Source organism: Aspergillus vadensis (genome assembly GCF_003184925.1).
Source record: "Aspergillus vadensis CBS 113365 unplaced genomic scaffold BO88scaffold_37, whole genome shotgun sequence".
Lineage (NCBI taxonomy): Eukaryota > Fungi > Ascomycota > Eurotiomycetes > Eurotiales > Aspergillaceae > Aspergillus > Aspergillus vadensis.
This window is the reverse complement of record NW_020292075.1, coordinates 1-239,137: the sequence shown is the minus strand read 5'-3', so window position 1 is coordinate 239,137 and position 239,137 is coordinate 1. Positions and strand designations below refer to the sequence as shown.

Here is a 239,137-nt window from a genome sequence, read left to right as displayed (position 1 = left end):
TCGGGCTATAGATGTGGATCTCGGCAGTTCGGAAAATGGTCTGGCCGAGGCTGTAGAGGATACTCATATTTCCATCGTCTGCCAACCTGCTAAAGATTCTTCTCAGCAGCTCAGAATTACAGATGCGCAATTCAAAGACGGGGGTCAAACGGTTCGTGCCCAATGCCTGGGTCATACTCCCCTCGCCCCCCGGTTTTCATGATAACTGACTGGGTAAGACTTCCAGCGCCCTGGTAACACTTTGTTGCTGAAACGGCCTACGGCCTACGAACCTACGTCTACCAGCATATGAAGATCTCAGCATATGCAGACGTATGAAATCCTTACACAATGATCGACACTGGTTGTTTGGCACGAGGTTGCTGTTCCTCGCGTCCCTTCCCGACACCTCGACCACGTTGTTTTGACGGACCGAATTTCCTTTGATTTCCCTTACTGGACAAGGGGAGGCATGCTGCGCAATAACAGCAATACAGATATTGGTCGGTTTGTTGCTCGTAGCATTGTCGATCCCCGGACTCTCGAACAGGTACGTGTTCGCCTACCGAGTGTGACAACCTAAAGACTACAATAACTAATCATGTCCTAATAGAGCCCGTGTGTTCACGAGGACTACTAAGCCTAGGGGAGAAAAGAAAACTTATCCACTTCCCGGGGATCATTCTGCTTTATGTATTTTTGAGAGTTAATCCTTGCTCGGTAATTTCTGTCTCCTTTTCTACTGCGTTCCTTTTAATTCACTACCAGCTTATCCGGTTCTTTCCTCTTGCCTCAGCGGGTTCTGTCTCACCTCTTAATAAGTCCCGTGTCCTAATCATCTCTCTGGAGATTGCCACAAGCGATCCTCAGAGATTGAAAGGTCACGTGAATTTTCGCACAAGAGTCACGTGATAAGGCATGGGATGACCGAGGTCTCACACCGAGAGCATTTGACACGTAATTAATGCGCGGGTATTGTGCCAGAGATCACAAGTGAAGACGTTTCCTATGTTCGAGTCAAGCGTAAATGTCCTTGGCCTTACACGCCGGTCAGAAACAGGGAGATATACTGCGTGGCTGAAGATCATTATGCCAGATTTGCACAACAACTGACCTAAAAGGGACACGCAGACCTGCTACTTGAAGTGCTTGGGTTACCTGGATGCGCATGATCACTATCCCGGCTTGGAAGTGAAGTCTCTGCAGGTAGGTATGCAAAAGACAGACAGTGATGGGAAAGACTTGCTGCCCCATATTGGCAATCATTTATCTTGGGTTGGAGTGGAACGTCTTTCGGGTGATAAGGTTGAATAGCCCTCAGTGCTGTAGAAGTGTAATCTGTACATATAGGACAATGTTAAGCTGCGCAACGTCGCATCTTAGGAAGAAGGAGAGGTATAAGGAGATAAAGTACATTCGACACTTAGACGCGATTGCTCCAGTAGATTGTAGATCTAAGTGTGAGGGCTTTATTTCCTCGATATGGAGGTAGTATTATAGACGTATACCATGACATATCAAGGTCGTTCAAGGATCCAATCGACGATTCGTTGAAATATATATCTCGCATGCTGCACCTTGAGAATAGATCCGACGAACTTGAGATAGATGGCCTTCATTATTGGAGAGGACAATATGTACAGGCAACTTGGACTGCTGTTTTCGCAAGCAGAGGAATGGAGACTAACTATGTGCATTTATTACTGCAAAATATGAGTAGGTATATGGCATTATCCCGGTTATACCCTCGCCAAGCACCATCAGGGACTAGTGGGAGCCCAAATCAGGGTCTGGACCCCGAATTGGCTTTGACCTTGCCCGATGGAGCCTAGCCGCCTTGTGGTTTGCCCGGACGTGCCCTGAAGCAGTTTAGATCAGGTCGCAATGTTGCCTCTTCTGGTAATCTTCAAAGAGTCAGCATCACGAGCAGGATTGGATGGCGGAGAAGGTGGCTCCCATCATCACTCCCATTTGCAGTCTCTCCTTTCTTTCTTTCTTTCTTTCTTTCTCTCTAAATTATTTCGTTGTTGCATCGCTCGTTATCCCGCATCTTCCTATTCAGACACTCGTTCATCCACCATCACAGCGATTAGTCACTCGTTCCAATCATGATGAACCGCACGCTCCTTCTCGGTCTGGCTGCTGCCGGCCTGGTCTCAGCCAAGGCCACCGTCACCTCCATGTTTATCTACGACACCGATCCACAGCCGTTGGCCGCGTCGATCATAGGTAATGCAAGTCGTCCTTATATTCATCAGCTTCGTATGCTCCCCTCCACTAACCGTGATCTAGGATGCGACCGCGACAACCTACAGTATCAACTGCCCACCCGGCACCGATTCCAGTGATTGTGGCATGGGTCCCGGTCTTACCCTGATCGCCGGTCCCAAAACCACCATGATCCTGGACGCCCCGGACGAAGATTTGTATGTTGATGGTTGTCTACACCCTGTACATTGGTCATGACTGACATGGTTTGCTGCACAGCTACTACACCTGCGTTTGCTCTGTCGATGGAACGACGCACGCCGTCTGTACCGAAACAGCCTCGGGATCCGGCGCCAACTTCCCAGGAACCAGCAGCACCACCCTGGATGGTGATCTGGATTTGATGCCTGTGACTATCACGGCGGGCTCTGTCACGAGCGTGGCTGCCTCCGCCGCCCACGCTACAACTGAGGCTCAGACAGCAAGTAGCACGGGTTCCGCTGCTACTGCTACGGGGAAACAGTCGCAGACATCTGCCGCCTCTACTAGTGCTGCCATGGCTGGCTCTGTCACCTCTTCCAAGACTGCGACTGCCTCGAATGCCGATGCTTCTGCTACAGGCACTGGCAAGGCCGCCCTGCTCAAGGGTGACGCAGCGTTCCTCTTCGGAGGATTTGCTGCTGCTTTTGTTGCAGCTGTCCTCTAAACCCAGCCTAGAATCATGCCATACTCGCATTTCATAGCGCTCAAGTCTCATAGAGGGCACTTATGTATAATAACATGGAATCATATCACGCTTTATCGCAAAGTGATCCAAATTGTCTTCTCAGAGGAAAGCCGAGATGGATGCAGATATGGATACAGATATGACGTGAACGTGTACGAAAGGACGACTAGATACTCGTAGGCGTAAGCGTGCCGAACAGTGATCGTCAACTTCAGAATCCCACGACCAGTGGCTCATGCGAAGCTCCCTCATCATCATATCACATCGGACAATAATGTGCCAACAATGTTTCAGGTATTGACCCAGCGCCTTGCGGTTAGTAGGATGGAGAGGATCATGCGGGACTTCCAGGGTTTGCCGTGGCGTGTAGTCTGCGAACTCCATCATGATAAGCACAAATTCCAGCGGAAGCTTCGTCGCATACACGAGGATCCTTCTAGATTTCTGGGGAATGATGGAGGGGTGATATTGTGGGATCACATGATATCTGTGGTCACCAAAACATGACACCATCCACAGGAATGCACCTAATCATTAAAACCCCTCCAAAAGAACATTCTGATAGGCAGTATAACCGACCACAAGCCCATTTACTAGTACCAACTTCTATTCGTAAGGAGCCTGCTGGGAAAGCCTTGCAGAAGCCCCTTTATGCCGTTCTGTATATAGTAAATCTCGCGACGCTGTGAGTGCTCGGCAAGAGCAAACTGGATTTGCTATATCTGAGTAAGCTTTCGATAAATCAACCAACACCAATTGATCGATTATACTACCAAAGGGACCAGCTGTAAAAGCCTTTTCCAGCTGACACCATCAGGTCACTAAGTATCTATATCACCCCCATCGTACTGTTGTATTCATGTATGGAATATCTTAGGCTATGACATACAGGAGGTCAGATAGCCTAAGGAAGCATCTCGTGAAGTTTGTTGGCTACAAGGTCCGGGTTATTTCGCTACACAAAGTGGCCGGCCGGTCCCTTGCTGCGGTCTGAGTCGGTGAGCTTGGCCAATCCCCCATTAAGCGAAATGCAATTTGGATTAACCTCTTGTCATACATATGAGTTTCTTTAAAACACAGCACGATTCAAGGGAAGAAAAAATGCAGATAGCTTAGTAAGTCAAGGTAAATCATGTCAATTTAGGGCCACACAAAAGGAAGTCAGTGTCAGGAACAGGCCGGTTCAGTATCCATACCTAGGAATCATCATGAGCATAGTTGTCGGTCTCTGTATCGGCTGCGGTGGCCGGGACTTGCGAGCCGTCTTTCACCGTGGACACTGATCCATCGCTCAACGACGATGGAGGGGAAGATTCAGATCGGTGTGCCATGCTTGAGGATTGCAGAGCTGACATGAGCTGGAAACCAAAGTCATCCATACCCTCATCGTCGTCATTGTCGTTGTCATCCAACTCCTCAGGCTCTGCGGCTCCGCTGAGTGCCGCAAGCCGCTGGAGAAGCCATTGCATCTCCAGGATCCTGGTATCAGGTAGAGGAAGTAGCACCGGATCTGGTGTCCTCACAACAATGCAGTCCCCAGACTTGATGGTTTGGTGGCTCAATGGATTGTAGAGGCATATTCCTCCCGACTCAGGATTGTAGTCGGCCGGGAGTTCCGGAATCTCGCATAGAATGGTAGGTCCCTCCGACCTCGACGGCTTCAGCCACCAGAACTTAACTCTCAGCTCGGTCTTCTCCTCGTTGACCCCGCATGGTTCCAAGGCAAATAGTGCCTTGGAGTGGAGGCGATGCGCTAGTGGGTTTAGAAGGACCAAGTTCTCCAGCTTCTCTGTACCTCTCACATCAGAGAATACCGCCTTGTGCCACTCATTCACTCTTTCTTCGGACCAGAAGCTCCGAAGAGTAGACCAGAACAATCCAGTTGATGTGGTCTCTTCATCGCGCAACGAAAAGGGATACAAGTGAGCCACGTCGCAGATATCTGCAGGTGCCGCGGTTAGGATACAAGACTCGTCTCGTTCAAGGCACTTTCATATTGTCAGTCTCATACTTGGGGAAATGATGGGTTACCTTACAGTCTTTCTGCATGCACCATCCCTCCTCGCCCTCTTACTGGATACAGGTGAGTCCAGCGGCTCAACCGGTCGCTTTTTCGATGTCCGCACTGGTGTGGATGGGCTCGAGGGAATAGGCTCCGCAGGGGAGCTTCTCAACTCATTGCGTTCGCTTGTGTCCAGATTGGTTGTCATGAGTGTCAGCCCTCGTCGAGTATCTGGAGAGGTAGTAGATCCGATGCCTCTGGTTGGGGCAGACACGGTTGGTGATGTGTGAATGGAGGCTATTGCTTGTGCATTAGACGGCGACGGGATGACGGAGTTTCGCTTAGATGCGGAGTTTGGATCGCGTTGTAACCCTTGACAGACAATGGGATCTCTTAGTATTCCTATACTCAGGACAGTCATGTAGCCTTACACTTCTCAACAATCCTTAATGATTCGATACCCAGCAAGCGTTGTCCGAGACTATCCTCCGAGTTTTGAGCAAATTCTCTGAGCTTCTCGATGTCCGCAAGCCACAAAGCTGCTCTTGCTGTTGAAATTGAAAAAATGAACTTCATCTTTCCTGAGATTTCTTCAATCAGTCGACGTCTTTCGGGCTCCTGGAAGGGAGCATCTGGGCCCTGCATTATGGATTATGAGTTGTGTGTTTGAGAAAGAAGACAATAGAGGTGTAGCAGATGTATGAGAGTTCTTTGATGGGCACTTGTTGTGTGCTATCTTCGTCGGGCAGATGTTGAGTTGAGGAATTTCTAGATTTCTGGGGAGATAATAGAGATGACATTGTGGGATCACATGATGTTTCATGGTCACCGAAGAATGACAGCATCCACTTAGTATGTATATAATCATCATTGCGACTACTTCAAAACACCATTCTGATAGGCAGTATTATAAACCACAAGCCTATGTGCTAGTACTAGCTTATATATGTAAGGAGCCAGCTGTAAAAGCCTTCCAGCTGACGCCATCAGGTAACTCTCTATATCACCGCCGTTGTATTCATGTATGAAGGATCTTGGGCTAAGACATCCAGGGGATCAGATAGCCTTATCAAGCATTTCGCGAAGTTCGTTGGCCACAAGGTCCGGGTTATCCCGCTGCACAAAGTGGCCGGCTCCCGGAGCCTGGAACGGGCCTTTACTGCGTTCCGAGTCGGTGAGCTTAGCCAACCCTTCATTGAAGCGGTGCCAGTAGGGGTTCATATACACTTCCGTCAGCCTTGGTGGTGCGCCGCCCATCTTCTCAAACTCGACCTTGAACGTCTCGAACTCGTGACCGATGACCGTCACCCAGGGACCTCGACCATCGGGACCCTGCAACTTGGGACCATCGCTCTTTGGGAGGAGTTCCGCTAGATTCCTCCGACTGAGGCCCTCGCCACTACCATTGCTGGGGTGGAAGACCCGTTGCATGTATGCCCGGGCATCACGGATGGCTTCCACTGACACACCGTCTGGCAAGCTGGTCTCGTCGAAGCCAGGTGCATCAGGGTCAGGATAAATAGAGATAAAGTCGGAATTGGCGAGCACACTGTCCAAGAAGAGAAGTCCTGCCACTGTTCCAGGATATTCTTGCGCGTAAAGACGCACCAATGCACCGCCAATCGAGTTCGAAACCAGCACAAGGGGAAGACGACTGAGATCGGATACACCCAACTTCTCCGAAGCGATTTGTGTAATAAGTTGACGCAAGTCCCGAACAACGGCCAACGTATCATGACCATGCATGGGATCCTCAGCATTCACGTCGTCAGGGTCCCGGTCCGTGGTTTGGCCCTGACCGTACCGATCATAGGTCAATAGGGCGGGGAGACCATGAGCGGGAGGCTGAGCTTGCAGGCGAGCGATTGCGCCCTCCCAGGATGTCTGTGGTAGCCCCAAACCATTTACAAAAACGACTAGAGCTGGCTTATCCGTGCCTACAGCGGGCTGAAAGCTATATGATAGCTTAGCGGATGGCTTGGTAGCGAGTGATAGGAATTCGTAGGAAGGCATATTGGAGGTAAACACGATGACGAGAGTCAGGTGGGTGGGAGGAGGGTGCAGTTATCAGAAGAAGGAATCGCTCGCAAGTGAGCGCGTGGCAGCCAGTCAATGATATTAGAGTTCAAGAGGCTCTACGAGCAGATGAAAGACGAACACAAAGATTTTATAGTCGGTTGGGGTCAGGAAGACCACCTCGCGAGGGGATGAGAGAGGCTGCGCCCAGCTGTGGAGACTCGCTTGAGTCAGTAGTCTGACAGGCTGGCGAGCCAACCAGTGGGAATACAGTCTATGTTGAACTAGGTCTGTACAGCGGCGATCCAGGCTCGATTCATTTTATGTTCGTTGCTTCAAGCACCCTAAGTGTCGAACTGGTGCAGTCAAAACCCTACATTGGTTGACATGATGTGCTAGAAAACAAGCTTTCACCCTGGTGCTTGTATTCCAACGTGGCTTTCCACCCCAACGAAACCGTCAGTGACACCTTAAGACGGCCTAATAGAAGCATGGCATAAGGCAGGTTGGCAATGAAAGAGATTCTGGCCAGCCACTGGCGAAGAATGGAATTATTCTCCCGTGCAAGCAAACAATGTCAAGGCCTATGCAACCATGGCAATCAGCCTTGTGCATGGCTACTACCTCGGTGGCCCAACAAAGGGACAAACTAGGTACGCCACTCTATGAAATATTGTTACACTGGTCGTATCAGTGTCCGCACTCCGTTGTTCCCAAATCCTCCTAGTGCTTACATTTGCCCCTCCCCCCACACCTCGCCGTGGCTTGTGCTAATCGGGCTAGTCTACTTGACCTACTTGGACAACCCCTCAATTGTCGGATCAACTCGGCTAATTTTTCTGGTGGCACTCGAAACGTGAGTTGATTGGGATGCATGTGCAAAGACTAATGGTATCTCCCCCTTGGATAATGAGCACAACTTCTGCTCTAGGAGTTGAGCTCGGACTTAGTGTAAATTCAGCATCATGGTTATCTGGGCCAGTCCACCACACTGATGCAATATTAGCATGTAAATACACTACACACGCCGAAAGGATACACTCTAATGAATGGCAGCATCCTCGCCAGATGCAGTCAACTCATCCTAATCAATAAGCAGGCCTTGATAAGACATTCTTGTGGATATGGCCATTGATCACTATGGCATGCAGCCGCGAGGTATCCTGCAGAACAGTAATATCTGCTAGAGGATCCCCATCGACTAATATCACGTCGGCATAATACCCCGGCTGCACTTTGCCTAATTCCTCCGGATGGCCCATGATCTCCCCTCCCAGGGCCGTGGCCGCTAGAATACTCTCCATTGGCGTGTAACCAAAATGCTTGACGAAATGATGCAAGTCCCGCGCGTACGTGCCATGCGGCGCCCACGCGAAACCATAATCCCCGCCTGGCAGCACCCGGATACCTCTTCTGTGCATCTCTCTCATGGACTTGCAAGCCGCTTCCACCTCTTCCTTGACGCCCTTCTGCTCGGCCATCTCGACTGTAAAACCGAAGGGGATAGCATCGCCCGCACATGTGGCAAGAGGCAAATTGATGGCCGGTGCCACAAAGACCGAGTCCTTTCGCTGCTCCAGCATATTCAAGCTCTCTTCATCGTTGAAGCTAGCGTGGTAGATTACGTCCACACCTGCCTGGAGGCACAACTTGACAGATTCCTTGCTACGGGCATGAGCGCAGACGCGTTTTCCTCGGTTGTGAGCTTCTTCCACGGCAGCAACTGTCTCCTCCAGGGTGAAGTACGTCTCGTCGCTCGGCATGCTGTCCGTGATGTTATCACCGGTTATGCTGAGCTTGATGTTATCCGCTCCCAGCTCGATGAATGAACGCACTGTCTTCCGCATCTCGTGAGGGCCGTCTGCATACTTTGATATGTCAGGGATGATGGCGCCCCCGGTAGTGGTAATTTCTGGCGTATTAGCCAGGGTTCGCGGTCCCGGAATGAGGCCGGCCTTGATAGAGGCCTTGATGGCGATGTCGAGTCGGGCGCGCGCAGAGGCCGCGCCAAAGCACATGGTGTAGCCGCAGTCAAGATAGGTTCTAGCCGAGTGGGCGGTAGCAAGTACATGCTCTTCCAGGGGCATGGTGGTCAGCCCGTCTAGTGTCTTTGCATTGTTGAAGCTGAGATGAGTATGAGCATCGACCAGGCCTGACATCAGGGTCTTGCTGCCGCCTCCATCGATGACCAAGGCCCCTGTTGCGGCTGTCTCATCAACCTGTCCTACAGCCACGATGCGTTCTCCTTGAAGTAGGACATCTCCTGGATAAGGGAAGCTGCCTGTCGAATCTAAGATGCGAACATTTTTAAACAGGACTTTCTCAGGGTCACCTGGCTGGTGGTTGTTGATGGTAATGTCGGCAGGCGTGGGCCGGTAAATCGCCCCAGTCGATTGTGAGATCGAACCCATGTTAACCGGCGAACATATATGATGATTTACCTGGCCGGAGAGGGCAGATACTCTCAAGCCCCGACACTTCTTATACTTAGACCAACCTGGCCTGCTGACCAAGCCGGCGCTTGCAAGAGGGGTTTCTGCGGGGCTGTATGCAGCTGATACTGGCTGAGGGATCTGCGCGATGACATTTCTGCAGTCGTAAATTGGCCCTACATGTCAATCCATGTCCCCCTGCAATCAGTGTACAAGGTTGCAGGCAAGATATTTTGCAGAGGCCTCCTCAGCTGCCTCGTCATCGATTCAGTAACAACCCCATTGGTGATGGATCCTCACATCCAGGTCAGCCATTCGTTGGGTTCTCCGGGAACAGCCGCCTATGCCGGCAAGGCATCGGATCCATTTCTTCATTCAGAGGAGGTGAAATATCCACTCAGACTCGTTGTGGCCTTTCGGTTGGCACCACGCTGGCCGCGCCGTCGCGGCCGATCTACTTTAGCCTCGTGGGGTAACCTGCTCCGAGCGTTGCACAACCTTTGTCTAATGGCAGCCTCTTTGAGGCCCCACTGCGGTTAGTGTCAGCTCCAGGAGACCATGATCATCCCCTCTTCTCCAGCGTACACGGGAGAGCTATCCCAGCCCGTTTCCCGCGCCACCAAAGGGAGCCAGCAGATAAGGCGCCCTTAACTGGACAGGTGGGGGACTTCTTCGACAGCAGCTCCAGTGACAGGGTAGGACTCGCGCCTCTCAGCCGTTTCAAGAAACCTTCCCCTCCATCGATGCTTCGGATCATTGAGATGGTGGAGAGGAAGGTCGAACTCTATCGCCATCGTCGTCCCGCTCCATTGCCCCGCGCACGCACGGAGATCATACCATCTCACAAGTCCAGTACTGCAAAGCAAATTCTCATAGTCTGCCATTGTTCCTTCCCATATTTCTGTCTCGAAGTATTCCCTCTTCTCTGAATTTCATAGAGCAAAGCAAAGCCTTCCCTGCTGGCGGACCGTCCCGCTAATTGACGGGAAAAGCCAGATCGAAGCCCTCGTAGCCCAATGTCTGTCTCCAGTCTACAATACGCTATCATTTCAAGAGCCAGCTGCCTCTTTTGACATTTGATGTAGAAGAGCACACCGGAGCTCTTGCCCCCGATCGCGCAAGGCTGGGTGACAACATCCTCGACATTTGCAACGCTATGGGTCCGTCTGAGAGAGGCTGTAGTCGTGGCGAGGAAAAGCCCTTTCGATTGTCCCGCTCATCATCCAGTCCTAAAACTTAAACGTCTGGTACTAACCTGAATACTGCAGTTAGACAGGGCACCACTGCCAAATCCTTTGATGTTGTCTCCAGATTTCGCACATTCAGTTGACAAATCGCGGTCGGCGGGCGCGTCAATGTGCTGGTGGTGATGGACAGACCATGTAGCATCCTCACCTTTCGGAGGGATTCTACATTATAGTTTCCAAAAGGAAGGCTTATCAAGATATGTAGAGTGAAGATTGGGTCACTCAATGAAGGAAAAATGGCACCCGTCGCATTCAAGCCTTGCTATATTTCCGGGTAGGGAGTAAACATGTGTCATTTGTTATCGAGGAGAGATTCTCTGTCTGACAGCCACATTCCAAGAGGAGGAATTTGAAGATATGCGCTCGGAAATGACATGATAAATGCTGATAGGGGAGATATCCTTGGCCAACGCAACGATGGGGATACGGGCGGCTTTTCCGAAGGCTTTAGGGAAGGAAAGAAGATGTCTCGGGAAGGCGAACCGTGTGAGCCGGCTGCATCGCCCGGAGGTCCTTGCGATCGCTCAATCCAAATGTCCTCATCGCTCCCCAGTCAGTGGAAATCTCGGTCGCAGTCGGACCGACTCGACATATCTCCACCGGTAGGACTCGCTCGTGTCCGCTGTCCCAGTCGAGTAATCTTTTCCCGTGGGAAAACAAGGGATGACTGATGCCAATACGGTCAGGGCCGGGAACCTCGCCGATGCGCTCCCTCACTCCCCCCCGCATGAGGGGATGGAGGGAAAGTGATTGCGACAGAATGAGGGGAACATCCCTGCTCGTCCTGGCCTATATAGAACAGTAGAAATGGCAGAGAAGGTAGTCATTGGCATCCCGATCCTCTACCTGTTAATTCATCCTTCTTCCATACGGTCGCATATCCTTCAGAACCCATCCGTCCAACATGTCTCCCTCACTCCACCCTCTCCTCGACAACGGCATCACCAAGGGAGACCCCAACTTCCCCGGGGGTAACCTCTATTGCAAATGCTCCTCCGACAAGGTCGTTGTTAAGCTGGCCAGCAACGTCGCTCACAACCACGCCTGCGGCTGCTCCAAGTGCTGGAAGCCCGCCGGATCGCTGTTCTCCATCGTCGGAGTTGTTCCCCGCGACGCCGTCTCCGTTACCGAACACGCAGAGAAGCTGTCCATCGTTGACGCGTCCGCCGCCATTCAGAGATATGCCTGCAAGGGCTGCGGGGTGCACATGTTCGGTCGCATCGAGAAGGACCACCCCTTCAAGGGTCTGGACTTTGTGCACGCCGAACTGTCCGACCAGAAGGGCTGGCAAGAGCCTCAGTTCGCTGGATTCGTCTCCTCCATCATTGAGCAGGGCTTCCATCCCCAGGGCATGGAGGAGGTGCGCTCCAAGTTCCACTCCCTCGGTCTTGAGACATATGATGCCCTGTCACCGGCACTGATGGATCTGATTGCCACGTTCACGGCTCAACGAGCGGGAGTGTTGTCTGCAAATCTCTAATTCATCGATAACATGTCTATCGACGCAGAGAAGGGGGGATGTTGTGGAGGGGTGAAAAGGGGAAAAGGGAAAAAATGTAGCAGTGCTACGCTAAATGTACATACTCAATGAGATCTATGAACTTCAGCTTTTTTCGAAAAAGAGACTCCAATCGTCCTGCTTGCTTCCACAGCAATCGCTCTCTATTGGGGTTAAGGAGTAGCTAAAGAGGCGTGTAGGGAGGAAGGAAGACGTGGAAGAAGGGTTGGGTCCTTTTATTATTACTGTTGGATTCACCCAAGGTCCCCAGCACTGTCCGAGTACCTTCCCCTTCCCCCGCCGCCGCAGATCGTTGATAGCTAGTATTTTTCAGGTTTCTCTGGACCATATGTAGGTAGTACGGGATATCCTGGGCGTCTCCTAGCCGAGTGTGTCGATAGCCTGAATCATGTGGTAATATTATCCGGCATAGTGCAACTCACCAATGTACCCGCAGAAAAATGTACCATTGTGATCATGGTGATGAATGAATGCTACGGTCGCAAAATGGCATGCGCCTAATACGTCGTCACGCATTACTCTTCAAACAACGTAAGATCAGAGTATAACAGGAAATCGTGGTAATAATGAGGTCTAGGGCACCCATTTTATTTGCTCATAGAAAAATGAATACACACGCCAGCGAACACTGAGTTGGTCAACAACTCAATGTCAAGAAAGTCCGCTCACCCAAGAGGGAATAATGAGTACACGATAGATGTTTACACCAAAGGAAACAAACTCAATTCACATGCGAGCATCAGATTCCTTGCTACCAGATGACGAGTCCACCCGACGGAGAAATTCCCCAGCCTTAGTGGCGCAATGACGGGCTTCATCCTTGAACCCCATAATCCACCCAATCATCAACACATCATGCGGCACCTTCTCCTCCACTACCAAATCAATGGATGTCTCATTTCCGGGCAGCTTTTGAAACTCTTGTGCCAGCTTCTTGTGATCTTGACAAAGAACCTCGCGACCGCCGGTAATGACCAACACCGGCGAGGGAACAACAAACGGATGCCAAATGGGAGCTACGTACGGCTCAATTTCTGGAGTAATTTCCAAATCGCCAAGGAACTGTCTCGCTCCCCAGGCTGGGAAAGAGCCTGGTATATATTCGGTTTTGTAGTTGGTGCTGTGCGTCCAGGCACTAGGGTCAACTGCAGCGGGTACGTCGCACCAAGGAGACCAGGCCCAGCTGCACTTTGGTGGTGGTAACAGATCTGGCCGGTTAAATTCGACTATATACCGGAGAAGCGCCAGGACGAGGTGACCCCCGGAGCTGTCGCCGCTGAGTACGATTTGAGAGGGCGAGATTTGGAGGGTGTGAATGAGATACACGTATGCTGCGAGTGCGTCCTGCAGTTGAGCCGGAAACCGTCCGTTGTCGTTGCAGGCGAGTCGATACTGGGGGCAGAGCATGTAGCTGGCGGGAGTCTGTTCGAGGAGGTTCTGGGCCATAAAGTTACAGGAGGAGGAGCGACCGTCACCCAGAATGTAAGAACCACCGTGGAGGTGCAAGATAACATATTCGCCATCTGGAAGAGAGGTGCCGCGAGTAAAGGGCTCAGGATACCAGGTGGCACCGATGGTCTCGGGTTTGACGGCTTCATCCACCATCACTCCGGTGTAACACTCCGGGGCGGCAGGGTTGATCAACACGAATCGATCCGACTCGTGGTGTGGCTTGAGAGATAGCGGCCATTTCATGTGTAGGGCAGTAAAGGTACGGAGGAAAGCTTTGAGCATCGAACCCGATAATCCTTGGTGATATGACCAGCTGGGGTCATGGCGAAATCTGGGGTGGTCATCAGCGGGCATTTCGAAAGGCGGAGAGGGAAAGGAGGAAGAGAAAACAGACCGCACGGGAGCCATTGTTGAGGGTAATGAAAAGGTAAATTTAAGTAGATAACATTCTAGAACACGGTAGGATCACGACGCTGGGTAAATCTCCCCGGCTAAGCATCGTGGCCCTGGGTGCCAAGCTTTATGGCCAAGCCGGGGGGATCCACTGCACTTTGAGGTCACCATGACGTGTATGCCCATTGAAGCCTCAGGCAGCATACATTGTTGTGCAGATGAGGTGAAAAAGAAACGTACGAAACTAGTTGGGCTTGCAATTATAGCTTCTATTATGACATCATTACTAAGAGTATAGGATGAGTAATAACACCGGCCTTTTGCAGCCTGGTCTGCAGAGCCGAAACAGGCACCCCGGGTGGACCATGGAAATGGTGCCAACAATCCGGGCAGAGATCAACCGACGGACAGGGGAACATTGTGGGTGGGGCGAGTCAATTACCTCCTGTTTCAGACCATCTCAGGAAGTTGTGCAGAATCTACTCCAATAGCATTGTCTAAGAGCTTCACGCAGTGGGCTTCACTGCCACACACACGAGGGAACCAAATACAGGCTAATTTGGTGAATGAATGGTTTATTTTGAAGGTATGCGGGGTCGCTGTGGCAGGCTCTTCCTATATGGATGACGCAGGACTCAGGCATTCAGTGTTCTGCTGGCCATTCGATAATTATACAAGTTCGAACAGAACGGCATTGTGGAGATGACAAATACAAATGGAATTTGTGCAACGGAGACAGACTGCTTGACATATAGTATCTGATCCAAAGTTCACCCTACACCGCCACGTGTCTCTCAACGTGCGTCACTTGTGCAACTCCGTCTTCCAAAGACTTCCCATCCCCGCCCACCGCCGCCGCGGCTGCCGCTCCGACATCGAGATGAGAATGATTCAAATAGATCTGTTCGCTGCGTGCGACCACTTCGCGGACATTGCTGGATGACGAAAATAGGAAATCGACAGACTCAAGCGTGAGGGACGACGTTTCCGGAAAGAACAAATACACAATCACACAGCAAACAAAGTTGAGAATAGCCCAAATAATATACGTCCGCCAGCCGATGTTGTCGATCGTGACGGGCGCAATCTCCACTGTCCAAAACTGATTGGCCCACTGGAAGAAGACGGACAGCGCCAGCGCTTTGCTCCGCACATGCAGTGGTAGGATCTCGGCAGGGTATGTCCACATGTTGGACATCCACCCCCAAGTGAAGAAGGAGAGGTAAAGGAAGAAGAAGACGACGGTGATGATGACCGACACTTGGCTGTCTTTCCACAGAGTAATGCAAACCGCAATCATGCAGCACCCCATCCCGAGGTTTCCTAGGCAGAACAGTCGACGGCGGCCCAGCTTGTTGATGTAGTACCACGTCACGAAGGATGATAGGAGGAACCAGATCTGCGAGCAGCCCGACACAAGGTTCGCGAGATTGGTACCAAGTCCGACCGAATTCGTTAAGATAAAAGGGAAGTAATACTCCACAAAATTGATCCCGGTGTAGGATTGCATCGAGTTGGCCGCGCAGGCGATAATAACACGCGTACGCACCTTGCTAGGACCTTGGCGGAACAAGCTCCCCCATGATCCGCCGTCTGATTCCAAGGCAATTGCCGAAGCAATATCCTGCAGTTCAGCTTGGACTAACTCGTGGTCCACGGGGAGATCACGGAATGCAGATAGAGCAGCGGCGGCAGCCTCAGTATGGCCGTGGGAAGCAAGCCATCGAGGGGACTCGGGGAGCACCAAGGTGAAGCCAAAGGCGACGATGGGGTAGATGGCCTGCAAGGCGAAGGGCACGCGCCAACTGATCTCATTGTCAAGGAAGCCAAGTCCATAGTCGACCCAGTAGGCAATGTTCGTGCCGATAATAAGAAAGGTCAGCTGCACGGCCACCATGACAGCACGCATCTGGGCCGTAGCGGTCTCAGCTAGCCAGACTGGGGAAGCGCTAGTGAAGAGCCCGAGACCAACCCCAAGGATGATACGCGACACTAAGAGTTGGGCGAGGGAGAAGGAAGAGGCGTTCACGACGTCTCCCACAATATGCACAACGCAAGCTAGCAAGATCGTCCGTCTCCTCCCAATTTGCTCACTGATGAGCACGGCAGCCAATGCCCCTAGCATGCAGCCAATGTCATAGGACGATACCGCAAGCCCCTGCACAGCTGCGTCTGGATTTCCAATCATGTTGAGAAAGTTGGGCTCTGAGATGACCTGGCCCATCAAGCCATTGTCGTAGCCGAACAGGCAGAAGCCGGTCGAGCTCACGACGGTGACCAGATAGACCAGGGGCTTTCCTCGTAGGGACAACATTCTTGCTACCATGAAATAAATTCTACTGCCATGCACTGGTCCCGTATTTATACTGCATCGATGGCAGGGAACGGAACATGCGTTTCCCCGCAAAGTGTTTCGTCATGGGCAAGGAGTAGACCTACAGCCATCGGATGGTCTACCCAGTCTTACCGCGTCGATCAAAGCTTAATAGCCAATAGCTGAGGTGTACCCATCCGGCACTCTAATGGGGACTTGGTGCAGTAGCAACTGGAGAACTCGGCCCAAGTCCGACTCTCCGCATTAACCCCAGATTCCACCCCAGCCTGGTGCCCCCACGCCCCCGGACGTAGCACATCCCACGTCCAGCTGTCCAGGCGGATTTAGGCGCCATCCTTGCATACGTATGGTAAGCAACCATTTCTGTGAAAACCCATATTGTTTCACAGGTTTATCGAAACAAGGGGACAGGATACTTGGCGGGGCAGTAATGGGTTGGTCACAGTTACGGCTGCTCAACAAGACACCGGCACTTATTTGGCAGTAAAATCGAGGTACTGACAGAAGCGAAACCTATATGATACCAATTAATGAGACATTTTTAGGATCATATCAAGGGTGGGACTCGTACTTTCCCCGATCGACAGTCCCGAGGTTCTACCGTTTGCCTTGAACGAGCAGCTGTGCCCCCGTAGCCTTGGCAATTTACTGTCAGATTGATACAGTCCCGATGATCCTCTTTATCTGGCCAGCTTTGGGGGTTGAGGTGTGCCATTTACCCCCGGATCTTTCGGGCTGTTATATCCGCACTAGGAACACAAGCATACAGGAATCGCACCATGGAAGTCGCGTATTCTAGCTATTGTGAATGCAGTTGCATGGAGGACGTGGACCTTGTAGAACATATGGAGAAATTTTATGCCAGCCTCCTGCGGTATTGTTCTCCCCATTATCGCATCCGTCCCTACGTCCCAGAAGCGTGATGTATCCATCCGGATTCCGAGGTCAATAAAGATATACACATAAAAGGTGCAGAGCACTAGACTTTTTGCTAGTAGGTAAGCAAAAGATGTTGATAAGCTTGGTCATGACCATCCAGCCCATGACAGTCCCAACAAATAGCCCCGGCGTCCAGAACACTCAGAACACACCGACTTATTGAGCCAGCCCCAAAGATAAGCCTAGTACTCCAGATCGTATGCCAAAGTATCCTCACATAATTGCTCGCGCATTTCATGCAATCTGATTGACCGTTAGCTACTAGCAACTTCCCGACCGAGGTCTCCACAGCTCTAGGTAGACTTACTCAAGGTGAGCTGGGTGGGTTGCATAGACCTGCAAATCGGACGGCTTCTCCAGGATAGCCACCAAGCCCATATCGTAGCCCTTTGCGCGAGATGCGGTCATCGGCAACGGGGGATTGGCATGGAACTCCAGCAGTCCTGGAAAGATGTCATAAATGAGTTTGTTATTCGTCATCACATTCGCCCTGGTAAGTACTGACCTGGAATCTTGCCAACCATGCCTTTACCCAAGCGGGCCCAAGCCTCGAGCTCAGCAGGTGCAACACCGGGCTTCAAGCGGAAGAGGACTAGGCGACATGTTATTGTTGTGTACAATGATACCTGATGAATGACAAGGTTGAGACGCACCGACGTGGAAGACAGGCATGACCACGCTCGATTGACGATTTTATTGGCGATGGTGATGTGGCGATGTATGCAATTGAATGCAAGAAGAAAAATAGCTGGAGGCACAAATGAGGGGAAATCGAGGAGGATGGGGCGGGGTAATGTTTAGCCTAAGGAACCCGCCGGCATCTTACAAATCACATGACAGCTTAGTTGAAGGCTGACTACAGATGGTTGTGCCAGTGCTGAGAAAGGCGAATTGATATGGAGATCCAGAGCGATCGTCCAGGAAGGTAAGCGTCATATGCTCAAGCATGGTATGACATGAGGACGTACGGATAATGCAGACGTTATAGCAGTGACCTTTAGGATCACAGTCGTCATTACTATCGGCTGACTCGCCAGCGTAAGTAGGGTTAGAGGCATGCTTTGGCAGACTTGAAGGGAGAGGTACGGCCAGCTGCGGTTGAAGGTTGTATTGCGACGCTACCATAGATACACAAATTGGTTAGGGTGCCGGAATTAGTCGCCAACGAGGGTGAGTTATTACCTACTAGTCCAGAGACATGATGAAATAAAATGAAATAGAAATAAAATAGAAAGCTGAACCTAACACATGAGCTTTCTTCGCACCAACTCAGTGCTGTTGATGAATCTGGTCCTGTCCCTGGGTTTGGCTCCTAGATAAGCTACGTCTCAACTAGTTCACCTTCCACCAAGCCATATGCCCATACTATCTCGGATAGGCAAAGGCGATACAACACCGGACCCACTAAGAATGGAGAGAATTAGTGTTGGGCAAGATACATTTCAGGTTGCTGGTAAATCCCCGAGATTACTGCGACAGCATCTGGCTCAAGTTCAAGAGAGAGAAAGAAAAGTAGACGTGTGGGATGTTAAGGGTATTTCCGCACATTGACGGGAATGTCATCAAAACCATTAGCCATTAGCGAAGGTTGGGGATGTATCATACCAGGCGTGTGGAGTGAACGTTACCAGTTGTGTCCTTCCATCATGGTGGTCCCGTTTCAGGTCGCGCATTCCCTCACAAGTATGTAGATTGCTGTAGGGATAATATTAAAATAAGAGAGTTGGCTGAGTGGTTTAAAGCGGCTAGAAAGCAAATGCATGGTTGAAGGGACTGTCATTTCATTTCTCTTCCAACAATACTCCTTCGAGTCGGCGCTGGAAGGTGTCGTATGGCTGAAAGGGAATCCTACTGCGTCGGACTGGTGGCCATTTGACGCAGTTTGCAGTATTTGGGCTGTCAAGGGCTCTGAGGATTTCCTTGGGAATCTGCACTTCGTAAAGATATATGAATTGGGTGTCATAAGCATTTGTTATCAAAAGACGTGACTTGGTGACATGAGAATTAGCCTTCGAGTCGGCAAGGCAGGCCTAAGTAGATTTCACGACTTACAGCGTAGGTATTCTGGTGCTTAGGGTGGCGCAGTCGGCGCTGCAGCTGCCCGAGAGACAAGAGCACACAGACCAGATAAGGATCACTCTTCCAATCTCTCGTAAGGAGCCGATTTTCGCCAGCTGACCTATGGACCACTGGCGTGTGTCCCAGGCGCCGAGCTCGCCGTTCCTGAGCACATTCTCGGCGGTATCCTGCCAGATCGTTGTAATCCAAGTATCCAACTAAGAGGTCGGCAGCACTATGCTCTGACTGGCTATCTTGAAGACGGCGCCAGAAAGTGGCACATTCGAGCCGATGGACAACTCGACCGGCGAAATAGAAGTTGATTCTTCCACTGCTCAGGGAACGGGTAAGTCGAATCCACTGCGTATGAGGGTTCAGTAGTAAATAAACTGCTTACGTTTTCCGTGTTTTTAACGGGCTACCTTCATAGTCAAGGATGTCGATCAATGTGAACAGCTTGATAAGAACAGCACCACATCTTGCCAGACATGCAGCATCACTACTTGAGTCATCCTTCGATTTCGGTTCGACAGAGGATAATGTAGATGTGTGGGTATCGGCAGCAGAACCGGGCAAGGAGCGGATCTCTTCAAACTGGCATCCCAGTATATCAAGGTGGCGCGATGTCCATAGCGGGGGTGGAACAAGAAGACCCTTCTGCTGCAGAAGAGAATAAAGGGCAATCGAATGGTGGCTAGTCTGCATGGTCGAAAGATAAAGGCGTTGGAAGGTTGTTGCGCACTGATGCTTCTGGGTGAACCAGCTGTGCAGTTATACCACACAACACGGAGCAATTAGTTCATCCGGACTGACCGCCTTGGGCCAATGCGGGCACGATCTTCTCGAAGGTTATCACACCTGCTCACAGATGTACACTGGCTTTCTCCGCCAATTCTCTTTACTCATATATAGATATCATGCTTTCTTGGCCCTGCAGTGGCCGGCTTAGCTGGGAGACTCTCGTCTCCCAAGTCTGGAAGCATTGAGCCGAGCCCAGTAGCAGGTGTTGTAATTAATAGCTAGAATCATTGTACCTCGGTAATAGTAATAACGACCGTTATGGTGAAGTGTGTGGATCCCCCCAATCGCTTCTTTATATAATATATATGATAGTAAGCACCTTTACAGATGGCGCTCATATATGGGTGATGGCTTAGGGTCTGGTATGAGTGACTCAAATCAAAGCTGGATCTAGATTCATGTTCAGAATAATGCTGATAGTATATCGGGAGCTCAATTCCTATGAGGATTCCGCCCAAGTAGATGCAACATCTCTTTGATTCATCGCCTGCAAGGCACCTTGCTTAGCAAGGTTAGGTCATTATCTTTGTTGTTGATGTGCAGGAGATATGGTCGACAAAAAGTAATAACTACTGTGCGACAGTGCCTGGCAAATCAGATGCCGTGGGCAGTCACTGGGGACAGTCACTGGGGGCAGTCACTGGGGGCAGGCAATCCACCTTCCCTGAGTCCCGACAGCATGGACCCTCCCAAGTTCATGTTCGTCTCTCCCCTTTCATATGGATGGTGTTGGCACGAATGAGTTTTATTTTTATAGTACCAGTCCATGAGAATAAACTATCCATCCTACGCATCCTGCTGTGAGCAAGAATTTGACCACCCTGTTCCAGTCCTTCATTGCAGATTCCAGCCCAATCATCGTCATCAAGCCTACTTGTTTCCCCACGGTCCTCGACATGGCGAACGTCCCTTACATCGACAGCGTTACCTCCCAATCCCTTTTTCGAACACGGTTCGAAATTGAAGAGGCTAAGACATTCTTAGAGCTACCTAGGGTCCCTGCCAAATATTGGGGCCGAGATGAGCTATTCGCATGTCGAGTCATTTGCCAAAAGCGACATCCAAGCATCCTCCCACTTCTTAAGGGTCATACTGACCCGTCTGACGCTCTAACCCCAGGGGAAATAGTCAAATTCATCGAAGGGCCCCGATCTACTTATATCTCCCAAAGCGAGCGCGGCCTTGTACGAGACCCAGTGTATGGCATATCTCTAGGTCAAACTTGGGCAGCCCTAGCCGCTTTCCTGGGCCCCAACAAAAACCAGACATCGGGCAAGCGAGGCTATCTAGAAGAGGAAGAGGATGATGAGGTTGATAGAATGACACTGAGACCACGGCATAAGAAATTACGAAAGGAGGACAGTGACGAGCCGGGAACTATTAGTTTCGATTCTAACAGCAACCAAAGTGAGAGTTCTCACGGTGATTCGTGGCTTGGTTACATTGAACTCAACGATCAGGGTCCGCCTGAGGACGGCACTTTACAGCTCTTGTCGTCCGTCTTACGCCATATTTTGTACTACGGGATCCCACAAGACGGGGAGACATCTAAATGTGTTGTCGAATATCGTTATATGAGGGCAAGTCTCTCCGCATTTACAGAAAAGGGACGGCGGAAGATTTCAGCAGTCGATGACGGTGGTCTTTGCCTACGGCGGAGGGTGAAGGATGCGTTTGTGGTTACCAAAGACCGAGTGGCAATAATAGAAGCTAAGAGGGATTTTCAAAGCATTCAAGATGGTAGACCAGTCATATCTGAGAAACGTTTAGCCCAGATGACCCGCGAGGCACTGGTGGCCAGAATGTCAGATCCGTTTAACGAGTTGACGCATGACAGGTACGGTCGCCCCAAACATATGATCCTTCGGTAGGCGAGCATTGCCCTATAAGGAATGCTAACAATTATTACAGTGTGATACCCATACATGCAGTACAGCGGTATATGTGTTTTCTCCAGTTTATCTTTACTCCGGGATATGTAGAGGACTTTGATTCTGAAGCTCCTTCATGCTTTATACACGTGACGCCGACGCAATGGTTCGATATGAACTCGAAATCTCACAGAAAACTGATAGTTCATAACGTGTGCGGGATTATGCGCTGGGCCCGTAAAGGCTTAGATTGAGGAACGAATGTATCTCTACATGAGTAGCAGTTGGACTCAAAACAAAGTCCTCAATTAAGCTTTTTCCGCGGCTTTGGATCGAATATTGTTCGGACAATCAAGGTGGACCTCCCCGATGATAGTTACCTGAGATTGAAAAAGGGTCTCATTGTTCTTTGCAGGCTTCATAGTAGGATTCATCGTGGTAAATCATTTTAAGAATGTTTGGTACTACCAAAGGCGCAGAGCGCGACTCTGTTTGTCAGTCGTTGATATCATTGAATGTAGAAGCCTGTCTCCAGTACTTGATACGATAAGCGTGTTAACAATGTTTAACTAAAATACTTCCAGTTGTACTCTGATCAGTCGAAACATTACAATCAGGAGGAGATCTACGCGCCATGTTCGTGAATGGAATTCATCTACCAGGCAAATCGTCTTCTGAACAATTATGAGTACCTCAATCACATCATCGCATATTACCCCGTTCTTAATGTCTGGTATCCGGAAGGCAGACAGCCTCGACCTCGCCTGGTACTATTGCGGTGGTTGTCCCGCCACGGGCACGGACATGGCCTGTTCTCACGCGCGCCGTAAACAAGCTGCGTCCAACGCGCTAACCGTGTAGTACGCTCTGCCACGCATTATCAATTCTCACAATAATGGACGTTTATCATTGCTGTTAAATTGGATGGTCAGATAAGTGCTCAGTCGAGAGAGATCCAGAGCACTAGAATCACCAGTGTCTCCAGTTGGATCTGTCCAGCGAGAAGGGCAAGATGAGTTATATAGTATTATGGGAAAATAAAAGATGCCACAATCATGGTTCAAGTTGAAATTTGGTGATCTGGTAAATTCGAGACGATATACTAAGAAAGAAGAGTGGAAGAGTTAGAAAGAATTATTCTTTAAAACCCTAATGTGCCCACTCCAGGGCTAAGTGGCCGGCTCTAATAGGAGATCACCCGTGGCAAGGCAGCCCCCATGCACCACAGGTCAGCGTGGTCCTGGCGGAGGTTGTGGCTTGAGTCCAGATTTTGAGGAGCAGACATTCCTCACTGTACATGTTGAAACCAGGAGCCTTCTCGGCACCGCCAGAGAGAGCGGCCTGCGGGCAAACGGGACCAAAGATGGTGGCATCCAACTACGTTCCATCTGGATCACTGTATGAGTAGTCTAACGATAAATGGCGTGGATTCTGCCAGCGATACGCGCCGATGGGAGGAAGACCGTAGGGGACGCGGGCATAACGATCAGCTTTGTTGTCAATTTGTTGTAGGCCACGGATTGGACCTAGACTGGCCAAGCCGTGCTCGCATGGTGTTTGCTCCTACGAAACGTGACTTCCCATTGCCGAATTAATGCGTTGATTAATAAAGAAAGAGATAGTGGGCAAGGGCATACGGGCCACCGGAGAGGACGCAATGGGTGGGTGAGGAAGGGGGGACTAAAATATATTCAAGTGTACGCCATGAAGGCGGGCCAGTTTCGGCCGGATACAATATTAGCATATCATTAATATAATAGCAGACATCACTCTTCTTAATCTAGGATACCAGATGAAGATACCAACAAAGTCAAATTAGATTGTAGCTATTTCCAGTAAGGGGTGATCATGATACATAGGATGCCAACTCAAAGCATCGCGTATTCATTAGACTCGAATGGTAAACACACAAATTCGCCCACTACAGACTGTAAACAAAGTGAATGTTCTCGTAGTCTGTCATGTCTGACTCTGCATTTAGGCGGCCCTGATGCGCTGACTCCTGGACAGTCATGGCCATGGCGGCAATCAGTGAAGCGCGACGTTTATTCTGCCAAACATCTAGATGCAATTTTAGCTTTGTGCACCGGACGCAGCTTTTGACTCGATGGATACTTACAGTAGGTGCGCCACGCGATCATCAAAATTATCTCCAGGCCGTACATAGTAGAGCATACTACGATCGCGGGAATGTATCGTGGCGCATCCTTAGCTCGGAAGACCTGGGCGCCGACGCAATTTCCTACACAGTAGGCAATGAATAGCACAGTGCCTGTAACCGACTTCTTCGTCCGCCCTGCCACGTTGGATGGCAAGAGAGTCCATATCAAAGGACCGGCCAGATTGCCCACACTGGTCATGAAGTACACGCCCCAGCGCGCCCACAGCAGGCCCGAGGAGTGAGGAAGCAGAGCCAGTGCGAGCATACCGCAGAAGGCAGGAATCACGGAAGCAATCATGATATAGACTGCCACCTTAGGATTAGTGTCTCAGCAAGTTTAGGATGACAGGGACAACGCACAGCGGATATCCGGTTTTTTCAATGTTAAATAACCAGCGATCAAAAACCACGCGATCGATAGCAGCTGTTGTGGAATCTTACCCTTGACGATGGTCTCCAGGGCCGTAAAACCAAAGGAGACATACACGAGGTTTCCGAAAGCGGTTGTGCCTCCATTGGGAATGGAATTGACAATGACGAGGAAGAAGAAGAAGTAGGTCTGAGGGTCGCGGAACGTGATGGCCACCTGCTTCCAATCCAGAGTGCGCTTCTGGGCATCTGAGCCAGTCTGACTGGCCACCACCCGCGCCGCAGCCATGCGCTTTTCCTCAGGGGACAGCCAGCGTACCTCGCGTGGTGTACCTAGGAGAAGATAGGCGATGCCGCTAAGTACAATGGTCAACGCCCCTAGAAAGAAGGAGATGCCCTTCCAGGGAGCCATTCCATTTGGATGTGTCTCAGCGCGGCGGCCAATACCGTAGTTAACCAAGCTAGTCAATACGTCCATCCCAGCGTTAGCGCTACCCCAGATGACGGAGCGCATTGCATGTTCTTCCTTGGTATACCATGTGGCTGTGATCAGCAGAAGGGCTGGGTAGGTGGTGCATTCAGTGACACCTTCAAGGAATCGCAACACTGCTAGACCCGCAAAGTTGGTGGCGAAGGCGATGCACAACACGATGACGCCTTCGAGCTATCATCAGTGGATAGCTCTCTCAGCATATTATGTGGACAGACTCACCCCACAGGAACATAGACACGGCCACGGTCGGGCCAACACTGACACGCTGCAATATATAATTACCGGGGGCCTCGCTGACCAGGAAAGCCAAGTAGAAGATCGAGGTCAGCCAGGAGTATTGTTGACCCACCAGATGGGTGTCTTGCTCGAGGCCAAATGTGGCCTGGGTCGAGATTGATGCCTTGTCAGCGTACTGCGTGCCAGAGATAATCCACATCAACGGGAGGATGATCCAGTCCACCTTGCGCACGAGCCGGCGGTACTGGTCCGGTGTATATTCGGCTTCACTAGCGTGGACCAGGTCGACAACCAGGCCGGGATGCTTGTCATCCCCAAGCGGCGGAGGTTCCGGCGACCTCTCTGCCAATGCAATGTCTGCTTTCCCAGATGCCATGGAGATTCAAGTTGCTGGAACTTCCCCTCGTAGTTTCGATGTCCGGCCAGTTGCAAGCAGCCCGTATTTATCGGGTGCGTCTATATGTGGCTCTGACATTCCCTGCTTGTCTGTCCGCTACTTCGGATCTCGGACCGCGCCCGATAAGAAAAGGGACGAGCGTCGTCAATCTCGACGATCTTCTTCGGTATGTGCGACTTTATTTTCATACAAATCCTACCGCTTATTGCTCCCTCCTTTCATCTGTCCATTATCGTCTTATCTCTCCTCCACCACACATACAATGACCCAATCCCAATCCACCAACGAACTCCCCACGGCTGTTGACTTCAGCCACCATATCAATTTACGATCCCGAGCGCGTCATCCCAGCCCCCTCAAGGACATTATCCGGTTTATGGCCGTTGAGGACATGGTCAGCCTGGCAGGAGGTATGTTACAGGTCAAGCTATGTGTTTTTATTATTCTGTCTCGATTAGATGCCCCCATGTTCTCGATTTTGTTTCCCCTTGTGACATATTTGCTGCTGCTGTGACCCTTATGCCCTCCCTATTCGATCCTTTGTCTTATAACCATTTGGCATCCGTTCTCTCGTCCATAGTACATTGGTCAATATTCCAATATCTGAACCACCAGGACGCCAGCCTTATGAGCTCGTTGAACTGAATTGTTTTGGTTTTATGTTGCTGGAGTAAATGGCATAAGCTATACACATGTACGCCTTCTGACATACTTTTTCAGGACTTCCGCACCCTTCCTTCTTCCCATTCCACACAGTCACTGTAACCGCATCAGCTCCAACTCCCGAGAATATCCCCTGCTCGCTCAAATTTCCTCTTGAGGGTTTCTTGCAGTATGGGTCGGGATCAGGCAATTCCCAACTACGTGCCTGGTGCCGCGAGTTTACGCTTCGGGTGCATCGCCCGGCCTACGCAGACTGGGAAGTGCTGCTGCATCCCGGAAACACCAACGCATGGACTAAAGTGGTCGGCCTGTTATGCGAGCCCGATGACTACATTCTGTGTGAGAGTTACACCTATCCATCCGCGCAGGCCTTCTGGATCCCCCTGGGTAACAAGGCGGCCCCGGTTCCCTCAGACGGAGAAGGCATGCGTGCTGATGCTCTCGCCCAAACATTGCGCGATTGGGATGATACGCACCCTGGAGCCCGGCGGCCGCGTGTGCTGTACCTTGTCAGTGTCGGCTCCAACCCATCGGGTGTTACGATGAGTACAAATCGTCGACGAGATATTTACGATGTGTGTGTTGAGTACGGTACGGCGAAACACGTGCACTACTGACTCTGCGCCTTGGGCTGATAAATGAGCAGATGTCATTATTGTAGAGGACGATCCATACTTTTTCCTTCAGTACCCGGAATACGATGCTAGTCAGGTCGCGATGGATGGCCTTGAACTCGTCGGAAACGATGAGTTCTTGAGGTCCTTGGCACCGTCAATGCTCCAATTCGACCACCAGGGCCGTGTCATACGGTTGGAGTCCTTTAGTAAGACACTGGCACCGGGTCTGCGGCTCGGCTACTTTGTCGCAAATCCGGTGTTCACGGAGCGACTGCTGCGTGCGACCGAAGTCGAGACGCAGGATCCGTCGGGCCTCTCACAGGCACTTACCCTCCGCTTGATGCAAAGCTGGGGTATCGACGGCTATCTTGGATGGCTGCAGGGGCTAAGTGTGGAGTACCGTTGCCGACGTGACTGGATGATTGACGCATTTTCGCAGCACTTCCGCCTTGAGAACGCGGCGGAGGAAAGCAGAGCCCTGGTGGCCCACCTCGGTGACATTCCTATTTTCTCCTTCGAACCACCGATCGGAGGTATGTTCATCTGGGCCTGCTTTTATCTGTCGCAGAATTCTGCCTTTAAGCAGCTGCGGCACGATGAGAACGTAATTGATCCGGAGCAGGCCGTGGCCGACCAACTTTGGCGGCAGTTCGCCGAGGCCAAAGTAAGTAGAGTACAAGTCGTTCCGTAGAGAATCCAGAAGATGTATTGACGTTCGCTTACAGGTCCTCCTGACCCCGGGATCTTATTATCACCCCTGGGAGGGACCGGACAAGGTTACAACCAACGCGCGCGGAGCCACACCCTCGACAACCAACTTTCGGTTTTCCTTCTCCATGACGACGGTATGAGACCCTGGATAGACTATCTGGTTGGATGAGCTAACAGCCATACAGAAAGAGGAGATGGAATGTGGTATTGCGCGAATGGTTCAAGTGATACGGGCGTCATGGAAGCTTGACAAGTCAGTAGATTAAATCCGCCTTAGTAGAAAAGACAATATATAGTGCTGCATCAATACCTAGTCCAGTTTGTATAACAATTATATACCATGAAAATGAAGTGCTACATTGCTTCACCCCCTTGTCACACAATTCACAGGTTTCACCCATGTGAGATCAAGGGCAGGAAGCAAGTTTCATGGTCGGCCACTGCCTGCACCGCAAACCTAGCATATCCACGCAGCATATCCACCCTTGCTTATCGGCCGCACTATCTGTTTATCAACATATGCCCAATCGCACAAGGCACCGGATGAGATCCGAACCAAGCGTGGAGTCTTCCTCTCTAGCACCTGATCTAACCCATAGCCGGCTACGCAAAGAAAACCACAGTGGCTGCTATCTACCTTGTGGCGTACTACGCGGAAGATATCATCGGGCCGCAGACCTTACGCGCAAAGGATAACTCACGGCATCTTCCTGCCAAGCTCACCATCATCGTCTGCTTCGGGCGCCTGTCCTGTCAACCTCGGGTTCATATAACGGTACTACCGTCGTTAGAATACTCTCATGACCGCTCGCCGGGCCCAGCCAGGCTACCAAGCTTGGGAAACCCTTACTTCATCTATTTGAACTAGGTAGTGGGGCCTAATGGCTACAACAGCCTTGTTTTGCGTAGCCCATTACTAAGTCTACCCAGAAATCCGCAGCCGGATTGCATTCGCGCAAACTTATTGCGAAGGTACATGCAGGTATTGCACACCACCGCTAAAGCCCATTGAAATCCATGTTCGCAGTCGATAGTGAAAAGGGGTCCCACAGCCCATCCAGAACGGGCAAAGATGGAAGATGAGCGCCCGCGTCTTCCCGGGGATGTTGCAAAAGACGCTCCAGGATGGCCCGGCTACGACTTGCGCAGGGCCAGACGCACTCTAGCTCGATCAGGGAATGTAACGCCTGATAGACGTCGGTCAGGCCCGCAGTCGGGTTATCGCTCTGTGGATTCTCCATGGTCCACAGCAGAATGCCGGAGATAGTAAGATACTGCACGCAGAAGGCGAGATGATGGGAGGGAGGCACCCGCTCGCGGATTAGCTCTGCAGCCTGGATGCAGCTTCGCGCCGCGCTGATGCACTCGCTACTCGGATCGGTGGGGGTGGACAGAGTCTGACCGACAAGAGGCCTAGCCGGTAACATGTTTAGTCATCTCTGAATACAGTATCGGGGTTCGGACCTTGACTGAGTGAAGAAACATACCGATACAAATTCATGATGATAGCTGAGTGAAGGATAAAGACGATAAAGCACATGGTGAGACTGGGTCCCGTCTGGATCCGGTTGGCAGAAAATCGGATCTCGTCCGGCAGGTGTTGTAACCAATGCTCCAGTTCATGAACCAGCCGGTCGACTGCCGGCCGCAGATGTTGCCAGCGCGCTGTCCAGGTCTCTCTTCGCACTGGCGGCGACCCGTGTAGGCGATGCACCTCGGCAGCTATCCGACACAGGCGAGTGAAGGCGACGAACCCGGCCATGGGCGAGCTGTCCCCATCGGCCGAGGGTAGTTCGCAGCAGCAATCGTCCAGGTTGGCGGCCATGGGACGACCAAGGCAGATGGAAGTCAGGCTATATGCGAGGTCAGAATCATTTCTATGTTTCTTCTTCAGGTAATTTATGTATTTCACTATGCTCTGACGCCTTTTGCTGAAGGAGGGAAATTGAAATTTGGGGCACTACCAGTCGAGTGTAAACAGGCTCCACCATACCCTTTGGGCGACTTGGGCGTCGGCACCGTGGTCGCTAGTGGAAACATGGGCATCCTTCTGCAGTACTAATGTTAACCTGACAAGCGCGATTCCACTAGTGACAGTGCACATGGAGTATGACATACCAGGCTGGCGATATGGAGGCCCAAATCCTGGGCGATGCGGACTGCCTGACCCACCAGACGCCAGCTCTGAGCCACGGTGTTCCAGCCGGCAGAGCACACGGCCAGCAGGCCCAGACACTGGGCTTGCTCCAGAAATACTTCACCGCTGGAGGCCCAGAAAAGCAGAAGAGCCTTTTGGTAGTAGTCAATGCCTACCAGGCTCGCAGCTCCGGGATCGCGTGGCAGTAGCCCGGAGGCGCAGGCGCAAACAGCAAAGAAGACGGACAGGAAACCGCGCTCTACAGAACTTCCCGCAGCCATGGCGCGATACTGGGAAACGAAGCGGGTCTGGTCTAGGATAGGAAATGTATAGTGTAACTGTTCGAAGTAAATTCCGACAAGGAGATCTGCTACATACTGGGGTGGACGGGCCAGTTCGTTCGCCGATGGCAGATAGGGGAGCTCGGGCCAGACCTGTCCATGTTGGAAGAAGGGCATTTCGATTGAGGCCTGGGGGATCGAAGCTTGAGCTGAATGGGGCGAGCGACCTGGAGACGGTGACAACCCCTGCACTGCCTCAACAACCAGATTATTGGCTGCACCGCCAAGGTATCTGAAGGGAATTCATCAGCAATGCAACTCATGCAGTGATATCTGCTATTCATAAACAGACCGCAAACGTCCATACGAGTCAGGTACCATATGCCCCACACGATCCCGCGATTTGTATGATGTGGGAGTTGGCGGGGCATCTAGATGATCGGTGCCAGGAATATCATCCTCCGTCTCCATGTCCTCTTCTGTTGGAAGGGACCTGGTCCTTGATCCTGACCGCGAGTCGGAGTTCGAGCCCGGGTTAAGAGGTAATTCCGTTCGGTTGTTGGTATTGCGAATGGCGAGGATACATTCCGATAGCGTCTGGGTGAGGTCCTCGAGCCGCAATCCCAACGCCTCAATATTCCGGTAATGCTTGTCCAAAGAGCTGGCATCGCGTCGGCTGGCTGCCGCATTATCGTTACTGTCGGGATACTCGCATTTCTGGTTGCGCGACTGGCAACCATGGCATGGCTCCTCCCCGTCACATTTTACCTGCGAACCGGCCGAGATAAGCAAAATCCGCGGAGCAGAGTAGAAAAGCAAATCAAAGAAATCAGTACTGGGACACTACCTTCTTCCGCCGGCAAGCAAGACACGCCTTCCAGACACGTCGGTCGGATTTTCTGTGGATTGGCGAAGCCATGAATAGAAGAACCAGCTGTGAGACACAAGGGGGTGCCCAGTGGTTTCATCGCGGGGAAAGTAACTTTGCGGGGAGAAGAGGGGAAGCAAATCCCTAGCTAAAATCGTTATCAGACTTTGGTTATCGGGGGAGTTGCTTATCACGGAGTTTATCATACATGATCAGTGCATTGACTCGTAACGAGTTCCTTAGTTCAATTGTCTGCTATCTATCAGTTCTCACGTTGATAAATGTCATTCTGTCGCACTCGGCCAAGCACAACATATTCATCCGGCCTCCTCGTGAACTTGCCCGTGATTTCACATCAGCGGCGATTCTATAAGCATGACGAGACACAATGTAATAATCGCTTATAATTAGCTCTAGTAACAGATATTGAAGATAGCTTTATGGGACTAGACTACAATACAACAGAGCTTGAAGGGTTCAGCAACTGAAACCGGACCTCGGGCCGTGATCCGACCCTATTTCCCATTTATATACAATGATTTAAACAACCCGCAGTATTTATCACCACTACTATCACCACTCGCACCCAATCGTTGCAGGTACCACTTCAGAACCGGTAGGCCCCCTGTTTACTAGCATGGCCACTTCTATTGCTTCGCCAGTGGTGTCCACAACTGGCAAGACGCGGCTGCAGGCCTCACTAGAGCGTGCGACCGCGCGGCAAGGGCCGTCCATTGGACAGTGGCTTGAATTTCCGGGCTACTCATTAGCACGCACCGTAGCACCTTTAGGGGCAGATGTATGTGCAGTCTGCCTCACAATTACTTTGTCTTCAACACTGATACTGAGATAGTGGGTATTGATTGACTGTGAGCATGGGGACATCGATGACAAGGCCATGTACCTGCAGGTCGGAGCGGTCTCCTCAGCTGGGGTGTCGCCCATCGTGCGCATTCCCGCCTCGGAGCCCTGGATGATGAAGCGCGCCCTGGACTGCGGCGCCCACGCAATAATGGTGCCTATGTGTGAGACCAAGGTCCGTCAAATGCCCGTCCTGCCATTCCTTCCTCGTCTAAACATCCTGTCAGGAACAAGCCGAGGCTATTGTACGAGGGTGCAAATACCCCTCTTCGCAGTGGCCCCAGGGGTTGCGGGGTGCAGGTGCCATGTTTGCTCCGGCTGCCTTCAATCAGAGCAGCCGAGAGTACCTGACTCACGCCCACGACAACGTGCTGATTATCGTGCAGATTGAATCGCGGATGGCAGTCGAGAATTGTGCTGCCATTGCAGCAGTTCCAGGCATCGACATGCTCTTCGTCGGGCCCAATGACCTGGCCTCATCCCTGGGGTATTTTGCCTTGGACCACGCCCAGATTCCTGAGGTCCAGGAGGCCACAGATCGCGTTCTGCAAGCCGCCAAAGGTGCGGGAAAATATGCTGGTCACTTTGCCCTTTCGGCAGATGTGGCCGCGGCCAAATATCAGCAGGGCTTTGATTTTGTCAACTCTGGAGCGGACATTGTCGCCTTGACTTCCTGGATGTCAGCAGAACTGACCAGGTTGCGCCGACTTACAGAAATTAGCGCTGCAAAACCGAGTACTCAGTAACTACGGAGTACTTTGGTGCTCTGTAAACGGATTTGGCAACCTTAATTACAGCGACTGATACAGCACAGAACAGAACGTCTCTTTCTTATTTCTTTCAATGGCATGTCTAATGTTGGAAGGAAGAGGAACAACTACAAGTTTATTTCCTTATTTCGGTGGACTGACCTCACATGATACGCATATTATTATTGCTTGGTTCATGGCATCCTGTCCCACCGAACCTTGTGCCACCCAGGTTCACGAGGAGCGGAGAATATATCGACGATCCCACTCAAATCTATGCAGTGCGGATTCCGGTGAATAAACCAGCCATTCCTTCGGCAGCTGATGTAAAGCTAATGGCGGAACGAAGTTGAATTTGCATTTGCAGGTAGAATAGTGAGCACAGGAATTGGCATCATGTATGCCGAACATCCTGCCCATACCTCTACTCAGCTGTATTGCGCACCTCCCACACTGCCATATCCTTAAAACCGAAATCCTCAACTGCGACGTAATTGGCTGCCTGAGGCCCCAGATGAAAAATCCTTCCGAATAGTTTGATGATGTAGAAGAAGGTCCTCGTATAGGAGAGTGCCAAAATGAGACTTCTCATGGTCCAGATGCCCCAAGCGGTTTCGGGATTAATAAGATGTGGCATACCAGGTGCCAATTGCTGTGCATCCTCGACAATAGGTCGCATTTGCTCATCATACTGTGCCAAGGCAGATGAAAGGTCTGGGCTCTCTCCCTTGATGTAGGGTTGGAGGTAACCCGCTAGTTTGTAGGCTGCGCTAAAAGCCAAAGTTGTGCCCAGGCCCGATATGGGCGATGCACAATACCTTTCCATGTATCAGTCGAGAGTAGTCCAGAAAGACCAGCCAAACGCAGCTGTGATAATCCAAGGGGCGTCAACTTACCCAGCATCCCCCAGAAGCACTACCCTTCCTTTACTCCATCTGTCCATCTTCACCTGCGATACCGCATCATAGTAGAAATCATCAGTTGCCTTCATTTCCCGAATGATTCTGTCGCACTCCCACCCGGCGCCGTGAAAGTATTCCTCCAAGAGTGCTTTTTGCTCCTGAATGCCGCCACTCCCCTTCGTCGCCACATCGACGAATCTTGGGTCCTTATCATTGACCACATACATGAGGATCGTAGACCTCATGCCGAGACCGTCTGGTCGCAACATAATGCCTCGTCGCCCAGGGGCATGAAACCACCGCCTCCAGTTGTCGTCGTGTTCCTCTCGCGGAATGCTGAAGAAGCCCGCGAACATACCCAACCGCTTCAGTCGGTTGTTTTCCCCTTCTTCTCCCCAAACCATCTTCCGCGTCCTGCTCTGCATGCCATCAGCTCCCACCAAGAGGTCGAAGCTTCTTGTCTTCCCGCTCTTAGCAAAGCGCACATGCACCTGGCTTCCGTGCTGCTGGATATCCTCCAGAGAATCACCAAAAATGTATTCGATCCCAGCGGCGCCCTCGCGTTGGGCTGCCGCGCTAATCCGCTGGCTATTCTTCCAGCATAGCTCAGCCAGTTTACCCCTGAGAATCTCTATGTCGCTTGTTCCTGTCTGTATTGTACCGGTTCTATCTGCAGGATTCTCCGTCCAAATACGATAACTCTCATCAACCATGCGGACGCCCTCTTCCCCCGTGGTCGAAGCTCTGATTTGGGCCTCCAGTCCGAGCTTGCGGATGATGGTCACACCTGCGCCACGAATATCAATGTTCTGGCCGCGCAAATGAGCTTTCTGGTTAGACTCGCGCTCCAGAATGGTTATCCGAGGCTTTTGGGCTGCGGGGATGTCGGCGAGCAGCAGAAAGGACGCTAATGTGGGTCCTGCGATGCCACAGCCGACTATCAGGATGCTCAGAGATGCCATGTCGGTGATAGGAGGATAGATAGCTATTGTACTCAGAAAAGGATCAGATAGCCAAGAGCAACAGAGTCTTGGGTGTCGTGAGAGTGCGTGCCTTCAGCCACGTGATATCAGCATGGCTGCATATTTAGCGCCGTGCGAATTGTCGGTCAGGCCATGAATCCCTGTCCCTTGCGGTTGATTGGTGGAGTAGCTGAGAATTCTCTTCCTTTTGGTGACACTCCTTTCTCAAAATGCTCTGACCCGTTAGTCTGGCTCTAGTGTAAGGATAATACAACATCGCTTAGTGTGGCCCGTTCACAACAGTCACCCTGATCTGTTCGGTTATCATCGGTTCACCATTCTATCTATCGCCGATATAAGAAACGTGGAGCATTTATGTCCCGGTCTTCCTATAGTGTGCACTAGCTCCTATGTGGGACAACGGGCGACGCTCTCAGTCAGCGCGGGGTATGACAGGCTTGATAGCCCCCTATAGCCCGTCCCTTCGTTTAGTAGCACATGTTCTAGACTCTAGACACTAATCTATTCCAGTAAACAGGACGCGACCGTATCAGACTCTGCTCGCACAAGCGCCATCTTGATCTATGCTAACCAATGGTCCTTCAGGACATTGTAAAGACGTCAATGCGCGTATAAATCACACATTTGCCTTCCTTTAAGTACCGTCTATACAAGTCGAAGTACTAAGTGCTATCATGCTTAGGATGATAACTGGTGAAGGTACTGACTAGAGATATGTAACCATGTGAAAGTCTCTAAAGAGAGAGAGGATACTGACCAGAACGAGTAACAGCTGAAAACGCACTGTATGAGGCATTAGTAACGATCGTGACAACTTATGCCATGAACTATCTGCGGATTAGAATCAACATATTGTAATTTGAGCAATTACTATGAAGAGGTCGGCTGCAAGACGCCAATGCTTTGGTTTCTAGAATTGGTCACTTGTCCAACTTCAACGGGTCCAGGTGCCGCATGCTATCATCATAATGTTCTGCCTGCAGTTATCAGCTACACGATAATATGACCATCCTACTCCACCTAATCCAATCTGAGCTTAGCATTGTTCTTTCGATCTACGAAAAGCATGTTGCCGGCGTTGCCTGCCAATTTCCAAGGCAAATAGTGAATCTCCTTTCGTATCATATCCCTTGTTGCATGTAAGGCACGTCCGCAGAACATGACCACCTTGACTTTAAACGTTCGAAGAGCTATCAGGCTGGTGGCGATAGATATTCTGCATACAGCAACCCCGCCAAGTCCTCAAAGCTAAACGGAGTTTAACCCTACGCGACGTAGCGGGTGAATTATAATGGTCTTGTCAGCAGTTAATTCACACTTTGGCATAAACTTAGCACGTCACTCATATGCTTCAACATCCTCAACAGCAATCGATGACAAAGCCAAGGGAGGCAGTGCTGCGCCGAGAGCATCGAGATATGGTAGACCCGTTATTTATCCAACTTTAACCGCCATACTGACAAGCTGGCTGGCAGCACTGAGACTTATTCACAATAAACCTCTCATCTTCAAGGATCTCACTCTATTAATGCTTTGAGCCGGTTGACCCAGGCATCCAGCGCATCGGCTCTTGTCCATCACTTTTGTAAAGTGGCGCAGCGAGACCCCGGGAGATTGAGGTCTGATAGCCTTTCCGTGTATCGTTCATGCCGCATCATTGTACCATGGTTCACTCTCTGCACAGAGGTATATAGCACAGCCTCAATACATCAGTGGCTATCGAGACCTATGTATACACCATAAGAACAACGATACAATCTTGTGTTCAAATAGCTCCATCCATTATTTCTTTCCTGAAATGCTGCAAAGATGAGTAGTCCCGATCTTGACAACTCGGAGAAAACTGAGAGCCACGCGGTTCCATCCTCCGCCCCTGGCCTCGGAGCGGAAAACGGACCCGACGGCGGCAATTGTTTTGCTTTTTCGCCAACCCAGCTAAACGACTTATTCAATCCAAAATCGCTGGAAGCTTTCTGCTCTCTGGGCGGACTTTATGGACTGGAATTTGGGCTACGAACTGATTTAGCTACCGGGCTGCAGTCCGATGAGTCCGTTCTGTCAGGGCGTATCTTGCTCGAGGACGTGAAGCAAGTCGCATTGGCAAAGACGACAACATCGCAACGTCCGCTCCTAAGCAATCAATCTCGTCCAGCCGGAGGTAAAACATATGGTCTGCCATTCCACGATCGCATAAGGGTATTTGGGCGCAATGTATTGCCGGTGACCAAACGAAAAGGATTCGGACGATTGCTATGGGATGCCTACAATGACCGAATAATTCTACTTCTCACAGCAGCTGCAGTTGTGTCACTGTCATTGGGTATCTATGAAGCCGCCAGCGGGCAGTCACAGGTAGACTGGATTGAGGGAGTGGCTGTTTGCGTGGCAATCTTCATTGTTGTCTCGGCCACGGCAGTGAATGATTGGCAGAAGGAAAGACAGTTTGTTCGTCTGAACAAGTTGGTACGCTCCATCCACTAGCCTCACTTGCTGCATGTGTCTGGGCTAATAAGTGTAGAAAGTTGAACGTGAAGTTCGTGTAATCCGCTCCAAACAGTCCATCATGGTTCATATTAACGATCTGACGGTCGGAGACATCGTGCATCTCGAGCCTGGAGACTGTGCACCGGCTGATGGAGTGGTGGTGACATCTTATGGGTTAAGGTGCGACGAGTCAATGGCGACTGGCGAGTCGGATCATGTTGAAAAGCACACGGGCTTCGAGGCTTTCGATTGCATTGCCGCCAAAACCTCAGCTGATGATATAGATCCATTCATTATCTCGGGAAGTAAAATACTTGAGGGGCTGGGGACTTATCTGGTGCTGAGTGTCGGACCTAACTCCACTCATGGGCGAATTATGGCTGGTCTTGCTGTCGAAAGCGATCCAACGCCTCTTCAGGTTAAACTGAGTCGCTTGGCAAAATGGATAGGCTGGTTCGGACTTGGGTAAGGCCCACCCCCCACGACTCTTGCTCTGGCTATGAAGAAGTACTAATCAGACCGCTCGACAGGGCAGCTCTACTGCTATTCTTTGTACTTCTGTTTCGCTTCCTGGCTCAGCTACCCGAAAACGATGCACCATCCACAGAAAAAGGTCAGATCTTCATGGACATTCTCATTGTTGCGGTCACGGTAATTGTTGTCGCAATTCCAGGTATGTCGATTAGGAACCGGTCGAACTAATTCATGCAACGATCTCGTATTGACTTCTGTTAGAGGGGTTGCCACTCGCCGTTACGTTGGCACTAGCGTTTGCGACGACACGTATGCTCAAAGAGCAGAATCTGGTTCGGCAACTGCGCGCGTGCGAGACCATGGGCAATGCAACCGTCATCTGCTCGGACAAGACCGGCACCCTCACACAAAATAAAATGACAACTGCTCTTGGCATACTGGGCTTAGCGGACGCCTTTACACAGTCAGCTACAACTGCCTCCAGTGTGGAGCAAGCTTCCTTTAGCTTTCCAGAAGCCATCGGCCGATACCCCATAGCCTTCCGCGATCTACTCATCAAGAGCGTAACCGCGAATTCCACGGCATTTAGAGAAGAGCGAGAAGGCCGGATGGGGCTGGTAGGAAACAAAACAGACATCGCACTTTTGCACCTAGTGCAGGAGCACCTCGGGGTACATGACATCAGTCGAGAGCGGGCAGAGATCGATACTATACAGGTCTATCCATTTGATTCTGCTCGCAAAGCAATGGCGTTGGTGTACCGTGTGGACGAATCGAGGTGCCGTGTACTTGTAAAGGGGGCAGCAGAGGTGGTTCTGAGAGAATGTACTACCGTTATCACTCCAGAATCCTCCACACATGAGGATGTATTGACTCAACAGATAAGGGGGACCGACTTTGAAACGTTGGGTGGGGCGATCAGGACATACGCCTCTGCATCGCTACGCACAATAGGACTCGCATATCGTGATATCCCAATCGAACTAGTCGCCGGGGATGATGGCCAAGAAAAGGCCAGCCTTGGGTTTGAGGAGCTATTTCGAGATATGACATGGATTGGGCTCTTTGGGATCCATGATCCCTTGCGACCAGAGGTAACAGATGCAATACAACAGTGTCACTCGGCTGGGGTCAAGGTTAAGATGGTGACAGGTGGGTAAAATCTCACAATTTCGAACTCGTGTTGACACTTACGCGTCTTAGGTGACAACCTTAACACTGCATTAGCGATAGCAGAATCCTGCGGTATCAAAACGGCTGAGGGTGTTGCTATCGAGGCGCCAGAGCTTCGTAAACTTAATGAGACTGAATTGGATTTTATCATCCCGCGTCTTCAAGTGCTGGCTCGCTCATCTCCAAGTGACAAACAACTTCTTGTAAACCGTTTGAAGCACCTGGGTGAAATTGTTGCCGTGACTGGTGATGGGACGAATGATGGTCCGGCACTGAAATCAGCCGATGTTGGTTTCTCAATGGGACTGAGTGGAACCGAGGTGGCGAGAGAAGCGAGTTCAATTATTCTTCTGGACGATAACTTTAGATCTATTGTGACCGCGATTGCCTGGGGCCGATGCGTCAATGACGCTGTGGCCAAGTTTCTGCAGGTATTGTCTGTTCCAGCTGGCGGCTTCCTTGGGTACAAACAATTCTAACAGCTCATTGATGCAGTTTCAATTGACGGTAAACATCACAGCTGTATGTTTGACTGTTGTGACCGCCATATACAACAGCTCCAACGAAAGCGTTTTTAAAGCAGTGCAATTGCTGTGGCTGAATCTGATCATGGACACTTTTGCAGCCCTAGCTCTGTAAGTACTTGTTCTGCCCACTGTGAGCTTCCCTGAACACTGTTGACTGACCTCTGAGCAGAGCGACCGATCCCCCGACCCCGGAGATACTACAGCGTCCTCCCACTCCCCGGAATGCATCATTGTTCACAGTTACCATGTGGAAGTTAATGCTTGGTCAATCCATCTACAAGCTAGCGCTATGCTTCACACTCTACTTTGCTGGTGATAGGATATTGAGTTTGGACATGGATGATCACAATGAAAGACTGCAGCTCAACACCATCATCTTCAACACCTTCGTATGGATGCAGATTTTCAACGAATTTAACTGCCGCCGGCTAGACAACAAACTCAATGTCCTTGAGGGTGTTTGGAAAAATCGATGGTTCATCGTGATAAATATTCTAATGGTGGGCGGTCAGATACTCATCATCTTCGTGGGCGGCGCGGCGTTTGGCGTCGTCAGACTTAGCGGCACCCAGTGGGCAATCTGTCTTGGATGTGCGGTAATCTGTATTCCTTGGGCCGCCGTGCTCAAATTTATCCCGGACAAGTATGTGGCTTATGTTTTGAGATGGTCTGGTTGGTGTCTGTTTGCAATCCTTCGCCCATTGAAGAGGGTAGTACAAATCCTTGGACAGGCGGTCAGGCAGACTGGTTTCTGGTCCCTGATGCACCGATGGCACTTAGGCAAGCATCCTACAAAAAGTCACGCCGATGAGGAAACTGGGAACGGTCTGCATTCGACCATTTAGCAGCTTTTGAGATCGTGGGCATGCAGAGACCAGATTGGGCTACATATTTCTCGACTAACTGCAAGATATTCCAAGGCTATTGGGTTCGCATTATCAGTGCGAGGGAAAGGTCTACTCACATCTGCGTGGATTTTCCAGTTTGGAGTTCCAGTACAAACGATTAACCTTAGCGGCGTCACTTGTTTATGTCGTGATGCCTGCGAATAAAGTTCTCAGAGGTACCAGTATCTAATATATATATTTGACCGCCGGAGACCGTAGGAAAGGGATACATTCTCCACCACCATAAGCCCCATCCAGATCCCCTCGGAGAATAGATACGTACTAATCATATGATAGTCCTCCTAATGTAACCGAGCAAATACCATTATCTCTGCTTATCACCTCACATGAAAATAAATGTGTTGCAACTGGGTATTTACCAAGTCGTGGTTCATGTAGTTAATTAAACTAACCTCCACTAGTCCAGTTAGGGTGGGTTCGCTACCCATCCGAGTCATTGAGACTAAACCCTGTTGGGACCCCGCATCCGCTAGGTTCTCCTGCGCAGATTGTCTCCTGGTTCAGCCTTCTCTCTCCCCTCCTCAACATGACTCATTGGCAATCGTACAACACTAGTATCGCGGCCTATAATAAAGAGAGGGTATGGCCGGTATTGCCCCGCTGACGATCAGGGTCTTCCTGAATTTCTCCATTATTCGACACCCTCAGGATGGCTGTCGACCCCTCGGTGTTTACTCCCTGGTTCGGCCCGCAGCAGGCGGCAAACTACTTCCGCTCTCTAATTTCCGACGAGGTTTCAGAGACACAGGTCTTGGACATCAACCTTTGTCTACTACGTTGTGTTCATGACGGAGGAATAACCCCCAAGATCTTTGCCGTATGGCTATTTCTTGCCCATCCAAAATTCCCTTGCATCCTTGAAGACGCCCTGCGCGACGAGGCGTCGCGTGGTGTGCGAAAGACCGGCATAAATGTGCTGAAATGTGCCTTGAGAACAGACCAGTGGTGGAAGAACGGTTGGGAGGCAGTTGGTGGCACAGCGGGTCTAAAGGATATCTTCGAGAAGCTAAGCATCCAGGAGGCGAGGAGCCTGGCAAGAGCCATCGGGTCGTGCTCGAACACCAGCGATCCTCTCCTACAACAGGTAATCGATGAGCTGCTTCATCGGTTGCTCCCCGATTTCTTCGAGTCCTCATCGACCCCGGTCCCTGGCGACTCTCAACAGCTACTCAAATTGGAGGATGTTATGTCGTTATTCAACCTGTCCAGCGACGCCACTCTGACGAAAGTCTTCTCAACACCCCTGTCCGACGACGTCATGTGCCCCCTGATGCGACAACTGCTCAACTCTCATATGTTGCTACTAAGGCATATTGCCGTCGGGGCTGTCCCGGTCCATCCTCCGCTCCGGAAGCGTTTGTTGGACCAGCATCTCGCTGCGTTGCTTACATCGATTGAATCCTACGAGTCGCGGTTTGGTCAAGGCAGACAAACTGGCTTCCCGGCCATCGATTTCACCTTGGACCTTTTTGCTAGCGAGTTTGATGTTTCCGAAAAGGCGCGAGTGGTTAATTGGCATACGCGCATTCGGTGCATCAATATCACTCTCACAGCCTCCCGCCGCCGAAAAGTGCCTTTCGACGCTATTTTCGCCTTTCTTCAGCAGGTAATGCCAGACCTAAGGCATTCGGAACGGAGGCTCACCGATTGGGTGCCCCTCCTGTACTCATTAATAGAAATGTGGGTCATTGCCGCTTTCCCAGATGCACATCTAGATTCGATTTCTGATGCACCTGCTGCTCGTTATCGGGAGCAACTGCATCCGTCTCGACCAAGAATCAGCCAAAAGAATTCTTTGGAGTCAATGCTTCGAACAGTCATTTGCACCCTATCAACCGATCAGTTTCAACATTGCCTCAGAACCCTTCTTCCTAAGACCATTCCGAAAGCAAGGCTTTCCTTACTCAAAATTCTCTGCAAGAACCTGCATTACCTGAACATTGATCTGGACCAGCCTATGCCGTCAGAGAAGGAGCACAAACTTGTGCCATGGAGTTGGTCGTTGCTCATGTCTCTTCCCGGTCGCGATGCTAGATGGTTACTTGAGCGCGCCGCATTGCTGACGCCGAATCGGAGTTTGACCAAGCTTTTCGTCTTCGAGTGGCCAGCAAGCGCAGGGGACGCGTCGTATTTCCGAGACGCCTTGATCCGAGTTCACTTGGACGCTATGGACAAGGAAGCAGCTGGTCCGGTGAACCTGGGAGCCCGCGATTGTGAGTTCAGCCTTTCTATGTGGATAAATAATAATGCTGATGTTTGTCTGCCCTGTACAGTAATCGAAGAAGTGAAGCTCAAGGCTGCAAAAGCCCGTGACCCGGAAGATCGGCTGCAGTGGGCTAAGCTCACGATCACCATCGCAAAGATGAGCCGAGATATTCGCCACGTACAAGATGTCATCCTTTGGACATCGCGCTTCCTGCGGGATCCGGTACGTCCACTCCCTGTTTTGTCATGTATATGCGGGTTGCTAACCATATAAATTTCTCCAGTTTGTGAGACCAGAGCTCGCCAGAAGGATTTATCGGGAGGATGTTGCATCCGTTCTCTCATGTGTGGCGTCGCCAACACTGGAAGAGCTCGCAGCTAATGTAGCCATTGCTGATGAGGTGATATATAATCTTCTGGAACAAGCGCTTCTAACTGTGCAAGAACCGTGGTATCAGGTTGACCAGGATCGTGATTTTCGCCAGCTACTTAAGCTCGTCGTTTCTAGCCGGATAAATGCGGTGAAGCGCCTATGTTTCAGTGGCCTAGGGAGCGAGCAGGACGTGGTGAACACGCTCTTCGAAGGGATAGTGCCATTACTGCTGAGATGTGAAACGTTGGGTAGTACGGAAGGATACGAATCCCTTGGCTGGGGACAATTGTCCGGCCCACTGACAGAACTCTATTGCCCTCAGAACCCACCAGTCTCGATCCTAAAGCTCCTGGATTCGCTCGCACAGCACCGAGATCTTCTTTGGATCAAACAGCGTAGTCTTCGCATCCCAGAAACCGAATCTCTGCCTGAGGGCCTACCGCGAGGCCTCCCGCTTCAGTTTCTCCTTCCGTCACTGAAATGGACGATAGCGGTGATAAAACATATAGGGCCTAGCGCCTTTGTCACGGAAAGAGTGACCGAAGTTGTGTTCTCGAATCCTGGTTTGCTCCTCACAATGGTCAAGGAGGATAAACGCCTAGAGTACTTGGTGGATAGTTTAAGGTTTGCAATCGAGGCTTACCTCGGCCATCTGCCGGTCGCTGAACGGGGGAAAACAATCCTGGAGATTTGGAGGCATTACTCAGAGAGAATTCCATCTTCTGTAGGCCACCTGGAGGTCTTCAAGCAATACATGTGCTCCTTGCTGGAATCCAGGAAGTTACGGAAAATGGCGAGGATCATCGACCCTCCCCAGTTGCCTTCTGTGGATATATTCATGAATATGTCACGCGAGTCACCAAGCCTCGAATGGGAGCCCCGATCAGCAAATGTACCACAAAATGCACAAGGCTCCTGGGATGGTTCATTATTACAAGTTCGATTGTTGACCCGAAAGGTAGAAGGATCTTTACAGACATTATTGACAGGTCCTCGTCCCCGCATCTGGTGGTCATCACCTAAGAAACCCAAGGCCTTCGATATATGGCGGCCCAAATATAGTCCTCGAAGACTTTCCTGCCAGTATCGAGAATCACTCATTGTCTCCGCCCTCTTGTTTCTCGGCAGTCTAGCCTCTAAGGCGGACCGGATCCTGTCCAAGCCATTCCCCGAGAATACAGATATTCTTCGGTATCCACCAGTGCACCTGGATTACGAGTTTATGGCCACCATCGATGACCAGAGAAAAGCAGCAACTGCAGCTATCTCTCTTCTCAATGGCTTGGTCAAGATGGTATCACCCACCCTCCTGTATCATCTTTCGCTGTCCCTCTTGGAAACTCTCCACGGACTTGAAGGCACATCGCCAAGATATGCACTAGTTCAGCGACTTGCATTCGAGTCAATGGCGCTGGTGCGGCGGTCGGACCGGCCCGAACTAGCTGCGAAGCTAGGTCTGAAAGCCCTTCAGCTATTTCCGGAAGCTTCGTCCTGGCACCGGATGGCATTCCCTTCGTCGATCGCCAGAGTTCTCAGTCGTGCCAATGCAGACCGAGTGATACAAGATTTCACTGGCTATGTCTTCAAGGCATTAGAGGAGCAGAAGCAGTCAACGATTTCGGAACAGGGTAATGTAAAACCAGGAAGAATTATCATCAAGATCACGACTGTGAAGATGCTGGCTACTCTGCTGGCCCAAAGCAGATCTGGCGCGTCACCCTTCTCCGCCGTTGAAGCGTTGAAGGACCTCTTTTACGCCAGTAACCATATCGATGTCCGGGTAGCGGTGTGCACCGCTCTACTGGAAATCGTTGGAGAGTCCAAACACAGTGAACAAGCTTACCAAACATTTACGTCGCTCATACCCTATGCCGCAGTGCCGAGCGAAACCAGCCCCTGTGGATCTTGGTTGCAATCAGATGACGCCGATCTTCCAAGAGTGGATTGGCAACGGCCCCTACTCGACTTATTTACCAAAGAGGCGTGCAACAAACTGCCTGCAAAATACCTTGAAAACTATACATCCATGGCACTTTTACCCCTCCTTGACGAACTAACAAGACACCATAACCGATGGATGCGCCAGTTCCTTTCTCCCCTTGATCTCACACCCGAAGAGCAGTCTGTGACAGACTTTGGCCCTTTCGAACCAGACCTGATTCAAACATTGATGGATCGGTGGTATGAATACCTGCCCCGAGAATTCCTACTCAGGTACCGGGCTTGGATTCTAAGCTACATTGATTGCATTCGTCTCCGGAGCGTTGACGATAAAATGACTTGGAAAGACGGATCATGGCGGAGATCTGACTCATATTCTCACTGGAGTAGGTGGTTTGGCGTTCATGCTGGAATAAAATCTTTCCATACGCTATTGGGGAAGATTGATGCCAAGAAAACCACCAAAGTTGGGAATGGCATAACCCGCGAAGATCTCGCGGATGTGCTTATGGCGTGTGCGGAAACGTTTCTTCGGAACCCATACAAGCTATTGTCCTATCGGGTCGACGTGTCCCTGGACCGAATTATGAATCTACTTTCTACGCTAGGCATTACCAACTCGGAACGTCGTACTGACGTTTTGCCGATTGCTGAACGAATAGTAGCATTCGCGCAGGAGTTGCGAACGGTGGAATGGAGTTACGACCCACATCGCAGCCCTCCTGTCCTCCCCTCGAGATTCCAGCTCCAAACTTTGCTTCTTCCGTTTCCTCAGTTCTACAAAGAAGATCCTTACCGTTACGTCCGGTTTGTATCCAGCACGCTGAGTTTGGTCCAGGAATGTGTCTGCTTTGACACGTACATCGCCGATAGAGCTGTTCTCCAAGAGGCGATGAACCACGTAACGAAAGAGGATGCGCGACAATGTGCATTGGAATTCGGCCAGCGGTATGAGTCCAGCCCAACTACACTTGTACAGCACGTAAGAGTATGGCTAGCGCAGGTTTTGGCACTGAAATGCAACATGCACAATGACGAGAAGGACTTGACGGGACGAGCAATGATGTTGCAGTGGAGGAACAGCCCAAATGAGTCCATCCGGTCTATCGGGTGGTCCATATACCCCAAAGCCATGTGACCTTTTGCCATAAGATGCATGTACTCTAACTTTCGCAATATGATACATCACAGATCAACCTCCAGAAGTAGTGGTTTAACGATATGAAGCATAGAAACAGGTGGGATAAAGCGCTTATAATCAGGATTCCATCAATTTTGTATGCTGCAGAAAGTTCGGTCCAAGCTGGCAAGCAGTGAAGACGCGGTTTTATCGTAACCTGGCCTCCAGAATGACGCAGAGAAGGCTGAAGTAGCAAAAAAAGCCCAAGCGCAAGACTCGAACTTGCGACCTCACGATAATTGGTTAATTAGACGTGCGCTCTGCCAATTGAGCTAGCCCGGGTTGATGTTGCATCATAATTCGGGAGTTGGCCTATATAGCGGGCGGCAGTTTGCAAGCCTTCAGATTATGGCAATGGAATGCCATGTTGGATTAAGGTTATAGCTTACGAATAAAATAGATGTTATTCAATACTTCATTGCAAATGTTATCTTGGTGGATCTCTATTGGTAGACACAATGTGTCAGTCCGTTTGCACCACCGTAATGAGTTCCTCCACAATGCGGGCGTTGTTCATTTGGACTACAATCCTCGACCAACAAAGTCTAGCAAGGTCCTGCTTGAATTTCACCTCTGCTTTAGGATCCCAGGCCATAAACTCTTCAACAAGGTCGACTATCCACACTTCCTGGTGGACCTGTCTACAAGATATGATGTCAATCGGTGTCAATTGTCTCAAACTGCGAGGAATATTGGAGGGAGGATACAGCGTATGGAATGCATTAATGAATCGATGATATTGGGCTGACGGCAAGGAAGAGAAGCAAAGTGCGTTCTTTGCTAATCGTATCCTTCTATTTTAGGCAGTTTACCTGCGACGAAAATGTCTAATGATGTAGCAACGGATTTGTACATTAATTCATTGCCTTCATCAGATTGCTTTGCAGCAATATCAATTACCTCATCAAACCATCATGTGTTGATGTGAAAATCCCTATTCGCAAACGCTATCTACAGTCTGATTGAGTAACGTTGCACGTGACACATGTAATTCTATCCCATCCTATTTTCTCCCCTCAAGTTTTGGCGATAGATAGATTCGGATATAGTAATAGATGTGACACCCATACATGCTATGCTCATATCGTCAATGAATTTATGCTCGATATGTCTAGGTAACTGTTTAGGCACCTACTGAATAGGCCGATGCCAGATACGGTAAATGAGCACAACACAGGCGTCACAAAGAAGGGTCAACTATTTGACTCTGATAACATGCACCTTTCACCTTTTTCGACCGATAAGATCGGCTAATATAAGTGTCACTAATAATTTTCCCTGCATTGTGCCGTCGTAACTGTTATTGTGTCACCTTGCACCCTAGCTTGGTGTATCGCCTGTATTCCGGGTGTGGTGATACCAACATTCTTAGCTTCCATATTTGTGCAGACCTGCCGTGTTGTGGTACAATTTACTGCTACCCTGGATCGGCGGGATGACACAGGCTACACAGCGTCCTCCTGAGCCCAATATGCCAAAAGGATCAGTAAGACCTTCTTTTAAGTGAAGTAATTACCAGGTAATACCATTCCTTTCATCTTCCCTTGCGGAAGAAAGAGGTGGGAAAATGTAAATATATGCAAAGTTATATTCTGGGTACTTCATCTTGTCGGCAGAATTGAGTAAAAAGTGTCCTAAACAACATGGTCACTACTAAGTGTTACAGGTACTATTTTCTTAGCATAATATTTGCTTCTGCTTAATTTTTTACTCTACTACATCCAGTCCTACCATTTTCTTCATGATATAATTAAAGAATTCCAGGAGGAGAATATTATTCAGTCTTATTAATATTAAGAACTTATTATATTAAATCTAATATATTAAATTATATTTACTGAGCTTCCTTATAACTTATTATATTTTTATAATAGAATTAGTATTACTAAAATTATTTAAATTATTTATAGCTTATTTAATGATATTCTTAATAATAATATATAGTAAATTTGACAGCAACTCAGGATATAGCATATTATAATAAAAATTAAATTAAATAGTATTCATTAATAAATTAATAACTTTAATATTTTATAATTATTGTTAGGGGTCGCTCCTTGGTTCCAAGAGTACATCGCCTGTTGGACAAGAAGGAATAACTGGTGTTTGAATAAAGGCCTCAGGATATCCGAGGTTTTATGTATATATTAGTTAGTCAGCAGGCAGTTACAAGACTAGATAACCAAGTTTTTTAGTAGAGACTTGTCTTATAATATTATTCCCCTCCCCTTTCAGTGTGGTGTTAGGTCGGGATATAAATATATTTATAAATTAGAAAACTTAAATCTTTATATTTTTTTTTTATATTTCTACTATTCTTTTGTCTGTACTCTTATTACTATTATAACTTTAATCTTTCTATTCTTTATCTGTAGTCTCTGGATATCATGCTTTATTTAGTTTATTCAATTTTATATAAATATTTAAGTTCTATAAAAAATTATTTCTTTCTATAATTTTTTTTTTATTACTTACTCAGTGTAGCTTCCACTTTTATCATAGTAAGACTGTATTTTTTAGTATAAACTTATATAATATCAACCCTCCAGTTATATAACTAGTCTAAATCTTTATATATAAAAAAGATTTTTTTTTTTTTTTCTTCTTTTTTTCTCTCTGTCCATGAGCAGAAATCTTCTTTATCTAGGCCAGGCATTGGACCAGCCTAGATTAAAAATAAATATATACAAGAATATAGACTTACTAAGATCAAAGACTAATATATATAAAAATATAGATTTACTAATATTTAAATAAATTAAGAGTAGAAAGAATAATTTTTTTTTTTTTTTTTTCTTCTCACTTCTCAGTAGTTAGTTCCAGTATTATATATAAATAATCTTATTAATCTTAATACTCCAGCTTATTTTATTATTTCTAGTACTCCATCTCAGCTTATCTTTAGTTATAGTTATATTACTAGCAGATTTATATAATTATATAAATTCTAATACTCTAGCTTATTTTATTATCTCTAGTATTATTTAATAAAATAAGAGATATCTTCTTCTTTTCTTATTTTTTATAAGATCCATGTTTTCTATTTTATTTAAGTTAAATAAATAGAATATATCTATCTCCTTACTTCTTCTTGGGTCTGTAATTTTATTTTATTTATATTTTATAAATAAGAAATATATTTTTTTTTTTTATTTTCTTTATTATTCTTACTTTTCTTATTTTTTTTATTTTTTTTACTTTTTTTACTTCTCTTATTTACTTTTTCAGATTATATTTACTTGTCTTAATAATTTATAATCTAGTAAAATATATAAGAAAATCTTTTTTTTTTTTTTTTTTTTTTTTTTATAATTCTTCTCTCTCTCCTTCTTTTCTAATATTATTTAGTTTATTATCTATCTATTTACTTACTTATTATCTATTTATTTATCTTTTTTTATATCTTCTTTCTATATTAATAATTCATTACCATGCTTTCCGGCTATCATAATAACTAGTCTATTATTTAATATATTATTTAATTAATTATTTTCTTTTTATCTCTAACTCCCAGCTTAGCTTTTTTTATAACTTATATTTTAGTTCCTGCCCGGATTTCTACTATTATCTTATTTAATAATATTTATGAGATTTTGACATGCTCTGGTCTTTCTGTTAATTTAACTGGAAATAATCTGTATCTTATATTATTTATGGATTTATATGAGTTCTGTGATCTTATCTAGCTGGAGTATAATACAGCTAGGACTTATATTATATTTATTTTTATTAATTAAATATATATTAATTATATTCAAGATCTGCTTAATTAAATTAAATTAGAATTAATAAATAATACTGAGTTCTTTATTTATCAAGATTTATCTAAGCCCAGTAATTCTGCTGGTAATTTCTAGATTATTTCTAATACTGAGAACACTGCTACAGACTTTTATATAATTTTATAAATAATAAATATCCTGGTCTTCATGTATATTAAATTATGTTAACTTCTAGTTAAATAAATATATATATCACTCAATATAATTCTTTGAAATAATAATAACTAGTTATATAGTTTTTTTTTATTTTTTACTATTTACCGTGGTTCTCTTGCTGCAGGAGAAGAAAATAATACTAAAATAATTTATTATATTTTTTTATTTTATATTTAATTTAATATAGATCTTTTTTAATTTTAATAAAAATATATTAATTCTGATTATGATTTTTTCTAGGAATTCTTCCAGATATGAGTAGCTATAGTTTCCTGAAAAACTTTAATTAATTTCCAGATATTTTATATATAATTTATTTATTTAATTAAATAACAGAGTTTTTATTCTTATTCTTTTAATTATTAAGTTTTTTTTAAAATAACTTCTACTAAGTACTTCTTCTCTTTATTAATATAGATAATTAGAGATTACTAATCATCTCTCTGTTAGAATAAAAATTAGTCTATAGCTGCCGGTCGCAGCAGGTTTATATAAAAGATATTATAAATTTTAGTAGATATATCAAGATAAACAGAATAAATTTCTAATATTTTAGTAATCTTATATTTAATATTCTTTTAATCTAGTTTCTTGCTCAGTTAGTCAGTGTTAATATTCTTTAAATTTAGCCAGACCATGTTTCTAATCTAGTATATTAAAATAGATATTTATAATTTATTTATTTATCTCTTTATTTTTTATTAAATATATACTAGTAATATTCTAGCCCAGTCACTTATTTTCTTAATAATACAGGTAATATATTTCCTGACTTATATAGGACTCCGGAAAGTTTTATTATATAAAATAAATTAGTCTTTAATAAAATTAAAAGATAATAGCTCATACCTGTAGCTCAGGAAAAACAGGAATATGCCAGTTAATATTAAAATATAAATATTAATAATTAATTTAATAAATAGAAGAAACTAGCTTTAATTATCTTAATTTTATTAAATATAGATCTGCAGGTAGATTTTTATAATATTATTAATTTATTTAATAATACTATCTGTCTGGGGGTGATATACTGTAGATAATTATTATTTAATATTTATTAATATATATAATCTTTTCCATGTTTTGCTCATGAACTGTGTTCTACAGTTGGAGGTAATAATCTTTAGTATACTATATTATTATATATAACTGTTTAGAATTATTTATACTAGATTTATAATTATTATCTTTTTTATAGCTGCTAGTACTATATTTTTTGTAAACTAATTAATAATAACTAGAATATTAATATAATCTTTATTTTTTGGAAATCTAGTAATAAAGTCTATACTGATATCCTGCTATGGGTATTCAGGGATTAAAAATAATTTTAATAATCTAGATTTTTTTTTATACTAAGCTTTTATTTATCTATAGATATTATAATTCTATATAAATCTCTGTATATCTTATACTATATTAGGCTAGAAATATTTTTAGTTTACTACTAGATATATCTGTTCATGTCCTGGATATCCAGTCAGTAGGAAGTCATGGACTTTCTATATCAGATTAATTTATAAAAACTTATTATTAGAGACTTATTTTTATTTTCTAAAGATCAAGATTTCTTGGAAATCTATAATATATTCTAAAATAAAGATCTTTAATCTTAGATTAAATAAGAATTTTTATATTTTCTCCTTAATTATTTATTTAATTCTTTGATACTGGTAATCTTACTCTTCAGCTTTCTTCTATTATAATATAATATTAATAAATACAAGTACTAGCCTGAAAAATCTAGCTTAGATAACTTTATAATATTTATTAGATTAAAAAAGCTGGAAAATTCATATTATAATCTATTTATTATAATAATTAAATATATCTTAGTTTCTTTGGAAAAGGATATCAGCTTAATTATTTTTTATATCTTTCCAGTAAATAAAGAAAAAATTAAATTTATTAAAAAAAAGATTTTATCAGATATATTTTTTAAATAATTTTTTTAATATATAAAAATACTCTAAGTTCTTATAGTCCATGATCACTTTAAATTTAGAAATAGAGTATAGTTTAGTATTCCAGGCTTTTATATATTTAATAACAGCTAATAATTTCTTGTTATAGATTTTATAATTATATTCTGCGGGCGCCAGCTGCTTTGAAAAGTAGGTATAAAAGTATAATTCTTTTTTTTTATTATATTAAAATAGATATCTTCCTAGATTATAGTCTAAAAAGTCTGTTTCTAGTACTGTCTGTTTATTAAAATTAAAAAAAATTAATACTGGTTCTGTATAGAATATCTTTTTCAAGTATAAGAAACTCTCTTAATATTCTTAAGTCTACCAGAATAATATATTCTTTTTAATAAGATTATAGAAAGACTTAAGTAATCCTGAAAAGTTTAGTATAAATTAATAGTAAAAATTAATAAATCTAATAAATTTATATATTTTTTTTATTATCATGGGCGGCTTCTATTCTTAAATTATACAGATTTTTTTAAAATCTATACTTATTTTCTGTCTTATTTTAATAATAAATCCAAGATATTTAGTCTCTTTTTATTTAAATTTATATTTATTAATATTAAGATATAGATCTACTTTTTATAATTTAATCAAGACTCTTCAGATATACTTCTGGTGCTATTAGAGAATCCCGGTTAAAAATAAGTATATTATTAAAATAAATAAAGTAGAATTTATCTAAGTACTTTCTTAGAATCCAGTTAATATATTTCTAGAAGATGCTGGGGATATTTATAAGTTTAAATAAAATAATCAGCTATTTATAGAATTTATATTAAATATAGAAGATAGTTATTTATTCTTGTTTTTTAGTAATATATATCTTATAGAAGATTACAGATATATCAAGTTTAATAAATTACTTAACTTTTCTAATCTGGTTCAGTATCTTATAAATCAGGAGCAGCGGGTATTAATTCTTTTTAATAATAATATTTAATTTATAATAATTAATATAAAAACAGAGACTCCCTCCTGGCTTCTAGATAAAGAAAACTAAGATTATAGCTAATAAATTATTTATCTAAATAAATTCCTTATCCAGTAATTTTATAAACTTTTTCTATAAAATTATAAGTTCTTTTCTGGATATATTATATAATAATTTTTATAAAGATTAGAAAGTCTTCTTATTCTTTTCTTTTAACTTAATTAAGTAATTAATATCTGATCTATAATACAGAAACAGAATTCTTGTATTTTTTAATTTAAATAATTCTAAGAATTATTAATATTATTTTAGTAATCTGTCCTTCAGGTTCAGTTTTAATTTAATATATAAGATTTTTTCTATATTTTTCAAGAATATAATAAATATTTTTATTTTTAATTATAATATTTTTTTTTCCTGACTTATATTTAAAAGACTATGGCTGATACTTAGACCAGGATATACTTAGATTATAATATCTGTATTATCTTGATCTAAGTCTGGATTAACTGGAGATAAACTCAGTTCCAGTTCAGTTTAATTTTTTTATTATAATATTCTAGCCAGGGAAGGCCTAGAATGATATTATACTTTAAATTATAATTAAATATATATAGATATAACCCAGATTCAGTATAGACTCTGATATCTAAATATATTTAAATAATATAGTTGATAATTTTCTTCCCTCTAATTCTAGATATTAGAATTAAAATAATTAAAGTTAAGTCCAGCTTATTCTTTCTTATATATTTTAGATTGATAATACTGTATATAAGGCATCTGGTATTAACTATAATATAGATATTGATTACCTGGTTAATAATAATTTTAAGAAATAAAGACTTAAAGTTTATATATTTTTTTTTAAAAATTTTTTATTAGAAATAAGACTTCTTACTTAAATATCTTTGTTTATAATTTTATATAAAAACTATTCTTTTTTCTAATTTTTATTTTATTTACTGTCTGAGGTCTTCTCTTTGTGGTTTATAAGAATTATTTAAACTAAAAATTAAAGTATAAGTTCTTGGCAGTAATTTCTGATTAAATATTTATTTTTTTTATAATAAAAATAAAGACTTGTTTTTTTTCTTTATTATAATTTTCTAGTCAAGACCCACTTCGCGGGACAAAGATTATATTAAATTAAATCTTTAAATTTAGTTATATATTTCTGTCTTCTATTATCTATTATTAAAACAGTATATTTCTAATCTATAATATTTCCTATATTATTTATAAAGATTATACAAGGGTTCTAGGCCTGTATATATTATTAATAATTCTGATATTTTCTTTTAATTACTATCTATTTTATATTATAATTATATTACTAGAATTAGTTATAATATTCTTTATAACTAGAACTCTTCTCCAGGCTGACAGTAGCCTGTAATAATATATAATTAATTAAATTTTTTAATATTATAATCTTAAAAATATCTTCCTATACTATATTGTTTATTTAGATTAAGATAATATTAAAGTCTTCTAGAAAATCTTCAAAGTTTTTATTATCTTATTAAAAAAAATATAACTTTTCTAGAATTCTTATTTTCTAGTTCTTATTTTTATAAATCTTATTAAATTTCTTTATTATTTCTTTATAAATAACTGTACTATTTATAGTCTAGTATTATAATAGGATTCTTCTTTCCGCGCTGTCTTCCAGTTATCTGAATATATAGACTACTCAGGATATATCATCAGGGTATATAACTATATTTATAAAGAATTTAAACTGCAGGTATATTTTAAATCCTGGATAATTTTATTTATTTTATCTATTAAATAATTTAACTTCGGGATATAAAGGTCTTGGTTATGAGATTATATATTAAGAAAAAATAAAAGTATTATAAAATATATTACTTACAGCTTGTGTATTAATAATACTCTGTAACTTATTAATATATTGATTAAGTTATTTATGTTTATTTTATTAGGCTTACTAGTAGAGATTTTATTATTTTATTATCTATTATTCTATTTCTTCTAACCTGCTCATGAGGTCGGCAAGGAATTATAATTATATTATATTATTTATTATTTTACTGTTCTATTTTATTTTATTTATTTTATTAGCCACACAGTCAGGCTCTGTTCCATGAGTTATTTAGAAAAGCTATTTCTAATATTAAAGATTGCCTCTTGATTCCAAGAGTATATTATCTATTAGACAAGAAGAAATAGCTGGTGTTCAAATAGAGGTCTTGGAATATCCGAGATTTTATATATATATTAGTTAGTCAGCAGGCGGTTATAAGGCTGGGTGGCTGAGTCTCCCAGTAGGGACTTGTCCCATAACAATTATAATTTTAATTATAGATTTTCTATAAAACTAGCTGCTGTTATTTTAAAAATATTATATATACTAGTAAAGAGGCTTGTAGCTGTAATAATTCTAAAAAAAAATTATAATTAATAAATAAAGTACTATTTTTATAAGTTAATTATATAAAAAATAAAAAAAAATACTTGTATTATATTAATAATAAATTCAATATTAAACTTAAAAAGATCATGTTTCTTTTAAATATTAATATTTATAACCAGTATTAAATATCCAGTACTGATATTATTAATTAATAAATTAAATAATTTATTAATCCGTTTATTAATCTTAATAATATACTTGCGGATGGAATTATCAGATAAAATATTAAAATAAAATATTTTAAGACCTGATTTCTTAGCTTTTTTAAGTTTAAATAAATTTTAAATTGTAGCAATAACACACTATCTGGCAGTGTGAAATTAGAGAATAAAATATAAGCTAAGACTGCTTGTGATAGAATTACCTAGCTATCGGGACAAAAGTCATCGGGATGATGTATTATAGTGGTTGTGAAAATCATAAGATTATTAATAATAATTCCATATCTCTCCAGCATTTATAAGGTACTGATTCCTCTGTAATAAGCTATTAATTCCTCAAGAATCAGTCTATTTCATGGATATAGACTATCTTTGTTATTATTAAATAAATATATAATATTTAGTGGTTAATTTCTTATTTAGTCAACAGGCTTTTTACTCTGATAAATAGATTTTATTATATTCTGATTCTTTTACTTTAATTACCTAAGAAAGATGCCATCTATTAAAAATAATAAAAAAATAAAAGTATCTAATAATTAAACTAATTTAGAATTATTATTAAATACTATTCCTATTATTAAAGAGATTCAACAGCTAGAATATTATATTTATTAATTAAAATAAATTACCAATCTGTAGCAGAGAATAATTTATTTTTAAAAAAATAATTTTCTAAATAAAATATTCTTAAAATACTACTAATTCTTCTTTAAATTAAATAAAAATAAAAAAGAGATTAAGTTTAAAAATATTTTTTATTTTATTTTAAACTTCAACCTCCAAAAGTATCAGGAATAAATTACTGATTTAAAATATATATTTAGAGATATTTTTAAGAAATATTTATCAGAGAAATATAAGATTTTTATTATTATTAATTATATAGATTTATCCTGCAGGCAGAGATAGTACTGTTTTATTAATAATAAAAATCTAAAAAAAAATAATTTCTTAAAAGATTATAATCTTAATTTAAAGACTAGATCTTTATATTAATTCAAAATATTATTATTTTTTAATCTAATATTATAGCCTAATTAGAATGAGCTTACCAGTGATACAGCTAGAATTTAAGAGAGTTTTATATATATTTTAATAAAATAAAATAATATTTCTTTTATTAAGCAGAGAAAGAAAGAGTCTTATTATATTTTATTAAATTATTTCCAGATCTAAATTATTATATTTAAGAATATATTCTATACTTACTATAGAAGCAGGATAAAATAGTAGCTATTATTATTTATTATTATAAATTCTAAAAGAATAGAGAAAAACATAAATAAAATAATAATTAATTTAATAATTATAAATTATACAAGTGCTTCTAAGAAACTATTAATAAAATTATTAAAAAAGATATCCTGAATTACAGAGAAAATTTTATTAGAAAAAATAATAATTAATTATAATATTTTATATATAAAAATACTTAATACCTTGCAAACTGATACTTTATTAAAAATAAAAGAATTTAATTTACTAGAACCTACTAATTCTTATCAGATTCAGAGAGAAAAATAAAAAAATTAAAATAAATTTTATAATTTTAACTCTTCTATTTATAGTAAGAATTATATATTATTTTTATATTTTTATTTATATCTGAAACAGTCTTAAAATTTTTATAGACCTAGATAACTGTGCTGAAGTAGATATTATTAATTATTAATTTACTAAAATCTATAATCTTCAACATACTCCAGTTACTGTGCTAAAGATTAAAATTATTAATTAAATTATTATTTTTATTTATAATATATAAAAAATTTTTATTACTATTACTAATTTATGAGGAGCTACCTGTACTTTTAAATAATATTATATAAAGATTAACCAGGATTCTTAACTGGAAAATAGTCTTATATTATTTTTAATAATTATATTTTAAGATCTATACATTACCTTATTAGTATAAAATTATTAGTAATAATTTAATATATTATTTATTTTATTACTCTCTGTTACTTAATTTACTGAAGCAACTTGAAACTCAGCAAGAATATATATTATTATTAAATTTTTTAAAAATATTTAGCTACCAGAAGAAAGGCCTTATAATTTATTATTAAATTCTAAGATAATTCTTGTTAAACTTAAATAATTCTAAAATATATTTTTTATAAATTTTTTTTAATAGCTACCCCCTCACGGCTTTACAGATTATATTATTAATATTAAATTTAATAAAATATTTTTTTATAGTCTAATATATCTTTTATCTAAAACTGAACTTAAGATCCTACAAGAATATATTAAAGAGAATCTGAAACTAAGCTAAATTTAATTTTTAAAAAACTTTATTAAAATTTTTATTTTTTTTATATTTAAAAAAAATAGTAGTCTATATCTTTATATAAATTATAAAAATCTTAATAAGATTTTTATTAAAAATCACTATCCTCTACCTCTCATTTCAGAGATTCTTAACAGGGTTTCGGGAAATACCTACTTTTTAAAAATTAATATCAAGAATATATATTACTGAATTTATATTAAAAAAAATAATAAATAAAAGATAATATTTTATATTTAATATAATTACTTTGAATATATAGTTATATTATTTAGATTAACTAATACTCTAGTAATTTTCTAAAATTATATATATACTGCGCTTCGAGGACTTCTTGATAATTTTTATATAATATATTTAGATAATATCCTTATCTTTTTGCTTGATAAGAAATCTTATATAAAATATATTTATCAAATTTTAAAGAGGCTTTGAGAAACTTAACTTTATATAAAATTATTAAAATACTTATTTTACTAATCTAAAGTTAAATTTTTAGAATATATTATTAATTCTGATAGAGTATCCATAAATTCTTAATAAATAAATAATATTATTTTATAATTAATTTTTAAAAATTATCATGATATCCAGATCTTTCTCGGATTCTATAATTTTTATTAATAATTTATTTAAAATTATTCTTATATTATATTATCCCTTACCTTGCTACTTCATGGAACAGTTAACAGGTAAAAGCCAGAAAAAGTTTATTTAATCTTATTTAAATAAATTATTTTTTACTGTTTAATTACTGTCTTCTAATAAGTATTTTTACTAATATATTTCAATCCTATGAAACCCCGCTATTTAAAAACTGATATATCTAAAGAAGGGATGAGTGGCATCTTATTTTAATTTAATAATAAAAATATATTTTATTTAATTATATTTTAATCTTGTAAGTTCTCTAGTACTGAGCTAAATTATAATACTTTAAATTAAGAATTATTTACTATTATTTATTCTTTTAAATAATAATAATAATATCTTGAAGAAGTTTTCCAAATAATTAAGATTTTATTTAATTACTTAAATTTATAATTCTTTATATATTAAACTAGAGTTAATAAAAAATAAACTTAATAACTTATAAGTCTAATTCTTTATAATTTTATTATTAAACACAGAACAGGGAAGTTAAATCTAGTAAATAAATTTTTTAAAATATTTTTTAGATTCCAGATAGAATCTGCTTCTTAAAAGAAATTATTAATTTTAATTTAAAAATAATTCATGAATATATTATTCCTGATAATAAGAAATCTTGCCAAAGAGAAATTCTAGTTTAAATCTTAAAATATACAGAATTACCCTGGATTTGATATTTATATTATATTAAGTTTAAAAGATCCTAATAATCAAGCTAGTATAGAGATAATTAATTAAATTATTTAAATAAATTTATTTTAAGAAAGATTTATTTTTTAATTTATAATATTATAAATATATACCGCAGAAGTTTTATACTCAGATATATATAATTCTGAACTTCAAGAGATAATCTTGTGTTTATAGAATAAAGATCTAGAGATATAATAATAAAAAACTATTATTTAATAAAAATAACCAGGCTAAAAGTATTAGATTATTAAGATAACTAGTTATATTTATTTTAAAAATTAATATTATATTCTATTCTCTGAAATACTATATTAAATACTTATTAAGCTATACCATGATAATCTATTAATAGAATATTTTAGAAAGACCTGAATAGAAGTACTGTTATACAGAAAATTCTACTGGACTAAATTATAGTATAATATAACTGAGTATATTTAAATTTATTTAATATATTAAAAAATTACTATTCTAAAGTATTAACTATATAGTAATTTTAAATTATTACTAATTCCATTTTATTTCTTTATTAAATTAATAATAGATTTTATTACAGGACTACCTCCTATTATTTTATATAGAAAAATTATTAATATTATTTTTATTATTATTAATTAATTTTTAATATATTATTTTTTTATTATTATTTTATTTATAATAACTATACCAGACCTTGCTGAACTGTTCTATTAACAGGTTAAATTAATTTTCAGACTTCTAAATAAGATTATATCTGATAAAGAATTAATCTTTACTAGTAATTTCTAGTTAAATTTAATTTATAATAATTATATAATCTTAAAATTCTTAAAATTCTTAATTATGTTTTACTCTCAAACCAATGGCTAAATAGAACAGATAAACCAGATATTTAAATATTATTTCTAATATTACTCCAGTTATTATAATACTAATTAGCTATTAATTCTACCAAGTACTTAATTCACTTGTAATAATATAAATAATATAATTATAGATTAATTATCTTATAATATTTTTTATAGCTTTTTGCCGGACTTTTATATTTAAATTAAGACTGATTTCCAACAGCGAGAGGTTCTAATAATATAAAATAAGATTAGAAAACTTTAAGAAATAAAAAAACAGCTATAAAAGATATAATAAATAATTATAAAAAAATAAAAAAAATATTATAATAAATATAAAAAACTTTTTTACTTTAAAGAAAAAAATTTAATTAAATTATTAATTTAGAATCTATAATTCAAAGAATTAAAAAAACTAGTTTTAAAGTTTATAAAATTCTTTCAGATTTTTAAATATATCAGATCTTAAATATATCACTTATACTTATCTGAGAAATATAAATAAATTTATAATATATTTTATATTTCCCTGTTGGAACTATAGAATATAGAAAGAAACTAGAAAGAATTACTTCTAATACCAGATCTAGATAATAAAGATAAATAGAAAGTCAAAGAAATTAAAAACTATTAATAATATAATAATTAAGATTACTATCTGATCAAATGGAAAGACTAGCTGAGTAAATATAATTAATAAATTTCTAGTAAAAATATAAAAAATACACCTGAAGTTATAAAGTAATATTAAAAATCTTATAAAAAGTACTATATATCAAGAAAACAGAAGATAATTATTAGTAAATTATTCTATATTTTTAAAAAATAAATTATAAGAATATTAATCTCTTGATATTTCTTGTCAACTATATTATTATAAATTAAATATACTAATAGATATAAAATCATCCTGTTACAAGGCAGCAGGAGATATCTAAATATATTTAATTATATTTATTATTTATTTATAAAATAAATAATAATAATATCCAGACTCTCTTATAGACTAGAAATAAAAATAAGAAATGAATTAATTAAATTATAAATCTCAGAAGCTATATTATATTTACTAAAATTATTACTATTATCTGATATAATTTTATTAATAATATCAGGATATTGCACACGGGCTATCTTAGTAATAATATTTAAGTAGAATCTCAGGATTAAAGTCCAGACTATATAATTTTTATTTTCTAGTATTAAATAAAGTAGCAAATCATGTTTATATATTTAATACTATACAGAAGTAGCACCGGCAGGAGATAAAAAAATTAATAAACTAATAATTTAATAATAAATAATAAGAAATAAATTATATTTTATTATATTTATTTATTAAAATACTACTGATTAGTTACTTATTCTAGTTATTTATAAGATTTTTATATCTGGATGGTTTTCTTTGATTTCTTAAGACTAAACTAGCGAGCGTGAACTAACTTTATATAATTATATATAATAATTAAATTTAATATCTTTTTAAGGATAATATATTTAATATTTTTATTTTAATATTCTGTATTTATTAATTTCACTTGCCACTTGAGAATAGTAGTGAAATTATAAGTATTACTAAATATTTCTGTATTAGTCTAGCCAATGTTAGTATTATATTCAGTATAGTAAAGAAAATTAAGTAATACTTATTATAAGATATATTTTTTTTTCTCAGAATATTAATAACACAGTATTAAAGTGTAAGTATTTTAATAATAATTAATATTATAAAGAACTTCCTCAGTAATATTAAAATTAATATTAATAATACAGAGATAATATATATAAAAAGATATTAAATTTTAATAGATTATTTTTATAATATATAAATCTTTTTCTTAGGAGCTACTTTGGGAGGTATATTAAAAGATTTAATATAAAATATATAATCTGAAAATAAATAAAATAAGAAATAAATATAAAGAGATACTTGATTATTAAGTAATTAATATATAATAATAGAAATAATGAAAAGCACGCGAAATAATAATAAAAAGTAAATAGAATAATCACAGGAGATTAAAAAAAAGATAATTATAAAATAAAAAAAGAAGAAAAAGAAAAATAATATAAAAAATTTTATTATTTATACTTTTTTATAATAAATCTATTCATGTAAATATAATTAAATACTAATAAAGCTATATAGAATTAGTATATAATTTTATTTATATTAGATATCTTGTAAATCTTTTATCTTGTGATAGAATAATCTAGCTATCGGGATAAAAGTCATCGGGATGACGTATTATAGTGGTTGTGAGAGTCATGAGATTATTAATAGTGGTTTTATATCTCTCCGGCACCTATAAGGTACTGATTCCTCTGTAATAAGCTATTAATTTCTCAAGAATCAGTCTATTTTATAAATATAAGCTATCTTTGTCATTATCAGATAAATATATAATATTTAATAATTGATTTTTTATCTAATTAACAGGCTTTCTACTCTGATAAGTAGATCTTATTATATTCTGATCCTTCTACTTTAACTATCTAAGGAAGATGCTACTTATTAAAAATAATAAAAAAATAAAAGTATCTAGTAATTAAATTAATCTAAAATTATTATTAGATATTATTCCCACTGTTAAAGAGATTTAACAGCTAGAAGATTATATTTATTAATTAGAATAAGTTATTAATCTATAACAGAAAATAATTTATTTTTAAAAAAATAATTTTCTAAATAAAATATTCTTAAGACACTACTAATCCTTTTTTAAATTAGATAAGAATAAGAAAAAAATTAAATTTAAAAATATTTTTTACTTTATCCTGAACTTTAATCTCTAAAAGTGTCAGGAATGGATTACTAATTTAGAATATATATTCAGAGATACTTCTAAGAAGTATTTATCAGAGAAATATAAGATTCTTATTATTATTAATTATATAGACCCATCCTGCAGGCAGAGATAGTATTATTTTATTAATAATAAGAATCTGAAAGAAAGGCAATTCCTTGAAAGATTATAATTTTAATTTAAAGACTAGATTCTTATATTAATTTAAAATACTACCACTTTTTAATCTGATATTATAGTCTAATTAGAACAGGCTTACCAGTAATATAACCAGGATCTAAAAGAGTTTTATATATATCTTAATATTTTAAAATAATACTTTCCTTGCTAAACAGAAAAAGAAAGAGTTTTATTATATTTTACTAAATTATTTCTAAATCTAAATTATTATATTCAAGAGCATATTCTATACTTACTAAAAGAATAAAATAAAATAATAACTATTATTATTTATTATTATAAATTATAAGAGAATAGAGAAAAATGTAAATAAAATAATAACTAATTTAGTAATCATAAACCATACAAGTACTTCCAAGAAATTATTAGTAAAATTATTAAAAAAGATATCCTGAATCACAGGAAAAATTCTATTAGAAAAAATAATAATTAATTATAATATTTTATATATAAAAGTATCTAATATCTTGCGAACTGATATTTTACTAAAGATAAAAGAATTTAATCTGCTAGAATCTATTAATCCTTATCAGATTCAGAGGGAAAAGTAGAGGAGTTAAAATAAATTCTATAATTTTAATTTCTTTATTTATAATAGAAACTATATATTATTTTTATATTTTTATTTATATCTAAAACAGCCTCGAAACCTTTACAGACCTAGATAACTATACTGAAGTAAATATTATTAATTACCAGTTTATTAAAATCTATAATCTTTAATGTACCCCAGTTACTGTACTAAAGATTAAAGCTATTAATTAAATCACTACTTTTACTTATAGTATATAGAAAGTCTTTATTATTACTACTGATTTACAAGAAGCCACCTGCACTTTCAAATAATATTATATAAAAATTAACTAAGATTTTTAATTAAAAAATAATCTTGTATTATTTTTAATAACTATGCTTCAAGATCTATACATTATCTTATCAGTATAGAACCATTAGTAATAATTCAGTATATTATTTATTTTATTACTCTCTGTTACTTAATTTATTAAAATAATTTAAAATTTAATAAAAATATATACCATTATCAAGCTCCCTGAAGATATCTAGTTATTAAAAAAAATCTTATAATTTATTATTAAATCCTGAGATAATTTCTGTTAAACTTAAATAATTTTAAAATATATTTTTTATAGATTTTTTTTAATAACTACCTCCTCACAACTCTGTAAACTATATTATTAATATTAAATTTAATAAAATATTTTTTTACAGTCTAATATACCCCTTATCTAAAGCTGAACTTAAAATTCTATAAAAATATATTAAAAAAAATCTGAAATTAAATTAAATTTAATTTTTAAAAAGCTCTACTAGAGTTTTTATTTTCTTTATATTTAAGAAAGATAATAATCTATATCTCTATATAAATTATAAAAATCTTAATAAGATTTTTATTAAGAATTACTATTTTCTACCTCTTATTTCAGAGATTCTTGACAGGATCTCAGGAAGTACCTACTTTTCAAAGATTAATATTAAGAATATATATTACTAAATTTATATTAAAAAAAATAATAAATAGAAAATAGTATTTTATATTTAATATAACTACTTTAAATATACAGTCATACTATTTAGATTAACTAATACTTCAATAACTTTTTAAAACTATATATATACTGCGCTTTGAGGATTTCTTGATAATTTTTATATAGTATATCTAGATAATATCCTCATCTTTTCACCTGATAAGGAATCTTATATAAAGTATATTTATTAAATTTTAAAGAGATTTTAAAAAGCTTAACTTTATATAAAATTATTAAAATATTTATTCTATTAATCTAAAATTAAATTTCTAGAATATATTATTAATTCTAATAGAGTATCCATAGATCCTTAATAAGTAAATAATATTATTTTATAATTAATTTTTAAAAGTTATTATAATATCCAGGTCTTCCTCAGATTCTATAATTTTTATTAATAATTTATTTAAAATTATTCTTATATTATATTACCTCTTATCTTACTACTTCATGGAATAGTCAACGGGTAAAAACTAGAAAAGATCTATTTAATCTTATCTAAATAAATTATTTTCTATTATCTAATTATTATTTTCTAATAAGTACTTCTACTAATATATTTCAATCCTATAAAATCCTGCTATTTAGAAACTAATATATCTAAGAAAAAAATGAGTGGCATCTTATCTTAATCTAATAATAAAAATATATTTTATCTAGTTATATTTTAATTTTATAAGTTCTCCAGTATTGAGCTAAATTATAGTACTCTAGATCAAGAATTATTTATTATTATTTATTTTTTTAAATAATAATAATAATATCTCAAAGGAGCTTCCTAAATAATTAAGATCTTATTTAATTATTTAAACTTATAATTTTTCATATATTAAACTAAAGTTAACAGGAGACAAGCTTAATAACTTATAAATCTAATCTTTTATAATTTTATTATTAAATACAGAATAGAGAAGTTAAATCCAGCAGATAAATTTTCTAGAATATTTTTTAAATTCTAGATAAAACCTGTTTTTTAAAAAAAATTATTAACCCTGATTCAAAAATAATTTATAAATATATTATTCCTGATAATAAAAGATCTTGCCAAAGAGAAATCCTAGTTTAAATCTTAAAATATACAGGATTACTCTGGATTTAATACCTGTATTATATTAAGTTCAAAGAATCCTAATAATTAAGCTAGTATAAAAATAATTAACTAGATTATTTAAATAAATTTATCTTAAGAAAGATTTATTCTCTAATCTATAATATTATAAATATATACCACAGAAATTTTATACTTAGATATATATAATTCCGAACTTCAAGAGATAATCTTGTGTTTACAGAATAAAAATTCAGAAATATAATAGTAAAAAACTATTATTTAATAAAAGTAACTAGACTAAAAATATTAGACTATTAAAATAACTAGCTATATCTATTTTAAAGATTAATATTATATTCTATTCTCTGAAATACTATATTAAACACTTATCAAGCTATACCATGATAATTTATTAGTAGAATACTTTAAAAAGACTTAAATAGAAGCACTATTATATAGAAAGTTCTACTAGACTAAATTATAATATAATATAACTGAGTATATTTAAATTTATCTAATATATTAAGAAACTACTACTCCAAAATATTAATTATATAATAATCTTAAATTATTACTAATTCCATCTTGTCCCTTTACTAAATTAATAATAAATTTTATCACAGGACTATCTCCTATTATCTAATATAGAAAAACTATTAATACTATTCTTATTATTATTAATTAATTCTTGAAATATTATTTTTTTTTTACTATTCTATTTATAATAACCACACCAGACCTTGCTAAATTATTTTATTAACAGGTTAAATTAATTTTCGGATCTCTAAATAGAATTATATCTGATAGAGAATCAATCTTTACCAGTAAATTCTAATTAAACTTAATTTATAATAATTATATAATCTTAAAATTCTTGATTATATTCCACCCTCAAACTGATGGCTAAATAAAATAAATAAACTAGATATTTAAATACTATCTTTAATACTACTCCAGCTATTATAATACTAACTGGCTATTAATTCTACCAAGTACTCAATTTACTTGCAATAATATAAATAATATAATTATAGACTAATTATTTTATAATATTCTCTATGGCTTTTTACTAGATTTTCATATCTGAATTAAGGCTGATTCCCAACAGTAAGAGATTCTAGTAATATAAAATAAAATCAGAAAACTTTAAAAAATAAGAGAACAGCTATAAAAAATATAGTAAATAACTATAAAAAAACAAAAGAAATACTATAATAAATATAAAAAGCTATTTTACTTCAAAGAAAAAGATTTAATTAAATTATTAATCTAAAATCTACAGTTCAAAGAATTAAGAAAATTAATTTTAAAATTTATAAGATTCTTTCAGATCCTTAAATATATTAAATTCTAAATATATTATTTATACTTACCTGAGAAATATAGATAAATTTATAATATATTTTATATTTTCCTGTTAAAATTATGGAATATAAGAAGAAACCAGAAAGAACTACTCCTAATATTAAATTTAAATAATAAAAATAAATAGAAAATCAAAGAAGTCAAAGATTATTAATAATATAATAATTAAGATTATTATCTGATTAAATAGAAAGACTGGCCGAGCAAGTATAATTAATAGATTTTTAGTAAAAATATAAAAAATATACCCGAAGCCATAAAATAATATTAGAAATTCTATAAGAAGCGCCATGTATCAAGAAAATAAAAAATAATTATTAATAAATTACTCTATATTTTTAAAAAATAAATTATAAAAATATCAATCTCTTAATATTCCTTATCAACTATATTATCACAGATTAAATATACTAATAAATATAAAATCATCCTGCTACAAGATAGCAGGGGACATCCAAATATATCTAATTATATTTATTATTTATTTATAAAATAAATAATAATAATATCCAGACTCTCTTACAGGCTAGGAATAAAAACAGGAAATAAATTAATCAGATTATAAATCTTAAAAATCATATTATATCCACTAAAATTATTATTATTATCTAATATAATTGAATTAATAATATCAGAGTATTATACACAGGTTATCTCAGTAATAATATCTAAATAGAATCTCAGGACTAAAGTCCAGACTATATAATCTTTATCTTTTAATATTAAATAAAGCAGTAAATTATACTTATATATCTAGTATTATACAGGAATAATACTAGCAGGGGACAGAGAAATTAATAAATTAATAATCTAATAATAAATAATAAAAAATAAGTTATATCCTGCTATATTTATTTATTAAAATATCATTAATTAGTTATTTATTCTAGTCATTTATAAAATTCTTATACCTGGATAGTTTTCTTTGATCTCTTGAGACCAAACTGGCAAGTATAAACTAATTTTATATAATTATATATAATAACCAAATTTAATATCTTCTTAAGAATAATATATTTAATATTTTTATTCTAGTATTTTATATTTATCAGTTCCACTTGCCACTTGAGAATAGTAGTGAAATTATAAATATTACTAAGTATTCCTATATTAATCTAGCCAATGTTAGTATTATATCTAGTATAATAAAGAGAATTAAATAATATTTATTATAAAATATATTTTTCTTTCCTTAGAATACTGATAATACAGTACCAAAGCACGGGCATTTTAATAATAGTTAATATTATAAGAAACTCTCTCAGTGACATTAAAATTAATATTAATAATACAGAGACAATGCATGTAAAAAAAATATTAAATTTTAATAAATTATTTTTATAATACACAAATCTTCTTCTTAGAAGCTGCTTTGGGAGGTATATTAAAAAATCTAATATAAAATATATAATCTGAGAGTAAATAAAGTAAGAAATAAATATAAAAAAATATCTAATTACCAAGTAATTAGTATATAATAATAGAAATAATAAAAAACATGCGAAATAATAATAAAAAGTAAACAGAATAATCACAGGAGACTAAAAAAAAGATAATTATAAAATAAAAAAAAAGAAAAAAAGAAATAATATAAAAAATTTTATTATTTATATTTTTTTATAATAAATCTACCTATGTAAATATAATTAAATATTAATAAAGCTATACAGAATTAATATATAATTCTATTTATACTGGATACCCCGCGGGTCCTCTATCTTTTGTTATTAAATTTCTATTATTTTAAATCAGGAATATATAAGATTATCTCTAATATTTAAGTCAGGTGGCTCGTCCCAGCAGAGAAGAGTATTATTTATGATAAAATAATCTAATTATCAGAATAAAAGTCATCAGGATAATATATTATAATAATTATAAGAGTTATAAGATTATTAATAGTAATTCTATATCTCTCTGGCATTTATAAAGTACTGATTCCTCTATAATAAGCTACTGATCCCTCAAGGATCAGTCTATTTCGTGGATATAGGCTACCTTTATCATTATCAGATGAATATATAGTGTTTAGTGGTTGATTCCTTACCTAGTCAACAGGCTTTCTACCCTGACAAGTAGATCCTATCACATATCTTTTATTATCAGATCTCTATTATTCTAAATTAGAAATATATAAGATTATTTTTAATACCTGAGTCAGGTGGCTTATCCCAGCAGAAAAAAGCATTATATATAATAAAATAATCTAGCTATCAGGACAAAAGTTATTAGAATAATATATTATAATAATTATAAGAATTATAAGATTATTAATAATAGTTCTATATCTTTCTAGTATTTATAAAATACTAATTCCTCTGTAATGAGCTACTAATCTCTCAAGAATCAGTCTATTTCATGGATATAGGCTACCTTTGTCATTATCAGATGAATATATGGTATTTAGTGGTTGATTCCTTACCTAGTCGACAGGCTTTCTACCCTGACAAGTAGATCCTATCACACTGCTATCAGAACAGTTAGTAATAAAAATAATATATTTTTTAGATATTGTTTTATAGGGGAGGGGAAGTCCCAGGAAATTTTAATAAAAAAATAATGTTAGAAGAACTGAACTAAGAGCAGTATATATAATACTATTTAGCTTCCTAGTACAGGCTAACAGTAGTCAGTACTTAGAAGTAGACAAAGAAGTGATGTTAAACTGGACATTATAAGTAATATAATAATCAAAATTTTAAAGGACAACAGTTCGAACATCTTAAATAAATAAGCTAATTTAGATTAACAAAAGCTTCAGGTTAATATGGGTGGCAGGAAGAATCAGACCGCCTTGCTATTGTTCTTTTCGCCCTCGATATGGGTGACAAGCCACAGTTCTCCTACCCCCTGTATTGATTTGACATGGCCCCTTTCTTTGCCGCTAACATGCTTCTTGTAGCAAGGTTTTGTTCCAAAATTATCCATGGTAATCCTCACTCAGCCGGATATGTTAAAATCTAAGAATGTCAGTTCGAGCAGCTATTAGAGATGTTTGGTCAGCTGTTAGACTAGATCAAACTAATATGAAAGGGTTCAATGATTAACTCCTTGGACTGGCGAGGGGCCAAATTGTATAGTTGGTAGATTTTGTTGTGAATCAAGTTTCTATATCCCAGGTGTTACATGGTATCTTAGGAACCCCGCGACTACTGATATTAAATGCTCGAGGTTCCCACTAGCCATATATTAGCACTAAAGTCACGTGAAGACGGTAGACCGCGCAATACCTCGGGTGTATCAACGTGACGAAAACCATGAAACAATGTCTTGTCGGCACAGGCAAGTCAACGATGGCTCATGCCATGGCTCGCAGCCCTTATCGCCCAGGATCATGTCCGGGCCTGATCCACGACTATTGCTGCCCAAATCTTGCGCAAGACTGCCCCGTAAGCTTGGAAGATGATGGTTAGTTAATTGTGCTTGGACATCTTACAATAGGCTACAATTACCGACGAAAGGTAGTATTGATGCCATTGGATGAACTTTTGTCGCTGGTCTCCACAGGCGGCTTGCCATGTGACCGGCTTCACTCCAGAAATACGCAGCCAGGAATAGCCATCCACTTCGAAATCTCACGTACGCGCCCGCACTAGTATTGCGGGCAATACGTAACAGCCATCGGACAAATGCACACTGCCTCCCCACGACGCCGATCGTTTGAGCAGCCGCCGCCGCCCCACCCCGACCACCTTGGAACTTTTGCCCACCACAGAGCAGCAGTTGGTATGTGAACACGGCGTTTACAGCCTGACCAGGTGATACTGCATTGAAGTGATAAAAGCCCATCTAGCCCCCAGGAATATCCCATTCATCTACAATCCTAAAATCCTTACCTATACTGCCTCTGGACTTTTGATCTCGCCTTGTTCATCTAAACTAGTTCACCTTTTTTCTTGGTGCTTTGCACAGTCAGTCAAGCGATACCACTGCACACAGAAAACCATGGCGGAACCAATCGGACTCGCCTCTGGAATACTTGCCTTGGCAACTTTCGCATTTCAGGGCACTGTCTCGCTTTATGAGACGGTGAACAGCTTCCGTTCGCACCCAAAGCGTGTGCGCGAGCTTCTCGACGAGCTGGAAGCTTTGAGGGCTGTGTTGGCGCCCCTTATTGAGCTAGTTGAATCGAACTCTGATGCAAATCTCTCAGCCTTAGATTTGCCGTTACTTCGTTGTGGCAATGCCTGCAAGGAGTTTCAGCAGGAGTTGGTGCGGTGCGTGTCAAGATCGAGCAATAATCGGACTAGCTTCCGTGACTGGGCAAGAATCACATACTTGGGTGATAATATCGATGATTTCCGTCACTTGTTGGCAGGGTATAAGGCCACAATCAATATTGCCCTAACTGATGCAACTCTGTAAGCCATCCCCACCCCAACGACATTGGTATCTTATCAAACTTCTCCGTCGTCATGATTTCTGATTCCGCACCAGACGCAAATCGGCGGTCGCTGTTGAGAGCATTGAGAACTATGAGGCTCTCATTCAGGATGCAAAAGAGGACCTGGTAGCCCGACTCGAGAGTATAGATCAAAAGCTGGAGCAGCTGGCTGAAAAGGACGGAACTCTATCCGATCCGGATGCAGCCGAACTGTACTCCCTGAAGGAGGAGCGCCGGAGCACAGAGAAATGCCTTCAGATTTGCGCCCAATTGTCAGACCATATCGACCAGATACAGCTCCTATCCGACGACACGAGCCCAGCTGGAGGATCTGAGATGGCTGATTCGTCGCCCGAGACTGTCACGAACAAAGGCTTACAGGAATGTAAAAGGAGCCTTGTTGCAACAACTGCCAAGCTGGAAAAGCATATGCAGGAGGTGATGGATCAAATTCTTGCTAAATCTAAACGTAGAATCTCCTCTGACGAAGATACCCAAGTTTTATCGCGGCTACGCGATGAGTGGGAAGCTGCTCGGCAGTGTCTTGACATATGCTCTCATGCTGATAGCAACTTCAAGGAGTCCGTCAGTGTTATCGAAAACTATGGTACTGGGGACGCTCTTCAGTTCATGGTCTCCGCGAATGGGAAGGTTCTCCATGGGAAAAACCGAGGAATGGGCTGGAGGAGCAGACAAGTAGGAGGTTATATGAGCAACGGAACAATACAGCAGCTATCGCGAGATCTCACTGTTGCGCATCCTATTTCTCTGAGAGCCGATAATAAGCCTTTCTCGAAGACCAGCCTTATGCCAGATGCAAGTGACGTGGCGGAGTATCAAACAACGCCTGAGTTCAGTGAACGGTATGGGCGGGGCTTTACCCTAAGCCCAACTCTCAAGCCAGAGACGAACACAACGTTCCGCAGCATGAGCAGGGAGTGAATGAAATCAGACGCGGCAAAAATATAAGCTTTACCAGAAAGCAGTATTTCATATTGCCAGTGAACATTCCCTAGATTCTGATTCCTTTCTTCACATAATTTTGGTCTAGAAAATACAATGTTTCAATTTATATATGATATTCATCACGATCCTTATATATTAGGCTGCAAGTGTCAACGTTTTCTTTAAGTACTAGCGGCATTGTATCCTTGGGTCACTGTAACTATGAGGAATTAACTTATCAATACCAGTAGGGTCGTGTTGGCCACCTCACTTGGTAAATGCCAATTGATAAATAGCAGGTTTTTTTTTTTTTTTTTTTTTTTTTTTTTTTTTTTTTTTTTTTTTATGGCATAACATAAAAATTGGACGACCGATATGGTTGGGCAGTCCATTCTGCAATGAATAATATACAAAAGTTCCTCCTATCTTATGCGTCAAAACGGCGCTCTGTGCCAAGTAGACGAAACCGATGTATCACTGGCTATCAAGCAGCAGGGATGTCTCGAACATAGCACTTTGTAACAAAGCAATCATTCTGTTTATTTATATCCTAGGAAAGGTTGGAACACCATTAGAAACTCATTCTCATCTAGCTAATGTACAATCTAATAGCTCCTCAAACGTAGTTATATCTAAAGTAGAACTAAATAGGTATGCGGATAGCAAGATGGGCTGTCCAACCGGTTCTTCACTCAATCTACCTACTTGAGACGGCGGTCACGAAGCAGATAATCTCTACAATTGTCTGTCTGATTCACTTACATTACTGCCTCATCATGCCTGATTCAGAAGGACGAGTCAGTAACTGCGGTTAATCATTCTGTCTCGTAGTTAAGGCATCCATTTCACCTAATTACTGCAGAAATATAGCCAGAGTCTGCTTAATATATATATAGCAGGTAGATATAAACATTCCTATTAACTTGACCTGACCTGACCGATAGTTTCTTGAATAAGCAGAACAATTCTAATACCTTCAGTATTGGTAATTGTTTATTATATACAATGTACCTATTCAAGTAAACGATAAGACAGCCAAGAATTTTGTTCCAAACAGCAGCTGTATTTCATCTTACTTGCGAATAATGACTAGTACATATCTAGCCAGACTGCTACCGTTCCAGGCTTCAGAGAGATGATGTATAGCTTCTCGTTCTAAGTATGCCATGTTTTCTAAAGCTTTTTTTCAAATGCATATTTTTGTAAGGTAAAACATTCCTTTTTAATTTTTGATCCTACATCTGATAAGATCTTATATAAAGACCTATTGACTGCAGACCCCTGTAGTGGTAAATAGACAGAAGCCATACAAGCCATGGCCGGGGTCATGAACAGCCTCCTGCAGGGTACCCAGTTTGTCGGAGGGCTCTGCACCACCGGATCTACTAGCCCAAACTTCAGTTCCAAGCTGCCTAAGGAACTAGTTCAGTCCAAGAACTGGCAGGACTCATGTCCCTGACATCACTGGTATTTGGGAATAGTTCCTTGCCACTGATGGCTTTGTACACAGCGGTGCGTCCAACAGCGCGGATGAAGAGGCCAAAAGAAACCAGAGACCCATGCTCCCTAATGCCGTGTATGTTTAGAATGTGCGACTTCACATTGCGTATGCCGAGTGCCTTGATAGCGAGTACAGACAAACACGAAAGGCGTCAGCAAATACCTTCTCTGATAGTACGAAAACCTATCCCAGGATAATTTCATCCTCCAATCAATATAAACCCAATTCAAACTGTCTAGGCTTCCTGCAAACACGTGGAAGTCATTGTAAGTTTCTGATCAGAGCTCCCTACATGATAAAACAACTCCAAAAGCACTTAGAGCGGCCCATATGCATCGTCAGGTCGCAAAGTCTGGCAGAGCGCCTTTCATCTGTCTTCTATTTAATTAAAGCTGTTTCTTAAAGTGATGCAGGGATATATCCGCTGGTAGGATCTTTACCGCCGCTGTCCAGTGGAAAATTTGCCTGACAATGTGATCTAAGCAGGACCAATTTGAAATACCACCTTATTCTGTGATCATATCTTCAACTGTGTCTATCTATATGCTCATCGAAAGTGTTACGGGCAGCCTTAGTCTGATTTACCTGTTGTTTTAGGTATGATCTTACTATCTTGTGTCATGATTGCTTCATCTATTTGATATATGCCTATTAAAGAGGTATTATTTGAACCGTAGAATTGCTTCTGCGGCTGTTTTTATAGCATAAGACACTTAGAAAATAGGTTCCATAAGGTCCGTATGAATTACTCCATAGTGGAACTTCCTTACGGTCTTGTTGATTGATATCTAGGCACCAATCGCAGCATTATATAAATACCAAGATGCCAAATATTATTTTTGCCATATCCATCTATGTTGACATCGGCTGAAAGTTGATTCCAGAAATTGATAGTAGTATTCCGATCACAACTCCTGCGCAGGAAGTTGTGAACATTTAATTGTACTATCAGGAGCCGAGATTCCACAAAAGGCTTTAGTTAGGGAGTTGATTACAGTAGTATGTCTATCTTGGGGAATAAAGGCTCTTAAAATCGAGCCACACACATCATCAGTGGCCTCGACCACTATGAGAAGGCCGGGCTTGTTTGTAGGAACCAGAGATTTGTTAATCCTATTCCACTGGGGTTGGTGCGTCGCATATGGGATTCCTTTAGGGTGTGATGGCGAGCGACGTGACTGAGGCACATGACGTACTTTCGCTTACTTTGTTTTTTACACATGAACTTATTATGGTTATTCTATTTGCTTTATCTCACTTATCTTTATTATTTATATGCTGGATTCTTCGATTTCTTTTTCTTATAAAATAAGTCAATATATCTTATTGTTATATTAATTATAATTAGACAAAAGGGCATATTTATTAATCTAACAAGATTTATAAGAACAGTTATGTTATCAAAAATTCTTATGAATATTACTTTTCAGAGATATTCTTTATATTATCAGTTAGACATGAATGTTAGAAGCCCAATCAGATGTTGTTCCTCTTGTTGGGCTGACAAATATCCCGCAGTAGTGTTTATTAGGCAGAAGCCATCAGTGGTCGCGCACGGCAGCACAGCCTCAATGCTGCCATTGAATCCTCTTTAAATACTTGGATCCGTCCCCAGGGCCTAGTACGCTTCCCAAAATCGACTATCCCCATCTTACTGCTCTGGAACACCGTTCATAGCTGTCCAGTCTCATCAAAACCGTCCTGAAATCTCTTCTAGGAAAAGCTAAACGGCAATTTTTAGCCTAGTTCGCTAACAGCTTTCGGTCTACGCTTCCTCCTCGAGCTTGCGAAAACTTCCAATCCGTTTATTCACTTAACTGGCAGATAGTAGACACAAATCAGACACGTACGCTCTACTAAGCCAGACCCACCGATGCACAACGCAACGGTTTGCAATAAGATTTATTCGGTCCTCCCCGAAAGAGGCATTCGCCTGCTCACTATTCATCCCGGCTCATCCTCTGATAGGATCAAGTGCGATATACAAGTGGCTACCCTCACAGATCTACCTCCATCTTACTGTGCCTTGTCTCACGTTTGGGGGTCCGACTTAGAAAAGGAAAGCATACTTCTCAACGGCGAAGAATTTTATGTCCGGAAAAACATGGCAGAGACTCTCTGCTGCCTGCGACGAGCAGAACAACGCGTGACCTTTTGGATTGATGCGCTTTGTATTAATCAAGACAATGAGGATGAAAAAAATGTGCAAATTCCACTGATGGGGAAAATCTATGAAAATGCCGAGAGAGTTGTTGCGTTTCTGGGCCAACATCAAGATTCAAGCGATAACATTTTCAGAATCCTTCAAAGTCTAGATCAAGAACAAGATGTACTCAAACTACTCAAAAAATTGGACTTTGACGAGGCTTCGAAGATGAATGACGCGCTGAATAAGCTTCTCACACGAGAATATTGGTCCCGTGCTTGAATTGTCCAGGAAATCGTACTCGGTCGTCGTGACCGAAGGATACAATGCGGCACTGATCAAGTCTCATTTTCGGCCCTGAAAACCTTTCGTGACAATTTACCGGGTGGCATCTTTGCATGGACAATCCTTCCAGGAAGGTCTAACAAACACCTAGCCTCCCCTCCTAAATGGCATCCACGATTCCAACAACTCCAAGATATGGGGTCGACTGTGTCTGCGAATGATTACCTCGACAGCTTTCTTGATAGCCGTTGCTCGAGCCCTCGCGATTATATTTATGCCTTCTACAACTTGTACTCCGAGGAGATTCGGAATAACATCGAAGTCAACGTTAAGAAGGACCTAATAGAGATAGTATGCCAAGCAGCCAAAGCTATAACTAAGGAAACAGGAAGTTTGCGCATCATGACCTTTCGAGGTCGACAATCCAGGCCCGTGGATTTGTGGCAATACAAATTGCCCTCTTGGTGCCCTTTCTTTGGTGTTGAGTATCTAAGTGATTCTATATCCCCGAAACCTTGGGAAGATCCCATACGATCCAGAAAGGACAATGAGATTGCTACATTCTTAGAGGACGGGAAATTAATGGAAGTAAAAGGGTCAATAATGGGTCATATTTCCTGTATGGTTTTCAAAACCCCGCCTGCTCTTCGGCCATTTGAGAATATTGATTTCGATGATGAGAGGAGAATCAAAACCGAGTGGTATTTTGCCCGAGAGTGCATGTATCTCGTCATGTCTGTTTTGGCGGACCAAAATGACAATGATGGGTTGCCCAATATTAGTCAAGATGTGCCTGGTGGCGAGATTTTTCTAGCCGTCATTGTCGTACCCTATAGCCTATTGATAGATTGATAGGCTATACAAGCACGTGATGCAACGGAGTATCCGAAGGGTTATTTTAAGTTGACCCCGGATGCGAGCGATCATGAGGAAGCTTCCACCCCCATCACCTTCTTTGAGAGCCTGCATCATGATCGCTATACGTCTTCATCCTGCTTCGCCAAAATCTACTCCCTATTCACCGGCTAATCCAGCGCCTTCAACCGCTCTTCGGCTGGACCGTGATGTCCCCATTCCAGAACCCTCTGCGCCCGGAGAGCTTCTCATCCGCGTCAAAGCAACGACCGTCATTCGGGACATGCTCACTTGGCCGGAAACCTACTCACACGAGTATGCCATCTTGGGAAACGATGTGGCCGGCATTGTGGTGAAGGTGTTCTCGTCCACAAGCCAGTTCCAGCCCGGCGACGAAGTTTTCGGCATGACCAATGCCACCCGGGCAGCTACCTGGGCTGAATACACCATCGTCAAGGAGGATGAGGTAGCCCGGAAGCCCTCTACGTTGACATTCGCCGAGGCAGCGGCAATGCCCCTCAGCGCGCAAACTGCCTACGAGGCCCTCTTTGAGCACGCGCAGATTCCCCGACCCACGATGAAAGATTTACTGTTCCACGCTGCTACGAAAAAAGAGTACTCTGTGCTGATTACTGGTGCCGCCGGTGCGGTGGGTGTGTATCTCGTGCAGTTAGCCGCAGCCGCAGGGGTAAAAGTCGCCGCCGCTAGCAGCTCCAATGCTCGCAATCGCGAGTTTCTCCAAGCCCTCGGAGCCGACGAAGTCGTGGAGTATAGCAGGCTGGACGATTGTCGCGGAAAGTTCGACGTCATCGTCGATACCGTGGGCGGGGAAGTCTTGGAAAAATGCTGGGAGTATGTCGCCGGCACAGGAGTGCTGATCTCAGTGGATTCGGCGAGCTTCAACTTCGTAGAGGAGCATGAGAAGCGTGGACTTCGGAAGGCCAGTGTACACGCGCTATTTTTCATTGTCCGGGGCAGTCCGGATGCGTTGCATTTTCTTGCAGAGGTGGCAAGTCATGGAGCCGTCCGGCCTCCCGTGGCAGGCATCTATCCACTTGTCCAAGCACCGGAAGCGTATGATGTAGCAAATGGGAGGGCATACGGGCGTGGGAAGATAGTCCTTGCCGTTTGAGACGGTTCTTCAATGTCGAATGTATCTCTTTCTTAGCTCGCTTAATCTTGACTCTCTACGTCACGACCAATTAGTCAATCATAAGCCTGCACCTAGTCCCCATGGGAAATCATTTGCAGCTCCAGTGTTGTACCAGCCACATAGATCATCAATAGAGAAGACAGAAGCAGCCGGGCTTTTGTCGCGTTCCGATAAACTGTCGGTGGCTAGGTTTGGATCCACCCCGTGCGCACCAAAAGACAACGGGTCACTGGGTCCAGGAATAGCCTGATCATTGGGACCTTGTTCCAGTCCCAGAACACACCGAGCAATTGTCTGGATCTCGCCCACATTTCTCACTGTCCTCGGCCAGACTTCCCCGAGCACCTTGAGAGAGCCGAGCGCCATCCGGATCTGATCTCTTGCAATGGCAAGGTCTTTCCCCTTGAAAAAAATACGGCAAGCGGAGAGCAGGGCCAGTATCCCCTCGCTGACCATACACGTAGTAAAAGGGGTGTGGTGGAATCTTGGGGCGGGTAAAGCCAGAAGACGGACCTGTGCCTCAACCGCCCGCAAGACCCGGAGGGTGTGGACGTTTACTAAATCCGGCGTGGGGGGGTCCCGGGGAGGCTTGCGGGCACAGCTCGATACATCCTCGATGGCATTGAAATCGAGGGCCGACAATGGACGATGGAGGCCAACGGTGGATCTAGCTGGTGAGTGGCAACATATGCGAGGAAGAAATGTGAAGCTTACACATGAATAAGCAGATGTGCTTGGAACAAGAGCTCATCAATGTCACCATTCGCCTTGATGACGTTCTTCTGCTCTGTCGGTAATAGTAGTCGCCATCCATCCAAGCCGCAATCGACCGCTTGGATCAGATGCATTGAGTCTTCCACGGTTGCCACTTTGGGGGTTATAGATATGGCGGACGCGGCGCACTGCACGGCACCAATGAGGTGTGCGAAAGAGGAGAAGTGGACATCATCGGGAATGAACTCGCGCTGATTGAATTCTTCAAGGGTTCTAGGTTGGGGAATGATCTTCCATTTGAAGCATAAGCCAACCCTGGTACTGGTGATTGGGGTAGAGAGTGTGTGCACTTACCCCCAACTCATAATCGGACTCGTCGCAGGGCAATTCAACGGTCGCATCAAGGTCCATGACCCTGAAATTCATCGTCCCCAAGGTGCCCGCGTAGTAGGCGTCTACAATGTACAGGGTCCACCAGGTCCGTCTCCAAGATTCCCTCAAGACCAGATCGACCGGTTCCTGGGACGCTGCGAATTCTCCCTTGAACATCTGCAAAGCAATGGCGATCTGAGCCGCCTGGTCCAATTGCGACAGCGCATCCACTTTGTAGTCATACCAGAACAAGGCTACGGAGTACAAGATCCGACACTGAACCTGAATCGGATCAGACGGCGATAAGTGGGCAAGGGCGGTTTCGATCGTGTCTTTGAGCGGGACCGACCATTCTCGCGCACTGTAGATATTTCCCATGAAACGCATAGCGGCAATCAAGGGAGTAAGAGCATGCTCTATGCGAGGATCTTGACATAGTTCCACCAGATGATATCGTGGTGGGACAAATGGATGGCATACGTGGAAGTTCTTGTAGTAGGAGTGGATCAATGGGTCATTTGCAATGTTCTCCGACCGGGAAAGGTGCTTTTCGGTGCTGCAGCCATCCAGATCGGCATTGGGCACAACGGACATGGACGGAAGATTTACTGGAACAGGTGAGATCGTACCCTGCTCAAATGTAGATGTGCTGGCACCTTTTTGATGGCTGGCATGGCTCATGGGATAATCTGTCCTTTGTGGGTGTCGAGAGACGAGACCGCGCCGCGAAGGGGCATAGCTGCACGGCTGGCCGATCTCACCACAGCGGGTGCAGCTCGGTCGCTTCCCATCACATTTGGCGTGCCGAGCACGACAGGGCAAGCAAGCCAGCGATGAGCGTTTAGCCCGACGATTGTGCATAATTTTTAGAGTTGCTCCCAGGAAGGCGCTCGCAGTATTTTTAAATGAGTTGATCGGTGGTTTATCCATTCATTATTTCCTGTCAGCGGAAGAGCAGGAAAACACGCTAAGCTGTTTCTGGCAGTTGTATCGGAACATTATATTCCGTGTCATAAGGGGAAATTGACGCATTTATGCATGTGCATGAAATCGACTTTCTTGGGCTGGAGAGACATGATACCCATGAAACAAAGGAGTCCTGTTTCACATTCACAACTATTTCTCCGAATGTCAACCCTTCATCATCTTCATGACGACTATACTAGTAAACCAGCGATATTGCCCTCTCTAGCCTCGAAAGATATCATATATATATATATATATATATATATACATCTATATACATTAAGTGCTATGTATTAGCTGACAGTATTACTAGAATTACTGTACGCAAGCCCATGGCGAGGCGTGAGGAGGATAATATTATGAGATAAGACTACTATGAGTGTTAACTTAACCGACCTACAGCTGTGCATAGTAGTCTGTTGAGTTCAGATGTTATTCCACTGAGGCTACTTAATCGATGAGTCTTGCTTCGACACTACATCACCCCCCTGAATACTTATGCCTTTGAAACTGTAACCCCTTGCTTCACATACCATTCTTGCACCACCTCGTCCAATTCTTTTCGCAGCACCTCTCTCTTTTCCGGGGGTGCAAATGACTCCACCAGCATTTTCACAACACTTTCACTGTCCACCAGATCAATTCCCCGGTCATGACAGTATTGCAACAACTCTTCCGCAGTGAGGTAGCTGTGGCGGGAAGTATGGCTTGTTCGATCCCACGAAATATCGCGCAATGACTTTCCTCGACTCACCAACTGAATCGCATCAAGGACTATCTGCACTCCAAGCGCATACTCCTTGTCCACACCTGTCAGTATTGCGGCGGAGTGCCCGAGTGGAGAGGTGCGTCTATCAATTACATCCCCCAGCTCACTGTCCTCACGGAGGCATCGGAGGGTATACCCGAATTGGACTCCTACTTTCTTGTTGCCCCAGGGTGCCGAGAGGACGCCGCCATCCAAAGATAGAATATGATGCGACGACGAGGAAAAGTAATCAATGACACCCTGGTTGAGCACGTCGCCGCATGGCAGCGATATGCCCACGTCGATGAAGTGCTTTTGCAACATCTTAGCAACGGAGGTACCCATCGAGTCAGGTATTTCTTGCACAAAAACCCCATACGTCGATTGCATCTGCCCAACAGTCATGTGCCGTGTGCCCTTAAAACCGTATTCCTTGAGCCTGGGACTGAGATGTTTGCGGAAAAGCTCGCGTTCGAAGAATGCTAGCTTGCGCAAATCGAAAGGCCCACTATCAGGCGCCGCCATGGGAGGTGTCTCCGTGCTGGATGTCAGGAACAGGAAAGGCATATGGCCCTCGGCCAACAGCCGGGGAACCAAGTCACTGGCCATCAGGTGGGAGGCCACGTCTGAGCCGAGAAAGATAGCAATGTGTAAAGGTCTGGCAGGGGGCTCCCCAACCAGTGCGTCAGCAATGCGAGCCGCGTGGGCTGCCGTTCGATCGATGGCGCTGACGTAGAAATGCGTGCCGCGTGTCAGCGAGCCCATCGTGTATAGGCCAGGGGTTGATGCACAGAGGGTGTCGAAGTCGACGTCAACCCCACCCATCGGGTGTGGCGTGAATAATCCCTTTCGGACAGCGGACTGGACAAGCGGCGATGGAATCCGATCAAGATGGCACTCTTGCCCAGTCGCTTCGATCACGTATGCTGCTTCTATGGGTCCAGCAGTGGTCTGAGCAAGGAAGATGCGTTCATCGTCATCCCAGTGGACGGCCTCTCCTGCAACCACACTTAGTTGGGAGCTTTCCATCAGCCTGAGGATTTTCTGGGCGTTCTGCACGGGCATCCCGTGGCGGTATCGCATCCAGGGAGTGAAAAATTTGGCCATGAAGAGTTGTTGGCTTTCCAGAGGTAAACAGTGCCAGTAACGCTCGATCACTGGGGCAGTGTGGCGAAGGACGGTTTGCCAATGGACATTCCCTTCCTGTGCCGCGCACAGATCTGCCCGTAGTTCGGCCTTTGGTGAGGCATGCTTCTGTATCCAGGTCCAATCACCGTTGTTCACAGCGTCAATCTCATCCATAAGGGTGGTTGTGAGTTTGACAAGACCTTCCGCTGGGTTCGATTCAAGATCTCGGGCCAAGGTATGAAGGGTGTAACGGCGCGGGAAAGGTTCAGGCTCGCCTTGGACTTTGGCAAGGCGGCCACTGCGCGACATGAAGGTCATCGGGCCCGTATGGCCGTTCTTAGAGAGATACAGCGCAGCGTCCACAGCGGAGAGCCTTGATCCGATGATGAGGACAGGGGCAGCGGTAGGGATGGACTGTAGTTGAGAAGTCGGCCACGGGCTGGGAAAGAAGCCCGGTTGATCAAGTAGGTGCGTGTTGAGGGTAGAGGTGAAATTTCCCAGCGCCAATACAACAGATTGGGCAGAGAGATGGCTCCCACCTGCCAGTGTCAAAGCAAAGGTCCCATCATCATGACGGTCAATGTCCAATACATCGTCTTGGATGAGCGAGATCTCCAAGCCCATCTGTTGGGCTTGCGAGAGTATCTCAGACCACATCGCCTCCAGATACTCCCCATATTGACTTCGGGAGGGAAACGGACCACGGGATAGCTCGCTTCTCCATCTGGTAAAATGCTTGGGGTCGTTATAATATAGACCCATTGTGTCCGTGTGCATATTCAAGATGGTGCCGGTACAAGCGGCAGAATATGCCAGTCCTGGACCAGGAGGCGAGGCTTTCTCGACGACGATGATGGGAGGAATTTTCTTGCCATTCTTAGCATGTTCAAGCAAGCGAAGAAGGACTGCTATGCCACTGGCGCCAGCGCCTACTATGACAATGTCTTCGGTAGAGGAAATGGCAACCGAGGATAACGATGAGCCCATTGTGAAATGTCAGGCACGAGTGATTCTTCGATTACTGAGAAAGATGACTATACAAATCCCCTCGTGAAGAAAGTATTTATCCTTCCCAGGTCTGAGTACAGGATGGTGGATAGCCAATCAATCTACTAGAACGGGTTGTTCCCGAACAGGGCAGACGATGAGGGCTATTCTTAGCTTAAGCTGCACGCCCATCCCACAATCACCTTCAAGCTCCCTCTGAAACCCCATCTCACGGTATAATCACATTATACAGCTGACCACAAGAGCCAAGATCCTTTCGTCCGAGCACAATGTGGCTGTCAACTCGTGGGCATCTGCAACATGCATGGAGCTCGAAGGCCCCCTCATCCTTGATTTCCGCTGCCGGTCTATATTGCCAAGCGGTAAGCTGAGGAAGAATCAGAAATGAATCCGCAATGAATGCGTCACCAATGCATGCCGATCTTTCTCTTGTGATGAGAACATCGGATGACGAGCACGAGTAACCATTTCAAAAAAGGGAAACCCTGCCGAGAGGGATGATGCTGGCGGCAATAACAACTTGTATTACAAAATCGAATCCCATAATCACCATGACGCCAGACGCAGTTCTGCTCAGCGACTGGTGGACTTTCCTACACGACACCCGGGTACGCCCTCTGCCGGACTAGAATGTAACCCTCTATTGTTTGACCCAGGATGCGCGCCGGGCAGGATGCATGTGGTTGAATCCATCGTGTGTGAGCATACAGCACTTACTCGCAACGAAAATGGGCCTTACAGCGGTAACAAAGGAATAAGTAATTCAGGGCGTTATACAGGCTCACGTGGCTGGCCTCGGTACTACGCAGCAGCACGGATAGAAGAGGCTAATCTAGGACCCTATATTGTCAAAGGAAGATGGTAAGGTGCTAAGCCAGGAACATGCTATGATGAAGTTGTCAGAAGATGCATTCGGAACCCCTATACGCCCAAGCGGCCACAGGAAACTATTGCGGGTGGTCGCTATACGGCAGAACTGGTCCTGTCCCATGCTTGCACAGCGTATAGCTATACTGTCATCCGGCAACCTAATATCGGTTTCAAATCAATACATGAAATTGAGTTGGATTCATCAACTGCGATCCTTCCGACATCGTGTATGAGGCCCCGCATAATCAAGACTGAGGAGCAATATTGGCACAGCCCTACTTGAGGGCCCAGTCTAGGCTTCTTCAATCCTGCAGAAGTGCTTTCTTGGCAAGCTGGGAAAACAGCATTGTCTATTAGCCTGAAGTTCGGGTCTAGAACAGGTACAGATCGTCGGTCCTCCTCAAACTCCGAACCAACAAGATCGGCTCCGCGAGACACACCACCAAGGTCGATCGGGCCCGTGAGTGCTGCACAGAGCTGGTCAATTTCCACCCTAGTGCTTGGCCAGCCTGCCTTGCATAAAATGCAGCTTTGCTCGGATTTGGCCTTCACATCCGGATGTAGCCGCGGTCGGGGTGAGCGAGAGGGCGAGCTAAGCCAACACAAGAAGCACGGAGAAGTGACCTAGTGCAGTGGGCGTTGACAAAAATAGATAGACTGTAGCGTAACTAAGCATGAACGGACAAATGCGGGGATATTGCCCATCTGTCCCAATAGTGGTTTCCCATCTTCAATTCATCGACGCCAAGAAAAGCACAGTCGTTAAATTTGAATTTTCGTGGACCCAAAAAAATCCCCGTGTATACGTCATGCCAATCTTCAGTGCTTTTGGAGAGAGCAACAAACGGAGGACTTACCACAATATTTTGCGTTTTAACACATCACTCGTAAGTCAAATGAGCAACATCCCTACATCCCTTCGCCCGTTATGGGCTGCTTACGCGAGTTCCCAATGAGACCAGTGTCAGCGGAGGGCTTTTTTTCGATTGAGGCATTAGCAATATTCGGTTAGTTACGTGCTAGCGTCTACAGATTGTTGCCTAGTCAGGCACGCCATAAACTCCTGTGAATGCGAGTAGCTTCAAATTGATTCGTGTGGCAAGGGCCATTGATGATTGGCCTTTCTCATCTTCATCTGGCCTTCCCCTCATGCACGGGAGAAAATGCAGCTATACAGATGAGGGGAAAAGATCGGGGAGATGCAGTCGGGGTGCAGATCTCACAGGGCAACAACGTCCTCCGCATGGGTCGGTCACGCATCTCATTTAAAGCCCGGGATGACCGTGATGCCAAGGAGAAGTCGCGACTTGGCGGCCGGGGTGAAATCCTTTGGGGAATCCTTCAGGAAGCCTGGACGACTAGAGGGGGCGGAACTTGGGAGGAAATGAATCGGATGACGGGCTTCAACAGAGCTGAGCACGACTTCGTAGGTTATGTTGTCGTTTAATTGATTCTCTAGTCTACTACGGTGTTTCTTCGGCCAGAAACTGTAGATACACGCTTTTGCTCCTGTCCTTTGTCTCACTTTCTCTCTGTCTCTCTGTCTCTCTCACTTCCTCTCTCGGTCTGCCAAGCCTTCTCATAAACAAGCTCACCGGGTTCCCTTCGTTCTCAAACATAACCAATCACACCTTGACTAGAATACGCCAGCCCACCTTGGCTGTTCGCGCACCCAGAAGTACCAAGGACCCCAGCAAGATGGCCACGCCCGCCCACATCTGCGCTCCAATGTAACCATGTGCCTTGGCAACGAGGGCACCGCCCAATGGCGGCCCTGTCAGACACGCGAAACTGACTATAGTGAAGCCCATGCCGATCCGTGTTCCAGCCCTACTCAGGTCCGTAATCAAGCTTGACAGCGTCGGCGGCCACATGCCTTGTAGTCCGTTGGCGCAAAATCCGTACAACACTGCAAAGGCGTACAGCCCCGCAGACGAGTGGACCGCCGCCCAACAGAGCATCAACACACCGGCGGCCGCCGCCAGGGGGATAATAGTATTGAGCGGGCCCAGGTGAAAAGACGCTAAATATGCGGGGACCAACCGACCCACGACGGCCGCGCCGTTCAACACAATGATCAGATTCGTTGACTCGGAGTAGCTGAAGCCAATGACTGTACGTCCAAACGCTCCCAAGTAGTAGACGGCGAAATACATGCCCCAAAAATTGAGCCAGATGCCCACAATAAAGAGCGTGTACACGGGATCACGAAAGGCAGCCAGCTCCACCAGGGGCCCGGACTTGCGCGGCGGAAGTCGTGTCTGTAGGAGACCTATGGCTGGTAAGCTGGTGGCGAGCATGACGAATCCCACCACACGCATCGTCCAGCCAAACCCCAGCGTCGGGAGCAAGCCCTTCACCAATCCCGGAAATACCATGCCCCCTGTTCCGCTGCCGACTAGGGCAAATGCCACCGCAAAGACGCGTCGTTGGTCAAAGTACGTGGCCACGAGGCCCATGGTCGGGCAGAACTGTAAGCCACTTCCCAGCCCCGTGCAGAGTCCCTGGGCCAGGATGAGCTGCCAGTAGCTGGTGGCGAGCGAGGTCATGAAGACCCCCAGCACCTGCAGGAGAACGCCGGCGCAGAAGACGGGACGGAATAGGCCAGCATCAAGGGCGCGGCCAGAAAAGGTGCCGACAAAGAAGATGAGAAAGATTTGTATGGACCCCACCCACGAGATGGCGGACTCAGACACCCCCAGCTCGTTCTGGTAGTAGGATTGGAAGACGCCGAAGCTGGCCAGATAGCCCCAGGTATTAAAACATACCAGGTGGCCCATGACAGACTGGGTCCATGCCTTGAGCCCCCCGTCGGGTGGTGGTTTGACTTGGGAAGGGGCAAGAGGGATCTGAGCTTGGGATACATCATCGCTACTGGTTTTCGTCATGATGGACTTTCCGAGCAGGAGAGCAGGCGTGCACGATTTCAAGATGTAGAGCAGTGTAAAATGACGAGACGTCTTCTAGACGCTATTTCAACTTACCAGTGGGGTCCTATGTCTGCTGTTATTGGACTGAAGCGCTGCATTGTCCCAAATGGGCCAGCCCCTACCTCTTTCCGCCCTTCGCGCTACAGGATAATAACCGAGGGGGTGTAGTGAGTGATAGGAGGGCCCCGGCCTTTACCCCGAAACACCCTTGAATGCATACGCAGTACTAGAGTGCATGAACAATCTCGGCCGAATGGTGTGATGTTGGGGGCTTGGGTGTTGCTATGGTCATCTTGACTCTGAAATGAATACTTTCAATTCCCTACCTGTACCTCGGGGTTCTGTGTTCTTCTCGGAATGGCACACATTCTTGGAGATGACAAATCTCACACTATTAGGACAGGCCTATGTCTGATCGTAGCTGTCGGGTTCCGTTACTATGATTATGCCAAAACAATAAAATGTATGTAGCCATCCAATGGTTGCGCCATGTCGGGAAGGCCGTCCTGCGCCGATCTTGTACGTATTGCGTATGCAAGCGCCAGCCTGCACGCATCTCCAATTCTCCTTCAGCGACCTCAGTTGAGGCCAATAGGCTACTACAAGCACCAAGCGGCATGCGATCTGCCGGGGATCTGGTGGGTTCTTCTTTTGCCCCACAAGCATGTTGCTACTAGGCTACTCCAATCCTTGGCCTGAAACCTCATCAAACAGAACTGATTACCCAATATGTGTAGGTCGGCATCAATCGTTGGCTTTTAGCAAGAGCATGTACAGCTTAAGCATTCAAAAAAAAAGTGACTTATGGATCGGAGTACCAAGTTTAATCAAGTGATGGTCAGGCCTGGATCTTGACCCTGTTATCATTTCCGCAATTGCTGTGGCTGTTGCAAGTTCGGCCAAATTAACATATGGGCCCCATACTCAATATCCTTTAACTTTCTTTCTGACACCTGCCAGTTTAGTCACAAGAGCAATAGAAACCTATGGTGCTTGAAAACCAAATCCAATATTAGACCCGCAAGTGACATCGATCATCTGTTATCGGTTTTTTTCTTTTTTCTTACCTTTTTTTTTCTTTTCTTTTTTTTTCCTTCTTCACCAGCTGCCCGCGTCAACTCTGTTCGACTCGCTTTCTCATATAAATGTTTTTTTCCATGAAACAGATTACGAAACATTTTATCTGTCTCGCTGATTTTATTAATGAAGCTATGCGGGTGCTTTGCTCGCATGGCCAAGTCATCCGTCAATTGGCTGCTACTCTTATTTCTGGGCCAGGGAATTTCGAGTGGACTTGCAATGAACAAACCGAGCTTACTGCATCAGTACATAGACTTCGTACATATTGATGTCCGTTGCGAAGGCGAAATTTTGTCATATTATATACCGTGGCTCCAGCAGATAATAAGCAAATGTTGATGGGAGGCGCTACCGCCACAACAGGCAGGCTTCCTCCACATACAGCCTTCGCCCATGCCACACCCTCTGCCTACTATATAAGGTAAGATCCAATTTATTTAATGTAAGGCTTGGTTTCTAGACCAAACAGAGTCCTACCGCCCAGTACTTTTAGGGATTTTATCCCCGAGGCATGGCTTCAGCATCTCAGGCAATAAAATACCAGATTTAGAAGGCGGTGAGGTATATTAAAGAGGCCATACTCTAAAGGGAGCAAACCTTGCCTTATAGGGTAGACGGAGGGTTGTGGCATGAGCGAAGCCCGGTGTGGAGAAAGCCTGGCTGTTGTGGCGGTAGCGCCTCCAGAAATTCTACGGAAGCAAGAAATAGACCTTTGCGGACAGAAAAGCCCCGCGTACTACCGCTTCATTAATCCGGTCATCTTTATATCATTTCTCACTACTCCGCCCTTCTCCTCAGCAGACCAAATGCAATTCATGAAGCCAGGCAATAGCCTCGAATCACAGACCGTTTCAGGCCAGACTGTCACGCAACCTAAGTTCTTGAAGCAATTATAGTACAAGCCACTTAACCAGCATTTGTTAAAGCAATGTTAATGTGTGATATACATATAGTCTTACGGAATAACAGAATCGTCATTATATGTTGGGACAGTAATCTCTTCGTTGGTAGTCTGACTAGACGCGATATATCTTTTTCGTTCTAGCAGTTAGTGCGCCGACTCTTTATCCCACAATAAAGAAAATTCTTCACCCTTATCCCATCCAATGACAGACATGTGACCGCAAAGGCTTATCACTGTGATGAGTTGGGCATATACGGACACTACATCACTGCAATATCACATTCCCGCGTCAAATTACCGTAACCTGTGATTGAGTGAAACGATTCCTCTCAGACTTTGACAAGCAATATTCGAATACATCATTGATAAGGGCTCAGAACAATTACATACAGAGGCTACATATGCTAAGGTTACATCTCAAACATATCTATCATCTAATGCACAGTATGTCAGATTCACAGCCCTGTCTACAGGGTTGAACACATTACAAGTTTTCTGCACAGCTATCTAATTTAGGCACCTCAACTTACCTCTGTGCAACGCGTCAACTTCGGACATGAACACTCAGTTTCATGTGAATGGGTTAGGGCTCAGTGGACATCAGTAAGACGCATCTATCGCCATAGGTAGTTAATACGAGCTTGAATATCAATGTCCATCATTCGTCCAGTATAGATAGCCCTGGATAATCAAGGATTAGAATACATTTACTACTGGTGCTCACTGCCATAGGCGTCAGGAAAGATTGTTACGCATGACATGGCTTCACTGTCGTCCATCGATCATCCACGACAGGGGAATGTAGTGTTGTCTGTTATGGACTACAAATGTCATATTAGCCCTTCGGGTTGTTCGAGTCATAGCGGATGCGAATAATATAACGGCCGCTGTTTGGCCAGCATGGTAAGCAAATTGTTGGTTCGGATATGGGCATTATGCCAGGTCTATTATCACCCGGAAGCCAACCATCTCGTCATTTTCGGACCATGTATCCTTTGGTTGCGCGCAGTAGAGCCCCCTGGTGAGTAACTCCACTACAATGGGTTACTGCAGCTCGGGCGTAAATTATCATCATATCAATTGACTCTAAATTGGGCTGATCTTTACGAATGTTCTGCTGTTATTGAAAACAATAATACTCACGAGAGCAACAAAGCAACCTGTTAGGTACATTAACCTAGGTATTGGTGCCATGGAGGCTAACTACATAGATCATGTTCTAAGTGGTATAGAGCGGGAGGTATGCCGCTTTCCGGGCGAAGCTCGTGTTATACATTCTCGCAGTTGAGGATCCAATTATATATAAGTGCTACTAGGTTCTCACTCAGCGGATTAGTTTATGGATTGGCCCATCGGATTTGGCCCATCGCTGTACTACTGACTACAAATCCGTTACATATCACTTGCCCAATATACGAGACAATTGCAAAACACGGGTGTCTTCATCAAACGTAAGCATAAGGCAGAATCACATTGCATCGCCAAGAAGTTTTATCGGCAGTAAATCGCTTGCCCACAACCGACCTGCTCACCACATCCTCGGCAAGGCTAGTCCCTTAGTGTCCGGATATATGAGTAAGCAGCATTATTAGGGTCTCCCCCTGTTCCGTGGGGAGAATCGGGGTGATTCATATAATTTCAGGCAGTTCATTGCCTTGTCCACCATCAAATCGCTCCCTGGTTGGTCTAAAGGTGGAGTTTACCCGCACATTCAAGATACTTGCCTCGATATATACAGATCCTGTTCCGTAATTCCGACCGCGCTTGGTTTCCACTTAGTATACAATGACTGGCCAAATCATCCTCTTCGAGATGCTAAGGCTGAGTCGGGCATGGCCACGAAACTTCTCGATCGCAACTGTCCCTCCAGGATTACACCCACCATTGACCGTGAACTCGCACCAATCCTAAAGCTGAACACCTGTCCCTCAACCATGACAACATTGACCAAAACCCGCACTATCGTCGTGCTGGGCGCAACGGGCAACCAAGGGAGCGGAGTCGTCCGCGCCTTGTTGCAAAAAAATCCATATCACCCAGCCTCCTTCAGCGTCCGTGCCGTGACACGCGATCCTAGCTCCCCCCAAGCGGAACGACTCCGCGCTGTCTATCCAGAAGAAGAAGCCTCTGGCCGACTACAGCTCGTGCCTGGCGACGTCTATGACGTCACAAGCCTAGAGCGTGCCTTCGACGGGGTCTGGGGCGTGTTTGCAGTCACAAATAATCGTCTCCCCGGGCAAATGATTGAAACCGAAGAGGACCTCGAGCATGAGCTGGTAGCGGGAAGAAACATCGTGGCCGCCGCCAAAGTATCTGAGGTGCGTCATTTTGTTATCAGCAGTCTACCCAATCTGGCGGACGCGAGCAACGGGCAATTTCAAAAGGTCTTCCATTTCGATCATAAATTTCAAATTGAGCAACTCGCAAAGAGCGAGTTGACTGCTGTGACGGCTTTGCGGCCGGGTGAGTAGCTGATCCCCAGATGATCCGATGTGCCTGAATTTAGGCTTATAAGATGTGCCGCGCGAAGGGCTGTTTTACACGAATGTACAATGGGTGCAATACTGCCGGCGAAACGGTAGGTGTATTCAATTCCACATTTAGCATTGCGGCAATATTAATCATCGTCCTTGTGTAGCAAATGGGATTGTCCGTTTTTGTCCGCCGGTCCCCCCGAACAAAACCGCAGATTGGACCGATCCGAGCTATGATATCGGTATATATGCAGCTGGCACGTTTGATACAATACCACAATCTATCCTCGTTATATGTTACGGTGGTGGCTAACAATCGTCGAAAAAGTAGAAGTGTTTTCTCTTGGGCCCGAAAAGACGGCCTCTAAAGTATACCCAGTGGTGAGCTCCAAGATGCGTTTTGCTGATCTTCCGGCCATTTTTTCGACCGTGCGACATCAATCGGCAATATTCGATCCTATCAGTCTAGATGATTGGGGTGCTGCAGTTGCAAGGACGGTTGGCAAGGGGTATGAAGAGGATATCAGGCAGATGATGGAATGGATTGCTGTTGCGCCAGATGAGAAGATTTGCTATGGGACCATGACCCCCAAGGAGGATTGTTCTTGGGCGGATCTTGGGGTGCGGGCTAGTACATTCGAGGACTGGTTGAGGAGGTCGGGTTGGCAAGGACCATGAAATCCCTTCTTCAACTGGCTCTTTAGGATAATGGAGGTCATAGTTGGCCAATATCTAGTTATGGATTTTGCTCTGAAGTACACATCACTATGCTTCCTGGAGTCCGGACTTGTCCACTCTAGGAGTATTTCAGCAAATCGGAGTAATTCTAGCTTCCGAGCGAGCAATATATTTACAGACAAAGGACCACATGAAACATAGCATTGGCACGGGGTTGGACTTCGACAAAGCGATAATAGCCCGATATGACGGCGCATTTGGAACGGGGAGGAAGGAGATCATCGCTGTATTTTCCCGAGTTGGATGGAGTGTCCGACTGTGTGGCGGCGTTGACCGATCAGGCGCGATAGCGACAATATCAGGGGTGGGTTGTGAACTTGTGGCACTGTGACACATGCTTTGCCCACAGGAGCTTTCTAGGTACATCTTGGCTCTTATGTTGTTTCTATGTGGAGTACCGGATTTCGTGTAGTCGTCTGCTGCTGCTCAAAGTTTCCTCCAGTCTTTTATTTAGTAATATTAACATACAAGTGATTGTACCCGGCGGCTCATGTGTGTATGCTCAGAGATAACGATATGAAGAGAATGGCGACCGGATGAATGCCAAAATTAAGCGCCCGAAAATATGATGTGTATAATAAAAAAGGGGAGAAGCTCTCCTTGGATCGCGTGGGCAATGCTCAAACAACTATAGGCCGCTAGGTTTGATATGGCGCTGAGCCGGTCAGTTCGGTAAGGGTCCCCCTGCTTGGCGCCCCGCTGACCGTTACGGTATATACTACAGAGCCATCCTATCTTTGCTACGATCGGAGCATACTACTGATTATGTGTTACGTGTTGTTGATCGAACCTTCTTCGAGTGTTTTTGCGGGGGACTAGTATAGCTGTAACAGAAACTTGTGCATCAATAACATACGTCGAGCTCAATGCGGAAGGGGGTTCTTCCGTTCAGACTGGACACCTTCCGTGCCGAGTGGGGGCTTGGATGAGACAACGGGTTTCCGGGACTCGACACGAGGGATCCGGTGTTTGGCACGGAGCATTGTCCGCATCGTGCTGTAACCCCCTATGCTATTTTGGTTGACACTCTGTGACTGGCCGAAAATTCCAGTGACATGATATCAATCCTGGCAGTTGATATGTTTAGTGAAGAACACGTGCCCACTCGCTACAATCCTGTTGGTGGATCTAGCTCGAACACCCAATCAAAGGTTTGTGCGGGAAATGACAGGATGTAGGGCCAGCAGATGATGTTTTTAATATAGCAGGTCAACGCAACAGTCCCCCAAACCCAGAGATCTGAATTATATCTCCTCCTCGACAAGCTAGTAGCATAAATGCGTTGTAGGGACCACCGCCCACTACTCACATTGTCTACCTCGAGAATTTAATTGTCTGGTCATACACCGTGCTTTCAATATGAGGCCCGACCTTCCGTCCACCATTATCGCCTTGATGGCTTTCGCGCATCATTCTAAGGCAGCGCAGTCTTCCATTGTCTCTGGGAGTGCTCCCGGCTTCGCGGCGGGCGTGACGGGAGGAGGCGACGCGACTCCTGTGTATCCGACAACGATCGACGAGCTGAAAGAGTACCTCACCTCTTCTTCGCCCCAGAACATTGTGATAGAGGGCACTTTCGACTTTGTGGGTTCTGAGGGCACCAAAACCTATCAGGCCTGTAACAATTACGAGTGCACTCCCGATAACGGCGGACAGGCCCTCCTTAACACGCTTGGTGGATGTGGTGACACCTCCACCTATGACGTGACCATCGACGTTGCAGGATACGAGGGCATCAATGTCGCCTCAGACAAAACTCTGGTCGGCAAAGGAACAGGCGCTGTGCTCAATGGTAAGGGTCTGCGGTTCGTGGGTGTCTCCAACATCATCATTCAGAACATCGAAATCACCAACCTCAACCCGAAATATGTCTGGGGAGGTGATGCTCTTACATTCTCCGACACCAACCAGATTTGGATCGACCATGTCACCACTTCATCCCTAGGTCGTCAGCACTATAGCTTTGGACAAGAGAGCGACAATGCCATTACAATCTCCAACAGTTTTATCAACGGGAAGACCGACTACTCTGCTACCTGTGATGGACACACGTACTGGGGCCTCGAGTTGGTCGGCTCTAGTGATCTCATCACTTTTTACAGTGAGTCTAAAATGACTGGATCTGCATCCCAGTAACTGAACCTGGAGATGAACTAATGACAAATTCAGAGAACTACGTCTACTACACCTCCGGCCGCAGTCCCGCCCTCAGTGGTAATACACTCTTCCACGCAGTCAACAATGTCTGGGCCGATAACAGCGGACACGCCATCGAAGGCACCGATAACGGAATGGGACTCTTCGAAGGCAATTGGTTCAACAATGTCCCCACGATTGTACAGAGCGGCTTTGTCGGCCAGCTGTTCAGCTCCGAGTCAGCTGATCTAAGCCAATGCGAGACATACTTGGGAAGAGACTGCGTCACGAATGCTTACACCAGCTCTGGTTCTTTCGACTACGATGACGATGGATTCTTTGTCGACTTTGAAAACTTGACCATTGCTTCAGCTGCGTCCGCATCTTCGATTGAGAGTAGTGTCCCTTCTAACGCTGGTAATACTCTGAGCAGCACGTAAGCTGCGCCACAGTGTGTAACCTGGGACATTGACGCGGCACCCGTTGCGTTCAAAAGATGCTTTTACTTGTTAAGAGAAATCATAGCACAATTAGGTACCACAGTTATGTACATTCTAATAGAGACAAGTTGTGCCTGGTGCGGGTATCCTCCATACACGTACTTCGCCATGAGTAAGAAGTGAGAATGGAGTGCATCTCAAATGACGTGTGTTGAAGAAGTGATCAACAGCTCTCACGAAGGGGTCCGCTTGTGGGGGTAAAGTACATACAGTAGTAATACTACAATGAGAGGTTAATTCAGTAACTAACAGCTGCCATGAGTAAGGATAGCTCATTTCTAGAGATTACACTAGCAAAAGTTTGGTAGTGAAGGTTTTCGAGCATGCAAGGAATACCCACTGCGCGTTCCCACGCCCATAGACCAGAGCAAAGCTATGGGCTTCGTATGCTCGCTCGGAGCCTTCTTTTTATATTTGTCCGCGGTCTACTACAGAAAATGAAAGATCACAATAGAAGAACTAGAAACTGGGAGAGAGAAGAACAGCAAAGCCAAGTATTATCCGTCAATGACTCCCTTACACTCGCCCAACATCAATGTTGCGGAACCATGGATGAGACAGTATCTCGGCCGGAGATGGCCTCTTTGCAGGATCATACTGTAAAATCCATCGAATGAGTCCCTTCACCTCGTCGGTTTCCTTCGAATCAATCTCCGGCTCCGTCGAGTCGAACTGCTCCTCCATGGATATCTGATCCACCAAAAGTGGTTCCTCTTCCGGACCGACTCCTCCGATTTGACAGTTGAACAGCTTCCTCTCAGGCGTAAAGTAAAGCGAGGAGGTCTTCCAATGCACGAATAAATCATCAGGAAGGGCACCGAGCCGTTCTGTAAGGGAGAGAAGATGATCATCATCTTCATATTCGGATCCTGGAACGCAGAAGAGCGGCTCTCCGGTGATAAGCTCAAAAATAAGGCAGCCGAAACTCCAAATGTCAAGCGTGTTATTAACGGCTCCAGTCAGAATAAGCTCGGGAGCCCGAAGGCCAAGGGGAGTGACGGGCTTTTCTGGGGGCTTTGAAAAGAAATATGCTGTTCATGATAGGCAAGAATGAGTACAAGTAATAATCGTAAGGAGCATAGAATGAATATTAGAATCAAGTGGGACTGACCGCCGCCCATATCGGACAATTTGACCTTAAAGCCTTCAGCGTAATGTGTGAAGGGCGACAGAGGCTGGGCAACGCTAAGATATCGAGGTGCCCATTTATCCTCTTTGCCATCCAGCCTCTTTACTGGGGGCGAGACGGACCTGGCTTCTATATCTTCCTCTTGCCGTAGCACGTCCTCTGGCGCTGAGTCGACATCTTTAAGGGCGAACAGTATATTTCCTGGCTGGAAATCTCCATGCGCGATACCGTTCCGATGCAAGAATGCCAGAGCCTCCAGTGACTGCTTCAGAATGCTCTTCGCCATCCAAAGCGGGTAGCGTATCTTCATTCCAAACATTCGAGGTTTGAACTGGGGTAGCTCTTCGACCATCGAATTCACACTAGGGCCCATAGGCTCAAATACAAGGCATTTGTGCACACCATTGGGGCCAGAGTGTTCGAACTCATCTAGCAATCCCGTGATGTGGCGGGCAGCTTCTACTGGCGCTGCCTTAGTGATGTGTTGTAAGATGTCTAGCTCGGTTGTCGATTCCGAATGATGGGATACAAGAATCTTCAGAGCGACATATCTAGTGTTTCTGGAGGGGGATCAATGAGGACCATTTAGAACATCGCGCAGTAGAATGACTGAAAATAAACTCACTTCTTGTTACGGGCGAGCCAAACCGTTGAGTATGAGCCCTCACCGAGCTTTCGAATAACCTTGTACTGACCATTGTTGAAAGTGTCGCCGAGAATGACGGGGTGATAACCACCTGGATGGTAATCCTCGATCCACTCGCAGGGTAGTGTAATAGCTTCAAATCTCCACTCATCATCCGTTGGGGCCCTTGATGGAGGGGTGGGAGGGGGCGAGATACTCATAGCTGCGACCCAGAGTGATTACCCTATTTCAAACAACAGTTCCGATCGGGTTTCATCAGAACGTGCTGACTGAAACCAGAGAGTCTCACGAGAGCGGCGTTGGGTCGAGCCATCGATTGGTTCCCACTGGTTCAAGTAATCCGACTCACCGCCTCATGCCATGGGCCGAAGGAGTATGCATGACAGCAGGCGAAAAGATTCCCCATTGCAGATGAGATAGCATTCTGGGCAGTGAAGTGATTGGGTACACTCAGCAGCAATACAATCCGACTGGCCTCATCGCATGGTAAGCGTTCAAAAAGCACATTCATCACTACGGTATATGTGGGGCAAAAGGCAAAGGAGTACAAATGGTCGACGATAGATGTGTACTAATGATAGCCATATCACTGTAACCCCGCATGCCAAGGAAGTAACAACTGATTAATCCGGGCACTCAAGAAGATTGGGCGTAATCGGGACAGAACATCGAGATGAACCACTTCTAGGTGTACACATCATTATAGTACCAGGAATAATTGGTGTACCCTAATATTGCAAGTCCAATGAGCTACTACAAATCCAACACTAGTAGGTTGAGGGTGTTCTACTACTAAGAGTTTGCTTCCTTGTTGGTTACCGATGAATCCCAACACGCTGAGTCCGTCTTGGAAATAGATTTAGGTCTTCGGCACTCGGGCCTTACTATGAATATAACATGATAGAAAAAGGTGACATTTTAGCAATATAAAGCATCCGGTAGCCATACTGCCGTAGTCGATCCTTGCCATTTGGAGCCATAAGCCTCTTGCCCTCCCTGTTCACTGTGATGTATGCAAAGAGGGGGTATGTCTTGTTTGGCCTAGCCGAAGGCCCAATTAGCATATTAATCCGTCACTATAGCTATAGCGATTTTTAAGACGATCTTTCTTGCTGCTTGACCCTTTGTTGAATCAAGTCAAGCCCTACCATCTTCTTCATTATGCGATCGAAGAACCCCAGTGGAAGGATGTTACCCAGTCTTACCAATGTCGAGAACCTGCCTCGCCAGATCCAATACGCAGGGCTACTTTTGCTGAGTTCTTGCACAACCTGACGTGCCCATATCGCTGGATCAGTATTACCAGAATTATCTGAATTATCCATAGCTTGTTCAATGATATCCTTGGCAATATTGAAGAGCGAATTTGGCGGCAGCTCAGAATATAATATATTAATATAAAAATTAAATTAGACAGCATCTGTTAATAAATTAATAATTTTAATATTCCACAGCTGTAGCTTTAATTATAAATTCTCTGTAAAGCTAGCTGCTGCTGCCTTAAAAATATTATATATATCTGTAAAGAGGCCTATGGCTGTAATAATTCTAGAAAAAAAATTATAATTAATAAGCAGAATACCATCTTCGTGAGTTAATTATATAAAAAAATAAAAGAAATACCTGTATTATACTGATAATAGACCAGATATTAAACTCGAAAAGATCATACTTCTTTTAAATATTAATATTTATGACTGGTATTAAATATCCAGCGCCTGTATTATTGACTAATATATTAAATAATCTGCTAGTCAGCTTACTAACCTCAGCAATGCACTTACTGATGGAGTTATTAAATAAAATATTAAGATAAAGTACTTTAAGACCTGACTTCTTAGTCTTCTTAAGCTTAGACAAATTTTAAGCTATGGCAAAGACATGTTATCTAGCTGCCTGGAATTAGAAAGCAAGATAAGAGCTGAGACTATTATTAAAACAGCTAGTAATTAAAATAATTTATTTTTTAACTATTTTTCTGTGTGGAGAGAAAAGTCTTAGGAGATATTATTAATATAATAAAATTTAAAAACTAAGTAGGAGCAGAATATATAATAATAACTTATTTATTTTACTAGTATAGATTAATGGTAATCAGTAGCTATGAGTAGACAAAGAAGTAATAATAAATTATGAATTACTAGTAGTATAATAATTGAAACTATAGAGAGCAACAAATCGAATGTCAAGAGTAAATAAGATGTTTGGATTGACTGAGGCTCGGGTCAATGTGGTGGCGGGAAAAACCAGACCGCCTTGCTATTGTTCTTTCTCCCTCAATATGGGGTTTTCCTGTCGCCCACCATTGCCGTGACATGGTTTTTAGTGTGGTAGTGTCGGGCGCTTGCCTCATCACATAAGCAGGAAGTGCCTGCCGTTCCTGGTAGGATAGCAATGGTAAAGGAAGTAAGGATTCCTGCTGGTTTTCTTCTCTATGATTTCTAATTAGTTTTATTTTTAATATAATTAGTTATATTGAATACAAGCAGTTCTTTATCATTTCATTTAAATAGTTAAATATTTAGTAACTAGACTAGGGCTTTGTGCAAATCTCTAAAGACCTAGTAGTTGGTAATATACAGAAAAAGAAGAAATACTGGCTGTGGTTAAAACTAAATATTAAGTCTTCAGATACTAGAGATGTTTAAATATATAAATTAAGAAAATTATACTGATTTATTTAAGAATCTTTATTAGATATTTAATAGATTAGTATTTACTGTAAGTCCAGAGAATAACTTAGCTTTAATATCTAGTTAGATAGAGACTACTCCCAGCGGGAATACAGAGACAGATATAATATTTTATATAAAAATAAAATCTTTTTATTTATATTTATATTTTTTTTTATTAACAAAGATTAATAACACCTTACAGGCTAGAAACAGAATAGTATTTATTTAGTCTATTTTTACTAGCAGGGCCGGCGAGAATATTAATCTATATATTAATTAATATAAATTAATATAATTATCAGCGGGACTATCAGATAAGAACTGATTAAGAATAATTATTATTATCTTAATAATCAGGCTTTAAAATAGGACTCTCAGATATACTAATACTTTAAAAATAAAGATTCAGAAGAATTGGTAAAGATTATCTAAATATTTTAAAATATAATTCTCTCTGCCAAAGAAGCAGGAGTTAATTAAAAATATTATAAAATAAATTATAGTACTGAGATAGGGATAATATATTCTTAAGAAATATATAGAAAAGATATTAGAAATCAGCTATATACTATTATTAAAGAAGCAGAATTTACTAATATTAATAATTATTAATATTTTTATTAAGAATTTAAACTGTAAGAATATTAAGAATATCCTTTACATAATTATTAGAAAATAAATATGTCAGGAGAAAAATATCTTATTAAAAAATATTATTAATATTACCGAGAGCATTATCAAAGATAGATCTAAATATAAATAGATTACCAGTATCAAGATTAAGAATAAAAGGATGATTAATATATTAAAAAGTATTATATAATATTTAGAAAAGATAAAATTATTACAGGGCTAAAGACTCTAAATTAGTCAGTTTTAATTATAATAATAATTTATATAGTAATAGCAGTTCTCTATTACTGCTCACTAAGAACTAATAGTGATTAGAATCTGTTATTATTATAAAAAAACAGGCTATATTTTTTCTATATATATTAATAAGCCACTACTGAGTACTGATTAAGAATAAATTAAAAATAAAATATAAGCAAGATATTAATTCTAGTAAAATCTATAAAAATTAAGAGCTTTGAATAATAGATCTTTTACTAATAATATTTTAAATAATAATAATATATCAGAAAATAATAGAGTAGATTCCAGTTCAGCTATTATAGTTAGCTCTGCTAACTAGCAGAATATTAGATTTAATAATATTAATATTACTACAGGCTCTAATAGTTAGAAAATATATAAATTAATTTTATTATCATTATTCTCTGTTCTTATATTATCAGACTTGATGCTGTTCGGCGGGCGAGTAAACTTTATAGATATTAAAAAATATAAATATTAAGATTATTAGAATAGATTCTGTTATATAATTATAAAAAATTAATATATAAATATTTTTCTAGTAAAAAAGAAGCTTGGGGCCTTAGCTCAGTTATAATAAATTTTTATAACTAGAAAAAGTTCAAGAGTTAACTGGTAAGATAATATAAATAATAATATACAAAATATAATTAGATTATCAGAAATTCTAATTAAGACTACTAATACCCCTGTTGATATTATAAAAAACGAGATGGTGCGGGTATAGAAATAATATATATAAAAATTAAATATTAAACTCTTCAACTTTTAGAAAATATTTAATAAGTTAAAAATTAAGATCTTACTAGTTCAGTTATTTAATTTAATCTTGTCAGTGAGGATAAAAATATTAAAATTAATAAAAATTTTATAATAACTAAAAAAAACAGATATCAGATTATAATTATAAATTAAAAAATAAGATAAGAGAAAGAGACTTATCTTAGAATTATATATATTTAATAAATAAATATAAATTATAAATATAATATTACTAGTTAGATAGATTAGTCATGGCCTAGATAAGTTAGAAAATAATACAGAATTTAATAATTATATATAATCTAAAGATCTAAGTGCTTTAGTCTTATTCTTTACTATCTTTATTATACAAAGCATGACAGGTGATAATAAGTTAAAGATTATAAAAATATAATTTATTCTTATTAATAACAGGTCTACGGCCAATTTAATATCCTGATATATTATTGAAAAGATGAGGGCAAAGATAATCTTTATTTTAAATATAAAAAAGATTATCTTAAGAAAGAAGATAAAATTCAGAGTTTTTATTTAATTAATAATTAATATTACTAAGATAAATTAAATTATTAGAGCTTTTATTATAAACAGTACTCCAGGATTCATGTTATTTCTGGAAAGATACTAAATATATACAGTTTAACTTATTAAAAATTATAGAAAAAAGACCTACTCTATCTTATAAAATAATAATTAATATATTCTATTATAAAAAAGCCTTAGAATCCAGTTAATTCCTCCTAGATCAGAAAAGATAGAAATTAGTAATATCTAGTTATTAATTATACTGTCAGATAATAAAAAATAGCTTATAAAAAAGTATTTTAAAGAAAAGAGTTTGAAGGCTATAAAAAAGAAGATATTAAAAATAGTTTATAATATTTTTAAAAAAATCTATAATACTGATTCAGATTTATTAGAATAGAATAACAGTGATATTATTACTGAATTAAAAAACTAGATCTAGTCAGCAGTAACCTAGGATTACTGACTAGAAAGTTTAATTTAAAAAGATCACATCAGGTCTATAAAATTATTAAAAAAAAAATTAAAAAAGAAATAAAATATTTAATAATAAAGAAACTTTTTAAATTTTAAAAGTCTCTGTATCTAGAGGATTTAAGTACCGCGGAGTAATAAATATAAAAAAATCAGTTATTAATTAAAAATATAGTCTAAAGATTATATTAATAGAAATTAGTTTTCCTAGTACTCTATATCTGGAGAGATTTGTTTATCACGGATGTAAGAGATATACTAGTTATAAAATTAATAATATATTAAATCTCTATATATTTATAAATTTAACTAAAAGTGTTAAAGTTAGCTTTATACAGCCAGGAGAAGATTAAATAGTAATAAATTAATTTTTTATCTATAATAGAGACTTGTATAATAAGAGACTGTATATTATTATAATTAATTAAAATAAAGTTTCCTCCAAAGCCAAGCAGTAATAGACTAAAAATAATATACTAATTTATTTTTTTAAACATAGTAATAATAAAATTAAATTATCTGATAAAGCATATCAAACCAATATTAATAAAGATAATTAAAGCAGAACTAAAGATTTTCTTTAAAATAAATATAATTAACAGATATTAGGCTGTACTATTAATAGAAGAATATATATATAAAATAGCTTTTAGTATTATATATAGATAATATTATTATCTGAGAATAGGTCAGGGGTTAACTAGTATTCCAGTAATTTATATAAGATTAAAAGATATTATAATAGACACCATACCAAAGTTCTATAATAAGTTACCAGTTTCTGAGTCAGACCCGAAGGTGGAGTTTAATTATTTTATAAATAATAATATAAAAAGAACTGTATTAGTTAAGGATTTTCTTAATTTCTTATATTACTAATACTTTTTCTAATTAGCATGGGCCAGATTAACTCTTAATTTAAAAAAAATAAAATTTTTCACGAAATAAGTTATTATATTAGACTATCAGTATATAGAGAATAGGATTCAGCTGTCTGCAGATAAGATAGTTATAATTAGAACTTAATCTATTCTAATTAATAAAAAATCTTTTTTAAAATTCCTGAATAACTTTTTATTTTTCTGAATTTACATCCCAGGAAGAGCTGATCTAGTGAGAATAATAAAAAAGATATTAATTTATAAAAGAAAAAAGTTAATAAAGTAGTTAATTATATTTAATTAAAATCCTAAATAATAAATAATATTTAATAAAGTCAAGGAATATCTAGTATATATTATTTTTAATAGAAAAGATCTAATAACCTAGTATTATATAATAATAAATACTTTAAACCAAGGCCTAGGAGAAGTATTATTTCAGATTTATAAAATTTTTAAAAAAATAAGAGCAAGCCGAAGGATATTAAAAAATAAAAAATTAATTATATTTATATTATTTATCTTAACAACCACAGAGATCTAATATTATATAACAGAGAAGAAAACCTTAGCAGTATTAAAATATTTAAAGAAAAATTAGTAATTAGTAAAAAGTTCAAGATTTCTAATAATATTATATATAGATTACACCGCGTTAAAAAGTATATTAGAAAATTTAAATAATATAAACAGCTAGATAGTCAGATAATAATATTATTTATAAAAATATAACTTGGAGGTAGTTTACATTTCCGGTTAAGTATAGATAATAACAAATAAACTTTTAAGACTACTATACTGGATAATAAAGATAAGTTATGAAGCTGAATTTATATTTCTATTATTTATTTTTAATAGACTATAATAACAGTGAACTAATAAGATTTTAATAATTAAAAAGTATCAGTAATATTCATAGTATTTAGTGATAATGGAGCAGTTGCTTAGTCCCATAAAAGATAAAGATTTTATAAAATAGTTTACTATTTATAATAACTGACTTTGTTACCAGAAATAGAATAAATAATAGTTACATTATATTATACTAGATAAAGTAAACAGATTATTAGAAATACTTTATAATATGCATAGCTAGTTCTCGACCAGGATCATGCTAGGGAGGATAATCAGTAAAATCTATTAATCTAGCTAATATAAAAATATCAAAGAATACTATTAATTATATTATATTTATTAAATAATAAGGCTAAAACTATTATCCTTATTATTTATTAAAGTAAATATACTTAAACTGATAATACTTTAGAAATTAGATTACATTAGGCCATTCTTCCCGCTGATATATTAAAGAAATAATTATATTATTATTAAAGTAGATTACTTCAGTCAGTTTATAGTTATAGAGGCAGTTCCAAAGGTTATAATAAAATAAAATTATAATTTTATATAATAATAAATAATAGCCTATTTTAGTTAATTCTTAATAATTTATATAGATAATAATTTATATTTCACTGGAAAAGGGTTCTGATCTCGAATTTAGCAGTAATAGATTAAATATATATTAGTACTGATAACAGTCCCGTGGTTAGTAAGACTAGTTGAGTAAATAATTAATCTAATTATTAAGAAATTATAGATAATAATTTTTAAAAGTTCTATTAATACTTGGAACAAGTACTTAGTGACTGTAATTTATATTATTAATATAAGAATTATACAGCTAAGCAGCTTTATACCAGTAGAAATATTATTAGAATTCTAGTTAAGATTAAAATTACTATTTTCTAAAGACTAGATTATTCAGTATTTTATTAAATAATACTGGCATAATCTCTGACAGCTGGTAATTATATTAAAAACTGTATCAAGAATAATATTCTTAGATAAGATTTATAAATCAGCTGTAGCAGAATAAAACCTGTATCAGAGTAATTAAAAAGATACTATAGAATATTAGATAAAAGATTTAATATTAGTATAATATATAATAATTAAAAAAAATAAAGGAAGAAAACTAGATATTTATTAATTAGAATTTTTTAAAATTAATAAAGTTTTAAGATATAAATACTCTATTATTCTATCAGAAATAAGAACTAATCTAATATTAGATTGATATTATATTAACTATCTGAAGCTGTTCCTGGCAGGGAAAAAAAAAGTATTATTAGAAATAAAAAAATTAACAGTAAAGAATCAAGAATATCAGAAAAGTATTAATTTACTAAGAAAGTAAGATTATAAAATAAAATAATAATAAATAAGAACTGAAATTATTATTTAGATCTTTTATTATTTTATTTAAGTTCCTTATTTTATTATTTTCTATTATTAATTAGATTTTACTTTTTATTAATATTTTTATTAATTTATTTTCTTTATTACAGAAGCAGTTGATACTTCTTATTTTACAATTTCTTATTACTACCACAATGTCGGATGCTGAAGAAGGACTGAGTGAGCAGTTATATAAAAAAATAAATAAGATTCTTAAATAATTTCTAGTCTTATTTAATAATTTAATTTTATTTAATAAAAAATCTAATTATAAGAACCTACTATCTTTTATTAATTTATTTAAAGAAAACAGTCCTGATCCAACTGGAGATAATAAAGGAAAGAAGTATAAACTAGAAAGTATTTTATAATTTAAAACTAAGTAAAATAAAGAGCTGGAATAAGATATTAATTTAAATAATTTAATAAATAATATAATAGATATTAATTTAAATATAGTTCTTATAGAAGAGTAACTACTAGTAGTAATTTATTAAAATTAAAATATCTGGAAGAGGTATATAAATTATTTCTAGAAATTTATAAATTATATTTAAATAAAGTATTACCCTTTAATCTTTAAAGAAAATAAAAAGAAAGAATTATTATTATTATAATATATTATCAGTAACTTAGTTTTAAAGTAAAAGGTAGCTTACAACCACCAATACTATTTTAATAAAGTTATATAATATAGCAGCAGTTATCTAAGAGCTGTCCCTACTTATAATATTATTTATAATTATAATAATAAGTTCATTACTATCAGAGGGACTCCAGAGTATGAAATCTATAAATTTAAATAAATTATTAAGAATAAGATAATATTTAATACTTTGACTTAAAATCTTTATAATATAAAGAGTCAGGAGAAAGCGGAAGGATATAATTATATAAAAAAAAATTTAATTATAAAAGAATAATATAAAACAATACTTAAGAGACTAGCTATAAAATAAAACTAGTATTTAAAAAAGATTACTGATATGAAGATCTATATAGATACTGAGAAGTTAGAGTTAAATTATTATATTAAAAAATTAGAGAATTAAATTTATATTATATAACTAGTACTGGTAACTGTCTAAAATATCATGACAGAGCTGTAAGAGTATATTATTATTCTAGAAAAACAGTTAGTATAATATCTGTAAGTAATTATTATTATATCTTATAAGATTAAAGAACCAAACTCAGAAAAAGAAGATAATTTAAATTTATTAAGTTATATAAAAAAGTAAGATAGCTTAAATTTATAAAATTATACAATTTTAGGACTGGATATTATATTTAACTGATAGAAAATTATATTTTATATTTTAATATTATATTCTTATTTTTTTTGATATTTATTCCTTTCAGTGATTAGTTAGTCAATCTATTAAAGAATTAGAAGAGGGGGATACTGTCAGATATTTATCTTATTATATAAGCAGGAAGTGCCTGCCATTCCTGGCAGGATAATAGTAATAAAAAAAGTAGAGATTCTTACTAATCTCCTCCTCTACGATTTCTAGTTAGTTTTATTTCTAGTGTAATCAGTTATGTTGAATACAAGCAGTTCTTTATCGTTTCGTTCAAATAGTTAAACAGTAGTAAGTAATGGTAGTTCCATCCGTTGGTTTGTTTCCAACTCTAGCCATGGTCTTCCTTCCACAACTAGAAAGATTAAGCTTGAACAATGTCTCCTGACCAGCAACCGGAGATAATTCAACAGCTGCAAGACTCCGTCAACCCAAACAGGGAAATGACCCATCAAAGCTGCGCGGGAATAAGCGCTGGGCGGTCGGGTTGCATCAACAGATCAATTAACCTTTTAGAACGAACGGAGTAGTATAAACATATGCAAGCGATGTGCGGCATGGGATTTTTAAAGGGGGGATAGGTAACTCAGCTTTATCTTGTCTCGCCTAGTTCGTCCATCGTCGGTACAGAGTAGCAGGGGAGACAAAGGGCGGCTAATAAAATGCCTTTTCGCAGCAGCGAGGTGACGGGGTTAATAAGAATCAAATGCACAGCCACAGCCACCGTTAAGGCCACAGCAACGCGGCTTCCTTATTTTCATGCATCCCTAGGAGCTGTTCCTTGGTGACGAAGAAATGAAATATCATCCCACGACGCTTGAGTTTTGGATACGAGGGTCATTCGAGGAGCCTTTCTAGGAAGGACCCTAGATACCACACCTTAGCGTTCTTGTAACCTTCATGATATATTTAGGCTAGCTTCTTTTTTCTCCTCCAGCGTTACTGAGATATATGAAGGCACAGACCCCAAGCGTGGACTCGCGGCATTAGACAAATTCACCTCAGGTCGCTGGCTCTGGGATGAAAAACAGCAACTTGCTTCCCGATATGTTAGGTTCGATCTCTCCACACTTTTACAAATAGCTTCCTCTGCCGTTGGATCAAAGTCATGCACTCAAGTATTGAAGATATCGGAGGGCCATTACAACAGGGTCTTCTAAATAACCATGGACAATGGACACGACATTATAGCGAAGCTCCCAAACCCCAATGCAGGAAGGCCACATTTCACGACAGCTAGTGAGGTTGCAACTATGGATTTTGTCTGATGACTGCCAAATTAATTTCCGACTTCGAATGTTGGGCGTGCGTTCCCGCTCAAGGCCTTGTAGAAAGAGCGCTCCATCTACGGTGGGCTTGAGCACTGCTCGTCTCTATTCTCCCTCCCCGGAGAAAAAGTAGGGTCGTGCCATCACTGTCAGTACATTTTGGATCACACCACTACATCGTCGGGTTAACTAGTAACAACATCTGACTCCCATATGTCAATCAAACAAGTCATCAATCGAACAACACCTGGCTGCTCCCCAGCGTACCCCGCTCCCTGCTTGCAGTTTATTTTATGTCGCAAGTTTTGCCCTCCAGGGTCAAAAAGACAGTGTGGTGAGGTAGTGCCAGGCAGTGGCCGGACCGCTCCATCATCCTCACTAGTACTGCGCCGGTGGGGCGGCTGTGGTGAGTGATGCCGATCCCACGCCTAAATTTCCGCAACAGGTTAGTGCAGAATGTAACAGCCCATTTCCCCAAAGACCTCCAGAGAGACTTTGGGGAATCTGTGGAGGCGGATACGGGGATACACCATACTGTGAGTCCTGAAAAATTGCCGAAGTCGGTCTGCCGGATGAAGCCTGTGTGCTATGCCGGCCCACGCCGATCAAAGGTAATAAAGTCCTACTGCGACCCGAAACACCCGTTACCCTCTCACTATTGCATATCAGTGGATTTGGACTATAATCGTGATGTTACTAGTATGATACTCCAACTACAAAGTTCGTCACCTTGCATAGAACATATCCTAGGTATTGTAACCTGATGTGGTACTGTAATGGCACTGGCCGTTAAAAATGACCGACAGACAAGCCAGCAGATGGAGGTCGTGCCAAGAGGTTTTCGGAACCTGAATGTGGCCAAACAGGTACTCGCGCAGTTACTCCGGCTATTTCGCTCGAAACAGGCAAGCTTGACCCCTCAAAGATGACGCAGTGGGGCTCGGGGCGTGGGGTATATGATTCCAAGATCCGTGCCACGTTTAAAAGGTAGTCAGTACGTGAGCCGGTCCATGAGAAACATCCATTCAAGATGAGACGCACATCAGTCACCGGCCTTGCTGAAGTGACCGGGACTTCTACTGGTGTAGGGGGTCTGGTGTCTAACAGAAAATGTTTGGGATTAGCCTTGTTCGCATCTCTGGGTGGTGTGCTCTATGGCTACAACCAGGTAGGTTCATGTCATGTTAATCCGCTTCGAATTGCACGTTTACTTAATATCATTTTATCAAGGGGGTTTTTAGCCAGGTCCAAGTGATGGCTGACTTCGAACACCGTTTCGCTAGTACTGTGAGTTTCCAATGGAGTCTGGACTCAGTACCAGAACCCTCAGCTCATCTTCTTCTTAGCTCAACAATTCGACAGCCAAAGGCCTTCTCACCGGAATTCTGGGTACGTGAAGTGAGGATGGATTAACCATTATCGGATAGGTAACAGCGTCTGCGTCTAGAACTGGGAGCAATGCTCGGAGCTTTGAGCAGCAGTCCCCTCGCGGATAAGTATTCAAGGAAGGCAGGTACCCCCAAAGCCAAGCATTCACAAGCAGCCGCTAATACCTAATAGCGCTCCATCTCGGCCTGGTGTATCGTCTTCATGCTAGGTGTCGCCCTCCAGGTAGGCGCGACCAATGACGTTGCCTATATTTACTGTAGGAAGAAGCATATACCATCGAACTGGCTTGACCTACTGACACGAATTCCTAGCAAGTCGTTGGTTTGCTGGGATGGGTGTTGGTGGACTCTCCGTCATTGTACTCACGTTCAATGCTGAACTTGCACCTCCATCTGTCAGAGGCACTCTGGCAGGGCTGCAACAAGTAGCTATTTGCTGTGGGTGATGATGAAACTAATTTAGTCATGGTCATTCCGCTAATAGTCACAAGTGGGTATTATGGTATCGTACTGGATCGGTTACGGCACGAATTATATCGGTGGAACTACCTACCCACAACAGCCCAGTGCAGCTTGGAGAATCCCACTTGCACTCCAGCTGGTGCCAGCGATTGTCCTTTGCATCGGTTCCTGGTTCCTTCCATATTCACCGCGATGGCTCATGCTCGTGGGCAGGGAACAGGAGAGCCTTGCTGTCCTCGCTCGCCTCCGAAACCAAAATACGAGCTCACCAGAAGTTCAGTATGAGTACTTGTCACTCAAGGTTGGCGCCTATGCAGACAGAGAAACGTCTCGGCTGCGCTATGGAACTGAAACGAAAACCTGGCGCACTGAGGTGCTCGAATATAAACGGATCTTCACAACGAAGTTATTGCTACACCGGGTTGGCCTCGGTGCTGGCGTTCAAGCCTTTGGCCAGTGGTCAGGTAAGCATGGAGCCTTTGAATTCACCGTGGGGTTTAGTGTCAGTACAATGCTTACTCCAACAGGAATCAATGCAATCATCTACTACGCTCCCACTGTTTTCGCACAAGTCGGCCTATCGGGTGGGAGTATTGGGTTACTTGCTACTGGAGTTGTGGGTATTCTGATGTTTGTTTTCACCATCCCAGGTACGCTTATGGTAGACAAGGTTGGTCGAAAGCCAATGCTAGCCTGGAGTTTGGTGAACATGGGTATTGCCCATGCCATTGTTGCCGCACTCATTGCTACTTACGGAAGTGATTTTGCGGAACACAAAAGTGCCGGCAACGCTGCAATTTTCTTCATTTACTGGATTGTGGTCAATTACTCGTTGCCTTACGGACCTGTCGGCTGGATCGTCACCGCGGAGTCATCATCGCTTGAAATACGTGCCAAAGGAGTCTCTATTGGATCTGCGGTGAACTGGATTATGAACTTTGCTGTGGCACAGGTCACGCCTGTTATGATCACAAACATTGGCTATAAGACCTTCATAGTATTCTTCTGCTATTGTGCCCTCGGCCTGGTCCGGGTATACTTTGTTCTGCCAGAATTGAAAGGGCTATCGCTCGAGGAGATTGACGCCGTTTTCGCGGATGAGATCAGCACAGAGGATCGTCTTCGTCGAGAGCGTATTGCGGACGAGCTCGGCATCCATAACGTGGCGAATGCGGCAGCAAATGGCGCCATTCCAGGTTATCATGGTTTCTTGTCCTCTAAGCAAGATATTGAAATGGTCGAGAACTAGGTGCGTTAAAGCTCCTTAGCAAAACATAGTCACTGAAGGTCGCCAGTTGATGCCGAAAAATGATCCGTTTAGCCTACACTACCTCATCTGTGTCTCGGGTCTTATTAATGTATCATATAATACTAGGTATATAACGCAATCCATCGGATGACTCAAGATCTTTCCTCCTAAATGGTGTCATAGGAGACTTTCTTGAGCGTTCTTTGACAGTATTATGAAAGATATGTTCCCTGTATGGGTATGTATTTTCATCCCTTGTTCATTTCCTGTGACCTTCTAGTGTATATATGCTCTTCTTAAATCATTCTTGTCTCACATATGAAGTGCATTTAGCAGCCTAATATTTAATACCGTTTGTCTCGGCTGACCTGAGTCTTACTTATCTATTCCAAAATCGAATGAAACCTCGAGTATACCACAGGTTAAATCATAGTCCATTATGAATAAAGACATGCAGATATCAAGCACTATCCCCGCTTGCATTCACCTTGGAGACAGAAGTTATTGTTCCCACAATCACGGTTCGAGCTGCATTCCCATGGTCCTTTTTCAACTTTGCGACAAATTCCATTGTCACAATTGGCAGAGGCGCAATCGACAACAGATGAGCACTTGCCACCATTTTGGACATATCTTCGCACACCACACTTATTGTCGTAGCACATCTGGCCCCCAGGACACACTGTTGATGCATCGCAAAAGGCATCTTCCCCAAACTCTTTACAGATGCCAGAAGAGCAATTGCTAGACCCACACTCTTTATCAGACAAGCACGTTTCGCCATAGCCCCTAAGCCTCATGCACTTCTCGTTATCACAGCGCGAGAGCTGGTTCTTGCAGTTCTTTACAACGGTACATTTTTCTCCTTCGCCGGCCTGGCGACATTGCCATCAAAGCATAGCATAGGAGCAGTGCAATCTTTGTCGGCACTGCATTTTCCTATACTTTGGCACTTTCCTTCGCTGCAGGCTAGTCCAGCTTCACATTGGACGTCGTAGTAGGCGCAGGCTTGTCCAAGCTTTAGGGGGCCCGATATAGTGTGACAAGCCCCTCTATGCAGAGACTCGACAAGAGCGGTTTAGGGCAGTCGACTGCGCTTTTGCATGTGCCACCTTTTACTGTACATGCTTTTTCTATGCCCCACGGAACACACACTTGAGTCCTGCAGGGCAGTCTGTCTCTTTGTTGCAGCGGGCAGTTGGAGCTTTCTTCTCTCTCTTGAAGGAGTTTGCTGAACCAAGCATTCCAATGTCCGATCCTGCATTGTTCTTGCTACCAGCAGTTGCATTTAGGGCTTTTCTATCCTAATATTTTGTTCGGTAAGCAAAAGGGTTGCTGAGGCGAAAGATAGAACTACGGTATTCTCAGGGAACTCACAATGACTTGTGTATGAAACTCCTGGGCAAGGGCAATACCAGCGAGGATGAGAATGATAAAAGATCCCCTCATAATGTAAGGTCTCTTCTTTACTCGCTGATTGTTGTATATATATTCTCGTAGAAAGATAGATACACTAAGAAGATAATATTCGCGGTTCGGGATAGACGGGGATCTTATATAAATTTAGTTGTTGACAGTTGTCTGTAACAAACCTCTTACCAAAATGAAATAAGTACTAGTTGATTACTATGCATACATTATTGAATAATACTTCTTCACAAGTTAGTGAGTAGCACATTAGTTCACAGTAAATCAGTTATCTGAATGAAAACAATCGCCAAGTATTAGTGTTTGTGTTATAAAGAAAGTTATAAAAAAAAAGAAAATTGTTTACTAGTGGGCTACTAGTAGCCACTACTAGCAAGACAAAAGTAGAATTCACTAATATCCAATATATTGAAGTCTATATCTGTATTTAGGTGTATTACCCAGCGGCAGGTATTAGCCTTCGCATTATAATCAGTTCTTAACAAAAAAAGCAAACTATCTACTAGTAGCTGATAGTAAGTACTAGCATAACAATAATAAGCTTACTGGCATGGAAAATAATCGAATATCTATGTCTGTACTCATTATGTCTTAGACAATCTAGTAGGTACTCTGTAAACCCTGCGGATCTTTGATACTATCAGAAAGCGCTGGTAGAATGTCTTGCGGTTGGTAAACCAACATTCTATGATTGATCGCCCTGGTCAGATAAAAAATATATATAAAACTTATAATATGGATTTTCAATAAGATAAAGAAAATAATAAATGTATCTGACTATTATATTTAATCTAGCCTTAAACTAGCAGAAAAAGGAGAATAATATTATGAAATGAATCTTTATATTATAAGTAACTCAGTTAGTCAATTTTATTATTCCTAGTGAATTAATTATTATATATATAAATCCTGAAGTTTTTGAGATCCCTATTTAAATATCAGCTATTCCTTCTTAATTTACAGGTGATGTACCCTTGGAACCAGGGGACAACCCCTAACAATAACTGCACATTAATTAGTAATTTATACAGAGTCTTTACAGAAAAAATATGTGGATAATAATATTTCTTAAATTACTGTATCATCATTCAAAGAGGTATTATTAAGATCAATTATTTATCAATCTTATTTTCTAGCTAGTAATAATAACTAGCACCCAGCAGCCAGCAGTCCAGTAGCTTCCGCATTAGACCTTTATAGATAATACTAGAAATCTGAATATAACTAGATTAGACTACTAGAGAGAAATATATAAATTATTAATATTATTAATAATATACTGCAGCACTGCTCATATCATATTTAAGCAGCTAATATTAAGATAAAGCAGTATTTATAAATAGAATTCGATATAAGATTGTTTTTCAATTCAGCTGGTAGATCTGTTCTAAAAGAAAAGTAATGAAAGATTTATTATTATTATATACTTTTTTATTCAACATTTTGTACCTGTTTTACTGTATTAACCTGTCTAGGTTTAACCGGCTACGTAAAACTAGAAAGACTAGATAAAAAAAATAGATTTATTAACTACAGACCTTGCTTTACTCTATATATTAATATTATATAGATTCATTGTGGTACTACTATAATGATTATCTCTAAAAGACTATGAAGTTCATAACTTAAGAAAAGCTAGTCCGAAAGGCTTGGCCATTGATCACCCAGTCTATAACCTTCTTGAAATGGATCCGTCGAGTCAAGAACGACCTGTTTAAATGCCGTTATCCAAGCCCGACCTTTCACGGTCGGCAGAACAGCAGGGTAGTCCCCTACTTTGGAAACACCCCGTATGCGGCTGATGAATTCCGTCCCAATAATGCTCCTATGTTTGAAAATCTCTCCTTCTTTGATCTCACCCCTCGCATGCATGACTGCTAATCTGGCACATGTTCCTGTTCCACAGGGACTGCGGTCAAATCGCCCAGGTGTCACAACTACTGCATTGGTAGCAACTTTAGACCCATCTTTGTCGGTTTGGAGTAGATCTGTGAACTCAAGGACACTAAATCCTGTAATGTCGGGGTTCTCGGGGTGAACAGGGGTGTAGACAGCTTCGGTCGCACGTTTAATTCGCTCTGCGATATCAATCAATTCGCGAGAATGTTGTTGGTCGATAGACAAGCCAAGTGAAGATGTTTCCACAAGTAGGTACATCATCCCTCCATACGCAATATCGACGGAGATCTGACCCAAACCCGGGACTTGCACTTTGAAATCGAGCTCAAGAACAAAAGCAGGAACATTGTCAAATTCAACGCTTTTACATTTGCCAGCTTCGCACTCCGCAGTAACTGTAACCAGTCCTGCAGCCGTATCTAAAGTCACCTGAGTAACAGGTTCTTTCATTGGGATCATGCCGGTCTCCAATAGGACAGTTGTAGTGCACATTGTGTTTGATCCAGACATAGGCGCATATTCGTTACTTTCCATGATCAGAAAGCCGGCATCAGCGCGGGGGTCGCAAGGGGGGAGAATGACATTCACATTCATTGGAGCCCTGCCCCGGGGTTCATTGAGAAGCAGCTGGCGTAAGCTATCGTTTTTTTGAAAATATTGAAGTTTTTCGAACATTGTCTTTCCCGGCACATCAAGAACCCCACCAATGAGTACATCGCCTACCTCCCCTTCCGCATGGCAGCCGACAATATTGATTGAGCGCGAGAATGGCATTGTTGAGGCAAAGCTGAGAATGGAACCTTCTCACAAGGGACTTCAAAGTTTGTGGCGTGTTGCAGATGAACAAGTCAGAGCAATGCAGTCTTGGGATGTTTCAAATACTTCAGTGAAGTGTTGAAGAAATTGAGTGAGACATAAATACCTCTCACTTCGCAACTGCGTGACAAGATCAACGCAACCTATAAATAAAATTAATTCCACCGGAAGGCCTTTCTCCAGTATTGGTTACGTGCGACTCGTTCCAAAAATGCCGAAGAAATGATAGTAAAGATAAGAGTAGGCTATATTAACTCGAATAATAATGGCTAGATCCGGAGTAACCCTCGGAATATGCTTCCTTTCGGGGAGAAGCGACCAGGTTGACTGAGAACCGGGCCTACCCCGCAGATAAGAGTCTTACGCAGTCCAGTCTATTTATCTACTTAGGTCAGCAAGGCTCTTAACTACTAACTACGTTGAAGTGGATCTACAAAGGAACACAGTATAATGTTCCTTATACTCAATCCAACCTTTCCCATTTCTCCCAATACAGCTAGATATCGTCTGAGTACTCTATCTACAAGAATAGAGTTGAAGTTCGGGATAAGAGTAGAAAAGCTTCACTTTTCTTCTGAAAATGATGATGGACCTAGTTGTATTGGGGCAAGCCCTTGTATGACTAGCGAACCCGTGTTAAAATAGCCCATATACTTTTCCTAATCAGGTATAGCCTGTACCGACGCCACATTAATATAGCGGAATCTGTTTCCTTTCTTGATCGGAACTGAATTCTTTCATTGATCTTGTTTATATACCTAGTGTTACGGACCCCTACTAGTTAAATCTTTGATATGGCAGAATTGCTAGACGGAAAAGACCAGTAAGGGCAGCATTCAGGTGAATAATAACTCTTATCTATAAACACTGCAGTTTGCTAGAATAACACCAGATGTAAGAGATTCTTCTAGGATACGGTTCCTGGTGTTTCGCGTAGACATGATTCAACGGACTATCTCACGGGTTCAAGCAACAAGGGTATAAGAGTGAATATAGTGAGATAATGTAAAGAATTAAACTTTATCGCGAATTATGAATATAGGGTTGATTTATGAAAGTAAGAGAACAGCTATAAGAGACTTAATAAATAATTTGAAAAAAAATAAAAAAAAATAATTTAATAAATTTAAAAAGATATTTTATCTAATAAAAACAATATAGTTAAGGTATGTACCCAGAACATATAATTTAAAAAATAAGAAAATAAATCTTAATATTTATAAAGACTTTTCAGATTCTAGAATATATCAGATATTAAGTATATTAATTATATTTACTTCAAAAATATAAATAAATTTGCAAAATATTCTATATTCCTTTATCAAAATTAAAAATGTTGATAAAAATTATAAGAAACCACCCCGGATACCAGAATTGGTTAATTAAAATAAATAATAAGTTAAAGAATCCAAAGATTATTAATACTATATTCATTAAAATTATTTAATTTATAAAAAAATTGGCTAAGTAAGTATAATCAGTAGATTTCTAGTAAAAATAGGTATACAAGAAACTATAATACTAAAAAAAAACTTAACAAAATATTATTGAATAATTAATGATAATGGATCTAATTACTGATAATTAATTTAATAAGAATATAGCATTTTATTAATATATTTAGAAATATATTTTAAATACTGTTATAAAGTGACAGATCGTAGTTATATATATTAATAATTCTATTATATTAAAAATTAATATTAATTTAATCATAAATAAGATTTAGATTATTTTCATAACACTATAGAATTACTAAAAAATCCTTGAATATCTAGATTATAATTTTATTTAAATAGTTATTTTTAAGCTCAAAGCTCACTGTAAGTAAAATACTAGTTTTAAATACTTATTTTATTAAAGTCAAAAGAATAGAATCATAATTATTAAATAAAAAATAAAATTTCTTATTATTTATTTTAATTACCTTTAACAGCAAGCCCGGTACGCCTTAAAGTTAACTATAAAATATTAACAAAATATTAATTAATTAATTAATAAATAAACTTATTATTATATATAATTTTTTATGCTGTTAATAATCTATAGTAATGAATATAGATTATTATTATTTAAATAAAGACTTTGCTAAGATATATTATATATTAATTAATTAATAAAGAATTTCTTTATTCAAAATAAGTATAGTTCTACTAGCATTATAATTATATATATTATATTATTTATAAATAATATATAAAATATAATATATTAATAAATAATTGTTATTTCCCCCCTAATCCTATCTCTAGATGAAATATAGATTTATATTTCAATAATTAAAGAAGCTTCTATAATAATAATATTAGTATTAGATTTTTTACTAGATATATATTATATATATAGTATTTATAATAAATAATATAGTATAAATATAGAAATTATAAAATTTATTATTTATTTTCATGATCCCTTTCACTCTGTCTAAAAATTTTTAATATTTAAAATATTATTAATCTAAGTTTAAAAATAATAAATATCAGCATTTATATCATTTTAAAATATAACTTGTACAAGGATATAATAGTTCAATTAAAGATATACTGGAATATTTATTTTTTATAATTTTCTAAAAAATAATTATTTATAAAACTAATTATGGAATTATTAACTACTAGATACTATAGAATATATAAATATATAATATAAGAATTATAAAAGATTTTATGATAAATAATATATTTTTTAAAAATATACTTATATTATTATTATAATTTTTAAAGATTTATAAAATAAAGACAAAAATTTTAATAATATTTTCTAAAAATAAATTTAATAATTATAATTAGTTTATAATGGACTAGTCACCCGTATAAATAATTAAAAAAATAAAGAATAAGAAAAACTTAATTAATATAATATTATTTTAGTTTAAATATATATTTATATAAATGTAATCTATTATGATTATATATACTAAAAATATTTAATAATAATTAGTACTTATTAGAGATATCTTTAAATTTTATTTATATATAAGATTTTGTAAAATCTAGTAATTATTATATAGAATATCTCTGATATAATAAATAATCAGGCTTTATTAAGTAATTCTTTATAAAAATTTTATAAAAATATTCTGTAATTATCACAAAAATTAATATTAATAAAATCTATAAAACTTTTTTATAAATCTTAGTAAAATACCGTCCAAAGTCTTTATATTCATAATTACTAAAAAAAAGAATTTTTCAGAAAGACTAAGTAGGCAAAATAATATAGAATATTATATTTAAATAATATAAATAATTTATAATATTTAAAATTATTTTAAATACTCAGAAGCCTTGTTAAGGCTGTAAAAAAATAATAAATATATTTATTATTATATAAAATAATTTTTAGAGAGATATACCAGCCTGGAAAAATAGTTTAAAAAATATTAATAATTTATAAATACTATATAACTAAGATAGAATCATAAATATATATATTTACTATTATTCATACTGTAAGAGTAATTTTTTAAAAAAAAATTTATTCTTACTACTATCTAAGGTGATTTTAGATTAATTAAATTAAAATAAAATATATTACTTTTTTTAACTATCTTTGAAATCAAGAAGCTTAGTCTTGTATTAATTATTATAAAAGATATAAATAATTATGATAAATAATCATTAATCTAAGTATATTTTATTTATATTAAAACTTAAAAAAGTATAACAGGTAGATCTTAATATTAAAAATAATTAAAATAATTAATTATCTTATTTTTAGCTGTTTGTTACGGACCCCTGCTAGTTAACCTACTAGTAAGGCGGACTCGCCAGGCAGAAAGCGCCGATAAGGGCAGCGCTCGGGCAAAACCAAACTGTTATTTAGTACAATCACGGATTGCCAATACGACGCCCGGAACGGCCTCGCACCACGTGACTACGGTATATGGACGAACATATGGTATACGACATACCATCGTGGTCTACAACTACCATACTGGTATACGGCAGACCCGATAGTATATGATATGGTATACGGAGGATAGGATATATAAGGACACTCGCTCATGTACTTAGTTAGTTCTGTTCTTCGTGCTCAATACTACTGTCTTTAAGTAACTATACGTTTGGAAGCTTAGCTACAGAACGCTCGTCCGCACTTACTTATAAATAGCTGCGCGGTACTATTCGGCCTTACTTCTCTTCTCTTGTCCACGACCTAGTTGTCTCCAGATAGTCATCAGTCGATACTCCCTCGACGCAGTTCGGCGGTACGTATACCAACGGGGCTAAGCTAACTGGGGCAGGGAAGCGATCCTAGGGTTTGACACTGTTCTGCGGTTAAGTATAAGAAAATCTTATATCTAACTATTAACCAGACAGCAGGTATAAATTTTTCCATTAATCTATCCTACCCTGGCTGTTAACCACTCTATTTATTATTATTATACTTAGAGTGGCAAACGGCCAGGTCAGGTCAGGTTAATGGCAAGGTTTATACCTGCTGTCAGGTTAATAATCAGGTTAAGAGAAATCTTATATCTGGCTATAATTAAATTTAAAAATAAAATAATTAACTGTTTTAATTATTCTTGGTACTAAGTCCTACCTGTTATATTATTTTAAATTTTAATATAGATAAGATATACTCAGATTAATCTTTATTTATCTTATCTATTTATATCTTTATTAATAAATATATCAAGATAGATATTTTCATTATAAAAAATTAATTAAAAGAAGAAAAGATACTTTCTTTATTATATATTAAATTAATTAATTTAAAATTATCTTTAGTATTAATAAAAATAAAGTTTTTTATATAATATAATCTTATAATAGAAAATATTAATAGAGATATATATTTACCGCTTTATTTTAATTATATATATTTTATAAAATTAATATATTATATTAATAATTTATATACGCCTTTAAATACAGCTTTATATAGTTTCCAAAGTTTATTATAATTTAATTATACTTTTTTATAAATCTCAAGAACTTCTAAGTTTTTGTTTTAAATTAATAAAACTTTAATTATTAGTCTTATTTCTTATAAGAGAGTGACTACTATTTAAATAGTAATAAATATAAAAAAATTAGATTTATTTTAATCTAATTATTTATAAATTTATAGTTTCTTATAAAATCCTATCAAGAAATTACTCATATATTATATAGTATTCTAATTCTTAAGTTAATTATCTATATATTATTTCTGATAAATAGTACTTAGCAGCTGCCGGCTATAATAATATTAAATTATATAATATTAAATCTACTAATTCTAATCTAGTCATAACTTTTAATGGCTATATAAATAACATCACTAGTATTATATTTCAGTGTAAGGGAAAGTAGATAGTCACTAATTTAAAAAATAATATAATTAAAGTCTAGAATATCTATATAAACAGCTCACAGTATAATTATATATATAAAACTCTAGTTAATAATATTATAATCTATTTTAACCAGTTTAAGCTTATTAATAATAATTATACTAATATTATCTAGATTTAGAATCTAGATAAAAGTATCTGCACTCAGTAACTAATTTCTGAGAATAATATTATTATTTATAATATTAATATTATAAATAATAAATCCCTGCTCTGTACTGGAAATAAAAAAATAAAAAAGATAATTACTTATTATTTATTTTTATTATTAACTTTAAGTGACTGGTTTACAGGATAATATCTATATCTGGTATATAATTCAAGATATTGAGATAATATATATTATTCTAATATATATTTATTAAATATATAAGAATTATTTTATTTATATTTTTTTTTTTAAATATTAAGTACCTTGTAACATGCTCTATAGATTATATAGTTAAAATATAGAATCTTAATCTTGATTATCTACTAGCTAAGATTACTGCTGCTAATATTATTAAGACTAAGACCAGAGTTATATCTTTATTTAAATTAAATAATAGCTTTTTTTTCAAAATTTATTTAATAAGTAAACTATATATCTCTAAATAAGACTAATTTTAAAGTTAATTTATTTAATTTTTTCTAAGTAATAATTTTTATAAATAATAAATTCTAGTAGTTTTTTTTTATATAACTAGACAGATCTTTAATAGACTCTGTAATAAAAATATTTATATAAATTATTATTAATAGATCTAGATTACGCTTTCCTACTGATTTAAATAAAAGAAGAAGTAGGAGTGACTTATAAAAGATTTATATAATTAATATATAAATATAAATCTATATTTTATTTATTATTATCTATTAAAATATATATTAGAAGAAGAGATTTATATTAATCTAATATATTATTATTTATTAATAATCTTCTTATTCTGGGTTTTTTTTAGAATTTTCTTTAGAATTTTAATTAAGATTTTATTTATAATCTTCTTCTTAATTAGGCCTTTCTTTTTAAATATAAATAAAGTATACTTAGATTTTTTTTTTTTTAAAATTAAATTACACTTCTTTTAACTTTACTATAATTATATTTAATAAAATCTGTAAGTTATTAATATCTTCTTCTATTTTTTTATTAATTTTTTTAAGATAGAGGAGTCTTCTGTCTTGAAGAATTTATTTATTTATTTTAATATAATCTTATTTAAAATCAAGAAGAGATATAAGTAAAAAAGATATATTTATTATTATATTTAGTAATATTTTTTATATTACCCGGTTGTTCAAAGAGATCTGAAAGAAATCAGATATATAATAATTATATATTTAAATAATATATATTTATTTAATATAATTAACTCAGTTAATAGCCTGCTTAATAATCGCACGGGCAAGAGCTATATTAAATAGATAAATATTATAATAATATCACTGGAGATTAAGTCCTGCGGAATTTATAAAGTATAATATAATAAAAATTATATAATAATCTTAATAAATATTAAATGTATTAACTATCTTATTACATTTTTTTATAGTCCATATTTAAATAAAGTATTATATTATTAAAACTAGTAGTTTTTAATATTATATAAATATATATTTTTTTATCTAAAAAGAAAGTCTAAATAAGCATCTTTTTCCTGTATAAAAATACTTAGTCATGTAGAATCTATATTATTAAACATATTTTTAGAGAGTTCTTGAGTATTCTAATAAATTAATAAATAATAATTTAAAAATAATCTATATTCTGATCCCCTGCTGTTCTTGGAGACTTTATAAATTTATAATAAAAAATTTTAATATTATCTTCTTTAATTATAACCTGCTTATTTTTAAGTATCTTGAGAAATATCAAAATCAAGATTTTTTTTATTATATTAATATATTTTTTAATATCTTTAACCATGATGAGAGACTCTAGTATAATAAAATTAAGTTATAATATTTCTAAGATTAATTAATATAGATTTTATATTATTTATCTAAATCTTAAGATACTCGGATCATAATTATCCAGTATTAAAACTTTTCTATTTTTATTTTAATAAATAATATATATATTCTTTTTTTTTTAATAAATAGGACTTCGAAAATCTTCTTAATAATAGATAAAATATTATATCTAATAATTTAATCTAAATTAATTAATATTACCGAGGCCATACTTCTTTCAATTATCAGGTATTTAAGTAAATATCTTATTTAAATAATACTAGTTTAGTTATTAATTACCTGCGGGAGAATATATTTGTAGAAAAAGTTTAATAATAATAAATATTTATTTTAAAAAATAAGTATCTTGGGACTCTAGTTTAATAAAATTATTTTATTAAATAATAGTAATCAGAAGTAGTCCAAGAAGTCTATATTATAAATATTAAAAAATAATATAGCAGTTATGAGAAGATTAAAAATATCATATAATTAATAAATTATAAGTAATATACTTGAGTTTATATTATATAAATAATAGACTTTATTAATTATAACCAAGTTAAAATACTTGCTTAGCTTAAAGAAATAGTTAGACAAGATATAATTAATAATCTTATATTTATTTAAATATTTTTTTTTATATTATTAAAAGATTATTAACAGGCCATGTCTTACTTCTAAAGTCTAATATATAGTTAATATAATAGTATAATAACTATTAAAATTAGATTGAAAAATTTTATTATCTTTTATTAAATATTTTTTAATAAACACAGAGCTCTCTTTCTGTATATAATTATTATTAAAATATATTAATATTTTTAATTTATTAGTTATATTCCCAACTCGGTCACCTATTATTTAATTAGATGGGGGGGAACAATAACTAAGATTAATTTAATATTAATTTTTAAATTATTTTATATTTACTAGTATTTATAACAGATTACCTGTTAAATATTAATTAAATTTATTTAATATAAGATTCTTCTAGAAAGTTAATTTACTATTAAAATAAATTTAATAGTCTTAATAGTTTTTCTTAGATTTATTATATCTGCTAGGATGGCACTGTAAGTCTTATTATTAAATTAAATATACTATAATTTTTATATAACAGAGGCCTGCCAGAATTTAAAATATAAATTCTAAACTATATCAGATATATAAGATTATTCTAAGTTTTTAATATTAATTATTATTAATTTCTTCTTAGTACAGTTGACCTGGAAGTCTTCATTATCTATTTATTTCTATTATTACTATAGGCAAGTTATACTTTCAGAAATAAGTTCTATAAGTATTTTAATAATTAATATTATAATTACAGAAATCTTGTAGTTTTTAAGAGACTAATAAATATTCTTTTTAAAAATAATATTATTAATATTTTTAATAAACCAGGCGTCCTTCTCTTTTACTTTTTTATTATTATTTTTATTATTTAAGTAGACTTGTGCTGTCTTCTTTTTTTTTTATATAAGATATAGAACTATATTAATATATATAATCTTCTAATATATTTTAGAAAATTTATATTAATTAGATTTCAGCTCAAGCTCAATCTTTTATTTTAATATTAATATATTATTTATCTAGAATATATTAGTATTAGTTTTATTATAAGAGATACTAGAGCCTGCTGCCTTTTTTAAATCTTATAAAATATTATTTATATTTTTATTATTCAGTTAATTTATTATCTCTTTAAATTTTTTATTAAGATATTTTTTTATAATCTTATTCTTTTTAGTAGTAAGGAACTTTAATATTTTTTTTTTTTAAGATACTTAGAATAATAGATTTCTTTTACTAGATTATCTTAGTACTTTTCAGCTGTTAATATTAAGAAGGATTTTATATTAATTTTTTATAATTAATATTTATAAAAATATAATTTATTTTTAGTAATTCTAAAAATAGCAGTTCCTTCCATGGAGTTATTAATCTAGTTAAAAGAATATATTTTAATAAGAATTTTTTTTAAAGCTTATACAGCCTGGTCTATATTTTTAATTAAAATATTTCAGTTATAGAATATTTTATTATTAGATTTCATATTCTTATTCTTTATTTATTATATAAAACAGGTAAGGTAATTATCTATTTACTAATTTAACTTATTTTTTTTAAAAAATTAGAAATATTTTTTTTATTTTTTTATTTTATTAATCTATATTAGCTCCTGAACTTAGCTGAGCCCGATTCTATACTAGTCCTGGAATATTTTTAGATATAAGTATAACTCCCAAAGTTTTTTCCAGAAAAATATAACTAATTCTGATTATAACTATAATTTCCATTTATTTGTAGTATCTAGATTTAATATATATTAGAGATTTTTTTAATCTTTTTCTAGATTAAATTTAATAAATTTATTATTATAACCTCCTTTTAAATCAATATCTAGTTAAAGATTAATTAAGAAGTTTTAAAAATACTTTATAAAGCTAGGAATTCTATCTTTTTAAAAGTTTTTAATTTAATCTATTATTATAGAAATATAGAAATAATTTACCTAAGACAGGAACTACCACGGGAACAGAATATAATATAAATAAAATAAATAAATTAATAAAAAAAGAAATAAAAAAAGATAAAAAGAAGAAAAATAAAAAAGAAAAAAAAAGAAAAAAAAAAGTTAAATAAAAAAAAATATAATAAAATAATAAAAAGAAAATAAGAAATAAATAAAAAAAATAAATAAGAATTTATAAAATAAAGTCTAGATAAAATAAAAATAAATAATAAATTAATAAATAAGATCTAGATAAGATCTAGATAAGTTAGAAATAAATATTATTTTATCAGGTAAGATCTAGATAATAGAGACTTAAATAAATATATAGTAATAATCTATATAAATATCATATATAATATAATATAACTAAACTAACTTATAATTATAATATAATATTAATTATATAGTTAATATATCTCTGCTTAATAATAAATAATTACATGAGCTTTATTATAATATTTTATAAAATTTTTATTTACCTACTCTCTTTTTATATTATATATAATTAGGCTCAGTACTATAAATTAATTATATTTATTTAATTTATTTTTAAAGAATTTTATTAAACCCTCTACCTCTGCTTCTCAGATAATAAGAGAATATAATAATTTATATATTAAGATAAATTCTTTAATTAATCCTGCTGGTCTCTCTAATCTTGATATTAAGTATATTATAAAGAATTATAAAATTATTCTATATCTAATCTCTCAGGAAAAGATTTTTATTTTTTATAAATAATAATAGATAATCTTTTTTAATAAGACTTATTTACAGGCCTTAAATTATTATTTTATTTCAGTCAGAAAAAGATAGCAGCAGTATAAATAAGCTTTTAAAAAAATATATTATTTTTAAATAAAATTTCTTATGTTTACTGTATCTAATACTTGTATATATTACAGTATCCAGGAGTTGATAACTCTAGAACTAATTTTATAAATTACTATTTTTATAAAGACTGCAAGAAATAGAAATCCTTAGTTTTTTCTAGATAAATAATTAGATAAATACTTACTGCAGAATTATTATAGATATATTAATACTAATTATTTTTTTATTATTATTTATTTTAAAATATCATTCTTATTTAAGCTGCTAGGCCCCTACAGGCTATAATAAACAGAATTTCTATAATTAAATTTTATATTTTATTATTATCTGCTGTCTTTTCTTTTAAATTACTAAATATATTTAATTTTAATAAATAATTAATCTTATTTTTTTTATATCTTCCTGAAAGTCTAGTATACCTAATCAGACACAGGTCACAGAACATCTATTAAAATTATTAGATTAAATATATATTCAATTTTTATCAAGATTTCCGGAGACAGGACAAATATTGATTATTATTAATTATTAAATTAATCTAGATTAGAAAGTATTTCTTATTTTAACTAGATATTTTTTAATAGAAAATCTAGATTATTATAAAATATTATTAGAGTTCTAACCAGTGTTAAAGACTTATACTAGTAAGAATTTAGTTAAAATAATTATAGAAATCTTATAAAAATATTAACTAACCTGCCGGCTATTAGATGTGACTACTAATAATATCAGTAATAATAATATTATATTTAGTGTTATTATATTTAATCTCTAAAATTAATTTAATAATTATTCCTGATTTTATAAGGCTCTAGTGGATCTTGATCTTATAATTATAATTTAAAACTAATATTATATTTTATATTTTATTTATATTATTCAGCTTTCTGTCAATGTCTTTCTTTGGAAACTCTGAATTAAGGCTATAAATGAAGCTGTTAACTATATATAAAAAAATAATAATAAATAATTTAAAATCTTTTCTAGTATTTTCCAGATAATTAAGAAAATATATACTGGAGTCTTCTAAAAAATCTAAATAAAAGATTTCTAGATATTTTTTATAAAAATTTTATATAGAAACTTCCTGTACTATATCACAGAAGACTTTTACAGAAGGTATCTAAGAAATTAATTAAATTAAATTATTTTATAATAATTAAATATTTAGTTATAAATCTGAAAAATTATATAGTTTATAAATACCAGTCCTTAATACTAGGAGAAATTCCGGCTTATTTAATTATTAAAATTCTAATCAGTATACTATTTTTTCCTTGACTACAAAATCCAATGGAACTTAATTTATTTAATAATTTACTATACTTTTAAATTACACCAGTATATTAAGAGCTTTATCTAATACTAAAAACAGAATAATATTAATTATCTTTTTTTTATTTTAATAAAATAAAAATATTTAAAATATTTTTTTAAATTTTTATATCTATTCTTTCTTTTTATTTTATATTTGTTAGAGAACAGGGGCCCTACAGTTTATAAGATTTATAATATTTATAATAATTTATTTAATTATCTTGATCAGTCTATTAATTAATTAATATAAAAGCAGGTATCCTGGAAGCAGGAAATTCTTCAAGATTTAAAAAAAGTATATAAAAAATTTTAAAAGTATTATAGCTATATTTACAGATCTGAAGACTATATTTATATAATTATAACTATTCTTAATCCCATGTTAAAACTCAAAAAATTCAAGAAAGATACCTGATTAAATAATAATATTAATTAATATTAACAGTATTAAGCTGTCTTTGAAAAAGTATTTAATTACTATTACTAGTAGAATTCTGTTATTAATATATTATTTATAGTCTTTAATATACTTTTAAACTTAGATAAGATCTTTTATAATATCTTAAAATACTAGAAATTCTTATATTTTAATAAGATTTTTGAGGAACTCAAGGCCTATCTTAATATTAAAAATATATTAAAAATAATCTTCTAGAGACTGAATATATTAAAATATATTAAAATTCTTACAGAAATTACAGGATATACTAATATTCTTATTTATTAAAAATTATATTATAATTAATTTTTTATTCTTTATTATATAGCTAGGGACTTCCTAACAGTTATAACTAATAATATTAATATTAAATATTTATTTAATAGTTCTCAGGATATCTGTTATTACTACTAAAGTTATCTACTTCTAAAAACTATTAAAGCACTTATACTCTAGATATATACTAATTATTTTATTATAAATAAGAAGTATCAGAATATATTTAATAATTTTAATCCTGATATTATATTTATAATTAATAATGAAGAGGATGAGGAGCCAATAATAATATTATATATTAATAATTATAAAAATATAAATAATCTTGATAATAATCTAGAAAATAAATTATTAAAAAATTTATTTTTATCTCAGATTACTAATATTATATATACTTAAATATAAATAAATACTTGAATTGTAAGATCTCTCTGCGATCATGACTACAGACCTGGATAATATAAAAAATAGAATAAATAATAATTATTTTAAGATTATTAGTATTCTAATTTAAATATATAATTATTATTTATTACCTGGAGTTTTTTATAAAAGCTTAATACAGAACCTACTTAATTATCTATATTAGTATTTACTAGCTAATAATATAAACTGAGTATTAATAGATAATATAAAATTATTTAAAATACTATATTTTAAAATATATTACTAATAGTAAAATACTACTGTAAAGAATCTGTAAAAATTATTAATTAATTTATAATTATTAATTTATCTGCTATACCTGACCTTCTTAATCTGAGATTAAGAATGATTAATAACTATCTCTTAATTTTAATCTGATTTTAACTATACAGTTAAAGTGAACTTTATACCTTAACCTGACCGCCGGTTAACAGTCAGGTTACGGTTAAGGTATAACAGTCAGGTATAGCTACTCTCATTATACTTAATATGTTTCTCTCTGCAGGTAAGGCTGTCTGATATATTTAAAAAATATAACATTTATACAAATATTATTATAAAACTAACAGCGCAGTTAACTAAGTTAAAAAATTTTTATTTATTATCTTATCTATATTCTTAAGACTTGTGAGTGTAAGGATCTGATATATTAATATTATTTTTTATAGTACTAGTCCCTATTGCTAAGTATTATGATAAAAAATTATTATTAATTTTTATAAAAAAATTTTTTTTAATCATCAAGTAACAGTTTAGTTAGAAATATTAGCTTTTATCTCGAGGGCCATCTATCTGTTCAATATCTATTTATTATCTAATACTGTTCTTACCCCGCTTCTGGTCTGCCCCACTTTAATATATTACAAAAAAAAAAATCCTAAGGCCAGTCTTCAATCTAGAGAGGGAGAAAGAGATCAACTGGCATCTAGATACTGTCCAGCAATTAATTCTTCAACTAAACAGATGGTTTTTAGCTGGCAAGGCTCCATAGGTACTTAGCTTTTCATCAATAACTGTTAGTATAAAGGGCAGCTTTCGGTCCTCAGATATATATATTCACTGCGTTCGGTCACCCCTACCGGCATGCAAGGCTGGATTTCCATTGGTCGCATCCGATTCAGTGGAGTTAGTGCAACAACTTATTTCCATTACAGAATAGAGCAAATTTCGTCCCTTAAAGCCAACCTTATTATTTACTATTCGCCTAAAATTGATAGGTATCTAACAGTATTTTCATATTAGAATTTAATATAATTTTTACAATACCAGCTATACTGCAGTACAATATATATATTTTTTATATAGATCAGTCGCCTAGTTGGGTGGCAGGCATTTATATGCTAGTTAGTTCAATTCCTGTAATAACTAATAACTAAGAATCCCATTCTGCTACGAGTCATGATTAAAATAGACATTCATTACAAATATCTCTATCTTCCTGATATTATTATCTTCTGATATAATAAAGATTTTAAAGGCATTCTATTCCTTCTTGTCCTAGAAAAGGTAAAGAGAGCAGAATAGATAGTATATATAATAAACAGAGTACATATATGATACCATACAGAATAGCTGGATTATAAGCTGTTATCCCAATCTTTCTTGTCCCTCTCTCCTCTTTCAACTACTTGATATCTAATTCATGGTTCCTAATTGCTAGCGTGTGTTAGGGAAGAAGGAATATCTTCTTCTAGGCGTTAGCGACTTGGCAAGAGTGCCCTGGCTGCGTTATACTCGATGATTCGATAATAGATAAATATATAATTAAATGAACGAATAAATCAATAAATAAGTGAGTAAAGAAATGAGTAAGTAAATATATTTACATAGATAACAAATATTTTAGTATCATCTGTGCGGCTAGAGGGCAGAGCTTGTACTGTACATCCCTATTCATAGCTTCAGCATTCTCACGGCCTCTGATTGTTCATGAGAGAATATTTCTTCGCTGTCGCGAAGAATATGCTAGAACAAAACGTAGATCTTGTACTTTATTTTCTTTTTCTTTTTACCCTTTTTGGGGGATAAAACGGTTCACCCCTAAAACATCAACAAGCTGCGTCCTTCACTGTGGAAGGTGTGAAACAATAATCCCGAGTATCCTATACATATTCTCTGTATAAGTTTTCTATTCAACTCATCAGCTCTACGTTGTTATACCCATTTTCGATTATTAAAGAAGCCTTACTGTGCTTTCTTCAATAAAAATGCCAATTTGATCAGCATGGTCCATACCAGTCGTGGTACCACAGTGCCAATACTTTCCTCTGGCCGCTCTTATTTCCTCTAACCTGTGGGGAAATTGGCTTGCATCTGCGATAAGTTCTGTATCGCTATTATCACGTTGATCATCATCTCGATTGAGTGGGCCTTTCATAGAAGCTGTATTAACAACGCCATCATTGATCTTCCAGTCGTGTGTATCATCCCCCAGAATGTTAACTTGGCATTCAGTTAAATTGTAGCAGCCCATAGCATATGCAGTTGGGAGCATAGGTGGGAAGACACTCGGTACTGGTTGATAATCCGGTGGCCCAGGAACTGTGACTTTGTAGCCGGCTTCCTCAATAAAAGGATTGATAATATAGTTCGTAGCCCAGCACATAACCTCGCGGAACGGAGTTGCTATAGACTCAGCAGACCACGCGGCTAAGGTAACGGCATTATCCGTTAATCGAGCGATACCATTGACAATTGGTATTGGTTTGGTAACTTCGCGAATACGCAACGGGTAATACTTTAGCGAATTCAATGTCCATTTTGGCCAGCCTTTTGGAAATGGTTTCACACAGCTGAAGGATAGACTGAAGTAGTATATATTGTTCAATGTAGGAATAGTTGAATTGTTCAAATCTCTGACCCCAGCAATCGTATTATCATAGAGTCCATTGTGGTTTTGATGAAGCCATCGGTACACCGGAGCGTTATTTGCGGGAGATTCCAGTCTCGCTCGCATTTCAGGGAAAGATTCCCTTCCTACCGCAGTTGTGAGTCTGTTGATTCCCCAATGATCAAGCTGCAGATCATAGAATCTGTTTTCGGGATCATTGAAGGAGAGTATTGCGAACAGGCGGCCAATTAGCTTAGTCTTTTCGTCAGGAGTCGCCGCCTATTCGCATTAGAACAATTCAAACAATATAGAAATGTGACATACTTTAAAATAATCCTGAATAGCATCAATGATTGTTGAGCCCCTGTGCGGCGTGCCGATAGTCGACACTGAAATCGTCCAATTACTGCGTCCAGACTCATTAAAGTAAGTCGCGTGCGCTGGGGAATCAAATTCAGGTCGAGTGGCATCTGTCAAGTTTCGCGAGCCACGTTCCATAAGGTGGAGCAAATAGCGAACCGTATTCCCTCCTTGCGAATGGCAAATGAAGTGAACTGGTTTATCTTTGCTCCAGACCCAGTCCGCCCATTCCTCTTTGTCATCTTTTGTGAATATAATCGGGAGTTTTCGATTCTTCGTATGCTGTTCATATTCATAAATTCTGGGAAATATGTCGCCGTAGTCCACTTCGATCCCCTGATAATTATTATGGTTATTGAATGTACCTTTTTTAAGGTCATACCAGAGGAATCTGCTCCGTTTCAGTAACACCCATGTTAAATGCTTTTATTTCCAGCACATACCTTTTAGATGTAAGTTGAGCATAAAGTTCACAGGCACGTTCCCAATTAGAAGATAAGGGCGCTATTGGAGTTACAATCACTGTTTTACCGTCTTCCGCGAGTTTCTGGGGAATGTTTTCAATTCCTCCCCAGTAATTGACGGCACCAAAAAGAGGTGTTCCCCATCCCGAGAATCCCGGAACTTGCAAAGTTAGGGCATGGTATTTTAGGTTTTTTTTTGGTTTTCGGGGGGTGGGGGGTATTACCCATCACAATAGGAACCTTTTGAGCATTTTCAGTATTAGAATCATGACTGTTGGTCAATCTCTTCGCCAGAATTTTTAGATTGTCAAGTCCTTCTGAACTCTGTTCTGAACCCATCTTGGAAGGTCTGGCTACTGCTGTAACGAACTCTTGCTTTCCTGTGTCAGAAGGTCGTTCCAACTCTGAACCAGAATTGCGGCATATACGGGTATAAATAGTTGAGAAAGACAGCCACTTTACTAAGCTAATGTAGACTTTATTCACATGTCAAATCTGTTCACGCGTGAAGCGCTCTCCGCATCTCCGAGGGGAGTTGTGGCGCAGATCAGCAGAGGCGGGCGTCCAACAACAGGTCAAGTAACGAAGAAAGTTCAATGAAAAGACAATAACTTAAAAACATGCTTAATATAGAAAGATCATCTAATTACCCAAAATTACTGCGTCAGTTTGCGGCGAATGTAACGTAATTATGATACTAAGCAAAAATTCATAGGATATACACTATTAGAAATATAGTAGTTAACCAGATGGTATGTCCAGCTCGTTTTCAAAGCAGCAATGGGTTCTGGTCATTCTTTGGGATGGGAACTCTAATACGCGTAAGGATTGAAGGGCCTTAGTAGACTGAAACTTTAATTAGCCTTTGAGACTGGCCAGCGTATGGGCCAGAACATGATAGTGGATTAATCATACGCCAACTGCTCGTAAAAGTCCTTCATTATGACATAATGGTACGAAAGCAGCGTCTTAAGAAAAATGAAAGAAATTGTTATGGGACAAGTCCTTACTAGGGGACTCGGCTACCCAGCATCATAGCCGCGCGTTGATTAATTAATATACACAAAACCTCGGATGCCTTAAGATCCTGTTTAAATATCAGCGATTCTTTTTTATCTAATAGATAATAATTTTCAGAATTAAGGAATAATTTTTAATATTAAAATTAATTTTTCTAGATAATCCACAGAACAGAGTCTAACCATTGTCAAACCCTAGGATCACTTCCCTGCTCCTGTTAGCTTAGCTCCACTGGTATACATACCGTTGAACTGGGTCAAGGAGGTATCAGGCTGATAATTATTTAAAAACAGCTAGTCTTAGATAAAAGAAGAGAAGTAAGACTAAATAATATAATATAATTATTTATAAGTAAGTATAGATAAGTATTTCTATAGCTAATCTTTTAAATATATAATTACTTGAAAATAATATTATTAAGCATGAAGAACAGAACTAAATTAAATATATAAAAAAATATTCTTATATATTTTATTTTTTATATACTATACCATATATTATCCTGTATACTATAGATTATATACTATATATCTAATTATATATTATTCTATATATTATAATCACGTGATGCGTGGCTGTTCTGGATATTATTTATTTAAACTAAGATTCTACTTAATAAAAGTTACTAATTATCTGGATATTATTATTACTAGTACTTTTTACCTGATAAATCTATTTTATTAATAATTTAATTTATTTAAAATTTATAATATTATTCTTTTTTCTTCAAAATTTCTTATTCTCTAAGAAATATAAAAATATATATTTTCTTATATAAATTAATTGAATCCTTCAGTCTCTTTTCCTCAGGATAAATTAATATACTAAAATATAATAAATATACTGATAATAAGTATTTAATTAATAAAATTAAAAGTTTTAATTATTCTGTAAATATTTTCTGTAACTTTTATTCTATTTAAAATAAGATTTATATTATAAGTTTATCTGCTTAAAGCAAGAAATATTCAGCCTGTACTTTATATAATTATAAATATAAAAAATAATTTTATAACAACCAAGAGTGGGATAAATTTAAATAAAATAAGTATACAATTACAGCTAATCTCAAGGCAGTCTAAAAACAGTTTATATAATATTTCTAAAACTAAATTAAGTAATAGTAAAGATTATCTGTTTATAAAAATATTAATAATTTATAAAGAATTATAGTAGTCGGATGCTGGATTATAATTCTAAGATACTAGAATAATTAGATAATAAAAATCTTCTAAGTACTAAGGATCTCTGAGAACTGAAGTATTTAATTATTAAATATAATATTACTTAATTTATTACTATATCAGATAATCTTAGTCTGACTTAGTTAATTAATTTTTTTTCTAAATAAATTTTAATCTATCTACTAGTAATAGTGCTCCACAAGTCAGTGACAGCCTGTTAAATTCTTAATAAACTTTTATATATTTTCCGAGATATTATACCTTTTTCATTCTTTTATATAATATAATTTTCTATTAATTTTTTTATAATCCAGAATTCTTTTAACTTTGTATTCTTATTTTATATTATTATTAATTTCTATATTTTCTGTGATTCTAGCGTTCTTTGGTGCTGGTTCTAATAACAAGATATAAAATACTAGATAAATTTATTTATTAACTTTAATAATTCTAATTTATAATTAACTAGTCATATCTTTTTTTTAATAATAGATAATTCTAGTTTATAGTAGTTAAGTTTCTGGCTTAATCATTTTATTTTAATATTTTAATAGAAAAAGAATACTTTTTTCTTTTTACATTAAATTTTATTTTATAAATTCATGAATTTAATATCTTAAGATAGCTGAATATATATATTTCCTGTAAATATAATAATATTCTAATTATATTAGTAACTGGTTATCTTTTTAATAATATTTCTAGGAATCTTAAATGATAACTATAATTAATATAGAATAATGAGACTCCAATTATCAAATAATTAGTATTATTATATAAAAATTATATAATAAATAACAGATCTGTTTAATCAGTTTATTAATAATTAATATAATATTTTAAATATTATTTAATTATCTGGTTAATCTTTTTTATTTCTCCATTTATTTACAGGTGATAAACCATTATTATATATTTTATAATTTCTATAAAATTTATAAATAATCTCCAGAACTTTAAGATAAATAATTTATTTTTATTTAATATAATATACTTTATGTGATAGAATAACCTAGCTATCAGGATAAAAGTCATCGGGATGATGTATTATAGTAGTTATAAGAATTATGAGATTATTAATAATGGTTTTATATCTCTCCGGCACTTATAAGGTACTGATTCCTCTGTAATAAGTTATTAATCTCTCAAGAATCAGTCTATTTTATAAATATAGACTATCTTTATTATTATCAGATAAATATATGGTATTTAATAATTAATTTCTTATTTAATTAACAGATTTTTTACTCTGATAAGTAGATTCTATCATATTCTAATCCTTTTATTTTGATTACCTAAGAAAGATGCCACCTATTAAAGATAATAAAGAAATAGAAATATCTAGTAATTAAATTAATCTAGAATTATTATTAGATACTATCCTTACTGTTAAAGAGATTCAACAGCTAGAAGATCATGTTTATTAATTAAAATAGATTATTAATCTATAATAAAAAATAGTTTATTTTTAAAAAAATAATTTTTTAAGTAAAATATTTTTAAAATATTACTGATTCTCCTTTAAATTAAATAAGAATAAAAGAGAGATTAAGTTTAAAGATATCTTTTATTTTATTCTAAACTTTAATCTCTAAAAGTATCAGGAATAGATTATTAATTTAGAATATATATTCAGAAGCGCTTCTAAGAAGTATTTATTAGAGAAATATAAGATTTTTATTATTATTAATTATATAGACTTATCCTGCAGGCAGAAATAGTACTATTTTATTAATAATAAGAATCTGGAAGAAAAATGATTTTTTAAAAGATTATAATTCTAATTCAAAGACTAGATCTTTATATTAATTTAAAATACTACTACTTTTTAATCTAATACTATGACCCAATTAGAACGGGCTTACTAGTAATATAGTCAGGATCTGAAAGAGTTCTATATATATCTTAATACTTTAGAATAATACTTTCCTTGCTAAACAGAGAAAAAAAGAATTTTATTATATTTTACTAAGCTACTTCTAGATTTAAATTATTATATTTAAAAGCATGTTCCACACTTACTAAAGGAGCAGGATGAAATAGTAGTTATTATTATTTATTATTATAAATTATAGAAGAATAGAGAAAAATATAAGTAAAATAATAATTAATTTAATAATTATAAACCACACAAGCGCTTCCAAGAAATTATCAGTAAAATTATTAAAGAAGATATTCTGAATTACAGGAAAAATCCTATTAAAAAAAATAATAATTAATTATAATATTTTATATATAAAAATATCTAATACCTTGCGAACTGATACTTTATTAAAGATAAAAGAGTTTAATCTGCTAGAACTTACTAATTTTTATTAGATTTAGAGAGAAAAGTAAAGAAATTAAAATAGATTCTATAATTTTAATTTCTTTATCTACAGTAGGAACTATATATTATTTTTATATTTTTATTTATATCTAAAACAGTCTTGAAATCTTTGCGGACCTAGATAACTGCGCTAAAGTAGATATTATTAATTATTAGTTTATTAAAATTTATAATCTTCAACGTGTCCCAGTTACTATACTAAAGATTAAAGTTATTAATTAAATTATTATTCTTATTTATAATATATGAAAAGTCTTTATTATTATTACTGATTTGCGAGGAGCCACCCGTACTTTTAAATAATATTATATAAAAATTAACTAGAATCCTCAACTGGAAGGCAGCTTTGTATTATTTTTAATAATTATATTTTAAGATCTATATATTATCTTATTAGCATGGAACTGCTAATAATAATTTAATATATTATTTATTTTATTATTCTCTGTTACTCAATTTACTGAAGCAACTTGAAATTTAATAAAAATATATATTATTATTAAGCTTCCTGAAGATATCTGGCTACTAGAAGAAAAATCTTATAATTTATTATTAAATTTTAAAATAATTTCTGTTAAACTCAAACAGTTCTAAAATATATTTTTTATAAATTTTTTTTAATAACTACCCCCTCATAGCTCTGCAGATTATATTATTAATATTAAATTTAATAAAATATTTTTTTATAGTCTAATATACCTCTTATCTGAAGCTGAACTTAAGATTCTATAAGAATATATTAAAAAGAATCTGAAACTAGACTGAATTTAATTTTTAAAAAATCCTGCTGGAGTCTTTATTTTTTTTATATTTAAAAAAGATAATAGTCTATATCTTTATATAAATTATAAAAATCTTAATAAGGTTTTTATTAAAAATTATTATTTTTTATTTCTTATTTTAGAGATTCTTGATAAGATTTCGGGAAGTACTTACTTTTTAAAGATTAATATTAAGAATATATACTACTGAATTTATATTAAGAAAAATAATAAATAAAAGATAATATTTTATATTTAATACAGCTATTTTAAATACACAGTTATATTATTTAGATTGATTAATATTCTAGTAATTTTTTAAAATTATATATATACTGCACTTCAAGGACTTCCTGATAATTTTTATATAATATATTTAAATAATATTCTTATCTTTTCGCCTGATAAGGAATCTTATACAAAGTATATTTATTAAATTTTAAAAAGACTTTGAGAAGCTTAACTTTATATAAAATTATTAAAATATTTATTCTACTAATCTAAAGTCAATTTCTAGAATATATTATTAATTTTAATAGAGTATCTATAGATCCTTGACAGATAAATAATATTATTTTATAACTAATCTCTAAAAATTATTATAATATTTAGGTCTTTCTTAGATTCTGTAATTTTTATTAATAATTTATTTAAGATTATTTTTATATTATATTATCCCTTACCTTGTTACTTCGTGGAACAGTCAACGGGCGAAAGCTAGAAAAAATCTATTTAATTTTATTTAAATAAATTATTTTCTGCTGTCTGATTACTGCCTTCTAATAAGTATTTTTATTAATATATTTTAATTCTATGAAACCTTGCTGTTTAGAAACTGATGTATCCAAGGAAGAAATAAGTAATATTCTATTTTAATCTAATAATAAGAATATATTTTATTTAATTATATTTTAGTTTTATAAGTTCTCCAGTGCTGAGCTAAACTATAGTACTCCAGATTAAGAATTATTTACTATTATTTATTTTTTTAAATAATAATAATAATATCTCGAAGGAGCTTTTTAAATAATTAAGATTTTATTTAACTACTTAAACTTATAATTCTTTATATATTAAATTAGAGTTAATAGGAGGTAAGCTCAATAACTTATAAATTTAATTTTTTATAATTTTATTATTAAATACAGAATAAAAAAGTTAAATTTAATAAATAAATTTTCTAGAATATTTTCTAGATTCCAGGTAGAACCTACTCCTTAAAAGAAATTATTAATTCTGATTTAAAAATAATTTATAGATATATTATCCTTGATAATAAAAGATCTTACTAAAGAGAAATCTTAGTTTAAATCTTAAAATATACAAGATTATCCTGGATTTAATATCTGTATTATATTAAGTTCAAAGGACTCTAATAATTAAACTAATATAAAGATAATTAACTGGACTGCTTAAATAAATTTATCTTAAGAAAGATTTATTTTCTAATCTATAGTATTATAAATATATACTGCAGAAGTTTGATACTCAGATATATATAATTCTAAACTTTAAAAGATGATCTTGTGTTTATAAAATAAAGATTTAAAGATATAATAATAAAAAGCTGCTGTTTAATAAAAGTAACCAGGCCAAAAATATTAGATTATTAAGATAACTAACTATATTTATTTTAAAATTAATATTATATTCTATTCTTTAAAATACTATATTAAATACTTATTAAGCTATACTATAATAATCTATTAATAAAATATTTCAGAAAGACCTGAATAGAAGTACTATTATACAGAAAGTTTTACTAGACTAGATTATAATATAATATAGCTGAGTATATTTAAACTTATTTAATATATTAAAAAACCACTGCTCTAAAATATTAATTATATAATAATTTTAAATTATTACTGATTCCATCTTGTCTTTTTACTGAATGAATAATAAATTTTATCACAGGACTATCTCCTATTATTTAATATAGAAAAATTATTAATACTATTCTTATTATTATTAATTAATTCTTGAAATACTGTCTTTTCTTTATTATTCTATTTATAATAACCGCACCAGACCTTGCTAAACTATTTTATTAATAGATCAAATTGATTTTCGGACCTCCAAATGGGATTATATCTGATAGAAGATTAATTTTTACTAGTAAATTCTAATTAAATTTAGTTTATAATAATTATATAATCTTAAAACTCTTGACTGTATTCCACCCTCAAACTAATAGCTAAATAAAATAGATAAATCAGATACTTAAATACTATCTTTAATATTACTTCAGTTATTATAATACTAACTAGCTATTAATTCTACTAAGTACTTAATTTACTTATAATAATATAAATAATATAACCACGGGCTAATTATCTTATAATATTTTTTATAACTTTTTATCAGATTTTTATATCTGAATTAAGGCTGATTCCCAACAGTAAAAGATTCCAGTAATATAAAATAGAATTAGAAAATTTCAAGAAATAAGAGAACAACTATAAAAGATATAATAAATAACTACAGAAAAATAAAAGAAATATTATAATAAGTATAAAAAGTTATTTTATTTTAAAAAGAAGAATCTAATTAAATTATTAATTTAAAATCTATGTTTTAAAAAATCAAGAAAGTTGGTTTTAAAGTTTATAAAATTTTTTCAGATTTTTAAATATATCAGATCCCAAGCGTATTACTTATACTTATCTAAGAAATATAAATAAATTTATAATATATTTTATATTTTCCTGTTAGAACTGTGGAATACAGGAAGAAACCAGAAAGAACTATTTCTGATACCAGACTTAGATAATAAAGATAAATAAAAAGTTAAAAAAGTTAAAGATTACTAATAATATAATAATTAAAATTACTATCTGATTAAATAGAAAGGCTGGCTGAGTGAGTATAATTAATAAATTTCTAGTAAAAATATAGAAAATATATCTGAAACTATAAAATAATATTAGAAATTTTATAAGAAGTGCTATATATCAAGAAAATAAAAGATAATTATTAATAAATTACTTTATATTCTTAAAAAATAAGTTATAAGAATATTAACTTCTTGATATTTCTTATTAATTATATGATCACAGACTAAATGTGTTAATAGATATAAAATCATTCTGTTATAAGACAGTAGGGAATGTTTAAATATATTTAATTATATTTATTATTTACTTATAAAATAAATAATAATAATATCCAGGCCCTTTTACAGACTAGAAATAAAAACAGAGAATAAATTAACCAGATTATAAATCTCAGAAATTATATTATATCCACTAAAGTTACTACTATTATCTAATATAATTTTATTAATAATGTTAGAATATTACACACGGGCTATTTTAGTAATAGTATCTAAGTAAAATCTCAAGACTAAAGTCCAGATTATATAATTTTTATTTTCTAATATTAAATAGAACAGTGAATCATGCTTATATATTTAGTATTATACAAAGATAGCACCGGCAGGGGGTAAAGAAATCAACAGACTAATAATCTAATAATAAATAATAAAAAATAAATTATATTTTATTATATTTATTTATTAAAATACTATTAATTAGCTATCTATTCCAGTTATCTATAAGATTTTTATATTTAGATAGTTTTTTTTGATTTCTTGAGACTAAACTAGCAAGCGTGAGCTGATTTTATATAATTATATATAATAATTAAGTTTAATATCTTTTTAAGAATAATATACTTAATATTCTTATCTTAATATTTTATATTTATCAATTCTACTTGCCACTCGAGAATAGTAGTAAAATTATAAGTATTATTAAATATTCCCATATTAATCTAGCTAATATTAGTATTATATCTAGTATAATAAAGAAAATTAAATAATATTTATTATAAAATATATCTTTCTTTCCTTAGAATACTGGTAATATAGTACTGAAGTATAAGTATTTTAATAATAATTAATATTATAGAGAACTCCCTCAGTGATATTAAAATTAGTATTAATAATATAAAGACAATGCATGTAAAAAAGATATTAAATCTTAATAGACTGTTTCTATAATATATAAATTTTTTTCTTAAAAGCTGCTTTGGGAGGTATATTAAAAGATTTAATATAAAATATATAATCTAAGAATAAATAAAGCAAGAAATAAATATAAAAAGATATCTGATTACCAAGTAATTAATATATAATAATAGAAACAATAAAAAGCACACGAAATGATAATAAAAAGTAAATAAAATAATTATAAAAGATTAAAGAAAAGATAACTATAAGATAAAGAAAAAAGAAAGAAAGAATTAATATAAAAGATTTTATTATTTATACTTCTTTACAGTGGATCCACCCATGCAAATATAACTAAATATTAATAAAATTATACAGAATTAATATATAATTTTATTTATACTAGATATCCTGCGGGTCTCTTATCTTTCGCTATCAGATTTCTACTATTTTAAATTAGAAATATATAAGATTATTTTTAATACCTGAGCTAGATAGCTTATCTCAGTAAAGAAGAATACTATTTATAATAAAATAATCTAATTATTAAAATAAAAGTTATCAGGATAATGTATTATAGTAATTATAAGAATTATAAGATTATTAATAATAGTTCTATATCTCTCTGGTATTTATAAGATATTGATTTCTCTATAATAAGTTACTGATCTCTCAAGGATTAGTTTATTTCGTGGATATAGACTACCTTTGTTATTATCAGATAAATATATGGTGTTTAATGGTTGATTTCTTACCTAGTCGACAGGTTTTCTACCCTGACAAGTAGATCCTATCACACTTTAGTATTCTGTAATTTATAATAATATTTTCCAGGAATAGTTCTATTATATTTATTATTATTATTATTATTTTACTTGGTATAAGATAGATATATTTAATAAAATAATTAATTATTATTATAATAATATTATATTTCTTTGATTCAGGTAGTAGACTAACAAAATTAATTATTAATTATCTTTATAGTTATTATAATATTTTTTATATTTATATTTATTTATAAAATTAATACCTCGCGGGCTTATTCTTGATATATATTTTAAATTATTTAATATAATTATACATCTTCTATCTAAGATTTAAAATATAATAATTTTTAATAATTAATTTTATAATCTTTTCAACTCTAGTAGGGAAATCTTCACAACGGGACAACGGTCAGACGATGTCTGATAAAGTTGTAAGTAGTATCATTCGATAGAGCTCTTCACAAGGAATACAGTGATATAACTTTTATTTCTTTAATTAATTATTCTGTGGAGCTATAAGGATTTAAAGATGGAAGTATTCCCTTCTAAATATAGTTAGTATATGTAACGGAAATTCAATCGGGTTAGCGCATGTAACGGAAATTTGAATTGGATTAGTGTTCTTTTCTACAGACTCTAAGCCTAAATGGATCTATTAAGTATTATAAAAATAAATATTATAATAATAAGTATTACCCTAATAAGCGTTACACAAAGTAATATATTAATATTTTTATAATAAATCCTAAAGCAAGAGGTCATTTGTGGGCGGCCTGAATACCTGGTACATGACAATATCTATTCCAGTAATTATCTTAATATTTAGTATTATTTACTTTATTTAGATTATATACTTTTTAAGAAGTATTTCTTTCTATGAGAATATTAATATCTGATAGTCTATATACATGTCTACAGTTACTTATAAGAAAGCAGAGGTTATGTACTAGACAGTAAATTATAAAGATAATAATAATATAAAAATAAAATAAAATAATTAAAAAAATAATATTATATTAATATATTTAGACCTGCGTGATCCCACCAAGCCAGTAAATAATAGAGAAGAATAATATTACAGTTAACAGTCTTATTATAGTCTTTATATATAAATAATATTCTTTCTGCAGGAGGTACAATAGAAATTAATAGATAAATAAATATTATATTTATTTATAATATTATTTTTCTTAATATGTCTTGTCCTCTCGCCCCTCCGTGCAGCTGGTGAGGTTGGAGGAGAAGAAGTTATAAAAAAAAAAAAAAGAAAAAAAATAAATCTTATTATTATATTTAAATCTCCACAATTTCTGTAGTAAATAGATAATTAAGTAAATAATAATATTCTTATAATAATTAGATTCCTTCTCAGGAAACAGAAGATTAAGTAAATAATAATACTCTTACAGTACTAGAAGCCTTTCTTAAAGAATAAATAATAGAGTAGATAAAAATATTCTTACACTACTAGAATTCCTTCTCAGAAATCAGATAATAGAGTAAATAATAGTATCTTTATAGTAATTAGATTTCTTCTCAGGAAATAAATAGTAAAACAGGTAGTAATACCCTTATACTACTAGAATTTCTTCTCGGAAATCAGATAATAAAGCAGATAATAATATTTTTATAATAATTAGATCCCTTCTCAAGAAACAGATAGTCGAACAGGACTTAGAAAATAAATATATACTATATTTATCTATAATATTATTCTTCTTAGTGCGCCTCGTCCTCTCGGCCCTCTGTGCAGCTGGTGAGGTTAGAGAGAAAGAGATTATAGAAAGAAGAAAAGAAAAAAAAAATAAATCTTATTATTATATTTAAACCTCTGTGATTTCTGCAGGGAACAGATGGTCAAACAAGACTTAGAAAGTAAGCAGATACTATATTTATTTATAATATTATTTTTCTTAATATACCTCGTCCTCTCGCCCCTCCGTGCAGATAGTGAGGTAGAAAGAGAAAGAGATTATAGAAAAAAAAAAAAAAAAGAAAAATAAATTTTATTATTATATTTAAACTTCTACAATTTCTATATAAAATAAATAATAAAGCGGGTAATAATATTTTTATAATACTGGAAGCTTTTTCTCTGCTTAGTATACTTTATCAGCTTATCTTTCCATGGGGCTGCTGAGCTTGTATTATAATAATTACTTTTAAACCTCCGCGATCTCTGCAGGAAATAAATAATAAAACAGGTAGTAATACTCTTACAGTACTGTAAGCTATTTATTTTTCTAGCATGCTTTGTTATCTTATCTCTCCATGCGGCTGGTGAGGTACAGAGAAGAAGAGATTATAAAAAAAAAATAAATAATAAAAATCTGATTAAGTAAATAATTATTTCTCTAGATATTTTATAATAATTTATATCTTATAAAATTGTCTTGGAGAGAATCATGGATTTTATATATTATATTAATTTTCCAGATATTATACTCTTCTTTTTAAATAAAGTCAGAGTAATATAATTTATTAATATTTATTATAAACTTACTTCAAATTTGCTTTCTTAGTGTTTTGATATAGATTAAAGATAACAGATAATATATAATTATACTATAGAAGAGAGTACCCTCCAAAATAGAAAAAAAAATAAAAAAATAAGTTTTAAAAAAAAGAAAAAAAGAATAACAGAAAAATATAGAATAGAAAAAGAAAGAATAAAATATATGCACAAAAATATAATACTAATAAAAACTAGAAAGGACTAGGAAGAGTAGAGATAAAAAAAAACAGTAAATAAAAATAAATATATATTACTATCAGTATCTTAATATATATAATAGTCTTATTATTTTTATTCTAGATTTAGAGAGATCACAGAACACTGATTAATATTAAATAAATATTAAAATTATACTTTTTAATTTAAAATAATCTATTACTTACCTGCTAATCATACCTAGTATACTAATACTCACATAGAAAAAAGAAGCCTTATTAAGCAGGCTGGCTATACTATATTAGAATTATTAAATATTATAAGATTAAGCATTACAGGTAATCAATTCTACTAAACAGACTGGCTATACTATATTAAAACTATTTAGCATTATAAGATTAAATATTACAGGTAGTCAACCCTACTGAATAAGCAGGCTATACTATATTAGAATTATTAAATATTATAACTTTAAATATTATAGTAATTAAAATATATAATATATTCAGTTCATCTTCTAAGGATCATATATAATATATATACTATATATATAATATATATACTTTATATTTAATATCTTATATATCCGAGGGGTTTTACTGATAGTATATATTTTAAAAGTTCCTAGCTATACTATATTAGGACTATTAAATATTATAACTTTAAGTATTACAGGTGGTCAACCCTACTGAGTAGACTGGTTATATTATATTAGAATTATTAAGCATTACAAGATTAAGTATTATAGATAGTTAATCCTACTGAATAAGCAGGCTATGCTATATTAAGACTATTAAGCATTACAACTTTAAGCATTACAGTAATTAAAATATATAATATATTCAGTTCATCTTCTAAGGATCATATATGATATATATACTATATATATAATATATATACTATATATATAATATATATACTATATATTTAATATCCTATATATCCGAGGAATCTTACTGATAGTATATATTCTAAAAGTCCCTGGCTATGCTGTATTGGGATTATTAAGTATTATAAGATTAAGTATTATAGATAGTTAACCCTATTAATCAAGCAGGCTATGCTGTATTAGAATTATTAAATATTATAAGATTAAGTATTACAGCTATTCAAAAAATTTTATATATTTATAAAATTATAGATTATAGAGCTATAAATATATAAATAAATCTATAATAATATATTCTATTTATTCTATAAGGGTCCTATATATGCTATATAAACTAATATATTTTTATAATACTATATATCCCAGGGATGGTAGATATGTACTATAGTTTATATTTATTTTTATATATTCCAGGGCTCCTACTATCCCAGAACATGCTGAATTAGGACTATTAAGTATTACAGTATTAAGTATTACAGGTGGTTATCCCTACTAACTGAGCAGGCTATGCTGTATTAGAATTATTAAGTATTATAACTTTAAGTATTATAGTAATTATAATATATAATATATTCACTTTATCTTCTAAGGGTCCTATATAATATATATATTATATATATAGTATATATACTATATATTCTATATTTTATATATCCGAGGAGTTCTACTAGTATTATATATTCTCAGAGTCCTTGGATATGTTATATTAGGACTATTAAGTATTATAAGATTAAGTATTATAGATAATTATTCTTACTGACTGAGCAGGCTATACTGCATTAGAACTATTAAGTATTATAATTTTAAATATTATAATAATTATAATATATAATATATTCACTTTATCTTCTAAGAGTTCTATATGATATATATATTATATATATAATATATATGCTATATATTCTATATTCTATATATTCCAGGAATCCTATTGATAGTATATATTCTAAAAATCCCTGGCTATACTATATTGGATTTATTAAGTATTATAATTTTAAGTATTACAGGTGGTTGTCCCTACTGACCAAGCAGGCTATACTATATTAGAACTATTAAATATTATAAGATTAAGTATTACAGCTATTCAAAAAATTTTATATATTTATAAATTATAGATTATAGAGCTATAAATATATAAAATCTCCTCTGGTGCAGCCTGGTTGCTTTTGCGGCTTTCCTTTCTGGTAGGTTATGGGCCCTGCCCCATCAAGCCGACCATGGTCTTCTTAATGGGTAGTTCTAGCCTAACAGGGCAACTATGCTTCCGAAAATAGTAGAGTGCTCTGGCTATTTTTATAATAAGAAGATTTACTGCTATTATCTTCTTTTCTATTCACTCAGCAGCACTACCCCCCGCTGCTGGTCTAGCCCAGGATTATTAATTTCCTACACACCGCACAAGTTCATCAGTCATAAAAACTATCTATAATAATTCCTTTAAATATCTGTGATGTCATTGGAACATTCGCCTGACAGACAGAATCAAGATCTGGAAACTTCTTAAAAATCCTGATTCTGGCTAGAACAATCAGTTAAACTATAGTCAGATAATAGAGTTTTCCAGTGGATTAAATATTCTCTTTATTATTACTATAGCAGGGGACAACCTCAATAACCAGCTATATATATTTAAAGTATCAGCTGGTAAGGAGGATCTGCGGATTCTGAATATAATAGACTTTTAAATATATAATTTGTTTTTAATAAAAAAATCAATAACTTTTCTGTACTAGACACAGTCTAGTATAATAGTTATATACTAGATTCACTTCATGGAAATTATTACTATTCAGTAAAACCTCATTTACAGCTTGGTCAAATTGATAAATTCTTTTACAGAGTGGATATTTTCCAGAATATTCAGAAATAATTACAGCCATATTATACTTGATTATACTAAATTTTCTTGCAGGTCAATTACTCTTTCTATTAATATAAAACCACTTACTTCTAGACTTCGGAGACTGATACTAATTATATATATTAGGAAATTTCCACAACGGCCCCATACACACATAAAAAATTCTTGGAGGTATTAAATATTTGCATTACTCTTGAGCCCGAGTTAAACTTGAGATACAGTATACAAAGAATATTATATTAAAATAGGCAATAATACAATTTGTCACAGTATAAGAGTAATGAAGTATAGAATGATACAGGAAGCTCGTCTCTTTATTATAGATAACATCATCCTAGTCATATAAAGGAGAATATGCTCCCTGATATAAATTATATTAAGCATCAAACCTGGCTGAGGGCCTCTACCAGAATCATCCTGTGGCGTCTATATGCTACTAGCCCTCACATCATCCTGCTGCAGTCAACAACCGTGGATTTATTCTACTCAGCCAGGATAAATCACATTCACTTCTACCAGTCTAAAATCTTCACCTTACACACAGATAAAACTTTTATGCCTTCTAATATCTACTCTGAGATAGAAAATAACAAGAAAAACTCAAAAGCCCCCCAGTTATTAATTATAATATATAATAATTATTCACTTCCCAGAAAGCCCCCACTTATATCTCCAGCTAATAAGGATTCTGTTTCATTAAAAAGCAAACTTGAAGATATATCTCCAGATATAAAAATATTCCTAGCTTTTATATCAGAAAGAACAGAGATCGCGCATCTGGATATAAATATATAACTAATAAATACTGCACGAAAAGAACACGGCGAACACATTTCCATATATAATAAAAGTAGTAATAGCAAATATATACCCAGTTCTTTAATTGTTGGACCATAAGTATCCTATTCAGAATATTCTAACATCAGGTCCATGAGTAAGGCAGTAGAGATAAAATCTATACTATTAATCTTAGCCTCCGGTGATTAATAACCTGGGAGTCCAAGTAAACTTAGATCATCTAATCTAGAAGACTGTAAGATAATTCATATTAAATTTATTTTTACTCTGGTCCAAGAAAACTGAAGATATTTATTAACCTGAGATTCTAGATTATAATTAATCTTATAATATAGATCTGACAAGCTCCTCTTGTTGTTTAAATAGTTAAGATATAAAATATATATTACCAACATCAGAGTATTCTGATATGTGTTTAATATCTGAATAACCAAGGGCTGACATGTACTTCCTGGAAAATCAAGCAAAAAGTACTAGAATCTCAGGCTGATTTAGAAGAATAATTGTTAAAATAATAATGCTCTCTCAATACCACCATTCTCTAATACAAGTAAATTTAATAGAATCTGGCTTAGATAATAATAATCCTGATAACACAGATTTTTAAACAGAGTCCAGTAAATCGGGAGAGAACCTTACATTATTAATTAATTTATATAAGTATATTTATAAGATATATCTTTATAAATGCAGGTATATCAGATATTTGATTAATTCTTTAAAAAAGATATCGAATCCTGCAGTATCTTATCTAACAGAGTCTATAGGATATTATTTATAATATTTTTTACCAGTCTTTACTACTACGCCTACCACCCGCACTTACTCTTTATATAATTATATATTATAATCTATTTTTTAATATAGCTTAAGTAATTAGTCTAATTTTCTAAGCCCAGATACCTGCTCTCAGGGAAGAGTACCGGTGTGTGGCTATCTTGAAATACTACCAGAAAATTATAATAATATTTTTATATTTTACCCTTCTTTACTGTGCTCAGGATGCAGGAGATAAGATTATTATTATTTTGAATTTAATAAATCTTATATAAATACAGATATAGCTAGTCTCTTTGGCCTTAACCTGGGTTACCCAAGAACAGGAGAAAGATTTATAAAAGTAAAAGATTAGCTTATTATCATACTAAAAAACTATGAATTATTTTGGAAGAAAATAGAGCCCTTTTTCCCGCAATAAAAGTTAACAGTATTATAAAGCTATTGGTTCCGGCAGCTACAGACGGGATAAAAGATTAAAAATAATAATTATTATTAAAAAATCTGGTATATATTCTTACTCAGACTATATCAGATCTTATTATTATTCTTAAAGACTATAAGTATACTTCTTATAATATAATTCATGAGATATTCTAATATATTATAGTATTATCTCTAAAAAGTTGAAGCAGCGGTCTCCGCCGTGAAAGTATATAAGTCTTGTATAGATATTACTTTTGTCTAACAGAATCTGTCAGTAAAAAAGAATTTATAAAATTGGAATAGAGAGTGTATGGAAATACCGTAGAAATAAGGTATGATATAAAAAGTAGTACTTACTGGCTGTGACGCAGCATGTAGACATAATACTCGAGCTTGATATATGGAGCTGATATAGTTTCAGAAATCTCTAAAAAAAATGTTCCAAGGCTCTAGCTCTCAACTACCCACGCTAACACACTAAATCACTGAGTTAAAATATGATGTAATGTTGAGGCGCAATATTACTAGTAAGGCAAAGCAACGAAGCAATCAAAAACGAACGCGAATTACCGCAAAAGAGTGTGTTGAATTGTCGCTATCTAGGTGCTCTCGCAGAGCAAGAAAGGGGGGGTTGTACGTGGGCGGTCTGGGCGCTAGGCACGTGACTAAGCCTACTTTGGCAGATGCCTCAACATATAATGCAATGAAGGGAAAGCTAGAAGTTAGATTGAGCTTCTGGGAACCTGTAAGTAAAAGTGAGAGGATGTTCTAGTGTACATGCTACACAGGAAGTTCTGGTGAAAGCAAGAATAAGTGTGATTATAGCATAGCACCATATAAAGAATATTGCAGCGTTCTAATAGGTATACCTAGCCAAATATAGTAAGGTGCGGTAACTTGACATTAAATACCAGGAATGCCATGATATTGTTCTATATACTTAGTCAGAAAATTCATATTCATCAGGGCACTGCCGTTTTCAGTAACTGTATTATTTAAGTTTAGTACCCATCAGCTGGCTTCCTGTTATGGATTAGTATCATTTCTCTTAGACTTACTAGACCATGCCATGCCTGAATAAGAATTACTACCCGGGTCCGTCTTCACGGCTCTCTAGTAATTATATAAAACTGTAAGTATATTACTTAATAACTTCTCCCTTATACATCTGATAATACCCTTTAAAGCTCAGCTTAGTTGCGGCTATTTACCTTGTTTAGATATTATTACTCCGGGCCTGGCACCGTAGAAATGAGTTTATAGCCCTTTTTGGCCCCCATTCTCAACTCGACCGCTAGAATCGCTAAGCGTTTACAGGAGAATACCAGACCACTTGTCTTCCTAAGTTAATAGCCCCCGAAAGGGTTTCTTTTAGTAAATATAGCTAATTAATCTCTTGTCCACGGCACGTTCTTCTCCCAGTGGGGTACTCTCAGGGTCTGGTTCTTGTTGTTGATGAGACTACGAGACTACGAATAGTATGTCGACATGCAATTTCCTGATCTATTCATGAATACCAAGCACCAATAGCAGAAATATATTATATAGTATATCTTATTATCAACCTCAGGACAAGTCACCTGCTATATCACTAGACTCGAAACTAATTTCTGACTGGCTGTAGAATGGATATCATCTAACTACCTCGCTCTACTGTGACAATCTGGTTGGTATTGCAGTTCTATTCAGCCTTCCAGCCATCCAGAAACCTCCTCGCCAGAGAATTCAGTTAGTTGGCTGGAGTGGGTGTTGTAAATCATGTTGATATTGTGTGACTAATAATTGTCTCTGATCTATTGGAAGAGACCTACTTCTATTATATAAAGAGGACCAAGTCGATGATTTCGTGTTGGCTGAATACGAGAAGATTATAATACTAAAATGCTACTCTATGGTCTTCAGAAGAACTTAGAAATCGTCCGCAACATGCCTTTTTGGGGCGGGGTCGGTGAGCGTCTTTAGCTGGGGTCATAGAGCAGATTAGATGCTTGTTCCCCATTGGGATTATGCCCTGCTCATCAGTATCCACAATTCCGAAGTCCCTGTGCATTACAATACACATCTGCGCCGATGCACCATACAGGCTCTCGGTCCTGAAATGATTATGGTAGGGGCCCTGTATGGCGATGATGAAATTCAACAGTGCTGGCTGGCTAATAAAATGCTTACATGGATATCAGACATGATCCGCGAAGTACCAATGTGTCCATCCGCTAGGTCAATTGTAATATAGATACTTCCCTCGTCTCTGGGCTTCAGACAATCAGTTATACGCTGCAATTTCAGCATAAAATTCCCCTGTTCTTTCTTTCTTCTCCCCTCACCAATCGATACAGCTTTTGAAAGATCCTCAAAATCATGCATATCAGCTTTGATAGTATCAGCTTCTACCATCCTCCTCCTCCAAAACTTCAAACTACTGTGTCTGCTTCCCGTTGGAAATTGTACAAGGCTCCTCCAGCTCCACACAGCCTTTCACGCCCTCTTCCACCCAAACCCCCTATCCTTATAGCAAATATCCCGATCTCAGATAAACAGCCAACTGCTGTCCAGCAATCCCAAAATCCTACAGAAGATAAGGCTTCAGCAGTACCAGCATTCCGTAATATATTTAATATTAAACTCAGGAGAGTCTCGAGAGAGTATTTATAGCAGAAAATAATTTAATTATAAATAAAACAGATCTGGAAATATACTGTGGTTATAGATTTCTAGATAAAATCATATCAGATATATCCTAATATCAGGATATGTCTTTAATTTTTAGTATATAAATTACACGATGAGCGCACCTTTCTTGGAATCAGTTAATACTATGTATAATACCACATTCAGTGAGCTTAGAGTCGGTGCAACCGCTAGCAAATACTAATGGCTGCATTATAAATTCATATTAATTAGGCTATGGTGAATATTTACTATTATATAAAACAATAAACAGCTCAGATTAACCGAGAAAATCAGGCAAGATAATTTATAAAAGAAGTTAAGATTAAAAAATAGTACTTTTAGAATGATTTTATATCTTAAGATTTTATGCTATTAATCAAAACAGTATAGTACTCGGGATTATCCTGGTCTATTTTACTTTCTTATTCTAATAACCCCAGCACCCACTGATTCAGAGCTGATGATGGATTGATCTTCAGTAAAATAGAGACATAGCACATGATTATCAGTATAAAATATACCATATTCACGGGATTATTTATGTTATAAAAATTATAAAAATATAGAGTTATAAAACTGCCTGCTTCCTTGCACCCGCATTTTATATATTTAATCTATATTCAAGAAATCTTATAAACATCTTAGTCTTATACTAGCTTATTAAAGAATGATTATTTCTGTTAACAGAATAGTTTATGAATTTTAATTTTCAAGATTAAGCCCGGTACTTACTAGTATATAAAACCAGATATTAAATAACTAGGATTCTTTTTAATTTTTACAACTGATTCAGATACTTCTTGCATAATAACGCAATTTTTCTGAATTTTTAAAAATCTATTATACTCTATTATAATCTTGACAAGCTGAGTATCGGTGCTCAACCAGTCTATTTATTCTATCAGTAAAACTTTCTACTAAACCTTAATTTAACTTGAATCATCTCTTGTATGTACGCCACCAGTTGCGGGTCCCAGAGATTATAGAGATTAGAATATTAAGAAATTTAATAAAAGCTGAATTAACTATATTCTTATTATAATTACTATTACTAGAATAAAATACTACAAATGGTTACTCATAAGCCGCACACAGTATTATTCTAGTATAATATTTAAATATACCTGGATGGGATATAATAAATAATATTATATTATAAGTTTTCACACTGTTATTTATCTTATTCCTAAACTTGACTCTAAGTATCAGAAACAGAAGTTAAAATATTATATCTTACACTAAGATCTTATTATTCTTGTTAATACAGTAATACTTATATTCAAGCTCGTAGTCCGTTTTATAGGCTTAAAAATTAATAAAAATATAATTAATAGTCTAACTCCCTAATATATCAACCCCGAGGAAATCATATGTCTCGTAGAGAGTATGATACTGAGCTAAATTAATTAGCAGAGATTAAAAACAGAATTAGTAATCTAATTTAAGTTCTTGTAGTACAACAATATTAAAGAGAGAATATTACTGTAAGTAAACTCTGATCTCTGTGGCTGATAATTATATTTAAATCTGATAAATAATACTAGATAAGGGATTATTGAATGTCTATATTATAGAGTATAACTAATCTTCAGTATGGTTTCCGAGAGGCTTTATCCAGCTAGTATTTTTTCATAGAGTGTATCTTCTGCGTTACCATAGTCCAGTTTTGAGTAAAGATTATCTGGTAGTATTTTTATTATAATAACTATCCAGACCTCTAATCTATTTTTCTGGTAATTATATTATACAGCAGCCTTACCCCCGCTTTTCTTTATTATATTAATTAATTTTTTAAATAATAAATCTAGTTTTCTCAGGTTTTTTTAATAAGATTCTTTCTATTTCTTAATCTCAGCTATGATGTTCTCTACTTTTAGTGGTGCAAACACCTTATTTTTATGGTATATGCGTACTAGATTCAGAATCTGTAATATCTAGAGCTGGGGAAAGATTTTCTATATACTGATTAATTTATAAGCCATATATATTTTGATCTTAAGTATCAAGTCAGCTGTCACAGTTTAATCCTCATGTCTTAGCAGTAACTTAGACTGCCCCGAAGTACTACAGAAGATATATTTAAAAAGATGAAGAGATAATAACTAGATTATACTGGATAGATTAATCTGATCCATGCTGATAACAGGGGAATCTGATAACAGATTAATATATTTATCTGTTTTATAGTGAATAATGAGTCTGAGCCTACTAAAAAAGTAACTGATAATTTTATAGTAGCCAGTACTTCTGTTAACTTAGTCTCGGGTATATATTTTTTTAAACTTATAACTAAAGTTTATAAAATCTCTGGATCCGAGAAATCTAACTGTCTCGATCTTTGTATAATAGAAGATTGTTGTCTTGCCCGTGACTTCCACTTTAATAATAAAAGACTCAAGCTTATTCTTTAATAGATTAGAATTAATAAAAGATAAAAGCTTACAGATATTATTTTAATCTGTTATAAAATTAACAGTACTAATATTAAACAAAGGATAAATTATATATAAAATACAGAATAGAGATTCTAGAGAGCTTTCTGGATATCGAGCTGTATTTTAAATTATATAAATATATCCAGAATCTTTTGGTATATTTTAGGTATCTTTCGGTGGTAACTATAATAATAGGCAGCCCGGGATGGTAATAATAGAAGTCTTAGAATCTATTCAATTATAAGATAACAGGTGCTTGATATTTATAATTAATAATATAGTTTTTTTAAAATTTTTCAGATCTACACGAGAGATACTCGTTATCTTGATAAGAATTATTACCAAATAAATATAGCAATGCAGGAGTTATACATAAGTATCAAGGCAGGATAAAGAAATAGTAATATTTATATAATTAGATATCTGGCTTTTAAAGCAGTTCTTTTAAGAAGGGAATGCAAGGCTTGAATCTGTAAAAAGATTAAAAATTATCTAATTATCTGTTATATATCAGGGCCTGCTCTCGAATAATGACATCTTATGGTAGTTAACACGATCCAAGGTTTAGACCAGCGGGCATATACAGGGTAATAATATAATAGGGACAGCAGGTGTGACAGATATATTATCCTGCATATACTATTAATAGTAATATCCCGTATTCTATATTCTATAGTCATATAAATATCTTCTACCTGGAAGTTCAACCCAGCTTGTGCCGTTGTGGGTTTTCTGCACAACTGAAAGGTCCAAGGTATTGTGTGGAATTTGCCTGAGCCAAATGCAAATGGGATTCAACATTCTTGTCTACTGTCATGCCCAAGGGATTACCAGCAGATAGAAGCTGTAGGTTCCTCGCAAGGCTTGAGCTCTCGAGACGGGCACATACCTGGCCCCTCCTTGCCTACAATCGTCATGCACGGCGTATTCCTAGGGCAGTCTAGATGTCTGCGGTTGCGTGGCCCAGGAATTTCAATGTGGTATCACAACGCTTGCGGTAGCAACTGGATAGCCGAAAGGTATGTCAGCTCTCTGATACTATGAAGCTGTATCTCCATTACTGTTTTAAGGGGTTAGATCAGTCCCAATCCCTACCCATTTCAGTGATAGCAGTGGATCGGCTAATCGTTGGGTAGATTCTTTCATTCTCGCAGTACGGCACAAGGCCGCTTACTAGTGGTTATTGTGATAGTTCCTTGGAGGAAAGCAGAGCGCCAGGAATCTTTCTTAAGCTATGTCATCGTACGGAAGTGGAAAAATACATTGATAAGAGGATACAGGTGGAGTCCGACAGACTCCATCCCTTACATACCACAAGGCATGCGTCATTTGCAAATTCCTGACCTAGCCACTTCACAGGCCTCTAAACGCTGGGGAGAAAGCTATGGGCCTCTACTGCCAGTCCTCATTATTTAGCTGATCCCCAGATAGGAATGATCAAGTGCTGCCACTATGACTGACAACCAAAGCCATATCTCGGCGATGGGAATTAGACGTGACAAAACTGGTTTCACTGGATGCAATTCTTTGCTCCCACAATTGACTGAAGACAGGCGCCATCGAGTAGACCAGCCTGTATACATTGTGATATTCTCATGCCTAACCACTGGCTCGTCCCGTAGGCAACGGGAAGACAATAGGGCTAGCACATACCTGAGCCCCTGTCTTCAGAGTAACTCCTTGTCTCGAAACACGGGATGGGTTCGTGCTTATAAACTTATAGCGTTCTTCTTATCCAACTTGTCCTGCGATATTGTGTAAAAACTATTTTCCTTAACATTCTCATGCATCTTCGAACTGGTACTGAAGAACTTTCTCACCAACGCCCTGCGAGAGCTCTGCACTGAGCAGTTGGATCTTCCCAACTCGATCAATACGCTCCACTACTAAGGTGTGAGTCACTATACCTCCTTGCTGTAGATAATAGTATGTGGTGACAGTCATCCGTGCACAAATCCCGTCTTCGAGGCGATATCCAGCGCTGGGTTCCCTGTGAAAAGCATTCTGTATGCCCGATTTCCTACTCAGCTTGTTCTATGAAAATATTGCTACATTGGAGTTCGTGTGTCTGTGGTGCCCTACTACACCCGCAGTGATGTTAAGCAACGCTCGCTCAGGATTTTTGCGAGCACCTGGATAGTTTCAATGGTCCAAAGTACGGTTTATCTGATGCTTTTGAAGAGTTCTTGCGGCGCCTGATGTAACTATTTTGGGAATAACGCAATCGGGCTTACGGGAAGTATGTCTTAATTCAAAATTGTTCTCCCTGCAGGTCCGTCTTATAATTTCTGATTAGACTGGTAGACTTATAGAGCTAGGAATGGTGAACTTAAACAAGCCCATCCCAGCCGACGCCGGAATCAGCGAACTCATACCCTATCTCTGTCAAAAGCATACGCTCATATATACATCACAGAGGTTGATCTCATGAAGGGTAATGCGATGATAGGTACTCAGGAATCTGATTGCATACCTCCTTGCTTGCTCGAGTGGATATCTAGGCGCTCATTTCCAGTAGCGACAGCTGGACGACAGCAAAATCCTATGTAAGCAGGATCATCCATAAACATGATTTCGGACAGATCTACCAAGTCGAGGAATATCCCGGCAATTGTCTCGACGCGTTGTGTGGCGATTAAGCGGTATTGACCTTAAAATTAAATTTGGCCTTAAATTGAATTCTGAGCTCGGACTGTGACGCGACTGGGATTTGACGACTGTAGTATGGTGCTCGCAACGCCAGAACATTCTTCATTGTTGTCATGGGGAATACTTGAAAGGGGCGCGGTCGATTATCTGCATGCCCTATTCTTTGGATGGTCTACATCTTCAAGCTTTATCAGAACACCAATGCAACTTGGCGCACATTTGGCGGCTCCGTGTCGTCGGCGTTTGAACTGGCTGTGACTACCAAGCAAGTACCAAGCCGACCATCTACCTGCCCCCTTTTAAGGCTGTTTCGTACCACAGCCAAGATGTTCAGTCTCCTTTTTCTTTTGGACATGATCGAGCGCGCTACGTCAGATGCTAGCTATACACGTAGATTCTAGTGCTAGAGGAGGACAAGATGGTAGGGTGAAGGCGGACTATATTTGATTACTGCGGTAAGAAGACCCATAGCCAAATTTAACACCTCTCTGCTATCTTATCAGACACCGAGAAGAAACTAAGAGCGTTGCAAATGTATGTCAGGACGTGAAGAGATTGTCATCGGAAGACTTGGGTACCCTTAATTCATAGAACACGGGAGGTTTTCTCGATCGGTTTCCAACGCTGATGGTTATTCCGTCAAGAGAATTTCATTTCTCTAACTGCGCACAACTGTGCAGAAGGTTCCTCCGGAGAGAATGGCAAAAATTTCCTCGTCGATTGAGCGAGTCATAGCATTAGCAGTCCTGATTGATGAATATTTGATCCCGCGCACGCATGTACGAAACGCGCCGTAATTCAGAGAGCCCCATGGGATGACATTTTGGACACCTCGCTCCTGCAGATTTTTGTAGATCTGGACTGTCTTGTCTCTCACGGATAGATTATAGGCTTTCTTCGCTGTCTTTTCGTGTGACTCGGGCCCAATGTTTTCTATGGCATAACAGGTTCCTGCGAAAAGAGAAAACAAGGTGCTTCGGTATGGTGGGCCAAGGACGTTTGGATTGGCACCATTTGCAAGTAAAAGTTCCACGGTCTCAACATGTCCATGGTATGCTGCGGCTTGGAGGGCTGTAGTAAAGTTGCAGGCATCGCCATCCATCTCCCAAGCCCATTGGTGAACAGCTGCGATCGGAGAATCAACTGCAAGACCAATACCTAGAATTTCACGAGTCATGTCCACGCTGGAAACTGCTGCGACCAAAATATTACCTGCTAAAGGGCAAGTAGGATCACTCGGCTCAATTCGGGCACCCTTACTGATCATGCATCTAGCAATATCCAGCCAGCCATTATAGAGCGCCATGGCGAGCGGTGTATTAAAAAACCCCCAAGATCTGGATTCATGTCAGCCCCGTGCTCAATCAGAATGTTACAGATTTCACGGTGTTTATCAGAGGGCCCACCCTCCACTCCAGTCAGAGAGTATGCCAGAGCGCTACCTCTGATATGAGCCCCATTAGATAGAAGTAGCTCGACTGTTTCAACATTGCCAGACATAGTAGCTCCAGTCAATGCATCAGTTGCAATAGCGGGATCCCACGTTTCCCAATCGTCGACCTCTATCAGTCGGTTGATGTCTGCGCCACAATCCACAAGGACTTGGCAAATATGATCATAGTCCAATCGAGCTGCCACTATCAAAGGGATTTCGCCTTTTATTTCCTCATCAGCCACGGCCCCGGCGTCCAATAATAATTGGCAAATCAGGGTGGACGATCCACGTATGGCTTCCGTCAGAACACCAGAAGGACTAGCACCACTGTCCAGAAGATATTTGACTGGATCCGTATTCCCGCATCTGCATGCAATTGACAAAGCGGTTTTACCAAATTCTCCTCTCGAATTTATATCAGCACCGTCATTGATGAGAAGCTTTACTATCGACGTATGTCCGAATTGCGCAGCTTTCCTAAGTGCTGTACCGCTAGTGGGGTGGAATCTGATCATGTAGCACTCCTCACACGGCTCTTGTACTTGGAAACACTTGGGATCGAATCTGATGTCTTGTATCATATGAAGATCAGCTGGCCGTTGTAATGCGAGAAGATGGACCACTGACTCAAGTCCCAGAGCAGCTGCCCACCCCAGAGGTGTGCGAAGAGTCAATTATCGAGCAGCGCAACTAAAGGGTACATCGGGAATCACGTGGTTATATATCAATGTGACATATTTCCACTTCTCGCCCGACTGAAGGAGGGTGGATTCTAAAGAAGCCAGACTCATGTGCTCTTCACCTCCGGCCAAAATCGTATGCTCGAACCAATAGCGGAATGCATATTCAAGAAGGGGAAACTGTTCGAGATCCGTTCTACTGCCTTTTCGATTTTCACTGCAATAGCAATGATTACTTTATGCAATGCAGCTTTCCGCAATCAAAGCATGTGCTGAATTATCGTGGAAACCATATGATGAACAGGTGTCATGCTTAAGAGCCTCAGAAGTGAGAAACTCTTTGACTGAGAAATGGGAAAGAGCCAGGTACTTGTTGTCAATTCCGGTCCGGCGTACAAGTCCGGATAGACACGGCAAGATCCCTTCCCCCTCCAGTCTGTCTTCTTCTGCTATGACTGGCCTATTCTGCGGCACGATAGTACAGCTCTCGTTGACCTCGACTAGGCGAAGCGGTCTAAGGGAAAGTGAAAGCCATAGGAGGGCCCTTGCTGCTTCACTTGAAAGCAGGTAATGAATATTTTCTAGCATTCTGACGTACGTATCGTCAAGTCTCGGTGGCATAGTTTTCAAGATATGGTCGATATCTTTCAGTCTGGGCGTAGGTAGTTTCGTGTGCTCTACCATCTGAAGGTGGACCCATGGAAACCTGCGAGGTCATTGTGAGCGATGTCTATCGTTTCAAGTGCTTCGACAAGAAGCAGGGTCTCCTGCTCCTGGCCAGCACGAAACACGGTCACCTTCATGGCAATATCACCCTTCAGGGACGCTTGAGGAACAGGATACCGACGATGACACCGAATTAAAATCCAGTCATGAGGACCGGCAGCGAGACAGACAGTAAGTTCCATGACTGTAGGGGTTAGCTTTTATCCTCTTCCCGTCATCCTGGCGTAGGCAATGAACTCACCATAGAGGATAGGGCCCGGAAGTAACCGATTGACTGGACAAAGATGTTGGTCTTCTCGGCGGTCAATTTGTTGAAACCGGTCCGCTTGCGACGAGGCTCGATGTCGGAAGCCCGCTGACCAGAGGGTATGTTGGTCTCGAACCGCTCTTTAGGGCAGACAAAAACGGCCTCGACGCCATCACCACTCTTCTTCCCGAAAGCGTACCGGGGCTTCTTGTCCGCTGCCTTGGCGCCCAGAGCACCAGCAGAAGAAGTCAATCCACGGCGCTTGGCCTGGGCGATGGATGTAACGGTTGAGCAGAGTGTACTCATCAAGAGCAGCTCCTTCATTTATATCAGGGGAATGTAGACCGTTCTTCTCCATGTTACAAGCATAAGAGACCGTCCGCTCTGTCGTGTTTTCTTTTCTTTTCTCTTTTGGGAAATTTGGGTCGAGTTCTCCTGGATCACATCCCCGAAATCCTCACGTACTACGCTCCGAGGGTCTTTGCACGTTGGCTGAAGGAAACATCACATATTCTGCTAAAGTTTAGCTTCTATTGGTACCAGTCCGTCTCCCGATATGGAAAGACTCCATGGTACCGGCCATTACACTAGCTTTCGCGAGCTTGATCATCCCTTATCTTTCTCGCACGTGGGACTACCGGCCAGGGGTTATGCCTCGAAAAAGCAGTTATTCTGGAGCAACGCCGTACTCAGCCTGGAATCGATCAGTGGGCGTCCCCCATACCAGTAATCGGGCAGTCGAGACATGCCTTCTGCTCTTCTAGCCATCCAGCCAGGCACGCTACTGTCAAGTTAATCCACATATATGAGATATTTTATACAGACTCGCTTATCGTTGCTCGGCAGTGGTAAAGGGAGAAACTCAACTGTGTGGCGGTGGCATTCCGGACACTTATGGCCAACGACTGTTGCTATCTACCATTGGGCTTGATGTTCTGCCCGGGCAGAAAATGGCGCACCATCAGCTTCAGTCTTGGCTGATGTCACTCTATTTCTTTTTGCTGTCTGCTTTTCCGTCAAAACATTGAGCTCGCCTCTTTACGTCGGCAAAGATATTGCCTATTATCATCCTCTCAGGAGGGCGGATACTCATATGTAATGAGCCCACAGAGCTTGGGTTGCGTGGTATACAATAACACTTTAAGGGGCTGTCGGAACGCGCGGAATTTTCGTAGGCACGGTCTTCCCGTGGGCCCCCCTTCGTGGCCCCCGAGACGCTCGCGGCATCCCCAAATAATACCCAGCCAAGTTTGCTGTTACCTCCTCCTTCCATCGTACCCTTCCTCCTTCTCCTGACTTTTTACAGCCACACGTTGCTTTGGAAGCCGAGATAGGCTCGTTCCGGTGGCCACAGTTTGAGTCATCTATCATGTCCCGCACATCGTCCCATGTCTTGGCGCCCCTGGAGAGGAAGAAAACGGATGTGACGTACACTTATGAGGGCGTGCGCGGATGGAAAGGCGTGCGCTTCCTACGACCTTTCCGCGGAATGTATCACGATGTGCGAAGAAGGTTATCTTACTACTGGAGTGATATCAAAGACGCTTGGGACTATCGCACTATTGCCAGTATTGTGCGGATGTATTTCGTCAAGTATGCCATCCACACCACTCTCTGATGAAGGTGACCCGGACCGGTGCCGGCTTACTAACCGTGTACCAGCATCCTGCCCGCTATCGCCTATACGATGGACATGTACCGTCGCACGGGAGAGTTTTATGGCATCAATGAGGGCCTCTTCTCTTCGGCTCTGGCGGCCATGGTGTTCAGCATCTTGGGAGCACAACCGTTGACTATCGTCGGGATTACGGGTCTGATCTCTCTCTTCAATTACACGATCTATGATATCGTCAACATCTACGATCCGTCCATATATCCCAACTTCATGTGTTGGACGGCCATCTGGGCAGCTGTTTTCCACTGGATAGTAGCCGTGTGTAATCTGTGCGATTACATGCGGTATGTGACGGATTTCTCCAGTGAAGCCTTCGGCATGTATGTGGGCATTATATATTGCAGCAAGTTCCCACTCCTCGTGTTTTGCCCCACATTCTAACCCGCATCGCAGTCAAGGGAGTGGAAGAGTTGGTCAACGAGTTCACCACCCACGGTCGCGATGCAGGCTATTTGGCCTGTATGATTGCCATCCTCTATTTCTTGACGATCTATGCGCTGGAGAAACTAGGCTCCAGTACCATTTGGAAACCTTCCGTCCGGGGCTTGCTAGCTGATTACGCATATCCGGTAACTTGACCCCTACACTGTCGCACGGATGGCGCCTTCTGTTCCCCCTCCCGTTGTTACCTGTCGTCGCAGCCACCTTTACGGTTTGAAGCCAGGTGGGCTAATAGATGCAGTTCGGCACGCTCTTCTGGGTAGGTTTCGCGCATTTTCCAGGAAACCTGAAATCTACTCATATTGGGTTTCTGCCGATCTCGCGTGCCTTCTATCCTACCCAAGACCGAGGCTGGCTCCTTCATTTCTGGGATCTTGAGGCCAAGTGGATTTTTACTGCCTTGCCGTTTGGGTTTTTGACCATGCTCCTGTTCTACTACGACCACGTAAGTGTTCCGAATATCATCTGACCGCTCAAGGCTCGTGACGCAGCAACATGGACTCCGAGAGGGGCTAACCCACATCCTTGAACAGAATATCAGCAGTCTGACCGCTCAGGCGCGCCACTTTCCGCTGAAGAAGCCCTCCGGGTTCCACTGGGACTTCTTTCTATTGGGTTGCACCACCTTCATTGCAGGCATCATAGGGATCCCTATGCCAAATGGTCTTGTCCCACAGGTACTGTCCCTAATTTGCTCCTCATGATAAAGGGACAGACTGATTCAGTGCAGGCTCCAGTCCACACGGACTCCCTAACGGTCTACGAGACGACCCTCCGGGTGATTTCAACCGAAGAAGGTGAAGGTGCCGAGATTCGTCGTCCCATCAACGATGCGAAAGCGGTCATTGAGCAGCGTATCTCCCACTTGGTCATGGGGTTGGCTATTATTGGTACAATGACCGGTCCCTTACTGATAGTGCTGCATACAATGCCCACCGCTGTCTTCGCAGGCGTTTTCTTCACTGTTGGCTGGGGCTCCATAGAATCAAATGGAATGGTACAAAAGACCATCTTTCTCATGCGGGAGAACCGGTTCGTTCAGCGGGACGAGCCTCTACTCACGGTCCGGAAGCGGAAGATCTTGCTCTTTATCGTGCTTCAAGGGATTGGTGTTGCTGCAACTGTGGCTATCTCCCAGACTATCGCTGCTATCGGTTAGTTCCTCTAAAGCGACCCACTAACTACTTATGATACTCCGTCCATCTCTTGCCCCGATGCTGATTTGCGGACTTGCGGACAGGGTTCCCCGTGTTGATTATCCTTCTCATTCCCCTGCGTGTATGGGCTCTTCCTAGGTGGTTCAGCGGGAAGGAGTTGGACGTCCTTGACGACCTCACAGCGGACAATAGCGCGGTCCTGAGCAGCTTGGGCGGTCCCCCCAAGTTTCCTGGTCAGACCGAGCCCACCCATGAAGGTTTGGAACGCAGGTATTCGGAGCAACGGACGGGCGTTCCGCGCCAGAGGGCGGGAAGCATCACCCGCTAAATGCTAGCAGCTCGTTTATATCATATCACGGCGCGATGCACGGTATTTGTGGCAACCGCGTCGTGTGCTCTTCTAGAGGCTGTTGTGTCTACGCTTTTACTTCCACCCTTTGGAGGTGATGGTAAATTGCCCATACGATGCCGTTCTGTCATAGTCCTGTAAACGTATTTCTCGGTGACCATCCAGCATGATCACGATAACTATTATGATCCAGTTTGCGTCATCGGCGAGGCTCATAGGTCATTGACCTATTGATGAATAAGACTGTAACAGGGGCTGTCGGCTCCCCGCATACTACAGCCATACCGCAGAAACCCTGTGGGAAAGCATAGATATGTTCCACCTCGCTTAGCTGGACCTCTCCTCCTCTTTGGTCCACCGAAGGATATCTTCAAATACGTCCCTTGCCCTACAAGCAGCATGAACGTGCTTTCTTAGCGTCTCTGGCCGTGAAGAGCGGTGAGAGGTCTCCGAATCAGGTGGCGCAACGTCTGGCTCCAACGGCGTCTTTAAGAGCGTGCGCGGAGGCCTCATGTTCCCAAGGATTGATTACGAAGGCTGTCTCGGAACTACCAGCAAACTCGCTAACCACCAGCGCGCCGGGGTCTGGATACGCCGCGGAGTGTGGCTGACAGCGGAAAAAATTGTGCGTCACGAGATTCATCGCCTCTTGAAGATTGATGACTACACAGACTTTGCTGAGTGCCAGAAGAGTCAGGTACTGAGCGCAGGGTATTCCATGAGTGAGGAGCACTACCGGTTGGTACGTCCAGCTCGCACGATTCCAGTTGATCCGCATAGCAATCAACGAAGCTTGGGAGAAGATGTTTGATGACCCGGGACAAGGCAAAGCGACCTGCACCAGCACGGCCTGTGACAGGCACGTAATTGAACTGCCAGGAAACAAGAACGGCGGGTTTCTACAACCTTTCCCACCCATTCAGGGTACGAGCTCAGGCAATTTCGAGGTCCTATTGCGCACTACCCATCACTAGGTTGAATGGAAACAAAACTGAACATTATGCTGTGCCCCGGCCCCCTTATATGGGGAGTGTTGAAGGTTGACTGTTATTTCCATGTAGAACGCGCGCATCAGTATCGTCGATTTGAGGAAAACCGACATTTGACGGTGAGGCCCGAACATGGCAGCTTTCAGCGGGAGCGTTCTTCAACACGCCGGCCATCTAGCTGCTAAGAGGACCTTAGCCCAACTACTGTAGTGGGTCAAGGTATAGAATCACAGTCGTTCTGGTTTAATAACTGTGTTTTCATCCTGTTATCATGAGGATTATCGATGATCAACAAGGTCAACGGACTGTTTTGCCCGTCCACGCGCCCGTCATCGAACGTGATAGTTGCGCCGACCGGCCGAATGGCTTCAAGGTTTGATGACCCACAGCAACCCGGCCAATCATGAGGTCGTGTTCACCATGATTGAATCAACCGAGTTCGACTCAGGCAGAATTGCTCGCTGGCCTTTGGGCAACTATCTTGCAAAACTTAGACTGCAAGACACATCAACATGGAATGTAACGTAAAGTCAGGACTTCGATGGGATCACCCCTAGCTTCTCACCGGGTAACCACGTTTGGTGGATCACTGTATCAAGGAATTGAACCTGACCTCTCAAGTAGCATCAAAGTCCCTTGCGAGATACGCGAGACACCATTGGGACGAATGAGATGACATTGCCCCGGATGGGCGGGTTCCCTTTGTCTCGTCGACTTTAATTCTAGTACTCGAATTTCTTCGTGTCGGTGAACCGACACGCTCGAATAGCGTTCAATCTCCCTGACTAATCTCCCTGACTGGGATGCTTTTCTCTAGTCACTTTAGCTTGGAACTTAAGAATCAAACATGTCCTTCAGGAGTGTGGCCTGAATTGGCTCCCTAGATGGAGAAGGTTAAAATGAAAGGGATCAAACCTTCATCTTGGGTTTGAGAATCCCTGAGCGTCTTCGGGCGATCACGCCGACCAGCACCAGTGGTCATCGCCAGCATGGAGTACCGGTGGGCAACATACATTAGTGCTGTACTCAAGAAATATCCTAGTTATCCGACCACGTGGCTGTTGGCGAGATCAGCAGGTTTCGCTACGGCTGTTCTTGCCTAAATATGTATTCCTGCCGTACTGAAGACCAGATTTGTGATTCTATCAACACAAAATGCCACCCTTGCGGGAAAATTTACGGGTGAACGGAAGTCATAAACTGCTGGCCTGGCTATGACACGTATGGTAGACAACCATTTTACGAACCAGTTCAGCCCTGTTCATTTCAGCTACGGGTTGTCCATCGCAAGCAGTCCCACGTGGCTATTATTGGCCACTGAAGTTCTAGAGGTAACGTTAAAGCTGCCTTTTGCTGTTATGTGAATGGGGTCATCAGGATTTATGATCTGAAACGGCTAAGCGACTCCTGCCATTTACTCAGAGTGCTTCTCCAGGAATAGGCGATCTGGAATACCCATCGTGCAAGATCGGGATCGAGTCTTTTTAATAGGTGGTCGCAGTTGAGTCATTGTAGTCCAGCTGTGTTCTAATCACAATACCAGGTCAAAGCCAATTACTATGGTTTAGGAAAAGGAGGTAAAATAGTTATGGAAGATTTTTACGGACGTATTGGACATGTGAAGAATGCCTAGTGGCTCTGTATGGGATTCGAGGATACTAGTATTAGGATTCTTCAGCAACAGCCGGGATTCGCTGGTCGTACCCATCTACCCACCAGTCAACTGCTACGGTACTATTGAAGCACACCTGATACTAGCGTGGAGTTTCAAGTCTCTGGATACGCTATTTGAATCTACGATGAGTCTTGATCAGGAATATGAGGCGCTGCAAAGGGACCTACAGCGGCAATAAGTTGGCATTTAGCGAGCTAATATCAGACTGGATAGTATCGTAACGAATTCTCAACATGATGGCTTATAGAAAACTATTCGCTCGACTTAACGGTTGCTACATTCCAGACTGACAAAGGTCGATTAGTCGAGTATTTAATTAACTGCATTCGACCACTGTAACTACTCCTGTTGTCTGTGTGGTATCTGCTGTATACTATACTTTGCCCAAAATACAGTATCGCGACTATCGACTAACCTAGCGTGAATACTGTATCCGGGCAGTGCTCTTTTACGAAGCCCCTATACAGCCTCCGAAAGAGAGCCTCTTTGCGACGCCTTTTTGGACTTTCGGAAATATATCCTTTTGGTCCATTTCCAACCCTCCACACCGAGGAAAAATAGGACGGTCTCCACGCCAACAATTCCCCACTCCCATGATATGCCAGTGTGCTTAAAAACATCATGATTGATAACAGGGATATAGAGAACAGGGAATACCAAGACAAAGCCTGCTAGGATTGCCCAGAACAGAAACTTGTTCCTCCAGACATCGTACACCCACTGAGTGAAATATCGCTTCGAGTTCGGTTGCATACGAAAGAACGATCGGCGCATGTCCACCATTTCCCAGGCGAGGAATAGGGCAAACCAGGTAAGCGAGACAAAGGTAGTTGCGCGTGCGCGAAAGACAGGTTCGCACAGCGAGTTAAAATCTCGGTTGCAATTGAGACCGAGGTCGCCGTTGCCAAATCCCCATATGACTAATGAAAAAGAACAAAGGCATAGGGCGGCCATCCAAAGACCATATACAAGGATATCAACAAGCACCTCGCATGTGAAAATACCTTTTTTCTGATGTGTAACTTATTAGCACCGGCCATGAGTTAGGTTTTTGGGATAAAACGCACGCTTTGCGGGGGGCGATCCATAATATCAGGCGCAGCAATTTCCATGCCAAGGCCCATATCCGGTAAACCAGAGGTAATCATGATTATCCATAGGATCTCTACTGGCGATAAAGGAAAGACCGACTGAGCACTCGCATCCTTGAATGCCAGACCAATTAAAAGGGTGCATGCCTGGGCAACATTCTCGGCTAGTAAATGCAAGACAAACCTCTGAATGTTATCAAAAATCCGGCGTCCTTCTTCAATTGCGTTCAGAATAGATGCAAAATTGTCATCAGTTAGTACAATGTCTGAAGCATCTTTAGCCACATCAGACCCGCTTTGTCCCATGGCGATCCCAACATCCGCGATTTTCAGGGAGGGGGAGTCATTCACGCCATCTCCTGTCATTGCCACGAAGCGTCCACGCCTGTGGAGTGCATTAATCATTTTCACTTTAGTCTGCGGGGCACAACGGGCGATGACTCGGGGTAGAATAGGAAGAGCGTCAATCTCCTCCTCAGATAAATTGTCGAATTGGCCACCTGTGAAGACCATACACCGTGCAACATCCGCAGAAAGTTGCGGAAGATCCTCCGTTAATATGCCCACCTGCTGAGCAATCTTTTCCGCGGTTCCAGGGTGATCGCCTGTTAACATGTGCACCGATATGCCGGCATGGTGACATAACAGGACGGCTCTAGTTGCCTCAGGTCTGGGCGGGTCGTAGATGCCCAGCAGGCCCAAGAAGCAAAGATCTTTCTCGACCTCCTCCCGGTTATCCGTATCGGGGACAGAGGTTCTCGTTGCAAGTGCAAGAACTCGAAGACCCATGTGCGTCAGGGATTCCATATTTCTCTTGATCTCTCCGCGATCCTCGTCGGACAGAGGTCTCGGCGCGGAGTTTTTGTTTGACGCGATGTCTGAGCATCTCTCCAGTATTCGCTCGACAGCGCCTTTTGTGAATGCCCGTGTCTTCTTATCGGCATTATTGGCGTATACAACTGACATCCGCTTAACATCGGAGTCAAAGGGGAACTCCACTTTCTGCGTCCATTTGGCATTTTCACCTTTGGTCCAGCGGTCCTTGTCCCAGGAGAATCTAGCTGCGAAGACTTGAATGGCAATCTCAGTTGGCTCTCCCCGGGCATGCCATTCTCCACCGTCGTCACCTTCGTGCGTTTTCCTATAAACATGGGCGAGGTTTGCCAACGAGCAGACGTTGAGGTATTCTTCGAGCCCCTCATCGTCTTTCAATAGTTCGTGGGGTTCTTTTATCTCTGCAGTCGTCTTCCTATCAATGCTGCTTGGGGCTAATTTTTGGAAACCGATCTCGCCAGCTGTGGGATTGAACGGTTCATTGGTGCCCTCCAAGGAATAAGTTCCCCGCGACGCAACCCACGCCCGTTTCACGATCATTTTGCCTTGCGTCAATGTTCCTGTCTTATCCGAACATATGTCTGTCACAGCCCCAAGTGCCTCGAGAGAGCTTAGTTTTCGGACAATAACATGGCGTTGTACCATCCGCTTCGTGCCAACTGCCATTGTAATGGTAAGTACCACCACAAGACAGGCAGGAATCATGCTAAGTCCTGTTGCCACAGCATAGAGGATCACCTCATTATTGTCCCTCCAGTAGTTCGCACTCATCACAACAATAGCGAATACTACTGCAATGCCAAAGAGAGCAACTGCCAACCTGGACAGCTTCTTCTGTAGAGGGGTCCCAATGTTCACTCCAAGAAACCGACCAATTGTATCAAAACCAGTCAAGATCCATGCTTGGATGTACCATCGCTTTCTGGTCTCACCACCCGGTCCACGCTTCACGGGCCGGTGTTTGCGTTGGCTTCCGCGCAGTGCGGAAGCAATCTTCCCGATTTCTGTTTCCATGCCTGTTGCAACAGCAACACCCCTTGCTCGCCCCCTAGTTACAGTGCTTGAGCTATACGCAATATTCAGTCGATCACCTGGTCCGGTATCCTCATCGAATATCCCATCGGAGACCTTTTGAACAGGCAGCGACTCTCCAGTCAAGAGTGCCTCATCTGTTTCAAAATTGGCAACCTCAAATAGCCTGGTCATCCAAATGTTAGAGCATATTCCCCACATCTGCTAGACGGGGTAGCAACAGCCGCACCTCAGATCGGCCGGAATCATATCCCCGGTCTTTACCTCAACAATGTCTCCCGGCACGATCTCCACGGCAGGAATGATGGCTATATGACCATCCCTTGACACGGTCCCGCTTGGTGTTGTCAGTGATCGTAGAGATGCCATTGTTTTTTCCGCCGCGTACTCCTGGAAGAACCCGACGACGATATTCAACATAATAATAGCGGCGATAACGCCGCCCTCGATCCAAGATCGAATGCCGAAACTGACAGCCATGGCTAAGATCAATACCTGGCAGCAGACTTTAGAACAGTACATGTACTTTCCCAGAGTATTGGACCAGGCCGGTTAAGCAAGTCATCGGAGCTGAACTCACAAGCATCATCGCATTTGCTATTTGTCGCAGCAATATTTTCCAGATGGAGACGCCTTCACCCTCATCCAATCGGTTATACCCGTAGGTATCAAGACGTGAACGGGCTTCAATGCTTGACAGGCCATCGTCTGCGTCAGTTGAGAGTTGCTCTAGGACTAAGCTGTACGGTAAGCAATGAGGGGGCTGGCGTAACCCTGGGCCTTTGTGCTTTTCGGCCCCTTCATGTGAATTTTCCATCAATAGACGCACACGCAAAAAGACAATAACTGCGACCACCTTTTTTCCCTATTGGGTACTAGAAACTAGGGGATTGTTGACTTCGGAAAGAACGCCCTCCTTTCACGACACCGGTTGCAAAAGAATACCTGTTGAGAGGAGTTATTAGTCTCGGCACCGTGCAAGTGTCCTCCTTGAAAAGGCAACTTAAAGCAATTCCCCTTGGGACAGCAGGGTTTCGCGGACTGTTATGGTGACATCATTGACATTAACAGTTACTGTCCGTCAGAGTTCAAGTTCCCGAACCAAGCCGATCCATATCTTTCGTAATGTGGTTCAACCTTTCAGCTCACATTCATTTACTGTTGGTGTAATTCTGGTACGTTCCGCGGGTCCGCATATCTTGGATAATCCGGGCAAATCTGAGCGGACAGTAATGGGTGGCGCCAAAGTAGACAAACACTGCAAACTCTGAAAATTCAAAAATAAAAGTAAACAAGCAGGAGTGGGGCAGATCTGGTCCAAGCGAAGAGACGCAACAATGCAAGATGAAGCCAGCCACCTGTTTCTTTAACATCCTGTGACGCTTATGGAAGACGAAACCTCTCAGGCCCGTATCTCCCCCCAAAAGACCTTCATAGACTTAGGATAACAGTTCTCTTAGGAAAGATTATCGGCTACTGCCTCATAGGTGTCGTTCCTGCCCTCTTGTGCATGTTTATTATCATCTTGAGGTTACAATCACGCCGACGAGCTCGCCGCGAGTCCACCTCTCCGAACAACAGCACTCTCAATGCCCCAGGCTCTTATAGGGGAAGACAGAGAAAAACACTCTCCAAGGCTGCGTTGGAAGAGATTCCCATGTACAAGGCTGGGGATTTCAACACACCAAGAATGACCAGCGGTAGCTCTGATGTCGAAAGGGGTAAGGATCCGAGGCCAGTCGAACAAGCAGCAACCAGGTTAACAATAAATCAGGTCAGGATATCTCCGACCAAGTTCGTGTATCGTGGAGGCCAGATAGCTCAGTGGTATGTTACTCATATATATAGTATTATCATGCTAATTCATATTAGCCTTGCTTGTCGTCGGAGATTAACCTGACTTGTGCTGTGTGCGCCGAAGCCTGTACAAGAGGCCAGCTCATACGAGACCTCCCTTGCCATCATCAATACCATGCTGAATGTATCGATGGTTGGCTGATTAACATATCAGGATCTTGCCCCCTGTGGTATGTTTTGGGCGCGGATGATTTTATTCCCCGAGTAATCGGTTCTGACTAGGTCATCTTAGCCGCATGGATCTAAGGAATCGTCGAAGTCAAGAGAATAATAGCCACCAAACTAGCAACATAAGTGATAATCCTGTCCGACCTCAACAAGCTGTTATCGCGCAGCATCCATACTCAAGATAGATCGTTCAATACAGGAGCCCACGTTAAGAAGAACTCTGGGTGCGATCACAGACCATTGCAAGCCATGATAGGTTACTATAATAAGGTTTGGGTGCAAGAAGTTGATCATTGGCAGAGGAGCTTTTGCACGAATACCACACCGTATAACCTGCCAAGTTCAGTCATGTATAGTTATTTGAAGAAAAGAGCCGTTGGGGGGCTCGGTCAACGATTGACTTATGCCCTTTCTTAAATTTGAAGGTACAGCCTCCAGCAGCAATATGAAATAACTGCCACTAAGATAACAGCCACCATTCGCCCACTAGAACTCCTCGGCCGACATCCTCTGCTGTCGATAGAGGAAGCCATGCCATACTCCACAGTGCATAGAGATCCGAAACGGCGTGGGTGTAGCGAACATTGTTGTTTCACGGATCTAATGCGGTTTGACTGCCATGGCGGTTGCTGGTTCTAATTATGATGGTGTAAATCTTAGTGCTCCATATGTCAATGTCGACTCTCCGCCACGTAGATGGTCATACATTTTCCTTTTGAATGAATGTTAAAATGGAGAAAAGACAGGAGTCCATATCTTGTCGATGATCCATCAGTGGTATACTAATCATACTAATGAAAGCAAACTGGGAGTGGTACGAAGAGCGCAACCTCAGCTACTGAGTGTTTCTCAAAACCTGGATCAGGATATCCTGTATTACATGGCCTGACCTATGCGCCCATACAAATTCTCCAGTGTTAAATATAAGATCGCCACATTCCTGCCAAGATGATTGAGTTAAGGCTGCAGAATTTCTACCGCTCATACATCCACCCGAAGTGTCGTTGAGAGTCCAGGAAGATCAAGATTGGTATGAATGCGGTTACCATCGTCACTGAATACGGGAATATTGCAGGATGTCTATCTGGCGTACGTGGGAATGTGAGACAGATCACCAGTACCAATGATTATCACTCGAGCCGGTCCGAAGGAAGGGGGTATATTCGAGAGAACCGGGGTGTTGTGCAGCTGGCTTGACAAGGAACGAACAAACTTCTTAAAGCAGGAGCATTTAAAATGTCTGACTGTAATCCAGGATCAGCACCTCTCGGAGGATAAAGTCTCGCGCAATAGAATTAGTGCAGAAGAACGACAATAACCGTATGCACCCCAGCCTTAGACGCGACCACATCTCGAGGCCGACTGACGTTCCCATGTGAAGATAGGATATTGAAATCTTTGGCCTCAGCGAGGGTTTCGGTGTCGGAAAGTGTATGTCGAGACCTTAGAAAAGACTGTCATTTTCTGCTATGTGTAATGTGCGGTAACCGCAAATTTTGATGCAGTCAAGCAGTCCGTAGGTAGTCATTGATACATCATTAGACCATTTTGGTATAAGATACCGGCATAATAACGTCCATTCCATGAGATCTCAGTATCTGAATTAGCAGAGTCCTCTAACAGCTGCTGGAATCAATAATCGTGCATTGGTGCTGCTCTATCATGTGACGTTTTATTTGGCGTCATCCGTTACGTTGATGTTTTATATAATCCTCTCGCCTTGGGTCGATTGTAGACTACGAGGCCACTAGACTAGCTGCGGAATTCGTGGGTTGGTCCAGTAGTGATATTTAACCTCGATCGATATGCAGGGTGCCACTATCCATATGTACATCCCACAATCACCGTAAACTATTAGTTTTTTAACGAACTTGGAGCCTTGTCAAGGCCTTTGGTAGCCGGTGCCTGGAGTTGTGGGGTTTGTGGTGTACGTAGACCTCGCCAAAAGGCGGGTTGGGTTGGGTTTGCATTTTCTGAACCCGCCCACGGGTTACCCAGGCTGGGCTTCGGTCCCCAACCCGCCCAAGGTGTTGAAGTGAGAATAGATTGATTGATTGATTGTTGATTACGTGGGGAGTTATCTTTTACAAGGGCGGGATAGCACATATTTATGTCGGGCCCCATCCCTGCCATAAGGTTCACCCACCATGATACTCATCACAGCCACCATGATATTCAATACGGGCTTTGGCGAGCTCTAGGTGTACGTGTACCGCCCTCGTGACTCGCGACATTGAAATCTCTTGTAATGCCTCAGCACAGTCCAGTACTGCCCCTAGGACGCTACTGTCCTACGGAACATTTTATAACTTACATACCTTACCTTCGTTTGCTCCTCCCAGCATCTCAAAAATATTTTTGAACGGCCCTTCAATAATTTATTGGCCTAGCCCCTTGAGCCGCAGGAAGTTAATCAATCCTCCCGGTGCATGCCGTATTTGTGCCTGATGTATATCTCGGCCGCGAGATCAAGGAGAAAGATCAAGGTAACTCATACAGCACCATGGTTGCAGGTCAGAAGTATTAACCAGTTATCTGAAATGCTAATGCATGTCTTGGGTCCGATACGCTTGTAAGCCAGATCTAGAAGATATGCAAAGTCTGTAACAAGGACAGCGTTCTTACAGACATAGCATGCGAAAACATAAACATAGATGCTACGTGGGATCTTCCGTCGGAGTATATACTTAGCCATAACAGGCAAGAAGGTTAAGGTCATAGAGACAAAGAGGATGAAGATAGAGAAAACGCGGGCTCTCTATAAGACTGTTATTTATCATTTTCTGAAACTGTATAGTGTGTCTCCTTTGCTGGCAGTGTGGAGCTTTATGGCAGAAGTGTTGAGGATAGTCATGGTGGACCCAATAAGAGGAGTGCTGAAGTAGAAGACTGGGGAATAGTGTTGACTGGAAAGAAAATTGCTAAAAATAATCTGTCATCCCCTAGCATGATCGGTGTGGATTTTGAAGTGCAACTGAAGGCAATAGTGATACCTAGGGTGAGTACCTGGACTGATGTTGTACGGTTGCGCGGATCTTAATTGTCATTCCTTCTTTTCCATCCTATTCTGAGCAGAGTGGGCATCTTCCAAACTGTCTGAGCTGGCCTCCTTGGCCAGATTGTAGTTGGCATGGCGTACTGGAATCACCTCGTGAATATTTATTTTCTAAGCAGATTGGGAGAGCGCATTTCTTTTTCTGGGTTATATTGCTCCAATTTTGTCATCTCTAAAGGTTCGCCAATGCCTACCGCGAGGTATCCTTAAGGGGTAATACCTATTTTAGGAGGTCCTGGCGCTCGGGTCGATCTCCTGAAGGCAACATTGTTGCTCACCATGCACTGTGCTGCAACAGGTATCAGCCCTGACAATCTCCAAGGGGGTTTCCTAATCTTCTTTTCATGTTGTTTACAGGGCACTCAGGGTTGCTGACTCGGTGGCACAATAGATGTGCTTTCGCCCGTCAAACAAGACGTACTATGATTCGCTGCAGCGCGATTGCCACGTACACTGTTCCATTTGATATATGTAATAGGTAACCGAGAAGACCAAAAAGCCCGTTGGCAGTATTCATGCTTTTCCTTGATTGCTGATGTGCATAAGATCGATTTTTCGGTGATTATTCTACCTTGATGACTCCCTTTGATGCCAGACTTGGCGGTTAAGCCGCGAACACCTATCAGAGTGACCGAGGAACGAGAGGCTCTGTTTCTGCTGCAATAATCAGTGGGCTTCTTCTTTCTCGCACGACATCATGCCATTTTATTCTCATGTAGCTATGCTTCCATCATGTACGGTCCTGCGGCGTTGAACTGATTCCGAGTGCGAGAGTGGGGTTGCAGTGCTATGAGACTGTTGGAGCAAGTCAACCGGAGTGACCGCCGGGTTTTGAGTCGAGCTGTTGCTGAACGCATCTGATATGGTTCTCGGAAGATGGTACCCCGCCTTCCTAAAGGTATCGCAAGTCCGCGTATAACCTATTTGGTAAGTTAGATATTGTGGCGGAATGCTCTTCAAGGCACATACTATACTGCAAATAACTAAAAACCAAACAATGACGTCAAGTACCTCTGAAAGACGTTGAGCATCGGCACGGACTTCACCGTCCACCGTGATATTACTTAGCGACTCTCGGCAGACGGAAAGATAAAAGACAGCGCCGACGCCAATAGGACCAAAGAAGCCCACGAACGCCGCTTGAGTCAGTTTTTCAATTTGATGGATACTTCAATGCATTGCGAGAATAGGAGGCATTCGCCTTATGAGCAGAATCAGAACGCCGAGGAACACCGGCGGTAGAGTGGAAAAAGCGAATTTGTAGCGGGGCAACAAATTCGCGGATAGGGTTCCCGGTCTTGATTATCCTCCTTATTCCCCTTCATGTATGGGCTTTTCATAAGTGGTTCAGCGAGCAGGAGTTGGATGTTCTTGACGACACAGCGGACAATAGTGCTGTCGTTGGTAGCTGGGCGGCCCTCCCAAGTTCCCGTATCAGACAGCGACCGGCCATGAGGGTTTGGAGCGCAGGTATGCCGAGCAACATGCTGGCGTTCCCACGCCAGAGAGCGGGAAGCATCACTGGTTAAGTACTAGCAGGTCGTTATATCTCAGATTACACATTACTGCACTAGACTCCAGGCGGTCTATTGCATTCCTTGCTCATCAAGTACGTGAAGGCTGTTAGTCTGCGGTTAGGTTCCCATAACTCATAGACTGCGGTGGATTGCCCATATAATATCGCTCTGCTGCGACATATAGTATTTTCCTAGACTCCCATCCAGCAAAACACGATAACTTCAAAACCAGTGATTCGCGATCTCATTTATGATGGCGTTATCATTTATGCCATTTGTGACACCGTCGTTTACTAGTGCAATATCATATCCATCCCCGCGGAGCTGGACTTTCCGTAAGAATGGCTGACCTGAGAGTCATTCAATTCTAGATGGTCGGTGCATGTTATAGTGCACGTCGCAACGTAGTCGTTCTATCCGTCTTCATCCACCGTGAGCCCCTGGCTTCTAAGATTCGGCTTCTGTCCACAGGATTGGACGGCCTGTGTGATTCCGTCAACAGTTTGTGAACGAACCTAGCGCCGAATGAACAGCGTTACGTACGCTTTTGGGCTTACTACGATATACACTTAACCTTCATTGTCTCACTAACTAAGCTTGATATGAATGTCGCCGAGGATCACGGCCGCCAGGGCTCCCCTGATCAAATGCACTAAACAGGTGCGACTGTGACTCCATACTTAAGGCGTGTCCTGTTCAAAAGCGCCTCTTCCTCTGCGTATCTTTTCCTGAGTTGCGCTCAAACTTGCGGCCAAGGAGTATCTGTTCGGTATGAATACTAACAATAAGATGGACATACATCATCAAGATCGTACTGAGGACTTTTTCGAAAAGTTTCGTCAGTGGTTATTAACAGTCGTTTGATGTCAGTACACCCAGCCACCCTGTTCTTTCGTCAAGGAAATAATTATCAATGACAAATCAAGATACAAACCGGTGCTGCTAGAGCTGTGTTGACATAACTACTTAACATTATTGATGGCTGCGATGGGCTCCAGGAGTCTCAGATAAAGGCGCTTACAAAAGGTGGACATTTTAACCTGCTGATTTATGCAACGATATTTATTCTGTGGCTGTGAACTGTTAAGCATCAGTCAATTATAATCTTTTAATTTTTCTTCAGTGGACCGAACAGTATTATTTAAATATTAATGACTTATTGCTCTCTTCAATCATTTTCGATGATCATCGAATAGAATAGGCACGACAAATCGTGCTCAGCATTCAACTAGGCTATGAAGCTGTTGGCATGTTGTAATCGAATATTAAGTCTCGCCTCGCCCATGAGTAGTGTACGTAATGCCAAGAATCATACTCATGGTATTTAGGTCTTTCAGTTTGGATAAAAGTGGGACTCTGCGCCGTCTGACGTAGATGATAACCATGACATTCATGAGCCCTCGTCCTCACTCTTTCGTATCAATTACACTGCATACTTCCTGATAATCGACACCATACCGCTTCCCATAGGAGGCTCGCTATATACCAATGACATTCTGCAATCTGTGTTGCCTTGCAAAGGGATGCTTAAGTGTTTCCGGCTCTTGGTGCAGCAGTTGCTCAGGCAGGCAGGTTCTCTGAACCCTCAGAAAGAACTGGAGCCTAGAGAGGACAGTGACCGGCTCTTAACGAGACACACGGTCTTGCGTCAAGAATGGCCGCAGTCTATACGTGAGCTTCCACCATTTGCAGAGAAAAGGCGGAAGCTTCTCCCCATACGAGATAGATTTATCCAGGAAAATGGGGAGCATAGCCATCACTTAACTTGCGTGCAGCCGAAAAGGCGTAGCTGGACAAACGGCCGCATGCTAAGATGGTTGCGATGCGCCGGTGGGCGTGAATGTTCCAACGGTGTCAGACTGCTACAAGAATGGAAGCAGTGGGCAGAAAGTTGCCCGGGCGGCTGGCCAGTCGAGAGCGACAAACTGGCAATGGTTACACAAAAATACGGGCAGATCGAGGAAATTATAGGAATTGGCTCCCACGGTGCGGTGCTGATGTCACATAAGACTGGAGGAACCTGCAAGCCGCAGCCCAACCGCTGCTACGCTCTGAAAATTTTTTCGCAAGGGCAGGAGCCAATGCAGTACGATCATCGCAGACGAGTGATAGCAAAGTTCCCAATTGGATACTTTCTGCATCACCCGCATATTATCAAAACATTCGATCTCCTACCTGTGGGCTACGGGAACCTATGCGCCTGCATGGAATACTGCTCCGGCGGAGATCTACATTCCCTGATCGTTGCCTCTCGTCAACTTCTGCCAGAGGAGTCTGATTGCTTCTTCAAGCAGCTGGTGTGCGGTGTTCTGTATCTTCATAAGATGCATATCGCTCACCGTGATTTAAAGCCCGAAAATCTTCTCCTCACCGATCGCGGCTGTCTCAAGATCTCCGACTTTGGAAATGCAGAGTGCTTTCGCATTCCTCGAGAGGACCGAGTACATATGAGCAGCAGACGTCGTGGTTCGGCACCTTACATCTCTCCGGAGCAGTATCTCGAAGAGCCATTCGATCCAAGGAAAACAGATATATGGGCTGCGGCTATTGTTTACATCGCAATGCGAGCAGGAAGGAATCCCTGGAATTCAGCGACTGATCGGGACGAATGCTTTAGGGACTACCTCGAGGAGCGAAGGGTTGGGAAGTATAACTTCCTGATCAGAGAGATATCCCATGTTAGGGTTTCCCCTTGTCACTTCAGATTTGCCTAGACACTAACTTGCCCAATCTCTAGGAACATAGCTGCGAATTGCTACATTCTATGCTAAGTATCGATGCTGCGCATCGACCCGGAGCATCCGAGTTACTTTCCTCACAGTGGCTCCAGGAGATTCGTTGCTGTCAGGCTGCGAGGTCGGGGTAATAAGATGTACGTTACGCGGTTACGGTACAACCCCCCTTTCTTCGAAATTGACGAGTCACTGGGGATCATTGGGAGATCTCGGATAATGGCGCCCGTTGCCACATAAGAATCCCAAGTTTCACGCGCACACGAAGGACGCTCCCAAAAGAAAAGCCGGAGTCACAACCGAGGGTAAACGTGGGCGGAACTGGATGGACCCGACTGAGTCTAGGCGCCCAGACGCCCAGATTCAACGTCATCCATCGTAAGTGCCAAGACCGAGTGCCAAGAGTGGATCTCCCACCCTGCACCAATCACCGCCATATGTGCTTTCTGGTTCCGGTCAAGACCTTGAGAGGTTAGGTAGTATCTAGTCGAAGGCTCTTGGTGGCCGTAAAACTTTTCAATGTAGCTGGAGGGTCCTTTCTTTTAAAAGATGGGCAAGCAATTGTTCGCCAGGTACATTGATTCTGTTGGGTAACATTTCTCTCGCAGTCCTTATCGATCGACTAGTACCTGATTAGTCAAGCTATGGCAGGCAGCTTTTTCCCATATCACGAGCCAGGGAGTATGTTTCAAAGATAATTCGCCATACCGAACCACAAGCTTACATTATTATTGTACAGTTGTACAAATCTTGATCATCATCTCCTTCTTTTTCATCTTATCTTTGTCGGAATGGGCATCCGCTAAGATTATCCGTGCGGGCATCATTGGTCAAATTGCAGTTGGCATTGTGTATGGGAAACCCCTTGCCGATATTCTCGAAGACGATTGGGAGACAACATTTCTTGCCCTGGGATATGTAGGCTTGATCCTTATTATATTTGAAGGTAAGTATTTACCTGCCATGGGGCATCCGTACAAGTGATAACGAAATCCTATGATAGGAGGTCTTAGCGCTCGCATTGACCTTTTGAAGGCAAACTTGGTGCCGAGCATGCTCGGTGCTGCCACGGGTGTCTGCTTTCCTATAGGCCTATCTTACCTCCTTCTTTATCTCGGATTTGGATATGGTGAGACTTGGCTGATCTGCGGAATATACGCCTGAAAGCTTACCTGCACGCATAGGTGCTGTCGAAACCTTTATTATCGGGGCAGCCCTATCGGCTACGTCGTTAGGTAAGATTTTTGGCTTACACTCTGAGAATATCGTCTCCTTTACTTTCCCTTTCATCGTCAAGGTCCTTTTCAGAGGCGTGTGTACTTACTCCAAATACGTAGGCACGACGTTCGCGGTCATTTCTTCAGCTTCCGGTACTGTAGATCTCGCCCAGACACGGGTTGGCTCCGTTTTGATTAGCGCAGCTGTTATCGACGACGTTGTCGGCCTGGTTATGGCTAGGTCAGCTTACCACTTATCCGTCGTCAAAACTATCCCAGCAGGCAATTGACTTAAAGCAGCGTCATAGGAAAATTAGGTCAGCTCGAGGGCGGCAACGACGTGAATCTTGGCTGGCTTATTGGACGTCCAATAGTGGCATCAATTGCGATGGCAACCGCCACGCCAATTGTGACAAAGTTCTTTTTCGCCCCGATCTTCCGGCGGTATATTGAGGATTACTTTGCACGATATGATCATATATCTAATATTATATTGATGATCCTATCTCTGTCTGCATTTATAAGCATTGCAGCATACACCGGCACATCAGTTCTCTTTGGTGCATTCTTAGCCGGGACATTTCTTACATATATACCGAGCAAGCATCCAGAGGGACCCTTTGTCGTTATGAGCCGTGAAGAGGGAGAGCGCTTCGCAGATAAGAGTCCTACGTTTGTGCACACTTTCGAGAGATACCTCATGGATATTCAAAAGTATCTCATGGAGCCACTATTCTTCGCGAGTATCGGGTTTGCCATTCCTTTTGTGCAGCTCTGGACGGGTAAACGGATATGGAGGGGCGTCATTTTCACACTTCTCATGGTGTTCGGAAAGGTAAGACAGTCTTGCCCTGTATATCCACATCCTCATCATTCCACTAACACGGCCTAGCTTATCGTTGGGGTATGGCTACCACTATGGACTTGGTGCCCTTTTAATTCGCTATTCCGGCGAATTAAAGTCTGCAGCCCGAGGAAGAGCAGTGCTGGGGGAGAAGTTCATACGACCCAAGGGAGTGAGGAGAAGAGAAGGAAACCGGGGACCATCTGGCTTTCGGCAATGTTGCTGGGCTCCGCCATGGTAGCTCGGGGTGAAATTGGTCTGTTAATTGTTGAGATCGGGTACAATGAGACAGCGTATGTCAGCGAGGATGGTTTTATTACGGCGGTCTGGGCAATCTTGCTCAATACCATCCTTGGGCCCGCAACGGTGGGTATTCTTGTCAAATTCTACGGCAAGCGTATAGGAAACGGCGAATGGGGTTTACAAGATTCTGTGGCACCGGGAGAGGGGTCACACATTAGCTCTCAAGTTGTATCATCAGCATGAACAATATTGGACTACTCCCGCGTGACAATATAAACATTCGTCTTCCAAGGTCTCCTGTCCACTACCTGTCACCTTTTACGTAGTTGACACGTATATTCCGCATATATTCACTAGAACAAGACGTGGGGAAAGGAAATTTGGGTACTTATCTTCACACCTGTGCCAAAAGACGGTGACGCGACCAATCCTCTACAAGTCATCTCGTATTGTGGGCAGTCGGTGAAAAGTCCCGCACTTTTGCCAAGCACCACTTTTCGTGGTTTCGGTCTCCAGAAGGCTTGGCAAAGCAAAGTTGCCCCATTGATTAAGCCAGGCTACAGCTCGTCGGAGCTGGGTCCCTTATTTGAGGATCGTATATAGAGCGGGGTTGACTGAATGGCCAAGAAAAGCGAAAGCTCGGCGCAAATTCTTTAACCTCCTTTAAGCAGCCGATAGATTATCGATCCTTTAGATGGCCAGGAAGGCTTGTGTCTGGCTAAAACCGCGGTTGCCTTCGCTGCTACGCGAACGGTCGGGGTGAGAGACATAGTTCGCCCGTTCGTTTTGACAGGTTTTCATCCTGCTTCTCCGTTGACCAGCATTATCATACGCTTCATCCTGAATAGGGTTGACGAAGTCGTAGGCGACCGTCTCTTTCTCATCGAATAGGTGGTGAAAGCCGGTTGAGATACCGAACAGCGGTCTATTATGAGACACAGCCCGAGAGATGCATGCCCTGCATACCAGGGGTAAGGCTACCGGGGCCGATGAGAAAGTGGTGCAAAGGAATTTTCCAGGTGCGCAGGGTCGAGTAATCAATAAGACCGTCTTCCTTGGGAATAGGTACGCGCTATGAGAATCTGCGGGGCAGTGGTATTTGTTTACGGACTAAAGTTGCCCCAGCTGCTAGTGTGGTGCTCCTAATCAGGTAAAGAGCTTCATTACCGCTTGGAATCCAAGTGCACAGCCTGTAAAGTCAGCTTCATGCACATCCCATCAGAGCCAGGAAGCTTTCGTGCTACACCAACCTGTCACCCAATCATTGTCTGACTTGAACCATTAGAAAATATTGCTACCTTCTGATGTGATTTCTTGCGTCGTACCCTTCGCTAGTCCTTTAATGGAGTAATAAGGCTCCAATTCCACGTCCATTTGAGGCCAAGTCAGCACAACCAGTTCAAGTGATGATCGAGGCCATCGTACAAATGGCAGTCTGTTCAAGTAGGGGTTTCAGCAGGTTGGATTATTGGAGCTCCTTTAAATATGAAGAGCTCGTTCTGACCTGCTCCCACTAAAGGATTTGCTAACGGTTCAGGAGGTGCCTCTAAGGGTGAGCGACCAAGCTTTATATTATTATGTTCCCTTAAGGTTGGGCAGGATGCAGCCTTCACAATCCAGGCCGGGAATACTTTCCGCTCTTTCTACCAAGAGTAGCCTGTCGAGGATTATTACATGACTCCTGCATCGCAAAAACCTGTGCAACGGTATCCTGATATCTCTCCTGAGATCTGCGTTTACTGTACCAGTGCGGACCTCCTCTTCCTTTGCCCAGGGATTGGGATGTCACGCGGATTTTCTGCCGTGAGATCGTGGGTCCAGATACATACCCAAAGTCGGTACATAATTAACGTCGACGGTATAAGAGAGCGCAGTCGATTGTCGGCTCTCACTGCAGTAGTCGGTTCATCGTTCAACGGGAAGTGTGTGAATAAAACGATCCGCGATCTTTCAGATTAACGGCCAAGCGTCTAAGGTCCAAAGCCCTCCATAGGTTGTATTGCCGCAGGGCTCGCCGCTGTTCCGATCCTATTTCTCTTCAACGCAGACCTTGTACAACGATAAATCAGGAGCCGAGGAGGACTACTTTCATTCGTGGATGACTTTACCGCGCGGGTGGCTGGAAAAACTACGTAAAGTAATCGGGAAGGCATTGATGCAATTGTCAATAAAGCACGGCTGGGAGAAAAGGGGCGGCGCGACGTTCGAAGAACATAAAACAGTCATCAAACACTTCGCGTAAGGCTTACAATTCAGACCATAGGCCTTCCACTATCGCTGGGCAAACCGTTGAGCTCAAAGACTATGTCAAGATCCTGGAGGTTCTTATGGACGCGAAACTCAAGTACTCGCAGGAGGGCAGCATCCGTAGGCTTGGAGGCAGCGATGTAGCTTCGGCGACTTCGCGGCCTATTCCCGGCAACCGCACAACAGCTATCCACATCAACACTTGCAGGGATAAGGCATTTGGGACGATTAAACGAATCCAGTGGGTGGGAGCGCAGGCAATTGTAGGAACCATTCTCACAGTTGCAACCAGCGTAGCAGAGGCAGAGGCTCACATTGCCACTGTGCAACACTGTTTCTAGAAACGGGCCGAAAAACTGTGAACGGACCTCCACACTCTCCCAGAAACAAGCCTTTTCGCAGAGATACAGATCGGATAAAATATTCAGCAGTTTCCACCGTCTGTCGCTGTACGAGGTAGCGGGCGCACTGAAAGCATTGAGATAGAGACAGTGGAAACTATTAATCTGTTCACATTAGCACCATGGGAGACATGTATGCAGACGGACCGATAGATGGTACCGGGCGGATCAATACAAGTCGTGGTCAGTGCGGAACGACCTTGTATAATTTGAGGTGGCGATCGAGAAGAAGCCACCTCGATATTGAAACCTGAATCTGAAGTCCTTCTCCGTGACATTAGGTGCAATATCAGGGCAAAATCCATTCTCCGCGGAACTAGCAGCAATGGCACACGCATTGAGTGCCCTATCGGGACTGAAACAGTATAGTCACGCTACTCAAGAGCAACAAAGGGGCCGCACTTGCACTGGGATACCTGTGGCAACAATCGGGTCAGGAACATCTTTCATTAATATACAAGATGATTAGAAGACCGCGACGAAGGAACGGAAACAGGATGACGATCCGCTGGGTCCCCACCAGCGAGCATAACAAACTGAAGGGCCTCGCTAAGTTGTAGGCCAGGGCAGCTACCCGAGAAGACGCCATGCCACCCACACAACCTCCCAAGATGATATCAACCATTCTCAATATCGCACGATCCCAACAAATCACCAGCAAACGGCTGCCGGAGGAAGTGGGAACATGTGAGAAGAGTAGATGCGGCCCTCCCGGGCAAAACACATCCCGACAATTGTACGATCGTTTATCATGGAAAGAAGTGAGCGTGCTGGCTCGGCTCCGGATGGGCATGGTGCGATAAACGGGTATTTCTACCAGACCAAAGTTGTGCAGACGGATCAATGTGCATGTGGCCAAGCAAGAGAGACCGTAGAGCACTTTCTCTGTCGATTCCTCTTTCAATGTTGGAAATGGATGGCTTCAATGTATCAACACCTACCGAGGCAACATATCCTTCTTCCTGGGACTAGAAATCCCTTCAAATGGTCAACACTGGCCCCAAAACTTAGAAGCAGTACGAGCCTTCACACGGTTTAACCATACAGATAATTAGAAGTCCGCCCCTCTTCCCGACCTAATTCACACCAACGGCCTCGGGCCAAACACGGTAGGCGCGTTTCAGCTGCGGAAGACAAGATGTTGAACACTTGAAGAAGCGCCTTCAATGCAGCCTACTAACATGATTACCACCCCACGAGATTCCGCTACGATATCGACTGATGAGACGCCAGATGCTATTTGAGAAAGGGTATCGGCCTTCAGGAGATAAGGCACAGCTTAAGAAAGGTGTTAGTCGATTAGTGGTAGTTGCCCTTTTAGCTTGACCGCCGGGCATTAATATGTTGAATGTCTCTCTCTCTGTGTGTATAAATGTGCACGTATGTGCGTGGGAGACCTGAAAGGCACTCTCCCAGATACCAAGGGAAAGCGATCGCAAGGTCTGGAGTAAATCTGGGAAGTGCGACGTTGATATCGACGTCGGATTGTTGTTGTGTAAAGCATATCAAGCACCGCAATTATGCCAAGAACTTGTTTTGCTTCCCTGTGACCTCAACCACCACTATATACAAATAGCCCTCTCGTTCCCGGGCAAAATTCCAAGGACGCACAAAGACCGCAGCTTACACGGAAGGCCACCCGTCAGACCAGTTAATGACGTTCCAACCAAATTGCTTATCACCATCAGCATAACCGACCTCAGTGTTGATGTAGTGGTAGTAAAGGATAGTCCCGTATTCCGGATCATCGAAAACACCCTGACCGCCAGGTCCATAAATATTATCATGGCTCTTCAAGACGAGAGAGCCGCCACTCGCCTGGCAATCATTGCCATCTTTATCGACCTATTTTTTACAATTATATGTTAGCGTAGGAACAAATGGAGAATAGGACATCACGCAGAGAAACACTTACAAATCCTCCAGTAGCTGTGGTGCTGCGACAAACCATAATCTTGTACTCCTCACCAGCAGCAGGGCGATTGGTATCGTAGCCACAGCATGCACCTGACGAGAAGAAGAGATAGAAATAGCTGCCATACTGATACATGAACGCCCCTTCCTCGGAGTGGTCGCTCGTAACATTGAAGGCGATGTTGTAAGCAGCGCTGCCGGCGGTCTTGGTGCCTGCAGAATTCATCTTGACTTGATAGATGTCATTGTAGAAAGAGCCGAAGTTCATGTAAAAAGTTCCGTCGGCCTTGATAAGGTTAGGATCAATGGCATTGTACAGTTTTCCACTATTAGAGGCAACACCAATTGACCCGTGATCGTTCCAGCTGTTGAGGTCCATGGTGGTAGAGATGGCGAGACCGATGGCGGACGACTGGGAGCCGAAGGTAGAAACCGCATAGAACAGGTAGTAGGTTCCGTATATGTAATGAACATCAGGGGGCCTATTGCAGAACTTTAGCGATATGGGACGGAATATAGCATAGTGCAGGACCAGGATAGAGGAACTCACCCACAAATCTGTGTTACCAGCCAGATTTATCTTTGATCCGCTAGGGAGAACAGAACCGACACCTTCCCAGGGACCATGCAATGAATCGGAGGTGGCGTAAGTGATTTCGCCACCGGTAGAGAAGCGGAAGTACTTTCCGTCAGACACTCGACGCAGAAGTCCAGGGTCACTGATGATGCACAAACCCGAGCAAAGCTCGGGGTTGGTGAAGGAATAAGTCAGACTAGGAAGAATGGCAAGCGTTGTAAGTGAGAAGAACATCATGGCCTGAAGAAGATGGAAGATAATTTGGAAACCAGAGAAGCAGTGAGGGCCGTTCCTGATTTATGTAGAGCATAGGACATTCAGTCTAAAAGAGGAAAATGATTAGCAGATGAGACGTCTCTCCTGAGCGTCCACATCATTAACCATCGACTGCACTATATCAGTGGGGAACCTCCAGGTGGAGTACACCCGAAGTAGCTGTCCCGTCTTACCAACTTGCAATTTGTGGACGATAGCAACTAGGCTAGCCCATCGATTTAAGCCAAGTAGAGATGGCTCATGATCTTTCGTCGCAACTACCCAATATGATCAGATTAAATGCGAAGGAACGGGCACCACTAGGGCCCGAGTATTCACTATTCTTAAGACAGGGTCGTTGAGTACTGTTGCATGCTCGATTTTTGTTCAAACCCAATTCCGACTGCATTTGTCCGCAATGGCGAGCATTGCTCGGTACAATCATAGTTCCGGACGTCCCAGAAAAGTCATTGTGTGAGTAGGAAGCGCCGGCATTAGTGCTTACTTACTACTGCATCATCTTTTAACCGAGGATGCATTTGATATCTGGGATATTCGAAGGGGCCACACAGAGTACAGGGAAATAAAGGGGTAGAATTACGCTGCTCAGTGCGTTCTCAAAGCGAGTCCCAGAGGCTTAAACGCCCCCTTTGAGGGTAAAGCAACCGTAGCACCGAAGCCATCTATTTTCTGTAACATCCTAATTATTCTAGTCCTCGGCAATTGTTAGGGTGCCTTTCCCGAGGATACTTCATTTTCTGACTGGTGCTACCATAAATTGGAAGAACCCGGTGTCCATGAAGCGCACGGTCTTTACTAGTGTGGTTTGGAATATAATCTGCCCGTACACATAAGACCAATTCGCTCCGAGCTTGTTTCAGCCCGAAACCAGTGTGTGGTATGGGTATTCGGGAAGTGGGAAGAAGATTCCGTTGAATCCAGTACCCACGGGAAATGTCGGTCCTGCATGGCAAGTGTGCTATGCACTACTGACCGACGAACGATGCCCGCGTAAAATTCAGCCGTGTGTCGTGCTCACATAGCCTCAATATTAACTTCGAACGGTGACTGTGGGCTACGCTGAAAGAGCCCAACAACCAGCGGACATGCGAGTTGTTGATAAAATATGGGATAGAACAACCTGAAATGTGTAATAACACCTCGGAAGTTGACGGAATACGAGCATACGAGCCCATATCGATCAATAAAAACGCCAGCTTACGTTGGCCTTGAACCACAATAATGCCAAGAACTCTTTGGCTCTTTCAGTGGATCTTGGGCTTAGAGCAGCCCACACATAGGGCTGACTTTTTTTCAGCATGGCGTGCCTACAGGCTAGAACCCCAAACTCGAAACATTGGCCATTATGTTCCAGCCGGCTTGGGTGATTGGCACCGAAACTGCCTGGCGAAAATATGCCGGTTAATATCGCTAATGCCTCGCTAATATTGAACATTTCTCTGGGTGCCTATTTCACGGCATCCCCCATTTTGTGCAGTGAGGAAACTCCATGATTGAGGTCGAGCCTTGAGTGGTTTGTGATGAGTGTGGCGCAGGGTAAATTAACCAGCTTAGCCTCGGCCTCCGTTCAGTGTACGAATATTGTTGGAAACGTACCCTGTATAGCAATTTTGGGGCGTGTTTTCGTGCGAAGAAAACAAGACAGCAGAGTTTTCCATAAGAAAGAGCGAAGCTCTTTACAGATGTCTTCCCATAGCTATGCCTTATTTCAACGCCCAACTTGACTGCTCCTGTTTCTATTATACTATGCAGGGATTTAGTGACACTTCGCGCGGGAATTAATTTCCTCACTTTGAGAAACAAGCGTCCAAAATAATGGGTATCTAATAAGAGGATACATCTTGCGGCGACGACGTCGCTCATATTGACAATCTTCGCGAGAACAGATCTACTGTTATGATGTTAAGTGAACTAGAAGACGGCAGATGGGCTGCCCAAAACGGCCGCAGTCCACGCCGTTTTGGCCGTCAATTTGCCACACCTTCGGCCACTCTCCCCCGTGCACTTATTATGTCCACGCACCGCCAAGCACCGATTGTCGACCCACCCAAACCTCATTTGTCCGCAGTGCAGTATACCTCAAGGCACACACTTCTTCGACCGCGGATCAACTTCCCCAAAATGAATTAGTGGCGCTATCCGTAGCGAAATCTCTTGGTGGGACACAAGCGCTATGACTAGTTGAGTTAACTATCAGGGGTCCGTAACATCTAGTTAGGAATAGCACCGTATAAGTAGGAATTACTTGAAAAAAACTACCCTGCCAGCACCCCTACCTGCTGAATTACTTAACTAGATACTAATATTCGATTCGTTAATTAGATTTTAATTATCTAATTCATCGTAATAAACAATTCGTTCTCGTATAGTTCAACTATGTCCCCAAGCATTACCTCAATCATCTTAGCCAGGAATGTTACTTAGCAAATTTGAAGTCAATTTAATATGACAGAATGCTGGAATATAATTCTAATTTTTAGTATAGAAGGTAGAATACTTTAACTTCAGGGGACACAGGAACCATTTAGTTCAGGTAGGCAGGGCATCTAATACTGAGAAATATTTGTTGAATTAGCCGCAGGGGGAGCAGGGAAAGAATTATCTCATACAAAAAACTCATTCATTTGGGCACACAATTAATAATTACCTGATATCGCCTAGAAGCAGCGGCTTGGGCCGCCTCTAGCACCTCAGGCTAGCTGTGGGGTCCGTTTGACAATGCCATAATGTCCGAAAAGCATCACATACTTTCTTGAGCACGTCTGTTGTGTATGGCCGGACCGCCAATTATCATACTCATGGCTAATGCATTGAGCGGTCGCCATGTGATGGATATATACGCAAGTTTAACATCCTCATAGCAGAATTGGCAGCTTAAACAAATCTGTTGTCTATTTCGGACAACGCTTTACTGCGCCAGCTTATTTGCTTTCCTAAAAAGCTTGGCTCGCAAGATAACTTTTGCCTAACGAGCTTGCGCTTCATAGCTGTCTAAGGCATACTGAGTCTCCTTGACGAGTGCAATTTGGTCGGCGAAACACGATACATTTCATTTCACTAATTGGTACACCCACTTTCGATATTAATATCCGGTTGTAGTGGGGTCCAGGCACAGAGCTACCCAACCGATACAAAGAATTTCCAAAGCTACTGGAGAGAAAATGTTTGGTGTAATAGTCAGTTATCCTGCAGCTGCTGAAGTCCAGAAGCCAATTGAGTGTAACACTGCCAGTAATTATGGGTCATCGGCTATATACCAAATCCTTCTCACTTGCCAGTACCAAACATTAGTCCTAAACAAACTACAGCTATGCCACTGCTCAACCCAGTTCATGGGCGCATATAGGCAAAGTCCGAACACCTTGGGATACTAACCCACTAAACAAATACTAGTTCCTGCCCCCATTCTTGGCGAGATAGATGAGGAAACTACTACCTGTGCCGAATTATTCAGGCAGCCCTTTACTCAGCGTGGGTCCCAGGTGCATTGAGTCTGGTGGCCGAAGGTATATAAACCATGAAGATAGCCACGAGTTAAATTGGAAAATAACCTACTTCATTTTGTTCTTCAAGGAGCAAAGGAACCCATCCTTCAGACACCGAGGCCGAGAAAAGTGGGTGAAAAACGAAAGTCAACAACAGGCAAGTCTTGATCTCTCTCTTTCTACTTTTTCCCCTTTCTACGTATCTTTATTCAGCATACATTACTGGAGCTCACAGAGGTCGTAGAGGATCTCTCAAGCTAACATAAGAAAGCGTATAGGTTGAAAAATCCACGAGGCACAGCTGAAGTCAACAAGATGCATCTTCCGAGCCTCGCCCTTCTAGCCGCGACAGCTCCGACCGCTTTGGCATGCACTTTCGGGATCCAATTTCGCTATATTCGTGGAGGTGGCGCTTCGGAACTCCAGTGTATAGGTTTTGCATATGACAGTAACAATCCGGACATCATAAACGATGTTAAGGATGCCTATTCCAACATCGCATGTGGCGGCGGTTGCACCAACCTTGACTTCAAAGGAAAGACATACCGATTTTGTTTTGACCACGCCGCTAACCTGGACATCCAAGGAGATGCTTCTGTTCAACGTGTTGATGGTGGTGTCAAGGTCAATATTGTGCCTGATGGGGAGAAGAAGGTAGATAGATTTACTGCCGGCCTCGGCAGTGTTGTTACGCACGCCTTCTACCGGTCTAATATTGGGTGCCCGAGTGGTGGAGTCAAGGAATATGGGAGGTAGAGTCTGTATCGTATATATATAATGATACATGACTGGCCGAAATAGACCAAGTGCTGTCAACTATACCAACTTTCTTTGACATCAATATTGCTAGATCTGGCCGTCTGCTCGGGACTTTTATGCTACATTTTACCATACAAAGAAAAGAAACCGACTTAATTAATTGGATATGATGAGAGTCACTACGAAACATGTGCATAAGCCGTCTCTTCGGTCAGCAGCCCCGTCTGCACTTCGGCATGTTGGTCTGTTTACATGACTCCTTTTTAGACGATATATTTCCAGCCATTCATAGCTTCTACACTCACTACTATTATGGCCGATTTTGATTGGTTCTGATACTGACATATATATTTTGCTGGCCTACGAATTTACAAGGTAAAAAATGCGTAATAAATCTCCATTGGTGCTTCGATTTAACATTTCTTATCAATAACTCCAGAACTTGCTGTCTTTGTCCCTTCTTATACTTGCACCTCATGCCTAGTAGCCATCCCAGCGGTTTGAAGGACTGGAAGCTTTACATTACCTCAGAGAAATAGGAGGTAATTCTGTCAACAATATTGTGGTTGCAGGTGACTCAGCCGGTGGAAATCTAGCACTAGGAATTGTCTCTCATATCTTGCTTCCACACCCTGATATAAGTGTGGCATTTGCTCCGAAGGAGTCATTGTCTGGGCCACTGCAACTATGCCCTTGGGCCACTTTCTTCCGGAAGCGGGATTTCATTGAGAGAAATAAATTCAAGGACTCTATTGCACTTATTCCTAGCAGCTGCTACGTTCAGTGTTTTCTCGGTGGCAAGCCCTCGAATAACTACAACGAACCTCTTTCAAGTCATGGAATCCGGATCATGAGAGCTGATGAAATGTCCTGACCGACTAAAAGTGTTGGGTTGGATGTTAGCAATGTGAGGGGCTAAAACATCCACTTGTGCTCTTCTCTCGCGAATAGAGCAGCGAGGCTACAAACCATGCGTCATTTCTCTTCGCCGGTCTGGTTAGAAATAGATAAATATTACTTCTGAATCTCGGGAGATTTCAGAGGAAAGAACCGAGGAAACTCGCAGCCGAGGCTGGAAATTGTGTACGGAATCCTTATGATCCATGGCGGTTTCAGCTTTTACTCTCTTTTCTTTTGGGATCTTATTCTTTCTAAGGAGTATGTGTCTTTCAAATGCTGTAGGTGGGAGTAGCTCCACGTCTCCAAAAAGACGACACGGGAGCCGACCCAAGCCCTAGTTATAGATCCATTGCCTACTCTGTCAACTGGGTAAGATATCTTTGATATAATGCAAAGGACGCATAGCAGGGAACTGACAAACTATCCACCTAGGGAATTTATGATCGCAAGTTTGATCCGCAAGACCTTCCCGTTGAGAGGCTTACTCATGTCCTCTATGCATTCGCAGATGTGCAAAACGATACTGGAGATGTGTATCTTTCTGATACCTATGCAGACTTGAAGAAGCATTACCCCGGTGATTCCTGGTCTGAAGCAGGTAATAATGCGCCTTCTGCTTCCCATCCAAAGACAAAGAGTGCCTTCCCTCAGCTCTAGCGTGTTTTGGCGCGCTAAACCTTTGATTTAGGGCATTGAGGACGTCCGTTTCGAGAAGAAATGATACAATACCTGACTGCTGATTTAATAACGTGCGCTGTAAAATGACCTGAAGCCAGATTACGCAACGCCAAAAGTATGGTGTAACCCGAATCTCGTGCGAGAAGGACGGATCCGTCGCTTCGTATGTACAAGACTAGACTTTGCATGGCTTTTATAGTGTCCTTGCAGGGATTTACTGCCTTTGTTTCAGCATTGATATTTTAGTAATCATTTAAAGACTTTATGTTTAGGTAAGCTTGCATAAAATTTAAGCACACAGAATCTTACCGAAGGTCGTGGAATTGCTTCTCTGCTAGGCTTGTTTACTCACATTCTTGAATCTTGATAGATACTCAAATCTACCTCGCATAACTGTTAATACAGTTGAAGCACTTCGTTCCTGATATAGAAATGGAAAATATCTCACATTTTGATCGTTGTTTGGGAACCCCTCACGGCGGGATCTCTTTATGTGAGAGTTGCTAAACAAGAGATCAAACACGTGGTCCTTGAATCCACTGAACAAATGTACAATAGTTGACTAACGACTTGCACAGCGTTGCAAGGCTGCGTGTTTAAACGAATAATCACACTTAAATGAATGACTTAGAATTTGACTCTACATCACTTGATGCTAAGTCAACGACTCTCGATAACGACGGAATTGCAGCAAAATGAGACTGCGAGCCGAGCTTGAATATGAGTAAGAGCTGTCCCATCCCGTCTTCAGAACGACGTTTTGAATTACGTACGTTGAGGAGAGTTTGTGTAATCAGCCGGTATCACTCGTACAATGATTGCTCTGTGCCTAGATCTTCGGCCAGCGTAGAAGCAACGCAGCGGCAATTACTGGTAACACACTCACCAATTCTCCTAGTCCCGCAAACTGTGGAGAAATTCTCGCATCGACAAAAGCACCCGCAACGAGAAGGACTGCAAAGGAGTTGTACACGAAGCTCCAAGCGAAATTGAACTTGATGCGGTGGACAGATTCCCGACTGGAGTCCATCATGGTGGGGATGCCAGCCAGAGAAGGCCGCATGAGATACCACATCCGCGGCGTATTGCGCGACATCTGTGCCTTCGTTCATGCGGACGCCGATCGTAGCCTGCGCGAGAGCAACGGCGTCGTTGGTGCCATCGCCGCAGAAAACAACAACCGGTTCCTTGCGGTCCGCACCTGTACCAAGGAGCATCTGGATATAATCCCTCTTGTCGGCGGGCGAGCTTTGAGAACGAACATTATTTCCAGGAATGCTAAGCTTGGACGCTATGTCTGAACAGCTCCGTCATCGTCCCCAGAAACCACGTGTACCGAGACACCACGCTTCTGCAAGGTCTCAATCGTCCCCGCAGCGTCAGGTTGAAGCTCATCCTCAAGAGCAAAGACCGCATGTAAGGCATTGTCTATAGAAAAGCAGAAAACAGTGTATCCTTGAGCAAGCATTGGTTGGACAAGTTCATGTTCCGATAAATCCAGCCAGCGAGAATTGCCTGCTTGGAGTCTCCGGCCGCCCACGGTGGTCTCGACACCTTTACCAGTAAAGCTCTTGGGCTCAGGAACGGTTAGGGCCATAACCCCAGTATCCTGGAGGTAAGCAGCCACAGAAACCGAGACTGGGTGTCGACTGTTTTCGATGAGGCCTAGAAGAAGCGGGAGCTTGTCTTGGTCAACGCAGTTCTTCGCGACAACAGATAGCCTTCCCCGGGTCAAGGTCCCAGTCTAATCAAACACGACGTGCGATGTTTTATGAGCAACTTCAATAGCATCTGCAGACTTGAAGATGATACCTTTTTCCGCCACCACTCCGCTAGCAATTACAATGACCATAGGTACGGCCAGTCCGATAGCGCAGGGGCAAGAGCATAAATGCCTCTCTCACTCTTGATCTGCACGACCATGGCTTAACATAGCCTCGCACTGGATGTGTTTTATCTCTGGTCATACTGAGATAATGTGACCGGAGATATCAACACGTGATTATTATGTAACATGTATCAACTAGGACAAACAGTGTTGCATAACCGCGGGAGATATCCATGGAAGAACATGGAGCCCCCGCTCCGGATCTCAGGGAGCCAGGAAAGTTCTGTTCCAGGTCCCTCGCAGACGGGCCATGTGGCATCAACTTCCTTTTTCTGGCAACCACATATATCTCTTTGCCTTCTTGTAACTCGTAGAGTCGATGAATGTACATTACATTCTTTACTGTAATTCAACAAAATAAAGCAGTTGTGTCATTCAAAATCTTCGCCCACAGCTGTCTGCTAACTGTTGTTCGCCGGCGAGCAACATCTGCTGAGGCAGCGTATGTGCGAGATTTGACCAGATATTGCTAACTACAGGATCTTTTTTTGATCACTGAAAGAGACGAGCTCGAACCTACTAAGCCCTGAAACTGATCATGGCACTTACTAATATTAGTCATGGCGATGGGATGATTTGCCATGGTATGCACCCATCCCCGGAAACTTTAGTTGTACACACTCCTCGCTGTCAAAGCTTAGCCTTATCAATGCCAATTCTCTGTCTTTCTTTGAGTATCCTGCTCCTCAAATGAGTGCCGCCCGCACAGATAAACTTCCGCTCCTCCAATACGGAGTCTGGGTTGAAGGAAAGGGGTACGATGAGGACCCACCAACCTGTATCCACTAATGGATTGAGTGGAAGGCTATTCTTAATATAAAGACAGGATATCATACAATCTAACATGGAAGACCCGCTTCGTGAACGCAAGGGAAGTGTCCCCTAGGATACTCGGTATAAGGGAATGACGACCGGTTGGGCGAGGAGCTGCTCAAGCTGAATACCCAGTTAATTCAAATATATGAACAAGACACCAACATCACCGAAGGAGTCGAGCGCGTTCGTGGCCAGTACATCGACTTCATGACGGGAGTGGGCGTGGCATATGGCCCAAATGAGTTGATATCTGGAGAGGCAGACACATCGGTGGCAAATAATATTAGGATTAGCATGCTCCTGGCATCATATCCAGTCGTGGGTTAGGCCGACGGGATCGGCACACAGCTGATTAGCAAGTTAATCGGTAATTAAGCATGGAGGCTGCTCATATTTCCCAGCGACGTGCGTGAATATTATAACCGGAACCGGCTGGCCAGATTTACGAACGAATTTCGTAAACAGGCTCATCTACTTTATTAGTATAAAGACGTGGAGGCGAACCGGTATTGCCCCTTTATTTAAATTATCCCGGTGCATTTCAGCCCGAGAACTTCGGTGAGTTTCTTAATTTCGACAAAGATATTCCACCCGTTCAATTAGACGTGGGGATGAGATTACTCCGGAGTATTTACTAACGATGGCTCATACAGCGAAACTTGTTGTGGTGCCTATAAAAGATACAGCATATGAGGAGAAACCAGGTGTCATATTATTTGATTAGAAGGCTTGGGAGAGGTGGAAGCATTAGAACAGCATTTAGATTAGTATATCAGCAGAAATTTGATCTGAACGGATTCGGCCTCTATTTGGTATAGTTTCAGCAAGCGCGACCGGCGAAAGGGGTTTAAAAGCATGTTGTTGATAACGTATTCTGAGTCTTGCACGGATAGCTTTTAATGGCAAGGGCCAGATATGATACGAAGAATAGACTATAGAGAGAACAAGGGGGACAAAAAGATACCGGATCCATTTCATGCGGCACAATGTAGTAATAACTATTGGCAGATATTACATACAATTATATTCCCAACAAGTCGCGAGCGTGTTCAGTGGCCAGAGCCCAACGGCAGCTCATCACACAGACTGGGGATCGCCCGTGGCCCACGGCTCTCTCGTCCCATATTCCATCAAGAAAGCCCTGCCACTCAGAAGCCCCAAAGAACGCCCTGCTGGATGACAGGGAAGTTGTGAAACGACAAATTGACTTTCAGACAGGGACTGGGAGAGCAGCTTGACTGGGGGCGAATAAGGATGAGGTAATGGTGATGTTGAAAGGTGATGTCATGAGAGTATCAGGCATGGAGAATGGGCTCCAGCACCACCGGCTGCACGGACTCAGTAAGTCTGGAGATCAAATTGTTACCAGAAATCGAAAACCCCCAACCATCGCAAGACCGACCGCCAGGGTTGGAGAAACAGGTCCCTTTGGAAAGCTCCGGGTTTCGAAATAGCGGTCGGGATATGAGTGCAAATCATAGAGATTCTACTTGAAACGTCATGCTGCAAGTGCGGGCTCCACCCGAACCACACTGAAACTGAATTCGAACTGTTCTTGCGGGTTTCCATCAGCTCAGGGTCGCCACTGATACGCGGGTATCTCTTCCGGACAACTTGATACTACGCTATCATGTTGCCCCAGAGTCTGAGCTCAACCAAATCATCCCATTCTAATACCCCAGGGAATCCAATTTGGGGCGTATCATGTTCACCCCAATGTTTGCGCTTACATCCCGGCCGGATATATTGCCCTTACAGCCCGACTTGCGCATTCGTACGCGTTTTCTCCTTGTGTGGCGCCGTGTGGAAAGCACTGTTGATCAACCTTATCAATGGCCGATGTGAAAATGTCCGCTGACTTGAACCTCTACGGCCCCCTTTCCGGACCACCATCCACCACTAACGAGACTTGGCCGGGCTCTCTCTATCTGAACAACACCATCCCCCAAGACTGTTTTTCTCTTCCTTTGTTCGAAGATAATGACCAATGGCTTCTCAATTCCCTCTCGCCGCCCGTGTCTTCGGCCACTGGATCGGCTCTTCTAACGAACTTCACCGCTAGCTCGGAAGCCAGCTTCATCGCTCCCTGCCAGATTGTACACAATCCTACTTGTGATTACGAGCAAAAGTCCCCCCGAATACAGACTATCTTTGAGCAATTCATACCAGCTCAGATGCCTCCAACTCCCATCCACGAAATTACCTCGCGGGGTAGCATCACAAGTGTTAGCAGCGGTGGTAGCGCCGACAACAACCAATCTCAGTCCAGTGTTTCCAGCCAGAGCAGCAGTAATGATAGTCCAGTATACAGTCGTCAAGAGAGCTCCCATCAGCCTTCCTCTCCGGGGTCTGGGATGAACGAGCGTGAACGACGCAAACGGGAGCGCTTCCTCGAGCGCAACCGCGTGGCTGCCAATAAATGTCGCAAGAAGAAGAAGAAGCGTGCCAAGCAGCTGGAAAGTCACTGCGAGACGGTGTTACAGGAAAAATTGCTCTTGGAGAACCAAGTTAATCACCTGCGGGGCGAAATTCTAAGTCTCAAGAATGAGCTGCTGCGACATTCCCACTGTGGGGATGCGAGGATTAAGTGCCATTTGGCAAAGATGGTAAAGCAGCTTTCTAAAAAAACTGGCACCACAACCCCGAGTCCAGAGGAAAAGAAAGAGTTATTACCCCCGATGGATAATCCCAAGCAGGAGCAGGAGATGACAATGGATCTTGAGGATCTGGTACAGCTTCCGGCTGCCGCGGATGGTTCAGTAACAGAAAGACAAAAAGATATTGAGTGAAGGTTTGATTTGAGATTGTCCATAGTATGTACATGATAGCCTGCGATGATTTAAACGTCTGTAAACAATGTGCTGTGGATATTCCCATTGTTTCTTCTCCTTTCTCTACGTCCCTATTTCTTACCCTTTCTAGTGCATCTGTTCTCTTCCCTTCTATATTTTACCTCTCTGTACCTTTCTCTTTTGGGGACTTTGCCAGAGTACATATATCTACGACAGTGAAAGTACTATGTCTGAGCTAGATTATAGATACGATTGAAAATGGTGGTAGCTAGCATACTTGGCGACGTTCCTGGGTCTAATGTTGCAAGGGGTGTTTTTTTGATGGGGGCAAAAGTTTAACTTCAATTCATGTGATTTAATCACATTATGTTTCTAATCAAATCGTTGATGAATCGACTCAAACCGTACCCGATTGTCGTCATGATCTCAAAAGTAACTGATTGAGTGGCCAATGGCACTCGCGACGGGTTACCACTTTCTCAATTGGGGGACAGTATTACTGGCCTTGCAATTATTACACTTCCTATACTTGTGCCATGCTGCAGAATCTTAGTATCAACCGGAACAATACTTGACGTCATAGCTTCCATTCTGAATACGATTTGACCCTATACATGACTAATCATACTACTCGATACTATCACATAACAAACTCCCCCCCCCCCCAACAGGGCAGATAATAATGTAATAGTAGTACTTTGTCGTAAATTACTTCTCCGGCATATCACCACCAGACCTCGATCCTCTCTTTCGACCAGCCTCCCTAGCCCGGTGATCTCCAGGCTCGAAGCTCCCTCCCGATGACATTCCGCCCTTGTGGCCGGCTTCCCGAGCCCGTTCTTCGCCAGGCTGGAAGCTACCACTGGAGGCTTGGCCGCCCATGGAGGCAATGTTGCGCTGTTCACTCTGATTAGGACATTATCCTGTAGAAGTAAGGGAAGGATATCGATCTACCTGCTTGTCTTCGTCCATGGAGGCAAATCCGCCAGGGTGGCTAGATGCGGGCGATGTTTTCAACTTCTCCGTGAGGACGGTTGGCAAAGTTGCCGGGGTTGGAGTTGGAGGCTATTTTGATGGTTGTGTTGTACTGTGCGTAGTATGTAGTACGATTATGTGGTAGGCTTGGAGATAGATGCTTGTTAGTTAAAATGAGAAGATGAGTTCACAGGAATAAGATAGGATATTTGTAGATGTCGTTTGGACTCTGAATGATACTTTCTACTAACTATAGATTTACTATGACTTCTCAATGATGTCAATGTCAATAATAGTAACCGTAACCGTAATTGTGGGAAAGATGGTATAGCCAAGCTTGTTTCAAGTTTCGTGTAATATCCAAAGGTACTATCGCACTTGGTAGCATGAACGGCAGAGTTGCCGTAATCGTGCTCTCAGAGACGTAATTTAGCATTTTAGCTCTCTTATCTTCCCAATCTCTTTTCAAGTAAGGGGGACCAGCGCTTTATATAGCTATCTGCAGTATTACTAGAGTTCTCCGCGATGTTTCGCTTCTCTCAGTAGGTGGTGGCAATGCATCGATACTTCTGGAAAAATGGAGCGAGAAAGTGTTTGACTCGCACAAGCTTTCCTGGAACTTTCCGTCATGTGAATGCTCTTCGTCCCATGTGTTGGTCGTTTTCTGGCACAACGGGCAAGTGCGTTAGTAGTCACGTGATAGTGGTTTCAGTATTCTGCCTAATACACATCGTATTTCATCGACTACTCCGATTGTCGGCTCGCACTAAGCCCTTGGCAGCGAAGCTGGGAAACAATCGTCTAGTGTTCAAGGTAAGGCCGATTTTGAGTCTAATTGTGGCCTATGATTGACAGAAGGGGATATCATATTAGCTTAAGAGAATAGGGCCGCTTCCACTGCCGCGGCCCGCTTGTAGAATGGCTAGGGACGAGGTCTAACTACGCCACTACAGACCATTCTTGTTCTGCTTGTGCCCACTTGTTGCCCAATAAAACCCAATAATTCTGTCGTATAATCTGGAGACAGGGCCCACAAAGCAATGATGAATCGGTTGACGGTACAAGTGTCCGTCCCATGATTGCTACGGCCCGCTACTGAGGCCTTCGCGAGAACAGTCCAAGTGGGTCTGCGTACCCTGTAAGGTATAGTGAGACCGTGACTGAATGAGCTGCAGAAGGGTTTGCTTGATGCCCGCTGTACTCTGATTATTTTTCTATTCGGCTAAAAGACACTGGCAGTTCGATCGGTAGTAGTAACACAACTATAATATGAATATTTCTAGTCATAATAAGTATTATTTCACACTTGCCCTTAACTCAGACAGCCAGTTTCTATTTTATAAGGCATTATTAGCGTGAAGCTGAACTTCTCTAGTCTGACAGGTGCAATATCTGACAGGACCGATAATAACTGGGTCTTGTCGACCAGGCGGCTAGCCAAGCAACTTCAAATATACCAGGCGCCTTGAATGCTGCTTGACACCCTTGCTGCAAACCTTGGATTATCCCAACCTGCTGTCATTGGTCGGCAGATCTTCCCGCCATAGTCCGTCTGATGGGCATGCAGGGGTTTACGGCAGGTCTGCAGCGGCAGCGGCAGCGGCAGCATACAAATAACATCTGCGACCGTCATATATTATTAAACACATCTTTTTACCCCTCTCGCTCTGTGACACACTAAAGCCTTTTCACATATAGCGACACTACACACACCTGTTACTCTCAGCCAAATTTTTTCTACCGCCCTTTCAGTGCATTTCTCCGAGTTATTGTTTCACCTCCCTAAAACGTCGCTGAAAATGAAGGAAAAAGTGACCCTGCGACCTTTGCGACCGGCGGCGAAAGCCTTACACTCCGAACCGAGCTATAGCAAGCCAAAAGAAAAACGGCAGAGCGTCGCATGCAGAGCTTGTCGCGCAAAGCGGAGAAAGGTTCGTTCATCTCAAACATTGTTTACTCTTGAACCTTATTGATGGGTATTAGTGTACTGGTGCACCAATTTGCCAGTCATGCGTGAGATTGAAATTAGCTTGCGACTTTGAGCCATACAAAGATAAACGCAGGAAATTGGCGCTACAACATGTAGAGAATGCCAGGCAACGACTTGAGATCCTTTTTGAGCTTCTGCTTACATTCTTAAACAAGGAGGAAGACGAGACGATTCTTGAATGGAGAAAATGCCTGAAAGACACCCCGTCACTTGAAATGATGATCGCAGACCTAGAAAGAAGAAAAGAACCAGGCTTATGATACCATCATAAGTCATGGTACTTTGTTAACCGATAGCCGCTGTTGTTTCATCTCTTGTGCGCTATCTACTCACACAGGAGATTGAACAAGTGTATGAGTAGCAAGGCAGACCTATATTATAGATGCTGCATTGATAAACACCGAAGTCTCTTCAGCAGAAAAGCCTGGTACTTTCTTCAGCCTCCTGCTCTAATATATTGCTTTTCATTCCCTTCATGCGTCATTTGCGATCGTATGACAGCGTTTCGCCTGCTCAATCTGTTTCCTTATGTCTCTGACCCTCACGTTACCGGACGCAGTTGATCCGGTAGTGCCCGGTGTATAAGGCATTGTAGAATAAGATATTCAGTTGTTGGCGGAATTCCCTAGCTGTGGTATGAGCCTGAGTCACCCACACTGTAGTAGTACCCTATATGGGTGTTATACTTCTGCTCATTGAGTGTAGATTTCATCAAACATTACAAGACAGGTTAGTACTTACAAGGACCCTGATTGCCAGGGCTCACCATATGTGAACTAATTCAATTAGGCTAGGTCTGAGAGGAAGAATTTGAAAGACTTGGACAGGTAGAATTGTCGTGCAAGGCACTGTATCGACACATTATGCGAGATAATCTTTAATGTCTCGACTAGAGCCTTCCTCATAGGCGTACCAATGTCGCCTTATAAAGGCCTTCAGCTCAGCAAAGAATTTTTCAATCAAATTCAGATCGGGTGAGTGCAGCAGTAGAAAATTAATTTAATCCCCCTTAAGAAGTATAACTGTTCTGCTCGCTTGGAGTGATAAAATACAGCATTATCTATCAAAAGCACGGATCTCTCTTCTGGTACTCCTTACAGTATTAGATAGAGCTTTAATGAACTCCTTAGACACAACTTCATCTATTACGTTATCAAAGTTGCGAAACAGGATAATACCATCTTAGAGTACACAGGGAAGTCTGGTAACATTAATCGCAACGGAACTGGGATACTTGCAAAAGTGTAATACCACAAAGAGTCCAGCCCGTGTATTTGAATGCTATCCGTCTGTTACATCCAGATCCGTCAATAAATACCAGTTAATATGATTTGATTTAAATATGTCATGGATGTTTTCGTCGCGTAGGTCACGCTTCGACATTTTTACTTTCTGCATCTTTTTACATCAACCGACCGAGGAAAGCGCATTATTTATACTGCTGGTTATTACTTACAGACCAAACCGATCCCAGACGAAAATTGCCATCTTATCTAAGTACAAGTTAGGTTCCCCGAGAGGATCAATATAGTGCTTCCAGCATGATCATTATAATCGATTTCGCTCGCTTAACTCGAGTTGGTGGCGCTCTAGAAGAACTGGAGACTCACAGGTCGGAGCGGGTATATTCAACCGCCTGCTTACTGCATTCGGCAGCTTTAGCAAGTTTCGAGATAGACATCCCACATCTCATCTTGGAGCACCCATTGAAATTAGGTGAGAGACGTATTCACCTTCAATGAATGCGCAATATAGTTGGAAACGTCAGGACCGAATGTCACCGATAAATTATGGGTTAGCTGCTCGTAGAAGCGAAGCTGTGATTGCAGGTCCTCGGGTAACATTTAGCACCATGCGTGTACTTATTGATGAAGTATCAATGTATACCTGGAGGCTGCACCACTTATGCAACTTAGTATCTTTCTTAGTATTCAGTTTGCTTCTTGCTATGTTGATGAGCCGTTGAACATCTGTGTTATTACCACTGTCAAAGGCGGCCACCAACTGATCAAGAAGCAAAAGGATCCCATTTAGCTCCTCCTCAGTATTGTGCAACGCAAGTTTTTTCCGTCTGTCGACGCCTCTGGCAAACAAGCATTCTGTACCTGCTTGAATGCATTCATCACATGGGTGGTCTCCACGGCACTTGTAGATATATATCAGTCAGAAATTGTGTAGAAACAAAAGGAAAAAAAATAGGGGGAAAAATGGAAAGAAAAAGAAAAGAAGAAGAATGAAGAAGCAGATTTATGATGCTTACCCTGGTCTTTTTTTTTTTACATGCATCACACGCATTCGATTTTCTCTTGGCTGGCCTAACAGCCACGTCTGTCACTCGAGAAGGCCTTGCATCTGGAGCTGGAGCCAGGATCCTCAGGTTTTTCGCCTGCGAAGGAACCATATTGCTTGCAGCTTAAAGTAAGTAATATGTCTAATTTTAGAAAAGACTCTCTGATAGCTTCTGCTAAGATCAATACCTTGCAAGTGTTTTGGCTTAGCCTTCACTTTATGGCTGCGTTCCGCGTTGTTGATCTCTTCGCGGCAGAGCAAAACGGGCCGAAGACATGACATCAGTCCTTTGATGGATTTGATTCTTGGCTCTAGTACCACCTGTCACTATATAGTAAGTGGCTGAGAGGGATTTCAGAAATGTCATACGGAACGCCTAAGCAGCCACAATTCGGTTTAGTCCATTATAGTAATAGAGAGTAGGGCCTATCAGAAACTGCTTAACTTTACTGTCAAGGTTCGTCACAACGTGTGCTGGTAAGTAATCTCAACCTTAGAGAACAACATTATTGGATAACGTAGGAGAGAAGACCCTCTCCTTTTATTACAGTAAAATATTGTATTGAAAGCAATGTACTGAAAAGCAAGATCAGCAAGAAAAACATGCGATAGGCATAATTAGCTCTCATTCTAGCTAGCCAAAAACTCTCTTTTGCTGATCAAAATCCCCGCTTTATCTCTTCAACAATCGCAACCTCTTATTTCTGCTGCATTCAAACGACTCAAGGCAATGCAAATATGCTCGCTGGATATATTCAGCTACTGTTTTGGATCTGATTACTGTACATAACAGGCTGCGACTCGTGATGAGGGACCTCTATATTCTGACTCCCTTGCTTACAACTTGACACGTCACTGATACGGCAGCCATGTAACTTCTGTCATTGGCTGGTGAAATATGCCGTCGCACAGTCTCATTTGGAGGGCGCGCTAGGCGCGCCGTAGCAGCTCCTCTACCTATGGAACCGACACGTAGAACTGACGTTAATGGCTTTATGTCTAGAACAGCAGCAGACACGAGTGTGGCTTAAAAATTACCATAAAAATCCTACTAGCTTATGAAAAGGTCAGAAGACCAAAATTAAGGTTGAGATCCCTGGCCGCACAATATAAGAAATTGTAATGTGAAAATTTCCGACAGCTATGTAAGGAAAACCTCGAAACAACAGCGAGAAATATCAGCTAACGTACAGCAGAATCATCTACTGATGGCACAGTTCGGATGGGGGTTCGATCCTATCGTACACCCAGCTTGGTGTATCTATGAGGCAAAGGAGGTGCTGAAAGGAGATGAGAATACCGGATGCCAAGATCACGACCAGATACTCCCCCCAAGCATGCACTCATCGCAGCCACAAGATACTTCCTATGCCCCTACAAAAGGACTACGATTGACCGAGGAATCTGTCTGCAGCTCCTGTCTAGAATGCGACCGAGAGCAAGAGAAATTCTGGGGTTTTGACGGCGCAGTAGAAGCGCTCATCCACCGTACAGACTGAAAACCTCGGCCGTGTCCTTCACAACTGCCATGCCTACCTCGGATCCCTTCGGGCCGGTTTCGCTGGGAAACCGGTCCTGCTATTTTCGGGTCAAAGCCGGACGGCTCGACCCCTCATCAAAGGGGCCCACCAGAACCGATTACACAGCCTAGCCAAAGCCAAGGTTTTATGCTAAGGGAAGCGTATTGGTTGACTACTGCTGCAGCTTTGCCTACGATCTTCTTTCTAGCTTGTTGTGGAAGACTTGCTCTATCCCTAACTTTACGTAGGGAAGTGGATTTTCGTTTGGAGACATACGGCGTCCTGTGTGCATACAATACGCTGTGCATTAACACATTATGCCCGTACACCTAGTATTAAGCTGTCGGGTGGGATAGCTGAGTACTCTCGGCTTCACAATCTGTGCCATTGCGAGGTGTTACATGGCTCCCTACACGTATGAATCCCCGTACATGCCTCAATAATGCGACTGTATCCAGCTAATGATCATGTTTAATGGTGGATCCTCGTCAAAGCAGTATCCGCTCCTTATGTCGGCAGCACGCAGGTTGGATGCTACCACACGGTCGGAAACATTGTGGATCTCCTTGATATAACGTGGCTTAGCAAATGTAAATAGGGTCTTTTAGAAGGCCGAGAACAAAGTAACCTACTTCGTAAAATAACACATCCACGTCTTGCAACCGTTTATCAAGATCCTTGGCCGCGGAATGCCTTAGCACGTAGCTACGGTTGAGCAACCAGCGTTTAGCGGCCGCTATGCTGAGATAGACCTTGTGTGCTTGGTGGCGACGGGCGCTTGCATCTAGTATTATCCTGCTAGACCATGATAAATTGTTAGCCGGCATCGTAGAGTCGCATGTCATATATCTTACTGTTTGAGCTGTGCTGTGTAATCGAAGTCACGGGAATTCGACGTCATGTCTAGGTCAAAACTTGCCGACAATAAGCGTTGGGCAACTGTATAACCCTCTATAAACACCGTATGAACTGAACGATTTACATCCCGTAGCGGCATGCCCGTAACATGGATCATAATATGGTTCAGCATAGATCGGTAGTCATTGATGAGCTCAGCAACCCTCAGGGCTAAGACATGATCGAGAAAGCGGTTTCCATGATTTACTGGTATCTGCTAATGCGAAATAAGTACCTCATAGTAACAAGCCTCAATGCATGATGACAGGGAGATGAGCAGGATTAACTCACTTCGCTCGGAACAGAAGCCGAGCATCCCTTTCGTGTATTAGTTTGGTTGCTTCCGGAAGGAGATATGGGTACTAAAGAATTATTATTGTGGTGTTCAATTTGGCAAAAATCATTTGGAGCTGGGTTGAGGAGGTTAGCGATCTTCATTTTATCCATGCCAGTCAACATATTCTCCTAGCATGTCCCATTCGCAGGTTGTGTCAAATTTACGACACTGCGTTTTAATCACAGCATACGTGGGTTCCACCGTTCCAACAGATTCGGCAAAGATCTACATACGATATTATCACGTGATACATAGACATCGAGAAGCCATGGATGCTTGTCTATCGGATCCTCTGTTTAATGATGAGTGAGGGAGGCTTCTAAGCCACAGGAGATGGCGTCACATTTCAACTTTTGCAACCGGAGCTACAGTGGTTGGCCGCTCGCGACCTCACGGAAAGCACTTACGTAGTAGAGGTGCAGTCTCTCCTGAATCGAGGACCCGAAGAGCCGAGTGGTCCCGACCCACCCCTTCAGTTACTCAACTCCACCTTGTGGAACGAGATTGCGGAACGAGATGCGCCGGATCGGCTCAAAAGCGAAGATAGAAGAATTCCAACTGAGATGGGGGCAAATCCACGCGGGCTTTCGACACTGCACTCCCAGGCAAGCACACGAGACTCCTATATGATGGCCTAGATCGACACGAGGCATCTTTTTTGGCGCAGCTGAGAACAGGCCACGCGGATTTGCGAAGTTTTCTGTTTACAATGCAGCACGTCCTTGCCCCGAGGGCTGTTGAACTGATAAATGACTGCCGCTCTTTACGGATCAATATCATTGACTATGTCAAAAGCATGCCGCTACAAAGACTGAATGATATGCTTATACCATGTTGATAGAGAGTCATACAGCTATCAAGGACTTATTTATAACCAGTCCTGGCCTGGATGTAGGGTCAGATCTCTCTGGTTTGGATTGCATAACACAACAGCCACAGCTCAATCGGTAGGCTACATGATGCGCTTCCTTACGACGCCGGCTAAGGCATTTATGTTGGTGTCACAGGATGATACTAGATGCGCGCGCCTGTTGCTACTAAGTACATAATCTATCTCAGCATAGTCGGCGCCAAATGCTGGTCATTCAACGTAGCCATGTGCTGAGCAAGTCCAAGCCCTAGGATTTTCATGAACAATTGTAAGATGTGAATATGCTATTTTACAAGGTATATCTACTTACTCGGCGGCTCTGAAGGACCTTACTAGCGCTGACTATATCACGTCACGGAGACTCACAACGTTTCCGATCGTCTGGTAGAGTCCGGTTTACGTGCTGCCGACAGAAGGAGCGGAGATTGCATGGACGAGCATCCCCCTCTGGAAATAATCATCGGTTGGATTCGCTGGCACTACTAGGACCTATGAGGGCTCATTTATAGATCGTCACGCATCTATCACACTGACGCCGGGATGTTCCTTCTTACCATAGTCGTCTCGTTTGCGCTCAGACAGATGTTGATAACGCAAATGGGTGACCAACTTTCCCAACCCAACCTAGTTAAATCGTCTTGAATCTAGCTCATCCACCTATGGGCCGAAAAGATACTAGGAGCTGATAAGAAGAAATCTACTGTATTGGGAGATAGATATAGCGATGAGAGTATCCCCGAAAATTATGTGGCAATTAGTCCCCGAGGAGGACGCCGTAACAGGAAGCGTGAGAATTAAAAATTGCTGCATACCTTGGCGTCCATGCGCAAATAACTCGGATGGGCCCCCGAGGTTCAAAAGACAAGGCCTAGTCTCCCTGTGTATATGATGCATGTCTGTATACAACGGTGCATTGGCAGGAAGAAGAGAACAGAGCAATATTCGTACCAATTATTCAAAGAAACCTAGCTAGAATAGTTGAATATCGTTTATCTTCATCTTGTTTAGTACATGTGAGCTGACCATCCAAGAGTTGGTTTAAAATTTGCCTAACGTATTTCAATAATAACAAGTTTGTCCCTTGGGTTACCCTGGCAAATAAGTGCAGTATATAAGGTAGTGACATTTTGCAGGGAGGATATCGAAACCATCAGCATCCCACTTGAACCTGTCCCTTTCAATGGCACGCAGGGCCAGGCCTTGGTCTTGAACTTCGAGGTTTGATTGCTATTTTCTATGTCATATTCTCCGGAAATATCGACTTAAAATTTCTTGAAGGCTTTGGACGTTCCTGCCGACGCTAGCTTCGACAACTTGCAGAGTAGGCAACGAAGTATACACTGTATATTACTGTGTAGCTGTACCGCTCGGTTGACGAATTCATCAAGCTTCTCCGAGCCTTCTAAATCTGCAGTAGCTGAGCCGATGTCTGACTCCTTTAATAGCAACTTCTGTGCTAGTTCCAGTGACTCTGCGCTCAGTAGAGAAAGCTATCCTCAAGCATTAGGAAGATTTCGGTACGCCCAAGTGATGGGAAAGGTTGGAGATACCTTCTCAAGGCAATCTGTAGCCGCCCCAAAGTCGTCCATTCCTTCTATGCAGGGACAGCAGAGGTCCCTATGCAGGGCGAACACAAAGTCAAGGGCCACTCGGGTCGAACGAACCGTTGATGTGTAACACAGTTCTTGAGTGCCTTCTTTCACCATTTTTTGTGTGTCCGAGTCATTCAAGAAAATATGTTGACTTTAATTGCAGGAACGAGACTCAGGAATCGGAAATGACTTTGCCTTCCGGAAGGCTAGGATGTGGCAAGGGCACTATGGTGCTAGAAAATAAATGTGAGGGTTTTCGTGTTAAGAACTACAAGACTTAACTATAGAGGAGAATATGAGTACCCTATCCCTAAGGATTACGGAGAGACGGTTGTATCAGATGCACCAGGTCATTATAGCTGGACACCCGGTGACCAGATTATCATAGCCAGTAGTTGCCTTGCCTTGCCAAGCCTGCAGTTGCGGCGGCAACCGAAACATCTTACACGTATTCAGAGTCCGGAAGGGGCTATGCATATGCGCTGTGATTCGGGTAACAATTTCCGGTCGACAATCGACATAACACGATCGATACACGGCTTGGGGCCGCCTATCTTTTCCGCCTTGGAGCTTAGTCAACGCAGTCTAAGTAGACCTTGGGGCGGGGACGCTCGTCTGTATCCCGTCTTATACTGTATCAAGCACTCCTCTATCTAACGGATGCAAACCAGTTTCGGCCAGACCAGCAACTTCCATTATAAGATGCTGCAGATGCCCGGGCACTTTCACAATTACGTAAGATGTGTCACTATCCATTCGCTGCCTCTTCTTGGCGCATCCAGCCTTTACGTCACTTACGAAGGCAGCGCCAAGTAAAAGCGGCTAGAAGCTTTACTAGCATCTGAAATAATCCAGGATCGGCGTCTCGGCAGCCACCATTAGTAGGAAAGTGAACATTACGAAGTCGGCCTATCATATGGACTTCTATCCATCAAGCTTGGGAATGAGAAACCCCTGAGCCATCATCACATGCAACTATACCAGAAAGACGCACATCATAATTGAACACCTCTAATCGGTTGTGCCGGTGCTCTGGGGGCAACCTCACCAACCACCTGTCTTTTACTGCACCTGCGGCCTGTCTGCCAATCAGCTTGCCCATTGAGATCTTCTGTGCTTACTGTCGAGCCTGCGTGTCCTGCGTATAAGTTCCTGATATAACTTTCAATAGCATTCCTGCTTCCCATACGCAACTGTGGACCCCTTTTTTCCCCCCCCCTTGCTTTTCTTCGATTTTCACTTCTTATCACAGTACGCATTCGGGTCATCGTTCTGAAGTATTAGTTCACCCTTACTATTACTTTTATCTCTATCTTCTTCGCTTTCCTTGTTCAAGTTTCTTCTTGCACTGAGATCGTGTTTGCTTCCTGTGCTTCTGGTACTACTGCCAGTCAGGCCACTCTCAGCTAATTCTTGGTCGCCGCTCGCCTCTCCAACAACATTATTCTGCCCTGCGTCCCCTCGACCATGGGTTTCTGCGAAGACGGTCGCGGTTTTCGCTGCGACTGGGTGCATTGTGACAAGGTATAGGCATATGTTCTGCCTGGTCTCTCCCCTTTTTTATTTTCCAATTCGTGATCGAGTACTCGATGGGATATTGCCTTCCACGCTGACGGTAGCAGGTCTTCGGTCGCAAGGCAGATCTACGCAGGCATTACCGAATACACATCAACGAGCTACCGTATAATTGCACCGTCAACAAGTGCGACAAGAGTTTCATTCACCGGAGCGCATTGATGGTTCATTCGCGGATCCATACTGGGGAGAGGCCTCATGTCTGTGACAACAGTGGTTGCCACAAAGCTTTTTCTGACGTACGTAAAATACCCTCCTACCCTTGTCCCTTAATGCTAACCGCCACAAGTCATCAAGTCTAGCCCGTCATCGGAGGGTCCATACAGGAAAACGACCCTATATTTGCCAGGAGTCAACCTGCAAACGAACGCAAGTAATATCCCGGTTGTTATGCTGCTGACTTTCTAGGAACATGAAGGTTCTGCCGCAAGGCGAGTTTGACCAGACATCAACATCGGTTCCATCCCCCAGAAACCGTGTCATCTCTGCCCTCAAAGACCGGGGGCCTAAAAATCCAGCATCCTGTGCAAGTCGCATTTTTCGATACAACTAACCAATATCCTCCAAACCAATTGGCACCATACCGTCATGATCCACAACCAACTCCTGACCTTCAAGCCCAAAGTCTCCACGGAACGCCGGTGGCTTTACAGGATCGAGGCCCGATCGTTAGGCAGCCTTTACTGGTCACATCACTGGTAGACATACAGCGTGCTCAACGCCACTACATGCGGCTTGTGCAGCTCTATGATCATGGTTGTCAGAATTTTCCGCTAGGACTTCAGACCATGATATAATTTTTCAAGGGCGGAACTCCCTTCACTTACATTCAATAGCACTCAGATGTGAGTAGAAGCTGCCAGTCCGCATTCTGAAGCAGCCTGAAGAGACGGATGGGGTTTGTTTCTAGATGAACTGAGAAGATTTTGGATAGCGACTGCTTTGGGGCAGGAGTTATATCGCGTTAGCAATATGAGCTGGCGTCTTATCAGGTTTAATTTACAACTTTGCTCTGGCCAGACGCCTCATTGACTGGTTCTCTTCCCCATCTCCCCCAACAGCGTCTCCTTTGCCATTTGCTGTGGGCGGGACTGCTCCTTGGGTTTGCGCGTTGTTCTCTGCTTCTGGATAGCGACTGCTTTGGGGCAGGAGTTATATCGCGTTAGCAATATGAGCTGGCGTCTTATCAGGTTTAATTTACAACTTTGCTCTGGCCAGACGCCTCATTGACTGGTTCTCTTCCCCATCTCCCCCAACAGCGTCTCCTTTGCCATTTGCTGTGGGCGGGACTGCTCCTTGGGTTTGCGCATTGTAACATGCTACGAAGAGTTTCTGTGTTTGGGAGGCTTTTTTACTTTCTTTTCTATTGTCCCCCTTCTGTGTGAGGCCAAGGAGGGAAAGGGACTCGGATGCAGTCTATGATCCTTTTTTTCAGCGTATTCTATGTTCGCTTTGCGCCCGTTACCGCGCTACATAGTTGACGTATCATGCGTGCAGGCGTGGGTTTGGCCTGTTCGTTTGCAAACTTCCAGTCGCTGTCTAAACGTCGTTAGCCCTTACATATCCATCAAGAAAGAAGGAGGCAAACATGCCATCGGACGCCTGAACTACGCATCTTAAATCGTAAGGTGCAATGGTACAGGCTGAGACGGAAGTGGGGTATATGGTTGCCCGCGGTCCTTCTCTGAGTCTGGTTGTAACTAGAATAGCAGTGGGCTGTACCTTTACTGGCTCCAAATAACGGTTTGTCCTGCTGTTACCATGAAGTCATGCAAATACGCAAGTAAATCTTTACCCTTTATGTACTAAAGCATGACCGAAGTATGCACCAAAATATGGACTCCCGTAAGATGTAAGACCGTAGGTTTTCGTATTCTTTTAAGCGATTTATTGGAGAAGGGAGGAGCATGCGTTCACCACTGCTACTGTAAGGCACATATATGAGTTTTCCTCTCTGGCATCGTGCTCCCGTATGAAAATGATGTTATCTTCCTCATACACAAGTACCTGCTCGACATATTGCACATCGACTTGAAACATAGTTTGGGAACAGAACATTCTACCCCTGTTGCTGATTTACTATCTGTATCTATGTATCCAATACTAGACTTCCGGACAGACCCAACTCTGCCCGGCTCGTTTGCTTCCAATTAGGAATTGGTTCGCCTGCATGTGCACCTAAGGAGCGAAGGCCGCATTGGCGTTTATGCGATAACAACTTGTGTGACCTGAACCGCGCTTGAGGGCCTATTAGTCGTTTGATACGAGTAACGGCGTCTTCAAAACCGAAGGCTGAGAGAGCACAGCAAATACTTGCTTTCCGCAGCCATGTCACCAGCAAACCGACTCCTCGCGGAGAGATAATAACTATCACTTATGAGGGCAAGGAGACTACGGCCTATTCTGACGCTTTCTTTATACGACTAGGTATTAGTGTCTTTCCGGGTTCAGTTGCCCCAGTCTAGGAGATACCGCATTGGCCACCAACAAAGTCAAACTGGGTGGTTGCCTACGTCTCACTTGGTTGCCCTACCCCAAAGGATTGGACACTGATTAGGAGTCGTACATGGTAAGATGATCTTCTGCCCGGTCCCTACTGTTGCCCCTGGGCCAGACAGCAAGCAGTTTCCCCAATTTATCATACTCTGGACGTCGAATCAACCAGAGGACAAGTGCATAGTACGCCGAAGGACCTGGTGAATAGATACTGCGATAAAGGCGCAGCCAGTAGTTCGAAATTCCAAACTCCAAGGTGCTATGGCGTGGTTACCAAATGCTTCAAGCAAATAAACGTAGGATGTTGACCACAGGAGCTGGTAGTGTCATATGTTAGATTGCTTCCACATCCCCCACAGCAGAAAGGGTGCTTTCGGCTCGGCCTAGTTTATAGGCTCGAAGGCATGTGGAGCTGAGACTTAAATGACGATCCCTCAACTAGAGACAGGGACAAGTTTGACTAAAACATCCCCGGAGGTTGGCCCACCGACGGGGGCTTTGAAACCCGTCGCACAATTTGAATAAATGCTGGAAATATACTACCCTGTATTCTGGTGTTTATCTACTTAATAGGTGTTATGCCCGAGGTTCACATAACCGCCCAGTCATTGGGTGTCTTTGATGCAGGTCTACGTACGGAGTTGTATTGGTGCGAGGCAGAGGTGGATAATCCCTGTGCCATCCGCTATATGTATTCAAGCTGAAGTTTAGTTTCTCTGGCTGCGCTTCTAGTCTGTTCCTGAGAAGCGGACCGACTATACTATGATTCCGTGCCATGATAGGCACGATCATCTCATCATATCTTTGTATTTTACTTCGGCTGCTTGGGCAAGTAAGTTCAGAATACAAGCTAAAGCGGTAGCATCCCTCGTGAAGCAGATGAAGGTGATTCATATCCCATCTGTGTGTGCCTGCATCAATGGCATGCAGGGTGAAATATTCTATATTAAGCTTCCAGTGTCATTCATAAGTATTCCTTCTCCGGAATCGTGGTTTTCTAGAGTTTAAGCTTAGACTTCATTGACGATGCCATAATTAACAACATGCAAAGTAGGCACCAGTAAACACTACATATTGTCTTGTAGCTGTGGTGCTCTGTTGATAAGGTCATGGATACCCTTCGGGGGCCTTTCGCATCTAATATAACTGGCTAATCTCTGACCCTTTCGACAGTAGGTTCTATGCTAGAGTCCAGGGACACTCAAGGTAATATTAAGATTGAAATGCTATATGATATATGGTGCGAAATAACCAGAACATAAATGGGGGAATTGATCACCTTATGTATCAAAGCACACTTGGAGATGGTTACATGAGGTACATCTGGGACATCATTTCTAGCATTTACTTTCCTGTTGACCAGGTTATTATAGCCAGTAGTTGCCTTGACTAGCCTACAGTTGCCTTCGCCTCAGCGGATCGACGGACAACCCAAGCGTAAAGAGCCATACGACAAAAAAGTAATAAGAGTCCTGATGTGGCTGTTAGAGCGCGGTGTGATGTGGACAAGCCACTTCCAGTGATAACGGTGGTGATTGCATTTAGCTGTATGCCGAGGATGCATAGTTAGGCGCAAACCTGGAGCAAACCGGGGTTAGAGGTTCCGGTCAGGGCCTCAATAATCGAAAGTCGCTCAAGGCAATCGAGCGAATGAAAAGCCGGAGCAATGGCTTGAACGTACAGGCCTGCCAAGGCTGCTTTACACCAATTGCAAGGGATTTGGGAAGACAGCGACGGGAAAAGGCGGCTAGGACTGCCCACGGGCGCCTCCGCCCCCACAAAAAGCGAACCTAGCTAGACCTGCAATCGAACAAGACCTACCTAGAGCATGACCAGGAAGTCAAGACCTGATCTTTCCGTACTATCTCGTAAGCAGTCCCTACTGGTGTGACAGGAGCCTCTTCTTATGCGGCTTGTATTATAGTTTCTCTTGAGCGATTTACAACGCTGGCGTGACCCGAACCTACGGCGGCGTAATGAACGGGCACCGGTGAAGCTCACGAAAGGGGAGCAAACAAGAAGATAAGATATTCACTGGGGTCCTATCACTGTTGACTAGGTTCGGGACCTCAGCCATCGCTACTTTCAAGCTTTCAAATATCGTCTCAGGCGACTGAGCACTGCCAAGGCATCTCCTCCATTTGAGAATCGCTTCATCACTTTTGCTTGCAAGGAATATGATTAGACGCTTGAGGAAATCCTCCAGTCGTTGCTTGGCTCCCTCGGCGTGTCGTAATGCCATCTTTCTGCGCTTGTCTTTATGTAGTTCGAACACGCATACTGAGTTTGAGGCCACGCAAAATTGGCAAAGCGGTGCGCCGGTACACTGTTTTGGTCAATTACGTGATTGCAATTACAAAGCTGTGGGGTGAAATCACCTTTCTTCGCTTTCTGCGACAAGCTGTGCATGCGAGATTTTGCCGCCTTGTAGCTGGCTTGCTGTAAGTTGGTTCTGTTTGTAGGGCTCCCTCGTCGGATGCAAGGGGCACGTTCTCCATCATGATCATCGACTCAATGGACAAAAAGGTCAGATACACGAAAAAAAAAATAAAAAAGAAAACCTGAGGTGATAATATGCTAGGTGCGTCTATATCAATATGAGCGGGTGTCATTCTAAGATATTAACGGAGGAAGAAATTAAGCCCGCATATATGGATCAGGATCCTGTCCCACTCGGCACGTGCTCGTACCCCTAGAATGCCGGGCTGCTTGCCCACAGCTTTCTGCGGTGTGTACCTTAGTGGGTTGCCGCTTTTACTGCCTGTTGGCATAATGAGCGAGCAGTGGATGATCTGCGCATATCCCTTGCGTGTCCGATGAAGGAGCATCAAGGGAGGGCAGGCTTCGCCGACTAACGACAGCAGATGCAAAATTCTCGTGTTCGCAGTTAGGTACCACCGCATATATGAAGCTCTCGCTAAAATAGGGCCGGCTGCAGCCCCAGCTGCATTGATCGTATGGTGGCAGCTGAGAACTCCGTTCACACATCGTTTCGCCTTAGGAACACTGGCTGTTTGGCCTGGAAGAGAAGGTAGGGCTGACTAGATATGATTATACCTTCGTTTGTTACTATAGCATTCCTCCGCAGTACCTATTACACGTTCCCTCTTGTCGATCGTATTGTGCGATCAGCTTAAAAGATAAAAGGGTTAGAGGCGGACAGAAACGAATATCCTGATTTCGTTGGAAGGAGCGGAAAACGGTGCGTTTATATACATATGCTTTGCAATGACATGTACCTGATGCTATCTGGCAAATGGCAGGTAATGTTTAAAATTGGGGTCATATCTCTATGGAAATTGAGGACATCTTTGCTACACAGGGGCGGGATAATTCTCCAAGGACTGCGATATCCCTGGTTTGATGAACAGGACGGAGTAGTACTCCATTATGTTCTGGAGACAACCTTGACAACCACAATCTGGAACAGTACCATCCCAATTTTCTCCGGAATGGTCATGTCCTACTAGGGTTTCTAATTTTAGGATCCCGTTCGGGACTACTAGGGAGACTAGAGGTTTCTGTAGGAAGTAACACACACCTGCATACCCGCTTTGGTATGCACCCATTGCCGAAGGGGCTAAACTGTGAGCCAATGGCGGGATTTCCTTATGTTTGCCATGGAAGACCAAAACATTGGATACTCTCGTGCTTCGACCGTGTTTTCTCTGCCTTCAGTTCAACCTTTCGTGGCAGTCATCAGTCAGAGTGGAGCTAGGTAATGCTGAAAGCCAATTATAACGCATTTGTAGTGTAACCAAATTCGGCCATGGAACAAACTATTGCTTGGTTCTAGTTAGCATAAGACAAGGGCACGTTGCATTTTTTGCCGATCAGGTTCACTATCATCGGCATCTTCTCACCACTCCCAAATGAACAACAAACCACAACCCGTGTTGATCCCTCACCACCATAGATGGTCATGCCAGTAGCTTGATCTCGGGGGTCAGTCTCCTCTTGAACCTTTGGTGGGAATAACATAAAATACCTTAACAATATGGTTCCTTCAGCAACTTGGACGATGGACCGTAGCACTCAGGCGGGCAAGCATACACAAACGTGGAGACGACAGAAGGCCGCATCCCTGTACAGCCCCCCTAGCCATTAACCGAGTTTTATGTCCAGCTTGCCTCTTTATCTATTTAAGAGTATCGTTCTATCCATCAATCAAAACAGCATCTTGAGGCCGGCCACCATGAAAAGACACATAGGCGCTTTCTGGACGCTCCTCTCGAGCTACCTCCCTCTGACTGCTGCGACAGCATGTTACGCACCCGATGGATCCCTCATTGCCAACTCCATATACCAGCCGTGCATTTCCATACCTGGCGTCCATTCAATGTGCTGCAGGCTCAACAGTGTCGACCCGGATAAATGTGATCCAACGGGCCTTTGTCTGACAAGCGGAGGGGGATATTATCGGGAATTTTGCACCGATCAGTCTTGGAACTCGACGAATTGTTTGCCTAAAGATATCTGCAGTGATCAGGTATGCCTTATCTCAGTGTAACAACGGAAGTCTTACTGATAATTTTGGCAGAACGGCGGCAACTCGGACAGGACCTACCAACTGACCTCCTGTGGAGAGGGACTTTGGTGTTGTGGTAGTTCTACCTCTTGCTGCAATACACACGAGACATTCACCCTGAGTCCGACACTGCTCAATTTTGATTTAGATCCTTCTTCTAGCCTATCCGCTACCGCTGCTCCTACAACAACGGTAACTGTTGTCCCGACAGAAGGTAGTAGCAGCAACAAGGGCGAGCCCCAGATGTTGACGAAGGTGGCAATTGGAGTCGGGGTGGGTGTCCCGTTGGCATGCATTGCGGTAGGAATGCTCGGTGTTGGATGTCTCCTGGGCAGAAGAAGCACGCAGAAGGCCCTGTCGCCGGCGAAACCTAGACATCGTGTAATGAGTATCCCGCTGGAGAAGCCTAAAGGGGAGATAGGGTGTTCACATTGGTCTGATGATGCTGCGAGTACGTCCAAGTGCTTGGAAATTGTACGTAGCAGCTGAATGATAGGACTAAAGTAGGGACAAGACGAAGCGTCTCGCTTTTGGTGGCTTATGGTGGCTGTCTCCATATATTCACTACACGGTGCGGATGTTGACATCACCGGCTATACCTACTAATTCTTGGTATTTGTATAACAAAAGCTTCTATCATAATGTGAATCGAGGAAGCCGAATCTTCTCCTGACAAACTTGTAGATCCTTGTTAAGTCCCCACTATGTAGAGCCTAGAGTCTATGAACGCATGGTATCTTCAGATGTAACTATGTCATGCACAAGAAGCTCCGGTAAGGGCTAAGCTGCCCAATGACATGTACACTCATCAAGGTATGGTGATTCCCAAGAGGAATCATTTGTGATCTGATACTGCTTCAAGTGACCGTACCTTTGGCACCAGAATATTATTTGTATTACCCTTTCCACTCATCCTGCTCACAATGACGGGCTTTCTCCCTTACACCCAAATACTGACCAACAATCAATCGAACCAGTACAACCGACCGCCCCCAGTTTTATAAAAGCAAGCATCATGTCTGATCGTTATCCTTAGAATCTCTGTACTTGTAGTATCTATATGGGTTGTAGAAACTAGGGTTTCCTGGCTCGATTTTAGCAACCACCAAATTATTGATAAGATACATCAACACGTAGAATAGTTAACCTTGTAAGGTCTTTAGAAAAGGTGGAAATTTGATCTGGTTATAGTATCAAAGAGTTCATTTCCATGTTATATTGTCAGACGTGATATACTAAGCTATTGAATCATTTTCTAGGGCATAAAGAATAACATAGCATACTTCAAGTAAAAATCCATGAGAGTGGTCAATTGCTACTAGCTCGGCTGTATAGACCGAACAGTGCACCATCAAAGCAATACTGAATTTGGCGAGACCTTCTCATCTGCTGGTTGCAGTCGAGGGCCACTGCTGCAGCCACTAGTTCCTCCTCTTTCTTCGGGGCGTCTAAGAAAACTGTTATACTGGCTTAGGCCTCTCCTGATAAAGCAATAGCCCGTATCTTCCCTTGACCCGCCTTGAATTTGGTATAATGAAGTATTGTGTCTGCCACTGTGCTAGGAGTTTTGGGTTGATATGTGTGAATGATTTCCAACGCCTGTGCCGGGTTAAAGAATTCATTGTCTGCAGTGTTTCTGCTAGGGTATAAGCTTGAGTACGGATGTCTTTCCGGTTCGTCCAGAGGCCACTCACCCTTGGCAGTCACCATATGAGCAAAAGATGTAAGCTGCACATAAGATCCGTTTATTGACAAGGCATAGAAGAGTCCTGCATCTGGTTTTTAGTATCTCTGTACCGAAGCGGCTCTCACTTCTGAGTCACTTGTATCCTTCCTGAAATTTGCTAGAGGATACATAACTGAAAGAAGACATTTTCGTGTGTTTCCGCAGTGAGTATTTGGCGGCAGGAGAACCTGATTGTGCCGTTGACCACAGGCACGAAAGTCTGCGGTGGTAAGGGACCAACAAGCTTCCTGGTTGGTATAATCGACGGTCTGGAGAATATTTGTTTGATAGTGAACCTGACTGGCAAGAATAGTTACCTACTATTGTGTAATGCAGACATGGGAATGATGTTTGTGAACTGAAATTATAGCATATTTGCATCGTTGGACAAAATCTGGATACACCTTAGATCTGTCATGATAGGCTCTTAGCCATACCAGACTCCACCTTAGACGATGATTGGCACAGGAATGTGCATCTGCATGCAAGGAATATGGGGCCGTAGCACGAGGACCCTCGGAGTTGGTCACACCTCCGCGGCAACGTAGAGATTTCCCACCAATGGTTCTTTACAGACTAGGCCGCCTTGGCAACGGTTGCATTCCAGAGTGGGTATGCAGGTATGTTACTGCAGGCGCGGAAATCAATTCCTAGAGAGACCCTGGGTTGCCCTAATGGCTCCAAATGGGATCCAGAAAGAATGAGGAAGGCCCAGGAGGGCATGCCTATCCCGGGAAAGTATGTGATGATACTGTTCCAAATCGTAGTTGTCAAGGAAGGCTCTGGAAGATAAGGGAGTTACCGTTACCTCGCGTATTCCAGAAAACTGAGGCCGCAACCCTGGGAGTACTCAACCCCCGTTGTAGCAGAGGTGGTCCCATCTCATAGGTCATAAATCGACTGTTAGAACACTGTTTAGCGGTCTGTCTTACTGTAAATTCAAGTGTTAAAGGTCATTGAACGGCACACACGCGAATGCACCATTCCCCACGCACCCCGACGGACAAAAGATTTGCTTTTTCATCTCCCACCATTTAATATCGGCCTAAAAGGCCGAATAACATGGTTGACAGGGGATCCAGTGACATGTAATAGTATGATAGGATCTTATAGTAAGGAAACAAAGCTGGATTCAGCATCACCCAATCATGCCTTTTCCTCTCAAGTCGAGCAACCAGTGTCCCTAGGCAGTAGTTTTTCGCTGCCATCACAGCGACGCAAACGACGACTTCTCGGGCTTGTGAGAGGTTGCAGCTGTTTTAGGAACTTATATATATTAAGTTATGGAAGCGGGGTGACGCCTCACCTCACTGCAAACACCGGAATCTTGCATCTGCCCTTGTAAATCGGGTTGGCAAGTGTTACCTTTCCGTCAATGCTGCTTTTCTGGGACATGCAAGGGGTATTGCGCCGATTACCTCTAGAATCGGTTAATCTAAATAACTCGTAGTAACCTGGAAGGCGCAGTCCACGCTTAAAAAATTTGGTAGGTGATTAACGCGTAAGCGGGTTTAGATGGATTGTCAAGCAGTCGTTTCCAGTAGCTTCAACTGAACTTTTGACAGCGTTATAGGATACGTCATTATATTAGGCATCTAACCTTTTCTGACGCTTCCAAATAAGAACGATAGCGTACATCAAACCACGCGGTTGCAAGTCCGAGAGAATAACACCCACCCCTAGCCATCGCCGTTCAGAAATACCGTTCCTTTATTGGGCGCTGCCAATCTAGCGTTTGCCCGGTGTACCTTACCTCAATCAAATTTAAGCGATCCCAGCCACGAATTGGCCTCCTGCATTTAATGATTTTTGCAACAGCAGCCTTCTACGTTATTATTTTAAGTCCGCAAACGAGTCACTGTGACTACACGTGGACTTTATGCATGTATCGAAAGCTCGATTTCCACGGTTCATATTTCATTATCGTCACCTATCCTTCGGATTACAGTCCCAGTAGCGGCCTGTACTCATCGCACGGTTTGATTGCTTCCCACGGGTGATCCACATCCGGAGACAGGCTTTCCCCTTCTTTCTCGCATCCTGAGCTCTTTGCTCGTTTACGTTCTTCCAGGCGTACCGATCTTCCAATACACCTTTCCACTGAAGGATTCGAAACCACCGACGGAGAATATACAGGAGCATCATTGTCAGGCTTCCCATGGCTGAGGAGGAGATTGCCCGAAGGGGTGGTGCCGTTGGCCACCCTCTGGCGCAGCTGCTTACAGTACCGGCTATCAACGGCCTGCGATGTAACGCACAACAGTCTATAATGCAGGATTTACAGTAAGTGTCTTCCCAATCTGGTTGCATTACCAAGCGTTCAGCGTACCTTTGCAAATGCTGGCTGCGCCGCATGTTGCAATTTAATCTATAGATCCGGTGTGGGGTTAGGCGTCGGATATAAATGTTTTCGATTTCGAATTTCTACCGTCATTATTGACGATTTGACGATTAGAATGGGAAAAATGTCCAGCAGATGCAGCTTACTGACCTGGGCCCGTCCTTCCAGTATTTCGCAGTATCCTACATCCAATCCCATGAGCCCTGCTCACACGTGCTCTGGTTCATCTCCCATCCTTACTCTCCTTCCCATTATGTCATTTGGCTAACATGTGCCCTTCATCTATTATGATGAGGGTGAAACACAGGAAAAATCTTCCCGATGTTGAACTCACTCTACACGTATTCGCCAAGAATGCTGTATCATAGAATGTCGAACACCATATCCCATCGGGTATCCTCACTGTGAGTTTGTCTCAACTGTTAATCCACCGTTGGATGTGCCTATCACTAAGAAATTCAGGGACCTTTACAGCCAACCGTCCGCCGATATGACACTCAGCCTGCAGTCCCAAAAAATTGTCGTCCCTGGCAGTGCGTCCACCTCTGGAAGAAGTGATTGGTATCCAGAAGCCTACAGTCTCCATCAACAATTATTCTTAACACCGCTCTCAGATATGGGGAAGATAACAAGAACTGCATGCTTTGCAACAGCAGATAGAGCTCTGAAGAACTCTAATGAGCGATCTCAGGCTGTGTATCTCGGAGCAGAGAATATGTTAATGGGCCAAGCTCAGGGGCGGTTGCCAGAGCCATTTGCTGGCTCTCCTCCTTTCTACGACACTATGTTGCTTCTACCTGTCGTTTGCGGGACTTCAATCATCAAGCCTGAGATACTGGCCGAGATACATAAAGGTTTCTTCCAGGTTGATAATAAGTGGGCGTGTTATAGGCGGAACTACTTTTCAATTTCGTGTTCGTTTACTATGCAACCTTGGCCAAGCGCTCCGTTGTACGTGAAGCTTTCAAATCAGTGGACAGAACGCATTACAAGGTTCGCCATGTCAATCTCCGCCATTGTGAATCAACAGGTCGCAGAAATCCGCGACTTGGTTCAACACAGCCCAAAACGGGATAAGCAGTCGGGCAGAAAACCGGGAAGGGTTATATTGCAGCCCTGTCAGCCTGAGCACTTGGTTGTTGGTCATGAAGCATCATCAAGCAGCATTCTACATGGCTTACCAAAAGGCTATCAGTCTACTGAGAGGCCCCTGGGTTACGAGGAATATCCGGGAGTAGTCCAGCCTTCACCACCCCCATACCGGCACACGTTCGAGCGGGTCCAGTTCCAGAAGGCGACCGCGAACAACGGAAAGCGGCGAGCCCAGCAGCAGTACTACAACCTAGTCGTTGAACTCTATGCTGAGGTCGCCAGCTCTGCTCGGGGAACTGAAAGCCAGTGGATCCGGGTTGCCAGGCGACTATCGCATCCAATGGTAGTCCGGGGTCGCTCTCCAAATCACTTCAAAAACAACCGCCGCGACAGTCCGGCAAGCATGGGTCTCTCAAAAGGAATAAAAAGTAACCACGAAGACCAGCATAGTACATGACCACAACGGGTCACATGTACGACGCTAATCCGAAGCAGATGTAGTGTCAGATAGTACTATACTACATCCAGGCCGCTTTGAGTTTCACCTCATATAAGCAAGTCCGACTTGGAAAAGCGCGGCGGATAGGGCTATATCTCTTGCTAACGCTGTGTGACGTCGACGCGGGCGGCGGCGGGCAATAGAGGGAGTGCAAGACTTGGACAGTGCCCTGAGGGCCTGAGAAATGAGAATTATTCTGGGTATTCCCATATCCTCATGCACTTTCGATGTTCCCACTATATTCTGCTTAGCTAGTCATTGTCCTTTCTGAGCCACTAAACGGATTGAATTTCTGTTGATCGTGATCGATGTATAAACGACTCCCCAAGTATGGGTCCGGCAAAGTTAGCGTTTAATTGCGGTTCCTTGTAGCGCACCAGAACTGATCTCAGCAACAAGCGATCATGCATCCAGAACCGGGAAAGGTGAGGGGTGTGTATTGACGCTTGCTTCACGTGCGACCCTACAAAGGTATGGAGTATGCAAGTACACACTTACATAAGACGGCGCCAACGAAAGTGCAAATATGCTTCGTTGTAAGGAAATAGTTCTCGTCCTACCCCTGTGGGCGGGTGTCATTCTTCCTAAGGCTTGCAGCCCCAAGGTTCATGGTTCGCAATGTTTTAGCCAGGGGAAAGCAAGCCCCCCTGCGGGTATAGGTGCTGCGTTCCTTTGCTCGGCGTATTACCTGGTGAACCGGGTGGTCATCTGGCAGAGTGCTGAAGCGAGCAGCCACTATTTATCTCCACTGCTTGAGTCGCAAGTGGGTTGGTAGGATATAAAACTCAACTTTAAGTACAGCCGTAGATACTGTCCGGAAGACTGAAAGGATTTAGATAAGAGCTGTTCTCTGTACCATCTCCAGAAATTACAGATATATCTTATCTCGGAGCGGATTGTGCTAGACTGTAGATATGTAGTCTAGAATTAGTATTACGCATGCTTGGTATAGCTGATGTATTAGCTCTGGTCGGAGATGTCTGAGCCCGCTCAGGGTTATATTTACTTTAATTACTTATTTAACCACTTCTTAGATATATTCCTTCCAGCGCATCTCTTTGTCAAAGATCACTCTAAGAAGTTTTGCAGTGTCAGCTGGTTTAGTAGCCTGGCTATCAATAATAATTTATCCTTTTCCGTGGGTTGCTTTCTGCCTGGTAAAATGAATTAATTCAGTCTTTTCAGCAGCAAAGAATGCACCTGTTTATTATATTTACTTTTTAATTCAGGGAATATCTTCTTCCTGGATCTTCTTGATATTCTCTTCTACTGTTGGGTAAGATCGCCAGTGGAAATAGTCATTAATAAAAGCTAATATACTGCTATTTTAGTCTACTACTTGGTCCACTAGGTCCGAGTTATAGAATCCAAATAGAATTAGTAAAAATGGGAATCCTTGTGCCAGTCTGGTATATTCCAGTGGTAAATTTTCATTCTCAGAATTATTAAATATAATGCTCGCTTGGCGGTCTTCCATGAAGCTGCGGATCCATTACTAGACCTTCGGTGGGATACCTTTGACTCGCAGCCGAGCGTCAAGGCTGGTTTAGTAGACTCTATTGAACACGCCTTTTAGATCAAATGCAATCAGCATTACCATCCTAGACTGTTCCCAAGCTTGGTATACTGTATTGGCCAGTACCAGCAGAGCTTGCTTGGTATTTCGTCCTGGTCTATCTCTAAATTGTGTGTCCGGGAATAGCTTGAATCTCTCCGCCCAGTAGAAGAGTCTTCGGGCCATAACGGCTTCTAGTAGCTTCCCCAGCATGCTCAGTAGTGATATCAGTCAGTATACTCCTGGTGCTGAATAGTCTGGCTTTCCCGGCTTCCGCAGCACTACGATCCGCGCCTGTTTCCATTGTCTGGAATAATAGCCTAGATCCACTGACTTGGTGAAGACAGTAATAATCATTGCTTTCAGGTATATCCACAGGTGTTTCTATACAAGCATGGAAATTCTATCTCTACCTGGGGCTGTAGTTCCCTTGGCGGCTTGGAGAGATTGGTAAATCTTCTGTTCAGTAATTAGCTTCCATGGCAGTTTTTCTGTGGAATTGCTTTCTACTTTACTTCGGGTTCTGCTATTTTTAGAAAAAAGAAATCAAGGAATGTCTCTACTTTCTTTTAGTTGTTAGTTATCTCCTCCGTGCCCACTTTAATCACTGGAATGCTCGTATAAGCGTCTTGTGGGCGCATATAGATGGCTGCTTTCCACAGATAATCTTTGCCTGCTTTGTCAAGAAACTCCCTCCAGTGACTTGTTTTTATTTTTTTAATTGTCCTTGTCCATTTACATCTTCTTGCGCGCATTTCTGCAAACATTGCCTTGGTTATTGTGTGGTTAGATCCTAGGATGGCACAACTGTCTTACCACCTCCGGCGGGCTTGGTTAACTTCTATCTGTTAGATCTTGAGATCTGCTGTGAACCAGCGCTTCAAGTATGGACACGGTGCCTGTACTGGCACATGCTGGTCGAGCGCAGTTATTGTAGTTTGAATCAGATAATCAACCGCCTGATCTAGATCCCGCTCGGATTGAATTCTTAACTGTGGGTTAATCGACCTCATTATTATTTGGTCTACTCGGGCCCAGTCTGCTCGGTCGTACGCTCTTCTCGGTTTGGGCTTCCTAGTTTATTCTGGTTGGAGGCTCCACTCCGAGTATGTGCCCCTGTGGTCAGACCCGTAGTGGTCATGATAAAGTTGGCATTTAATCAGCCGTGTCATGTCATTAATAAGTGTGAGGTCGAGTACTGATATCATCCCAGGTTTATTTAGAGACCAGAATATCATCTCGCCTGGGGCCAGGCACCATTGCAGCTCGTGGTCTTAAAAGAAATTCGTTAGTTCATCTGCGTGTTCTGTGAAGCTGCGATGTACCGCACGGTAGCTTTATGCCGGGTGGTGGCGGTTGAAGTCTCTGGTCATGATAATTTTTGTTATGTGTTCGCCCTGCTCTGCTTGTTCCCGGATAGTTTACTGGATTTCTGTCAAAATTTCGCGTGCGCTGTTTGCTTCAACCGGGTCATGTAACGCGATTGGCTGGATACAGATCAAAAACATTAGATACTGCAGCTCTGGGGTCCAAACCTTGACGGCCACTATATCCGGGTGACCACACTGGATCTGGCAGTGTGTTGATGTGGAGATCCTCCGGTTGACATAAAAAAGACTGCGGAACCGAGGTATTTCCGGATGCGTAATTTGGTAGAGTCGCCAAGCACTGTGGTTAATATGGGTGTAGTATACTGTCTTTGGTGATTCCTGAATCAGAAGAAGATCCAGGTTCTGACTTTAATGATTGTTGATGAGGATTTCCATCCCTGCCCTGGATTTCATGATGTTCAACTGTAAGATGCAAAGGTTTGCTGTCATTGGAATGGACTGGGGTTAGGAAATGTCTGGCATGCCTGGTTATTTATTGGGTGTTTTCCATTGCAGTCTAAGCATCTTGGTCTTATTCCTGGAAAGCAGTGCTGCTGGTCATGATAACCTGTATAATATCCGCACTTCGCTCATTCCTTGCATGACCAGGCTAGGTGGCTAAATTATTAGTAGCGGCGGTATCTCTTCTTCTCCACCCGGTAGAGTTCCACGCTCCCGATAAATCTTTGCCCCACTAACAATCTGTTATTAATAATCTATTCTACTGCCTCCGGTGAGTCCAACCAGATCTTTATTAAGACTAATTTTCTGAGAGGCATGTCCCTCTTCTTTAACTATGTAATATCTTTAATCTGGAATTTCTTGTTATAGAGGTTATTCTTTGTTATAATCTTCTTGATCCCCTGTTTCTTATTTCCTTCTAGTTCAAAGTCCTCAGTTGGGACTTGGTGAATCATAATCCTAAACCGGGGCTTTACTACTTTAGTATTATTTTCTAATTCCTCCAGCTACTTAGTGCTGTTCCAGGCTATCTCCGCAGACTGGGTGTCCCGGAATCGGATGACATACCTTGTTTTGGTAGTACTAATGCCCGTGACTTGTACTTCTTTGGTGGTCCCTGTGTTCAGCAGGGCGGTCTTGATGTGTATGTTTGCTGCTTCAGTGGGCAGGGCCCTTGAGAATTGATCGTTGTCAACATCTTGATTAAGGGTTGGTGTGGTACTAATTCGGACACAGTTAGGTTCCTTCCTGGGGCGCGGGATGATTCTTGCGGGGTTTGGTTGAGGATTACCAGCAGCCACTTCTGCCCAGGATCTGTTCACGGGGGTATTCAGCGGTTGTGTCTCTAGTTTAGCCTGTAGGGCCTGGATTTCTTTCTGCAGTTTCTTATTATAGGTTTACAGAATCTGTTGTTTGGCTTTTAGGTCTTGGACCTCCGCTCTTACTGTCTTAATAATTTCAGTCTGGTATTTGAGTGCCTCATTAAAGCTGTTAAAATATTATTAGATATCCTGGTTTGTCACCCGCCTGTTGTTTTCTCCGCCGGTCGTAAATTCAGGGTTCGCGATCGGCTCATTTTCCTCTGCATTGATGCCTTGTCTGCGGCGTTTTCTTGCTGCTGGGATCCTTGGACGAAAGTTATAGTTGCTGAAAATTGTGGCTGTTTCTTGGGTGTTTATGGGATGGGGTTCGGTAACCCCTGCCGGGATCGCCATCGGGCCGAGACTAGTGCCCGCTCGGCACACAGTGACAGCCACAACACCTCACTTACTCACGATGGTTTGCTATACAAATTTCTCTCTTCAATAAAATGGAGCCACCGTGCGGTACATCGCGGCTTCGCAGAACACGCAGACGAACTAATGAATTTCTTTCAAGACCACGAGCTGCAATGGTGCCTGGCCCCAGGCGAGACGACATTCTGGTCGTTGTAGTATGTGGATTTGACTAGCACTCTGGTTGCTTAGTAGTTACCAAGATGAAGTATAAACTGGCCAAATTAGGGCTCGAGGTATAGTATCTCACTGGAAGCTCATATTGGAAGCAAATAGGTATTTACCATTTAGTTCTGTTGTAGCTAGCCTGCAAGAGAGAAGAATATGAAAGATTCTGGTCATAATATACAAGAATTAAGGGCTGTACTAAAACAAGGAAGCCATCGGAATCTGTAATTATACACACTGCAGGTGAGTTGTCGACATAGCTCCAGAGAAAACTAATAATTTCAGAAACATACAAGCAGAATTACAAACCAAATCAAGATCTTATCTAAAATATATTATATTAATTTACTTCTTCCCACTACCTATATTATATATTTATTAAGACAGATCTCTTCTCTCTAGCACTATCATGAATACCTCGTCCTCAACAGATTTCAGTCAGAGTTTGATATGATATCATTGCCTAGACTAAAGAGATAATAAGTAGCTAAAAAGCCTGAGAGTTTAAGATTAGTATTCTTTATCAAGAAGCTTTTTTATAAGTATAATCTAATAATAAATTACAGATCTTAGTTAACAGAGCAGTTACTTCCACTACTAGATTATCTAATCTATGATATTCTCTGTCTGAGTGGACGGCTGTTATATATACCAGTTAAATTTGATAGCGCCTTAGAAAGAATATGGAGAAAGTATGAAGATGAAGTAATACTAGTTATTCAGGTAAGAATAAGACTTTCCTATATACTACTAAAAGAACTAGACTGTGCTGTTAAAATATACTTCAGTAATAGTCTTCTTATTATTTTGACTAAATTTATTACTCTTTAACAGTTTATATTATATAAGGAATCTACAATTCTCCTGGAAGAGAACTTTTTATTAATTAAGATTTTTACTACTGAACGCTTGTCTTGGAATTCCTGCAAGTTTATTATTATACTTATTTTATTATTTATTTTTCCACGAGAGCTACAAGCCATGTATATAACTTTGAAATAATAATTATATTCTTTAAATAAACTCTCTATTATCACAGATATCTTGAACACAGTTTTATCTGATCTGCCTAAGTAATTCTCCCAGGCCAAGAAAGCAGTAATTAATAATAAAATCAGTAAGATTACTGTACTAGGCGTGAGTCTTATTAATATAAAAATAATTAAATATAATAAATATCAAAGCTGTGACATAAATTATATATTCTTTACACACTGCTTTGTTCTGGCTATAGGAAGAGAGAGTTTCCGGATATACTAGATATAAAATAAGCACGGCTACCGCCTAGATAAGTACTTAAAGTAGAATAATTTATAACTTTAATTCTAGTAAAAGATAATAACTTTCTTGAAAAGCTTTTAGAAACTCTGTTATTATTTAGTAAATCTGATATTTTTCCATAGCCTAGATTCTGTAATTAACCTCTTTAGGAATCTTAGATATATGAATTAAAGAATATCTACTGTATCTATTTTAAAATAGATCTTGATTTAATTTATAAAAGGCGGTGTTTACAGGCTCCTATTATTCCTATATATTAATTATAAATAAGAACCTTTAAGATTAATAATATTCAAGTAGAGAATATCCAGAAGTTCAGATAGAGATATTTAGTATAATAATTACTATATAAAAGTTTACTTGAGACTACAGTAATACCTGAATAATTTATTATATTTTATAATTATAATTAAATTAATTTTACAGTTCCTTGCTTTATCTTGTTCGCATTAAATACCCAATAAACATGATGTAAGATAGTAATTAATTGATTATTATTTATAAATATAGTTTACATATTTTTATAATGAGTAAGAGACTGCTAGTTAATAAATCATTTAATAAGTTTTATTAGTAAATCTTTTAGTATAGTTAATTATTTTTATATAAAGAGTACCTGGTCCTCATGCTTAGATTTTCTTTTTCTAGAACTGCTGGAGACAGCCAACTGTTAAATGATACCAAAAACTTAAACTTATTAAGGCAGAATATATTACCTGACTATACTATTAAAAGCTATTTATATGAAGTAATTAAGTAAATTCTTTGAAAAGTTAACTGAAAATAGAAAAATCCTTGACTGGTACTAGCCCAGTTCTATTAGTATTATATAATTATTATTCATATATACCGCACCCAGCTAATCAGACTATATATTTTATTAAGATAGACCCACTAATTATATACTCTCTATATTTCAGATTTAGCTACTACTTTGAGCATGTGCTTCTAATAATTATCTACAACTGGCATCTTCTAGTATCATAAAACGGGTTCTCCTGATAGCTGGAATAAGAGGCGTACAGCTAAGCCACACACACACACACACACACAGACATAGAGGCACTAATATAAATGCTTCAGTTTGCACAGCCGGTCAAGAAAATATATCTCAGATTACATTTGGATCCTTGGAGACAGGTTACTTAATAAGATAGTTAAGATTAACTTACTTCAAATAGCAATTATATCTGTGTTCTGCGATACAGGTATGTCTTTCCATAACGGGTTTTGGATAAGGTCTGGAAATATTACTGGGGTTTGTTATTGTTTACCCGGTCTCACCGACTCGCTGGAACCCCCTAACAGTACCCTCTGAGACGTCATTTTTCCTGCTCGCCCCCCTTCTTTCAGGGAGGAGATAATAGGTCTATGAAAAACATAAGAGAAGTTAATTTTTAGAATTTATAATAGTGATCCAACCTCTGTCTAGTCAAGAATCTTGTGGCGTGTGTTACATTTCAAGTGTATTCTATTTAATAGATTTAAAAATACTCACAATATAATTATTCAAGTAATAATATAGTAATATTACTATAAGTATTTAGTCGCACATGTATATCTCCTAGTCTGTAGGAAAGCATTCAAACTAGTATTAATCTAGACCAGCCAGCATATAATATCTATTAAATTAATCAGTGATACAGATATTAAATTCTCTGTATTCTGATGACCCTTCTGCCCCTTGCATGAGTAAGTAAGTCAAAGCACAATAAGCAGTATATATAATCTAATAATTATTAATATATTTTCTTCCTTGTAAATATTAAGTAATTAATCAATTCCCTTATACTTTTTATTTAAAATATAACATTGATTTCCAGATATTATTATACCTCCATAGACAAGAGCAACTTGCTGTAAAGCTCAGGCTAGTTATTAGATTTTTTAGCTTTTAATAATTCTTTACAAGAAAGAGATCTACTGGTATAGATATTATCTAAGGTGATTTATTAGCATATAGACTCTTACCTTTATTATTATTCATTGAATGAGATCCCGAAGGATCAGCTGGTAAGAATAAATAAAAAACAAAATATCTGTAGATATAGTTATAATAAATATTTAAACAGGTTTCCTCTTACAAGTAACCCTGGTATATGATATTTAGTATATTTAATCAAGATAAATCTATCTAAAGCAATTTTACCCATTCCTTTTCTAAAGAATTAATTTTATTATAAGACTATGGATTACTTACCCTGTAATTAAATCCATTATCTGGCTGATCACTATCTATAACTAAGTTAGCCTTGAGCAGCGTTCAGAGAGATAGAACTATAATACTACAGTATCCAGTCTTACTAGTATTTTTAATATTATAGCCCATCCGTGGTACTGTTTTAAAATAATTCCACTGTATTCTGATTGCCACGGATCCCACCATTATAATACTAATATTTAAAGCTATTATAAATACTCCTATAACAGCACCTCCTATCACAGCACTTTGTAATATGGTAAACAGACTTCCAGCTTAAACTGCTCTAATTAAAAATTATTATACTATAATAAATAAAGCTGCAACAGGCCCTGTAGCACTAAAACTAGCAGTATTTAATATTACAGAGTCAGTAATAGATGCCGTAGCAAGGGCAAATCCCGTACTATTAAAGATTAATATAATTATATATTCTTGAATAAAGAACTTTCCAGAAAAGATAATTACTATAATTATATTTCTTAGATATTACATAGTACCTGTAGAATCTGAGGTTGAGGAACTTCAAGGATCAGGAGATAGACTCATTAAAATAGAGAGACTGAATATAAAGATCAGTATTAGTAAAAGTAGAAAAGAATAAAAATTATACTATTACTTATATACCCGAGTCGGGTATTTATCATGGTATACTGGAGCAGAAAACAATTGGCTTCTGACAAAAATTCACCAGGAATGATAATTACTAGGATTATGGTGAGTTACTTATTATCTGGCCTGCAGCTTTTCTCTGGCTTTCGACTAGTATTCAATACAATACAGCACGTGTGCGAGATACTGCATCATCAATGTATTATTAACATGACCGTCCCAAGAGCTTTGCTTATAAAGTATCCATGGAAGATCCCCACCAATACTACACTAGGGACTGGGAAAAAGTATGGAGACTCTGGAGTAGACATAGTAATAGCGCAAGATATCATATAGAATAACATCTCTCTGCAAACTGTTATAATATTATATATAACTTTCCGTCGAAACCCCTCAATGTATTTGGCTGATATTATTATATATTATCCAAGCTGGATTGTGGTACTGCGGCTTATTATATAAGAGTACAGACTTTTATACTCTAATATTTATATATCTGGATGTAAATCATTCCTAGTACTTAATTAGTTCTGTAGGGATCTACTTTTTGCCTGATTTTTAAATTACAAGGCAGGTCAGTTATAATACAGCTTATATTAAAAATATTAATCAGTCTACAGTGATAGAATATTATATTTCCTGTTTCTGGTACTTCATGATTTAAATAAATGAGTACTTCTAGCTCTTATACTTTTTTTAGATAAGACTTTGCTTTATCTACTTTATATTTTTCAATGTGAGTTACGAGTTATAATCTAAAAATTGTATTAATAATATTAAATATCTTGAGATTGTTGTTCTAAAAGGCGAGAACTATCAAGAATATAACTATCTACATCAAATAAATAAATACTTTCAAAAAAAATGGAGGAGACATGTTTATTCCATCAAGATATTTTTAACAGGATATTGCAAGCAGTTACAGTATACAAAACCTGAATCTAGATAATAATAAGAAATAAAGCAGCCCTAAGGTCCCTTCAGCTGATAGATATTATAAGTAAAGCCACGTGATCTCCATGGTTGAAATACTAAGAATTATTATATACTATCAAGGTGAGAGGAACTATGGTGGGGATCACGCGAAGTGAGGATTGCTTCTGTAGCTAGATGCAGTGCAATTTCAGACTTTCTTTGCCAAAGTATGCGATGCGATTAGCCTGGTATCGTGAAAGAAAATAATTGTTAAGAGTATCTCCAGAATACCTACTGCAACATATACGTGATTCTTGCCTAGCCCCATACAGGCAGTACATCCAACTCATTACTCATATTTCTCCACCAATCGTGCTTTGACACATGTCGACCATTCTGCACTAAGATGGTACAAGTCTAGAGATCTTCCATCCTACCTTCCGACTAGAAAAGCTATGGCAGGCAAAAAGAAGAGGAAACAAAGACCACCACAACTGCTCAGTCCGATCGTCTTTTCGGAAATTGAAACCTTGAATGAAGATTTGCCGCCCACCCCTCGTCAAAACTCGCCCCTTGATGAAACGAATAGTATAATGAGAGAAGCACGAGAATTATCGTATTTTGAGTGAGCTACTCCTTTTAAAGTGCATTTGTAGTAGAGGTTGACCTAAATCAGCTTTCTAGACTCCGATCCTGTTTCCCTTCAAGTTGGTCAAACGAGACGTTCGTTTAGGATCCATCGAACGCTGCTTCACTCAAAGTCCTCACCGTTGATTGCAGCCTTGGACAGTAATCTCAAGGAAGGCCAGAGCGGCGTGTATGTATTTGAAGACGTGGCAGAGGGTACAATTGCACGATTTATCGAATGGGCATACCGAGGCGATTATCCCGCCACAATCAGCGGAACCAACACTGGACAGACTCCAATTTTGCTGGAAGGCACGGAGACGGATATTGACGAGAAGCCTGAAAACACAACTCCCGAAACCGACTCGACGTCAGAGAACCACCCCCTTCTTGTCCATATCCGTCTATACATATTTTCTGAGACTTACATTGTTCCCGATCTTCAACAGCTGGCTTTTGAAAAAGTGACTGCTTGTATAACGAACTTGGACAAACCGAACAGTCTCGACACACAACTCGCAGTAATTGATGCTTTACGGGTCTCTTTCCTCGGGCTCCCGCAACACGACAAATTGCTAGACTGGTTGGCTCAGTACGCTGCATATTGTTTAGAAAAGCTCCGGGTACAAGGCCCATTTCATGATCTCCTTAAAGAGTTCCCAACCTTGAGCTCCCGCATGATACTGTGTCTGGGGCCAGCATCGACTCCACCATGGCGGACTACACAACCAAAATACCCATTTATCCAGTACTCTGCCAAATGGTCGGAAGACAAACATGGTCACTAGCATAAGCACAACAGCTCTGCTAGATTATGGATCTTTCCGTCGTTTCTATTTAGAACATGACTTTCTGCGGTGACATCTCAATTTACTTGATCTCGATTGGTTAGGAGAAGTGATCACGCTATTCCAACTCAAATTTACGGCAATTTAAAGTCATAGGTATCTTTTGCATGTACCACGGTCGATTATTCCACTGTCATCAATGTCATTATGAGCTTTAACCCCATTATCTGCTTACTGTACGCACCGCACACATTAGTCGATTCATCTTGTTCACAAGTCATTCGAGTGTGACACTTATATTAAAAAATCCTGTAGAGCACGTATATTGCCTCGGCAGCAATAACATGCTAAGAAACAATTACATTACATGGAGGGTATATATTTCACATACCTTTGTGACTTTCAGGCCAAGAATTTGGTTGCAAGGAATCTTTGTGTAGCATTCCCTCTGTTTTAGACTAGCAGAAGATTGAGATATACAAGTATGACCGCCAGTTCAGCAGGTTTCTGGTGAGGCATTCTGATTACTAAATAGAGTTAGCTTTTTCTTACACCACTTCAGTACTTACAATAAACACCCTTCAGCCTTCTTTTGCTTCAACTCAGCATACTAGAAATGTACTCACATACACTCTCCTTCGAGTCAGAGACTTCTTCTGCGAAGAACGCTGGGATATCAGCAAGGCTGTCATGCGAGGGGTGCCTATTGCTCGGATGGCATGTCCACATCAAGGCAGCCTATTAGAAGACACCCGGTCGCATTCTTCGCCCTGTATCATCGCAATATTCTCCTGTGTGATTCTCGGGGAGAGGTCTTAGCACTGGGTTGAATAAATTAGACGACCAGAACCCTTAATCTCCCAAATTTTGTGATTACAAGGAGTTGGCCTCTACGCGGGTCTGGTTATTCTCGAATCCTTTACTTTGAAGCTCTACTCGAATTGTATTTTTTTCCATTCATGACCAATCTTCCAACCAACCACGAACGAAAAAAGCTCAATATTCGAGGGAAAAGCACCCATGGCTTTCACGAGGAGCTCAGCAATGGATTACGACCAGCCAAAATTATCGTAAGACAACTATGCTCTGCCTCTGATGATGCGTGCTAATCCCCTTGCCTCTATCGTAGTCCCTATGAACAATAGAGGGTCATCGTCATTACCGTCGGAAACAAGAAATACTCCATTCCAGAAAATTATATACCAGGGCATCTGCTAGCCCAAGCCAGATAGTCTCGGAGTCCACGTATTGTAATTGGAGATCGACGCGGATGTTGGCCACACCATCATACATTTCCCATATGAAAGGAGATATGAAACGGTCTTTGTGCGGAAACCCAAATAGAGCCACACAACGTTGAACTTGAATATGAGAGAAGCGTCCAGATTTACTAAGCTGCCAGGAAGCACGAGATAGACGACCTCGACGCGCTTGCCCAAAAGTACATTATGACTCTCAGCGAAAGCCTGTCGATTTCCCAGATCCTTTAAGGAGCCCGGTCGATATTTTCGAAATTGTCTGAGAATGAAGAATGGTTTCATCACTATCTGGACTCTATGCTTTCTAGGAGCTTTGCGCAGGATGAGCCAATATTCTAGCTGGATGAGTTCTACAAGGAAATTGTGAATGATCCAGCATTCAGCAAAGCTGTAGTGACCTCACGCTTGCGAAACATTCTTAGAGTTACCGGCGGCGGGAGTGAGACGAAGGATGATGGCGAGCCTTCGCGTGAACAACCGATTCCAGTTACCCAATCTGAGCCTACCGAAGACCACAACGAGGGAAAATGTTTTAAAGCGCTGTCCAAAGAATATAGCGCTGCGAATATCTCATGTTATTTGCTTCTTGATCGGAACTGCCCGTGTGGTGAGCCCGCATCGAGCTCCTTCCAGTTGATTGCGAAAAGGCCAACTCAGAGGTTCACTACAATCCCGAAGACAATGGTGATTGGAGTTGGGGCTTTCGAGGATAAGAAACGAGAAAGAAGAAGAATAAGAACAAGAGGAGCCACCTAAACAGCATGCTGAGTGTGAATGAGAAATGATTGGATGCTTGGTTGTAACGAACTTTCGGATGTAAAGAATGCCAGCGCAATACTGATGCCATATGGCAATTTTACTGTCTCAGCTGCTACACAAACTCTGAAATGTCTCACAAGTAAATATTTGACTTGTCGAGCGTTGTTCCGCTTTATCTATGTCGCCCCGTACAATACCACGTTTAGTCATCCCTTCAGTCAAGCAATGGTACAAGCCTGACACCTTGCGAAAGCAACTCATGTAAGCCATGGCTCCCCGTCCTATAACCTTAAGATTTTTATGGATTGTTCCCCCCCGAGAACCGAGTGAAGATTGAAAACAATAAGAACTAATTCCTCAGCGTGGGTAGACGCCTCAACACCATGCTGGGCATCAATGCTTTCGCAACATTATCCTCCTTAAGAGGCTTAACCCTCGTCGGAAGCGTGGGAGAAACATACTCGTGTTGTGGTTTGCCCAGCTGCCTGAACGCTACAGAAGTCTACCACCATCCGGTCCCCCTCAACCTTCTGTAGTCATTTAGGAAGATGTTCGAACCAAGGGTTGTCCAAGCTATTTGTCACCTCAAGCTTTCCCTCCACCTACGCAGCCCTATAGCTGAAGAACCTGTAGGACTTGGCTGTGTGGGATCTCAGGTATCAGTGTATCACCGCAGAAATCATTGACATTTGTTTGTTGCGGTAGCACCCTTCTATGTGGCAGTGACTATAGGGACAGTTGGGCGATTGCTTTGGGTTTTCCTAGCTATAAAAACAAGTGCATACACCAAGATCTACCTTCACGTTCCTTGTCATTGGCTGAGCCCGGAACCCACTCATATCTGATAACATTACCGCGAACTTTCTCCCTACTGAGCATCTGACTCTGGCATATGAAGGCTACATCGCATAATGAGGTGGCGCCTTCTTTTGCGTCCCTGAAGAAAGGTGATTTTGACTTTCAAGCCCTATCCTTTCCTAGCCCGGAGGCTGCACTCATCTCCAGGTCAAAGAGCAAACATAATGCAAAGCAACAAGATGCCCAACCTGTAGCACAAGCGTATTGCCATATTCGAAGATGTGCGGAATATAGTAACTTTAAGCTACTGTTAGACACTGGTCTGCTGGGTACACAGGCTTAGCTGAAATATCACGGACCCCACTCATGCTTGGAGGCTAATTTTCCATTCTAGACCTTGCCAAATGGCGGGTTGGGTTTCGACCTCCAACCCAAAACCCGCAAAGAGAAATATATAACGGTAATATATACACAAATTACATATATATATGCTTATTGAAGATCCAATGTTTCGTATGTATTTCCGTAATATATGAGGGGTGGGTTCTTATCGGGTTTCCGTGTAACCCATGGGTATTCGAAAAAGCAATATGGCGAGGTCTATTTCATTCATCTTTATAGTCACGTGCACTTAAGACTTGATACCCTTATGTTACGAAGAAACGCTAACCGTTGATCGGGGACGGTGCATGATGTAAGCAATATCGGTCAACCAATGAGCGAAGACCACATCGTTATCTGCTTCAGTCCCGCGCTACGACGGGCAAAAATATGCCTCTGTAACCGAATAGTACTGACGTTTATAATGATTATGTCCCGATTAGTCGCATATATGGTATGCAGGAAGCTATGACCTCATTCCTCATGTGCATCCATCAGTGGTGAGAGCAATACAACGGACTAATGATATGCATATCAAATAAGGCACCACCTATGTCTTCAGTCGCGTCAGATCCATCCAAACCCTCGCTTTCGCTCAAGTCATCTTTTGCGCCAACTTGCAAAAGAATGTTGAAAAATTTCGGTGTTCTTTCGTCTCGTACTGTAGCTGCTGTCAAAGTATCTCCATAGATACCCCCACGAGCATTGACGTCTGCGCCAGAATTCAGTCACATTTGTACCGAGCATACTTGTCCATTTCTTGCCGCGGCTTGCAACGCATTACCGTGATATCCTCATTGAGCGTTAACCTGAGCACCGGCATCCAGCAGAGCTTGCGCCACTTCTTCACTCCATGATGAGCCGCTGCCTGGATTGCGCTCCCATATATGAGACCTTTCGCGCTGGGATGCACCTCAAGATAAGAGCAGCAGTAAGTGGCCGCCCTATGTACCCTTCGCAGCCGGTATGGATTAGAAATGCCGCCCACAAATGATGATTCTTCATGTTTTACCGAACTTCTCTGACCGCGCGTCAGTTCTACTGTAAGGCCTAGCAATCCCGGAATTAGTCCTACTTTCGCGACAATGGGAGCAGGCGTCTGCCTTGTAACACAAGATCGTTGCGCTACGTTATCAGTTAGATGCATGATCATTGAGATTGTCCCCTTCCTCGTGAAATGTAAAGAACCAACGTCAATATAAGACCGATATAGCATAACGGCACGGGTTCCCCTCGTGCATGAGTATCCATGCCAAGAATCCACACGTCGGCTTGTATGGCAGGTGAGGGTATGCTCTTGGCGTCGTATTCACGATGAGAACATAAAGTCATGCACCGCATCTGTCCGATCAGATACATCCTGGGCATAGGAGTGTGCTACAAAAGTTGTACTCAAACAATGGCTTCGGATTCTAGTATTGTCGATAGTTGAAGCCACCGAGCAGCATAGGGAATACTGTATACGCAAACCACCCAAGACTGAGCTTATAACTGCCAGAAGGTCATGCTTTGAATCCCATGCCTTTTTAGTCCACTGCAGGACGAGTAGCTGCACCAATTGCGTAGCGCTAACCCGTCACTGCTCAATATACTATGATCCAAGACTGTATTCTATTAGCGCCTGGGGCGCATCAGCCGAAGAAGAGGATTGGTCTAAGAATTCTCGGGAAAGGGAGAAGGTGATTAGCCTGGAACAAGCTATAGTAGCATGGGAAGCGCTGGCAGGTAGGCAGTAGCTTTACCTTATATATAAATACTAATAAAGTGGCTAATTGACTATCAGTCATCGCAATAAGATGTTATGGTATGGTTAGAACCGTTCGTAGTGGTCTCTCGCGTCTTCCCTCGACATCTCGGAAACTGTCACCAAGAGGAGGCCCACAGTCATAGAGTATTTCCAAGGGCTATCCAGAGGATCGAAAACCAAGGTCTGTATCATATCAACTGCAGAGTGGCCAGTCCTGGAAAGTCACTATACAGGGGGTGACCAGTTCACATAAGCTATCTGGCAGCACGATCTGAAACGTATTTGACCGTTGGGCGACCCACTACTTCCAAGACACCCGACACTTGAGGCAATTCGACCACCGCAAATGCCACCAAAACCATCCATCTCGTCAAAAAAACCGGCGGAGCGAAAAGGTTAAATGCGTGTTGCGCTGGAGCTATTGAGAAATACCAAATGATCTAGCATTTGGGAAGCTGCAATTATTTAAGAGCACATAATTTTATATGAACAGGTATTTAGCGATCCAGTTGACTATTTATAATTCAACTAGGATATCTGGAACGGGTTACTTTGAGTATGTTCTTGCTAGCACGAGGTCCTACGTCTAACTCTGATCTGAAATATAAGACGTATTTTAGATGTAGTATGAAGGTTGATCTAATCATCTACCTCGAGAAACAAGACCCACAATAATAGTTGGAACATATGCACCGATTATATTAGACACTAGGGGCTTTGAAAAAATACTAGATTTATTTGAGGTAGGTCAACAAATGAATAGAGCACAGTCTTGTGTTTTATGGTCGCAAAGTCATGTGACACCTGAATGCAGTTAACGCCGTGCTGAAAATGAGGTTAACTAGTTTCATACCTGTCCATTCATTTCGTCTGCCTCAGTCTCAGCTGAAAGTGAGATGAAAGGGCCTGGGACAGACAAGCTGTCTACCAATGTCTCTAATGAGTTAGGTCAAGATGATGGGACCGCGCCTATGCTCTGGCTGCCTCATTCTGCAGTGTAACAAGCGACTATCTGTAGAGCTTACCATCACGCCCAGTAGCTTGTAACTGTATTATCCAGATAATAAGAGTAGGACAAAGCGTAACCTAGTGGAACATTATGAGGGAGGAGATTTCGCAAAACACTATTAGCCTATTAGGGTTTAGGGTTTATTATTAGGGGTTTAGGGTTTT

General features: G+C 40.3%; 62 protein-coding genes and 1 non-coding gene across 63 annotated transcripts; 33 read left to right on the top strand and 30 right to left on the bottom strand.

Annotated features, from left to right (window-relative positions):
- Positions 1-2,087: 2,087 nt before the first annotated feature.
- Positions 2,088-3,072, top strand: BO88DRAFT_475934 (putative GPI anchored protein; the record flags this gene model as incomplete). The annotated part of the gene is made up of 3 exons (XM_025711905.1): positions 2,088-2,213; positions 2,272-2,405; positions 2,467-3,072. The coding sequence occupies 3 exons, from the start codon at positions 2,088-2,090 to the stop codon at positions 2,891-2,893; spliced, it is 687 nt and encodes a 228-aa protein (XP_025557523.1). The 3' UTR covers positions 2,894-3,072.
- Positions 3,073-4,317: 1,245 nt separating this feature from the next.
- On the bottom strand, positions 4,318-4,902 carry BO88DRAFT_315469 (uncharacterized protein; the record flags this gene model as incomplete). The annotated part of the gene is made up of 1 exon (XM_025702455.1): positions 4,318-4,902. A coding segment is annotated over one exon (585 nt), but the record flags the coding sequence as incomplete, so codon positions are not given.
- Positions 4,903-5,972: 1,070 nt separating this feature from the next.
- BO88DRAFT_475925 (alpha/beta hydrolase) lies at positions 5,973-6,929 on the bottom strand (the record flags this gene model as incomplete). The annotated part of the gene is made up of 1 exon (XM_025711904.1): positions 5,973-6,929. One exon carries the CDS (start codon positions 6,927-6,929, stop codon positions 5,973-5,975), a length of 957 nt encoding a protein of 318 aa, XP_025557521.1.
- A 1,091-nt stretch (positions 6,930-8,020) lies between these two features.
- BO88DRAFT_458760 (dipeptidase) lies at positions 8,021-9,343 on the bottom strand (the record flags this gene model as incomplete). Its single annotated transcript, XM_025711066.1, has 1 exon — positions 8,021-9,343. One exon carries the CDS (start codon positions 9,341-9,343, stop codon positions 8,021-8,023), a length of 1,323 nt encoding a protein of 440 aa, XP_025557520.1.
- A 2,089-nt stretch (positions 9,344-11,432) lies between these two features.
- BO88DRAFT_375803 (S-(hydroxymethyl)glutathione synthase) lies at positions 11,433-12,091 on the top strand (the record flags this gene model as incomplete). Its single annotated transcript, XM_025704349.1, has 1 exon — positions 11,433-12,091. Exon 1 carries the CDS (start codon positions 11,516-11,518, stop codon positions 12,089-12,091), a length of 576 nt encoding a protein of 191 aa, XP_025557519.1. The 5' UTR covers positions 11,433-11,515.
- Positions 12,092-12,856: 765 nt separating this feature from the next.
- BO88DRAFT_491987 (alpha/beta-hydrolase) lies at positions 12,857-13,990 on the bottom strand (the record flags this gene model as incomplete). Its single annotated transcript, XM_025712893.1, has 1 exon — positions 12,857-13,990. One exon carries the CDS (start codon positions 13,988-13,990, stop codon positions 12,857-12,859), a length of 1,134 nt encoding a protein of 377 aa, XP_025557518.1.
- Positions 13,991-14,748: 758 nt separating this feature from the next.
- BO88DRAFT_475915 (sugar transporter) lies at positions 14,749-16,289 on the bottom strand (the record flags this gene model as incomplete). Its single annotated transcript, XM_025711903.1, has 1 exon — positions 14,749-16,289. One exon carries the CDS (start codon positions 16,287-16,289, stop codon positions 14,751-14,753), a length of 1,539 nt encoding a protein of 512 aa, XP_025557517.1.
- A 765-nt stretch (positions 16,290-17,054) lies between these two features.
- BO88DRAFT_409008 (uncharacterized protein) lies at positions 17,055-18,000 on the bottom strand. The gene is made up of 4 exons (XM_025707848.1): positions 17,903-18,000; positions 17,755-17,841; positions 17,557-17,692; positions 17,055-17,492 (listed from the first exon to the last, which is right to left on the bottom strand). Exons 1-4 carry the CDS (start codon positions 17,919-17,921, stop codon positions 17,432-17,434), a joined length of 303 nt encoding a protein of 100 aa, XP_025557516.1. The 5' UTR covers positions 17,922-18,000; the 3' UTR covers positions 17,055-17,431.
- A 1,030-nt stretch (positions 18,001-19,030) lies between these two features.
- BO88DRAFT_491985 (uncharacterized protein) lies at positions 19,031-20,025 on the bottom strand (the record flags this gene model as incomplete). Its single annotated transcript, XM_025712892.1, has 3 exons — positions 19,705-20,025; positions 19,302-19,638; positions 19,031-19,237 (listed from the first exon to the last, which is right to left on the bottom strand). Exons 1-3 carry the CDS (start codon positions 20,010-20,012, stop codon positions 19,031-19,033), a joined length of 852 nt encoding a protein of 283 aa, XP_025557515.1. The 5' UTR covers positions 20,013-20,025.
- Positions 20,026-21,091: 1,066 nt separating this feature from the next.
- BO88DRAFT_305017 (uncharacterized protein) lies at positions 21,092-22,212 on the top strand (the record flags this gene model as incomplete). Its single annotated transcript, XM_025702431.1, has 2 exons — positions 21,092-21,921; positions 21,999-22,212. Coding segments are annotated over 2 exons (1,044 nt in total), but the record flags the coding sequence as incomplete, so codon positions are not given.
- A 1,659-nt stretch (positions 22,213-23,871) lies between these two features.
- BO88DRAFT_491984 (major facilitator superfamily transporter) lies at positions 23,872-25,615 on the bottom strand (the record flags this gene model as incomplete). The annotated part of the gene is made up of 4 exons (XM_025712891.1): positions 23,872-24,040; positions 24,099-24,446; positions 24,501-25,166; positions 25,222-25,615. 4 exons carry the CDS (start codon positions 25,613-25,615, stop codon positions 23,901-23,903), a joined length of 1,548 nt encoding a protein of 515 aa, XP_025557513.1. The 3' UTR covers positions 23,872-23,900.
- A 233-nt stretch (positions 25,616-25,848) lies between these two features.
- BO88DRAFT_447503 (aminotransferase-like domain-containing protein) lies at positions 25,849-27,893 on the top strand (the record flags this gene model as incomplete). The annotated part of the gene is made up of 5 exons (XM_025710379.1): positions 25,849-26,046; positions 26,357-26,890; positions 26,946-27,580; positions 27,642-27,761; positions 27,813-27,893. Exons 1-5 carry the CDS (start codon positions 25,899-25,901, stop codon positions 27,891-27,893), a joined length of 1,518 nt encoding a protein of 505 aa, XP_025557512.1. The 5' UTR covers positions 25,849-25,898.
- A 732-nt stretch (positions 27,894-28,625) lies between these two features.
- BO88DRAFT_447502 (Zn(II)2Cys6 transcription factor) lies at positions 28,626-30,964 on the bottom strand (the record flags this gene model as incomplete). Its single annotated transcript, XM_025710378.1, has 6 exons — positions 28,626-29,040; positions 29,115-29,480; positions 29,592-29,677; positions 29,746-30,337; positions 30,398-30,813; positions 30,893-30,964. 6 exons carry the CDS (start codon positions 30,962-30,964, stop codon positions 28,626-28,628), a joined length of 1,947 nt encoding a protein of 648 aa, XP_025557511.1.
- A 586-nt stretch (positions 30,965-31,550) lies between these two features.
- Positions 31,551-32,520, top strand: BO88DRAFT_430230 (HpcH/HpaI aldolase family protein; the record flags this gene model as incomplete). Its single annotated transcript, XM_025709228.1, has 3 exons — positions 31,551-31,712; positions 31,767-31,964; positions 32,002-32,520. The coding sequence occupies 3 exons, from the start codon at positions 31,551-31,553 to the stop codon at positions 32,518-32,520; spliced, it is 879 nt and encodes a 292-aa protein (XP_025557510.1).
- A 215-nt stretch (positions 32,521-32,735) lies between these two features.
- On the bottom strand, positions 32,736-34,401 carry BO88DRAFT_439237 (oxidoreductase). The gene is made up of 2 exons (XM_025709709.1): positions 33,420-34,401; positions 32,736-33,341 (listed from the first exon to the last, which is right to left on the bottom strand). Exons 1-2 carry the CDS (start codon positions 34,385-34,387, stop codon positions 32,948-32,950), a joined length of 1,362 nt encoding a protein of 453 aa, XP_025557509.1. The 5' UTR covers positions 34,388-34,401; the 3' UTR covers positions 32,736-32,947.
- Positions 34,402-36,217: 1,816 nt separating this feature from the next.
- On the top strand, positions 36,218-40,065 carry pmcC (putative calcium transporting ATPase (Pmc1); the record flags this gene model as incomplete). The annotated part of the gene is made up of 7 exons (XM_025705334.1): positions 36,218-36,871; positions 36,927-37,357; positions 37,423-37,565; positions 37,628-38,518; positions 38,570-38,970; positions 39,035-39,174; positions 39,236-40,065. 7 exons carry the CDS (start codon positions 36,218-36,220, stop codon positions 39,909-39,911), a joined length of 3,336 nt encoding a protein of 1,111 aa, XP_025557508.1. The 3' UTR covers positions 39,912-40,065.
- A 452-nt stretch (positions 40,066-40,517) lies between these two features.
- BO88DRAFT_491979 (uncharacterized protein) lies at positions 40,518-45,682 on the top strand. Its single transcript, XM_025712890.1, has 3 exons — positions 40,518-42,187; positions 42,248-42,402; positions 42,464-45,682. Exons 1-3 carry the CDS (start codon positions 40,624-40,626, stop codon positions 45,629-45,631), a joined length of 4,887 nt encoding a protein of 1,628 aa, XP_025557507.1. The 5' UTR covers positions 40,518-40,623; the 3' UTR covers positions 45,632-45,682.
- A 192-nt stretch (positions 45,683-45,874) lies between these two features.
- BO88DRAFT_t263 lies at positions 45,875-45,955 on the bottom strand. The gene has a single exon. It is a non-coding gene; the product is annotated as a tRNA-Ile (tRNA).
- Positions 45,956-70,226: 24,271 nt separating this feature from the next.
- On the top strand, positions 70,227-71,971 carry BO88DRAFT_409002 (uncharacterized protein). Its single transcript, XM_025707847.1, has 2 exons — positions 70,227-70,903; positions 70,980-71,971. The coding sequence occupies exons 1-2, from the start codon at positions 70,488-70,490 to the stop codon at positions 71,866-71,868; spliced, it is 1,305 nt and encodes a 434-aa protein (XP_025557506.1). The 5' UTR covers positions 70,227-70,487; the 3' UTR covers positions 71,869-71,971.
- A 2,999-nt stretch (positions 71,972-74,970) lies between these two features.
- Positions 74,971-75,942, top strand: BO88DRAFT_197214 (HET domain-containing protein). The gene has a single exon (XM_025701843.1). It carries the CDS (start codon positions 75,246-75,248, stop codon positions 75,798-75,800), a length of 555 nt encoding a protein of 184 aa, XP_025557505.1. The 5' UTR covers positions 74,971-75,245; the 3' UTR covers positions 75,801-75,942.
- On the top strand, positions 75,943-76,655 carry BO88DRAFT_475894 (uncharacterized protein; the record flags this gene model as incomplete). Its single annotated transcript, XM_025711902.1, has 1 exon — positions 75,943-76,655. Exon 1 carries the CDS (start codon positions 75,999-76,001, stop codon positions 76,653-76,655), a length of 657 nt encoding a protein of 218 aa, XP_025557504.1. The 5' UTR covers positions 75,943-75,998.
- A 118-nt stretch (positions 76,656-76,773) lies between these two features.
- BO88DRAFT_352684 (NADP-dependent oxidoreductase) lies at positions 76,774-77,790 on the top strand (the record flags this gene model as incomplete). Its single annotated transcript, XM_025703603.1, has 1 exon — positions 76,774-77,790. One exon carries the CDS (start codon positions 76,774-76,776, stop codon positions 77,788-77,790), a length of 1,017 nt encoding a protein of 338 aa, XP_025557503.1.
- Positions 77,791-77,868: 78 nt separating this feature from the next.
- Positions 77,869-79,578, bottom strand: BO88DRAFT_352743 (putative C6 transcription factor; the record flags this gene model as incomplete). Its single annotated transcript, XM_025703608.1, has 3 exons — positions 77,869-78,478; positions 78,526-78,815; positions 78,880-79,578. 3 exons carry the CDS (start codon positions 79,576-79,578, stop codon positions 77,869-77,871), a joined length of 1,599 nt encoding a protein of 532 aa, XP_025557502.1.
- A 781-nt stretch (positions 79,579-80,359) lies between these two features.
- On the bottom strand, positions 80,360-82,726 carry BO88DRAFT_398655 (FAD/NAD(P)-binding protein; the record flags this gene model as incomplete). The annotated part of the gene is made up of 1 exon (XM_025705333.1): positions 80,360-82,726. The coding sequence occupies one exon, from the start codon at positions 82,724-82,726 to the stop codon at positions 80,360-80,362; it is 2,367 nt and encodes a 788-aa protein (XP_025557501.1).
- Positions 82,727-85,197: 2,471 nt separating this feature from the next.
- Positions 85,198-86,534, bottom strand: BO88DRAFT_398651 (monocarboxylate permease). The gene has a single exon (XM_025705332.1). The coding sequence runs from the start codon at positions 86,503-86,505 to the stop codon at positions 85,243-85,245; it is 1,263 nt and encodes a 420-aa protein (XP_025557500.1). The 5' UTR covers positions 86,506-86,534; the 3' UTR covers positions 85,198-85,242.
- Positions 86,535-90,256: 3,722 nt separating this feature from the next.
- On the top strand, positions 90,257-91,732 carry BO88DRAFT_375766 (cinnamoyl-CoA reductase). The gene is made up of 4 exons (XM_025704348.1): positions 90,257-90,994; positions 91,062-91,109; positions 91,170-91,307; positions 91,385-91,732. The coding sequence occupies exons 1-4, from the start codon at positions 90,364-90,366 to the stop codon at positions 91,681-91,683; spliced, it is 1,116 nt and encodes a 371-aa protein (XP_025557499.1). The 5' UTR covers positions 90,257-90,363; the 3' UTR covers positions 91,684-91,732.
- Positions 91,733-93,102: 1,370 nt separating this feature from the next.
- Positions 93,103-94,319, top strand: BO88DRAFT_475880 (polysaccharide lyase family 1 protein; the record flags this gene model as incomplete). Its single annotated transcript, XM_025711901.1, has 2 exons — positions 93,103-93,844; positions 93,913-94,319. The coding sequence occupies 2 exons, from the start codon at positions 93,103-93,105 to the stop codon at positions 94,317-94,319; spliced, it is 1,149 nt and encodes a 382-aa protein (XP_025557498.1).
- Positions 94,320-94,650: 331 nt separating this feature from the next.
- BO88DRAFT_398646 (kinase-like protein) lies at positions 94,651-96,664 on the bottom strand. The gene is made up of 3 exons (XM_025705331.1): positions 96,134-96,664; positions 95,491-96,068; positions 94,651-95,410 (listed from the first exon to the last, which is right to left on the bottom strand). The coding sequence occupies exons 1-3, from the start codon at positions 96,352-96,354 to the stop codon at positions 94,896-94,898; spliced, it is 1,314 nt and encodes a 437-aa protein (XP_025557497.1). The 5' UTR covers positions 96,355-96,664; the 3' UTR covers positions 94,651-94,895.
- An 11,526-nt stretch (positions 96,665-108,190) lies between these two features.
- BO88DRAFT_439225 (putative galactose transporter) lies at positions 108,191-110,259 on the top strand (the record flags this gene model as incomplete). Its single annotated transcript, XM_025709708.1, has 7 exons — positions 108,191-108,328; positions 108,391-108,447; positions 108,523-108,549; positions 108,721-108,805; positions 108,861-108,986; positions 109,040-109,474; positions 109,538-110,259. 7 exons carry the CDS (start codon positions 108,191-108,193, stop codon positions 110,257-110,259), a joined length of 1,590 nt encoding a protein of 529 aa, XP_025557496.1.
- A 3,015-nt stretch (positions 110,260-113,274) lies between these two features.
- On the bottom strand, positions 113,275-114,412 carry BO88DRAFT_475876 (proline racemase family protein). The gene has a single exon (XM_025711900.1). The coding sequence runs from the start codon at positions 114,358-114,360 to the stop codon at positions 113,323-113,325; it is 1,038 nt and encodes a 345-aa protein (XP_025557495.1). The 5' UTR covers positions 114,361-114,412; the 3' UTR covers positions 113,275-113,322.
- A 15,258-nt stretch (positions 114,413-129,670) lies between these two features.
- BO88DRAFT_420095 (esterase/lipase family protein) lies at positions 129,671-131,490 on the bottom strand (the record flags this gene model as incomplete). Its single annotated transcript, XM_025708427.1, has 4 exons — positions 129,671-130,606; positions 130,652-131,078; positions 131,131-131,311; positions 131,376-131,490. The coding sequence occupies 4 exons, from the start codon at positions 131,488-131,490 to the stop codon at positions 129,671-129,673; spliced, it is 1,659 nt and encodes a 552-aa protein (XP_025557494.1).
- Positions 131,491-150,947: 19,457 nt separating this feature from the next.
- On the top strand, positions 150,948-151,241 carry BO88DRAFT_352654 (uncharacterized protein; the record flags this gene model as incomplete). The annotated part of the gene is made up of 1 exon (XM_025703602.1): positions 150,948-151,241. One exon carries the CDS (start codon positions 150,948-150,950, stop codon positions 151,239-151,241), a length of 294 nt encoding a protein of 97 aa, XP_025557493.1.
- A 4,782-nt stretch (positions 151,242-156,023) lies between these two features.
- On the bottom strand, positions 156,024-156,442 carry BO88DRAFT_430216 (uncharacterized protein; the record flags this gene model as incomplete). The annotated part of the gene is made up of 3 exons (XM_025709227.1): positions 156,024-156,070; positions 156,168-156,344; positions 156,388-156,442. 3 exons carry the CDS (start codon positions 156,440-156,442, stop codon positions 156,024-156,026), a joined length of 279 nt encoding a protein of 92 aa, XP_025557492.1.
- A 475-nt stretch (positions 156,443-156,917) lies between these two features.
- Positions 156,918-157,964, bottom strand: BO88DRAFT_197154 (uncharacterized protein). Its single transcript, XM_025701842.1, has one exon. The coding sequence runs from the start codon at positions 157,647-157,649 to the stop codon at positions 157,002-157,004; it is 648 nt and encodes a 215-aa protein (XP_025557491.1). The 5' UTR covers positions 157,650-157,964; the 3' UTR covers positions 156,918-157,001.
- Positions 157,965-159,398: 1,434 nt separating this feature from the next.
- Positions 159,399-159,755, bottom strand: BO88DRAFT_420093 (uncharacterized protein; the record flags this gene model as incomplete). Its single annotated transcript, XM_025708426.1, has 1 exon — positions 159,399-159,755. The coding sequence occupies one exon, from the start codon at positions 159,753-159,755 to the stop codon at positions 159,399-159,401; it is 357 nt and encodes a 118-aa protein (XP_025557490.1).
- Positions 159,756-160,717: 962 nt separating this feature from the next.
- BO88DRAFT_408998 (HCO3 transporter family protein) lies at positions 160,718-163,189 on the top strand. Its single transcript, XM_025707846.1, has 7 exons — positions 160,718-161,024; positions 161,094-161,449; positions 161,500-161,675; positions 161,789-161,992; positions 162,081-162,224; positions 162,278-162,701; positions 162,788-163,189. Exons 1-7 carry the CDS (start codon positions 160,801-160,803, stop codon positions 163,030-163,032), a joined length of 1,773 nt encoding a protein of 590 aa, XP_025557489.1. The 5' UTR covers positions 160,718-160,800; the 3' UTR covers positions 163,033-163,189.
- A 2,963-nt stretch (positions 163,190-166,152) lies between these two features.
- Positions 166,153-169,829, bottom strand: BO88DRAFT_491968 (cation-translocating P-type ATPase). Its single transcript, XM_025712889.1, has 4 exons — positions 169,255-169,829; positions 168,904-169,169; positions 166,785-168,840; positions 166,153-166,728 (listed from the first exon to the last, which is right to left on the bottom strand). Exons 1-4 carry the CDS (start codon positions 169,489-169,491, stop codon positions 166,177-166,179), a joined length of 3,111 nt encoding a protein of 1,036 aa, XP_025557488.1. The 5' UTR covers positions 169,492-169,829; the 3' UTR covers positions 166,153-166,176.
- Positions 169,830-170,023: 194 nt separating this feature from the next.
- Positions 170,024-170,851, top strand: BO88DRAFT_197042 (uncharacterized protein). The gene is made up of 4 exons (XM_025701841.1): positions 170,024-170,080; positions 170,140-170,395; positions 170,449-170,501; positions 170,547-170,851. Exons 1-4 carry the CDS (start codon positions 170,060-170,062, stop codon positions 170,751-170,753), a joined length of 537 nt encoding a protein of 178 aa, XP_025557487.1. The 5' UTR covers positions 170,024-170,059; the 3' UTR covers positions 170,754-170,851.
- A 928-nt stretch (positions 170,852-171,779) lies between these two features.
- BO88DRAFT_352646 (uncharacterized protein) lies at positions 171,780-171,950 on the bottom strand (the record flags this gene model as incomplete). Its single annotated transcript, XM_025703600.1, has 1 exon — positions 171,780-171,950. A coding segment is annotated over one exon (171 nt), but the record flags the coding sequence as incomplete, so codon positions are not given.
- Positions 171,951-177,076: 5,126 nt separating this feature from the next.
- BO88DRAFT_352636 (kinase-like protein) lies at positions 177,077-178,137 on the top strand (the record flags this gene model as incomplete). Its single annotated transcript, XM_025703598.1, has 2 exons — positions 177,077-177,949; positions 178,009-178,137. The coding sequence occupies 2 exons, from the start codon at positions 177,077-177,079 to the stop codon at positions 178,135-178,137; spliced, it is 1,002 nt and encodes a 333-aa protein (XP_025557485.1).
- Positions 178,138-178,558: 421 nt separating this feature from the next.
- BO88DRAFT_408992 (cation:proton antiporter) lies at positions 178,559-180,690 on the top strand. The gene is made up of 7 exons (XM_025707845.1): positions 178,559-178,684; positions 178,743-178,949; positions 179,007-179,132; positions 179,188-179,238; positions 179,341-179,461; positions 179,521-180,055; positions 180,113-180,690. The coding sequence occupies exons 1-7, from the start codon at positions 178,648-178,650 to the stop codon at positions 180,548-180,550; spliced, it is 1,515 nt and encodes a 504-aa protein (XP_025557484.1). The 5' UTR covers positions 178,559-178,647; the 3' UTR covers positions 180,551-180,690.
- Positions 180,691-184,269: 3,579 nt separating this feature from the next.
- On the bottom strand, positions 184,270-185,680 carry BO88DRAFT_447484 (arabinan endo-1,5-alpha-L-arabinosidase; the record flags this gene model as incomplete). Its single annotated transcript, XM_025710377.1, has 3 exons — positions 184,270-184,800; positions 184,871-185,351; positions 185,424-185,680. 3 exons carry the CDS (start codon positions 185,678-185,680, stop codon positions 184,579-184,581), a joined length of 960 nt encoding a protein of 319 aa, XP_025557483.1. The 3' UTR covers positions 184,270-184,578.
- A 3,842-nt stretch (positions 185,681-189,522) lies between these two features.
- On the top strand, positions 189,523-189,963 carry BO88DRAFT_352637 (uncharacterized protein; the record flags this gene model as incomplete). Its single annotated transcript, XM_025703599.1, has 1 exon — positions 189,523-189,963. One exon carries the CDS (start codon positions 189,523-189,525, stop codon positions 189,961-189,963), a length of 441 nt encoding a protein of 146 aa, XP_025557482.1.
- Positions 189,964-190,453: 490 nt separating this feature from the next.
- Positions 190,454-190,840, top strand: BO88DRAFT_352690 (uncharacterized protein; the record flags this gene model as incomplete). The annotated part of the gene is made up of 1 exon (XM_025703604.1): positions 190,454-190,840. A coding segment is annotated over one exon (387 nt), but the record flags the coding sequence as incomplete, so codon positions are not given.
- A 229-nt stretch (positions 190,841-191,069) lies between these two features.
- BO88DRAFT_475824 (glycoside hydrolase) lies at positions 191,070-191,677 on the top strand (the record flags this gene model as incomplete). The annotated part of the gene is made up of 3 exons (XM_025711899.1): positions 191,070-191,124; positions 191,159-191,235; positions 191,299-191,677. The coding sequence occupies 3 exons, from the start codon at positions 191,070-191,072 to the stop codon at positions 191,521-191,523; spliced, it is 357 nt and encodes a 118-aa protein (XP_025557480.1). The 3' UTR covers positions 191,524-191,677.
- A 696-nt stretch (positions 191,678-192,373) lies between these two features.
- Positions 192,374-193,141, bottom strand: BO88DRAFT_458724 (cation-transporting P-type ATPase PCA1; the record flags this gene model as incomplete). The annotated part of the gene is made up of 3 exons (XM_025711065.1): positions 192,374-192,498; positions 192,554-192,827; positions 192,881-193,141. 3 exons carry the CDS (start codon positions 193,139-193,141, stop codon positions 192,374-192,376), a joined length of 660 nt encoding a protein of 219 aa, XP_025557479.1.
- Positions 193,142-194,347: 1,206 nt separating this feature from the next.
- On the top strand, positions 194,348-194,743 carry BO88DRAFT_475817 (putative FAD monooxygenase; the record flags this gene model as incomplete). The annotated part of the gene is made up of 1 exon (XM_025711898.1): positions 194,348-194,743. A coding segment is annotated over one exon (228 nt), but the record flags the coding sequence as incomplete, so codon positions are not given.
- Positions 194,744-194,976: 233 nt separating this feature from the next.
- On the bottom strand, positions 194,977-195,369 carry BO88DRAFT_196730 (uncharacterized protein). Its single transcript, XM_025701840.1, has one exon. The coding sequence runs from the start codon at positions 195,224-195,226 to the stop codon at positions 195,008-195,010; it is 219 nt and encodes a 72-aa protein (XP_025557477.1). The 5' UTR covers positions 195,227-195,369; the 3' UTR covers positions 194,977-195,007.
- Positions 195,370-196,095: 726 nt separating this feature from the next.
- On the top strand, positions 196,096-197,037 carry BO88DRAFT_352650 (uncharacterized protein; the record flags this gene model as incomplete). The annotated part of the gene is made up of 1 exon (XM_025703601.1): positions 196,096-197,037. One exon carries the CDS (start codon positions 196,096-196,098, stop codon positions 197,035-197,037), a length of 942 nt encoding a protein of 313 aa, XP_025557476.1.
- A 657-nt stretch (positions 197,038-197,694) lies between these two features.
- On the bottom strand, positions 197,695-198,175 carry BO88DRAFT_491963 (general stress protein). The gene is made up of 2 exons (XM_025712888.1): positions 197,995-198,175; positions 197,695-197,937 (listed from the first exon to the last, which is right to left on the bottom strand). Exons 1-2 carry the CDS (start codon positions 198,010-198,012, stop codon positions 197,749-197,751), a joined length of 207 nt encoding a protein of 68 aa, XP_025557475.1. The 5' UTR covers positions 198,013-198,175; the 3' UTR covers positions 197,695-197,748.
- A 1,498-nt stretch (positions 198,176-199,673) lies between these two features.
- Positions 199,674-200,452, top strand: BO88DRAFT_408988 (Zn(II)2Cys6 transcription factor domain-containing protein). The gene is made up of 2 exons (XM_025707844.1): positions 199,674-199,946; positions 199,999-200,452. Exons 1-2 carry the CDS (start codon positions 199,815-199,817, stop codon positions 200,263-200,265), a joined length of 399 nt encoding a protein of 132 aa, XP_025557474.1. The 5' UTR covers positions 199,674-199,814; the 3' UTR covers positions 200,266-200,452.
- Positions 200,453-201,793: 1,341 nt separating this feature from the next.
- BO88DRAFT_420082 (Zn(II)2Cys6 transcription factor domain-containing protein) lies at positions 201,794-202,406 on the bottom strand (the record flags this gene model as incomplete). Its single annotated transcript, XM_025708425.1, has 2 exons — positions 201,794-202,150; positions 202,266-202,406. 2 exons carry the CDS (start codon positions 202,404-202,406, stop codon positions 201,794-201,796), a joined length of 498 nt encoding a protein of 165 aa, XP_025557473.1.
- An 890-nt stretch (positions 202,407-203,296) lies between these two features.
- Positions 203,297-203,851, top strand: BO88DRAFT_196671 (uncharacterized protein). The gene has a single exon (XM_025701839.1). The coding sequence runs from the start codon at positions 203,503-203,505 to the stop codon at positions 203,791-203,793; it is 291 nt and encodes a 96-aa protein (XP_025557472.1). The 5' UTR covers positions 203,297-203,502; the 3' UTR covers positions 203,794-203,851.
- A 399-nt stretch (positions 203,852-204,250) lies between these two features.
- BO88DRAFT_458721 (uncharacterized protein) lies at positions 204,251-207,625 on the bottom strand (the record flags this gene model as incomplete). Its single annotated transcript, XM_025711064.1, has 5 exons — positions 204,251-204,379; positions 204,447-204,612; positions 204,669-204,928; positions 207,284-207,409; positions 207,470-207,625. 5 exons carry the CDS (start codon positions 207,623-207,625, stop codon positions 204,251-204,253), a joined length of 837 nt encoding a protein of 278 aa, XP_025557471.1.
- Positions 207,626-208,978: 1,353 nt separating this feature from the next.
- On the top strand, positions 208,979-209,883 carry BO88DRAFT_447482 (C2H2-type zinc finger protein; the record flags this gene model as incomplete). Its single annotated transcript, XM_025710376.1, has 4 exons — positions 208,979-209,035; positions 209,134-209,325; positions 209,376-209,455; positions 209,505-209,883. The coding sequence occupies 4 exons, from the start codon at positions 208,979-208,981 to the stop codon at positions 209,881-209,883; spliced, it is 708 nt and encodes a 235-aa protein (XP_025557470.1).
- Positions 209,884-215,777: 5,894 nt separating this feature from the next.
- BO88DRAFT_352712 (uncharacterized protein) lies at positions 215,778-216,599 on the top strand (the record flags this gene model as incomplete). Its single annotated transcript, XM_025703605.1, has 2 exons — positions 215,778-216,071; positions 216,123-216,599. 2 exons carry the CDS (start codon positions 215,778-215,780, stop codon positions 216,597-216,599), a joined length of 771 nt encoding a protein of 256 aa, XP_025557469.1.
- A 3,932-nt stretch (positions 216,600-220,531) lies between these two features.
- BO88DRAFT_306957 (p53-like transcription factor) lies at positions 220,532-221,678 on the top strand (the record flags this gene model as incomplete). Its single annotated transcript, XM_025702438.1, has 2 exons — positions 220,532-220,581; positions 220,652-221,678. Coding segments are annotated over 2 exons (1,077 nt in total), but the record flags the coding sequence as incomplete, so codon positions are not given.
- A 5,495-nt stretch (positions 221,679-227,173) lies between these two features.
- Positions 227,174-227,428, top strand: BO88DRAFT_352726 (uncharacterized protein; the record flags this gene model as incomplete). Its single annotated transcript, XM_025703606.1, has 1 exon — positions 227,174-227,428. A coding segment is annotated over one exon (255 nt), but the record flags the coding sequence as incomplete, so codon positions are not given.
- Positions 227,429-227,674: 246 nt separating this feature from the next.
- Positions 227,675-227,857, top strand: BO88DRAFT_352728 (uncharacterized protein; the record flags this gene model as incomplete). Its single annotated transcript, XM_025703607.1, has 1 exon — positions 227,675-227,857. A coding segment is annotated over one exon (183 nt), but the record flags the coding sequence as incomplete, so codon positions are not given.
- Positions 227,858-230,012: 2,155 nt separating this feature from the next.
- BO88DRAFT_430201 (uncharacterized protein) lies at positions 230,013-231,001 on the bottom strand (the record flags this gene model as incomplete). The annotated part of the gene is made up of 7 exons (XM_025709226.1): positions 230,013-230,038; positions 230,075-230,113; positions 230,165-230,353; positions 230,420-230,545; positions 230,579-230,587; positions 230,624-230,640; positions 230,901-231,001. The coding sequence occupies 7 exons, from the start codon at positions 230,999-231,001 to the stop codon at positions 230,013-230,015; spliced, it is 507 nt and encodes a 168-aa protein (XP_025557465.1).
- A 1,050-nt stretch (positions 231,002-232,051) lies between these two features.
- Positions 232,052-233,230, top strand: BO88DRAFT_447481 (uncharacterized protein). Its single transcript, XM_025710375.1, has 2 exons — positions 232,052-232,230; positions 232,282-233,230. Exons 1-2 carry the CDS (start codon positions 232,061-232,063, stop codon positions 233,018-233,020), a joined length of 909 nt encoding a protein of 302 aa, XP_025557464.1. The 5' UTR covers positions 232,052-232,060; the 3' UTR covers positions 233,021-233,230.
- A 134-nt stretch (positions 233,231-233,364) lies between these two features.
- Positions 233,365-235,015, top strand: BO88DRAFT_430199 (uncharacterized protein; the record flags this gene model as incomplete). The annotated part of the gene is made up of 5 exons (XM_025709225.1): positions 233,365-233,394; positions 233,606-233,719; positions 234,396-234,518; positions 234,619-234,881; positions 234,988-235,015. 5 exons carry the CDS (start codon positions 233,365-233,367, stop codon positions 235,013-235,015), a joined length of 558 nt encoding a protein of 185 aa, XP_025557463.1.
- A 372-nt stretch (positions 235,016-235,387) lies between these two features.
- Positions 235,388-237,370, bottom strand: BO88DRAFT_430198 (uncharacterized protein; the record flags this gene model as incomplete). Its single annotated transcript, XM_025709224.1, is given in 11 exon segments — positions 235,388-235,523; positions 235,597-235,634; positions 235,836-235,917; positions 235,942-235,975; positions 236,085-236,158; positions 236,462-236,501; positions 236,521-236,577; positions 236,738-236,865; positions 236,950-237,010; positions 237,035-237,130; positions 237,244-237,370. The coding sequence occupies 11 exon segments, from the start codon at positions 237,368-237,370 to the stop codon at positions 235,388-235,390; spliced, it is 873 nt and encodes a 290-aa protein (XP_025557462.1).
- Positions 237,371-239,137: the final 1,767 nt, after the last annotated feature.

Excerpts from the sequence above, each read along its gene's own strand:
- BO88DRAFT_409008 (XM_025707848.1), bottom strand. Across the intron at positions 17,693-17,754 it reads CATGGTTGGCAAGATTCCAG|GACTGCTGGAGTTCCATGCC; the intron begins GTCAGTACTTAC and ends ACATCTTTCCAG. Across the intron at positions 17,493-17,556 it reads ACCCACCCAGCTCACCTTGA|ATTGCATGAAATGCGCGAGC; the intron begins GTAAGTCTACCT and ends ACGGTCAATCAG.
- BO88DRAFT_439237 (XM_025709709.1), bottom strand. The coding sequence starts at position 34,387 with ATGGCATCTCTGAGCATCCTGATAGTCGGCTGTGGCATCGCAGGACCC. Across the intron at positions 33,342-33,419 it reads GTGCTTCTGGGGGATGCTGG|GTATTGTGCATCGCCCATAT; the intron begins GTAAGTTGACGC and ends ATACATGGAAAG.
- BO88DRAFT_491979 (XM_025712890.1), top strand. The coding sequence starts at position 40,624 with ATGGCTGTCGACCCCTCGGTGTTTACTCCCTGGTTCGGCCCGCAGCAG. Across the intron at positions 42,188-42,247 it reads GAACCTGGGAGCCCGCGATT|TAATCGAAGAAGTGAAGCTC; the intron begins GTGAGTTCAGCC and ends TGCCCTGTACAG. Across the intron at positions 42,403-42,463 it reads CGCGCTTCCTGCGGGATCCG|TTTGTGAGACCAGAGCTCGC; the intron begins GTACGTCCACTC and ends AAATTTCTCCAG.
- BO88DRAFT_409002 (XM_025707847.1), top strand. The coding sequence starts at position 70,488 with ATGGCGGAACCAATCGGACTCGCCTCTGGAATACTTGCCTTGGCAACT. Across the intron at positions 70,904-70,979 it reads GCCCTAACTGATGCAACTCT|ACGCAAATCGGCGGTCGCTG; the intron begins GTAAGCCATCCC and ends ATTCCGCACCAG.
- BO88DRAFT_197214 (XM_025701843.1), top strand. The coding sequence starts at position 75,246 with ATGCACAACGCAACGGTTTGCAATAAGATTTATTCGGTCCTCCCCGAA.
- BO88DRAFT_398651 (XM_025705332.1), bottom strand. The coding sequence starts at position 86,505 with ATGACGAAAACCAGTAGCGATGATGTATCCCAAGCTCAGATCCCTCTT.
- BO88DRAFT_375766 (XM_025704348.1), top strand. The coding sequence starts at position 90,364 with ATGGCCACGAAACTTCTCGATCGCAACTGTCCCTCCAGGATTACACCC. Across the intron at positions 90,995-91,061 it reads TGTGACGGCTTTGCGGCCGG|GGCTGTTTTACACGAATGTA; the intron begins GTGAGTAGCTGA and ends TGCCGCGCGAAG. Across the intron at positions 91,110-91,169 it reads GCAATACTGCCGGCGAAACG|CAAATGGGATTGTCCGTTTT; the intron begins GTAGGTGTATTC and ends GTCCTTGTGTAG.
- BO88DRAFT_398646 (XM_025705331.1), bottom strand. The coding sequence starts at position 96,354 with ATGAGTATCTCGCCCCCTCCCACCCCTCCATCAAGGGCCCCAACGGAT. Across the intron at positions 96,069-96,133 it reads TGGCTCGCCCGTAACAAGAA|AAACACTAGATATGTCGCTC; the intron begins GTGAGTTTATTT and ends ATCCCCCTCCAG. Across the intron at positions 95,411-95,490 it reads ATTGTCCGATATGGGCGGCG|CATATTTCTTTTCAAAGCCC; the intron begins GTCAGTCCCACT and ends TATCATGAACAG.
- BO88DRAFT_475876 (XM_025711900.1), bottom strand. The coding sequence starts at position 114,360 with ATGCCATTCTCGCGCTCAATCAATATTGTCGGCTGCCATGCGGAAGGG.
- BO88DRAFT_197154 (XM_025701842.1), bottom strand. The coding sequence starts at position 157,649 with ATGGCGCTCTATAATGGCTGGCTGGATATTGCTAGATGCATGATCAGT.
- BO88DRAFT_408998 (XM_025707846.1), top strand. The coding sequence starts at position 160,801 with ATGTCCCGCACATCGTCCCATGTCTTGGCGCCCCTGGAGAGGAAGAAA. Across the intron at positions 162,225-162,277 it reads CAAATGGTCTTGTCCCACAG|GCTCCAGTCCACACGGACTC; the intron begins GTACTGTCCCTA and ends GATTCAGTGCAG. Across the intron at positions 162,702-162,787 it reads CCAGACTATCGCTGCTATCG|GGTTCCCCGTGTTGATTATC; the intron begins GTTAGTTCCTCT and ends ACTTGCGGACAG.
- BO88DRAFT_491968 (XM_025712889.1), bottom strand. The coding sequence starts at position 169,491 with ATGGAAAATTCACATGAAGGGGCCGAAAAGCACAAAGGCCCAGGGTTA. Across the intron at positions 169,170-169,254 it reads TAGCAAATGCGATGATGCTT|GTATTGATCTTAGCCATGGC; the intron begins GTGAGTTCAGCT and ends GTCTGCTGCCAG. Across the intron at positions 166,729-166,784 it reads TGGATCGCCCCCCGCAAAGC|AAAAAAGGTATTTTCACATG; the intron begins GTGCGTTTTATC and ends GTTACACATCAG.
- BO88DRAFT_197042 (XM_025701841.1), top strand. The coding sequence starts at position 170,060 with ATGGAAGACGAAACCTCTCAG. Across the intron at positions 170,081-170,139 it reads TGGAAGACGAAACCTCTCAG|ATTATCGGCTACTGCCTCAT; the intron begins GCCCGTATCTCC and ends CTCTTAGGAAAG. Across the intron at positions 170,502-170,546 it reads GGAGGCCAGATAGCTCAGTG|CCTTGCTTGTCGTCGGAGAT; the intron begins GTATGTTACTCA and ends AATTCATATTAG.
- BO88DRAFT_408992 (XM_025707845.1), top strand. The coding sequence starts at position 178,648 with ATGGCAGGCAGCTTTTTCCCATATCACGAGCCAGGGA. Across the intron at positions 178,950-179,006 it reads GATCCTTATTATATTTGAAG|GAGGTCTTAGCGCTCGCATT; the intron begins GTAAGTATTTAC and ends ATCCTATGATAG. Across the intron at positions 179,462-179,520 it reads GTCGGCCTGGTTATGGCTAG|CGTCATAGGAAAATTAGGTC; the intron begins GTCAGCTTACCA and ends GACTTAAAGCAG.
- BO88DRAFT_196730 (XM_025701840.1), bottom strand. The coding sequence starts at position 195,226 with ATGAAATGGATCCGGTATCTTTTTGTCCCCCTTGTTCTCTCTATAGTC.
- BO88DRAFT_408988 (XM_025707844.1), top strand. The coding sequence starts at position 199,815 with ATGAAGGAAAAAGTGACCCTGCGACCTTTGCGACCGGCGGCGAAAGCC. Across the intron at positions 199,947-199,998 it reads GTCGCGCAAAGCGGAGAAAG|TGTACTGGTGCACCAATTTG; the intron begins GTTCGTTCATCT and ends GATGGGTATTAG.
- BO88DRAFT_196671 (XM_025701839.1), top strand. The coding sequence starts at position 203,503 with ATGGCACAGTTCGGATGGGGGTTCGATCCTATCGTACACCCAGCTTGG.
- BO88DRAFT_447481 (XM_025710375.1), top strand. The coding sequence starts at position 232,061 with ATGGCAGGCAAAAAGAAGAGGAAACAAAGACCACCACAACTGCTCAGT. Across the intron at positions 232,231-232,281 it reads CGAGAATTATCGTATTTTGA|CTTTCTAGACTCCGATCCTG; the intron begins GTGAGCTACTCC and ends GACCTAAATCAG.